The sequence below is a fragment of the Dendropsophus ebraccatus genome, chromosome 12 (assembly GCF_027789765.1).
Source record: "Dendropsophus ebraccatus isolate aDenEbr1 chromosome 12, aDenEbr1.pat, whole genome shotgun sequence".
Taxonomy (NCBI): domain Eukaryota; kingdom Metazoa; phylum Chordata; class Amphibia; order Anura; family Hylidae; genus Dendropsophus; species Dendropsophus ebraccatus.
In genome coordinates this window covers 20,781,460-21,069,817 of record NC_091465.1, presented here as the reverse complement: position 1 = coordinate 21,069,817, position 288,358 = coordinate 20,781,460, and the positions used below count along the sequence as shown (strand labels likewise).

The following is a 288,358-nucleotide window of genomic DNA, read 5'->3' as shown; positions in this document are numbered from 1 at the left end:
AGAGAAGGGTAAAGGGAGAGTGAAGATCATATCTCTGAAGCTACTTGTATACAGTGATAATCAGTTATATGGAGAGAGAAGATAACTCTGCTTGCGGGTAGTGATAATCAGTTATATGGACAGAAAAGATAAGTCTGCATGCTGGCAGTGGCATAGAGAAGGGCATAGGGAGAGGGATCTTCTCTGTTCACATAACTGATTATCACTGGCAGCAAGCAAAGCTCATCCTCCCCTCTCGCCATTCTCTACGTCACAAGCAGTCTACTAGACTTTGCTAAAATCTATAATATGCTGGGGGCCTGATACTGGGGTCTAAAATACAGTATGCTTCCCCTCTACACCCAGCGGTGGCAAGCCACACCCACAGTAAGCCACACCCCTCAAAACCAAAGAGCCCATGGAAGAAAAATATCCATCCTATCTGTGTGGTCTGACATGTAACTCTCTTACTACATAGAATATAATCTATGATTCTTTGCAGTCTAAGCCTGTTGGGAAAGGAAGATATTCTGAGAAGAAAAGTGAAAAGTGTAATGATATATGATCTGAACAATGAGAACCCCACAAAGGCCGTTGTGCCCCAAAAAGTTGATTGTCTTTGTAATGTCTATGTGCTAGATCATGTAAGCGAAGACCAGGAGAGCTTCCGGAGGAACCTCAAGGCAATCACATCCAATCTTAGAGTTGGAGGAGTATTTATATCTCTTGGCACCTTCAATACTCAGTTTTACCATATCGAGAAGCAGAAGTTCAGCTCTTTTGCCTATGATGAAAGTTTTCTGAGGAAAGTCCTGGAGGAGGCCGGCTTCACTATAAAAGTTCTGGAGAAGCAGAAAACTAAAGTCCTGAGCGAGATCATCAAATACGATGAAGTGTGGTTTGCGGCTGCAGTCAAAATGCGAGAGGTGTAAGTTCTACTGATCCCGGGCTTCACCTACCATCACTGTGGCATGTTACAGGGAGATGTATACCCCACCCAGGAGCATATCCAAAAAAGATTAGAAGAGTTACTTAAAGGAGATGCCCGGCGAAAAATTTTATTAAAGCATTGTATTGCCCCCCAAAATTTATACTTATCACCAATATACACATATTATAGGAAATGCTTATAAAGTGTTTTTTTTTTCTCTGCACTTACTACTGCATCAAGGCTTCACTTCCTGGATAAAATGGTGATGTCACTTCCAGGATAACATGGTGATGTCACGACCCGACTCCCAGAGCTGTGCGGGCTGTGGCTGCTGGAGAGGATGATGGCAGGGGGATGCTCAGTGTCCCTCCAGTGCCCTGCGTCGCTTAGTGTCCTCCTGCCATCATCCTCTTCAGCAGCCACAGCCGGCACAGCTCTGGGATTCGGGGCGTGACATTACCATGTTATCCAGGAAGTGACATCACCATTTTATCCAGGAAGTGACATCACTATGTTATCCAGAAAGTGACATCACCATGTTATCCAGGAAGTGACATCACCATTTTTATCCAGGAAGTGACATCACCATGTTATCCAGGAAGTGACATCACCATGTTATCCAGGAAGTGAAGCCTTGATGCAGTAGTAAGTGCAGGTAAAAAAAAGCACTTTATAAGCCTTTCCCGTAATAAGTGTATATTGGGGATTTGTATAACTTTTGGGGGGAAATACAATACTTTCCTAAAAAATTTTGCTGGACTTCTCCTCTAATGGAAATGTCTACATATGATTTGTTCCCTTTGCTATCAGTTTGCTTTCCTTATCTTTGCTGATCCAGAATTACATCCTGTATTAAACTTCACTATTCACCTGCTAGAGTCATTGTGTACATTCATTACTTGTCCTGTACTGATCCTGAGTAACATCCTGGATAATACTCCAGAGCTGCATTCACTATTCTGCTGGTGGAGTCACTATGTAAATCGATTATATTACTTATCCTGAGTTACATCCTGTATTATACTCCAGAGCTGCACTCACTATTCTTCTGGAATAACTATGTACATACACTACATTTTATTCTGTTTTAAAGGGAACCAATTGGGCTGATATGGTTCCCTGGAGCAATGTATAAAGCTCCTGCAGCAGCCGTGGCACGTACCAGCCGCGGCTGCAGCAGGAGCTTTAAACCGGGGGAAAATGACACTTATTCCCCCGGCTCGTGACAAATACGGGCAGGGAGGTAGTCATTTGGGTGGCTCCCTGCCCGTATCTAGTCACTGCTTTCTGGGCTGATTGGTTCCCTTTAATGCTGCGTTACATCCTGTATTATACTCAAGAACCCATGCTTATTTTTAATAGTAATCTATATTTATTTTGTTGGCATTAACCCTACATCTCCTGTTAGTCAATCCCCTGTGCACTGTAAAATCTGAAGAGTGGGTACGAAGGAGAATGTGGACTATATAGAATTCACCAATGGGACCTCCCGGTTCTCTGATCTCGCCCATTGCCACATACTCCATGGGATGATACATCATGCCACCGAAGAGATGTGTCAGGTGAAAGAGTACAGATGTTAGTACAGACCTAGCAAAGGCTGTACTATTAGATGTTAGATTCCTAATCCTATAATAAGTAAAGAAAGTTATTGGCGTAGACCATGAGGTTGAATCTGGTCCAAAGGTATTAGGGCTCTCTGTAACGGATGAGGATGTGGATCCGTTGCCTGACAATGGAGGAAGATCAGTAACAAAGTCAATGCTATATGCGCCCACGGGCGGTTCGGAATGGGCAAAGGCTGAAGCAGACCAGTTAGTTTGAGGTTAGAAGCCTTAATTTGGGCACACGTAGTGCAGATTACATACTCTTTAACATCAGTAATCACCAGTAATAGTGGGTTACGAATAGCCCAGTCTAGTGGATAATGGGATGCCTGTCCACCAGAGAATAGTGACCCCACTTAAGAACTGTCTTCCTGAGCGCATTTTGTAAAACCAAGGTGGCCACAAGAACTAAATATTCAGGTGGAAAGATGTGGCAAAGAGTGTTTTCCTGACCAAGAACATCAGAGGCCCGTTTTACGTGACATAGCTGAAGGGGGCGGGATCTGAAGAAGCGCCGAATTAGGGCGTGAAACGGCTGTCATCCCAGTGGAGGGTGTTGGCGTCCACACTACCCACATGGGTTAAACTATGGACATACTTTAATCTTCAATAAAGCAACACAACTGCAAAATGGTGAGTGCACCACGCTGATTCTTTTACCATATGTTACCATTGGAATGAACTCGCTTATTGCAATTGTATGGTGGCACCACATATGCAGGTTTCTCTAGAGCTACCTTCCTTTTGGTTAATATAGCTTCAACTAGGAGCGCCGACCCCCCTCCTTTTTTTCATTGAGTCTTTCCAAGAGATGATGCCAATCCTACAGTGCACATTTAATGGCCAACAGCTCGCAGCCACCAATAATATAATTTATATCTGCAGGGGAGAAGGTCTTGGCAGGGCCGATTCTGGGGTCTCTGCCGCCTGAGGCAAACCTCAGGCACCCGCCCCCTCACTAGTGCCCGAAACCCCCCCCTGTGCGCCCACCCGCAGCAAGCCCCGAACCCCCGCGCCCAACCGCAGCAAGCCCCGAACCCTGCGCGCCCACCCGCAGCAAGCCCCCCCTCCGAGAAGCGATCGCCGCAGCGTGAACCCCGCTGCCCCCGGCCACTCACCACAGCCAAGTCACCCAGGAGTGCTACTGGGTGACGTCGCAGGAGCCCAGCGGTACGTGGGGACAGCAGTGAGCGTGGGCGGCGGGCCGGCTGCGGCGGGACAGGTGAGCGGCTGCACGGCTGCTGTCATTTTTGTTAAGTGAAACTTAACACAAATGACAGCAGGGGGAACATTATGCCGCCCCCTGCAGGACCGCAAAATCTGCCGCCTGAGGCGGAGTGCTCATTCCGCCTCATGGTAGAAACGGGCCTGGGTCTTGGAGAAAAATCCACAAGTTTTTGTTTTTCTGGGTAAGTAACGCCCCAGCTCCCATAGAAGATACATCCACTTCCAGGGAGAAAGGCCTTGCCAGATCTGGGTGAGATTAAACACGAGCAGATGTGAAGTTAGTCTTCCAATTGGAGAAAGCGTCCCCAGCTTTCAAAGACCAATTAAGTGAGGCCACTGAAGAACTGCCGAAGCTTAGCTGGCTCCGTTTGCTAGCCGCGGTCTGACATGATATAACCTAGAAAAGGAAGACTAGTCCAATGGAAAATACACTTCTCCAACTTGGCATAGAGACGGTTAGTTCTTAGGCATCTTAGTACTTGACGGACAAGGGCCACATTTGATTTTGAGTTAGGAAAGAAGATCAGAATATAATTTAGGTTGACACTGGAATAAAGAAGGTCTCAAAAGATGTCATTGACAAATTCTGAAAAACAGCCAGGGCATTGCATAAGCCAAAAGGCATTACCAAATATTCAAAATTCCAGTCCCAAGTATGAAAGCCTGTGTTCCACTCACCACTTTCACATATTCTCAACCCCTGAGGAAGTTCTCCTGTAGAACAGAACCTGTGGGGAAGAAAGGTGGACTTTGAAACACTGGTGCCAACCAAAGTACGGTAAGGGCGAGCCAATTCATGCTCCAGTTGAACTTTCTCCTCTTTTTAGACGTTTAACTGAACGTCAATCCAGGTGGCCAGATGGGTCAAGTCGTTCAAGGAGGAAGGAAGGTCTTGGCTTGATAACACATCCTTCACTCGACTGGCGAATCCCTTCTTTAAAAAGCAGCATTATTCCAGTGGAGTCAAAGTACGGAATTGCACTGCATACTCTCTGACGGAGGAATTCCCTTGGCAAAGGTTCAGGAGAAAGGTCTCTCAAGACACATTTACAGTGTGTTTTCGGTAAACATGCCAGTCAGATAAGAAAGTTTGAAGATTGGCGGTGACTGGATCACGCCAATCCCAAAGAGGATTAGCCCATGCCAGCAACTTTCCGGTGAAAAAGCTGATCACAAACGCTGCCTTAGAGCATTCTATGGTAAACTGATTCACCATGAGCTCTACGTGCTATGTGCAAGGTGCATTGTGTCAGAAAGCCTCTGCACATCTTGGATTCCCCCTATATTTGGACAGAAGTGCCAGACGAAGATTAGGACCAAAGGCAGATGCTGTAGCCACAGGTGAAGAGGCAGGAACTGTTGAGCCAAAAGAAGTTGCTGCATCATAGAATATAGTTGCTGCATTTTTAAAGGTGTTGGGCAATCTGTGTTCACACTACGTAAAACTACGGCCGTAGTTCTCGCCGCAGAACTACGGCCATAGTTTTGCGGTGTGGACAATGCCTTGTGTGCAATGGGATCCCGGCCGGAGCATACACACATCGTATGCGCTCCAGCAGGGATCTGACAGGGCAGTTTTCTGCGGCCGGAATTCAGTGGATTACGGCCGCAGAAAGACCTGTCAGTTCACACAGTGAAGCGAGCGTCTCCGGCCGCTTGCTTCACCATGGGCTATGGGAAGCTCTGATAAGGGCGCGCACTGATGCGCCCGCATCAGAGCTCTGCGGCCGGGGTCACTGAACGGCCGGTCTAATACGTAGTGTGAACATAGCCTTAACTTGTATTGCTTCTTCTGTACCCCTCTGTACTAAAGAAGCAATTAATGGCAATTGGGTAGAATATGGGCGGCAGGGGGAATCCTGTGCCCCTTTACTACTAATTTACTACTAATTTAATACCTGTATACAAGGAGAAAATCCATTTGTAATGGATTTTTTGCTACATATGAACGTATTAGGTTAGGTGCACAGCTGCGTCGGAGGCTCCATCTTTTCATTCTTCTGCTCCAATGACTGGGAAAACAAACAGACAACATATCACAAATGTATATGTTAACCTAGCCTAACATTTACACGGACATACAAGACGTCTAGACATCTTCACCCTTAGGGAGTTCCCTTTGTGACATATGACAAAGCTGGTGATGTTTGCTCATACATATGAAGCATTATCATATTGGAATGGTGAGGAACTCCTATAAATAGCTGATTATCAGACGGAACAATAATATTACCTCTATAAGATCAAGACACCCAGAGGCTACACACTGAAGATGGAGGGGAGCTCATTTAAACACTACGCACAACGTGATATTGACCATAACCAATTCCTTCAGACGTTTTGTTCTCCGGCCATAGATCCCTCTTTGTTTGAGGAGGTGATTTTATTTCCATTGAGAGTCTGCATGCAGAACATTGACGTGGGTATGGTAAAGATTATATTTTATTATAGTGAAAAATATAATATAACCAATCCTCAAGGTTTTATTATGGAGTAGAAAAAATAGAGTAGGTCATACACGAAGTTCAGAAAAAGGTATAAATGATACTTTATATAGTAAAAAAAACATGTTGTCGCCACAGGGCCCCAATAAATGATACTACAATGTAATATGGATAAAAATACAACAATATAAAAATAGATTATATTCACAGAGTGTGTTGGTTTGCACTTCAAGTCTCTTTTCCCTCTGGAGAGCTTGTATTGCTCTAGTAGTTAGTCTCAATACATAGTATTTTGTGCTGCAAATAGTCTACGTACAGAATCTGCAGCAGATTTGATGGCCCAGAATTGTTTGCTTTGTTAGAATCAATACAGAGCTTAGCGAATCCTGCCGGGGGGGGGCTAATATAAGGCCAGCATACTTGTACGCCGCTCTTTATAAATCCCCCCTAAGACTATTTGCAGCAGAAAATACTATGAATAGAGACTAGCTGCTAGAGCAATACAAGCTCTCCAGAGGGAACAGAGACTCGTGCAAGTGCAAACCAACACAATCTGTGTATATAATCTATCTTTTATTGCTGTATTTTTATCCATATAATATTGTAGTATCATTTATTGTTTGCATTTTGTCTATCCACAAGGGCCCTGTGGCGACATTATGTTTTTTTTACTATAATATGTATCAATTATAAATTTTTCTGAACTTCATCTAATACCTACTCCATAATAGAACCTTGAGGATTGGTTTTATTATATTTTTCACTTTTTATGCTTATCCCTAGGGGTAAAGGGTGATAAACCATTGACCTCGGTCCTATAGAGGGGTGAGCCTCACACATTATAGATTATAGATTGTAGAACTGTGAAATTTTAGGTGGCTATGTTAGCATAATGAGGTATTTTCAGCTATTATTAGATCGTCCGAAACTGTTTGACTTTGACAATGTTCTCTGAACCCGAACGCTCCCCATTTCACTCCTGGTGGCTGGAGGAGTTGGATGCCACCCTAGGGAGTCCTGAAAAACATGGATGCAACCATAGCCTATATCCATGTTTTCTTGGTAGAATCCAACTTCTCCAGCCGCCAGGAGTGAAATGGGGAGCGTTCGGGTTTGGAGAACATCGTTGAATTTGAACAGTTCAACAAGTTCCACCAAGAACATATAAGGGCCCAGAACTTATTTGATTGGGAGCAAATGTATTTTTTTGGACTTGAAAAACTGAGATGTACTGTTACATTTGGTCAATAGCTGGGATAATTTGTCCAATGGCATATATAACCAATTTCTCAATAGGCACCCCTCCTCCCAGGTATGTGTATGAGCAGGTTTCTCATCTACTGGCTAAAGATGTGAGCCACCAAGATCGATAAATTGTCACCTAGGATGATACTCATGAGAAGTAAAATTCCTTGTTTCATTACCAATATCGCCTACTCTGGAGTGTTGTTAAATATCGTACATTATGTTTTTTACAGTGAAATCTTTAGGAGGCACTTTGTGTGATGTTTCGCTGGGTCCGAACATTTTGCACTTGTTACCGTTCTGTGAATATTTCACAGATATTATTCTTCTGGAGGTCAATGAGAAATGCTGCAATGAACTGAAGAGATGGCTTAAAAAGGAGGCAAATGCTGTGGACTGTGCCTTTGGAGCTAAGTTCATTGGAGACTTAGGAATCAGCAGGTAATACAGTACATGAGCCAGATTTCATTTCGTGCATTATATTGCTGATCTGTTTGAAATAATTTATTTGTTGTTTGAAAGAAATCCTACTAGATACTTGGCTCCCAGTTTGTTATAGGGTTAATATTTCTAGTCTTGGTCATGGTATTATGTAGCAAAGAGGCTCGATCCCTATATCCTGTATATATTTCAGTTACTAATTATTCAATTCTTATAGTTGCATCTTTAAACCTTCCATTAAAGGAGAAGTCCAGCCATTTTGAAAATCCGGCAGTCGGCAGGGGTGAATTTGATAACAAGTAGGAACGCACCTCTCCCCATGCCTGCGGTGAGCGGTGGGACCAGCCTCGGGGCTCCCGCCCCAGTCCTTGACTGGCTGAGCGGCCAGTCCATCAGCCAGGTTATGACATGTACAGCCCAAAGATGGCTGAGCCTTGCTGGGGTCTTAAGGCCGGTCCCGCCACTCACCCCGGGAAGGGGTAGAGGTAAGTTCATACTTGTTGTCAGTCCTGTCGGCTGCCGGATTTAAAAAATGGCTGGACTACTCATTAATGGGCTATGTTGACATGAACATTTTTTCAGTCTGTATTTTTGTTCCTAAAAATGACGTCAGTCATTTTGAGTACCAAATGGCATCCTTCATTTTGCGTTTTGGGCGCCTGTCATTACAATGATTGCTGTTGGTACATTATTCTAATTCAGGCCCTTTTGGGTGTGGTTCTTTTTTGAAGGTCCATTGAATTTAGTAGTAAAGATTGTGAAAGGGATATCTGGCTAGTCCTGTGTTTCGTGACTCTTAAAGCGCTCAATGCAGTGAAATACTAGGTGCATTGCTCCCTGGGAAACATGAATATGCAAAAGAAGAGCCCGTGGAGTCTCATTTAAGAGTCTCAAAACACAGGACTAGCCAGATATCCCTCCGGGAAGGACCCAGCTACAGTCTGCCCCCTATACCGTGCCAACCACAGATTTTCCCCGAAACAGTGCAAGACACAGTCTACCCCATAAAGTGCTTAATGCGGTTTGCCCCCTAATACAGGGCCAACCAGTCTTCCCCCAATACAGTGCCATCCACTGTGCTCTCCATAAAATGCCAACCACATTGTTCCTTCCATTCAGCATCAGCCACCATATACTGCCAGTCATCGTTTGACTGTTTAAAGCTAAGCAAAATGACCACAACCACAATGGCAGAATGCACCCCTAGGGTCAGCCACAATAATGAGCATGCTCACATTCTCTGATTTTGGAAAGACAGCCTCTGCAAAATAATGTCCCGGTATGTCCTGGGAAGACTCAACTCCATGGGCCATCCTCCTATTGTCTTTAATTATAAGCACTCCCAATGAGTGAGAAAACATTGGCTCCTTGCTCTGCCAGTCTTCCTTTTGGTCACAGGGAGTGTTCTATTGTGAATGGTGCTGGACCCAAAAGCCCAAAATGTTTGTCTGGCAGATTCTGCAAAGATGAGTCTTGGCAAGTGAAGTTTTTATCATTGCTGAGACAGATAAAGAAGAAAAGGAAACGTGAGTGACTCTGATTAGAGTAGATGCCCCCTGTAAGTCACTGGATGTAACTGCACTGTAATCACTTAAAGGAGCCCTGTCACCCTGGCTGCCGGGGTGACGACTGCCTGACCCCCACCGGTGGAGCCCCTTATACTTACCCCTTCCTCAAAGTCCCGGACCCTGTCCCAATGCCGAGACATCCCCGTCGGAAGGCTGCGCACGCTCACCAGAGGTAACTCCGACGCCCATAGCGAATGATTACTCCAGTCGTTCTCTATGGGCGTCGGACTCATCTCTGATGACCGTTTTCACGGCTTCTGACGGGGATTTCTTGACGGAGGGACGGGGTCCAGGATCAGGACTTCGAGGAAGGGGTTGGTATAGGGGCCCCACTGGGGGGGGGGAATCGGGCGGGCTTCACCCCGGCAGCCGGGGTGGCAGGTTCCCTTTAACCTAAACATCTTCTCTGTCCATATAAATGGTTAACACTGCCAGCAAGCAGCTTTAAAGATCATCCTCTTAACTGACTCTTGACTTAAATGATGGCAGTGGCATAGGATAACATCTGCATAACTCTGCTTGTGGGTGGTGAAAATCAGTTATATGAACAGAAAAGATAAGTCTGCGTGCCTGATACTAGGATATTATGCTCCCTCTGTAAACCCACCGGTGGCAAACCACACCCACAGTAGACTACAAAACCACAATAAGCCACACCCCTCAAAGCCAAAGATCCCATGGAAAAACATTATCCATCCATCCTATTTGTGTGGTCTGACATGTAACTCTCTTACTATATAGAATATAATCTATCATTCTTTGCAGTCTAAACCTGTTGGGAAAGGAAAATATTCTGAGAAGAAAAGTGAAAAGTGTAATGATATATGATCTGAACAATGAGAACCCCACAAAGGCCATTGTGCCCCAAAAAGTTGATTGTCTTTGTAATGTCTATGTGCTAGACCATGTAAGCGAAGACCAGGAGAGCTTCCGGAGGAACCTCAAGGCAATCACATCCAATCTTAGAGTTGGAGGAGTATTTATATCTCTTGGCACCTTCAATACTCAGTTTTACAATTTTGAGGAGCAAAAGTTCAGCTCTTTTGCCTATGATGAAAGTTTTCTTAGGAAAGTCCTGGAGGAGGCCGGCTTCACTATAAAAGTTCTGGAGAAACAGAAATCTAAAGTGGTCAGTGAGATCGTCAAATACGATGAAGTGTGGTGCGTGGTTGCAGTCAAAGTGCGAGAGGTGTAAGTCCTACTGATCCCGGGCTTCACCTACCAGCAATGGGGCACATTAGAGGAAATTGTATACCCCACCCAGGAGCATTTCCAAAAGAGATTAGACGATTCACTTAATAGAAATGTCTACGTATGTTTTGTCCCCTTTGCAATCCCTTTGCTTTCCATATCTTTGCTGATCCAGAATTACATCCTGTATTAAACTTTACTATTCTTCTGCTAGAGTCACTGTGTACATATATTACTTATTCTGTACTGATCCTGAGTAACATCCTGGATAATGCTCCAGAGCTGCAGTCACTATTCTGCTGGTGGAGTCACTGTGTACACAGTAGCGGTCTTTGGCACCAAGCACCCCAAGCGATCGCTTGGGGCCCCCAACATCCAGGGGGCCCCCACGTCCTGCTCTTGTACTCAAGACCGCTGGACAGGGCCGTTACCCCGCTCGCTGCTGCAATCTGAACTGTAACTATGAGCACTCGTAATGAGCACTCATAGTTACATGCAGCAGCAGCACTTACAGGGCGGGAGCCATTGGCTCCCTTCCTTTCAGTCACTCTTGTGGCCACAGGAAGTGTTTTCCCTGCGGTCACAAGTGGACACTTTGTCCTTGTGGTTCCAGCGCTCCAGTGACATCACTGGAGCATCAGCGCCAGAACAAGGGGAGTGCAGCCTCTTGTGATCGCAGGGAAAACCCTTCCTGCGGCCACAAGAGTGAAGAGAAGAGTAGACGCCCGGACCCAGGTGAGTATAAGTGTTTGCTTTATTGTGTTATATACTATATGGAAGGGGGAGCACACAGGGTCTGTTTAACTGGGCGAGAGCACAGCGGGGGAATATATAAATGGGGGGAGCACACAGGGGGGGGGGCTTTATAACAGGGGGAGCACACAGGGGGGCTATATATAACTGGGGGAGCACACAGGGGGGCTATATATAACTGGGGGAGCACACAGGGGGGCTATAGACTACTGGGGCTTCACAGAGGGGTCTATATACTGCTGGGGGCAGCACACAAGGGGTCTATATACTACTTGGGGCAGCAGAATGGGGTCTATATACAACTGGGGAAGCACACAGGGGGTCTATATACTACTGGGGGAGCACACAGGGGTCTATATACTACTGGTGAGACACAAAGGGGGTCTATATACTGCTGGAGGCAGCACACAGGGGGTCTATATACTGCTGGAGGAGCACACAGGAGTCTATATACTACTGGGAGAGCACACAGGAGTCTATATAATACTGGTGGGGCACACAGGGGGTCTATATACTACTGGGGGAACCACACAGGGGGTTTATCTACTACTAGAGGAGCACACAGGGGTCTATATTCAAGTGGAAGAGCACACAGGAGGTCTATATACAAGTGGGGGAGCACACAGGGGGGCTATATACTAGTGGGGGAGCACACAGGGGGGCTATATACTAGTGGGGGAGCACACAGGGGGTATATACAACTGGGGGCAGCACACAGTGGGTATATTCGACTGGGGCAGCACACAGGGGGTCTATATACTTCTGGGGGAGCACATGGGGGGCTATATATAACTAAGGAACACACAGTGGTCTATATACTACTGGGGGAAGCACACAAGGGGTATATAATACTGGGGGCAGGACACAAGGGGTATATACTATTGGGGGCAGCACACAAGGGGTATATACTACTGGCGGTAGCGCACAAGGGGTATATACTACTGGGGGTAGCACACAGCGGTCTATTGTTGTGGAGCGCATGTCAAGGGGGGGGGGCCAGACATAACTTCGCTTGGGGCCCCAGAAATGCCAAGACCGCCCCTGTGTGTACATACATTACATTACATATCCTGTACTGATCCTGAGTTACATCCTCTATTATACCCCAGAGCTGCACTCAATATTCTGCTAGTGGGGTCACTGTGTACATACATTGCATTACATGTCCTGTATAGTGATGAGCAAGCATGCTTGTCCAAGCTTGGTACTCATTCGAGTATTAGGGTACTCAATGGTACTCGTTAGTCGGACGAGCATCTTGCGATACGCGAGAAAATCTCATCATCGGTTTTCTTTAAGTTTGGGCCCTATTTCTCAGCCAATCAACATGCAGAAGACTCTTTGGCACATCCTGCGATCACGTGGGACCCATACATGTCGATAGCAGTGATTGGTTGGCCAGATCAGATGTCCTTGGCATATAAAGATCTGGGTCGGCGGCGCTCGGCTCATATGCATGCTGGAAGAGAATAGGGACAGAGCTGCTGCTTGTCAGGGAGAGCATTAGGGAGGGAATTAGCGTTTCAGTAGGCAGGGAATATTAGCGAAAGAACCAAACAGCTCTTGTAACGGCTTAAAATCTTTATTTATTGTTTTGGATTACTCCAGACTGCTGGCTGGGACTTGCAGTGCGGCTACCACAATTTTAGCAGCACACTGTGGTGACGGGCTGCTGACAGAAAGGGGACAACAGGTGTTTCATACAGTCCTCAGTACTATTATATTTTTTGTGGCTAGTGCCGCTGCTGCTGTACATTGTATTGCTGTGATTTGTAGTAAAGCTGCATAGAACCTAACTGCTCATTGTCCTGTCTAACAGGTGGCATACACCATATACCACCACTTACACACAGACTATACGACAACCTCTAAAAACTAGTGTGACCGGTATATTTTTTATTTCTTCATTTCTTAGTGCAGCCATATTCAAGCTCACTGCTAATTGCCCTGTGTAAGATGGTGGCATACACTATATAGCTGCACTTACCCACAAATTGTATACGACAACTTCCAAAAACTAGTGTGACCAGTAAATTTTCATAAAATGGTGAACCCCAGGGGTAAGGGTCGAGGACGAGGGCGTGGGCATGGAGTTCCAAGCGATGCAGTGGGCAGAGGTCGTGATTCTGGGAAGGACACAGCAGTAACCGTTGAGGAGGGAGCAGTGGCACACCGCAAACATTCACTCCCTAGCTTCTTCTCGCAACTTACGAGGCCTCAGGGTACACCGCCTTTGAAACCGCAGCAGTGTAAACAAGTGATCACGTGGATAGTGGATAATGTGTCCAGTAACTTATCCACCACCCAGTCTTCCACGCAGTCCACCCACGCTAGCCAAGGGAGTGGAACCCTTGCTCCAGAAGCTCAGCCTCCTTTCCCACAGCCTGGCCCCTCCAAGGAAAGGAGGGATTTAGATGCACCACCATGCTCCCAGGAACTCTTTTCTGGACCCTTCCCTGAGTGTATGCAACTGGAGCAGTCGCTCTGTCCCGATGCCCAAACTAGGCAGCTCACGCAGTCAGTGGGTGATGAGAGTGGGGACTTGAAGCGGGGTTTGAAGAGGTGTCTGGTGATGACGATGAGACCCGGTTGTCAGACAGTGATGTTGTTGCCATGGATGTAACTCAAAGTGGGAGCAGAGTGAGGAATTGGAGGAAGAGCTGGTGGATGAGGACAAGGTGACTGACCCGACTTGGGTGGATAAGCCTAGTGAAGACAGTGTGTGAGGGGGAGGCAAGTTCAGCCACAGGACCGGTTGGAAGAGGAAGAGGGGTGGGCAGAGGGAGAAGCAGGGCCAGAGCAAGAAGATCAGCAACTGTTTCACGGAGTCAAACCACGGCAGGCCTAAATGTTCGCAAGTCTGGAGGTTCTTTAAAGAAACTGCGGATGACCGATGAACTGTGGTGTGCAACCTGTGTCACGCCAGGATCAGCAGGGGAGCCACTATTACCAGCCTAACCACTACCAGCATGTGCAGGCATATGACTGCTAAACACAGGGCCGGATTAAAGGGGGGGGGACCCGGGGCACGTGCCTCCGGGCCCCACCACTTTGGGGTTTCCACCAGCCCGAACCCGGGAGCAGAGTTCCGGGTTCAGGTTGGGGAACTCTGTTCCGCGAACCGCATCAGGCCCCTGACATCTCCTGATGCGGCCCGCGTGCACAGTGCTCTCCTGTGTCCAGCAGCTGCTAGTCACAGGAGAGTGCTGTGTCTGACAGCTCCTCTCTGGCGGGCAGCCTGCCGGAGAAGACCCAGCCAGCCCAGCTCTGGAGCGAGGAAAGGTGAGTGGGGGAGGGGATACCAGGACACCAGGGGGGTGAACTACAGCTACCAGGACACCAGGGGGGAGAACTACTGCTACCAGGACACCAGGGGGGAGAACTACAGCTACCACCAGGACACCAGGGGGGAGAACTACAGCTACCAGGACACCAGGAGGGAGAACTACAGCTGCCAGGACACCATTGGGGGAAAAACTACAGCTACAAGGACATCATTGGGGGGAGAACTACAGCTACCAGGACACCACTGGGGGGGAGAACTACAGCTACCAGGACATCACTGGGGGTAGCGGGAGAACTATAGCTACCAGGACACCACTGGAGGTTGACTACAATGCTAGGGGCATTGGGGGACACAGTACTTTTCCTTGCCTTAGGTGCTGCTAATCCACACACAGCACTTCTGCGCACAGTATAACATTAAGTGTGGACACAGCAGAAGACATTATTAGTATATGGAGGGTACAGCAGGGGGCAGTATTACTATATGGAGGGCACAGCAGCAGGGGACATTATTACTATATGGGGGCACAGCCCGGGGCATTATTACTATATGGGGACAGAGGGACTTTATAAATATTTGGGGGCACAGCAGGGGATCCTACATACAGGGAGCAACCCACATACTTACTCACTTTACTGGAAATCACACCAAAAAGTGGCATTACTACTGTTTGGGACCTTATGGGTTGGAATAAGGGAAGGAAGTTGAAGCAAATGTGCAGAGTCTAAGATGTTTGTCTCGCAGGTTCAGAAGAGATGAATTGTAGCTGCAAGAAGTCATCAGAACATTATTCAGTAGAACATTATTCAGTAGGGGTGCCATAGGGTAAAATAAAAGGTTAGCCATAATACTCACACTGCTTCTCCCTAGCAAAATCCCCCCCATTAACTGATCCATGTCTTTCTACATGTTCAAAATCATTGGCCACCGGCCGTGCGTTGCTGCGTTTAATAGTGATGTGTGACCGATGGCTGATCGAGCCTTATAATAGGCTCTGTAAGCGAGCGCCTATCTAGCCGAATGGCACTGCTTACCCAGGATATCAGACTATGTAATATAACACAGTAGGTAAGAACGCAGAGAAAGCGCTGGGTTCTCACATTGCTTTATTAACACAAACACAACGTGAGAACACTAAGCCCTCCCCTCTCCTGTCTCTAGGGCCTGGCATCTTCCTCTGCACTGCAGCCTCTTATGACCATCACATGCACAACAAAGGAGGATGCTGAGCCACACAGCCAGGAGTGAGGAGGGGTCTGTGCTAAGTCACCTACAGTAAGCGGGCATCTGTATAGATCACGGTATAGTATTTTTTTTTCGGGGGGGGGGGGGGGATTGGGGGGCCCCCAACAAGATTGGCGCCCGGGCCTCCACCAACCTTAATCCGGCCCTGGCTAAACACCCCACTCAGTGGAACCAAGGCCGTTCAGTGACTGCAAGTTGCAACCCTTGCTCCTTCCCCTTCCTACTTCCCCCCTGTGTCACGTGCTTGCTCTGTCAGTCCCCCCGCCCAGGCCCCAGGCACGAGCGCCTCCCGCCCTACACCCACCCCTTCACCTCCACTATGCTCTACACCAGGGGTCTCAAACTCGCGGCCCGCGGGCCAACTGCGGCCCTCGGGACACTAGTTTGCGGCCCCCACCTCAATGGTAGCTTTCCTGTAAGTGCGGCCCTCATCAGCTGCTCAGCCGCGATTGGCTGAGCTTAACTTTATGCTCAGCCAATCGCGGCTGAGCAGCTGATGACGCGACAGAGGAGGGCCGGCATCAGGGACGGCTGCAGCTGTTCGGCTGGCCTCCCTAAGAGTCCCCCTAGCGTCCCTGCCGCACATGCAACTCCCCGGTCTCTGGAGGAGAAGGCCGCGGGGACTGCAAGGTGATAGCATCGCTGCAAGTCCTGGGGCTGTTCAGCAGGATCAGGGGAAGCAATGCAGACCCCCAATCCTGCTTTACAGCCCCAGGACTTGCAGCGATGCGATCACCTCACCCTGCAGTCCCCGCGGCCTCCTCCTCCAGAGATCGAGGAGCTGCATGTGCGGCTGAGAGGAGAGCGCCGGTGCCGGGGGTGAGAGGAGGAGGAGAGGTGTGTGCCCAGCTCCCCCCAGTCCCCTCTCAGTGACCCCCAGCTCCCCCCAGTCCCCTGTGTCACCCCCCAGTCCCCTCTCAGAGACTCCCAGTCCCCTGTGTCACCCCCAGTCCCCTGTGTCACCCCCAGTCCCCTGTGTCACCCCCTGCTCCCCCCAGTCCCCTCTCAGAGACCCCCAGTCCCCTCTCAGAGACCCCCAGTCCCCTATCAGAGACCCCCAGTCCCCTCTGTCACCCCCAGTCCCCTGTGTCACCCCCTGCTCCCCCCAGTCCCCTGTGTCACCCCCTGCTCCCCCCAGTCCCCTGTGTCACCCCCTGCTCCCCCCCAATCCCCTCTCAGAGACCCCCAGTCCCCTCTCAGAGGCCCCCAGTCCCCTCTGTCACCCCTAGTCCCGTGTCACCCCCTGCTCCCCCCAGTCCCCTGTGTCACCCCCTGCTCCCCCCAGTCCCCTGTGTCACCCCCTGCTCCCCCCAATCCCCTCTCAGAGACCCCCAGTCCCCTCTCAGAGGCCCCCAGTCCCCTCTGTCACCCCCAGTCCCCTGTGTCACCCCCTGCTCCCCCCAGTCCCCTGTGTCACCCCCTGCTCCCCCCAGTCCCCTCTCAGAGACCCCCGGTCCCCTCTCAGAGACCCCCAGTCCCCTCTGTCACCCCCATTCCCCTGTGTCACCCCCTGCTCCCCCCAGTCCCCTGTGTCACCCCCTGCTCCCCCCAGTCCCCTGTGTCACCCCCTGCTCCCCCCAATCCCCTGTGTCACCCCCTGCTCCCCCCAATCCCCTCCCAGAGACCCCCGGTCCCCTCTCAGAGACCCCCAGTCCCCTCTGTCACCCCCAGTCCCCTGTGTCACCCCCTGCTCCCCCCAGTCCCCTGTGTCACCCCCTGCTCCCCCCAGTCCCCTGTGTCACCCCCTGCTCCCCCCAGTCCCCTCTGAAACCCCTAGTCCCCTCTCAGAGACCCTCAGTCCCCTGTGTCACCCCCCTGCTCCCCCCAGTCCCCTGTGTCACCCTCTCCTCCCCCCAGTCCCCTGTGTCACCCCCCAGCTCCCCCCAGTCCCCTGTGTCACCCCCCAGTCCCCTTCTTGTGGAAAACCTGATGCGGTCCAGCCTCACCCAGACTCTACCTCCAGCGGCCCCCGGGTAAATTGAGTTTGAGACCCATGCTCTACACCCTCCAGCAAGGTGTCCAAGCGCAGCGTTTAACTGTCCTAAACAATAGACCTTTGAACAGAAGCGCAAATACACTGCCACCCGCATGCACAAGCCCTAAATGTGCACATAGGCGATATGCTGAGCCTGGACATGCTGCCCTATCGGCTAGTAGAGACAGAGGCTTTTAGGAACCTCAGGGCAGTGGCTGTCCCTCGGTACTCTGTCCCTAGCCGCCACTACTTTTCACGGTGTGTCGTCCCAGCCCTACACCAGCACGTGTCGGATAACATCACCCGTGCCCTGACCAACGCGGTCAGTGACAAGGTCCACCTAACTACGGACATGTGGACAAGTGCTGGCGGGCAGGGACACTACATCTTCCTGACGGCACATTGGGTTAACTTGGTGGAGGCTGGGACAGAGTTTGAGCCTGGTTCCGCTACACCGAGGATTGCGGGGCCTACCTTGGTCGTGATCTCTCATGATTTGTATACCTCTTTCTCCTCCTCCTCTTCCTCCTCCACTCTATTACCCTACATGAGCATGCCGCCTCCATTTGGTAGCAATAGGTGCATCAGCACTGCGGTGGATAAGAAACTGCTGCGCTTAAGCGACAAGAGGCACACTGCCCAGGAGCTGTTGCAGGGCATCACGGTGCAGACCGAACTTTGGCTCGCGCCGCGGAACCTCAGGCATGGTTGTGTGTGACAACGGGCGGAAACTGGTGGCAGTTCTGCAACTCGGCAGCCTCACACATGTGCCATGCCTGGCCCACGTGTTCAACCTAGTGGTGCGCAGCGGTTCCCTAAAACCTACCCACAGATGCTGCCACCCTTAGGGCAGTGCAAAGGCGCTTGCAACTCAGAAAAAAAAAAAAACTGCCAGCTCACTGACTGCTGTGCGGCGTGCCCATGCAGTGGAATTCCACCTTCCACATGGTAGCCAGGGTTTACCAGCATTGCAGAGCCATTGTGGAATGCCAGAGGTCAACCTTGGTAAGAAGCGGTAGTCAGGTCAGTCAGCTTCCTCAAATCTACAATGAGGAGTGGGCGTGGATGTCTGCTATCTGTCAGGTACTGGGCCCCTTTGAGGAGTCAACACAGATGGTTAGCGGTGATGCTGCCATCATCAGCCTCACAATCCTGCTGCTGTGTCTGCTTCAAACCTCCCTGCTCAGCCTGAAGTCTGTGACTTTGCCTTCATCTCAGGAGACAGGGGAAGAACATCCGCCGCTAGATAGCCAGCCCACCCTCACGTCTGTTTCTCAGCACAAAGTAGAGGAGGAGGAGGAAGAAGAGCAGACTGCTTCCGCGACTGAAGAGGGTACCCATGCTCAATGCTTAGCTGTTGAGCGTGTATGGCCTGAAGAGGAGGAATTGGTGGAGGAGGAAATTCGCCTATTGGAGGAGTCCGCCTATTGAGGAGCGGGAACTCACTTTATGTTAGGCTGTCTTTCCCATGATCCTCGGGTTAAAAAATTTTTTTACAACACTGATTACTGGGTGTTCACCCTCCTGGACCCTCGGTACAAACAGAACTTTTCCACTCTCATTCCTGTTGAGGAACGCAGTATGAGAGTGAATCAATATCAACAGGCCCTGGTGCAGACGCTGAAAATTTACTTCCCATCTGACACTTCTGGTTTCATGGCACCCCAGCAAGACTATGTCACCCGTCCCCAGTCTAGACAGGGGGAGGCCTTCAGAAAGATGGTGAGGGAGTACCATACTATATGGGGCACTATTGGGGGATTGTATACTATATGGGGCACTATTGGGGGATTGGATACTATATAGGGCACTATTGGGGGTAGTGACTACTATATGGGGCTCTATGGGAGAGGGCTTCAGTCCAGCATTGGAGCCCCCTCAACAGAAGTTATCAGCAGCAACAGCCCTGCCTGGCAAAGTGTCAGCCCAGAGGCCTTCGATTGACAGCCTGAATGTCAGGTCAAGTATGTGAGGGAGGAATAAGGAGGTGTTAGAGCTTGCTGCACTTCAGGAGCCTCCTGGACTCTTTGTACTATAGAATAAATGTATTCATCTATCTTCTGGAAGCTCAGGTAGATATATGAAAGATACCTCGTGTCTCCTTGTCCTAACAGTGGCACTCTGGCGAAAATCTTTTTGTTTTAAACCAACTGGTTTCAAAGAGTTATAAAGATTTGTAACTTACTTCTATTTTCAAATCTCAAGTCCAGTAGTTATCAGTGCAGAGCAGGAAAGGTTTTTCATGGGCATTTGCTACTGCTCTGGACAGTTCCTGTCTCGGACAGAGGTGGCAGTAGAGAGCACTGTGTCAGGCTGAAAAGAATACACCACTTCCTGCAGCTGCTGTATGTCCTGCAGGAAGTGGTGTATTCTTTTCAGCCTGACACAGTGCTCTCTACTGCCACCTCTGTCCAAGACAGGAACTGTCCAGAGTGTAGCAAATCCCCATTAAAAACTCTGGACTGATTTTCTGGACAGATTTTCGCTGGAGTACCCCTTTAAACAGCAGCTTGGAACCTGAATTGAAGCTGACAGATTCCCTTTAACTACAACCCTAACCTTTTCTGAAAAGGGCACTAACTAGTTACCGCACACTGAGTTCTCCAATAAATCATCTTTCCTCAGTACAATGTGGGGGCCACAATGACCATAATGACATTTTCTTTATAAAGAAATATGGCTTAAATCATCTCTGCACCATTACAAGTGCAAATTAAGAATAAAAGGTGCCCATAACCTTCAGGCCAGTAGAGAGACCTGGTGGGGCATCTGTAGTAAGGACCCTAAGGGTCCTATTCCACCGGACGATTATCGTTCAGATTATTGTTAAATCGTTCGAATCTAAACGATAATCGTTCGGTTGAAATGCAGTTAACGATTAACGACCGAACGAGAAATCGTTGATCGCTTTATAAGACCTGGACCTATTTTTATCGGTGCTCGTTCGCAAAACGTTCGCAAATCGTTCGCATTGAATAAGACATCATTCGGTCGTTCGCAATAGATACGAACGCAATAGCGAAGAAAAAACAATCGCAATTACGATCATAAGTAGCGATTATCGTTCCATGGAAATGAGTGAACGTTTTCAGGTCTTTCGCAATAGCGGTGGTTTGAGATCATTAATCGTTAACGATTATGCAAACGATAATCGTCCGGTGGAATAGGGCGCTAAGGCTATGTTCACACATTGTATAAGACCGGCTGTTCCGTGACCCGGCCGCGTCACGGAAGAGCCAATCTCATTAAAGATGAGCTTTAGCGCTGCTGAGTTCTGATGCGGGCACATTCGTGCGCGCCCGCATCAGAACTCCCCACTGCACACCATGGAGCATGTGGCCAGAGCCGCTCTCTCCACTGTGTGCACTGACAGGGTTTTCTACATGTCAGTTTTCTACGGCACCGCTAGAGATCCCGGCCGGAGAGTATACTATGTGTATACGCTCCGGCCGGGATTCCATAGACGGCAAGGTAACGTATATTTTCGTATTAATCACGGCCCTTGTTGCAATCGTCAACAACGGCCATACTTTTACGAAAATATATACGTTGTGTGAACATGGCCTAAATGTGGCTGCAGTATGGCCATGTGAAGCCATCTTTAGGAAACATAATTTTATATAAGGAGTAAAGATCTTTCAACATTTTCCTTTCTTAGGGTATGTTTACACTGAGTAAAATAGGTGTAATTCCGCGGCCGAACTCTCCGCCGCAGATTTAGACCTGCCTCAGTGTGTCATATCATCTCATTGGGAGAGCGCGCAAAGAAGTGAGCAGCAGCAGAGGAGCGTGCGCCCTATCATTGACTCACGGGACATTGAGCACAGCAGGATTCTGCCGTAATTGCTCAGTGTGAACATACCCTTAGTGGAGTCCAGAATTTGGTAATATAGATCAGGGGATACAGAGGTCATAGGAGATAATATATTAGAGACAACAAGAGAAGAATCATAACTCACCATTGTGATCTGTGCCCAAGAAATATATATATAGAGTAGATATTTTTTTATGAGCATCGATGACACGCCACCATAGTCATATGAGACGGCACCATATTTGTCACCATGGTCCTTGTGACAATGCAAAAAGTTCACAGTAAATATCCCACAGCAAGAAGTAAGTGTTAGTGTCACATAGTAAATATAGATTTCTGAGATGTCACCACATAGGACTAGGAGACATTTACTTCCAGAGTAATCAACACGACAGTCACGTCTTCTAGTAGCCCCTTCATTGCTCGGCCTTTCCTCACCTAAGGCAAAAAATGATCCTATGTATCTGCAGTCCCACTAAAACCTCTACAGTAGCCCCCCAAGAGAGAGAATTGGGATGCACTGAAGAGCAGGGCCGTATTCACAGCTGCTGCTGCCCTAGGCTCTATACCGACAGACGCCCCATCTTCACTCACATCTTCACTAGCATCATGATTTTCTAGTATCTGAACATCATATCGATATACGATCAGTCTTAGGCAACGTTCCCACATTTACTGTATGTCACCACATGCAGCCGAAACCAAACCCTCATGCGGAAACCAATAGGCGTGTGGCCAATAATCCTGGTAACAGCACATGACTACTGGGGAAGAAATGGGAGTGTGGCTTAGGCCACATGCATTTCTCTACATGTAGAAACCTTGTCTGAATAACGTTTTTCCTGTTTTTTAACTGCTTAAAACATAAACAAATTTACACATAGAATCAACGATTAGAGTCGTCTGCATATTGTCTGAAGGAATTCCCACCACAGGATTGGTAGATTGGTAGGTAATAGCTTCAGGCGTCACATTTATACCACCATACTGATTGGATAACACCGTCATACCAGACCTGAGCAACACCGCTATACTGTAAATGAATAACACTGCCACACCAGACCTGACCAATACCGCCATACTGTAAATGAATAACACTGCCACACCAGACCTGACCAATACCGCCATACTGTAAATGAATAACACTGCCACACCAGACCTGACCAATACCGCCATACTGTGACTGGATATCACTGCCACACCAGACCTGACCAATACCGCCATACTGTGACTGGATAATGCGATGCCCTGACCCGTGAGGGTCACTTCGCAGTGCAGGTGTTGTGAGTGGGCAGGAACCGGGGCAGCTGCAAGGTAGAGGATTGTCACAGTATAGGGCCTGAGGATGGCACAGCTGAGGGACCGGTCTGCGGATACTGCGGTATAATTGCTACTGGGCATGCGATTCTTCGCTGTACCTAGTCAGGGCACCAGTAAACGGACACCAATGCCAGGGTTCAGTAACAGCGGTGGTTACACTTTTATTGTAACTGAGGTAACTGGTAGCAACAGTCTCTTCCGGATGCAACCGGGTATATAGCAGACTTATATAGACAGAGCTAAGGTGGTGCTGCATAGGCTGAGGTGAAACGTGCCGGATGATGGGAGTAGTAGTGAGAGAGGAATAGAGATGCTGGGTGGATTTAGAGTACTTGCGGTATGAATCTTGACTTGATGAGGAGATGAATAACAGGAACGACACCCAGATGAGAAGATACTCCAGGCACTTGAGCAGACGAACAGCCAGGATCTGTTACAGCAGAGCACCAGGTCCACTCTTCTGAAGGTGAAGAGAGACACAAAACACACGACCTCCTTGCTTGGGAGCAGGGGCCGGAACTAACTAGCAAGGGGAAGTCACATGGTACTCCTGGCCAAAGCTCGACGGCCATTGGAGGAACCATGGTTACAGGGCATGGTCACGTGATCCTCAGCCTTTGCATACCACTGCACAGAGGTAAACACATGTACAATATACAGGAACCTGAGAGTAATAGGGACTATATAGTAACAGTTGCAGTGCAAATAGTTTCCAGAACAGGCATGGCTGTAGAAGCAAAAATAAACTGACAGTGAGAAACAGACAGTGTGTTCTGGGACCCTGCAATAACACTGCCACACCAGACCTGACCTATACTGCCATACTGTGACTACATAACACAGCCGCACCAGACCTCACCAACACCACCATATCCCCCTATCCCCCGCCCCCCTCGAAAAGACACCAGATTTACTGGCAAGTCTGAATAGAAGGTGGGAGTGACCGTGACAAGTCAGTGAAACTGGTTGCGGCGCACCATGAGGCCCAGCCAGCCCTCAGGTAACAATATCGCTCTCAGCCTGCAGCTCATTATCGCCTCATCCCAAGCTGAGCGCTACACAAAAGAGAGGCCTAGCCAGCTGTGACTACTTCAACCATCATCACCACCACTCTCGCTCTTTTCCAGTGCTTGCATTTTCATGCATATGTATAGCATATATCTGATAAGATATATTAATAAGTTTCTTATATTGGCTTATACAACTCATCTATGAAAAGTTTGCAAAAACGGCAGTGCCTATTAACGGATACAATAATGCTGTGGCCCGGGTTGCTGGAACTGATGTTGGGATTACTGGTGGGTTCTGGTGTTTTGGAGGCTACTTGTCACGGTGGCCAGGAGTGGCAACACCCACCCCCGGACACATGGCAACCTGACCTTGATAAAAGTAAGGTACAAGTGTCAGGGACCAGACAGGAAAGCTTTTGCCTAATGTACTAGGTACTCTCATACTTATGTTTGGATGAGTCTCAGTTATCTCACCTAACAGCCTTATGCCCCATAGTGTTGGGTTTCCGTCCTACTGGAGTCATACGAGTCCCAGGTCTCTGCTCTGGGTGGAGCGTCTTGTCAGTAGAGAACGGCTTGCTGGCACTGTGCTCTACTGCAGGTCAAGTCTTGAGTCTTCCGTCCCTTTTTTTTAAGGTGGTCGACTGTCCTGTTTTAGCAAGTAAAATGCTTAGCATTGGCAAGAGTGAAGACTCCCTTGTCTCTGGTTTTCACTAGGGGTCTAGTCTAGCAACCCATAGTGGTTGGGTAGCTAATCGGTAAAAACAGGTCTGCTCTCTTCTCTCTCTGAAACTAGAATGAATACTTCATGGAAGTGCAGACTAAAGAGACCAAAAAGTGTGTGTAGCTAAAACCTAGTGTTAGCTGCAGCTGTGCTTTGTAGGAGTGTGACATCTAGTGGTTGGAGTAAGGAACAGCGGCCTCCTGTCTTAACCTGTGACACTTTTACCAAGGTGAGAGAAGAAAAGAAAAACACATAGTGGGACACTACAATGGGTATACTCGGTTAAAAGGTCACTGTGCTTTTACAAAAACTTTTGCCATCTCCCAGGGGCATTAGCCTATTTGCTTTTCATAATAGCAAATATTGTTTTAAATAAACAATGGTAGTCTCCTACAGCAACTCCTATCTATGGCTACGTGCACAATACAGAATGGTGACGGAAAACCCGCTGCGCATTCCGCAGCTCGCTCCCAATCGCGGACTGAGGCAAGCGCAGATTAATAATAATAATAATTCCGTCCGTGCATAGAATGGAGTCTATGACCGCCATAGTCCACAAGCGGGTGCGAGCTGCGGAATGCACAATGGGTTTTCCGTCGCCATTCTGTAGTGTGCACATACCCTAAGACATAATCACCACCTTAAACACCACTTACATGTCCAGAAAGACCTCACTTACAAACACTTGCACATAAATGGGGTACTCCAACATCAGGTTAAAAAAAATAAACATGCGGGAGAAGCATATAGCTTTGCTTAACCATCTGCCTAAGTTCTCAACCTACCAAAAATCCAGTTTAGGGATTGTCTATTGACCCCTAAATGGACTTTTCCTTTTCAGTTCCAACACTGGATAATAGAGCTTTGTATTTGTTAGCACCTTTTGTTTTGTAGTCTTGTTGACTATATCTTCTCTATTTTATCCCTTGCTAATTGATCTATAGGTTTTTTTTTTTTTTTTTTTGGATTCTGTTCTGATTGTGAGTATTGTTAAAAACTTAAAAGCTATTGAAACAAACTGACACCAAGAGAGGAGTCCTGTTCAGGGGCGGATTAACTGTACCACAGGTCCAGGGCTGTTTATTAAGCCCCCCACCCCACTGTAGCAATAGTGTGGTGTTCATAGTACAGGTTGGTTATTGTCATGATGCCATGATTTGTGCAAAATCAAGGTAAAAAAGCAGCAATTGTTTACAAATCATGGCAGAACTGTAACCAAGAGACAATAGACCACTGAAAGTATAAGTCTGTGTGGGTGGCCATGGGCCCCCCAGGAGCTCAGGGCCCCGGGCATGCGCCCGAAACAGACCTATTGTAATCTCCAATATAAACACAGATTTGCTTATTGGGCCTGTGATGTCAAATCTCCAACCCCAGAAGTAACACACAGGGGGATGAGGAGCAAGGAAGGTAGGCAACTGTTCATTTCATTTTATTTACCCCATGTCTATGCGTACATCTAACCTATGTTCTGCCCCAACAACCCCTAAATATCAGTTCAAACAACCATACCAACTTTATTTATTACCTCATTCAGGCCATGTTCACATGTTGTAAGAGACCGGCCGGGTCACGGAACGGTCGGCCTCTGAAAAGATCTGTGCGCGCTCGCATAAGAACTCCTCATAGCACACTATCGAGCGAGCAGCCGGGATCCCATAAACAGCAATGCAGCGTATATTCTCGTAATAATCATGGCTGTTGTACAACGTCCTTGATTTTACGAAAATATACGTTGTGTGAACATAGCTTTATACATCGACATCACACAAAAAAAGTTTTAAAAAATAGAGTTATAGTAGAAAACAAAGAGGAAAAATCAAAAAGAATTTTTTGGAACTCAAGTCCAATGTTGTCTCAGTCCTCAAAAAGTTACATTATTGGACTAGATAAATGTTTGTTCCTAAGTCACATCCTTGTCACTTGATAATTCTATAACGTTCCGTTTACTTATCAGACTGCATATATATCTGCTACTCAGTCACATTAAATCTTACCGCTTATTAGACTCCAGATGGCAATGAGGGATAACCTTACTTTTCAGTGCTAGGAAGGTGTTGTGTAATTTAAATGGTAACTTTCTCTAGGTTACTATATCTAAAGCAGTCTCTACCATTTCAATTAAAGGGGTCATCCAGGATTAGAAAAAACACACAGCATCACCCCTGTCCAAAGGTTTAGCGTAGCATTACAGTTTAGCTCCATTCACTTTAATGGAACCAAGTTGCAAAACCACATCTAAACAGGGCAAGTGGTGCTTTTTCAGTGGAAAAGCAGCCGCTTTTTTTTTTTCTAAGTCTGGAAAATATCTTTACATCTTAATGTGTCTGGGCCTCACTCCCTTCCACACCAGATTTGCATGTACTTGTCATATCAGGTGACTGCTTTTCGAGATAGACTGCCATGTGTGTACATGAGGAGCAGCACTATATGTAGAATATATATATATATATATATATATATATATATATATATATATATATACACACACACACACACATATATATTCTGGAAAAAAATATATTTGTGTATATATATATATATATATATATATATATATATATATATATATAATTTTTCAGCAATTTTTTTCTGCCCTGCATGCTAAATCTGTAATGTTCAGTCCTTCCAAAACTGGTGGACAGAGCATCTTCAGCAAAGGAGATCTTAAACTGTTTAAAAAGTATACTTACAGAGCAGCCTCTCCCTCTCTGCTTGTGTACCCAGATACTCCCCCTTCCATCTGCCCCCCCCCCCCCCCCACACACACACACACACTCACACTCTATAGAGTTACCTTTTTTGTAACTTGATCTCTAAGCTAGTTACAGGGACTGAGCTGATTTGTTTAAGAGTGGAAGAAAGTTCAGCAGGGTAGAGGGTGTTGGTATGACAGAATTTTTGTCTGATAAGATATAATATTAAGTCTCTTATAATCACTTGTACAATTCATCTATGCAAAGAAGTGCGTATTTAAAGGAGAAGTTTGTCCAAAAGCATTTTTTAATATGTTATTAGTTATGGAAAGTAAGACAAATTCGTAATGTACATTAATTATGGGAAATGCACATTTACTGCTATTTCCCTTAATTTAGTAGATCATGGAGACTTCAAATTCTCAGAAATACCGTGACGTCACAGGGTGTAATTCCAATGGAGTTTCCAGCAGGGGGTGCACTATGTATAGAATTCAATGAGTACCATTGACTTCTATAAATAGTGCGCCCCTGCTGGACACTCCATTGGAATCAATGGCTGTCTATGGAACAGGTCAGTCTTCACATATATACGCTGTACTACACCCCCATCATCTGCTCATAGTATGAGCAGATAATGGGGGAGTAGTACCAGGGCCATCCTCAATCCACCCCCCACGCCCCGCTGCCGCCACATGTGCCGTGGTACTACTTCCCCATCATCTGCTCATACTATGAACAGATGATGGGGAAGTAGTACCAGGTCTTTCCCCATCACCGCCGCCGCCGCTGATGCCGCCCCTGCTGTCTCAGGGTTGTACTTTAAGGATACTATAAAAAAAAAAAAATTAATTTAAAAAAAAAAAATTCTATATAAAAGGTAAAAAGAATAGGATATCGAAGAGAAAATTAAAAAGAACCAGACCGGAAGGATTTGCCAAATATAAGTAATTATGAGGTATATGAGTAACTGGCTAAAAACATCTGACAAAAAGACACTGCTGAGCTCTGATACATCCGTGCGCACTTGCATCACAACTCCCCACTGCACACAATGGAGCATACGGCCGGAGCCGCACGCTCCATTGTGGGAACTGACAGGGTTTTCTGTGGCCATTATTCATTGAATATTCATTTAATTGAAAACTGACTACTATGTGTATACCCTCCGTCCGGGATTCCCTCAGCCTTCAAAACAACGTAAGTTCCGTACTAATCACGGCCGTTGCAACAATGGCCGTGATTAATGCTGAACTTACGCTGTGTGAACATGGCCAAACAATGGATGCAATTTCAAAAACTATTACTTATAAACTATTTATTAGGGTCTTTAGGTCCTTTAACCCACATAGGCTGTTAGTAACAAAAACAGTCATAACTAACACCATCACTATCACAGAATTCACATACGCCTGTTAAAAAACAAGTATATGCTGTACATGTGGATAACAAGTAAAAGTTAAATATATAAAATTAATATATAAATAGAAACAAAAGTAAATACAATAATCTGTGCCATATACATAACAGCATATCGCACTCGGGTAGTGGTCAGGCAGGGAAGCAAAAAAAATTGCATATATCAACAAAAATACAGTTCAAGAATAATATATATATATATATATATATATATATATATATATATACTGTATATTGCCACTCAGAACAGTTATTATTGTTTTTTTAAGTTGGATAGAAAGAAAGGATCATTGGGTTTAAAGGGATAAAAATAATCGAGTACATTTACCTCCCTGGCTCCTACTCATTCAAAGCAGGTGTAGGTTTGGATTATGATTTACGCCTGGCGAGCAGCAGTAATTCATGATAAATGAGGCGCGGGAGGAGGCCGCGTCTCCTCCCAACCTTGTCCTGCCCCCCCCCCAAGCTCCCCCAGCCCACCCATCGGGCGAGCGGGGCGTACAGCAGGCGTACGCCAGGGAGAAGTGGCGATTCTGCACCTTCGTTGGCGTACCTTTTATAAATGTCCCCCATTGTATATGCTCCAGCCGGGATTCCATTCGGCCACATAAAAAACTGACAAGTCAGTTCTGTTTTCAATGAATAGTGCACACTATGGAGCGTGCGGCTCCGACCGCACACTCCATTGTGTGCAGAGGGGAGTTGGGATGCGGGCGCACGCGGATATGCCGAATTCACCAGAAATAAAGATCATCGGGTCACAGAACGTCCGGTGTTATACGTAGTGTGACATTTCAGGTGTTTTTATAGAATAAGGCCGGGTCCCTTATGCTATAAAAATACCTGAAATGCTATCTACATAAAAACAAAGTTTCAAACAGCTACATCAAACAACAAGAAATAAACAAGAAACAAAGTGAAAAAAAAAAATAAAAAAGTTCTGGAATGTTGGATTAGGTTAAGAGGTTAAACAAGATAGATAAATATCATCCCTCACTTACATTAATGGGTAAATCTTTACTCCTTAGTCACATCCTTGTCACTTGATGATAATATTACGTTTGCTTATTAGAATATTTATATATATATATATACTGCTCAGTCACATTAATATCTTAGGACTCATCGGATTCAAGATGGCCTCTACTTCTTACAAGCATTATAATGCCCATGAGTTTGACTCCAAGCATCTTCTAGGAACGTACTGTTCTTCATCCTGTGATCAGCAATTTATTAAGGAGCTTATAATATTTCCTACAAAAAGGCTGCAGACGCTGGTGGCTTCCGGTAGGTGGAAAAAATTTAATTATTTTGTTAAAGGTGTACTCTAGCAAAAAAAAAAAAAAACTTTTAAATCAACTGGTGTCAGAAAGTGCCAGAGATTTGTTATTTACTTCTTTTTTAAAAAAAAACTGAATATATTGAAGATTGTACATAATATAACATACAGACTGTTTTCAGGAAGAATAACAATCAAAAGAGTATACAGGAGCTTTTGTGTACAGCGTGTCATTCACACAGTTGAGTATTTTTGTACATCGAGTCTAAGGCAAAGTATAGAAACTGCCCCAACAGAGGGCAAACCAATCCAAAATACCAATACAAGCATCCTCTCTATCTAATACATAAAATAGACCTGCCTACCACTACCCACTTTTCCCTCAGGGGGATTAAAGAGAGCGATCTGTAGGTAACTCGGACTATTAGGGCCCTATTCCACCGGACGATTATCGTTCAGATTATCGTTAAATCGTTTGAATCTAAACGATAATCGTTCGGTTGAAATGCAGTTAACGATTAACGACCGAACGAGAAATCGTTGATCGCTTTATAAGACCTGGACTTATTTTTATTGTTGCTCGTTCGCAAATTGTTCGCATAGAATAAGACGTCGTTCGGTCGTTCACAGTAGATACGAACGCGATAGCGAAGAAATAGCGAAGAAAAAAACTATCGCAAATACGATCATAAGTAACGATTAGCGTTCCATGGAAATGAATGAATGTTTTCAGGTCTTTCGCAATAGCGGTCGTTTGAGATCATTAATAGTTAATGATTATGCAAACGATAATCGGCCGGTGGAATAGGGCCCTTTAGGGCGTCACGTTGACTTGTATAGCGAGTGGGAGAATAGTAAGTGTCTGGGGAATCACACCATAGACACCAAACTTTACGGAATGTGGAGGGACACCCTCTGTGTGTAAATACTATATATACTAGGGACAGCCATTCAGAAAGTGTGGGTCCATCCAGCAGAGTGCAATAGCTTTGCGGGTGAAAAACAATGTTTCCCTGATAAATATCATCTGATGGGTCCATGTCTCTTCGTCTAAGATACCCAAGAGACAGCGTTTAGGAGAACAGTCTAGGGGACTCATCAGGAGCCCAAAAAGCGCTAATTAGGAGACAGGTCCACATCATATGAATAAAATCAGATCTGGGGTGCTTACATCTATGACATTCTGTAGTCGGGCATTTACCCATCTTCTGCAATCTAACTGGGGTTAGGTAACACTAATGAAAAATAACTAATTGGGTAAGTTTATTGTAAATCGCAGGGGAAACTAATGTGAGAGAGGCTAACACCTCTTCCCATTCTTCCTCCGTCATAGATGGGATTAGCTCTTTCCACGTCGTCTCGACAGGGAGTGGGGTCCCCTGATTTTTGGCTTCCCAAAGATGTGTTTATAATGCAGATATTATGCCACTAGAGCCTTGTGATTTAAAAATCCCTATAAGAGGGTATTTAGAATACGTTTTATCGGGGAAGTCAAATTGTGCCACAACAGTGTGACGCAATTGAAGATATTTACAAAAGGATTGGCTAGGTAGGTCATGGGCCTCCTGTAATTGTTGGAAAGACCTAAAATTTGGTACAGTGATGGATAGAATATGCCACTTCCTGTAGGACATGCAGTAGCTGAAAAGTACTGGAAGACTGGAGTTTTTTTTTAATAGAAGTACATTTCAAATCTCTGGCTCTTTTCACTACCGGTTGATCTGAAAGAAAAAAAAATTCAGTGGAGTACCCCTTTAAGCAAAGACTTTTTTGATATCAGGAATCTGCAATTTACGACAATGTTTTTTTCTTAATAGGAGCTTTTAAAGCAGAAACATTAATTGATTTCTCTGCTGGACCCATCGTCGTCCATCTTATGCCATTCTGTAACAATGTCAAGTCCATCATTGTCTTAGACACAAATGACTTCTGCAATCAGGAATTTGAGAAATGGAGGAATAGAGATGAGGAAGCTTTTGACTGGTCCCATCTATTAGGTGCTTTTGAAGAACTGGAAGGAGACAGGTATACGTTCCTTGTGTCTTATAAGGAACTTTTTCTAGACTTTTGTTGGCTTAGACACTGAAGTCCCTGGGCCAGATGTGTAACTAGTAGAGTTGAGCCAACTTTGAGCATGCTGGAGTTCGTCCTAACCTGAGAGTGCGGCATATGATTAGCGTTCCCTGCTGAAGTTTTATAAAGCCACAATGAAACATGGAAAACATGCATACAGCCTATGGCCTATGGCTGTATCCATGTTTTCTAGGCAGCCTTAGGGCGGCATCCAACTTTAGTAGCCTCCGCTAATCAAATGCCGCACACTCGGGTTTGTATGAACTCCAGCATGTTAAAAGTTGGCTCAACTCTACTAGTTACACATCTGGCCCAGGGACTTCAGTGTCTAAGCCAACAAAAGTCTAGAAAAAGTGAAACTAGGTGGGATATTTTAGAACAGTGTTCCTTTATCCCAGTCCTTAAAGAAGCAGTTCACTTTTTTTTTTTTTTGCCCCCCCGTGTAGCCGCTGTCATGTATACTTACATAAGATGATCGGTGTCCCGTTCCCGTCGGTCAGTTCCGTCCCGCGGTGCCGTTCACATCGGGCGCGCGCTCACTTCCGCCGGCGCTGTGACTCCTCTTCTCTCCCTTGTCATTTGAACGCCGGAAGTCACGCGCTTCCATAGAGAATGCATGGAAGCGAGTGACTTCCGGCGTATAATCACTGGGCAGAGAAGAGGACTCGCAGCAGCCGGCGGAAGTGAGCGCGCGCCCGATGTGAACGGCACCGCGGGACGGAACTGACCGCCGGGAACGGGACACCGATCATCTTATGTAAGTATACATGACAGCGGCTACCCGGGGGGGCAAAAAAAAAAAAAAGTGAACTGCTTCTTTAATGTTTTGGAAATTTCTTTAGTATCACATATAGTTAGTCAGTGATCTGGAATCACCAGAATTCTTTAGGAAATCCTCAAATCATCACCTGTTGGTGGTCATTGAGAACTGGAGTTTGGGGCTAAGGGCCCGTTCACACTACAAAAACGGTGCCGACATTCTGTGCGGAACCCCCCTGCGGAATTGGCACTGAAATTCTGGGTGGAAACACACACACACCTCGCACGCAGGCTTGGCGCCGAATCCTGCCCTCTGTTTGAATGGGAGGGGTCGAGCACCTCCGCTCTCCGCGCCTCTCTGCTCAATCAATTGAGCGGAGAAGCACAGAGAGTGAAGGTGCACAATCCCTCCAATTCAAACAGATAGAAGACAGGATTCAGCACCGATTCCGCACAGAATTTCCGCGCCAATTCCACAATGTGAATGGGCCCTCAGCCTGGACACCTCCTTCAGCTTCATGTCAGTGTTTCTCTCTATTTAGGAGCATTTATACAATTTTATCATATTTTGCAGTGAGAAATGGATGGAAAGAGAAGAGACCTTGAGAAGAAAAATCAAGCAAGTTGCCATATGTGACATGAATAAAGAAAATCCCACTGACCCGATTGTGTTGCCAAAAGCCGACTGTGTGCTCAGCTTGTACACTATGGGGATCATCAGTCCAGACAAAGACGCCTACAGCAGGAACCTAAGAAATCTCGCCTCTTTCCTAAGACCTGGAGGCCAATTGTTACTATTCGGAGGGTTAAATGCAACATTTTTCACAGTTGCAGGACACAAGTACCACAATCTAACACTGGATGAAGGTTTTGTAAGAAAGGCCATTGAAGAAGCGGGCTTAGCAATCCAAAGTTTTGAGACTTTAGAGAGCAAAATAACCAATGGCCTTGTAGATTACAGCCACGTTTGGTTTGTCAGTGCCCAAAAACCTTAGGCAAGTCTAGGAGGGGTGCTATGGCATGATAGGCAATTATTAAAGAGATTTTTCCAGGACAAAAAACTAATAAGGATAGGCTACTGATGATCTCTGGGTCGCTGATACCTGGCACCTCTGCTCATCAGCTGTTCGGCGCTTGCTCTACACTGACAACTGAGCCAGAAGCAGTTGTCTCCATACTCCATGTCTCCAGCTTCAGCTCCTATTGAAGTGGCCGATCAACTATTTATAGCCTATCCTGTGGCTAGCTCTTTTTTTTTCCTGAAAAATCTCTTTAAGAAATATGGCCATCATCCCAAACACATTTTTATGGTCTATGTATAGAATAAATCTACAAATGTTGTCACATACATTACATAGTAAAGATGTTACAATAGTTATCTTGTACTGATAGTTTCCTCTGTTAGGCTATGTTCACACAATGTAAGTTCTGTATTAATCACTGCTGTTGTTGTACAACGGCAACAATGGCCGTGGTTCATACAGAACTTACATTGTGCTGCAGGCTGAGGGAATCCCGGACGGCGTATATACACATAGGGGGAGATTTATGAAAGGGTGTAAATATACACCTGGTGTAAACTGCCCACAGCAACCAATCACAGCTCCTTTTATATTTTACCAGAACTGAAAGCTGAGCTGTGATTGGTTGCTGTGGGAAGTTTATATCAGGTGTATATTTACACCCTTTTATAAATCTCCCCCATAGTATACACTCCGGCCGGGATCCCCAGTGGCGCCGCAAAAAACTGACATGCCACTGCACACAATGGAGCGTGCAGCTCTGGCCTTACGCTCCATTGTGTGCAGTGGGGAATTGGGATGCAGGCGTGCACGGATGCACCCGCATCCTTATTCATCAGAAGTGAAGATTATGCAGTACAGCCGGGATGATCTTTTCTGACACCGGCCGTTTTGTGACCCAGCCGGGTCACAGAACGGTCGGTGTCTTACAAAGTGGGAACATGGCCTTATACTTTAAAGCTCTACTAACAATTCTGCAGGCTTCAGAGCTAAAATATCTCAATATGCCCTGCTCAGTCAGTGATCTAAATTCTAGGAAGTGTCTGTATTACAGTACATTAAACTTGTATGAAAAGCTAACTCTTGCATGATACCACCAAATCAGCTGACAAACGAGTAAATTCGTTGATTGGCTGATCATTTAATTCTAGAAGTTTAGCAGAGAAAAAATAGTTTATTTGTTTGCTTTTGTTGTTGTTCGTTTTAGATATATATATCGTATATCCCCATTGAAATATGAGCTCCATGTTTAACAATGCAATCCAAAATACATCTTGTGCAATGTATGCAATCCTTGATCCTTGATGCAGGGTAGGCCAGAGAGGTACTGGTAGTGGGAGACTCATTTATCAGGGGTCAGATAGGGCAATCTGTCACAAAGACTGGGATTGTCGAACAGTGTGTTGCCTACCTGGCGTTTGCGTTCATCCCATTGCGGATCGGGTTGACAGATTACTGGGAAACATAAGACTAGGACCTCCAAGATGATATTATCCAAAATATTTCCTGTACCAAGAGCCACACTAGAGAGACAGCAGGAGATTAGGGAGTTAAATAGCTTAAAAGCTGGTGTAGGGTAGAGGGGTTTGGTTTCATGGAGAACTGGATCGACTTCACTGTCGGTTAAAAGCTGTACGGTAGGGACGGGCTGCATCACAATGGGGAGGGTGCACCTGTGCCGGAGGAGAAGATGGCTAAGAAGTTGGAGGGCTGTTTAAATTAGGGACCGGGGGGGAGGGCAACTACAACCTAGAAGGTGAAGACAGAGTAGATGGAGAACTGGGCTACATTATGGAACCGGGGGTGGAGTTGCGGGAGGGGATAGAACAGTCACTAGTGATAAGAGAAAGGAAATATGGACAAACATATTAAATGTATGTATACTAATGCTAGAAGCCTCACTAATAATGCTGAGGAATTACAATTTATAATGGTGGAAGAAGAATATGATATAGTGGGGATAAGCGAGACATGGCTGGATGAGAGCTATGACTGGGCAGTTAATCTCCAGGGTTATAATCTGTTCAGAAATTACCGTAAAAATAAGAAAGGGGGAGGGGTCTGCCTATATGTTAAATCCTGCCTTCAGCCCATTCTGTTGGAGGATATATGTGATGATAATGTGGAGTCTCTTTGGGTGGAAATAAGGGAGGGACGAAGAATAATAAAATTCGTATAGGAGTGAGTTATACCTCCCTGTTGATGTGTGATGTTTTATGATTAATACAGATATATGATGTGTTGGTCTGCAGTATATATGACCTTTTCATGCCTAAAATAAAACCTCTCTTGGGAATGAATTGTATGCTTTGATACAAACTGTTTGTATATTTTGAGAGGTGCTAATAAATAGTGAGAGACAACTACCTTTTACAACTAGTACAGGAACCAACAAGAGGGGAGGCACTTCTGGACCTTATTTTATCCAATAGGCCAAACAGAAAATAAAAGATAGAGGTGGGGGTCACCTAGGTTATAGTGACCACAACATAATAAGTTTTCATTTATCCTTTAATAAAATGCTTAGTATCAAAACATCAAACTTCAGGAAGGCTAATTTCCAAAAACTAAGAGAGGGCCTTGGGGACATAGACTGCGACAATGCCCTCAGAAGTAAAAGTACACAAGAGAAATTGGATATTTTAAGAGAATCCTAGGTTGATCTTGTAAATGACATATATCCTATAGAAATAAACGTAGTAGAAATAGGAGAAAACCAATGTGGTTAACTACAGCTGTTAGTGATGCAATAAATGATAATAAAAACAAGCCACACAATGGCAGTTAGATAAAAGGGGAGTTGGTTCCTGGTGGGAGGTCTATAGTTGGTAGATGGTGGTAGGAGACACAGTCAAGAGAGTGAGATCCTGCAGCAGTGAAGCCGGGCCTGGCCCAGGCCAGAGCCCTTATCAGGGACCAGAGATTTAAAACAGAGATTCTTCCTATGCAAGAGACTATTATTATTATGCAGTGCTAAACCCTCAGGAGGGGTAACGGTCCTCTTGGGTACACCTTGTCCACACCAGGGATCCTTCTCCTATATTCTCAGGACAGTTACCAAAGCTAGGAACTGATCCCCAGTAAGACAAAGAGTGGGAAAGCTGAAGTATGTTTCTGACTCAAGGGATATTCCAATCCACATCCGGCAAGTTGAAGTCGCCCATAACTACAACGTCCCCCTTTAATGGCATTTTAGTAATTTTATCCATCAACATGTTATCATAGTCCTCACTTTGTCCCGGAGGCCTATAGATAACACCTATTCTAATAACAGATCCCTCTTTGGACTGCATGCAAACTCAGAGAGTCTCCAGCTGACCATGTAGAAAGTCTACAGAGCAGAATCTCCATATTTGCAAATGATATTAAACTGGGTAAAGTAATGAGCACAGAGGAGGATAATATCATATTACAGAGGGATTTGGAGAAGCTGGAGGCTTGGACAGATAACTGACAAATTAAGTTTAATGTGGATAAATGTAAGGTTATGCACTTGGGCTGTCGTAATATTAAGTACAATTATGTGGTAAATAATAAAACACTGGGTAAACCTGCTTCCTAAAAGGACCTGGGGGTATTGGTGGACAGTAAACTCAACTTTAGTGATCAGTGCCAGGCAGCAGCTGCCAAGGCTAATAAAATAATGGGGTGCATCAAAAGAGGTATAGATGCTAAAGATGAGAACATAGTTTTGCCTCTTTATAAATCACTAGTCAGACCGCACATGGAATACTGTGTACAGTTTTGGGAACCGGTATATAAGAAGGACATAGGTGAACTAGAGTGGGTGCAGAGGAGGGCAACAAAGGTCATTAAGGGAATGGGTGGGTTACAGTACCAGGACAGGTTATCAAGCTTAGGGTTATTTACGCTAGAAAAAAGACGTCTCAGGAGCAATCTGATTACAATGTACAAATACATGAAAGGACAGTACAGAGATCTTTGTAGTGGTCTCTTTACTCCTAGGTCTGTAACCATGACAAGGGGGCATCCTTTATATCTAGGAAAAAAAGGTTTCACCATCAGCACAGACGTGGATTCTTTACTGTATGAGCAGTGACTATGGAACTCTCTACCACATGATGTTGTCATGGCTGATTCATTAAATAAGTTCTTTTCTTGAAAAATATACTACATGTTATGGGCACTAGATTACATGTGATTGGATGTAATAGCACTTTATGGAAATATCTACATATGGTTTCTCAACTGCTGAACCAACAGTACAACTTTATTAACACACACACAAAATTATCTCAAAAGATAAAGCCGGTTACATCTGAAAAAACGATATAAGACCTAAAGTCTTATATAGACTTATATTTTAAAAAAAATGCATGTATATTGCAAACTTGCTCTATTTCACTTCTACCGTTGATTTAGATTTTGAAAGTTATAAGGATAGTGACACTTTAAAACTCCAAGAATTAATATTGCACAGTGTGTTGGTGCCACCTAGTGTCCATTTTGCAGATTGCAGGAAAATACTACATACTATTTTACTTTTTCTATTACAAACTGAATTTCCCCATTACTAAAAGCTTATGAGAACAGATTCTGATTACAACTAATAAGAAACCACCTTACTATGTCATGATCTACTGAAAAATGTATGTGAACCAATAAACACCAAACTGAGCCAACTATCGCATTACCATATATCCTGCCAGCTATTTTACTATCTACAATAGAGTTTATACTCAATATGCAAAACATGAGCAGAGAACAAACAGTCCAAAATGAGTCAAATAAAAAAAAATACTGTTTTTCTTCCTAACAGAATAACACAAACAAATAAACAAAAGGAAGCTACTACTACCACCTCAGGAACCACTTTCTAACAGCAAAAACAATCTACAATCTATCAGCAAAAACTCTCTACAAGGGAAAAGATAGGATCCAGACTAGGGATGGTCCGAACCGAGTTTGGTTCGGGTTCGTACGAACCCGAACCCTCGGTAATGATTCCCGCTGTCTGCCCGCTCCGTGGAGGGGGCGGATCCAGCGGGAGGCCCGCCTGGAAAACTGTTTTTCCCAGTTTTCCAGGCGGGCCTCCCGCTGTATCCACCCTCTCCACGGAGCGGGCAGACAGCGGGAATCTGCTGCCGAGCGTTCGGGTTCGTACGAACCCGAACCGAACTCGGTTCGGACCATCCCTAATCCAGACAAACATCTGCTAATTTCCCACACTCACAGGAGAAACCAAGTGCAAAAAGCCCTTTAAGGCCAAGAGAGGAAGAAAGTGACATGACTACACTAAGACTATACTCAACCAATATATCCAAGTCAATCCTATCATCGCTGGGTTTTCTTTGCCAAGAAACTGACTCGCCACTAAAACCAAAACCGAGGCTACCACCACCTCTAACAGATGAAGAAGACTCTGACTTTGCAACACTAACACTGTATACCCCAGACAGCTTTGGGAATATGTGAACATCAGACAAAGCAGTATCAGAAAACACACATACTGTATCTGCAGGGGATTTCACGCTGCGAGTTTGCAGCAAAATCTGCTGTGGATATCTTCCCTGACATTTCAATGAGATTCTATACTCGCAGCGAGGGAAAAAATGGCTAAACACATTGAGTCCCGGCCAGTACAGAGTTCTTCAGAGTGCTTCTAACTTGCTGTTAGTTTCCCTTTAACTCCTGCCTGACAGTGGCGATTGCTGCAGCTTGTCTGCAGTAGGCTGAAGCAATCGAGTCCAGATATAATGAATCAACGCAGTATATATGCACTGCGTTGGTTTCTATGAGCAATCATGGTATTGCTCATGGAAGTCTCCATGGGGAGCTACAAAAATGAGTAAAAAATAAAAAATAATGTTTTTTAGTATATAAATAAATTCATCCCATAAAAGTTTAAATAACCTAAATAACTTAAAAATGTAAACAAAAAAAATATTAAAATGTCACTTTCAAAATCTAAATCAACAGGGGATCTGAAATAAAGTAAGTTTTCAATTTACAGATTTTTTTTTTTCATGCTGTAAAACAAAGTTATATTTATCTGAAATCCAGTTCCGGTCTCCTGAAGGCAGCTTTAAAGTCTTGTGCCGTATGAAAAAAGAGACTAAACACATTAAGTCCCAGCCAGTACAGAGAGTCCCAGCTCAATGCGTCCATCAATCAAATGACTTCCCTCTATGTGAGCGCGCAGATGACCTGGGAAACATGGGACTTCCTTTGTTTAGCTCTTTCACGACCATGGGTCATTGATACCTCAAAGCCCAAGTCGTTTTTGAAATCTGCTTATGGGATCATAAATATTTGTAATTTTGGACTTTGTTTTTTTTTTTGTGTTTTGCGTTTACTGGGAACCATTGGGCTGTTTGAGGCTCTGTATCCGTGAGGGACGTGACAGTATTGGCCTTAGGAGACTGGGATTAGCTGAGTAACAGAATGGTGATATTTGTTGTATGCTGGGATTGTTGGGTCACTGTATGACTTTATAGTTTGTAGAGTTTATCATCAAACAAAGACTTCTCTCCGCTCTTTTACTTTATTTGCTTTTGTGGGCCACATATCATCATATACCCTGCCAAAGCTGGAGGGAGATGACAGATCCAACATTTACCCCAGACAATGTACACTGAATAATTTCATAGTCAGGAGGTTCCACTTGTGATGTATGACAAAGCAGCTGATGTTTACCTATTTCTGTGAAATAGTAACGTATAGCAGGGAAACCCTATATATATATATAGCTTACTATCAGGTGCAGCAATAGAAGATCCTGACACCAAGGAGCCACACACCAAAGATGGAAGGACGTTCTTCGAAACAAAATGGTCTTCTTCAGTTTGACCATAAGCAATTTCTTCAAACATTCTGCTCACCGGCCGTAGACCCCTCTTTGTTTGAGGAGTTGTTTCTATTCCCAATAAGACTCAGCATCCAGAACATTCATTTAGGTATGGTAAAGATTACATTTTAAGTCAAGAAGACAGAATTAAGATTTTTTGCGTATTTGTGGCAGTTATTATTAGACTTACATTTTATTTATCGCTAAAAATCTGGATGGATCTGTTTTCCTGGATGTCATACCTGAGCCCAGAGATAGAGCATTGGGTATGGCAGTATCCAGGAAAGCTATTCACAGCTATAGAAATATACATTTTTACATTTTTTAATTTATTGTTAATTGCTATTCCATGCTACTGTAGTGTCCCACTACATGTTTTCTTCTTTTCATAGGATGACTTTAAACAGAGAGATTTATCCAACAGATTTGTGAAGCCAAAGGCAGGAACAGACTATAGGCAGAGAACAGGTCATAAAGGAAAGACTGAGATTCTCCTCTTTTCAAATCCATTCCTAGCTTTGGCTTTAAAAATCTTTCAAATGAATCTGTGTGTGTAAAGGCATAAAAGTGTCTTTATCAGGTGTCACAGTTACTTTAGTTAACTGCTGTGCCCTACTCCAACCACTAGGTGTCACACTCCACTAGAGCACAGCTGCAGTTCACCAGGAAGGTTTAGCTGTACGTTTTTTCATTGACTTCCATTACAGATCCTTTTTTTTAACGGACACAAAAATGAGGTCGACTACGCTTTAGTGTCCATTAAAAAAAAAACGGATCCGTTTTGATCCTTTTTTTTTTTTGTAATATAGTCAATGGAAAAACAGATCAAAATTGATGCACACAAATGCGTTAGTTTTTTTCCATCCGTTTCTCTGCAAAAACGGATGAAAAAAACGCATTGCAAAAATATAGTGTGAACCCAGCCTTAATAAGTTGGTCCCTTTCTTCAGGCCAGGCAGGACATGTGAACACTTGTTCCAGAGCTAGTAACCCCCACCATCATATGTTGCTAGACTCAAACCCCAGGGTAACCGGAGATAAGGGGGCAACCCCATTGCCTACACCGTGAATCCTTAAAGAAGCAGTTCACAAAAATTTTTTATCTGCCCCCCCACTGGTGCTAGCCAGAGGCGGACCTATCACTTGTGCAGCCTGTTCAGCTGCACAGGGGCCCAGGCCAATAGAGGGGCCCACCAGGCTCAGACTCTAAAGTGTCAGCTCAGCATGGCACATGTCTGTAATGGTCCCGCCAGGCAGCATTAGCACCCGGGAAGTGCGGGCCCCATGCTTCTGTGGGGCCCCTTTAGTGACTGGATGCTGTGCCCGGCTAGGGCTGGTTTCTATCTCCTTCTCTCCTCCTGCACGGTGCTGCTCCTGACACCCCCGCCTGTACTCCACTGTCCAGCATACCTTGTGTGAGGAGGAGAGGAGAGAGCATGTGGTGGCAGAGGCTGCATTGATCCTCCAGGGTTATGGCTGCTGCCAGGTATGGGACTGTGAAGAGGAGCAACAGCAGCAGCTCTGACAGTGAGTGATTATTGTCAGTGTGTCTGTCAGGCTGCTGGGAGTTGTAAGATGGAGGGAGGGTGGGCTGTGTAAGAGAAAGCAGAGCCCCCACCCCCCTTTCTGATGCTGTAAGTTTTATTGCAAGTTTATGCCTTTTTAGCCAATATCTGCGCCCTCTTCCCCCTGCAGCATGGTTGTTTTTCTCTTTCATCTCCACCCTAAGCAGCAACATACAGTACATGTATCCTACCTGTGCAGCCACATACAATACATGTGCAGTGTCCCAGAACATGCAGACTACTACTCCTATTATGGCCATTTCTATTGCTGTGTCAATGCCTGTTCTGGTAAGTGTTTGCACTGCAACTGCTGCTGGTTTTCCCCTAGTATTCTCTGGTAATGTGCATTTTCATGTGTATTGTCATGTATTCCTGTGTATTATTACAGTGTACAGTGGTATGCAAGGCTGTTGATCACGTGACCTGTAACCATGGTTCCTCCAATGGCCGACTAGCTCTGGCCAGGAGCAACCATGTGACCTCCCACTTCCTGCTGACAAGTCAGTTCAGCCCCTGCTTCCAAGCAAGGAGGTTGTGTGGTTCTATCCTCTCCCACAGAAGAGTGACTAAGTCTGCTGCTATATACCAGTCTTCGGCTGTATCTGCCGGCTCAAGTGTCCGGAGTCTTCTCTCTCATCTGGGTGTCATTCCGATATCTCTCCTCATCGCTGCAAGGATTCACAGCAAGTATTATTCTCTAGTAAACTACCCAGCAACGCTATTTCTCTCATACTCCTACTCCCATCATCCGGCACGTATTCTCACAGCCTATGCAGCACCACTCCTGCCTTATTTGTCAAAGCCTGCTATATACCCGGTTGCATCCGGACAGAACTGTTGCTACTAGTTACTTCATCTATAATAAAACCGCTGTTACTGAACCCTGGCATTGGTGTCCACTAACTGGTGCCCTGACTAAGTGCAGCGAAGAATCGCATGCCCATCATCACCCGCAGATTCCTCAGACCGGCCCTACAGCTGTGCTGCCCTCAGGCCTATACCGTGACAAGTATACACCCTGCAGCTGCCCCGGTCATTGCCCGCTCATAACACCAGCACTGCGGAAGTGGCCCCCAGGGGCCAGGGCATCGCATTTTTGGCGTCACGAACAGGATACTGACTGTGTTGTGCCAACTGTCAGTGTCCCCAGAACTGTACTGCTAATCCCCCCAGAGGCTTTGCTATTGCCGCGCTGCGGCCTGCTAAGGGGTCAAGTCAGCCGGTGACGCACTGTCTTCGCACGCGCGCGCGCTCCGCCCCGGCCCTGCAGTATCCAAGCCTCTGTTGCAGGAGGGAAGGAGATTGTGCCCGGACCGCCGGAAGTGTTGATGCTGACTTCCGCCCTATTCCTCTCCGGTCCCGGACACCCTGCCTATCGGTGCCTGCTGTTCCCGCAAGCTCTCCTCGCTCCTACTTTCTTCCAGGCGCCTTCCACCAGAACCCCTCGTCATGTCCACCGGCCATCACAGTGACTCTGACGGGTCCGGCAGTTCGCCGACGGCCCGAAGAAGGCTTCCCGCGGCTCCCGTTGCTATGGCTACCGCAGCGGTCCCATTCTTCATTGGGCCCAACAATCTTCCCAGTTATAAAGGAGAACCCCACACGTTGGCTGATTTCAAGGAAAAAATTTCCCGCACCCTTGAACTTGTCTCACTCTCTCCCACTCAGCAGGTGCAGTTGCTGCTAGGACAACTTGAGGGTCCCGCTGCCGAGGAGGTGCGGTCATGGCCAGCTACGGAGAAAGCTAATGTACAACAGATCCTGACCCGGCTGAGTAAAGAATTTGAGGTACAGTCACCCACGGAGGTCCGCCTTAAGTTTTATGACCGACGACAAAGGCCAGGTGAGACCCTCAGAGACTATGCACTAGCACTCCAATCTGCCTACCGGGCCCTGAGACAGGTTGATACCATAGACCCCTCAGCTGTGGAGAGTATGATCACTGACCGCTTCATAGAGGGGGTGGACTCTAGACTCATCCAGAGCCAACTGCGTATGCTAGCTGCCCAAAACCCTACAATGCCTTTCCTGGACTTCAAGACTCTGGCTCTGAGGGTGGTTGGCATTGACAATCCCTGTGCCGGCTGTACTCCAGATTCGGATTGCCCGGATCGGGTGGGACCTATACCCCCACCTCCAGTGCCCACTATGGTTCCACCAGTTTCCGCTATACAAGCTGCCCAACAGTCTATCCCGGCTAATTCACCAGCGATCCCTGCTCTCCTTACGCAAGTGGTTGACTCTCTCTGCCAAGCCCTAAGGGGGCTACAAGGGGCCTATCCAACACCTCCACCACCACAGGACCCCTGCCCTGAGTATTCAGTTCCCGATCGGCCTCCTCCACCGAGACTTAGATCCCCTGAGCGCCCCTATTGCCGCCACTGTAGGCGACATGGACACTACCGCTCTCAGTGCTATCAGTTAAACGGGCTACCCCTGGGTCCGAGGGCCAACACCCAGGAGGTCGAGATCCAGGCCCGCAGGAAGCACAGTGGTTCTCAAGGTTCCTCTCACAATGCCCGCATGTGACTCTCTGGGTGGACGGAGTCCCCCTGGAGGCTCTGGTAGATACAGGTTCCCAGGTTACCACTATCCCGAGGCATGTGTTTGAAGAACATTGGGATCTGAGAACCCTAGGTCCAGTTGAGAAATACCGTCTGAAACTTATTGCTAGTAATGGTCGTCCTATTGTGCAACTAGGTTACTGGGAACCCACTGTCTGCATAGGGAAGCGGGAGCTAGCGCGTCAGGGTATCATTGTTACTGAGGCTCAGGGAGATAGTGGGACCGTGGTATTAGGCATGAATATTATCCGCCATGTATTCACTGAAGTGTTGGATGCCTTGAATGCCTCTATGTCTTGTGCTATGTCTCCTCAGTACAGGCAAGCCGTTCAGAAGACCATAAAGGTGCTCGCCGCTCAGCGGAAATTTGCCAATCCTCGAGGAGAAATCTGCCGTGTCCGCACTAGAGATGCTCGTCCGATCACCATCCCAGCTAACAGTGAGTTCCTCATCTGGTGCAGGGTCCGTCCAGGCCTCAACAATGCTGATTATGTGGCCCTTCTGGATGCTATTGAAATTGAGGGGCAACCTCTTGTCAGGGCCGCTAGGAGCCTGGTGACCGTCTCCAATGGTCAGGTCCCTGTCCGTCTGGTGAACCTTGGAGACTCCTCAGCTGACCTACCCAAGTTCACCACCGTGGCCATGTTATACCAACTCGATCCTGAGGACATCATCTGTGAGGAGACCATCGCCTATCAGAGTTCCATCCATGGTACTCAAAGGGACTCAAACAGGGCTCTCGCCCCTTGGTGGGATGAACTCCATATTGGCGATGCCAATACCCCACTTGAATACCTCCACGGCATCCTCAAGGTGGCCAAAAGGTATCACGAGGCCTTCAGCAAACACTCCCTCGATTTCGGGAAGACCAACCTGGTCCAGCATCGGATCAACACTGGGGACCATCTGCCTATCAAAGAGAAACATCGGCCAATCCCTCCTGCCAGCTATCAGCAGGTCAAGAAACTGCTCAAGGAGATGAAAGACTCTAACGTTATCCAAGAGAGTCAGAGTCCGTGGGCTGCCCCTATTGTCCTCGTGAGGAAGAAAGACGGTAACATCCGGTTCTGCGTGGATTATAGGAAGATAAACACAATCACCCACAAGGATGCCTATCCTTTGCCCCGGATCGAAGAGTCTATTGCTGCTTTGGGGTCAGCCGCCTACTTCTCCACCTTGGACCTCACCAGTGGGTACTGGCAGGTGCCCATGGCACCCGAAGACCGTGAGAAGACGGCCTTCACCACCCCCATGGGACTATTCGAATTCACCAGCATGCCCTTCGGTCTGTGCAACGCCCCCGCTACCTTCCAGCGGTTGATGGAAAGGTGTCTCGGCCATCTCAACTTTCAGAGTGTCCTGCTCTACCTAGATGATGTGATTGTCTATTCACGTACCTACGAAGATCACGTCCATCATCTGGCTGAAGTGTTCCAGGTCCTAATCGATCACGGCCTGAAAATCAAGCCTTCCAAGTGCCACCTTCTCAAACCCCAAGTGAACTATCTGGGGCACGTTGTGAGTGCTGAGGGGATACGACCCGATCCAGAGAAGATCTCGGCTGTGGAACACTGGGATACCCCTAAGACCGTCAAGGAGGTGAGAAGCTTTCTGGGATTTGCCGGCTATTACCGCCGCTTCATTCCCCACTTTGCCCAAGTGGCCGAGCCCCTCAATGAGTTACTCCGGGGTTGCCCTCGAGAAAGCTACAACCGACGACTCCCCGTCGAGTGGTCCGAACGGCAGGAGGTTGCTTTTCAAACCCTGAAACGCCTGTTGACCACGCCTCCTATCCTGACCTACCCGGACTATAACCTTCCTTTCCGGCTTTACACAGACGCCAGCTTCCAAGGCCTGGGAGCTGTGCTGTCCCAGGTTCAAGATGGCCAAGAGAGAGTCGTAGCTTATGCCAGCCGGAGTCTTCGGGGTGCTGAAAAGAACGATAACAATTATAGCTCCTTCAAGTTGGAGTTACTAGCCCTAGTGTGGGCCGTCACTGAAAAGTTCAAGGACTACCTGGCTGCCACCCCTGTTACCATCTATACGGATAACAACCCGTTGGCGCATCTCAACACTGCTCGGCTGGGCGCCCTGGAGCAGCGGTGGGCTTCTCGACTGGCCAATTTCCAGTTTGAAATTAAGTACCGCAGTGGCAAGGCTAACGTCAATGCAGACCTTCTGTCCCGACTATCCAAGGGCGAAGAGGCCCCAGAGGACAGCGATTGGGAAGACGTAGAAATGCCTCCCTTCTATCAAAGGTTCGCTACCCAGAGTGCTATTGATGTAGCCGGGCCTGAAACGCCTTCGCCTCCACCTAGGGCCCCGCAAGACTTGGCCAGGTGGCAGACCATCCAGGAAGAGTCCCGTGTCCTGGGGGAGATCTATGACTACCTCTCTACTGGTCGGGTCCCCATGCGGATAAAGAGGCCCTATCCTGATGTCGAGCTAAGGCGACTCTGGAGGCAAAGAAAGAGGCTCTTCTTACAGAAGGGACTGATCCTGCGGAACTCTCTTGATCCGGTCTCTGGGGAGAGGTGCCACCAGATCCTCATTCCCCGACGAGACGCTAAGATGGTGCTAGATGCCTACCATGACCGGTCCGGTCATTTCGGGGTACACAAGACGGAGGCCACTATCCGACAGCGGTTCTACTGGATCGGGATGAGGGCTGACATCGAGAACTGGTGTGCTGAGTGCCCTGCCTGTAATATCTCCAAAGCTGGGGGAAGAGAAGTCAGGGCCCCTTTGCATCCAATCACCTCCCACCGGCCGAATCAGCTAGTCGCCCTGGACCATGTGAAGCTGGCCCCTACAAGATGCGGGTATACCTACGCCCTCACCATGGTCGACCATTACTCCAAGTGGGTAGTCGTGGTACCTGTCAGGGACTTGACCGCCAAGACCACCGCCCTTACTTTTTACAAGGAGTATGTAAAGCACTATGGGTGCCCAGAGTCTCTGCTGACGGACCGGGGACCGGCCTTCGAGTCGCAACTTTTCCAGGAGCTGTGTGCCTACCATGAATGTAAGAAGCTCCGCACCACGGCCTATCACCCTCAAGGGAATGGTCTGTGTGAAAAAGTTAACCAGGTCTTTATCAACATGCTCCGAACGGCTTCAGTGACCAAGAGAGTAGAGTGGCCCCACTTGTTGGATGAACTAGTGGAGATCTATAACAATACCACTCATTGTTCCACTGGCTACTCCCCGTTCTACCTGATGTTCGGCCGCCAAGGCCAACTTCCTCAGGACCGTGCTCTTGGAGTCCAAGCTCCTGACACCTTCAACCCCCTACCTGAAACGGACTGGGTTCGGGAGCATCAGAGGAGAATCCAGGATGCCCGGGAAATTGTTGACCGGAGGATGGGGGAAGCTCAGCAGCGCCAAGAGGATGCCTACAACCTAAGGGCGAATGCCACACCACTACAAGTGGGAGATAAAGTTTGGCTAAAGAAATATCATCGCTCTCACAAACTTGAAAGCCTTTGGGAGCCTGAGCCCTATGTCATCTCCTCTATCCCTTACCCAGAGACTGATGTGTATGAAGTGAAAAAGCCAGGGCTAGCCCCGCAGACGGTGCACCGGAATAGGATAAAACGTTGCACTAAGGAGGACCTACAGGGCCTTACAGCACCGTGTCCGGTACCTGCATCCACGCCTCCGGCTCCCCCAGCAGCTCCAGCTAAACCTCTCTCTCTGGAAGAAATGTTCCAAGTTGAACCGTTCCTCATGGCCATAGGCTATCCAGCGGTCCCTGTGCACATTCCAGTGGCCCCTCCACTTCCAATTGTGCCTCCAACGACTCCATCTTTACAACCAGACACTGGGGGTGATCTTCCACCTGTACCTGCACCAATCACTGTTGAAGAGGATCCTCCGCTGAGACGGTCTGAGCGCTCTACCAGAGGAATTCCTCCACTTCGCTACAGAGACCAGAGTCCTTAACTGTTTCTGTTGTCTAACTGTTTCACCATTCTAGTGTATGCAACGTTCAAGGTTCGTGCCTGGTCCTCCTGACCAAGTTCCCTGTACTAACCAGCCATGAGCTGATGGACACTTACAATAACAAAAGGTTCTCTAGTGCCTGTCCCAGAGCCTTTTACATGGACGATGTCTAATTGCCTAAAAGAGACTCTACCTAACAGAGACACTTAACCCATTCCTTCCTAATGCACTTTCCTGTGATTGTGTGTTCCACACAGGGTATTATTGCACTTATTTCATTATTGCATTTTTTTTTCTACTATTGAATTCCAGTGTTATCGAAGTCTTTGTATTTCCTCCTCTGAGTAAGCAAAAGGTTACATAGATTGCCTCAGAGTAGAGCACCTCTTTTGTAAAACAGTATATTTTTCCAGTGTCTAAGACAGATAGCTCCTCCTCTGAGTAAGAGAAGTCAGTATACATATACCTCAGAGAAAGTCCAGTTTATGTAGGAGTGTATTTTCTCATCCAGTCTCAGTATTGTGTATTATTATCATATCTATAGCTGGAAAGATTTAGTTGAGCCAGTTCGTATGCAGATTTTCATTCAGATTTTTCTCAGATTTTCATTCAGATTTCTCTCAGGTTTCATTCAGATTCATGTGAGCCAGTTCTCCTCAAGACCTCGCAGTATTTGTTGTCTTTTGTGTTTCCCTTCCTTTTTGTTTCCAGTATTTGTTCGCCTCTGTCTTGTCCCAACACAGTAGTTATCACACATAGTCATACCTAACCTTCACACTTGTCCATACATATTGCACCTTGGATATCTTTTCGTGTGTTTGGCCTGTGGAGTGCTTGTGTGTGTGATTGAGTGGTATGAAAGGGAGCTCCCCATGTATGTTTGCTTTTATTATTTTGTTCTTTTCTCTTCCAGGTATCCAAGACACTACTCAGATACGCCAAGGTAGTACACAGGTCTTCACAGTTCTCTTTTCCAGTAGGGTAACGCATTTAACAGAAAACCTACTGTCTAACTGGCTGGAATATTGAGGGTCCCCCGCCAGCAGTTAAGTTGTCCTGGCTTACACGTCAGATGGTTCACGCACTAGCTACCTGGTCGCCAGAGTACGTTAGGCACCCCTAGGTGAAGTCCTGCCACTAGGGTTTCTCATTCTCTCTCTCTTCTCACCTGTGCCTTGGGCGTGGGAAACACACACCTCATCACACTCACTCTCATCATTCATTCCTGTTGTTTGATTGTCCAGTCTATTCATGTTTGCTGCCTTCTAGATTCGCCGAGGTCGGCTCAAATTTGCTAGGGAGGTATGCAGTGTCCCAGAACATGCAGACTACTACTCCTATTATGGCCATTTCTATTGCTGTGTCAATGCCTGTTCTGGTAAGTGTTTGCACTGCAACTGCTGCTGGTTTTCCCCTAGTATTCTCTGGTAATGTGCATTTTCATGTGTATTGTCATGTATTCCTGTGTATTATTACAGTGTACAGTGGTATGCAAGGCTGTTGATCACGTGACCTGTAACCATGGTTCCTCCAATGGCCGACTAGCTCTGGCCAGGAGCAACCATGTGACCTCCCACTTCCTGCTGACAAGTCAGTTCAGCCCCTGCTTCCAAGCAAGGAGGTTGTGTGGTTCTATCCTCTCCCACAGAAGAGTGACTAAGTCTGCTGCTATATACCAGTCTTCGGCTGTATCTGCCTGCTCAAGTGTCCGGAGTCTTCTCTCTCATCTGGGTGTCATTCCGATATCTCTCCTCATCGCTGCAAGGATTCACAGCAAGTATTATTCTCAAGCTAATCCACCCAGCAACGCTATTTCTCTCATACTCCTACTCCCATCATCCGGCACGTATTCTCACAGCCTATGCAGCACCACTCCTGCCTTATTTGTCAAAGCCTGCTATATACCCGGTTGCATCCGGACAGAACTGTTGCTACTAGTTACTTCATCTATAATAAAACCGCTGTTACTGAACCCTGGCATTGGTGTCCACTAACTGGTGCCCTGACTAAGTGCAGCGAAGAATCGCATGCCCATCATCACCCGCAGATTCCTCAGACCGGCCCTACAGCTGTGCTGCCCTCAGGCCTATACCGTGACAAGTATACACCCTGCAGCTGCCCCGGTCATTGCCCGCTCATAACACCAGCACTGCGGAAGTGGCCCCCAGGGGCCAGGGCATCGCACGTGTATCCTACCTGTGCAGCCACATACAGTACATGTATCCCACCTGTGCAGCCACATACAGTACATGTATCCCACCTGTGCAGCCACATACAGTACATGTATCCCACCTGTGCAGCCGCATACAATACATGTTTCCCACCTGTGCAGCCACATACAATACATGTATCCCACCTGTGCAGCCACATACAGTACATGTATCCCACCTGTGCAGCCACATGCAGTACATGTATCCCACCTGTGCAGCCACATACAGTACATGTATCCCACCTGTGCAGCCACATACAATACATGTTTCCCGCCTGTGCAGCCACATACAGTACATGTATCCCACCTGTGCAGCCACATGCAGTACATGTATCCCACCTGTGCAGCCACATACAGTACATGTATCCCACCTGTGCAGCCAAATGCAGTACATGCCCCCCATCTGTGCAGCCACATACAATACATGTTTCCCACCTGTGCAGCCACATACAGTACATGTATCCCACTTGTGCAGCCACATACAGTACATGTAGCCCACCTGTGCAGTCACATACAGTACATGTATCCCACCTGTGCCCCAACAGTGATTAAGGGCCCATGTGTTCTATTCCCTATTAGTGCTGTTTTTGGGGTCACTTCCACACTCTGAGCTATATACTCTCTTCCCCCACACAACATCCAGTGTATAATGCATCCAGGACCCTCCAAGTGCAACAGCTGCAAACACTACAACTCCCAGCATTTACTGCAGTCTGAAGTCCCCAGGATATGCTGAGATTTGAAGTACAAATGAGCAGACAACTCAATTGGTTGAAACTACAACTACCAGCATTGTCTGAGACACCCAGAACCAGACCAGGTCAGCATGTCGCTTCTGATGGGTTCTTTATTTCGGTTCCCCCCATGATCAGTTCTATTGATGGCCACAGGTACCACAGTCCCACACTGGGGCCTGAACAGACTACAGTACAGTCCTTTAGTGGGCCCTGGCATCTGTGCTGTAGGGCCCTCCCGAGAAACCAAGACGCATGTACCGGATACCCGGGCATACATATGTGTGCGCCTTCAAGGCAGAAAGGTGGAGAAACAAATGGGTTATAGGGGCCCAAACACATTTTTTGCACAGGGGCCCTTTGCAGTCTGTGTCCGCCCATGGCACTGGCGCATATACTCACCAGAGGTGATCGGTGTCCCGCGGTGTTTCGTTCTGGTACAGCAGCGCCGTTCAAATCCAGCGCACGCTCACATCACTCACTCCTTTGACCCCTCTTCTGTCTACTGCTCATGGCAACTATACTAAATAACCTATATACAAAAAAGCCAGACTACTGAAACTAAACTAAATGGAATAATTACTTTACTAATGCATAGAAAGCGGCCAAGAGAGTATAGAGAGCATAGAGAGCAGCCAATTTATGCCTACATGTAGTATTTAGACCCAATTTTAGCCCTCATATAGTTTGCAGGGTCCCTCTGTGCTCTCATATAGTAAAAAGGCCACCATCTATACCCTAACATAGTAGATTACCCCCCCTCATCCCTCCATATAGAAGATAGACCCTCCCTGTGCACCCCTGCAGTGTCCCAGAACAGGCCCTTTGGTCTGCTGTTCTATCCCCACACTTTTATTATAACTAGTCCTGTTCTGGAAAGCTATGGTCCACTGCAAACTGTGTGTGTTATGTCACCCCCTGCAGTAGTCAGGTCTGCTATTTCATTCATTTCTTGTATGCATATTCAGTTATCAGTGCCTAAGGGTATTATGTCGCCCCCCCAGTGTGGTACTTCTCATGTATATTTCACTGTATATGCCTAATGGTGTGATGATGCAATGGCTGGATGTCACGTGACTGCCCCTGCTTCCATGGTAACTCCAATGGCCATCGAGCTTTGGCTGGGGAATACCATGTGACTTCCTGCTGTACCTCAGTCTTGTCCTCCACCATCAGGGGGACAGGTTCTGTCTCTGATCTCTCTCCCCTGTCAGGAGAGAGACGTGTGCTCTGCTGCTCCAGCTCCAGAAGAAGTGTTCCTGGCTGTGTTCTATTCTCAAATCCTCAAGATTCTCACCTATTCTCCAGATCTGGGTGCCGTTCTTCAGTCATTCCTCTCATCATCTTCTCTAATCATCAACAGCAAGTATTCATCTCAGTTTCATTCCGCCCAGCATCTCAACTTCAGTCCCACTACTACTCCCATCATCCAGAACGCTATCACCTACAGCCTATTGCAGCATCACCCTTTACTCTGCTTTATTCAAGTTTGCCTTATACCCGGTTGCATCCGGAGAGACTGTTGCTATTAGTTACCACCGTTACAATAAATATACAACTACCGTTGTTTCTGAACCTTGGCATTGGTGTGATCATTGGTGCCCTGACAACAAAGAATCGCATGCCCAGCCTCCGCTCGGTCAGGAGCCCGGTTCTCAGCTGTGTTGCCCTCGTGCCAAAACCGTGATAATCCTCTGCTCAGCAGCTGCCCCGGTTCCTGCCAGTAACAACCCCTATCAGCGGAGTGGCCCCTAGGGGCCAGGTCATCGCACCCCCATATAGTAGTCAAGCCCCTCTATACCTTCATATTGAAATTCAGTTTCTCTGTGCATCTGTATAGTAGTTAGGCCTGTAGTTGTTTCCCTCTGTTTCCATGTAGTAATAATAAGGGCCCTCTGTGCCCTCATATAGAAGTTAAGACTCCCCTCTGTGCATCTACAGTATCTAGCATTTAGACCTCTCTGTGCAGGCAATCCCCCCTCCAAAAAAGGTAGTATCTTCCTTGTAGGCATCCCCTCCAGCTCCACCTCATGTAGGTAATCCCCCTGGTGTGTATTCCCCATGCAGCCACCCTCTTCCCCAGCAGAAATCTCCCTGGTAATCCTCCTGGTGGTTAGACACCCTCACCACCGCCACTGTGAGTAGACTGCACCTCCAAATTAGGTACCCACTTTTCAGTTAGCCAGCACATACCAGGGCTGCTTTAACCAGAGGGCACATGGTGCACGTGCACCGGGCCCACTGGTTAAAGGGCCCCCCCCCCCCCCCCCCCCCCCGAGCAGGCTGGCCGCTGCTATGTGCGACCAGTGCGGTCGCACAGGGCTCCGGCCACCAGCCTGTCAGGGGGGAGCGCCATGGATGGGTAATCTACTTACCCCTCCATGGCGCCCTCTGCAGGGCCCCCCGTCCACCGCTGCCCCCGCCCGCTGCTGCTGCGGCGCTTCAGCGGCAGCGATACTGACAGAGAGAGAGCCATTGGCTCCCTCCCTGTCAGTCACTCTTGTGGCCGCACTTCCTGCGGTCACAAGAGGCCGCACTCTCCCTCTAGCGCCCGACGTCACTGGAGCGTCGGCGCGAGGGTAAGGGGAGTGCAGCCTCTTGTGACCGCTGCAGTGCGGCCACAGGAGGGAAGAGAAGAGGAACGCGTGGACCTAGGTGAGTAACAGTGTTTGTTTTTTTCAATGTTATATGGGAGGGGGAGCGCATATACTATTGGGGAGCACAGGGGGCTATATACTATGGGGGAGCACAGGGGGCTATATACTATGGGGAAGCATAGGGGAGCTATATACTATGGGGGAGCACAGGGGGCTATATACTATGGGGGAGCACAGGGGAGTTATATACTATGGGGGAGCACAGGGGGCTATATACTATGGGGGAGCACAGGGGAGCTATATACTATGGGGGAGCACAGGGGAGCTATATACTATGGGGGAGCACAGGGGAGCTATATACTATGGGGGAGCACAGGGGAGCTATATACTATGGGGGAGCACAGGGGAGCTATATACTATGGGGGAGCACAGGGGGCTATATACTATGGGGGAGCACAGGGGAGCTATATACTATGGGGGAGTACAGGGGAGCTATATACTATGGGGGAGCACAGGGGAGCTATGTAATACTGGGGAGCACAAGGGGCTATATACTATTGGGGAGCACAGGGGGCTATATACTATGGGAGAGCACAGGGGGCTATATACTATGGGGGAGCACAGGGGGCTATATACTATGGGGGAGCACAGGGGAGCTATATACTATGGGGGAGCACAGGGGGCTATATACTATGGGGGAGCACAGGGGGGTATATACTACTGGGGAGCACAGGGGAGATATATACTACTGGGGAGCACAGGGGAGCTATACACTATTGGGGAACACAGGGGAGCTATATACTATGGGGGAGCTATATACTATGGGGGAGCTATATACTATGGGGGAGCACAGGGGGCTATATACTATGGGGGAGCACAGGGGAGCTATATACTATGGGGGACCACAGGGGGCTATATACTATGAGGGAGCACAGGGGGCTATATACTACTGGGGAGCACAGGGGAGCTATATACTATGGGGGAGCACAGGGGAGCTATATACTACTGGGGAGCACAGGGGGCTATATACTATTGGGGAGCACAGGGGGCTATATACTATGGGGGAGAACAGGGGGCTATAAACTATGGGGGAGCACAGGGGGCTATATACTATGGGGGAGCACAGGGGAGCTATATACTACTGGGGAGCACAGGGGGCTATATACTATTGGGGAGCACAGGGGGCCATATACTATTGGGGAGCACAGGGGGCTATATACTATTGGGGAGCACAGGGGAGCTATATACTATTGGGGAGCACAGGGGAGCTATATACTATTGGGGAGCTATATACTATGGGGGAGCACAGGGGAGCTATATACTATTGGGGAGCACAGGGAGCTATTAACTATTGGGGAGCACAGGGGTCTATGTACTATTGGGGAGCACAGGGGGCTATATACTATTGGGGAGCACAGGGGTCTATATACTATGGGGGAGCACAGGGGTCTATATACTATGGGGGAGCACAGGGGGGTATATACTACTGGGGAGCACAGGGGGGTATATACTACTGGGGAGCACAGGGGGCTATATACTATTGGGGAGCACAGGGGGCTATATACTATTGGGGAGAGCACAGGGGGCTATATACTATTGGAGAGCACAGGGGGGCTATAAACTATTGGGGGGAGAGCACAGGGGGGCTATATACTATTGTGGGAGAGCACAGGGGGGCTATATACTATTGTGGGAGAGCATAGGGGGGCTATATACTATTGGAGAGCACAGGGGGTTATATACTATTGTGGGAGAGCACAGGGGGGCTATTTACTATTGTGGGAGAGCACAGGGGGGCTATATACTATTGTGGGAGAGCACAGAGGGGCTATATACTATTGTGGGAGAGCACAGGGGGGCTATATACTACTGGGGAGAGTGCACAGGGGGGCTATATACTAATGGGGGAGCGCACAGGGGTACAAGGGACCTAACTACTGTATGTGTTGGAGCCTAAAATATTTGTCTGGCAGATTCTGGAGAGAAGATTCACAGCCAGGAGAAGACTTCAAGGTGGTCCAGGCTGGATGGAGAGAAAAAGAAAAGGTGACAGACTCTGATTGGAGAAGACGCCCCCGGTGAGTCACTGGATGTAACTGCACTCTGTTATAGGGTTGTAGTGTTAGGGGTCATGATGTGTCGGTATTATGTAATGGTATCATTGGTGATATCTTTCTGTTTTGTTTAGTGCAGTTTTTATGTAATATGTAATCACTGTATGGTGGAAATAGTGTTATAAGGTAACTACTGTATGTATTGGGGCTCTTGATACAGTGTGGGGGCAAATTCAGTACATTATACAATGTGCCGAAAGGGAAGTGGGGGGGGCCACTCTTGAGGGCTGTGCACTGGGCCCACCAATGTATTAAAACGGCCCTGGCACATACCATACCCCAACCCCCATAGATAACATCCTTCCCAGGAGTTAGCCCCACCCACTCCCATAGATAACATCCTTCCCAGGAGTTAGCCCCACCCACCCCCATAGATATCATCCTTCCCAGGAGTTAGCCCCACCCACCCCCATAGATTACATCCTTCCAAGGAGTTAGCCCCACCCACCCACATAGGTTTCCACCTCTACAACTAAGAGGAAATAAGCCATACTTACCTGCTGTGCGGTTGCAGTACTCACTACATTAGACAACACCTGCTTTTGTTTCATTCTTCTATCTACTCCTTCTCTACAAGTTATTACTTCTGTTATTGATTTTTGCACTAAGTACATAAGCACTGTTACGTTTACTACACTGAAGATATTTTTCTAAGTAAAATTGTATACTGCTTAAAGTGGTACTCACCTGCACCTACAATCCGCACCTCCCATAAGTTCTAACTAAGTTCCGGTTGCCGGCGGGGGGGGGGGGGGGGTATTACCACTTTAGGCCACTGTGACAAGTAGCCCCCGAAACACCAGAGCCCACCAGCAGGTTTAATACCAGTCAGTGTCACGGGCCACGGCACTACTGCCTGTACTCAGAGGTATGGGAAGCAGCACAGAAAAGCAGAGTGTCTCCCCATTATGCACTCTGCTGCCCTGCTCTTCTATAGCTGTAAACAGCTTTCCTAGATGCCATACCCAATGCTCTATCTCTGGCCTCAGGTATGGCATCCAGAAAAGCTATATACAGCTAGAGAACAGCAGGGAGGCAAATTGCAGGCAGCTAATGTGTATGACTTCTACATAGCAATGGGTGTTCAGGATTTAGAGACATCTGGTCAGCAATAAAATAATGCTGTATTTTTGGACACATTTTACAGCAGTTTTTTTTCAGGACCAAAAATGTCCCAAAGAACATTGGGAGAACAAACCATATACCTAGACAAGAGACTGATATCTTCTATTATTTGCACCTGCTTCTCAGCCGTCATATATTTTGTCAGGATATAATGCTGCATTTACACACACAGATATCTGACAGATTATTGAAGCCAAAGCCAGGAATGGATTTAAAAAGCGGAGAGATCTCAGTCTTTCCTTTATGACCTTTTCTCTGTTTCTGGCTTTGGCTTCAAAAATCTGTCCGATGAATCTCTGTGTAAACACCATAAGGTAACAATACTGCCTCCTACTGGTCTAGGTATGTGTATGAAGAGTTTTCTAGTCTAGCTAATGATGAAAGCCATCTAGCCCTGTAAATTGTGGCCAGAGATAAAATTTATTTTGTTCCTAAAGGCTTTGCAAGTGATGTTTCTTTACCAACAACGCCATCAATTGTCTTTGACCTCTTAGCCCTCCCATGCCTATAATCTGTCTGTATTTGCACTGACTGTGACCTTCAATGTGTCCTTACCTGTTGTCCATTATGTGTTTGCAGTGAAATCTTTGGGAGGAACTTTGTGTAGCCTATCAAAGGGTCCGTACATTTTGTACTTGTTGCCATTCTGTGACTATTTCTCAGACATCATTGTTCTGAAGACGAATGAAAGCTGCGTCAAAGAAGTGGAGAGGTGGCTGAAAAAGGAGGAAAATGCTTTGGACGATGTCCCCGAAGCCAAGTTCATAAGTGACATGGGCTTTAGCAGGTAAATATTTTTCGTTAGATTAACCCTTCAATGTGGTGACAAGGGGATTTTAGGCTTTTTACTGCAGAAGGAAAGGATGATCAGCAGCAGCAGCAGGATAACAGCAAGGAAAGGGTTACACCAAGCACTGAGCTGGTACTGTGGCTGCTGAGAAGCTAAAGTGAGGGGGAGATTAACCCTTTCACGACCATGGGTCATTTATTCCTCAATGCCCAGGTCGTTTTTAGACATCAGCTTATGGGATCATAATGTTCCTATAAGCTGATGTCCCTATGTCTGCCCCCTCTCCTCTGTCCCCTGCCGCTGCCACAATCTTGTGACAGCGGCAGGGGAAAAGGGGAGGGGGCAGAGCGCAGGGCCGCACACCCTGCCTTCCCTCCCCCGCTGGCCTCCGTAGCCAGGAAACCGGTTTCTATGGCTACCATTGGGGTTCTGCGATCACTTCCTCTGTAGAAGGAGAATTCTCTGTCAGGAGCCCTATAGATGCTGCGGTCTGACAGCCGGGACCCACTGCAGATGACACAGTGGCAGCTTCTACGCCTGTTTCATCCTGGAGAGTAAATTAACATCGCTGCAGCATCAGACATAGGCTGCAGCGACGTTAATTTACTGTGCAGCGGCGGGAGGGGGTTAAACTGTGCCCAGGGGCAGAGCTAAAGGCTGGTTGACCCAGGTGCAAAATTTTATCTTGGGCTACCCCCCCCCCCCACACACACCCACACACCCACACAGGCTGAAAAACTACAACTGCCATCATGAACTGTCAGCGGGGCATTATGGGGGTTGTACGTCTGCAACCTGTAAAGTCACAGGCTGCAAAACTACAACTCCTATCATGAACTGTTAGCAGGGCATGATGGGGGGTGTAGTTCAAGGGATAATCTTACATGTCCAGATTTCTGCTCTTCTCTGGGTGTTCTGGGCTCCTCTGCTCAGGTCTGGCCGCTGTGTGTGGGAGCGGAGCTAAATGCTGCTCTTCATTACACAGAGCAGAAGTCCCGAGGTAGGAGAGGGATCCCAGGGCTCCCGCCAGCAGTATATATATCTTCTAGATCGGCGCTCGCTTACAGAGCCTACTACAGGGCTTGATAATTGGGCACTAAGGGCTGTATATAAATTGTTAGCAATGTCTGTGCAGCCCTTGTCTTTAGGTGTAACTGTATACAGACCTGTCCACACTCCTCTGTGTCCTTCTCGCTTCTGCCTGCTCCCCGCAGCCACCACTGGAAATTCAGAGCCAGTCTTTGAAGTGACAAGCCGCTCAGCCAATCATTGGCCACGGCGCTGTCCTGCGTTGGCCAGTGATTGGCTGAGTCGTCTGTCACTTCAGGGACCGGCTCTGAAGCTCCATCATTGGCGGCTGCGGACAGCGGGCAGAAGCGAGAAGGACAACGGGGGAGCGTAGACAGGTATTTAAAAAAAAAATCAGCAGGTTGAAAGACAACAATCAGTGGATTCTGTTTCTTTGGCTGATTGTTGTCTTTATTACACAAAGCAATAATCTGCCAAATCAGCCTGATCGCTCTGTGTAATAGGGGCTTAACTCCTCCACCATTCAGCAGATGCACTAGTGCAAGCGAGTACATGCAGAGTGCCCTCATGTAGTAACAGCCCCACACATAGTACCAGCTACATGTGCCCCTATACAGAGCCTTTACGCCAGGTGCCCTTTATACAGCAATAGCCCCTATATAATGGCAGACACTGCCCCTTCTAGGCAAAATTACCGATACCTCAAACCAATTAGCTTTATCGCCAGCTATGTTCCCCTAGGGTAAGCCGCGGTCCCCACCAGCTGCCATGTTTCCCCTACGGTGGGTGCTCCTGGCCCTATCTGTGTGGTCTGACATGTAACTCTCTTACTATATAGAATATAATCTATCTGTCTTTGCAGCTTAAATCTGTTGGAAAAGGAGGATAACCTGAGAAGAAAAGTGAAACGTGTAATGATCTACGACCCGAGCGATGAGAACCCCGCTGTGCCCCAGAAAGTCGATTGCCTGATCGTGAGCTACACGCTACAATATATAAGCGGCGACCAGGAGAGCTTCCGCAGGAACCTTATGGCCCTCACTGCCAATATGAAAACTGGAGGTGTATTAATGGCATGTGGCACCTTCAATACTCATTTTTTCATTGTCGGAGAGCAGAAGGTCAGCTCCTTCTCCTATGATGAAAGTTTTCTTAGGAAAGTCCTGGAGGAGGCCGGCTTCACTATAAAATGTCTGGAAAAGCAGAGATCTAAAATGCTGAGCGAGGTCGCCAAGTACGAAGAAGTGTGGTTTGTGGCTGCAGTCAAAATGTGAGAAGTGTAAGTCCTACTGATCCCGAGCTTTACCTACCATCACCAGGGCATATTACAGGATCATACATAAAAGATTAGCAGGGTCACTTTATGAAAGTCTTTTCATATGGTTTCTCCCCTTACAATTTAGTTTATGTGCTAATTGAATCTGCGCGAGTCCTCCCATAGACACACTGTTTGACACTGAGGCAGGCGGGATTCCGCGACAGAGAGCACCGCCACAGAATTTCGCCGATTTTGCTCGGTGTGAACTGGCGCTAAGGGTTGTGCATGCCCTATATCCTCTAGATTGCAGGACTGGAATAAAATTCATAATTACTAATAAACTTCCTATGGCACCCTGGTTAGTGGTCAATTTACTGTTATTAGATGTTCCCTACTATTCTGGCACTGCAGAAACCAGTCTTTCTGGTTTTCATCTATATCAGGTGCTGTTTATCCATCTCATGATCTGCACTCATTATGCTGCCCCCAATGGGTGTGGTGTCATGGTCTTCTTCCCTGCTAGCCCACCCACAGCCCTCTTCAGCCCTTCTGGTCTGCAGGCTAATTCTTTCATGCTCCACGTGCACGGCCCTTTTCATATAAGCACCTACTGTTGCAGTAGCATTATACTAGTATCAAGTTTTAACCCCTTCAAGACCGAGCCCATTGATGCACGGATGTCCGGGTCAAATCAATGCAATGTCCCTCCTCGCCTCCTAAGAGCCCTAGCGCTTTTATTTTTCCACCTACAGGGCTGGTCAGGGTGTCATTTTTTGCGCCATGATCTCTAGTTTTTATTAATATCATATTGGTGTAAAAAAAAATTTTGATCGCATTTTATAAAATTTTTTCTGATATATAATTTTAAAAAATCATCAATCCTGGTCTTGTTTTGTTTTTCATTTACGTCGTTCAACGTGCAGGAACAATAATGTTATATTTTAATAGATCAGACAATTCTGCACACTAAGATATATAATATGTTTATTTATTTTTACATATTTTTGTTCTTATAATGGGCAATGTTTTTTTTAATACTTTTAAAAACTTTTTCTATTACACTTTTTTAAAACTTATTTCAATTTAAAACATGCAATCAATAGATTGCATATACTGATCTCTGCTATGCCATAGCATAGCATAGATCAGTGTTATCGGCAATCTATGCACAGAGCCTTCCTGAGAGCAGACTCTATAAATAGAATGCCAATCCGACAGGACGGAGGTAAGTGATCGGTACAAGTGATCGGGACCATGCTGCAGTCAGTGACAGGAGCTTGTTCTGTCACTGAGTATCTTAAAGGGAACCTGTCACCACCCGTGCCGGGGTGACAGGCTCCTGACCCCCCGCTACAGCCCCGTATACTCACCTGATCCCGCCGGGTCCCGCTTCTGGATCTGGTCGGGTCACGGAGATCTCAACCACTGCAGCCCGGCGCGCGCGCTGAGAGATGAGTCCAACGCTCACAGAGAATGACGGAGCGCTGGACTCACCTGTCATTCTCTATGAGCGTTGGACTCATCTCTCAGCGCGCGTGCCGGGCTGCAGCGGCTGAGATCTCCGTGACCCGACCAGATCCAGAAGTGGGACCCGGCAGGATCAGGTGAGTATAGGGGTCTGTAGCAGGGGGTCGGGAGCCTGTCACCTCGGCACGGGGGGTGACAGGTTCCCTTTAAACTCGTGATCGCTATAGATCACTGTGTTTAAGGGATTAATGACAGGCAGCTGCGGGATCGCAGCTGCCTGTCATTATGCTGGGCTTCCAGGACACTGATGTGTGCAGAACCGCTCTCACAACAGCGGTACCGCACACATCAAACCCCTCTCACAGTCAGGAATGTATATATATGCTCCTGCGGCACGGGGTATGTGCAACAGGAACGTATATACGTGAAGGGGTTAAATAAAGATGAGAGAATTCATAGTAATAACGAGGTGAAGCGCTTCATTACATCTGAAATTCGCTCATCAACCGGCTGTCATTTAACTAACTGACGCTCCTCCCAGGCCTGTATTTAGGGTTCATGCTGCCCTAGGCACTTTGCATGCTGAGGCCCCCCCCCCCCCCCCCCCCCCCGGCACTAGCAGGTTACATGCATGGTATATACCCAGGCACTTGGGTGCCGCCCGCTCTTCTCATCAAACAGACGTGATGGAGATAGGAAGGAGGCTGGAGATGTCTTAGTTCGGGACCACTTCGGTCCAGTGTCAGACTGGGGTACCTGGGGCCCACCAGAGGAAATGATCCTTGGGGCCCTCCAACATAGAACCAGTGAGACACGACATGCTGACCCGCTCCTCTCCTGGATTCATCTGTATCTGTGACAAATCCCTTGGGAATAACATTTTCAGTCGAACTAAAACTCTCAGGACCCCCTCCATTTATTCAGGGTATGCTGGGAGTTGTAGTCTCTGAGTGGACACTGTAAATCACTGTGTGCAGAGGCTCCTGGTGGCTGCAATCTGTGGGTGACAACCATCAGCCCTGAAGGTCCAGCAATACATCTGTCTACACTGTACTACAACTCCCAGCATATCCTGAGGGCTGCAGACTGTCAGTACATGCTGGGAGTTGTAGTGCCTGCTGCTGTTGTAGTTGGGTCCTATACACTGGATGCTTTGTGGCATATAAGAATACATAGATCTGTGGGGGCTCAGTGCAGGGAAGTGACCCCAGAACATCACTAATAAGATATAGGGTGAGATGTTTTTGTTCTATCCCCTATTAGTGCTGTTCTGGGGTCACTTCCCCACCCCCCAGATCTATGTACTCTGATCTCCCACAAATCATCCAGTGTATAGGATCCAACTACAACTCCAAGCATGTACTGACAGTCTGCAGCCCTCAGCATATGCTGGGAGTTGTAGTACCTGCAGCTGTTGTAGTTGGGTTCCAGTTTAAAAGTTTGCGCTAGTGTAGTGTAGTGTCCGCGGGGCTGTGTCAGTACACTACCGCAAACCATACACTGACCCATTTAGACCCCAATGGTACACAGGCTCTGCACACTATAGAAGTGATTACAGTGCTGTTACTAATGACTCACAGGTGACATCTTCTCCGATTGTCGTCGCTCACTTTTTGCTTTCTTCTCCATCTGGTGCAGCATCATGAAGACTTCTCCGACCACAACTCGTCTGCAGGTGGGCAGCTGGGGGTGACTGGGGAAGGGAGGCAGCTGGGGGTAACTGGGGGAAGGGGAGCAGCTGGGGTGACAATGGAAGGGAGGCGGCTGGGGGTGACTGGGGAAGGGAGGCAGCTGGGGGTAACTGGGGAAAGGAGGCAGCTGGGGGTGACTAGGGAAGGGAGGCAGCTGGGGGTGACAGGGGAAACAGCTGGGGTGACAGGAGGAGCAGCAGGGAGGGGCAGTTAGGGTGGCAGGGGAGAAGATGGGGGGCAGCTGGGGTGACAGGGGGAGAAGATGGGGGGCAGATAGGGTGACAGGCAGGGGGAGCAGATAAGGGGCAGCTAGGGTGGCAGGGTGAGAAGATGGGGGGCAGGAGGAGAAGCTGGGGTGACAGGGGAGAAGCTGGGGGCAGGGGGAGCACCTGGGGGGCAGGGGAAAAGCAGGGGGAGAGGCTGGGGGTCAGGGGGACAGGGGAGAAGCTGGGGGGTGCAGGGCAAGTACCCCCTACAGGGGGAGAGGCTGGTGGGCAGGGGAGAGGCTGGTGTGCAGCAGGGGGGCAGGGGAGCAGCTGGGGATCAGGAGAGAAGCTGGGGGGCAGGGAAGAGACAGAGGCTTGGGGGTAAGACGGAGCAGCCAGAGGGCAGGGGGAGCAGAGGCAGGCTGGGGGGCAGGAGAGAGACAATGGGGGTCAGGGGGAGCAGGGGAGAAGCTGGGGTTCATGGGGAGAGGCTGGGGGAGAGGCTGGGGGTCAGGGGGAGAGGCTAAGGGGTCAGGGGGAGAGGCTGGGGGTCAGGCTGGGGGTCAGGGGGAGAGGCTGGGGGTCAGGGGGAGAGGCTGGGGGTCAGGGGGAGAGGCTGGGGGGTCAGGGGGAGAGGCTGGGGGTCAGGCTGGGGGTCAGGGGGAGAGGCTGGGGGTCAGGGGGAGAGGCTGGGGGTCAGGTGAAGAGGCTGGGGGTCAGGGGCAGAGGCTGGGGGTCAGGGGAAGAGGCTGGGGGTCAGGGGGAGAGGCTGGGGGTCAGGTTGGGGGTTAGGGGGAGAGGATGGGGGTCAGGGGGAGAGGCTGGGGGTCAGGTTGGGAGTCAGAGGGAGAGGCTGGGGGTCAGGGGAAGAGGCTGGGAAGTAAGGCTGGGGGGCAGGGGAAGAGGCTGGGAAGTCAGGCTGGGGGTCAGGGGAAGAGGCTGGGAGTCAGGGGGAGAGGCTGGGGGTCAGGGGGAGAGGCTGGGGGGGTCAGGCTGGCGGTCAGGGGGAGACGGAGCGGCTGGGGGCAGCCGGAGGGCAGGGGAGCAGAGGCAGGCTGGTTCCCCCCCCAAATGCAGGTCCGGGGCGGGGGTATTGATTGCCGGGGTCCGGGGTGAGTTTCCCCCCTCTCAATGCAGCGTCGGGGTCCGCAGGTCGCCGGGGACGGGGTGAGCTTCCGGCACACACAGCCTGACAGAGGCCGGAAGCTCACAGCTGCTGCCCCGCGATCCCGGACTTCTTCCCTGCTCTGCGCCGGTCAGGTGATGTGACGTCATCGCCGAGCAGGGAAGAAGTCCGGGACCGCGGGGCTGCAGCTGTGAGCTTCCGGCCTCTGTCAGGCTGTGTGTGCCGAAAGCTCACCCCGTCCCCGGCGACCTGCGGACCCCGGCGCTGCATTGAGAGGGGGGAAACTCACCCCGGCAATCAATACCCCCCGATACACCACCCACCCACCCACCCCCACCACCCCCGGCGCGGAGGGGGCACCCGTAGGCCGGTGCCTATGGCGGTGGAGGGGGTTTAAAAAAAAAGTAAAAAAAAAAATATGTTCCCTGCGGGTGCCGCCCCCCGCAGGGTGCCGCCCTCGGCTCCGGACCACGGGTGCCTAGTGGCAAATACGGCCCTGGCTCCTCCCCCGGTGCTGGGAAAAGCTGGATCAAGTCCTGGGAAGCTTTTCCCTGCATCCAGGTAGGAACGGCAGTCAGTTAAATGGATGCAGGCTGATGAGTGGATTTCACATGTAATGAAGCACTTTGCTACTTTATTACTGTAAATTCTCTCATCTCTAGTTATCACCATGATTTAGTGAAACTTATGATAAAATGGTTCAATTTCATTGTAGATATGTAAAGCACTGTAAATTTGCATAATGGCGGTAGAATTGGGCCATATTTTACCATACCAAAACACATGAAGGTAGCAAAATATATTCAGGCTTTTATCCACATTTTGTAGTACATTTAATGACCCAGATGACCCCTTTAAAAGTGACACTGTCACCTCCTTTGTTCATTCTGACATCTCAACACAGGTGTAAAGGGTAAATTTAGCGGTTTTCATACCTTATTTCATATCATACGTCATGGTGTTTGTTCAAGTAAAAAATGTCCTTTTATCAACTGCAGATTGTATTAAGTGGGCGTGGCCTCACGGCAATAGCGCTACCTAGCCCCGCCTACAAAGGGCACCGTTGCCCCGCCCCTTGACGCCCATTGGTTGGTCGCCGTAAAGGGGGTGGGGTCTAGACCTTTTGGCCAGCCTGTTCCAATGGCCGTCGAGGGGGCGGGGCCAACTGTGCCGTTGTGGGCGGGGCTAAGTGTCGCTAATGCTGCAAGGCCACTCCCACTTACTACAATCTGCAGTTGATAAAAGATGACTTTTTACTTGAACAAAGACCATGACGTATGATATGAAATAAGGTATGAAAAACGCTAAATTTACCCTTTACACCTGTTTAGAGATGTTAGAATGCACAAAAGGGGTGGCAGTGTCACTTTAAAGTGGGTTATTTAAAAATTAAAAATTAAAAAATTGATTCCGACAATCCCAAGAACAGAGAGCAATTGCCCTCCTATATAAATGGCATGGTGGACGTGAGCAGAGAGTGCTCCTTTCATTCTCTATAAGGCAAAACCAAGATTCAGCCAAGCTTCCTGAGACAACAAAGGATGAGGGAGGAGTCGGGGAGCTGGAGACAATACACATTGTGTAGTTTTACTATTTTCCATTTCCTGTCAGTGGTAAAGCACGAAAAACTATGCTGAAGCACAAACCATTAGTGATAACATTTATTAATAATTTATATATCATATCATGATTGTTTTATTTAAATACAATTTTCTGATACCAGATAACCCCTTTAAAAAAGTAGTGCCACATTGAGGCTATGATCACATGTCATACAAACAATGGCCGTTCCACCATGAACGGTGGTTTTAACGCTACCTATGGCCGCAATTAATGATCCTGATCGTTAATACCGGCCTTAGGCAGCATTAAACAACGTCCGCTCATGGCCGAACGGATGTTATTTGTACAGTGTGTGAAAATAGCCTGAAAGTGTTCCTATTACACCTAAAGGGGTTATCCAGCGCTACAAAAACATTGCTACTTTCTTCCAGAGACAGCACCACTCTTGTCTCCAGCTTGGGGGCAGGTTTTGCTGCTTTGTTCTATTGAGGTGAATGGAGCTTAATTGCAAATTGCACCTGAACTGGAGACAAGAGTCGTGTTGTCTCTGAAAGAAAGTAGCCATGTTTTTGTAGCACTGGATATCCCCTTTAAAAATCCTGTAAGGCATTGTCTCCAATGAATACAGTCCTAGGAGACTGGCCAACTTTTCCACTATAAAGTCAGTTATGAAATAGTTCATTTTAGGAGGTTCACTCATCTCTAGTTCATATGATATCCAGTGCATTCGTACATGTAATCAGAGGTGTAGCTAGAATTTACTGCACCCTGGGCAAAGATTTAGTTTGGCGACCAACCCCCTCATCCCCATGAACTGTGCCCCTTAATTAGATATAATGCACTGCGCCCATCCTATGAGGTACAATGCACTGTGCCCCTTGAGGTATAATGAGGTATAAAGCACTCTGCCTCCTAGGGGCGTAGCTAGGATTCATGGGGCCCCATAGCAAAAATTTTTAAGGGGCCCCCCTACGCACAACACAAAGCACTGCGCATATATATATATATCTATATATATATCTGCTTTACTGCTGATGCACTGATAACCCCTGACCTCTTCACATTTTCCTTTCCTACTTGATTGCAGCTGGAGAACAGAGGTCAGAGGTTATCAAAGCAGTGAAGCAGAGATCTCTGTCTTATGCTTGTTAACCCTTTTTTGTGTTGCAGCATGTAAGTAAACATTGGGACACTTACACACTGCAGTACATAAGGGGTTAAGCAGTAGGACACACGCTCTTACCTTCTCCCCCGGGCCCCCCTTCTGCAAGGGCCCCATAGCAACTGCCTACCCTGCCTCTATGGTAGCTACGCCACTGCTGCCTCCCCAATGAGGTATAATGCACTGTGACCCCCCCTTAATGAGGGAATTCACTGTTCCCCCAAGCAATTATAGTACAGTAGTGCATCAATTCCTCACTTAACCCCCCCACCCAGCATTGTAATAGAGGTGAGATGGTGGTGCACTGACTGTACTACTACTGGACTCTATATGGACTCCAGCAGTCTTATAAAGTAATGTACTGTATGTGAAGCCTCACCAGTGCTAAACTCACCAGGTACAACCCACCATCCATGCTCGCACCGAACGCTGAGCCCAGCAGTTTTCTTCTGGATAAGTGTCACGCGGTTGGAGTGGGGGACTCGTGCGTACCAGGTGCAGAGAGGTGGGAGCTGACTTCACTTTTTACACTGACTGAGGTATTACTGTATATCTATTGATGTGACTAAAAATCTGCAATTTTGCACTTTGGCGGGTGTTTTGCGTTTACGCCGTTTACCGTGCAAGATCAGGAATGTGATCATTTAATCGTTCGGGTGATTACGCACACATCGATACCAAATATGTTTATTAATTTATTTTTATTTATAAAATAGGAAAGGGGGGATTTAAACTTTTATTAGAGGAGGGGATTTTTTTTTATTAATAAACTTTATTTTTTTACACGCTAAGTCCCCCATTGATCTTTCATTGAGAGATCTAGTATAACTACATTAATCTCTCATTGAGATCTATGCAATATACATGACCTACGTAGATGAATGAGATTAGTGATCTATCGCTCTGGCCTGCTGCAGCCCAGAACAATAGATCGCCGAGCTGGGATCAGCCCCAATATAGTGCAGAGCCTCGCACGATTAACGATTTTGAATGAGCGATGTTTTTTTTCTAACGATCAGCGTTTAGACGGAACGATACATCGTACGGAAAATTCGCTATGCGATCGTTTTGCGATCGTTTAAGCCTATCTCACACATAGGGGAAATCGTTGAAAGAATGTTTACACTGAACAATCTGCGATTTTTTTGCGAACGATCAACGATGATTTGTGAACATGTTGAAAGATCAAAATGAACGATTTTTTGCTCGTCGTTTGATCGTTCGCTGCGTTTACACGTACGATTATCGTTCGAATTTGGCCGTTATCGTGCAAAAACGAACGATCAATCGTCCCGTGTAAAAGTACCATTAGTCTCCCATTGATCTTTAATTGAGAGATCTATTATAACTACACTGATCTCTCATTGAGATCTATGCAATATACATGACCTACATAGATGAATGAGATTAGTGATCTATCGCTCTGGCCTGCTGCAGCCCAGAACAATAGATCGCCGAGCTGGGATCAGCACCAATATAGTGCAGAGCCTCGCCCCAGCAAGAAGCAGGGACCGCTCTTACATGATCACATGTACGCCCTAGGTCATCAAGGGGTTAAAGCCCCTTCAGTTCAGGAACCTATAAATAAGTTCCTAGTGCACAGGGCATGTGCAATATGAACGTATATATAGTATGGCTGACGTGAAGGGGTTTACAAGGTATTGGAAATCATCTAATATTTCCAACATAACAAGTTAAAGAGGTTGTCCAGCGAAAATCTCTTTCTTTCAAATCAACTGGTGTCACAAAAGTATATAGATTTGTAATTTTACTTCTGTTAAAAAATCCCAAGTCTTTCCATACTTATCAGCTGCTGTATGTCCTGGTGTTTTCTTTTCAGTCTGACACAGTGCTCTCTGCTCTCCAGAGCAGGAGAGGTTTCTATGGGGATTTGCTGCTGCTCTGGACAGTTGCTGACATGGACAGAGGTGGCAGCAGAGAGCGCTGTCAGACTGGAAAGAATACACCACTACCTGCAGGACATACAGCAGATGATAAGAACAGGAAAATGTGCGATTTAAATTAGATGTAAATTAGAAATCTCTTGCACTTTCTGGTTAAGTTGAAATACATTTTTTGGGTGAACTACTCCTTTAAGACAATTAGGAAGTTAAATCTGCATAAATATTTTGCTAAGAATGAGAGTAATAATCCTTCTAAAAAACCAAGGAGACATTCCCAGCATTATAGGACCAGTAGGTTTTAGTGTGAATACAATCTATGACTATACTGTAAGGGAATGTATAGATCTGCTTACTGATTCCTGTAATCTTATTATTTCTACTAATTATTTACTGGTGGTTTAAAATCCTCTTTTTCTCTTTCTTTATTACCAGGAGGATCACTAGATATATAAAACTATAGCGGAAATAAAGATGTAAAATATACATATCTATCTCTGTCACCAATAGATTCCACAGAACGGAATTACAAGGTCTAAAGAAAGTTTGTAGTGGAGAGTGGTGCTGTCTCTGCAAGAAAGTGGTCATTTTTTGTAGCACTGGATAATGCCTAAGGGTACGTTCACACTTAGGGCCCTATTCCACCGGACGATTATCGTTTGCATAATCGTTAACGATTAACGATCTCAAACGACCGCTATTGCGAAAGACCTGAAAACGTTCACTCATTTCCATGCAACGATAATCGTTACTTATGATCGTATTTGCGATTGTTTTTTCTTCGCTATTGCGTTCGTATCTATTGCGAACGACTGAACGACGTCTTATTCGATGCAAACGATTTGCGAACGTTTTGCGAACGAGCGACGATAAAAATAGGTCCAGGTCTTATAAAGCGATCAACGATTTCTCGTTCGGTCGTTAATCGTTAACTGCATTTTATCCGAACGATTATAGTTTAGATTCGAACGATTTGACGATAATCTAAACGATAATCGTCCGGTGGAATAGGGCCCTTACCGGATCCGCAGCTGATTTTCTGCTGCGGATCCGCAGCGGATCTGCTACGGATCCGCAGCGGATCTGCAGCAGATCCGCAGCAGATTTCATTTAAATAACTGAACACAGCATCAAATCTGCACCAACAAATCTGCTGCGGATCCTGTAGGTGTGAACGCACCCTTATGGGTAGCTTCACGCGTACCGTATCGCAGCTGATTTTCTGATGCGGACCCGCAGCAGAAAATCAGCTGCAAAACGGTACGTGTGAAGCTACCCTTAGGGTACGTTCACACATACCGGATCCGCAGCGTATTTTCTGCTGTGGATCCGCAGCAGATTTCATTTAAATAACTGAACAAAGCATCAAATCTGCTGTGGATCTGCTGCAGATCTGCTGCAGATCCTGTAGGTGTGAACGCACCCCCAAAGTAGATCTGTCAGCAGTAAACAGGTTAAAGGCACAGCACAGCAGGAGGCTTGGTAAGATCCACTAAACATACTTTGATAACTGAATTCTGTATTATGGCTGACCCTCACTGATTACTATACACGACTTATGAATAGTGTCACTTCCTGTTAGTTCTCCTTCCCCTGATGAACCGCTTGGTATCACTGATGGCGAAACATGTCGGGAAGAGATTTCAGAGCCCAGATATTCGTCACTGGTCGATTAGGTTTACTTTAATTCCCCATCTAAGGGGCAAATGTCCATCTGGTTGATATATCGTAATTCCGCCTCACGGTCTTCCCTTTATTATCTGTCTGATATCAGAGCCATGAACTTTATTACCTAATTGGACCTGCACAGAGATTTGTGTTATGTAGAATTACATCTTCAAGCCCTGAGTGATATTAAAAAAAATGATGTTATAAGGTATGCTCCTTCTCAGTGATAGTATATAGAGCCGGCTGTATCCTATCACTGGGGAGGACCATGGGTGACAGTTCTCAGCCACAACCCTGTCTTACAAGGCATTGCCACAGAAACCTCCTTGACCTCCACGCGTGTATCCACTAGAGATAAAACATCGGCTTCCCACACGTCTCCGAAACCCTAGCTACAGCGGCCATTTTATCGGAGTCCCCGTTACACCCACTGCAATACTGATTAGGACTGGGTGACTGAGAGACACGGCGGTTAAATTGTGGTTTTCCCCTAGTGTTTAGCATAACCAATCAGATGCAGAGCAGGGCGGGGCTTCCTGGACTGTACCCTTCACAGGCCGGTGATGGGCGCGCTGCTCCCGGAGAGGACCGGCGGAGAGTGCAGCTGCTGGAGAACCCGCACCGCCCGGGCTCTGTGTGAGGTCTGAGGACCGGCTGACCCCTGCGACCGACAAGTAAGCTGGAGAAAGGGGCGGGGCCGCGGCCATATGTTATAACGGGGGTGTGGTGAGAAATGGATAGTGTTCTATAGGATTGATAAAGGGGGCTCCAGCTTGTGACGTCACATCCCAGGCTCCATATACATATTATAGGGACATCCCTGTCACCTGGTGTGTGTGTGACTGGATAGATGCCGGATTGTCAGATGTTCTGGATTATTGGACTGTGAAAGAGAATAATGTAAGTGTCTGTTCACATTACATGCAGGGTATATATCACACTATGGGGATGTTACATACAGTATATATATATTACACTATGGTGATGTTACAGTATATATATATCACACTATGGGGATGTTACATACAGTATATATATATATATCACACTATGGGGATGTTACATACAGTATATATATATTACACTATGGTGATGTTACAGTATATATATATATATATATATATTGCACTATGGGGATGTTACATACAGTATATATATATCACACTATGGGGATGTTACATACAGTATATATATCACACTATGGGGATGTTACATACAGTATATATATATTACACTATAGGGATGTTACATACAGTATATATATATCACACTATGGGGATGTTACATACAGTATATATATATTACACTATGGTGATGTTACAGTATATATATATATATATATATATATATATATATGTATTGCACTATGGGGATGTTACATACAGTATATATATATATCACACTATGGGGATGTTACATACAGTATATATATATCACACTATGGGGATGTTACATACAGTATATATATATATTACACTATGGTGATGTTACAGTATATATATATATATATATATATATATATATATATATATATACTGTAACATCACCATAGTGTAATATATATATATACTGTATGTAACATCCCCATAGTGTGATATATATATACTGTATGTAACATCCCCATAGTGTGATATATATATATACTGTATGTAACATCCCCATAGTGCAATACATATATATATATATATATATATATATATATATATATATATACTGTAACATCACCATAGTGTAATATATATATACTGTATGTAACATCCCCATAGTGTGATATATATATACTGTATGTAACATCCCTATAGTGTAATATATATATACTGTATGTAACATCCCCATAGTGTGATATATATACTGTATGTAACATCCCCATAGTGTGATATATATATACTGTATGTAACATCCCCATAGTGCAATATATATATATATATATATATACTGTAACATCACCATAGTGTAATATATATATACTGTATGTAACATCCCCATAGTGTGATATATATATATATACTGTATGTAACATCCCCATAGTGTGATATATATATACTGTATGTAACATCCCCATAGTGCAATATATATATATATATATATATATATATATATACACTGTATGTAACATCCCCATAGTGTGATATATATATACTGTATGTAACATCCCCATAGTGTAATATATATATATATACTGTATGTAACATCCCCATAGTGCAATATATATATATATATATATACTGTATGAAACATCCCCATAGTGTGATATATATATATATATATATATATATCACACTATGGGGATGTTACATACAGTATATATATATATATATATATTGCACTATGGGGATGTTACATACAGTATATATATATATTACACTATGGGGATGTTACATACAGTATATATATATCACACTATGGGGATGTTACATACAGTGTATATATATATATATATATATATATATATATTGCACTATGGGGATGTTACATACAGTATATATATATCGCACTATGGGGATGTTACATACAGTATATATATATCACACTATGGGGATGTTACATACAATATATATATATATATATATATATATATATATATATATATATATATATCTCACACTATGGGGATGTATACTGCTGTACACTGATGACAGACCAGTAGACTGGATGTGTGGCTCATTGTGTCCGGTGCGCTGGGGGGGCACATTGTATCTGTAGTGCTGGGGGGGCACATTGTATCTGTAGTGCTGGGGGGGCACATTGTATCTGTAGTGCTGGGGGGGCACATTGTATCTGTAGTGCTGGGGGACACACATTGTATCTGTTGTGCTGGGGGACACACATTGTATCTGTTGTGCTGGGGGGCACATTGTATCCAGTGTGGTGTGGGGGGACACATTGTATGTGGTGCAGTATTGCGGGGGGCACGTTGTATCCGGTGTGGTGTGGGGGGACACATTGTATGCGGAGCAGTATGGCGGGGGGCACGTTGTATCCGGTGCGGTAGGGGGGCACATTGTATCCGTTGTAGGGTCACATTCTGTATCTGTCACCAGACATCTGTAGTCATGCTGTAATCGGCGTCCTATGTTGCATTATACAGTGCTGTGTGTGACCGGACGGTGACTTCTGCACGTACACAGCCCTGCCCCCGTATAGTTACAGTGGTCCTCTTGCTGGGATCCGCAGCCCTCCGCTTGTATAGTTAGTGTCCTCCTCTAATGATCCTAATCACATGTTCAGATAGTCAAGGTTATTGTAAAGCAGCGACCTCCTCCTCTTTTTCTCCTCCTGCTGCTGTGAGACTACAACTCCCAGCATGCTTGGGCTCTAGCGTACATACTAGCATATGTAGCCCTGACTGCTGGTTACAGAAGGGTTAAATAGCTGCTGCCTATTGATCGGTATTGTGCTCCCGGAATGATCTAGAACCTGTTCCTGAATGATCTGCCCTGCCTGGCCGGGTTGGCCGGGAGCCGAGCTGATATGGCAGGTGGAATGTCAGGACTGCGGGCTCGTTCCTGCTGACTGACAGCTCAGGAAACCGTCACCTGGTAACACCTCAGCTAAAGGGCGAATCCCAGACGCCAACTGTACCTGGACTCCTCCAGACGGGTCACACCGCCCCCGCCGGGGCTATTTATAGCTGCCCTTTCACACAGATACCCTACCCCATTCATGATCGGCCGGGCTCCGCACTATTATGTTACATGCCCTTAGATACATGTACTGTATACATGCAGTGATCTGGGGTATGCAGCTTTTTAGTCTCCAGTAAAACTACAAATCCCAGCATGTATGTTTGTTGCAGAATATTGTGTTATATTGTATTTGTAACCGTTACTATAGATTTTGGCTGCAAACTTTCATATATATTAGAAAACACTTTTCACACATATCACTCTTATATCTAAAGGACGTGGGGAGAAGCACTCAGCTAAGCACTTCACTCCCCAGCCAGCTCTCATCTGTTGTACTGCACAGAGTGAGCTCTTCTCATGCAGTAGGATAGCAAGGAGAGCGTGTCACCGTGCGCTTCTTCTTCCTCATTCTAGAGATCGGTGAGGATCTGAACACCCACACAATAAAGTTTCCTGTTACATAAGAGCAAGGGAGGATCTTGGAAACCCATGAAAGGGAGATTCTAGCGGTAAGTTTACTCAACTAAACTCACTGCTGCCGCCCTGGTGCCTTCTGCTGGAAGTGCAGTGATAACTCATACGTTGCACACATGATGATGCAGCCAATTCCAGATCTTGGCAATATGTTCCTGTATGAGTCACATGACCTTTGAGGTATGCGATTGGCTGCAATGTCATGTGCGCAGTATAAAGAGGAGGGGGTTAAAGTCACTGTCATCATAAAACACTATTGAGTGTTCAGACAGTGTTCAGATTGTGTATGTGCACTCAGCGCTGTCCTCTCCCGACTGATGGTCTGTGTATGGCTATGGAGCCCGACTGATACCATAACACAGAGCGGACTACACTGCAGAGCAATCTTCTCCCTGCTTGTTCTCATAATCGGTACAGGTCTGAACACTTAGACCCGGACCAATAAAAACTTTTTGATGTGTCTCTCTTACGTGTTAAGTTTTTTTGTTTGTTTTTTTTACTTTTTGATTACAGTGCCACTTTAAGGTTTTTTTTTTATGGGGGTTCCAGCCTATAGGAAGACTTTCCCAGCTGCTGGGGTGAAGCCCACCCGACCCCCCTGGTGGAGCCCCTTATACTTACCCCTTCCTTGAAGTCCCGGATCCTGTCCCCCCGCCAAGAAATCCCCGTCAGAAGCCGTGTGCGCGCTCACCAGAGATGAGTCCGACGCCCATAGAGAAGTCATTCTCTATGGGTGTCGGACTCATCTCTGGGGAGCTCTTGCACGGCTTCTGCAGGGATTTCTTGGCGGTGGGACAGGATCCAGGATCAGGACTTCAAAAGGGGGGTAAGTATAAGGGGCCCCTTTTAAAGGGGTTATCCAGGTCTAGAAAAAACTGATACTCCCTTGCGAAAAGAGTGCCACCCTTGTCCTAAGGTTGTGTGTGGTATTACAGTTCATCTCCATTCACTTTGGTGGAACTGCAAAACCACACCCAAACTAAGGAAGGAGTGGTGCTGTTGTTGGTAAGTAAGTATCTTTTTTTCTAGTCCTGGATAACCCCTTTAATTCTAAGCCTCTTATAGTACTTTGTGTTAGTCACTTTTACTTTCCTTTTATCTGTAGGGATTTTCCACAGTCCTATAAAGCATAGAAAGAGCTGAGCCCATAGGCCCCGCCTGTCTGTCACATTGTGTGCTTCTCCCTTTAGATCTATATGTTTGGCTCCTATAGCTCCTCATATTCATGTTTCCTTCCATTGTTTCACTCCATCTACTTCTACTGATAGGGACTAAAGGTTTCGGCAGTGTCGGCTCGGCGTGACGTCGGGGCAGTGTTACGGCTGGTCAGTATATGATATAGTGTGAAGAAATTGCGGTGTCTGTGTGTTCGTGGATCCTGATGGTTGTTGTTGTCGTCCACAGCGCAATGTCCCTTCTGTTCGCACGACCAACAGCTAAGATCTCCAACAAGAAGGATAAGAGATACATGGCTGACGTCAACGCCTCCCCCCTCAAGCACTTTGTGACCGCCAAGAAGAAGATCAATGGCATCTTCGATCAGCTCGGGGCGTACATCCAGGAGAGCTACAACTTCCTGGAGGGTGAGGAAAAGCATGAAATATAAATGTAATTCGATGGGGAGGGAAAAGTGCACTTCCCAGAATGCAGTGCAGTAGGGTGCACTGTAGGTTCTTGTGCCTAGATGTGACTAAAGTTATAAGATGTGATGTCTCTGCAGAGTTTCCAAACCTATGGCTGTCCAGTTGTTGCAGAACTACAACTACCATCATGCCCTGACAGCCGAAGGCTGTCAGGGCATGATGGTAGTTGTAGTTGTGCAACAACTGGAGAGCCATACACTGGGAAAAGCTCCTACATCACAACTGGGAATGGCTGATAACATAGTATAATAGCTGTGATTACAACTAGAGATGAGCGAACCTGGAGCATGCTCGAGTCGATCCGAACCCGAACTTTCGGCATTTGATTATCGGTGGCTGCTGAAGTTGGATAAAGCCCTAAGGCTATGTGGAAATCATGGATATACTCATTGGCTGTATCCATGTTTTCCAGACAACCTTAAAGCTTTATCCAAGTTCAGCAGCCCCAGCTAATCAAATACCGAACGTTCGGGTTCGGATCGACTCGAACCCGAACCCGGTTTGCTCATCTCTAATTATAACCTATAGCTTCCCCCTGATGTGTAACCTGTTTGGTTGCTGGTTTATCTAGAAACCTACCAGAATGCGGAGCTGGATCCGGTCGCCTCAGAAGAACAAGTCCTGGAAGTCAAAGGCTATCTTACTAACGTGAAGGGCATCAGTGAGGTGCTGGCCCGGCGTCACATGAAGGTGGCCTTCTTTGGCAGGTAAGGTGAACTGCTGACCTCCCTCGCCCTTAAGCTTTACTGTCACTTAAAGAGGAAAAAAAAAAAACTTTTGACACGCGACAAAGCTATGTCAAAAATGTTGAACCATCTGGTTCTGTATATCCATTATAGCTGGGGGAAGAGAGCGGCTGTATGAGCCATTCACTGCTCAATCGATCTCATTGCAGGGACGGGCTCTGTAGACTTCTATGGACTTCTACAATGATTGAGTGGTGCGTTGGAGGGGGAGGGGGGGGGGGGAGTGCATAGCTGTATGCGTCTTCCGGCTCTTTCTAATCACTGATGGATCACTGATCAGCACTTCTGCATAAATAGTTCCTCTGTTATTCCTCCTGGCTGTGTATGAATGTATTGACATCAGAGTATTAGAGGTATGTCCCTACACAGTGCTGGCATAGAGGGGGTGGAAGGTAGCTCCCAGTTGTCTGTTTATTCATACTTTTCTAGGAGGATTAACAGAGGAACAACACAACAATAATGCTCTAGACCAGGGGTAGGGAACCTTTGCTCTCCAGCTGTTGCAAAACTACAACACCCGTCATAAAACTTTGGCTGTCCAGGACTCCAGGCATGACGGGAGTTGTAGTTTTGCAACAGCTGGGGAGCCAAGGTTTCCTACCCCTGCTCTATACATTTTATCTCATGAGGAATACAGATATGTACTAAAACAAGCATGTCTAAAGAATGGACAGATCCTCTTCAGTTGTAAAAGATCTGTCCCCGGAAAAGCTGGGTGACAGCAAGTATGGCTACAGCTCCCAGTAGAGTCACCGTGGCCAGTACTGGGTCCCCACCGGTCTGGTGTTCTCATTGCTTTTGTTTAGAGATGAGCAAATATGAGCTTTGTTATCTCTGCAATCCATGGATAAGCCTTCTGCTTTTTAACTTAGTGCCACTCCACTGTGGGTGCCTGGAAAAGCTGGATTTAGTACTGGGAAACTTCTCCCAGTTCCCCAAGACTGGATCTAACTTTCCCAGCACTCAGGGAGGATCGGTACTGAGTTAAAAGGCAGCCGGCTGATAAGCGGATTGAAGATTACGAAGTGTTTCGCTTCCTTATTACTGTAAATTCGCTCATCTCTACTTTTGTTGTTTTTTTGTGCACCAGGACCAGCAATGGAAAGAGCTCTGTAATAAACGCCATGCTGTGGGATAAAGTCCTGCCCTCTGGCATCGGCCATACCACCAACTGCTTCCTGCGCGTGGAGGGGACTGACGGAAACGAGTCCTATCTGCTGACCAACGGGTCTGAGGAGAAGAAGAGCGTCAAGGTGACCTGTAAACCTATTCTAGAGTGATTGAGCATGGGAAGAACATACTGTGTGTCTCAGTGTCTCAATATTTCCACACAGCCACCTGCTGTTTTTAAAGGAGAAGTCCGGCAAAAAATTTTATTATTGTATTGTCACCCAAAAGTTATACAAATCACCAATATACACTTATTACGGGAAATGCTTATAAAGTGCTCTCTCCCTGCACTTACTACTGCATCAAGGCTTCACTTCCTGGATAACATGGTGATGTCACTTCCTGGATAACATGGTGATGTCACGACCAGACTCCCAGAGGTGTGCGGGCTGTGGCTGCTGGAGAGGATGATGGCAGGGGGACACTGAGGGACACAGGGCACTGGAGGGACACTGAGCATCCTTCTGCCACCATCCTCTCCATCAGCCACAGCCCGCACAGCTCTGGGAGGCCGGTCGTGACCTCACCATGTTATCCAGGAAGTAACATCACCGTGTTATCCAGGAAGTGAAGCCTTGATGCAGTAGTAAGTGCAGGGAGAAAAGCACTTTATAAAGTATTTCCTGTAATAAGTGTATGTCGGGGATTTGTATAACTTTCTGGGGGCAATACAATACTTTAATAAAAATTTTCGCCAAATTCTCCTTTAAGAGGAAATCCTTATTTATGCTGCTGTGTTCTGGTCATATTTGGGGCTGCTGAATGCTACCACAATGCTCAGCGTTGTTCAGTGGAGCACTGTTCATTCCAGGGACAGTTTTGTCCCCGTTTTAGGATCAGTGGGGGTCCAAGCAATCAGACCACCCCTGATCAGCTCACAGGATAGGGGATGGGAATATTCCATTAGGTAGTTACTATACATTATTACCAGTAGTGCATAACTCATTACCATTATCCAGAATTCTTTGTCCTAACCCGTTCCTTTCTTTCCAGACCGTGATGCAGCTGGCTCATGCCCTTCATCAGGATGAACTTCTGGACTCCGGATCATTGGTCAGTGTTATGTGGCCTAATTCCAAGTGCCCCCTGCTGAAGGATGACCTTGTGCTGATGGACAGGTAACCATTGTTGATTGCATCAGTATAAATTTTTTAAAAGGATATTCCTATCTCATCTTGTTACGCCTTATCCATAGGATAGGGACTAACAAGCTGATCACAGAAGTTCTGACCGCTGAGGCCACCACTTGATCTTGAAAATGGAGCTTCTGTATTTCCAACAGTGAAAATAGCACTCGCCACTCCTGTACTCTATTGATTATCCATGGGAGCTGTTAAATATTTCAGTTCAGTGCTCAGAAGTGTTCTGTGGCCCCATAGAGGATAAATGGAGTGTAGGCTGAGGTGGCCTTGAAGTGTTCATTCATTAGGGGGATTATTGCTTCCCTACTCTTAGGGTCAGTGGGGGCCCTGGTGGTCAGACCCAGAGGGATCAACTTGTCATTCCCTATCCTATGGATAGGGGGTAACAAGCTGAGATGGGAATACCCCTTTAAATTCTCTATAAACAATGACTTTTTACCCAGTCGCCCTATGACAGCACCCCTGGAGAGGACCTCCCACCGCAGGACAGGAAACCTGTGAAGATAAAAGTCTGACACACCTCTCCACACCTCAGTTCAGGTTTCCTGTCCGGCGGATAGGAGGCCTCTGAAGAGTCCCTTCCTGGGATGAAAATCTACCTTCTCCACGCCGGCTGCAGGCCCCCCGCTTGGCGGTTGCAACAGAGGGGGTTTTCCTGGAGGCAGAAGTCTGTCCCTAGACAGCAGCCTCAAGCCTGGTAAGAGCTCCGGACGGAGCAGGTGCCTCCCCAATAGCCTCTGGAGCCGTGCGGTCTAGTGCGGGTCCGGGGGCTAGGGCAGAGCGGGCCGTGCCTGTCTCTCCAGCCGAGCGGCGTGCGTCCCGGGCGTGCGTGGGGCGTGCGCTCTGGCGTGCGTTCCACGTGCGTGCGGACGCACGTACGCTGATGCGTACGCATTGACGTCAGACGCCGCTAGCGGAAGCGGTGTCGCGAGAGAGTGACGTCAGACGCCGGGGCCGCCGCATCCGACGCTGTGGAGCTCGGTGGCCCGGCAGGTTCATAAGGCCTGGGGACTCACTCACCTCTAGTCCAGAACTCCGACGCGTCCAGGAGTGGAGGACTCTACCAGCCAGCCACACCTGTCTGGTGAAATATACTTCCAGCCTCAGCATGTCTGAATCCTCGGGCAGGAAGGATAAGGGACGCCACGATCGCTCCTCGAGGTCTGATAGATCGGAGAAATCTGAAAAACATCAGAGACCTGAGAAGCCTGACAAACCACCTAAGAGTCCGGTACCGTGCAGACCAGAGGGACATATTGGTGAGAGTTTTTAATCTTTCTCTGAATTGAAAAAGTTTATGCTAATGTTTTTCAGGTGTCTGACAAACCACCTAGAAAATCTGCTGCCAAACAACATCATAAAGAGTGTGCAGAATGTAGAACCCCGGTACCCGATGACTATACCAGGTCGATATGCCAGATATGCATTGATAAATTAGTGTCTCAGGAGTCATCTTCCCTAGCTGACACCCTTAAACAAATTGTGAGGGATGAGGTCCAGGCTTCCCTAAGGGGGTTAGGAGTACTGGCGAATACTTCCTCTGCAGCCCCTAGTGAACCAGTAACCCCAGTAATTATGGAGGAAGAAGTCATATCCGAATCTCCTATGGGGGACAGGAGTCTAGAGGAAGGTGAAATAGAATGCATACATTCATCTGATGAGGAACAAGACAGTGGACCATCCGGTAGATATCTCTTTCCCACAGATGACACCGACCAGCTAATTAAGGCTATTAGGTCTTCAATTAACATTGAAGATAAGAAAATCCAATTATCTGTGGAAGATGCTATGTATGAGGGCTTAACCCCCAAGAAACCCCGTACATTCTCTCTGCACAAATATGTAAAGGCCCTGATTGATAAAGAGTGGGATAACCCGGACAGAAAATTCTTTATTCCAAGACACTTCAAAAGGAAATATCCATTTGAAGAGGAGGAAACTAGTACCTGGGACAAAGTTCCGGCGATAGACGCCCCAGTGGCCAAAATTGCAAAGAAAAACTCTCTCCCATTTGAGGACATAGCTACTTTGTCTGATCCAATGGACAGAAAGTCCGACTATTATAACAAACGAACATGGGAGGCGGCCACAGGGGTTATCAGGACAAGCGTAGCCTCCACTTGTGTAGCTAGGTCGCTAAGGGTTTGGATTGCTAAACTTAAATCCCAGTTATCCAGTGAACCATCCGGTGAAAAACTCCTGGCAGATATACCAGTATTAGCCAAGGCGGCAGATTTTCTTTCCGACGCCTCAGCAGATTCCATCAGGATGGCAGTTAAAGCAGCCGCACTCTCCAACTCTGCTAGAAGGGCACTATGGGTCAAGTCATGGAAAGGAGATATGACCGCCAAGGCTAAATTGTGTGGGATTCCATGTAATGGTAAACTCCTGTTTGGGCCCTTTTTAGACTCACTATTAGAAAAAGCTGCGGATAAGAAGAAAGGGTTCCCGTCCCAACAGCAGGAGACCTTTAAAAAGAGGAAACAATTTAAGAGGCCCTTTCGTGACTCTCAGGGGAACAAAAAATTTAGAGTCCCAGGGAAGGGTAGAGGCTTTATCTTTAATTCCAGAGACGACAAGCCTAAGCCTTCCCAGCAATGACGGTTTCCCGGTGGGGGGTCGTCTGTCTCTTTTTTCCCAGGCTTGGGGGGACATCTCCCCCAGTCCTTGGGTTCTCAACTCAATTTCATCGGGACTTCTTCTGGAATTCAGAAGTCCTCCCAGAGACAGATTTCTCCCCACCAGGAAATTATCAGACGGAAGGAAACAGCTGGTCATAGAAACAGAAGTTATGTCCCTAATTCAGAAAAATGTCCTAGTGCCAGTCCCTCTGCAAGAACAACAGAAAGGATACTATTCACCTCTATTTCTGGTGAAAAAGCCAAATGGCGCCTTCAGGGTGATAATAAATCTCAAAGGCCTAAACAAATTCCTGCAATACAAAAAATTCCGGATGGAGACCCTAAAGTCAACCTTAAATCTTCTCTTCCCAGACTGTGTGATGGCATCAATAGATCTAGAAGATGCATACTACCATGTACCCATACATTTGTCACACCAGAGGTATCTTCGGGTAGCAGTCTGGCTGAAAGACAAGTGGACTCACCTACAGTACAGGGCTCTTCCTTTTGGGGTCTCACAGGCACCCAGGGCATTCACGAAAATTATAGCGGACATGGCTTCCTATATAAGGAAACGGAACATAATTTTCATCCCTTACCTAGACGACTTTCTCATAGTAGCAAATACAGTTCCTTTGCTTCAGCAACATCTAGAGATAGTTTCTCAGATAATACAAACGTTAGGGTGGAACATAAACTTGAAAAAATCAAATTTCTCGCCCTCAAGACAATGTGTGTTTTTTGGAACACTACTAGACTCTTCCCTCCAGATTTCTCTGCTTCCCTCCCCAAAACAGGAGACAATCAGACAAAGGACACTGGACCTATTTCTCAATCACAAGCCTACGCTAAGAGAGGCAATGTCACTTCTAGGCCTGTTCACTTCATGCATGCAGTCGGTTCGCTGGGCCCAGATAAGGTCAAGACCTCTACAGATGGACATTTTAGGGAACTGGAATGGAACCCAAGCAACTCTAGATCAGAGGTTTGTACTGAGCTCGGCAGCAAGACTAAGCCTGCAGTGGTGGTTAGATCCGGAGAATCTAAAAAAGGGGATAAGTTGGAATCCCTCTCAGATAATCAGAATAACAACAGATGCCAGTCCCTGGGGGTGGGGGGCCCATACCAACCAGACCTTTCTACAAGGGAGGTGGCCTCCTCATCTAAACAACCAGACTTCAAACTACAAAGAACTCTATGCGGTTTTTCAAGCCTTACAAGGACTTGCACATCAAGTATCCTTAAAAAATGTGCAGATATACTCGGACAACACCACGGCAGTCGCATATATCAACAAGCAGGGGGGCACTCGCTCTCAGTCTCTACTTCAGCTGTCATACAAAATTTTTCAATTTGCGGAACACAACCTACTATCCCTATCAGCAGTGCATCTGAAAGGGGAGCTCAACACACAAGCAGATTTTCTCAGCAGGACCAGGATCAGTCAAGCAGAATGGTCGTTGAACCAAGACATCTTTTTCAAAATAATAAGACGGTTCGGTTCTCCAACGATGGACTGGTTTGCCTCCAGAGACAACAGGAAGCTGAGGAGATTCTGCTCCCTAAATCCAAAAGATGCCCCAACAGCGTTAGACGCATTGGCACAGGACTGGAGCAAGGAGTTGGGCTATGCATTTCCCCCTCTCGGTCTAATCCCCAGAGTCCTAAAAAAGATAGCCCAGGACAAAGCCAAAATGATCCTGATAGCTCCCTTTTGGCCCAGACGCCCATGGTTCACGTTACTGAGAACACTCTCAATAGACCAGCCATGGATACTACCAGAAGTCCACAACTTACTGACTCAGGGTCCGATAGTACACCCAATCTCGCCTCACCTACACTTGACGGCATGGATGCTGAGAGGCTGATCCTGAGAGGTAGGGGACTGTCAGATACCGTGATTAACACTATGCTTGCTTCTAGGAAAGAAATTACCTCTTCCATCTACTTAAAGACTTGGAGAGTCTTTCTGAGGTTTTCGCAAGGGAAACAAGATCCTTTGGGCGAACCTAATATCCCCTTAATACTGAGCTTTCTGCAGGCGGGTCTAGATAAAGGGTTAAAACCTAGTACTCTTAAAGTACAGATCTCAGCACTCAGTACCTTCTTAAATGCTAAGATCGCAGAAAACCTCTTAGTTAAAAGATTTATTGCAGGAGCTGTGAGACTACACCCTCCATCCAGAATTACGATTCCTCCCTGGGATCTCAATTTAGTCTTAGACGCACTTACTAAGCAACCATTTGAACCTCTTGACACCTTACCTATAAATATTCTTTCTCTAAAACTCACCTTTCTCTTAGCTATCACGACAGCCAGAAGGGTAGGTGAGATTCAGGCCATGTCAGCATTTCCTCCTCATACACAAATCTTAGAGGACAGAGTGGTTATGAGGACCTTGCCATATTTTCTCCCTAAAGTTATATCTGAGTTCCACAGAAATCAGGAAATCATTCTCCCTACCTTCTGTAATAATCCATCTAATGAAAAGGAAACAGTTTTCCATAATCTAGATGTTAAGAGATGCCTTTCCAGATACCTTGAGGTTACTAAAGATTTCAGACGCTCAGAGAATTTGTTGGTTCAGTTTTCTGGAGTTAACAAAGGAAAGTTAGCCTCAAAACCTACTATTAGCCGCTGGATTAGACAAGCCATAACACTTGCTTACACATCACAAAACAGGGATCCCCCACCCTATTTCTCAGCTCACTCCACTAGAGCCATGGCAGCATCATGGGCAGAAAAAGCAGATGCTTCTCTAGACCAGATTTGTAGAGCAGCAACCTGGTCTTCACCACATACCTTCCTACGCCACTATAGACTTCAGCTAAATCCTCTGTCTGATCTTTCCTTTGGCAGGAAAGTTTTATCCACGGTGGTCCCTCCCTAATTTAATTTCTAGTTTAATCCTCCAGGGGTGCTGTCATAGGGCGACTGGGTAAAACCAGAATTACTTACGGTAATGATGTTTCCGTAAGCCCATGACAGCACCCCTCTGGTATACCCCCCCTTATTACTAATTAATGTTTTTTGCTTCTTCTCCGCTGGAGTACTTTTATAGAACTGAGGTGTGGAGAGGTGTGTCAGACTTTTATCTTCACAGGTTTCCTGTCCTGCGGTGGGAGGTCCTCTCCAGGGGTGCTGTCATGGGCTTACGGAAACATCATTACCGTAAGTAATTCTGGTTATCATGCTCGATGTCGGACATGTCCCTGTAATATGCCACTTATGCCAAACATAGTAGAAGACTGTGGGAGGCAGTAGCCAGGGTATACATTTCTCCTGGGTGACTGACTGCATAGCATTACATGGCTGCTGGATGTTGGCCACTTGCCTGATGCGGCTACATGATGTATATATAACTTTTGTGATCTCCTCTGTGTGTGCAGAAAGGCGGGTGCAGTAATATAAGTTGTTGGTTACTTTATACATTTATTCTGTGTTTTTTTTTTAGAAGTTTCAAAAGAATGTTCTTAGTAAAGATTATATAACAATCCGGAACAAAGGCGGAGGGAAACGGGATGGGCCGGGGTGGAGACAGTTATAGACAAAGACTGCTGCCAGCCTCTCCTATAGGAGACAAGCCTTTACAGTGCTAAGAATAGTTGTTGCAACAAGTCCTGGACTCTTTGTTCTGAAGATGGTAGATATGATGGCTGGAGAACTATAGACAGTCCATGATCCTGTCACCAATAATGCTCAGTGCTATATATAGTCCCTAATAGAACATTGTGATGAGGGATGCGTACCTGGAATTCTTCGCTGCCATTTTAATGCTAGGGCTACATGGCAACTATATGACACAGGTCACATGGCCAGACATCTCTGTATTGTGTACCTGCATAAGTTGCCATGACCAAACAAATCAATCCTGGATGGATTTCTGGCAGCTGATGTGTTGTGGCGACACATGGGTGTATGGTAACTAGAGTCGCTCTACAAAGCACCGAACACAATGGTTGCCTGTGATTCTGTATCAAAGTCATGGAGTTTTGCTGTTTTCTAATAGCGTCTGTCCTCATCACTGTTTTTAAGATCTCTGCTTTGTCATTGAATGGAAATATTCATACTGGGAATAGTCAGTGCTCCCATTTAGCGATCACAAGTAGAAATCTTGAAAACAACCATTATTTTCTGAAACCAGATAAGCCTGATTTTTGATATGGGAAGCATGATATATACATTACAGAATTTAGCACATCCCTGTATACACTTACTTACTCTTTACTGTTTGCCATCTATCATTACTTGTTAATAAAGCCTGGACTCTTCTGCAGTTTCAGAATTTACCCACAATTCCTCTCTCATTTACTGTATTGCCTGTTTTCAGTCCCGGTATTGATGTGACCACTGAGCTGGACAGCTGGATAGACAAGTTCTGTCTTGATGCCGACGTGTTTGTACTGGTGGCGAATTCTGAATCAACCCTCATGCAGACAGTAAGTATACTTCATGTCCTCGTCTCTGATCCCCTCCGTATAGCAGCTATCCCGCCATACTGCATATTCACATGCCGTCGTCTTGTCCTAGGAAAAGCAGTTTTTCCACAAGGTGAATGAACGTCTGTCCCGACCGAACATTTTCATCCTCAACAACCGGTGGGATGCGTCTGCCTCAGAACCAGAGTATATGGATGAGGTGAGCGGGAACATTACAGCTCCAGAGCTGCACTCACTATTCTGCTGGTGGAGTTACTGTGTGCATACATTACTTATCCTATACTGATCCTGAGTAAGGGTGGGTTCACACTATGGAATCTGCGCGGATAAGTTCCAGCGGATTCCGTTGCTCGTACCTGCACATCTCCGCCCATGACATAGACACCATTCTATGGCCGGGCGGATTCCGCTTTCCGCCGAAAGAACTGATGTGTCAATTCTTTCGGCGGACGGCGGAATCTGCTGGAATTTATCCACGCAGATTCCGTAGTGTGAACCCACCCTTACATCCTGTATCATACTCCAGAGCTGCACTCGCTATTCTGCTGGTGGGGTCACTGTGTACATACATTACTTATCCTGTACTGATCCTGAGTTACATCCTATTATTATACTCCAGAGCTGCACTCACTATTCTGCTGGTGGGGTCACTGTGTACATACATTACATTACTTCTCCTGTACTGATCCTGAGTTATATCCTGTGTTATACTCCAGAGCTGCACTCTCTATTCTGCTGGTGGGGTCACTGTGTACATACATTACTTATCCTGTACTGATCCTGAGTTACATCCTATTATTATACTCCAGAGCTGCACTCACTATTCTGCTGGTGGGGTCACTGTGTACATACATTACATCACTTATCCTGTACTGATCCTGAGTTACATGCATTATACTGCAGAGCTGCACTCTCCATTCTGCTGACCCAGAAGTCCCAGCTCCTGTATTGCTTAGTATAATATTTTCCTTCCCCTTGCATAGTCATGCCTTCCCTGATCCTGATCCCACATGATTATACAGTCAGCCGCCTCTCCACGTGTTCTGTGTACTCTGCTGTGTTCGCTTGCCTTGGGCTGACAGTGAAGTTATGTAATAGATGTGTAAGGATTATCAGTGATCTCCATGTGCAGCTATTTCTCCAGTTCTGCCATAGTTTGTATCCTGACCGCACCTCGCTGTGGCGTGTCTGGAATAGTAACAATAGCCGTGTGCTGTGTCATCTCTGTGCTAGGTAAAAACAGGAAAAATCTGACATCAACCAGACAGCACAACTTCCTGATTAGTGGGGGTCCGACCACTGGAAAGAAGGGCGCACAGTACTAGTGACACACAACCCTTCATTCTAACTATAGGTGGGACCCCCACTAATCAGTAAGTCGTGCCCTACGCTAAGGATACACTCTGTCATAACTCTGGTGGGATATCTGGCATTCTACTCATTCCATTACTTGTCTGGCTTACATCCCTTTCATTGCCCTATTGGAGCATAAGAAAACTAAAAAGACTGTGTTATGCAGCGGATACACAGCATCTAGGAAGAGAGAAGAGAAGCCAGCTGACATCTGTTTTCCTGTAGCTCCTTGCAGACGTCTTACGCATCTCTTCTCCTCAGGTGCGGCGTCAGCACATGGAGCGATGCACCAGTTTCTTGGTGGATGAGCTCGGAGTCCTGGATCGGACCCAGGCAGGAGATCGCATATTCTTTGTGTCTGCCAAGGAAGTTCTCAATGCCAGGATACAGAAAGCTCAGGGAATGCCAGAAGGAGGTATTGTAACAGAATATCAATGAACCCAATTGTCATGGTCATATAATCAGTGAAATATTAATGCAGCCTATACACTATAAGCTTTGTGGTCTGCTGTCCGTGACTCGCCAGCTATTGCAAAACTAGAATTCCCAGCATGCACTGGTAGCCATAGGCTGTCATTCCCTGCTGGGAGGGCATCTCTGGAGGACCCATCCTATCCTGCAGTACACAGAGTGCACACTATATAATGCTTCATTTCTCCTGTGGTGGCGCTGCAGGGAAATTGAGCACTTATTACTAGTTGTCCCTACAGGTCACAGGTCACTGGGTGTCCCATCAGAGGACTCTTTGGAACCCACTTGTTTTTTTTTGTCTCTTTGGTGATATGTTTTCTTTCCGACTGTAGGTGGCGCTTTAGCTGAAGGTTTTCAAGTAAGAATGTTCGAGTTCCAAAACTTTGAGAGAAGATTTGAGGTACGTCATTACTACAGTTACCAATAAATTCTCTTGGTGCTACCCCCCCACCTCTAAAGTATTGCCTGGGATGGGGGTTCATGCTTGCAATTTTTTTCCACTGGGGCATTCCTGCTTTATTCTTTTAGTAGCCTAAAGGGGTATTCTGTGGATTTCTAATAAAGTTATATAACTTTATTAAAGCAAGTTTGTGTGTGTGTGTAGTGTTAGCAGTAAGGGGTGACACAGTCTCTCTGCTGCCTCTAATGGTTGTGTTGGGAAGTGCAGAGCTGCTCAATCTCTGGCTCTGGCACAGTTGCCTGAGCATTTCCTGGTGTCTATTCCAATACATGTTAGCATCCGATTAGACAGAGCCTCGGCACTACTAGCAATAGCTCTCCTTCACAATCTGTAGTAAGTGTGTAGATTCTAGAAGGAAACTGTACCATGCAACTCCTTTGGTGGTGCTCAACATTTAAACACTGTCCCTCGTAATCACAACATGTAGAAAAAATTGTGAAAAACTTTATTTCATATTTGGTAACTGGGATGCGGATCAACAGGCGACGATTGTTTTGAGTGCGTACGCCAAATGATTGTCACCTGTTGATCCGCATCCCAGTTACCAGATATGAAATAAAGTTTTTTCTATTTGCAACTATCCCCGGTGAGTGCCACAATTTTTTCTACATGTTGTGACTAAAACATGTTGATATTACATTTGGGGAAGCCGTCTGTGACAAAAGTGCTGCAGTGGGTGACCAACAGTTACCCTGCTATAGACTACCATGGCTGCAGCGCTACTGACACAAGCTCCTTTCTAAAGTGTATTCTAATGCAAACATGTATTATATAGACATCAGGGAAGGCTAGTACTAATGCTAGTGATAAGCAACTGTGCAGGGAACAGGGCTTAAGTACCCCTACAGTTGCAACACAGCTACACAGCTGTCCCCTAGAGCTTATACTCAATATATATTATTTATTTTACTTGTAAAGTTACAAAGTGTGTGTGTGTATATATATATATATATATATATATATATATATATATATATATATATATATATATATAGAGAGAGAGAGAGAGAACTTTAATAAGGGGCAAATAAATTTTTTTTATATATATTTATATATTTTTAAAAATTTGGGTATACAATAAATGTACCACTTTAGTAAGGGGCAAAAAAAAAATAAAAAAAAAATATATATATATATATATATATATATATATATATATATTTTTTATTTTTTTTTTGCCCCTTACTAAAGTGGTACATTTATTGTATACCCAAATTTTTAAAAATGTTCTCCTTGCTGTGAGTAAAGGGGATTACATTCTCTTCTGGGGATGTGCTACCTGCGGCTTTAGGGCAGAGTTTCCCCCTCTGGATGTAAACCATGCAGATTCCCATTCAGCATCTGCTAAAATCAAACACCTTTTCCTATACTTCTTGCAGGAATGCATCTCTCAGTCAGCTGTAAAAACCAAATTTGAGCAGCATACAATGCGAGCCAAGCACATAGCGGAGGTTCTGCGTCAGATCATGGAGTCTGTGCATGTGGCTGCCCAGGAACAGAGGTAAGTGTGCTGTGCAAGAGCAACAGGGTAACCTGCTCCTGTCAGATATATCATATCCTTGCATCGTATCTGTCATGTAAATGCCATAAAAACTCTGCAGGGTTTATTGTCTGGAAAAGCGAGAGGAGTTCAGGGACCGATTGGAATTTATTGAGAAACAGCTGGAGCTGCTGACGGAGGATTATAGGATGAAGATCAAGCAGATCACAGACGAGGTGGAACGGCAGGTGAGAAAAGTCATACAAGGAACTCTGCCAAAACTGAATTTACACTAAATATATATATAATATACTACGGGCAGGACCAATATCATCTTATTCACAACTGATATTGTGCACCATTGGTTAATATTTTGGCTGTTTCAGGTGTCTAACGCTATGGCTGAGGAGATCCGCCGCCTCTCGGTCCTGGTAGACGACTTCCAGATGGATTTTCATCCGTCACCTGTTGTCCTTAAAGTTTATAAAAACGTAGGTAACTTTCTGACTTGGTCAGTCATTGCCTGTGGCGTGTAGTGTTGAGCAACTTGTGTCTTTCCAGCTGTTGCAAAACCACAACTTCCATCATACCTTTCGGCTGTCAGGGCATGGGGGGGAGCTGTAGTTTACAACAGCTAGGAAGCTACAAGATGCAGAACACTGTTGTATGGTAACACTTCACTTATTCCCCCCCAGGAGCTCCACCGACACATAGAGGAAGGGTTGGGCAAGAACCTGTCTGATCGCTGCTCCAGCACCATTTCTGTGTCCCTGCAGACCACACAGCAGGAGATGATCGGTAAGATGAATGGGCATCAGGTCAAATGTCTTTTGACATGATGAAAAGCCTGCTGTTTTATGTATACAGCTCTGATCCTGCAGTCTTGTGTACTCCACCTACTCCACTCTGTGTGTTGGATGCAGATGACAGATTATCACATGACTGCAGGATCAGACTACCCAGACTGTTTGTAGTCTGTAACCATTGAAACATATAGGTGTGTATAGGGGCTACATACATAAAGCATATTACAGTATTTTGTAAAGTTACTGTTTGGTTATTATGTACAATTGACCATCTGGTTTTTGTTTCTTCCTCTTAATTGTAGAAGGGCTATTGCCTCTTCTTCCATCATCCGCCCGCTCCCAGATCGACATGCTGGTTCCCCGCCAGAGCTTCAGTTTAAGCTACGACCTGAGCTGTGACAAGCTTTGTGCCGAATTTCAAGAAGACATTGAATTTCACTTCTCTCTTGGATGGACGATGCTTGTGAACAGGTTCCTAGGACCCAAAAATGGCCGCAGAGCTTTGATGGCCTATAATGACCAGGTGGGTGGGAGCAGGGTCATTGCTTATTATCTGTAGATGTAAACCTTTTTTTTTTTCCAAATATTTTTATTGGATTTTTCAAATTTTATCAATAACAATACAGTTACATATCAAAGGAAGATATAAATAGTAAGTTTTGAAAAAATTTTGCTATAAAGAACAATAGAATCTTAAGAACAAAAATGAATGCTCTACAGGATAGAAAGAAATATAGATAAAGAATCTCTATCTTTAATATAATTCAGAAACTGTAGGTACTCCTAGGTTGCCCTTTGCCTCCGCCATCTGATACCAAACAGTATTACAAAAGTGTTTCATAACAGCTTCCCTCTCCTCCTGCGACATAACCTTTATGAGAAAAAATTTCCATTTTTTTTTTTTATTTTTTTTTTAATGAAATTTTTTGTGGAATCATCTTTGTTGTGGATTGCATCCAGCATTTCCCAATGAAGAGTTTCTTTAAGCGAGGTTAATAGCTCAAATAGTGGGAAGTGTGTCAGAGATCCAGTGGTTTAATAAGCCTTTTAAGGCCAATAACAGAGTAAGATGAATACATTTTGAGGCTATAGGTTTTTCAGAGGGATCTCCATCCCCGACCACCACAACATGAAAAACATAACTGAGTAGAGTTAGAGGTATGGATTCATTCCATGTATTCTGAATAAAGGTTTGTACTAATTGCCAGTATGTCTGAATTTGAGCACAAGACCAAACACAGTGTAATAAATCTGCGCTAGGTTCTTTTATAGATGTAAATCTTTACATGTATATGTTGGGTTTACATATATCTTATGTATTAATCTTGTCTTCAGATACCACGTGCAATGACCCCAGTGAATCCCAGCATGCCACCAATGCAGCAGGGGGCCATGACCCAGGAGGAACTTATGGTGTCCATGGTGACTGGATTGGCTTCACTGACGTCCCGAACTTCCATGGGTATTTTGGTGGTGGGAGGAGTGGTAAGTGCAACACTTAGAACCAGGGTCTCTTTTTATTGCAGCTAGCAGAGTAGCATTGCTGGGAAGGGGTTAAAATGATTGCCTTGTTTCTGATCTAGTCTTAGGGCCCTATTCCACCGGACGATTATCGTTAAATCGTTTGAATCTAAATGATAATCGTTCGGTTGAAATGTAGTTAACGATTAACGACCGAACGAGAAATCGTTGATCGCTTTATAAGACCTGGACTTATTTTTATCGTCGCTCGTTCGCAAAACATTCGCAAATCGTTCGCATCGAATAAGACATCGTTCGGTCGTTTGCAATAGATACGAACGCAAAAGCGAATAAATAGCGAAGAAAAACGATCGCAATTACGATCATAAGTAACGATTATCGTTCCATGGAAATGAGTGAACGTTTTCAGGTCTTTCGCAATAGCGGTCGTTTGAGATCGTTAATCCTTAACGATTATGCAAACGATAATCGTCCGTTGGAATAGGGCCCTTATATGCATGGTAGACATTAGGATGACCGATTTACTGCTCTGCTGTTACAGGTCTGGAAGGCGGTGGGCTGGCGGCTCATTGCTTTGTCCTTTGGCCTTTATGGGCTTCTGTATGTATATGAGCGGCTTACATGGACTACAAAAGCAAAGGAAAGGACCTTCAAGCGCCAGTTTGTGGACTATGCTGCTGAGAAACTGCAACTCATCGTCAGCTACACCGGCTCCAACTGCAGTCACCAAGTGCAACAGTAAGTTTCATAGTGTTCATAGTTACTGTACTGGAAACAGTCAGCAAGACTGTCAGCAGCCACATGGATAACTGCTTAGCTGACCTCCTGGCAAGTCAGGATCAGTGCAGGATAAGTAATGACACAGTCACAGCACTAGCAGAATAGTGAGTGCAGCTCTGGATTATTATACAGGATGTAATTCTAAATCAGTTCAGTATATAATGTACCGTATATCCTGTAGAGGTATCCCGAATGCAGTTATTTGCTGGTTCTTACTAATCTCTTCTGTACGCACTTACAGGGAACTCTCTGGGACATTCGCTCACTTGTGTCAGCAGGTGGACATCACTCGAGCAAACCTAGACCAGGACATAGCAGCGCTGAATAAGAAGATTGAAATCCTGGACGGTCTGCAGAGCAAAGCAAAGTTATTGAGGTACATTGATCATTTGCCCTTCTCTTGCCTGTATACAGCTGGTTACGCCTCCCCCTAGTCTGCGTACACACCTGACATCTAGTAGCTGCCTTAGTATTGATGGACTAATAATATTGCATAAGCCTATATATGTATAATGTTAGTAACTTGTGTGATATTATCTCTTCTTCCAGAAATAAAGCGGGCTGGTTGGACAGCGAACTCAATATGTTCACTCACCAGTACTTACAGCAGAGCTGATGTGTCCGCCAATGGCAATTTCTATAACCACAACCACTTTCTACATAATGTCATGCTTCCCGAAACCTCCTCTACTACTGTACTCAGAACTAATCCGCTGTGGTATCTACCTTCTATGTATGGTTTACATGAACTATCCTGGACTTCTATGATCACTGCCATCTCTGGGCTCGCAAATTGTACGCAGCTTCACGTCATGTTGCACTGCTGCAGAGGATGCTGGGAAGGTTAGGAGGGCCCAGAAAATCCGAAAAACACAGCATTGACCAAATTGCTTGGTTAGTGACCCCAGAAAGATGGCAGGCGATGGTGTTCGTGTATGGTTCATATGAAGGACATCAGCTTTGTGTTGTCCCTGTTTTGTTTTGTCCCGTGTTCCTGTTGTATGGAGCCTGCTGGCTCTGGAGAGAGGTGGCGTGTGAGTGATAAGGATTCTGGGTAATATCGTAATTTCTATCCTAATGTGGATTATTATATATAGAATCAGCCCCCCCCCCCCCCCCCCCCCCCATGATGTAGAAGTGTTAAGCTATGAGCAGCGTGCGGGGAGAGCGAGACAGTGCCCATGATTGTAGTGATCATGGGGGTCTCAGCAATTGGGCCATAACTTATTAGAATTATAATATTTAAAAAATGTAACATTATACTTTAACAGTTTGTATACCTTGTGTTCAGTGGCCTCTGCCCTAACAGCTTGATGACTGTAGAGGGCGCTACTGCTGGGATCGCAGGTCACAAACTTTAGTAAACAGCCACTAGTGAGTTCCCCTGTAATGCTGCAGCCTTTCAGAGTGGGGGCGCTCTTTGTGTAGTCCTCTACTTTGGCTAGTAAAGGGGGACACCAGCGGTGTAATAGCCCCTTCATTTATTAACTCTAAATACATTACATTAGTTATCCAATGCTGATCCTTACTTGCAGCCTGCATTACACCCCAGAGCTGCACTCACTATTCTGCCTACTTTAGAATAAGTCATGTAATGTATGTAAACAGTGATGCAACAGCTTATAAGTGAGGTTGCATGGTGAAGCTATACCAGTAGCGCTGCCCCAGTGTTCCACACCCTGTCACTTAAACTGTAACTCCCAGCCTACTATTGCCAGGGAATGCTGGGAATTGTAGTTTTGCAACCCTGGAGTGTCATTGCTCTATGTGGTTTTACTACAAGTGCAGGGGGTTAAGTTGCCTTAATATATACTGTATATCATTGTGTTCTTTCATTCAATATCTCCAGGTGACAATACCTCACTGTGTCACCACGTTCCTTGTAGTACAGCCATTCATAGAAGCAGGTGCCCTTACATCCAGTGATACTTCACCCCCATCGAGAAGCTGATGAATTACCGTATGTTAATGCATCATTGTATGTGATACGGTTTACACCAGATATATATCCTGTCATTGTCCATTCGTGTATTTTGTGTCCACTAACGCGTTTCCAGAGTCTGATTTGCATTGGGACATAACATTGGGTAATTTCTCTCCATATAGGACATTGATGTTCTTCAGTTTATGTACAGATACAGAATAGGAAGAAGAGATGACTCTGAGCTCGGCTCATGTATGTAAGTGGAGGAAAGTTCATCTGAGATCTCGTATGTTATACTAAGAAGTATCAGTAGTCAGGATAATAGCTTACATTGGCGTTATCCATGACTCTAGTGCACTGACCCCTCACCCTCACTGTCCTGTATATTTCCACTATTGACGTCTGATTCTTTATGTCCAGTCGTGAGATTGTAGCAGATGTGATTTGTAAGTGTATGAGACGAGAAGGCTTTATTCACGCACATCGAGGTTGATAGGTTTTTCATTGTCTTTATGGACCTGTATGGACCGTTGCAGGACTACAACTCCCAGCGTGCACTAATGACTTTATGATATGTAGCTTTGCAACATTTCAAGAGCCACCAGTTGAAGATCACTGATTGGTATATTAGCAAGACAAAGTAGTCGTCACTACGGATATGCATCCAGTTGGTGTAGTTAACAGGGGTGCTCTCTCTCGCATGTAGATAAGCAGCAAAGGAAGAAAGAAATGAGATGGCACTCGCCAACATTCGGTACCCTTTATTCTTCTGATTTCATTAAAACCCAGTTCAAACACCATCGGGCGGCCGAGATGTCAACAGTTCAAATCACAGTGACAGGTGTTTCGTGCGTATTTGCACTTCTTCTTGAGAAGTGTAGTTTCACACAAAACGGCTGTCATGGTGATTGGAAGGGTGTTGGCGTCTCAGCTGCCCGATGGTGTTTGAACTGGGTTTTAATGAAATGTGAAGAATAAAGGGTACTGACTGGTATATGTTGTCCTATCCTAAGAAGAAGAATTGGCTATTGCTGCTCTGATATAAAGTGGCAGCCCTATGTAATTTCCTAATAATAATAATAATTAAAAAAAAAAAATTAATTATCCAAATTACACAGCTACCCACAGCATCAGAGTTCCTTTAATTCGCAATGAACCTAAAGGGGTACTCCGGGCTGGGGTCATTTTTATTGTTTGGCCGGGGAGGGGGTGGACGTAGAAGCTGTCGGTCACTTACCTCCCCGGTTCCAGCGCAGAGTTACGGATCATGCCGCCCCGTTCTCCCATCCGGCTGCGGCTTGAGACTTTTAGCGGATCCCGTCTCGACCGCTAAATGGCTGAGCTGCCTTGAGATGTCACTTCTCAAGCCGCAGCTCAGACCAGGAAGCGGCAGCCAGACAGAAGAACAGGGCGTTGCGATCCGGGACTTAGCGCTGGAACTGGGGAGGTAAGTGACCGGCGGCTTCTATATCCACCCCCTCCCCAGCCATACACTGAAAATAACCCCCGCCCGGAGTACCTCTTTAATTGTAATGACTTCTTTCTCCATCGGAGGAGCTGCTGTGATATAAGTTTCCCCAGCTCCACTCAGGAGTCTCACTTATAAAACATGCGTCACCTGCCAGTCATCTTGAGGTGGAAGACCCCTTTAAGGACCTTTTATAGTTGTCAGCTTGAATCAGGTACAAAGAATCCTCTAAAACACTATGATAAGTAGATGTGTGTAGAATGCAGGGCACGGGCTTCGTCACTGATCCCCTCCCCCCTTTATTTGCCAAATGTGATTTGACTTGAATGGAGAAGCTATGGGTAGAGGACGCTTCAGCGACGTTAGGTGATATGCACTTTATTTTACAGAAGTCGTGTAATATACGCAGCTTTATTTTCTAGTTTGTATTTAATTTAATGTCACTTGCATGTCAGCTGTAACTTAACTATCAAAAGGAAAAAGACAATAAAAATTAATAAACTGAAATCTGTGTTTGTGGTTTATATGATAGTGTGGGTATTTATAGTGTAATGATGGGCGCGGGGTGGTGAGTGTGGCTGTGAAGCCTGCAGAATGGTGAGTGCAGCTCTGGAGTATAATACAGGATGTAACTCAGGATCAGTAATGTAATGTACACAGTGACCCCAGCAGCAGAATAGTGAGTGCAGCTCTGGGATATAATACAGGATGTAACTCAGGATCAGTACAGGATAAGTAATGTAATGTATGTACACAGTGACCCCACCAGCAGAATAGTGAGTGCAGCTCTGGGGTATAATACAGGATGTAACTCAGGATATGTTGGATGCAGCCCTAGGGAGTCCTGGGAAACATGGATACAGCCGTAGGCTGAAAGAGTGTGGACTTATCTGCGTCTTAGAAGGTACAATTGTGGCATGAACCCCTGACAAAGTGATAAGTCTCAGATCCTATGACCTATGCAGCGACTTGGGTAATTTGTTACACAAGGGACTAATATTATCTATGTCAGGACTGCAGGATTTTGCTATTCCATATGCAGAAACACACATTGCTGAAGATTTTTTTTTTTTTTATAGTTTGATTTTTAATAGTGTGTGTACACCGACAGATTATCTGACAGATAATTGAAGCCAAAGCCAACAAAGGATTTAAGAGGAGGAGAAATTTCAGTCTTCCCTTTATGATCTGTTCCCTGTTTATAGCCTGTTCCTGGCTTTGGCTTCAAAAATCTGTCAGATAAATCTGTCTGTGTAAATGCACCATACAGTAGGGTTCACTTGCAGTGGGTGCACCAAGGCTGCAACCAGACTAGCCTAAAAGTTAATTTCAGCCACAAGGGGTTTCAGTTTTTCTTGTGGCAAATACTGTGCGACCTTTACCTGACAAATTGCTTGTAGCCAAAGTTAAAGAAGTTCAGCGAAAATTTTGATGCTGGAGAGGATGATGGCAGGGGGACACAGGGCACTGGAGGGACACTGAGCACCTCTCTGCCATCATCGTCTCCAGCAGCCACAGCCCGCACAGCTCTGGGAGTCGGGTCGCCATGCTATCCAGGAAGTGACATCACCATGTTATCCAGGAAGTGACATCACCATGCTATCCAGGAAGTGACCACCATTTTATCCAGGAAGTGACATCACCATGCTATCCAGGAAGTGACATCACCATGTTATCCAGGAAGTGACATCACCATGCTATCCAGGAAGTGACATCACCATGTTATCCAGGAAGTGACATCACCATGTTATCCAGGAAGTGAAGCCTTGATGCAGTAGTAAGTGCAGGGAAAAAAAGCACTTTATGTGCATTTCCCGTAATAAGTGTATATTGGGGATTTGTATAACTTTTGGGGGGCAATACAATACTTTTAGCTGGACTTCTTTAATTCATTGTAAAAAGGTGGCCTTGGAGTGCTGGCCTAGACCAGTGTCCGTCCTCTAGTGCCCCAAGAGGCCATACTGTGAGGATTTCCTTCCATAGCTGTGCCATGTTGCAGGGATTAGAGGTGACATTGTGCCGCTACTGGTGCCCACATGGGGACGTGGATTCGGCTGCATACAGTAACCGCAGATGAGGGAACATGGCCTTAGCATGTGTCAGGTGATATAGTCAGTCCATCAGGGGTCACCATAGATGTTCTGTGTATGGGAAATCCCCAAATCATGGCCTGTTGGGGAGCACTGATCTGGACAAATATCCCTCCATGGAACCTGTACAGCAGCACACAATCTGTACCAGAGAGCTGGATGGCCTTCACAGAAACCTCCTATGATGAAAGAATTGCTGGGATTTGTAGTGCCACTTGTCTGTCACTGAACACTCCATCAGCTGTGCTTAGTCTAGTGCACTGTGAACCCTCCACCTTTCAGCTGTTCTAAAACTACAATTCCCATCATGCCTGGCTTTGGCTGTCCAGGCATGATGGGAAATGTAGTTTTGCAATAGCTGGAGGGCCTATGGCTCAGGGCATGCTGGGGGTTGCAGTTCTGCCGAAGATTTTACAGCACTCTTAGTGATTGAGCGCTGGGTCGGTTACCATGGCAATCGATAAAGCGTCCCCTTCACCTAACGCGGGAACGGACGCGGTTTCAATCTGCCCAATCAGCGAAGTCAGCAGGAGACACGTGAACAAACGCCGAACTTCCCTTAAAGCGGCAACACGATTTTGGCCTACCTTCTAACTGAAATCTCCCTAGAATTGGGTCGCCGCTTTTAGAAAAGTCCTATACCAATGTACAACCTGCAGATGGCGCTGAATAGGCGAGACTGGTAGCTAACACACCGGTGTACGGATACGATTGTTCCCCAGGGACAAAGAGACAGGAACCGGGATGAGGTCTGTGTGAGGTCCCGGGAGAGCACCGCGGGGTGTGTGGGAGAGTTCAGTGTGTAATCCCGGGCTGTGTGTTATGTAATGGGGGCTGAGGAGGACACGTGGGCGCCGGGCCCAGAATTAAAGGGCGTTTCCATATATAATTATATATATATATATATATATATATATATATATATATATATATATATATATATATATATATATATATATATATATATAATTATATATATATATATGTATGTATGTATGTTATAATCTTAGCTAAAGTTCTCTGCAGCCTCTCCTGTCTGCTCCTTGGAAAGCTGAGTGTCCCAGTATGGCTTCAGTCCCTTGGGCATGTTATACACCTGTGTGCTGCTGTAGTATATCATATATTATTGTATATCATATTGGTTCTGTATATTTACATTCACTGATCTACAACTCCCATCATCCCTGTCAGTGCACACCTGGAGGTGTATCACCTGTACCTGGATCACATGATGTCTTCTCCTGTGTTGTAGAGAAGGTGCTGTCCGGCTGGTGATTAATAACCGGAGGAGGATAAGAGGATGTCATCCACCGATCGCCTGGAGGAGCTGCGCCGTCTGAATAAGGCTCTACTGGAGAAGCTCAACATCAGCCGGGATGACCTAAAGAAGCAGCTATTCACTGACAGCAATCACATTACAACCACCGGTGACCCGACCAGGGTAACACTATGTGATCATATAATCTGTATCCGTCATGAGACCCCTGAACACTACACTACAGCAACCAGAGCATCACTGTACATAGATTACTGTGCCTGTATTATATACTCCAGAGCTGCACTCACTATTCTGCTGGTGGACTCACAATACTTACATCACATTACTTATCCTCTATTATACTCCAGAGCTGTGCTCACTATTCTGCTGTGTACATACATTACATTACTTATCCTGTACTGATCCTGAGTTACATCCTGTATTATACCCCAGAGCTGCACTCACTATTCTGCTGGTGGGGTCACTGTGTACATACATTACATTACTTATCCTGTACTGATCATGAGTTACATCCTGTATTATACTCCAGAGCTGCACTCACTATTCTGCTGGTGGGGTCACTGTGTACATACATTACTTATCCTGTACTGATCCTGAGTTACATCCTGTATTATACCCCAGAGCTGCACTCACTATTCTGCTGGTGGGGTTACTGTGTACTTACATTACTTATCCTGTACTGATCCTGAGTTACATCCTGTATTATACTCCAGAGCTGCACTCACTATTCTGCTGGTGGGGTCACTGTGTACATATGTTACATTACTGATCCTGTGCTGATCCTGAGTTATATCCTCAAGCATGATGGGGATTGTAGTTTTGTAACAGCTGGAGAGCCAAAGGTTCCCCATCCCTGCAATAGATGATGGTCACAGCTCCCCTCCTTCCTGCACCATGGCCTCTGCAGAGCATGCACTCTCCCATAGAAGTCAATGAGTCTGCTCCATACTACTGTTTCCTGTAGTCTGTTCTGGCTGCTGTAAAACTTGTCTGTAAATTCTTTTTACACATCAGAAGAGTCATCCAGACAAGATGGCTGTCTCCATAATAATCTACAAAAAATCAGAAATTAAAAATAGAGATTATTAAAAAAAAAAAAAAAAAAAAAACACAGCTCATGATCCAGTATCTGCCTCTAAACGGTCAGTCTAGGTGCCACATTCCCTTTATATTATGTTATGGCAGGCTTAGGGCTCACCCTTATCTGGGATGAGCAGGGACTTCATTGATCTATAGGATATCAGGACGCCGCTGTCTATCTGAGGAGACCCTGGCCGCTGGCCGCTGTCCGCTCCCTTTATACTTGCATCACAGTGTAGGAGAGAACCTGCGGCCCAGCAAGATGAGACATTTCCCAAAAGTCAGAATTAATCATTTCCTCAGAAATATATCTACAATCTTGATAACCTCTGTGACACCACAGAAAGTTGACAGCCCGCCAGGGAGTCTCGGTGCCAGTCTTGTGGCATTATAATTTCCTGCTCTCATCTCTGTAAAGACTATGGATAATGGCCACCTCTGTGTGATCATATCCGCAACACACTGATATAGCCTCCGGTCAATATCCCAGTCACATTTACACGGGAAATCCTATATTACACTCCAGACTCACTATTCTGCTGCTGGGGTCACTGTGTACATACATTACATTACTGATCCTGAGTTATATCCTGTATTATTCTCCAGAGCAGCACTCACTATTCTGCTGGTGGGGTCACTGTGTACATACATTACATTACTGATCCTGTACTGATCCTGAGTTATATCCTGTGTTATACTCCAGAGCTGCACTCACTATTCTGCTGGTGGGGCCCCTGTGCACCCCTAAGTTGTAGGGGGGGGCTGAGTCCTTATGTAAGCCTATAATTGGTATTGAGTAACAACCAGAAGAATTGTGAACTAAGCTCTGGAGTATAAAGCAGGCTGTAGTATATTACAAGTGTTGAGAGAACACTGAAATGCTTGAGTGCTCAACTAGAGTAACAAAACCCCATTAAAGTCAAGGGAAGACTCAAGCGTTTCACCAGGTGCCCCGGCGCATTTGGTTCACCTAAAAACTGCATTGTGATGGCTGCAGCTGCTGGGGGTGCTGGGCTGTGTAGTGCGCTGTGGCTGCTGGAGTGATCATTGTTATAGTGGGCAGTATACTGGTAGTGTTCGCTGGTTACTATGGACTGGCATAGTATGGCTGGTCATTGATTATTGTAAGCAGTATACTATGCATTGTTTTCTGGTTACTACAGACTGGTACAGTATAGCTACGGCTAGTCATTGGTTATGGTGGGCAGTATACTAGATAGTGCTCATAGTAGAGGGAGCTGAGCGTTGTTGTAGAGGACACAGAGAAGATGATTTTAGATGGTCTGTAGCCCATGGTGGTAGCTCCCTTAATAGTAACTCCTAATGCTGTCTCATAAAATAGTTGCCCCCACAGAGTAGTTACCCCATTATTTCCCTCACACAGTAATAAATTCCATATTAGTGCCTCATACAGTAGTCAGCCCTCCTTAATAGTGCCCTATATAGTAGTCGGCCCCTTTTAATAGTGCCCCATATAAAAAATTAATTGGTTTTGTCTGCGGACCAAAAATAATGGCACCATGGACCAGAGTTTGATATGCCTGGTTTAGAATATTGTTTTTGTTACCAGTATAACCCCTTTAAGATATTTTACAGTCTGAATGGGGGGAGGGGGATGTTGAATAAAATAGTCTCTGTAAGTACTTGCATCATTGTAAAGACTATAAATACTTATTATACAGATATATATGTTGCTGCTTAACATTTTTACAGCATGAAAAGCCGCTATGGGAAAGAAATAGAAGATTAGAACATGGAAAATTACATTTTTAGAATCAATGGGGGGAGATTTATCAAACATGGTGTAAGGTGAAACTGGCCCAGTTGCCCCTAGCAACCAATCAGATTCCACCTTTCATTTTCCAAAGAGTCTGTGAGGAATGAAAGGTGGAATCTGATTGGTTGCTAGGGGCAACTGAGCCAGTTTCACTTTACACCATGTTTGATAAATCTCCCCCGTAGTGTATAGTGATTGTATTCAGTGCTATATACAAGTAACGTTCCCTATGTATACAGTTTTGCGGTTTCTCAGTGGAGATGGCGGTGTAGTACTGTGCAGGCTGTGTGTATATCCGCCTCATTGATCCCTTGTGATCCGTTTACAGCTCAAAGGAATCGCAGAGTAAAGCAGCTTATAATAGTTCAGTAGTGTTATAAGAGGACAGGCGACCTCTATGGATACAGATGTCTCTGGACATGTGATACAGAGTAGTTGTCATGGGGGCAGGAGGTTTCTGGAGTTTGCAGTGTTCTTTAGTGGATGAGTGTCAGCACTGGCTGATAACAGAGAACAAAGGCCTAAGACCAGGTGGGGATAGCTGCGTGTTCTTCCCATTATGTGTATAGAGATTCTTACATTAGCGTGTGTTTGTCTTGTAGACCTGGAAACCTAGATCGGCACGAGACGTATTGGAGGAGGCTGCAAGACGTCCGGATCCGGCCCTGCAGACCACACAAGGGTCGTCCTCCGCGGCTAGGAAAGCCCTGAGCACCCCCAGGACCGCTCATGTGACTCCAGGGGGCTCTGGGCACGGGGGCCGCTCCTCTCAGGATGTTATAAGGATAAACTCTCCAGTAAAACGAGTCTCCATCCTCAGTTCTACGATTAACCCTGAATCCGCCTGTGATTTTCCTCCTCAGTATATGGACAGGTTAGAGGATGAGGGGAACCTGAGAACCAAGGAACCAAGGACCCCAAAGTCTATTCTGCTGACCCCAAACCGGAGCTCCAAGGTACCCAGCTTTCCTAGGATCCCTCATAAGCATCATCACTAGGCAGTTTCTGTCGATTAATCGTATGGGAAGTGAGTGGCGACCCCCAAGGGCACTCGAATAGTGGTGCATATACTTACTATACAGATCCTAATCTTACATGGGTTGTATCATTAGACGGTCTTTATAATGGAAAATATGGGTAACAAGGTCTGTGGGCACTGTAATGGCGCCTATCACCCAGCTTTCCTAGGATCTTGACTCTGAAGGGGTTACATTCCTAAGCTTCAGCATGATAGGAAAGATGGGTGATACCCGATGTGGGCACCTTAAAGGGGTTATCCAGCGCTACAAAAACATGGCCACTTTTCCCCCTACTGTTGTCTCCAGTTCAGGTGCGGTTTGCAATTAAGCTCTATTTACTTCAATGTAACTGAGTTTCAAAACCCCACCCAAACTGGAGACAACAGTAGGGGGAAAGTGGCCATGTTTTTGTAGCGCTGGATAACCCTTGCAATGGTGTGTATGGTGGGTATCTCCCATCTTTCCTATGATCCTATAGGGTTTGTATCACTAGACCATTTCACAATCAGCTTTATGAGAAATACCCCGAATGCCGCATATAGTTGTCACCCAGCTTTCCCTGAATCAGATAGGTCCTTTATTAAACCCAGTTACACAACTACCACTCCCAGCATGCCTGGAGAGCCTTTGGCTGGGGTCGCAGGTCAGGGCACTCTGTTGCTGGAATAGCTGTGTACGTGTCATGGCTGCAGCTTTGTCGCACTTCTTATCTTTTGCACTTTGAGTGATTGGTAGCAGACGGGGGGCCGTGATGTGACTCATTCCAGGGTCTCATTCATTCTGCAAACTTACTGACTAAGAATTTCCTTATCAGAAGCATCACAATAGTGAGAAATGACAGGACCCGGGCGGCTGCTCTTTATCCTCTGCACATCTTCCCCCTAATACAACAACAAGGTCACGGCCATCTTTTCTTGCAGAGAGATACGGGGCGCGTTACGTTCCTGTGTGATGACGAATCCCCTCGCCTGGAGACCCAGTGGTCCGCTCGTCCGCTGCTGGGCTATGACTGGATAGCAGGTCAGCGTGTGTGTGTGTGTGTGTATATATATATATATATATATATATATATATATATATATATATATATATATATATATATGGCATAGGGAACCTTAGGCCCTCCAGATATTGCTAAAAGCTTTGGCTCTACAGGCATGATAGGAGTTGTAGTTTTGCAACAGCTGGAGGGCTGCAGGCTCTCCGTCCCTGTAATGGATCCTTATAGGGTACAGATGCCATGTCCTTTCATAGTCTACTATGTTCTATTCTTACTACTGTTAACCCTCTCTTCCACAGGACTGCTAGAAGTAAAGTCCCCCATCACCAATAAATCCGACCAGTTCTTCTCAGAAATTAATGAATTCAGACGTGTCAACCGCGAGGAGTGCGCACATGAGTATTTCACTGAGTGAGTCAATGTTGGGTGACACGTGTTTTAAAGACTAACATGTTAGATTAGGGGGGTGCTGTTGCATTGTTGTCTATGGAAAGCATGTCATGCCAAAGTGGTGAGAAGTGGTACTGCAGGTCACACAAATAACTGACCTGTAATATACATATTGCAAATAGCAGATTAAGCTTTTCTATTAAATATACACATATCCCTCTTACAAGCAAAAGGGGGTGTCTGTCTTCTGCTGCCTCCTCGCTTTAAATGCATTTCCCTAATATATAGAGTCCAGTGAATTGTTGCTGTACCTGCTGCCCTTTATTAGCCTTTGCTTGCTGATAGATATACTTGTTGGTTTCATCCTCAGATCGGAGGCACAGGACTCGTCGGTAGAAGACCTGGACATCTCATTGGACTCTCATCAGTGTAAGGACACGTATATCTCTTTATGGATGAAGAACTTCAAGGGTGTACGCGTCATAGCCGCTCTTGTGTTTCTATGTTACAGGCGTATACTGCTACCGAGTGAACCAGAGATTATTCACATCACCGGTGGGTTCAGAACCTGCCTGTCCTGTATGTAAGAAGCGCAGGGGCAGACGACATGTATCCTTAGAAGAGCCGGCGTATATCCGGTAGGTAAAAGGGGTTATCAAGGATGGAAACTTGTCAACTATCTAGAATATAGGTGACAAGAATCTGAGGGGTCTGACTGCTGACACTCTCTCTAATAATAAGAACGACATCCCCTTATCCACCCATGTGAATAGAGCAGCATCTACCTCTGAGAGGGAATAGAGCGATATGTTTGCTAGACTGCCTCTCCATTCATATGGGGGACTCCCATATTTGCGATCAGTGGATGTCCCCCCACTGATCAGATACCCGTTACATATTCTCTGTGTAGACCAAGCATGGGGAACCTTCAGCTGCTGCAAAACTACAATTCCCATCATGCCAGGCATGGGGAACCTTCAGCTGTTTCAAAACTACAATTCCCATCATGCCAGGCATGGGGAACCTTCAGCTGTTTCAAAACTACAATTCCCATCATGCCAGGCATGGGGAACCTTCAGCTGTTTCAAAACTACAATTCCCATCATGCCAGGCATGGGGAACCTTCAGCTGTTTCAAAACTACAATTCCCATCATGCCAGGCATGATGGGAATGTAATTTTGCAACAGCTGGAGGGCCGAGGGTCCCCCATCCCTGGTGTAGACCATAATATATTATCTTAGATTGACTCCTTAGGCAATAAGATATGCAATGAGGAGAGTTTAATGGGTGTGAATAATTTTTCAAGCCATGTTATATTGCTCTAGTGGAAAATAAAGCCGTTCTGAGTTTGCAGGTCCTGTGCAGAGTGATGTGTCACCATGGTTACAGGCTAAACACTACATTGGGGGACAGATAAAGGATGCGGCTTGTTTGTAGTCTGTGACCAAAGAGACCAATAGCTCTGTATAGGAGCTGCATACACAGAATGGGAAGGGGTATTTGAGACTGTTTGCACATATACATGGAATATACTGTCCATGCGGATTCCAATTGGTGTGCAGGCACTTGATCAAGTTTTACAGCCAGTCATTTGGTGGGGGTCTCGGCTGATTCAGATTTGCACAGACCCTCTCATATTGACAATAACCAACTATCTCTATGTTTTAGTGTGAGCATCCCCCGGAGCACCCTGCTTCCTCCCTACAAGTACAGAGCCCACAGGAGGAAAAGCTTTGACCCCACAGACAGCCTGGCCTTGCCCTCGGTGAGTAGTCACAGTCCTGAACCCTATGGACAACGAACGGTTCCCTTCACTCACTGCAAGCAGACATATTAGAAACTGTAAAGAATTGATGCATAAAGTACATTGGAAATTTTCGTCCTGATGTATTTCTGGTCAGAACCTGTTCACATTGTGCATCGATCTCTAATCTGCATCCCTCCAGCTGTTGCAAAACTCCCATTGCGGTCAATGTAGACGTTCTGCTTCGTGCATCAGTGGAAGATATATAGAAAATACTTTATAATACCTAATTTTCTCTCTTTTAGCATTGTTTAGCAGGATGGGAAAATACCGTGCCGTCCAATGACCTTAAAGTCACCAGCCTGGACCTGAAGACCTCCATGGAGCCGACTCTGGCAGCTCCATCCACACGTGGTAATATGAGCACGGTAAGAGAACGTGTACACAGTCACCCTACCTGGCCTGCAGTGCTCCATACCCCTCACACAGCTTCACCACTAGGGGTCCAATACTTATGTAATGGTATATGGCTTGTACGCAGATCAACAAGGAACCTAGAGAAATGTCATCACATCATCCAATGTCAGGTTAATTAAAGGGATTGTCCAATTGACGAAACCCATTTTATTGACCCTCTTTGTGATTTACTATTTAGGCCCCTCTGTTTAAGCTTTAGTCTGTTGATCACAGTGTAGAGTAGTTACAAAGAACGCCTCTCATTCAGGAGGTTCTATCCTGTCCAGCATTACACTGAAGCCTGTTCACACTATGTAAAAAAGGTGGAGATTCCGAGCAGAACCCCCGCCTTCAGACTCTGAATCTTGTCTGCTATCTTTTCAATGGGATGTCTATCGCACTTGATATGTCAATTCTTTGAGCGGAGAGGTGCGGAGAGCGGAAGCGTGCAAGGCATCCCATTGAAAAGATAGCAGGCGGGATTCAGAGCAGAGTCCAAGGGTGGGGGTTCTGCTTGGAAATCTAGTGTGAACACACCTTACAACCCATTGATATGAATGTACACTGTGTAATGCAGGGATGGGGAACCTTTGGTCCTCCAGCTGTTGCAAAACTACAATTCCCATCATGCCTTGACAGCCAAAGCTTTAGCTTTGGCTGTCAAGGCATGATGGGAATTGTAGTTTTGCAACAGCTGGAGGGCGGAAGGTTCCCCATCCCTGGTGTAATGCTTCTTTTCACCTGTGGTGTTGCTGCAAGGAAATTAGACAGCTTGCAGATCGGTAGAAATGTTGTGATCTGCTTGACGTCAGTGGGCATTAAACCCCTCTAAATCACATTACTTCCATATATCTCTATATACAGGACAGTGCATCTTACTACGCTTCAAGGGCAACATCTGACAATCTGCTGAACCTGTCCCGCTCCATCACCTTCCATCACAGGAACATTAAGTAACGTCCAAGGGGAAAGAAAAATAGGAAAACCCAAAATACGTTTCTTCTTTTCTCTTCCATAATTGTCAGGTTGGAAAATTCTCATCTACAATAAAGACGACCTTAGACCCGCTCCCATCAGAACCAGACAGGACCCTGTGGGATTCAGTGTGTTGTCTGCTGTATGATTGTTATATATATGGACCAATGATACAGGAGATTTATTTTCATGGGACTGATAGCGGTCCCAGTCCTCTCCCAAATGTGTGTGTTACATGGCAGATGGCTGTATGCTGGACTGGGACCGCTATCAATTTTATTAAGCTGCGCAGCAGGGTAAACTAGGCTAGTGTTTCCAACCTATATCCAAACAAGATAATAAAATAGGCACTCACCCACGTATGTGAACTCTTCTTTTATTCCAAAATCTTTTTATAAAAACCGCAGGGAGAGCGAGCATGGCAAACAAGTCTCAGCATGACCTGTTTGCCATGCTCCCTCTCCCTGCAGTTTTTATGAAAAGATTTTGGAATAAAAGAAGAGTTCACATACGTGGGTGAGTGCCTATTTCTTTATTTTGATACAGTGGACTTTTATACTGACTTCTATAGAGCACCATCCGAATGTATGTTATGAATGTGTCTATAGCTGGTGAAGATATATAGAACATGCAGGATCAGTAGTGCTGGGCCCACTTTTCTTGTTAGATCAATTAGTGTTTCCAACCTGTTGCAAAGCTACAACTCCCAGCATGTCCTGACAGTCGAAGGTTGTCCGGGCATGCTGGGAGTTGTAGTTTTGCCAAAAGTTCGGTACACAGCATCAGCACCTCTTTAGGTCATTCACTAGATTCAGTATATTATAATATGTGACTTTACACAAGTATAAATATATATTTGTTACATTTTGTAGTTTTCTAAATTTTTCTTTATTCTGTAACTTTATATTATAAATTAAAAAAAAATTTATACAAAATCTTCGTGTTTCCTGGCCATATTTCCAGGTTCGGAGCTCACAGTGTCACTTGACTGGCGGCGCCCTCTACAGGCCCTGTGGCTGATGATGGTATAGCTCCTCCTGTGGTTATCAGGAACTGAAAAGTCCTTATGTTGTCCCTTTTCTTAAAGGGATACTCTGGCGAAAAATGTTTCCTTCAAATCAGTTGGTGTCAGAAATGTATATAGATTTGTAATTTACTTTTATTTAAGTCTCAATTCTTCCAGTACTTATCAGCTGCTGGATGTCCTGCAGGAAGTGGTGTATTCTTTTCAGTCAGACACAGTGCTCTCTGCTGCCACCTCTGTCCATGTCAGAAACTGTTCAGAGCAGGAGAGGTTTTCTTTTGGGATTTGTTACTGCTCTGGACAGTTCTTGATATGGACAAAGATGGCAGCAGAGAGCAATGTGCCAGACTGGAATGAATACACCACATCCTGCAGAACATACAGCAGCTAGAACACTCGAGATTTTTAAATAGAACTAAATGTCCATTTACACAGAAAGATTATCGGCCAGATTAAATATTTGAAGCCAAAGGCAGAAACAGACTATAAACAGAGATCAGGTCATAAAGGAAAGTCTGAGATTTCTCCTTTTTTCAAATCCATTCCTGGCTTTGGCTTCAAATCTTTGGCAGATAATCTGTCAGATAATCATTCTGTGTAAATGGGCCCTAAATCTGTATAACTGACAACCAGTTGATTTACAAGAAAAATATTTTTGCCGGCATACCCCTTTAAGTCTTAAAAGTAAATAGTTTCATCCACTTCTGGAGTGCCAAGTCTATGAATTGTCTTATGCTGTACATAGTAGTTGTCACCCAGCTTTCCTATGGTCCTGAATGGTAAGTTTGCCAAGTTGTACTATTCAGGACTATAGAAAAGCTGAGTAACAACTACAGTGTACTTTAACCTTTTATAGAGTTGGTTCTTGGCTTTTCCATACTCCTGAATATGCCTGGTGATGCAGTGATAGGAGGATGTGGGCTAATTTATTGCATTACTAAGCTTTTCTAGAGTCCTGAATGGTATATGTGGGTAATATGCGGCACATTCAGAAGTATGGGAGTGCCAACTCTATTAAAGGTCTAATGCAGCACATAGTCACTCAGCTTTCCTACAGTCCTGAATGGGAAAAGATGGTAGGAGGCTGATTCAGTAAATCAATAGGCCCATTTACCATTCTGGACTAATTGTTAAGGGGGTGGGAGAAGATTCCTTGCATCACCAGTTCCCTTCAGGGGTCTTAGAAAGCCAGTTGTTTCCTGTATGGGAAATGGTGTCTGGGAACAACTGTGCTGTGTTAGAATTTAGAATAGAAATGGCACTCAGCTTTCCCAGATACCTAAATGTGAGTAGTGATGCATTGATATAAGGGTGGGGGAAGAATTATCTGATCACTAGACTCGTTTACTTATCAGGACTCCAGGAAAGCTGAGTGATAACCCCTATGTACTGCATTAAAGCTTCTGTAGCATTTCCTAAACCCCTGTTTTTGCCTTATGATGTGGTGCTATATGGGTATAGAGCAAGGATCGGGAACTTTTGGCCCTCCAGCTGTTGCAAAACTACAATTCCATCATGGTGGGAATTGTAGTTTTGCAACAGCTGGAGGGCCAAAGGTTCCCGACCCCTGGTATAAAGACTGATCCATTTCATCCCTAGGCACATTTACCATTCAGGAAAACTGAATAGTTGTCACCTCTATTTTACTAGGAAACTATAATAACTTGTACCTATAATGAGCAGACAGTTGTCCGTGCATTTATAGGTTACGTGAACCGTGCCGTCTATTCTAGCCTTATAGAGGTTGGTGGGGGGAGGGGTGAGAGAATAGGAACCACCACTCGGCCCTTTACAGGAAACCAGCATCGAAACCTCATCATTCCTAGAATTCGCCGGCAGCTTTCTGTTCTTCATCATTTGGTCCGTTAAGCAAAATTATAAAATCATCCGGTAACTATAGGGTGAGTTCAGCTGCCGTAAACGGTACGCAGCCTGTGGTGAACACTGATAGTGGAGCTCAATGAGAAACGCTCCATTTCTCAATTGCACTGTGAATAATTCTTCATCACCTGGATGCAAAGGGGCATAACAGAAGTAAGCCAATCCTGGGAAACAGTCAGCAGGTTGTAATGACTGTAGAGAAGATGGAGACTGCTATAACCCCCATCAGATCCCTGTGACAGCCCCTCTGCTCTCATCATCCACAGAACACGGCTTCTCATAGACTGAACTCCCACCATGCCCTCCAAGGGTTTATATCATCTAATATACATAGATGTGATGCAGAATCCAAGTCCCTCCGGCTTGTGCAAAGCTACATCTCCAGTCAGGGCTGCTCCTAGGTTTTATGGTGTCTTTCACCCCAGCTTTCCCATACTACTGAATTCTAGGTTTGCCTGGTTATATATATATATTGATAAATCTCACCATATACAGCAAAACAGTCGGTTTTCAGGCTGCTGGGAAAGCTGAGTGATGACATTGTGATGCCACAGTGGTCACCACTGACATACCTTGATAATTCCCCCTCTATGTAGAGAATGTATAGCTCCACAAGACATCATTTGCCTAGACCATCATTGAAAATCCCTATTGCTTAAATAGACAATATTAAAGGGGTTATCCAGTGCTACAAAAACATGGCCACTTTCCCCCCGCTCTTGTCTCCAGTTCAGGTGCGGTTTGCAATTAAGCTCCATTTACTTCAATAGAACTGAGTTTGAAACCCCACCCATTCTGGAGACAACCGTAGGGGGAAAAGTGGCCGTGTTTTTGTAGCGCTGGATAACCCCTTTAACATCCTGGGAAAGCAGGGTTACGCTTTCTGTAGACCTGCATTAGATGCCACAATAAGGGTAAACTAGCAGTTTCAGCAATACTATATATACAGATAAAGGTGTGCTTTTATGACTGTAATATGAGATGGACTCCCAAGCCAAATGAATTTAAAGGGGTATTCCGCGCAAACATAACTTTGATATTTTGCAGCCCATGGTGAGACTAACAATTCATTTAATACTTGTTTTTATCTATTCAGTCTCCTTCCTCCAGTTCTGAGCTGCTGTTTTCTGCTGAAGACAATCTTCTGAGAGAGCTGATGTAAACAAGTCCCTATTTGCAACCTTGTAATGCCCAGAGGATTAATCACAGCAACTTGACCTCAGAATAACCCTCCAGGCATTAGAAGCTTACAATGTTGCAGATACAGCCTGCCAGGGAATTGCTTGTTTACATCAACCCTCTCAGAAGGGAGGAGGGGAGAAAAGCTCACACACAGATTTTTGTACCTTTGGCAGAAAGCAGCAGCTCAGAACTGGGGGAAATAGAATGAATAGATAATACGTATGGAAGGAATTGTTAGTCTCACCATGGGCAGCAACATATGAAAAGTTATTTTTGAGTGGAAAAGAGATGGCACATTGTAATCGGGTGTCAAATTATCACAATTTTATTTAAAATCACATGACACTGAAAAAAAATGTCAGACTCTGGACCTCCAAAGAGTGTAAGTGAAGGCTGTCAGGGCATGATGGAGGATTGCGACAACATGGCGGCTTTCTTCCAGAAATCACACCACACCTGGTGACGGGTTGGGTAAGTATTACTGTTCGGCTCCATTAGCAGAGGTGCCATACCTGGTACAACCCATGGACAGGTGTGGCGCTGTTCCTGGAAGAAAGAAGCAATAACAGTGTACAGAAGGGATACTGAGAGTGTTTATCCAGACATAACATTACCCTATACCTACATGAATAAGAGTCATCACTTTATTGTACGCCCCCACCTGCCCTATAGAAACCTCCACCTACAACCACCGTGCCCTTTACGTGGCAGACAGTGAGCGGCACCGCGTCTCTTGGTTTGTTCCGTCATAGAACAGGTGAAGTCCCTGACATGACAACAACCTTTAAAAGGAATAGACGTCTCATAGACAAAAACAGTGAGTGTCAGCTGGAGGGATGAGTGATCCGGAAGTGTTAAAGAGGTTTTCGATGATTCCCCAGAATAGACCTTTAATGTCTGATGTGGGGGGGGGGGGGCATCTAACGCCCAGCACACCCGCCAATCACTTGTTTGCTAAGACTGTGGCACCAACATAAATAGAGATGGAAGCAGACATTGTGATACATTGTATATGGGCTGGAAGCTGAACAGCAGTAAACCAGCACTGTCACTTCCATTGAAGTAAATGGAGCTTAATTGCAAACCGCACCTGAACTGGAGACAACAGTAGGGGAAATTTGGCCATGTTTTTGTAGCGCTGGATAACCCTTATAACCCTTTGAGGACCAGGCCCAAAATGACCCAGAGGACCGCACAAATTTTGATCTTAGTGTTTCCGTTTTCCCCTCCTCCCCTTCTAAGAGCTCTAGCACTCTCAGTTTTTTATCTACAAGCCATGTAAGGGCTTATTTGTTACAGGAATAGTTGTACTTTGTAATGGCATCTTTCATTTTACCATAACATGTATGATGGAAATCCCAAATACATTATTTATGAAGATATAAATAGGTGAAATTGTAAAAAAGAATGCAATATGGTAACGTTTGGGGGGTTCCTGTGTCTACGTAATGCATTATATGGTAACAGCGACATGATACAATTATTCTATAGGTCAGTCCGAACACAACCACATGCAGGTTACACAGATTCTCTAATGTTATATATTTTTTTTTTATGAAATCTTTTTTTTTGGGCAATTAATTATTACTAAAATGGGCCTATTGTGACGCTATTAACGGTTTTATTTTTTCACCTATGGGGCTGTATGAGATGTCATTTTCTCCGCCATGAGCTCTAGTTTTTATTAATACCATATTTGTGAAGATCGGACGTTTTGATCACTTTTAAAAAATTTTTTTATATATATAATGTAACATTAAATCGGTAATCCGCACACTTTTTTCCCTCTTTTCGTGTACGCCGTTCACCGTTCGCAATGACGCTTGTTATATTTTAATAGATCAGACAATTACGCACGCTACGGTATATTATATGTTTATTTGTTTATTTATCTTTATATATTTTATTTATATAATGGGAAAGGGGGGTGATTTCAACTTTTATTGGGGGAGGGGCTTTGGGGTAGTGTAATAGTGTTTTTAACTCTTTTTTTTTTTTTTTTTTTTTTTTTTTTTTTTACACATTTGAAGTCCCTTTGGGGGACTTTTACATACATTTGTTTGATTTGTACACTGATCATTGCTATGCCATAGGCATAGCATTGATCAGTGTTATCGGTGCTCTGCTCATTGAGCCTGCCTGTGCAGGCTTAGTGCAGCAGATCGCCGATCGGACCGCACGGAGGCAAGTGAGAGACCTCCGGCGTTCCGTTTTAACGATTGGGACCCCCGCAGTCACACTGCGGGGGTCCCGATTGGTAAGTGACAGGGGACTCCCCCTGTCACTTACACTTAAACGCCGCCGCCGCGTGATCGCAGCGTTTAAGGGGTTAATGACACACGGCAGCGCGATCGCTGCAGCGTGTCATTAACGGTGAGGTGCCAGCTGCTCCGCTCCGGAGCGCGCTTCATAGCAGGAGAACCACCCAGGACGTACAGTTACGTCCAGGGTCGTCTGGTGACAGACTTCCATGACGTAACTATACGTCCTGGGTCGTCTAGGGGTTAAATATATATATATATTTATTTTATTTATTTTTTTGCAGAAATCAATAGTACAGGCGTTTTTAAGAAACTTTATAATTGGATTTATTAGCTGAAAAATGCATTTTTATAATGAAAAAGCAGTTTGAACCTCTCCCCCGTCTTTATGGTTCTCTATGGAGAGGGGAGGGGTGGAGGGAGATGAGGCACCAAAACAGGACATCAAAGAGTTAATTTACAGCTACATCACCAGGCTATCTCCTCTGAAGTCAGCACTGACCTCTCTGACTTCTGAATACCGCTTTCACATAGGTCCCGCTGTGTAATCCTTTGTTGTCTGCTCTCTGCTAGCGACTAATCTCCCCCTTCTCCATAGATTAGACAAGACATGACTGATGTAAAAGAGTTGAGATTTCTTGATAATGAGCAGTGAATGAGAGAGAGGAGGGGGGGGACCTGGGGAAAGTCTTTTTGAATGCAGATAATGACATATTTGCCTAATAAACCCAATTACAAAGTTTCTTAAAATTGCCTGGACTATTGATTTCTGCAAAAAATAAAATAAAATGACAGTGACTCTAAGCCTTGTGGTCAGAATGGAAACTGCTAGATTTTAGGATTATTTTCTAAAACATTATAAAATGGAAAATTGAAGAAAAAAAATCATCAAAAATTCTTTAAAAATATGTTATACATAAAATCTTGTATAATCGATAGGTCATTTTGGGATCACGCTTTCCCTTTAACAAAAGATGGTCAGGGATCCCGCACTTACTGTAAATACTGTACGAGAATCTGCTCCCACTCAGTTTCCTCTTCTTAGACAGTGGTTGATGTCACAGCCGCAGATGATATCTCAACTCTCACTCTACAAAACAGTGTGTGCAGCCAGCTGATGAACTACAACTCCCAACATGCAACCAACTGATGTGAAACTACAACTTCCAGCATGCAACCAGCTGATGAAATACAACTCCCAACATGCAACAGCTGATGAACTACAACTCCCAACATGCAACCAACTGATGTGAAACTACAACTTCCAGCATGCAACCAGCTGATGTGAAACTACAACTCCCAACATGCACTGACGGCTGTACCGCCAGTTGGGGATGCAATACAGTAGACAAGGGTCCCCCAACCTGTGGTCCTCCAGCTGTTGCAAAATCCCATCATGTCCTGACAGCCAAACGTTGGGGGGGGGGGGGGAAGGGTCTGGCAGACATACATGGCTGATGTTTTTATGCACTTTGTAGAACCACAGCTTTGAATATGAGGAAAAGAAACAGAAGATTTTATCCAGAGGTTTTTCTGAACATCTACTTTTCTCTGAATATTGCTTTTATCATCTTTATATCTTTTCTGCCACAATAGTGCAGATGTATCTCCCCCCGGCTAGGTTGCAGCAGCACTACATGATGATAAGGTTCTTTGCATACCAAGTCTTTGTGGTGTCTGGTGGGGGGGTATACGTGAGGGGGATTCCCCAACAGATACCTTAGAAGAGTCAAAAAGACTGAGTAGTTTTAAGTTCCCCTATCTAAGGGTAAAATAAACTGGTGACAGAGAAGCTGGACAGAAGGATGTATCACTGACATTGTTCTGTGCAGCTGATTCAGAGATATTCTCCTAGCACACTCGCCCTCTCCATTATGTGCGTGTGCTCAGTAGTTCTCAATATTTATGAGCATCAGCTTCCTCTTCCCACCAAAGCAAGCTTCTAGGGCTACAGGGCGGTGCTGGAGAAAAAACAGCTCCAACAAAGACTTCCAGATATGAACAAGACTTTACTTCTCTCATATCTTCTCTGTCTCACAACCCCAGTGTCAGGACTGTGCAGGACTGTGTTTTTGTACAGTGTCCTGAACCCCTGTCTAAACACAGGCGTATCTCAGGCTTGTTCAGCCCCAACCGCCTTGCTTGCCATGTTGTTGGCAGCTTTGGGGTTTACCCTGTTGCTGTTCAGGTGATCTGTGTTCAGGATCAGGGGTCGGTGCAATCAGCCTCTGGACTGAGTCCCTGATCCTCTATAAATAGTATTTAGTTCCAGCACTCCTTGCTGGCTATTAGTATTCCATGCTAGGCTAAGCGTGTCTCTGCTGTGACCTGTAGTTCTCTGACTCTTTGCTTGTTCCCTGACTTCCCTGCCTTGATTTTATTGCCTGACCCTTGACTACCTGACTGCCTCGATTTTGTACTTTTGCTGCCCGCTGTTGCTGACCCACATTGTCCACTAGGTATTATTGTGTTTGTTTGTTTGTCTGTTTCGTGTACCGTCCTCGTGGTTGTCCACAGCTGCCTAGGGCTGTCAGTGGCAAATAGGCCGGAACAGAGCAGGGCTCACTGTCCATGTCCTTGTCTTTACCACTAGTTGTCACTGACCGAGCTCACACCCAGTCAACCATTCAACACCTTTACCTCCCTCCTCCGTCCCCCACATCTCTTCTCTCTGCTCAGGACTTTGCCACATACTTCAAACACAAGATTTACAATATCAGAGAAAGCGTCATCATACAGTCCACCCATTCTCCTTGTCCAGCTACTGGCCCATCTCACTTTTCGCCTCTGTAGATGGTACATCCTCGCAGGCTGGGTCCTCTCTCCTTATGTACCAATTATTTACTTTATACTTCATATTACATTTTGTAAGTTAACCCCTTTTCCTATGTACATGGCTTCTGTCCCCACCACTTCACATCAACCCCCCTTACCAAAGAGACCAATGATCTGCTGACTGTAAGAGCCTTACAAGAGTATTCTTTGCTCCTTCTCCATGACCTATACTCTTCCTTTGACACAGTCGACCATTACCTCCTCCTACAGACTCTCTCATTCATTGGTGTCACAGGCTTGGCCCATCTCCTTATACCTCACCAACCGCACATTCAGCATCTCCTACACCACCTCCTCACCTTACCCTCTCCCTTTTGGCATCCCCCAACTATCCTGGGGTCACTACTCTTCTACATCTATATGTCTGGCCTGAGCCAGAGCATAGAAAACCATGGGTATTCTAAGCTGCTGAATTTACCCCTCTTCATGCTCCTGGCCTGCTTTTACTTCCTGCTCTGGGTGGAGGGCGGGCACCTCCACAGTCATTGGCTGTTCTGGCCAGCAGTACTGTGCTCTTCTGCTCTGCACTCTGCTGTGCTCTGTTGGGCTCTACTATGCAAGTCCTGTTCTGACAGCTCCACAGGGCTGAAAGCTGTCCTTGAGAAGATAGATTACTGCAGAGCCAGTACACACCTTGTCATTGACGCATGGTCCGAGATCCCCCTAATCGCTGATCCCTTCAAAGCAGTGAGAAAGTGAGTCACCAACCCAGACACCACTCCTATCACAAAGAGTTAGTTGGGAACATAGACAACCAGCTGTAAACATGACAGACAGCTCAGAAAGCCTAATAGAGTAGTGAGGAGACACAGTTACAAAGGTTAAATGGAAAAAATTGCACAGTTTATTAAATTTTAATTACCTACTGTTTTAGATATAGTTATTGTGGTAAGAATACCCCTTTAAGCTACCACTTCTATGCTGATGATATTACATCTACTGTATCTATCTGGAACAGATGTCACATCTCTGCTATCTAGGATCCCAGTGGGTCTATCAACTATATTTACCTTTTCCTTCTTCTCCTTCTGTTTTCCAAATCTGAACATGGACAGAACAGAATTCATCATCTTTCCACCATCTTGCTCCAACAACCCCCCACCCCCACTTATTCTGTCGATTTCAGTCAATGGATGCACTCTCTACCATGTCCCACCAGTCCATATCAAAACATATCAGAAAAGCGTTAAGGACCTAAATCTGTATAGTCTGGAGAAAAGAAGGTAAGGGGGACATGATTGAAACTTATTACACTCAGGTAAAATACATGTTGAATGATCCCCCCTCCTGAAGACTAACAATTCGTTCCATACTTGTTGTTATCTTTTCAGTCTCCTTCCCCCTGTTCTGAGGCTGCTGCTCAAAACTGCGTCTGAGAAACTCTGTCTGAGCTCTTATCTCCATCTCCTTTCTGATCGTCTTCCTCCCTTCAGAGAAGCTCATGTAAACAGTGTCCCTGGCCGGGTGTTTCTGCACTCTATTATGCCAGGAGGGTTAATGACAGTGAGGTCAACAGCAACCGACTTTGGTTCCTTCCCTTTAGGAGCGAATTTGGTACCGCCCCTTTAAGAGGAACTTTGGTACTGTCCCTTTATTACAGAATGTGGAGCCGGCCCTTGAAGAGTGAGTTTGGTGCCGCACCTTTAAAAGCCACTTTGGTACCATCTTTTTAAGAGCTAATTTGACCTACCTCTGCTACTTCACTGACTTACCTCTGCTACTTCACTGACTTACCTCTGCTACTTCACTGACTCACCTCAGCTACTTCACTGACTCAGCTCTGCTGTATCATGCGGATATCAGCTCTGCTACATCACTGACTCAGCTCTGCTGTATTATGCAGGTATCAGCTCTGCTACATCACTGACTCAGCTCTGCTGTATCTAGTATTATTCTAGCTTCATGTCTTAGTAGAGTTGTATTTGTATCTTTTCCACTTTCACTATATACTCTTTTAATACCCATGAATTTTAAATCCTTTATGTTGCTGTTGTGTACGTCTCTTATATGTTCTATTAAACGTGGTGCTCCTGCTCCTGTCCTTATAGACCTTATGTGTTCACTGAAACGTGTTTTTAATGGGCAAATCGTTTTCCCTATATAGTATTTTCTGCATGTGCACAATAGTGCATATACCACGTTTTTTGTTCCACAACATATCAGGTCGTTTATTCTGTATCTGTGCCCTCCTAGTTCTATTTCTTTTCCTTGTTGGAATTGGGGACACCAATTACAGTTTCTGCATTTATGGTTACCATTTAGAGAGTTATTTAGCCAATGCTGTTTCTTTGGTTTGCTAACATAGGTACTTCTAACTATAATATCTTTAATATTAGAAGTGCGTCGGAATGTGATCAGAGGTCGTTGCGTGTAGTGAGTTTTTCTTCTGGAAGTTATGATAGTCTCCTTCTTGCATTCTCGTACGCAACTCTTATTTTTAACATGCATAATTCTGTAGTTACATTAGCATACTCAGTTTTGTTCCTTTTTAATACCAGTTTCATTAAATTCATGGCATGTTGTTGATGCAGATCCCTCCATTCATTAAGAAACTCTACGTCATCAGTGAACTGTGAGGCTTCTTTATATGACCTTAAGCCTCTAGGCACATGTTCACACTGAATGTATGATCGAAGTGAACTTAGAGTCCAGAACAAGCGCAACTCTTTTTCAGCCATATTATGGATTTTGTATTCTAGCGCTTTTACGCTCAGGATCTGCGTCATGTCCTTAGATTCACATTGTATAAAGTAGGTGTAGGCGTCTTTCCTGCCTGCATTTAAAGTGTGATCTTCCGTATTGGTGTATGAAGCACTGGCACCGGCTATCTCTATTGTATCCATATCCATAGTATTTGGATTATGTTTCTGCATATGCGGGCAGTACAGGTATTAAAAAGGAACGAAACTGAGTATGCTAATGTAACTACAGAATTATGCATGTTAAAAATAGAGTTGCGTACGAGAATGCAAGAAGGAAGAACTTCCAGAAGAAATTGTAAGAAAAACTCACTACACGCAACGACCTCTGATCACATTCCGACGCACTTCTAATATTAAAGATATTATAGTTAGAAGTACCTATGTTAGCAAACCAAAGAAACAGCATTGGCTAAATAACTCTCTAAATGGTAACCATAAATGCAGAAACTGTAATTGGTGTCCCCAATTCCAACAAGGAAAAGAAATAGAACTAGGAGGGCACAGATACAGAATAAACGACCTGATATGTTGTGGAACAAAAAACGTGGTATATGCACTATTGTGCACATGCAGAAAATACTATATAGGGAAAACGATTCGCCCATTAAAAACACGTTTCAGTGAACACATAAGGTCTATAAGGACAGGAGCAGGAGCACCACGTTTAATAGAACATATAAGAGACGTACACAACAGCAACATAAAGGATTTAAAATTCATGGGTATTAAAAGAGTATATAGTGAAAGTGGAAAAGATACAAATACAACTCTACTAAGACATGAAGCTAGAATAATACTAGAGACAGATGCTCAAGGAGAAATGGGATTGAACGAATGTATAGATCTCAGCATGTTCCTATGAAGACACACTGTAATACTGTTTATGGTTTTAACTATGTTTTTAAATCACTGCAGACGCCTCCCTCTCGATACGTCACGCTAGGAGGGCTCATAATGCTGATGAGAGAGAGGGGGCCTCATCTGATGAAGCGCGGTAGAGTCGCGTGAAACAGCTGTCATAGCAGGGGGGTCGGCGTCTCTCCGTATCTTACCTGCCACAATGAAATTTGTACACAGTCTACGCAAATAAAGTTGGTCTACTGAACGGTGAGTGCCCACAGCTTCCTTTCTTTTTGACGGATGATTCAGCTCTGCTGTATCATGTGGGTATCAGCTCTGCTACATCACTGACTCAGCTGTACTGTATCATGCGGGTATCAGCTCTTCTACATCACTGACTCAGCTCTGCTGTATCATGTGGGTATCAGCTCTGCTGTATCATGTGGGTATCAGCTCTGCTACATCACTGACTCAGCTCTGCTGTATCATGTGGGTATCAGCTCTTCTACATTACTGACTCAGCTCTGCTGTGTCATGCGGGTATCAGCTCTGCTACATCACTGACTCACCTCTGCTACTTCACTGACTCACCTCAGCTACTTCACTGACTCAGCTCTCCTGTATCATGCGGATTTTAGCTCTGCTACATCACTGACTCAGATCTGCTGTATTATGCAGGTATCAGCTCTGCTACATCACTGACTCAGCTCTGCTGTATCATGCGGGTATCAGCTCTGCTGCATCACTGACTGACTTCTGCTGTATCATGTGAGTATCACCTCTGCTATGTCACTGACTGACCTCTGCTACATCACTGACTGACCTCTACTACTTCACTGACTGACCTATGCTACATCACTGACTGACCTCTGCTAAATCATTGACTGACCTCTGCTCCTTCTCTGACTCACCTCTGCTACTTCACTGACTCACCTCTGCTACTACACTGACCCACTGCCTTCTAATGGTAAAGAACATTGCTCGATTACTATGACAATCTTACTATGACAATCTTACTTATGTCAGTGAGACAAAATCGTTAAGGATCTTCCATCTTCTATATCTATTCTATTGTGTTGCCCCCTAAAAGTTCAAATACAAATCACCATTATACACTTATTACGGGAAATTCTTATAAAGTGCTTCTTTTCCTGCAGTTACTACTGCATCAAGGCTTCACTTCCTGGATAACATGGTGATGTCACTTTCTGGATAACATGGTGATGTCATGACCCAACTCCCAGAGCTGTGGGGGCTGTGGCTGCTGGAGAGGATGATGGCAGAGGGATGCTCAGTGTCCCTCCAGTGCCCTGTGTCCCTCAGTGTTTCCCTGCCTTCATCCTCTCCAGCAGCCACAGCCCACACAGCTCTGGGAGGTGACATCACCATGTTATCCAGGAAGTGACATCACCATGTTATCCAGGAAGTGACATCACCATGCTATCCAGGAAGTGACATCACCATGCTATCCAGGAAGTGACATCACCATGTTATCCAGGAAGTGAAGCCTTGATGCAGTAGGAAGTGCAGGGAAAAAAGCACTTTATAATAATTTCCCGCAATAAGTGTATATTGGGGATTTGTATAACTTTTGGTGGGCAATACAATACCTTAATACAAGTTTTCACCGGACTTCTCCTTTAATGCTTTACTGTGCGGCCATCATTTCCTATCGAAAATGAGGGGTCTTTAGGTAAATTTCTTAAAAAATGACAAATCTGATCAAAACCAAAAATACTTAGCACATCTGTCACTGCAAAGGGCTTGGAAACGCAGTCTGTAGTTTGTTTTGGCTGTATTAATCGAAAAAGCTAGAAGAAGAGGAAGAATACGGATTACAATATAGTGCTTTTTCAAGCATAATAATAATAATAATAATAATAATATGAAGCCATTCAGCTCACATTGGCTGGGCTGTATATGAGAGCCATGGACCAGCAGCAATTCTATGGTGCATGAGCAGCAATGGATTTAGTCAGTGGCGTAGCTACCATAGAAGCAGGGGAGCCAGTTGCTATGGGGCCCATGCAGGAGGGGGGCCTGGGGGAGAAGGTAAGAACGTGTATCCTTCTGCTTAAACCCTTATGTACTGCAGTGTGTAAGTGACCCAATGTTTATTTACATGCTGCAACACAAAAAAAGGGTTAAGAAGCAGAAGACAGAGATCTCTGCTTCACTGCTCTGATAACCCCTGACCTCTGTGCTTGGTTGCTGCAATCAAGAAGGAATCAGCGCATAAGCAGTAAAGCAGATATCTTGTCTTCTGAACTTTGGGTCACTTACACACAGCAGTACATAAGGGGTTAAGCAGAAGGTAGTCTGCTCCTGCACCTATGTATTTAACCAAAAGGGCTCCTAATGGGCCCTTATAGGTTAAGACAGTGGACTGACAGAGCAAGCAGCCACTGGCTCTCCCCTCTGTGATTCTGCCTCTGGCCACAAAATATTTTATTTCTTTGGCCACATCACAGAGCATATACTATATATATATATATATATATATATATATATATATATATATATATATATATATATATACATATATATATATATATATACATATGCACAGTGCTTTGTGTGTGGATATAGTACTGTATGCATTTATCTGTATTTTTTGCTGTACATCCCAGTCAATACAATAAGATTTTTTTCCCCTTTAAGTTGAAGAATTCATCTGCATCCCTCTAGATCTATGGATGCCCTCCAGCACCAGCCTGGCCTCCTGTGATAAGGTCTCCTCCGCAGAACGTGCTGCTCTATGGCGCGTTCACACCCTCTGTGAATCAGAATAAGAGTATTGAGTTGAGTAACTGCAAACATATAACAACCAATCGGTGCAGGGGGAGGACTTGTGGTCGAAATGTAGTTTAGTTTCTGAATGATCAGGGTTTTAATAGAGAACGTGATGTGTTAGAGAGGATGAGTGTGACAGGGGACGCTGCTCGCTGACATGACTCCTGCACCAGACTGTGCGGTATAGACCTGACCTAGGACCCAGGGGAGCCACGAGACCAAGGTGAGTGCACACTTACTCCTGCAGATGGAGGGGAAAGGAGTGCACGTGGCTTCTTCTGCACATGTTGTTTTGGTGCAAAGGGAGGGGGATTGGAGAGGAAATCTTTTACTTCTCTATTTTTAATTTGGTCTTAGTTTTGGCAACTAAATGGGGCTACTTGTGCAGTTTATGAGTCACAGCCGAAGGTAAATCCACGGAAAAGGAAATCTTAAGTTTCCCCTTCCTTTCAAATGTACTTTTGGCATCGGCTGCAAAAACTGCATCAAAAGCTGCCTGTGTGATTAGGGTCTAAGGAGCGGTATGACATGGGAACTTATATAATATAATAAGAGAATAGTCAATTATCAATACAAAGTTATTCTGCATAAGAAACCTGGAATATTCTGGATTAGAAGAATATTATTGTCTGGATAGATTTCCGTTCCCTGATGAAGTGTTTGCCCACTCGGATCATTATTATTAACCTTGAACACATCGACAAGACATTACAGAGGTTGAACCTATAGACTTGGCCGCCATTTTTTGCTACTTCCCCTTCTTCATGGTCAATGCTGTCAGTTGGGGGCGGGGCTTAATTCAATGCAAAGGGGGAACGTTTATGAAGCACCTGCAATGTTTTCTGCATAAAGGCGGCCAGCCAACAACAGGTTAAATTGGACGGACATGGAGGATTTTTTTTTGTTAAAATATATATAGCAAATGCAATTTATGTTCATTTAAAATGGGGAATTTTTCCCAATTCTGTTATTATAGGCTATAAACTTGCAGGAGGCTGGAGGCAGGAGGCGCCTCGTACCTCTGTAATGTCCTTATAATTATAGCTATTACTGTGTTCTGGCCCAATTTTGACTTGATTTTGTGCAGAATTTGATGCCCACCAGCCTCGCCTATGGATGAGCTGCATACGGCAGCCTACATAATGCGTATACATCTCTCCAGTCTAATATTTATTTTCCACTTTCTTCCACAGAGACACCATGTTCTTTGCTCATATAGTATTCGTCCTCCTTATGGTCGCAGGGACCTTCCAGGTAAAGCTGGTTTTGTATTTTTTGGGGGATGGGGGGGGGGTATTTTTCTCTTTTTATTAGAGGGGCTTGAAGATTAGTCAAGATCAGAGTTTCCATTTAATGTAAGAGCGTGGGGGTGTCAGAATGAAAGTCGTACTGCATGAGACACGGAGGGGAAGGTTACAGGGTATGCATACATATATACATACATATTAGATGTACAGAACACCTCCACCTCACCAGCCTTTATATATGGAAACTGTCAGCATGCAGGTACAGATGTAACCACTGTGGGGGATTATGTCTAATGACTTCTAAACACATTTTCCCTTCAAATGAATCCCATGATGCTTTGTAGCATGGAACTAAAAAGCAGCGCTGAAGATCTATTCATTTCCAAATCTGGCTATTTTTATGCACATGATATAGTAAGTAATATAATAATAGCATATACAACATTGAGCGTCAACTTTTTGCACTCCAGCTGTTGTAAAACTAAAATTCCCAGCATCCCCTGTATATCTGAACATCAGGAAGGATCCGATACATTGATGACATTTTTTTATAACACTGACTACTGGCTGGAAGGGCATGCTGGGTGTTGTAGTTTTGCAGTAGCTGGAGAGCCAATGGTTGAAGACTAGAGTTGAGTGAACTTTGAGTATGCTGGAGTTCGTCCAAACCTGAGCGCGCCACATTTGGTTAGCGGTGGCTGCTGAAGTTGAATGCCGTCATAAGCCTGCCTGAAAAACATGGATGCAGCCATAGGGTAATATCACTTTAAATATTGATCGCAATATTGCTTCTGACATAGATATGGCACTTCAAGATGGCTGGAACTAAGTTTTCGCAGCACTTGGAAAATGATGTGCCCCTTGCTAGTCTTGGCCCCTTTTTAGTGGTTGGCCTTGTATAGTCAATGACTTAGAGACAAGGGAGGGCCATGTATTCCTATGCAGCCTGGGTGACTGTGAGTAAATGATAGCTCCATAGCTTTCTTCTGGAAACAGCAAAAACCACAGCAGCTTTGCAGAAACAGCTTCCTACTTTTACATGCTTGGAATTTTGCGTCGCAGGTTAGAGACCTCTAAACTATATTACATAGTTCACTCTTATTTTATTCTGTCCTTTTATCATACAAAATGTCACTCAGCTGCCAGGGCATGCTGGGCGTTATGGTTGTACAAAAACCAGGGACATTTGTTATGGGATTGTGGTCAAAGACACCATTTCCTCTTTCCTAGCATTTTCAGGCCACGAATCCCAGGTGACCGTGTGACTACACGATAACTTCACAGCTTCCCTGGACACAACAACACAAAGAGCCTGTCCAGAACTGGAAAGGATAGCGGTTGTATTGCAGAGACTTATTTCAGTGTCACACATGTATATGATAGGAGTTGTAGTCTTACAACAGGAGAGCACGTTGTAGAACACCGGCCTACACTATATAGTTCACTAGCATGAATTCAGCTCTACAGAAATGAATGAAGCTGCACTGCAATACCACATACAACCTGTGAACAGATGTGGCGCTACTATCATGTAGAGAACAATAATCCTGGTCAGATTCTCAGTGTAAAGGACCACCATCCCCGCGGTGCAGTATCCTGTGCCTATGAGCTGCCATCCTCTAGCGGTGTGTGGGTCTTTAGATATAGCGACCTCCCAACCTTATACTGACTACTGAATGGAAATTCTGATGTGTCAGCTATGTTAATCTTCACTGCATTAGAGCAAAGGCTTCTCAATAAAAACCACAACACCCTTACGGGGCTTAGAGGGGCTTGTGATGCAGGAAGACTCTGATCATTGACACAAACAGCTCAGTCATTTCATGATAAAGGTGGGGGGAGACTTCTGCAGAAAAGATTGTCGTTGACATGAAACCTATATATTGGACTGTGGTATGAGGCTTGCACCACTCTGGGCACGCAATAGCCATAAGTCCCTAGAAGCCATAGGCCACATTGAGTGCATGATATTTGAGTCATGTGACTGGGAGTCCTTCTAAAGTTCATTAAGTAACCTCAGCCTTACAAGTGAACGACCTCTAATTTGCTCATGCCCAAAACAGCGACCGGCTTCCCTATCACAACGATCTGTGATTCACTGTGAATGGCTATGCTGCTTCAGAGTAATCATAGTTGTATCTTTGGCTGGGAAAGGGGCTCTGAGTCAGATCTCTCCCTGTTTGCGTATAGAGAGAGTTGTGTCAATCATGGCTGGGGACCGTCCTGATGACTCGGAGCCCTGTTCTCCACCCAAATTCTATCACTCAGCTGTTCAAAATAAACCACTTTAAAAGAAAATTTGAGATGTCATAGAGATATGTCCAAAATGTTGACCATTCAGGGTCTGGTTGTTCAGACCCCTAATAATAGCTAGATAAGTGTGCGCTAAGCTCTTTCTCTCCCCAGCTCTGCACACGTGACCAAGAGGGGCTCCTAATGTAGGTCTATAGGATCACCTTGTGTCGTGTGCACAGAAACATTGACAGAAGCGCTCAGCCGTGGGCCTGTTCTAGGCATTGATGATGGTCTGAACACCCCGAACCCGACCACCACCTCTGACCCAAACATCTGACGTGTTTCCAGGTCATTTCAAAAGTTTTTTTTAATGTGGCAGGTACACTTTAAGAGTAAGTCCATTTGTGCATTCACTGCAGGTTTAGGTTGTCTGTGTTTTTTGAGCCAAAGCAAGAAGGGGATGCAGTAGGAGGCTGATCTCCATTCTTAAAGGAGGAGTCCAGCGACAATTTTTATTAAATTATTGTATTACCCCTCAAAAGTTATACAAATTACCAATATACACTTATTACGGGAAATGCACATAAAGTGCTTTTTTCCTGGCACTACTGCATCAAGGCTTCACTTCCTGGATAACATGGTGATGTCACGACCCGACTCCCAGAGCTGTGCGGGCTGTGGCTGCTGGAGAGGATGATGGCAGAGGGATGCTCAGTGTCCCTCCAGTGCCCTGTGTCCCTCAGTGTCCCCCTGCCATCATCCTCTCCAGCAGCCAGAGCCCGCACAGCTCTGGGAGTCGGGTCGTGACATCACCATGTTATCCAGGAAGTGACATCACCAGGTTATCCAGGAAGTGAGATGCAGACCTCCTCTCCAAATTCCAGCAGGATGAATAGGCGCAGCTAAATGTGATGGATCTAGTAATTTACTAGATCCATCACATTTAGCTGCGCCTATTCATACTGCTGGAATTTGGAGAGGAGGTCTGCATCTTGTTACGGCCCTGGCGTGGGTTTGCAGGAAGGCTGCACACTGGTTCCCTTCTTGAGTATACGCATGGAGAGTTGTGCCTCGATCTTGCACAACTCAGCCAGGTGAGAAGGGACCCGGTTTTACTCCGGTACTGGAATTCTGTCCATCCCATTGCAACTGGTCCTGCACATGGAGCGCTGTCTTTGTTCTCTTTTTCTCTATCCAGGAAGTGAAGCCTTGATGCAGTAGTAAGTGCAGGGAAAAAAGCACTTTATGTCCATTTCCCGTGATAAGTGTATATTGGGGATTTGTATGACTTTTGAGGGGCAAAACAATACTTTAATAAAAGTGTTCACCGGACTTCTCCTTCAAGGAAGAAGTCCAGGCATTTTAAAAATTCTAGAACCGGCAGAGGCAGGGGGAATCTGATAAAGAGTAGGCACTTACCTCTCCCCTTGCCCGCGGTGAGCGGCAGGACCAGCCTCAGGACCCCCACTGGGCTCCGGAATCTCTGGGTTGTACACATCCTGACCCGGCTGATGGACTGGCCACTCAACCAGTCAGTGGCTAGGGCGGGACGCCACTCCAGTCAATGATTGGCTGAGTGGCCAGTCCATCAGCTGGGACAGGCATTCTCCCCAGGATGTCATCACTAATGACTTCCAGAAGGGGGTCTGGAGTCTGGTCCTGCAACTCACCGCAGGGACAGGGAGAAGTTTGTATGCCTTATCAAATGCCCCCTGTCGGCGCCAGGATTTTAAAAGTGGCCGGACTTCTACTTTAAGGTCCCCCTACACCTTATGTATGAAGGAGAACAGATCAAGCACTCACCATAAACCAAGGGGACATAAGGTTTATTGGAGACACATAAGCATCAGCGAGGAAGGTAGAAGGTGGTCAGCAGGTGCGTTCTGCAGTGGCGACGAGCAAGTTCAACCAAGTACAAACATATATTTGCTAGAATCAAAAAAATAATTTTTAAGTATTTTGAATGTGACTTTTTGCTGTTTTTCACTGTACGGCAGAACTTCTGACTCTGAGCAAAACATGACATTAACCGGAGCGGCAGTCGTAATCTTTTCTCTGAATGTCAGTCTGGGAATTTTGCTGCCTGTTTTTGTCATGTTAAATGTCGCCCTGATGAAGCTGAATAACACTCGGCTCTGTCGCTGGCTGCTGTGACTATTACGAAACCTTCCACCAGGGCTGAGAGGCTTCTACATCAATCGACTCTCTCAGCTGCCTCCTGGTTACTGTGGTTTTTGGTTGACACAGACTCTTCAGCTTATCATACCGGGGGGAAATTATGAGTGAACTCAGGCCCTGTGCACAGGTTACCGAGCGAGATAACATTTCAGTGAGTGCACGCTCATATCCCCCCAGCTGCCATCAGAACAGTCCTCAGATTATGAGTCGACTTATTAGAAATGTCATATTTGTTGTTTTCTTGTAAAGGGACAGAAACAGCTGAAAATCCTCACGTCCCCAGCAGGTCCCCGTATGAGAACATTACAACCTGTGGGGGCTGGTTATTACCCAGCTATTCTCCCAAATATCTATCTCTCTATCATCTATCTATCTATCTATCTATCTATCTATCTATCTATCTATCTATCTCTCTATCATCTATCTCTCTATCATCTATCTATCTCCTATCTATCTATCTATCTATCTATCTATCTATCTATCTATCTATCTATCATCTATCTCTCTATCATCTATCTCTCTATCATCTATCTCTCTATCTATCTCCTATCTATCCATCTATCTATCTATCTCCTATCTATCTATCTATCTATCTATCTATCTATCTATCTATCTATCTCCTATTATCTATCTATCTATCTATCTATCTAGTCATATCTATCTATCTATCTATCTTTAAATGGATTGATCGATCCATCCATTCATTCATTCATCCATCTATATATCTCATATCTTCTATGGGACAGATTAATTAAACCTTGTGCAGTGGAGCAGTTGCCCAAAGCAACCAGATTCCAGCCTTCTTTTCTCAGAGGCCTTTTTCAAAAATAAATGCTGAAATCTGATTGGTTGATTGATAAGGCAACTGCTCCTCTGCTCAAGCCTTGATAAATCTCCATAATAATAATATTTATTTGTATAGTGCCAACAGATTCCGCAGCGCTATACAAATTCTTCATAGCCATCAGTCTCCTCACTTGCGGCCCTCCAGCTATTGATAAACTAAAATTCCCATCATGCCTGGACGACCCTGCTGCAGCTTCCCTGATGTAAACTGTCTGTCTATGTATCTCTACCTAATCTGTCTGTCTAGCTCTATTTAATCTGTCTATTTATTCTATCTATCTAAATTTGAATATGCAAAGAAGGGGTCCGTGGAGCCTCAGTTGCGAGTCTCAAAACACGGGAATAGCCAGATATCCCTCTCTCCAGAGAAAGACGCCCATTGCCAAGGGGTGCCTCCTAGTGGGGAGAGCACCAAACCACCCTGATACGTAGTCCCTCAGGTCCTCACTCTGTTGCGAGCTTTAGGACCTAAATAGGGAAACACCAGGGTGGCCGCTGTAAGTCAAAGTCTAACTCTGTGGCGAGTATAACGACATAAGACAAGGGTTATCCATCTATCTATTTACTATCTATATATTTCCTATCTATCTATCTATCTATCTATCTCCTATCTATCTATCATATATTTATCTATCACCCACACACATCAGATCTTGGTCTGGTTTCCAGGCAGAGACAGCTCATCTCTGTAGACGTCTCGGCCTAGAGAGACCACTTTCAGGATGAGATCATTGTTACCCCTCAAAAACAGATGAGCTCAGTAACACTATAGGAGCCTGAGTGGTTGGTGGAGGTCCTCATGTCTCCTCATGCTGTAGACGTAGAAGAAGAAGAAGAATCATAATGTGAATTTCCAGAGAGCCCTCCATTGTCTTTATCTGGGGGGGGATAAATTGGTTGCTTTTCCTTACTACACATCCGTATCTTCCTTTTCTATGCATGCAGTTATGTCCCAGACTGCAGATTTCTATAGTGGTCACACTTGAGGAGAAGCTACTTACACATCTTTACATAATTCTAATACACAGATAATAGGTGTGAAAGGGAGGGGACACAGAATCGGCAGGGCTAGGGTCACCATGTCATCTCTTTATAAATACCCTTCCTGACAGTGATCAGTAATACCGCTGCCACTTCTATTACATGCACAGGAACTGTGACCATTCTCAGCCTTTACTGTAAACATCTCAGGTCTCGACACCTAATTCATTTCTGTAGCCATCACCCATATATGTAACGCTTCTGATATGATCGATGTGAGCTCAGACTGGGAGCTGAATGAATGTGCACATGTATCGGCACAGGCTGACACAAAGTCACGATTCAGTGCAGTGCAACCTATAGTAGACATCTTTGCTGTCATAAAGGCATGAGTCTATATGGTGCAGCCTATAATGGACTAGTGTGATGTCATCATTCAAACGGGAAACAGGACACTGATGTCAGGAAGACCAGTCAAAGATAACACTGTCGGCTGCCGGTTTGCTAAATACAGTGAAATCCTAGGTGCATGGCTCCCAAAAACACCCATTTTAGAGTCTCAAAACCCAGGACTAGCCAGATATCCCTCTGGAAATGGCCCAGCCAAGGGGAAACCACCAAAACCACCATATTAAGTGGCACAATAAGTCAATGTAATGACAAGGGAAAAACCAAGGCAAGGTATCAATCCATATACAGCTGTTTTGGGGTGTTGCCCCTCATCAGTGTGGAGCAGGATTTTGGCTAGGTGGGAGCAATGCCTTTGGCCACTTAATATGGTGGTTTTGATGGTTTACCTACAGGAGCCACCCCTTGGCTGGGCCCTTCCCAGAGGGATATCTGGCTAGTCCCGTGTTTTGAGAAACTTAAATGAGGCTCCACAGGTTCTTTTTTGGACGTCATCATTCAAAGGCATGAGTCCATGTAATGCAGCCCATAATGGACTAGTGTGATGTCATCACCCAATAATATGAGTCTATATGGTGAAGCATACAATGGACTAATGTGATGTCATCGCTCTAATTCTAGGTTTTTATAGGTTGTAGATCTTCTAGGGTTTGGTGGATGTTACCTGTTATAATGCCATAATACCATATAGTTTATACCATATATATTTTATATGTAAATTATAGCATGAGAAAGAAGGAGAAAACGCATGGGCAAGAAGAAGTGTAACTCCACCCATAACTAGTCCTGGAAATATATAACAGGGTTTAGAAATGTGACATCTATATCTATAAATGCACTTGGTGGTGACGTGGTGTAAGACATAAGTGTTTTTAAGATATAAGCTACCTGTAAGATAAAAGTTACAGTTATAGCATGTCATTTTTTTCATTATCAGGGGCAAATATTCAGCTTGCTACCCAATCCCTACAATTACCTGGCCAATGTAGAGAGGTTTGTTGTTGCCCCCTCCATCCATTGGCATCCATCTTTAATGCCCCATGCCCCTCCAGGACAGCACAGCTAGGCCCCAGCTCACAGACCATTGCTGAAAGGTTTAACATTTTCCATATGATACATTCAGGGTGAAGTAATTACTGGTATTTCAATAAAAGAAAATTACATTCAAAGAGATAGGAGATCGGTTTAGTGACGCAAAATGACACAATATTACACAATTCTCCAGACCGATGTGACACACTAACCTATTAAACATATGGAACGATTGACGAGAAAATGAACTACATAATAACATGCAAGCACAGCAGAAAAGCTGCACATTTACTGAGAAGAGGGGAACAGAGGAGCGATATCATCACTGACTGCAACATCATCCAAATCCCCATCCAGGGTTAGGAGGAGGATGCCTTGAAGGGGTTGGCCACTTTATAATAAAATAGTTCAGTGGGCAGTATTAGTGTAAGTGTACTCACTGCACGTACTGATAGCAGCTCCCTGTGTACCTCATAGAGCTCAAATCGGATACCCCTCCTCCAGGCTGTGCTGTCCTGCTCTGAGGTGAGTATGTCCATAAAATGTCTGACATGGAGGAGCATGTGACCATGCCCCCCCCCCCCCCCCCCCCCCAGTGTCTTCCAAAGACATAAATAGGCTCAGTGGCGGACACTGGGGGCGGGGCATGGTCACATGCTCCTCCATATTGGCCATCTTATGGACAGACTCACCACAGAGCAGGACAGCACAGCCTGGAGGAGGGGAGTCTGAGTTCAGTGTGTACACTTACTAACACTGCACACTCAACTATTTTACTATAAAGTGGCCAACCCCTTTAAGTGTGTAATATCAGCCTGCAACCTAAAGAAAAGACTAGGAGGGTGGATGATGACTGCAGAAAAAGATGCTGACACTTGGGGTACAGGATAATGACACGCTGACACGAAGTCTTAGGGTAAAGTGTGTCACATGACAGTGACACACTGACACTTGGGGGACAGGCTAATGATACGGTGACACCACAGGCGGATTAAATTTACCAAAGTCCCGGGCTGTTCACAAAACCTGGCCCCCCACCCCACTGTAACTATGGCAGCACTAGCGTGGTGCTCTTGGTAGGGGATAGATAGTGTTATATTTTGTGAAAAATGTTTATCAGGCAGCACTGTGCTGAATTTCCATTTTCTAAATTATTTCCATTTTGAATTTATTGAACCTTAACAGAGGCGCCATTGTCTTCGCTCCCTGCTGTTTTTACCTGTGAATTTAGAGACAGAGCTTCCTGATCCATCTCCAGATTGAGCCCCAGTGTAATGTTATTCTATGGTGCAAGGCTGGAGACAGGTGTCATCAAGGGGTTAAAGAGGATGTACCACCTGGTACATCCTCTTTAACCTGAACCCCCGGATCGATCGGCGTCGGCACGGGGAAGCCGGTGCCGCGGTCCGTTTTTCGGACCGCCGTCCGATTCCCGTGTTCGATCCAGCGGTACCGGAAGGTGCTGAAGCACTGGAGGCGGGCCGTGCTGCCACCCAGTGGGAGGGAATTCCCTCCCCTGTATGACGCGGCTCGCTTAGAATGAATGAAGCCACGTCATACATGCTTAAGCACCAGCCAGTACCGCTGGATCGAACGGCGCCGTGCACGGGAACCGGGTGGCGGTCCGAAAAACGAACCGCGGCACCGGCTTCCCCGTGCCGGCGCCGATTAATCCGTGGGTTCAGGTTAAAGAGGATGTACCGGGTGGTACATCCTCTTTAAAGTATAAAATAATGAACTATCCCCTCACTCCCAATTCAATTCAAAATATTATTCAAGACCTCAACCAGACCCCAAAGTACAGACACTGAACCTCAAAATTAATTCAGACCCCAAATTACACTAAAATACCCCTTTTCTCATACATACACTGCTCATATGACCCTGCTCTCTTGTGTCCCTACCCTCACTTCAGACTAATCGCCCTGAATCCACCCGCCCCAACTCCAGACTGCTCACCCTGAATCCCCCTGACCCCACTCTAGACTAGTCACCCTGTATCCCCCTGACCCCACCTTAGACTGGTCACCCTATAACCTCCTGCCCTCACCCTAGACTGGTCATCCTGTATCTCCTGCCCCAGACTGGTGATCCTGTATTACCCCTGACCCCACCCCAGACTCAGGGCCGGGACAAGGAGTTTTGGTGCCCTAGGCAGAGAAGACAAATGGCGCCTCCCCCACCCCCCAGTATAGACTGTACACTATGCGGGGACAGCCAGGAGGCTATACTGTATGTGGGGGTCATGTATACTGTACCCGCTGACTGTAACAGGACCATGTATACCGTACCCCCTGACTGTAACAGGACCATGTATACTGTACCCCCTGACTGTAACAGGACCGTGTATACTGTACCCCCTGACTGTAACAGTACCGTGTATACTGTACCCGCTGACTGTAACAGGACCATGTATACTGTACCCCCTGACTGTAACAGGACCATGTATACTGTACCCCCTGAGTGTAACAGTACCATGTATACTGTAGCCCCTGACTGTAACAGGACCATGTATACTGTACCCCCTGACTGTAACAGGACCATGTATACTGTACCCCCTGACTGTAACAGGACCATGTATACTGTACCCCCTGACTGTAACAGTACCGTGTATACTGTACCCCCTGACTGTAACAGGACCATGTATACTGTACCCCCTGACTGTAACAGTACCGTGTATACTGTACCCCCTGACTGTAACAGGACCATGTATACTGTACCCCCTGACTGTAACAGGACCGTGTATACTGTACCCCCTGACTGTAACAGGACCGTGTATACTGTACCCCCTGAATGTAACAGGACCGTGTATACTGTACCCCCTGAATGTAACAGGACCATGTATACTGTACCCCCTGAGTGTAACAGGACCGTGTATACTGTACCCACTGACTGTAACAGGACCGTGTAAACTGTACCCCCTGACTGTAACAAGACCATGTATACTGTACCCCCTGAGTGTAACAGGACCATGTATACTGTACCCCCTGACTGTAACAGGACCATGTATACTGTACCCCCTGACTGTAACAGTACCGTGTATACTGTACCCCCTGACTGTAACAGTACCGTGTATACTGTACCCCCTGACTGTAACAGGACCGTGTATACTGTACCCCCTGACTGTAACAGGACCATGTATACTGTACCCCCTGAATGTAACAGGACCATGTATACTGTACCCCCTGACTGTAACAGGACCGTGTAAACTGTACCCCCTGACTGTAACAGGACCATGTATACTGTACCCCCTGACTGTAACAGGACCGTGTATACCGTACCCCCTGACTGTAACAGGACCGTGTATACCGTACCCCCTGACTGTAACAGGACCATGTATACCGTACCCCCTGACTGTAACAGGACCGTGTATACTGTACCCCCTGACTGTAACAGGACCGTGTATACTGTACCCCCTGACTGTAACAGGACCGTGTATACCGTACCCCCTGACTGTAACAGGACCGTGTATACTGTACCCCCTGACTGTAACAGGACCATGTATACTGTACCCACTGACTGTAACAGGACCATGTATACTGTACCCACTGACTATAACAGGACTGTGTAAACTGTACCCCTGACTGTAACAGGACCATGTATACTGTACCCCCTGACTGTAACAGGACCGTGTATACTGTACCCCCTGACTGTAACAGGACCATGTATACTGTACCCCCTGACTGTAACAGGACCATGTATACTGTACCCCCTGACTGTAACAGGACCATGTATACTGTACCCCCTGACTGTAACAGGACCATGTATACTGTACCCCCTGACTGTAACAGAACATGTATGCTGTACCCCCTGAATGTAACAGGACCATGTATACTGTACCCCCTGACTGTAACAGGACCATGTATACTGTACCCACTGACTGTAACACACCATGCCACCTGAATGTAGTAGTGTCACACATGGCATCCTGAGAATATAGGTGTCACACACCGGGCCCCTTGGGTATAATGATGGTGCACATTGTGCTATAGGTATAACAGGAATATACTGCGTTACAGACTTCAGGAACAGAGAAAATGATGCAGCACAGGAGCCTCCCCTATACCATGACCGCACAGTCACAGCGCCATATACACATCATATACTGATCCTGCCACATACACCTCCCCTATACCATGACAGCACAGTCACAGCGCCATATACACATCATATACTGATCCTGCCACATACACCTCCCCTATACCATGACCGCACAGTCACAGCGCCATATACACATCATATACTGATCCTGCCACATACACCTCCCCTATACCATGACCGCACAGTCACAGCGCCATATACACATCATATACTGATCCTGCCACATACACCTCCCCTATACCATGACAGCACAGTCACAGCGCCATATACACATCATATACTGATCCTGCCACATACACCTCCCCTATACCATGACAGCAGTCACATATACACATCATATACTGATCCTGCCACATACACCTCCCCTATACCATGACAGCACAGTCACAGCGACATATACACATCATATACTGATCCTCCCTGACCCAGTACAAGGACCCAATACAATAAGGATATAAAGCACCAGTGTCAGGAGAATTAGCCTGTACATAATAAACACATAAGTGTTCACCAACCTGTGGGTCCCGAGCTGTGGCAGGACTACAACTCCCATCATGCTGTGACTGTTGTAGTTTTGGAGCAGCTGGTGACCCACAGGTTGGGGAACAATATGGGAAGTTCTGTGTATAGAGGAGCAGTGCAGGGATATGGGGCAGTGTTATATGGGGCAGCCCTGTGACCTAGGTGACCTCCCTCTCCCAGCACTCCCAGCCTCCCTACACCTACAGGATGATGAGAGTCAGTCAGTGAACTCACCAGACAGCAGCCCCAGCAGTCGGCACGGCCTCCAGCAATCAGATAGTGAGGAGATCACATGGTATGGGGGGGGGGGGCGGAGCCTCTGTAGTCCGAGTGAAAGGTCCTAGCAGGTCATTTTAGTAGGTCCTAGCAGGCCATCCTCAGGGCAGAGCAATGATCCTGCTCGGGGTGAGGGGATATTCACACTGTCTGCCCAGGAGGGGGAGAGAGTGGGAGCACATGAGGATGCTGAAGGTGAGCAGGGAGGGACAGCACTCTGAGGCCACCAGGAGTACAGGAGCCTGTAGTAAAAAATTTTTTTTTGAAGATTCAAATTGCGCCCCCTGTAACTCACCACTAGATGGCGCCCTAGGCCATCGCCTACCCTGGCCTACCCTTTGTCCCGACCCTGCCCAGACTGGCCCTGATTTGTGCAAAATTGCAGTAATAAAAAAAGCAAATCATGGCAGAACTGTAGCCAGAAGACAATACACCACTGAAAGTATAATTCTGTTTGGGTGGCAATGAAGCCCCCAGGAGCTCAGGGCCCCAGGCTACCGCCCGAAATGGACCTATAATAATCCACTACTGGTCTTGGGGCTGGGGTGCTACCCAGCTCTAAGCAGATATCATGTGGCTAAGGCCCGGAGAGGGAGGATAACAAACCTAAAGTAGAAGCATATGTTTCGGTCTATTCGGTCTTATTTATCGGGTGCAAAGTGTAAAACACATAATAGCGGGGCAATTACAAGGTGCGTAGCATTAGTTTATCTTTTATTCGCCCGTGCGTACATACGCAATGACGTGCATACATGTATCACGCGATATGCACGAGCAAAGCCAGACAGAAAGATTAATGAAAAATATATATATAAATTAGCCAAAAAAAGGACTGTTGGGTGCTTAAGTTTTTTTTACAGAGGACGCCTGGTCACTACAGGGTTAGGAAATGAATCCTTATAGTGCTAAAAAGCTGGATTCTGTCACCCTCCCTACACAGACAATTTCACAACGTTCTAAGCCCTACTCGGTCAGCTCTCCCTTCCTACACTGACTAACTACCACTGTAAATATTGCTACCTAACTAAATTTAGATGCTGTCCCTGCTCGTTTCACTCTCCCTACTAAACCGCACAAGACTCAGGAAAGACTGAGAAAATTCACCTCAACATTGCGTTTTTATGACATGTGTAACGGACGTAATGATGCTAATCATACAGCCAATCACAGTAATGCAGTGAACATGGCTACTACATTTCCTGATGTACCCTTCCTTCCCCACACATTTATTGGCTCCATGAAACTGGTGGGAGGAAACTTACGTAGTTGTGTAAACCGTGAGATAAACGTTTGCATGTTTGAAAATTATTGTTATAACCATTACGATGATCATACAAATTGTCCATGATCGTTGAACACGAACAATTAGCAGCATTTTCGTACGAATATGTGAACATTTACGAACATGTTCACTCACCACTATTTTGAAAGTTTCTTCGCAGCATTCTAAGTTCCAAATGTTTCTTCAATGCATTCTGAGTTTGGAATGTTTCTTCTTGGTGTTCTAAGTCCAGAATGTTTCTTTGCAGCGTTCTGATTTCGGAATATTTTTTTCTCAGTGTTCTGAGTTCAGAATGTTTCTTTGCAGCGTTCTGAGTTCCGAATGTTTCTTTGCAGCGTTCTGAGTTCGGAATATTTTTTCTCAATGTTCTGAGTTCCAAATGTTTCTTTGCAGCTTTCTGAGTTTGGAATATTTTTTTCTCAGTGTTCTGAGTTCCGAATGTTTCTTTGCAGCTTTCTGAGCTCGGAATATTTTTTCTCAGTGTTCTGAGTTCGGAATGTTTCTTTGCAGCAGCATTCTGAGTTCCGAATGTTTCTTTGCAGCGTTCTGAGTTCCGAATGTTTCTTTGCAGCGTTCTGAGTTTGGAAAGCAAACACCAGGAGTGATACACAGTATAGTGGAGGGTGCACATTACAGGGAAGATATGAGGATCTGTAAGGGATTAATGCTAGTGGTGGGTGAACAGCAGGGCAAGGGGAGGGTTCAGAGGTGTTGTAGGGGGAAGTAGCAACTGTGAAAGTCAGTCTGTGTGGAGCTGATGAGTGAGAAGTTCCCTGTTGTTTATACCTGGTTATGAAGTTTGAATGTCACAGTAGCTGGAGGAGGAGGAGGGGGATTTGGAGGCATTGGTGGTTAAAAATGCCATTGTTGATCATGTGGTAATGGCCTTAGGCAGGGGCGGATTAACTTTACCATAGGCCCCAGGCTGTTCACCAAGCAAGGGCCCCCCCACCCCACTGTACTTATGGCAGCACTAGTGTGGTACTCATCGTACAGGATAATGTTATTTTTACCATGTACTTCATATGTTTCGTGAAAAATGTTTATCAGGCAGTACTGTGCTCACTTTTCACTTTCTAAATTACTCCCATTTTGCATTTGGTGCCTAATTACCTTAACAGAGGCGCCATTTTCTACACTCCCTGCTGTCTGTACCTGTGGAGGCGCCATTTTCTCCAATGCCTGCTGTTTGTACCTGTGAATTAGGAGGGAGAGCTTTCTGATCCATCTCCAGCTTGAGCCCCAGTGTAATGTTATTCTATGGCACAAGGCTGGAGACGGGTGTCATCACGTGGTTAAAGTATAAAATAATGTACTACCCCCCCCCCCCACCTCCCAATTAAATTCACAACATTATTCCAGACCCCTAAATAGAGTTAACTCCAAAATTAATTCAGACCCCAAATTACACTAAAATACCCCCTTTCCTCACACATACACTGCTCATAGGACCCTGCTCTTTTGTGTCAGTACCATCACCCAGGGCCGGCGTCAGCACAAGGCTTACCTGGGCAAGTGCCGGGGCCCACAGCATCACTAGGGGCCCAGAGAGGGAGAGTGGTATGGTTTTCTGATGTTCAGCCTGCTCACTGTAATGCAGGGTGAGAACTGAACATCAGAAGACACAGGAGACGGAGCAGGACCTGCACAGAGAGAGAAAAGGGATAGTGACCTGATCACATGACTTAAAGGTCCTCAACGTTACAGTGTGGAGAGCACCCGACAGAGAGGAAGAGGGAAAGACTGAGTAGTAACTGCTGTGTGTCAGTGTCTGAGTGTGTCAGTGTCAGTCTGTGTCTATGTCAATAATGTATGTTGGTACATGTTAGTGGTGTCTCACGTTATTGTGCATAGTGTGTAAATGAGGGGCCTGCTGAGGCTCTGTCGCCCAAAGGCCCACAAAAACCTGGAGCCGGCCCTGCCATCACCCCAGGCTAATCACCCTGTATCTTTCTGACCCCACCCTAGACTGGTCACCCTGCATTCTCCTGCCTCACCCTAGACTGGTCACCCTGTATCCCCCTACCCCCACCCTAGACTGATCACCCTGTATCCCCCAACCCCCACCCTAGACTGATCACCCTGTATCCTCCTGTCCCCACCCTAGACTGATCACCCTGCATTCTCCTGCCTCACCCTAGACTGGTCACCCTGCATTCTCCTGCCCCCACCCTAGATTGGTCACCCTGTATCCCCCTACCCCCACCCTAGACTGATCACCCTGTATCCTCCTGTCCCCACCCTAGACTGATCGCCCTGCATTCTCCAGCCCCCACCCTAGACTGATCACCCTGTATTCTCCTGCCCCCACCCTAGACTGGTCACCCTGCCTTCTCCTGCCCCCACCCTAGATTGGTCACCCTGTATCCCCCTACCCTCACCCTAGACTGGTCACCCTGTATCCTCCTGCCCCCACCTTAGACTGGTCACCCTGTATCCTCCTGCCCCACCCTAGACTGGTCACCCTGCATTCTCCTGCCCCCACCCTAAATTGGTCACCCTGTATCCTCCTGCCCCCACCCCAAACTGGTCCCAGTGTATCCTCCTGATTATTTGCCCCTTGATATAGATATGATTTAACAGGAAAAGTGGTGGGGCTACATGCTACTCAGTGTGCCAAAAGAGACTCTGTTCAGTTATCTGTTGCAGAGCATCATGGCTCCGGATTTGGGTCAGTTCATAACTCTTGTATACTGTGCAAAATATATATAGCGGCAGAAAGTATATAGTAGATTTCTACTGTAAGCTTCACTGGGCTGGATTCTCATAACCCTAGCATCCTGTGATGGTCATTCTCACCTCCAATCAGATGCCAGCCATTACTGCTCATCCAGATTAGTATGAATCTCAGTGTATTCTCACAGATGTTTCCCTTGCTCCATATGGTAAATCCTGATTCCACACTTTTCAAAAAAAAAGAATATGAGAACTTAACAGGATTTTCCTATTGATTTTCTACTAATCTCTAGATCAGATCTCCATTATGACTTCTGTTACCTTCTCATTTTAGAAAGCTGGTGGTCAAAAGAGATGCCAAGCATGTCCTCAAGGTGAGTCCTATATATACCAGGTAACTCCTATCACAGACCGAAGTACCTTGGGCCCAGCAAAGGAAATTATTCTGAATGTACACCCAAGTCAGCCTTAAAGGGAATCTGTCAGCTCCCTGGCACTACCTAAGGTGCTGACAGTGTGCTGTAGCTGGCAGCCCCCAGTGAGCATGGTGCCTCTTTGGTAATTTTCCGTGCAGCGGATAATGTACAATCTTATGTCTCCTATTGTAATAAAGAGTCACAGAGCTTTTGTTCGCACCACACTTTGGCACGCATCCTCCTCCCTCTTCATGAATAATTAATGCTGCCCGGCCTCCTGCTCGCTCAGCTGTCAGATTGCAGATCAGTTTTCTGTAGGAAGTTTATGTCTGAAAGAATCTCATATCCCTAATGTGTTAGAGCTGTGGTCCAGGGGTAACTCACCTGTCTAGTGACCTACCAGCAGTTCATTCTTTGGTTCGAATCCCCTGATAGAAATTAAATCAATGTCTTTTTTTTCCTCATTATTGTATCATTTTTAAGGCTATGTTTACACACAGTATTTTGCAACCAAAACCAGAAGTAGATTAAAAACACAGAAAGGCTATGTTCACACACTGTTGAAATTGAGTGGATGGCCGTCATTTAATGGCAAATAATTACTGTTATTTTAAAACACCATCCGATATTTGCCATTAAATGACGGCTATCCACTCAATTTCAACAGTGTGTGAACATAGCCTTTCTGTGTTCTCATTCCACTCCTGGTTTTGGTTGCAAAATATTGACCAAAATACTGACCAAAATACTGTGTGTGAACATAGCCTTAAAAATGATACAATAATGAGAAAAAAAAGACGTCTATTTAATTTCAACCAGGGGATTTAAACCAGAGAATGAACTGTTGGCAGGTTTCTAGACAGGTGAGTTACCCCTAGACCAAAGCTCTAACACATTAGGGAGAAGAGATTCTTTCAGACATAACCTGCCTATAGAGGACTGATCTGCAATCTGACAGCTGAGCGAGCAGGAGGCCGGGCAGCATTGATTATTCATGAAGAGGGAGAAGGATGCATGCCAAAGTGTGGCACGAACAACTGCTCTGTGACTCTTTATTACAATAGGAGACATAAGATTGTACATTATCCGCTGCACGGAAAATTACCAAAAAGGCACCATGCTCACTGGGGGCTGCCAGCTACAGCACACTGTCAGCACCTTAGGTAGTGCCCGGGAGCTGACAGATTCCCTTTAAGGCTGTGCTCCCACATGCCGAGTAATGCTAGGCACTCTGTGTAACAGCTCTGGGACTGGCTGGGGAGGAAGAGATGCTACTTGAAGATCCTGGGCTCCAAAACCAAACTTGCAATTGTGGCTGCTTATACTTATATTCAGGATTCTTTAGGCCCATATGTGATAACTACCTCAAGTCCCCCCCCCCCCGTATAGCTTCACTACCTGAAGCTTGGTCTTTTGGCCAATAAGCTGTTGGGGGTCACTTGATATCTTTCACATCTTATCTTGTCCTCCATTGTCTGTTTCTTCCATTTGCTGTAGCTATATGTGTCGGTAGATCTGATTGCTTTGGTGCTATGCTATATATTGGTTTCTTTCAGTCCTCCCTGGTAACGCAGACCCTAACATCTTATGAAGTTCTCTTTTTTTTCTTACTTTTACCAGGTTATGTGACCCGTTCTTCCTGTGTTAAAGACATCGGTAAAGAATGTGCAACGTGTTCCGACCCCAACGAGTACATTGACTGGTCCTATGATCGTCCTAGATGTTGGCCTTGCAATATTTGCAGACCGGGTAAATTATTGCATCTTGAGAAAGTAATATTTTGTCATGAGGAAAATCTGGTTACTACAACATTTAAGGATAGGTACTGGTATGGTGTGATGCTGCCAGGCTGCTGTGAGGCCACCTAAACAACAGAGACCTAACAGTCCAGTTTCTGGAGCAGTGTTTTCCAGACTGTAGCTCTACATGATTTGCAAAACTACAACTCCCAGTATGTAAATCAGTAAACTGCAGCTGAATACAATGCTGGTGTCTGATTAACATATCTGAACCCACAACTTACCACACCTTATCATGGATGGGCTATAACAGCAGATGTGTCAAAGGGGAATAGAAAGGAGAGATTCCAGTAGGCCAAATGGCAAAATTTGTATCAATGAGCATAGGAGAAACAGGATCCTGATCTCTGTGGAGATACATGACCTGGTCAGACAGATCCAGATCTCTGTGGGGAAACATTGCCCAGTCATGGATCCAGACCTCTGTGGAGAAACATGGCCTGGTCAGATAGATCCAGATCTCTGTCGGGAAACGTGGCCGATCAGATGGATCCAGACCTCTGTGGAGAAACATGGCCTGGTCAGATAGATCCAGATCTCTGTCGGGAAACGTGGCCGATCAGATGGATCCAGATCTCTGTGGAGAAACATGGATGGTCAGATGGATCCAGATCTCTGTGGAGAAACATGGCCGGTCAGATAGATCCAGATCTCTGTTGAGAAACGTGGCCGATCAGATGGATCCAGATCCCTGTCGGGAAACGTGGCCGATCAGATGGATCCATATCTCTGTGGAGAAACACGGGCGGTCAGATTCAGATCTCTGTGCGGAAACATGGCCTGGTCAGATATATCCAGATCTCTATAGAGAAACATCACTGGTCAGATGTACCCAGATGTCTGTGGCGCCAAGCTAATTGAACATTAGGAATTAGTCATTATATTGACGGTCAGATTATTGGTGATTACCGTAACATCCATGACCACCAGTGATTCAGCAGAGTGAACGCACCGCTAGATATTTCCGGAGTCACTAACACCTAATACACAGTTCACAGAATCATTAATAAGCAAATTAATGGCCAGAAAGAGACAAAATTTACCCGTAATGAAACCCAAATGCAGCAAGGAAATTCTGAGCTATTTATATCTGAACTGCCGCAGATACAGATGAGTCACAGGACTGCAGACAGTCACTATAAGCTTTCAGGTATTACTGGGGCACTCAAAGCAAGAAAAGATGAACAAACCCTGACACATTAAAAACAGAAGATTATGCATTGGAGCAAACCCTCAGCTGTGAGAAGTAGTGGAGTAGGGCAGGCAGACTGTTTGTGGATGTAAACCAGGAATGTCTTCATTACCTGGCGGCAAGCCGAGATCTTGTAGATTCTGAAGAAGTGAAAGTACATTAACACGAAGAACTATGAATAGAAAAGGGGAAAGGAAGGAACCATTGTAGATTGCCAGTAGGGTAGAGGACATGTGTGGTGTTTTACCATGGGTGTTGCTATTGGTTACACCCCTAGCAAAAGCCTGTACTTATTGTAAAGTAAGTAGTGATAAAGTTTCGCCACTAGATGTCGCTGTTGTAGGTATATGCACTAAGTTGCTGCACAGCTGAAGTATGGAAAGGGTTATTGTTTGTGTGTCACATGGATCTGTGAATCTACGGGAGTATCTTCTTCATCTGTCCTATCATCTCTTACTTTGCTTCTCCTTTATGCACTCTTCACCTACTCACAGCGCACTTTAGATATGCTGGAGATAGGAAGTCACATGGGAAGAGGAAGTGTAAAGGTCTTTTGTGTTGGACATTGTAGGGGAAGGACACAAGCCAGAATGCTCCCTACAGTAGTCCTTTTGGGCCCTGGCCCTCTGCCAGGTCCCCAGCCTTAAGAAGCAGTCTTAGTCAGGTTCCTGTATGGTGAGGAAGCAAGACAAGACACAGCTAACCTTTTCTCTTTAAGTAACCCTATACAGCACTATGCACAGGAGAGGAGAAGTCAGAGACCCACGCCATGGACTAGGAGAGTCACAGTGCAGGACAGTATCCACAGACAGCAAACAAGCTAGGAACTGATCCGGATAGAGCAAAGTTGCTAAGAGCCTAGGAACTCTATCTCGCAGCACGGTTGTCAGCAGGGAACCCTCAGCATTCCGCTCATCCCAGGTAACAAGGTCTGGAGCTTGTGTCACCCTCTAGGACAGGTCCCCCGACCCTGGTAGAGCAAGAGGTGGTGTGAAGACCCAAAGGTCAAAACATGGGCACAAGTATTTTCTCTTTCTTCTTCAGTATTCTCAAGTGTGTTATCAAGTGTATTCTCAAGTGTTCTATCAAGTGAAACATATCCTGTCAATGCACAGCTGTATGTTCTGCTGCACACAAGTACTTCCAGAGTAAACAAGAGATTTTTTATGGTAAAGAGACTTTGTGATTCTTTGCACCACACCAACACACTATACACACACTCCTTGGGACATTTCCCCTTTCTGTGGGTGCCGGTACCGATAGTCCGGATGGATCAATAATCCACTCCAGACCACCTTGACTACACTTATTCAAGGGACCCCTCAGCAGCCCGGCAGTTCACTGACCACAGGGGAACAAGGTGTATGCGGCCCTTTAAACCAAAAGCAGGTGTGCAATCATACCTGGGTGCCCAACCGACACTGGCGTCACGACACAACACCCTAGGGTCTGGTTATATCTCGGCCAACCACCACAGGAGTGGTGTCACACTTCACTATCTAGCAAGTGACCGGCCGTACTTCCGCCATTACACCTCGGGGGCACACCACACATGCATATAGGATTACCAACTATGCTGATTGTGTGTAATGAAGGTACCTCCTGTGTCTGAATGGTAAAAAAGGAGAATGTGGAAGCTGCTTGGGCTTTTTTGGCACTTGAAACAATCCTCTCTACTGATAGTCTGTCTGGATGAACAGTCTGTTCATCATTTGTATCCTTATGCCCCAAACACCTTCTAACAGCAGCTTAGTGAGAACAGCCTAGATGACAAACAGTAGGTCAAAATGACCATGAGTGAAGAGGCACTTTTACGCCCTCTTGTGGCAAGACCCAGTATGTAACCTGACCAGGCCTGTAATCATTATATTTGAGCCTGAGGAATTACAGCACGCTGCAGCAATCTGACATTTCTATCAGGGTGCTTTTTTGGGGCTTATATGAGTTGCATCAAATGTATTATGTGTATCGGGCACTTTTTAGATACCTTTGGATACTTTTAGATACCTCATCCAACAACGGGCTTGATTTAATGGGAAAAGCGGTGGGGCTACATGAGAAATGACAGGATTTACATGCGGCTCAGTGTGACAAAAGTTGCATTAAAATTTCCTAATAAAGTAACAAAGATGCTTTGTCATTGTCAGGCCATGTGATTAATCTGCCCATTGTGTCAGACACTAGGTAATAGTCTTTTTTCTCTTTCCAGAATCTAATCTCGTGGAGGTGCAGAGCTGCTCCTTACTGACGGAGGCCATCTGTCAGTGTAAACCCGGATTCTACTGTCGCACAACTCTGCCCAACTCATGTGCCCGCTGCAACCCCCTCAGACAGTGCCCACCTGGCCAAGGAGTGAAGCAGAAAGGTATGGGCTGTGCAGTCTTGTATTATTACTAGAGATGAGCGCAACTCTGGCATGCCCAAGTCCATCCGATCCCAGAAGTCTCGGCTGTATCCATGTTTTTTAGGACTCCATATAGTTGCACCCAACTATTTAGCCACCGGTAATCAAATGCCAAGACTTTAGGATTCAGATCTGAGCATGCTTGAGTTGTGTTCATCTCTGTGTATATGACATCATGGACTTATATGTATATGTATATTTCTCAGGCTCCCCTAATAAGGACACAGTATGTGAAGCTTGTCCCAGCTGGACCTTCTCCAATGTGACATCAGCCACAGAAGCCTGCAAACCGCACACAGAGTGAGTCCCATCACACAGGAGTGGTCTATGAGATGTATGTGACGTCTACGAGATGTATGTGGATGTCTACGAGATGTATGTGGACGTCTACGAGATGTATGTTGACATCTTCGAGATGTGGAAGTCTATGCGATGTATATAGATGTCTATGAGATGTATGTGACGTCTATGAGATTTATGTGACGTCTACGAGATGTATGTGCACATCTACGAGATGTATGTGGACGTCTACGAGATGTATATGGATGTCTATGAGATGTATGTCGACGTCTACGAGATGTATGTCGACGTCTACGAGATGTATGTGGACGTCTACGAGATGTTTGTGGACGTCTACGAGATGTATGTGGACGTCTACGAGATGTATGTGGACGTCTACGAGATGTATGTGGACATCTACCAGATGTATGTGGACGTCTACGAGATGTATGTGGACGTCTACGAGATGTTTGTGGACGTCTACGAGATGTGGATGTCTATGAGATGTATATGGATGTCTGAGATGTAAGTCTATGTATAAAAGATGTAAGTGGATTGTATTTATTAAATTTTCTTTATCTTTCTTCATTTAGTTGTAATAAATTACATCGACTAACCACTAGGTGGGGCAATGCTACAAATGATGCTCAATGTGGGAAATCCATAGATTCGAATCACCTACAAAGCGAGAAGACAACACTGCCCTATATAAAATACAGAGCAACACCCGTCACGACTACCAGCCCTCGTACCACTGCGCCTCCCGCCACCTCTGGGACTGTCATTAGTACAACCATAGTTGGCGCTGCTGAGCCAGGTATTTTTTCTCATTTCTTACCACAATTTCAGGGAAAGCTGGGTGACCATTATGACTGCCACTAAAGTGTGAAGGGTTTTGGGCACTGCAGTATAGTGAGGATATGACTTGTTTTGTAGGGGAGTGGAGCTCGGTCTATGTGTTGGCCGCCATCATGTGCATCATCTCGCTGCTCATCGCTTTCTTTCTGGTCTGGAAACAGAAGATCTGTGACCTAAAGATCTGGAAGAGTAAGTACCTGCTGGGGGAGGATGGGAAAACAGGGAGAACAGGAGAAATAGAGAGCAGCAGAGGAGTCACACTAGCTCCAATCCAACCGGTCTGTTAAACTTTTTGTGTATTTTTTTTATTTCTAGATTTCTTCCACCCTGAGAATCCTGCGGTAAGTACAATTCATAGGGTTGAATCCACAGCATATCTGCCATGTATACCGTACAACTAATACAGTACTTTCTTCCTGCGTCCTGCAGAGGACGGCGACAGACATGGAGGAAAATACAGAAGAGGAGCTACTGTGGAACACGAACCCCAAGAGCGACCAGAGGAGCCAGACTACAGCGAGAGAGAAGACAACAGAAGAGACAGCAGAAGTACCACACGGAAGAGACCACATGAGCAACAGGATTGGTAAGAGCTACAAGTACACTGGGTCTATCTATATCTCTTTCCTATCTCTCTCCCGTGTATCTCTCTCTCGCCTATCTCTCTATCCTCTCTCCCATCTATCGCTCTCTCTCTCCTGTGTATAACTCTGTCTTGCCTATCTCTCTCACTCACTCTCATGTCTCTCTCTCTCCCCCTCTCCTGTCTGTCTCTCTTTTCTGTCTCTCTCTCTCTCCTATCTCTCTCTCCCTCTCTCCTGTCTCTCTTTTCTGTCTCTCTCTCTCCTATCTCTCTCTCCCTCTCCTGTCTCTCTCTCTCTCTCCTATCTCTCTCTCCCCCTCTCCTGTCTCTCTTTTCTGTCTGTTTCTCTCCTATCTCTCTCTCTGTACCTCCTTCATCACAGATAGATCTATGTTCCCATTTTTCTGTTTCCTAGACAAGATCTACATAGTGAATGCTGACACTGTGGTGGTCGGCTCTATCTCTGACGTTTCTTCTCGCTGGAGACCAGTGACGCCAGAATGTGACAGTCAGGAGAGTCCACGAATGGTGTCACGCTACCCTGAGCAGGAATCCAGCAAGGTGTCAGGGAATGACCTTATGTATTCTATAGAAGAAGAGGAGAGAGAGTCCTGTAAAGCTAAAGCCATACTGGACGTGTAAGGCCGGAACCAGACCGCTTGGCATCAGCCCCGCTGTATGTTTCTTGGACTTACATTATGATATCTGATCATCTACAGAAGCCAAGACTAAACTGCTGGGAGGCGAATGAGATCAAAGGGGTCACAGACTTTTCAACCAACATATGAGCCGTGACCATTAGTTGTGAGATATCGTGTGTTACATGTGGCCCCCGGGTCCAGTAAAGAATGAACTGTGACGTATGGGAGAGGCGGACCAGTCAGGCCTGTCATATACTATAATAGATGGTGACACTGTTACAGTATGGTTTCTACATTGCACCCTCCTTTTTTCTACACTGGATATAGGATCAACAACAAAGTGGAGAAAGATGTATACTGTCCTTAAAAGGAACAGTCCATTTTCTTCAGACTCTCAGGGTATCATCTCTTCTTGTCAGAAGAAACTGCAGGTGGCCACACATTTCCCTACAGTGACCACTACAGGACAAATGTGGTATTACACAGCACCCACTCAATGGGGCAGATTTACTATTGCAAAATGCCCCAGAATACTGGCACGGTGTCAGTATAAACCCCCAGCACATACCCTGCACCACACTTATGATGTATTTTGCACCATGTGCAATAAGGGGGTGTGACTATACTGGAAAAGGGTGTTTTTTTTTATAAAATGCAACACTGTACCCCAAAACTGCTCCAAACTTCTGGAGCAAATAAGAACAAGCAAGAAGCGGCATATAGTTAGATGAGTTACTAAAGCTGCAGCAAATGTATCAAGGAGCAGAAGCCATTGTGTTAGAGATGTGGTGCTTTGTTATGTGCCCCAGAGGGGGGGTGTCTGTCATGGTGTGACCCCACTCTGGCTCATAGGATGGAAGCTTCTCTCTGATGTTCTATCATGCTCATTGCCCTCTTATATTCCTCCCACACTCTTCCTGTCGCCTCCGAGGCACTTTCTTATTTGGCCATTTCCTCTATATTTGGGGTGTAGTTTTGCCTCCGTCCCCCACCTCTTATCCATCTGCAGGCAGTGACTTGCAGAGTCCCCTGATAATGATTGTTGTACAATCTTCTCTCTTCCAGCTTGCACTATTTCTTGCTATCTACCCTGATACGTTCTTTTCTAATAAAATCCTAAATAAAGTGATTGACTCCATGATGGAGCGTTCTGTAATATGGAAGGCCATCTTATTATCCTGTAGGGATGCTCAGGTCTATGCTGCACTGAATCCAGGCACAGGTGTCTGCAGGACCAAGAAATTCTCAGGTGACTGAAGTTACCACCCGAGTTCTCCAGGGATCACTAAATTAGATATTGACTTGCAGGACCCAGCAAACAGCATCATAAAGCTGAGCTTCCTGGACCAGAGTAGGACAATGCTTCATAGATTTGGATAAGCCTGTTACTACCGGCAATACATTGCATTTGGGAAGCCAGAAATGATGCCTCTCCAGCACTGAGGAGGAGTTTGTCATTGGATCCTTTGTGGTTGTGCTAAAAGGGGAAGGACAGGATGTGTGTCACACTGGTTAAATATTAGGGGGAATGGAGAATAAGAATATTTAGCAGAGTAGGGGGATGTGACAGGTTCTGTTCTTCATATAATGGAGACATCTGGTGATAACAGCCAATGATCACGGAGTATTCAGGTGTCGTAATCCAGTTAAATAATATGCCATCTAATGGCGATTTATAGGTACTACAGCCATATATGAACTTATGTACAGAACTGTTATCTGACATTCAAAACAAAGCCAGCGACCACCCTTCATATCAGTGTTCCCTGAACTATGGTTCTACAACTACAACTCCCATCATGTCCTGATAGTCGCTCCTTGTCTTCCCTTAATAGTGTTGATCATAGCAGCATGAGAATTGTAGAGCCACGTTTCACACCCCATATACACTCAACTGAACAGTGTACCCTATGCTGTAATCACAAAATTACTTTACAATTACAGAATAATCTGCCATCTAGTGGTGATTATTGGCCACAACACTCTCCTCCATGTACCCCCTGGCATCTACTGCTATAGGTCACTAACAATATGTACTGGGAGTCTGCCATCTAGTGGTTATTAGTGGCCACTACAGCCTATGGCTGGGTTCATTTGTAGCATTTTGTAGCATTTTGTTCAGCATTTTAAGGCCAAGCCCAAAGCAGAACTGGCACTTTCCACCAACTCCTGAGTATACCAACTAAATACTTAGTGTGAACCCAGGGCTCTACAGGGCTGCTGCATTTTTCACAACAGCAGCTTGCAAAACCTCAAGAGTATTCCAGCATACAGAACTTTTGATATAAAGCAAAAACCCTCAGTATGACCTATTGTGAAAAGCTCATAGAAGGAACACAAAATATGCAGAGGAGTACATGCGTGGGCTGTGTTGCACGGCCGCTGTGTTTCCACTCCAACAGAATAAGGGCCCTATTACACCAACAGATTATCTGACAGATTTTTGTAAGTCAAAACCAGGAATGGATTTGTAAAGAGGAGGAATCTCAGTCTTTCCTTTGTTACCTGTTCCCTGTCTATAGTCTGTTCCTGGCTTTGGCTCAAAAAATCTGTCAGATAATCTGTTGGTGTAATAGGGCCCTAAGTCTTGTCCAACAAGATAACTGCAAACTTGGGAGGAGCGAATTTAGTGTGCTAGAAAGGCAGGTCGCTAATCTCAGCTGTCGGCTTGTCAGCCCGCATAGTAACAGGTAAATCTAACAGGAGTAGCTCCTTCTTACAAAAATAAAGCTAGGAGCAAAACCTTATCCATACATACATATATAAATATATATATCACAGTCCTAAGCACCAAGGTAAAGACAACACGCTGGTGCCCACACAGAGTAATTATATATTTTATATATATATATATATATATATATATATCCTGAAGGTATAGGGAAGAGGAGAGGGAGATGGAAAACGGAGTGTCAGAACTATACAAAACTGACCCCAGCACTCTCCCCCAAGTGTAGCAGACTTTAGTTGGCACTTACCAGCGGCAGAGGAGGCTAGTCTGCAGCAGGATTCCTCATAGGTGATGCAGTGGATCAGACAGACTCAGAAGACTGATGACACGCAACCCTGCAGATTTTCCAAATTTGCCGCCCGGCGTCCTCGGAAGACCAGAAGTTCTGTCTCTTCCAGCACATGGCGTCAGCGTGCTCCCTCCTCTGAAGTCACCGCTGAAAGACTAGGTCTCAGGCCTGACCTCCGCCGAACACCCGTACATTGCGGCCGGAAGTAGGCCGCAAACGCCGACCACTAGGCCACAGCTCCGAAGATCAGCCAGCCGCCTCCCTGGGAAGGAAGGAGGTTAAACCCCGATCGATCCCTGCTGGTAAGGGGAAATAAATCTTCAAACAGGGGGATCTTCTCATCTTCACCATGGATCCCCCACCTCTCGTGCCTGCCCTACAGGGACAGGAAAAGCACTGGTGCTAGTAGGAAGGGGCTTTTAACCTCTCGTGTTTGTGCTTTTCCTGTCCCTAGGGCATGAGTTAACTTCTCCTGTGGTGCAGTTGTGAAGGTGAGGAGAGAAGAGCTGGATACAATCGTAGGAAGTTTCCCAGGACTGAATCCAGCATTTCCAGTGAAAACAAGCAGTACAAAAAGCAACTGGCTGACAGAATAGCACCCCACTAGCACTAAATTTGCTTATCCGTAAGTCTAGTCAACTGCATCCACCTGCTTCTGTGCCAAGAGCCTCCAGAATAACGATGGCTAAAGCCTAATCAGATATGACCATCTGTGGAGGGGACAAGCCTACAACTGCTAGCCCAATTGTAAATATATTCCAACATCCAATTTGTTTAACTGATCACATGCTACGCTAGCCACCATAGCCAATGACAGTCATCCCTACAACTACCAGGCTGTACCAGGACTCACTTGGAACAGTGTTGCCGCAGACTAAGAAGGTTGAGCTGCCAGGCAGCCAATGTATATTTAGAGATTAAAACCAGGAATATAGACAGGAAGCAGGTCAGACTAGGATTTTGCCCCTTTTTCAAAACTATTCCAGGCTTTGGCTTCAAACATGTCAGATAAATCTGAGCAAAGGCTCCCTTCACTACTGCACTTACATATGCATCACAGCAAGGACAGTCACTCGTCACATGTCTAGTTATCTGTAGTCCTGTATTTTCACAAATCAACTCGCTGTGGTCTTTGAACAGTCTCTATAGATTTGATCTGTTCCAGTCCTGGCTCCTAGTGCCAAACATGTCACTTCTTTCGGCAGATGGCGGAATACGGCGGCCAATAGAATGGAGTCTATGGAGCGGGCAGAAACTCGCATGGACAGCCGACGGAATTCCGTGGATATTATCCGTAAGAATTCCGTAGTTCACTGAAGTGAAGGGAGCTGAATTACAAACTGCACCTGAACTGGAGACAAGAGTTATGTTCTCTGAAAGTGGCCATGTGTTATGTAGCACTGGATAACCCCCTTTAAAGGGGAGTTAACACAGATCTGACTGATTTTTGAAGCCAAAGACAGGAATGGATTTCAAAAGAAGTCTCAAATCTTTCCTTTATGACCTGTTCTGTTTATAGTCTGTTCCTGGCTTTAAAGATGTCAGATAAATCTGTAAATGCACCATATGGGTGGGAGATCAGGAAATGTACACACCTGGTTATTAAAGGGGTTGGCCACTTTATAGTAAAATTGCTCAGTGTACTGTATTAGTAAGTGTGCTCATGGCACTTACTAACAGCACCCCCCCCCCCCCCATATGTAACTTAGAGGTAATATCAGACTCCCCTCCTCCAGGCTGGACTGTCCTGCTTAGTGGTGTTTTGGTCCATAAGATGGCTTACATGGAGGAGCATGTGACCATGCCCCGCCCCCCAGTGTCCACCACTGAGCCTGTATAGGTCTATGGAGGACACAGGGCATGGTTAGATGCTCCTCCATGCCGGCCATTTTATGTACTGAAACAAAACAGCACAGCCTGGAGGAGGGAGTCTGATGTTATCTCTATGAAGTACACAGAGCTGCTGTCAGTATATACAAAGTTTAATACTGACCTATTTTACTATAAAGTGGTTAACCCCTTTAAGGACTCACTCAAATGGAAGGTGGTGATTGTGCATCAAAGATTACAGCTCTAAGTGTAGTTGTCAGCAGGTTTAGATGTACTGCCTGCCATCTTATGTTATGAACCCACCCACCAACTATGACACCCTTGATGTGGTCATCATTTACACTGAATGTAGCACATTTGATGCAAGACAAGGACACTTACAACAGAAGCCAGTTAAATAGATTTTATTTCTCTGGACCGGTTTGTTACAGTACAGGTAAAGTGCAATGGCGTCCCATTGTCTGATGGAGTGGATTCAAGTATTAATGCCCCAAAGTAAACTTGACAGCAGCTTAAATGGGAATTAATCAGGAACAGCCATTTAAGACAAGTGTCCTGGGAGTCGTCAGGGGAATGCACGGCCAGCGTTTAGTCGACCTCCTCAATGGTTGGTCCAGATGAAGCACCACCGGATGGAGCACCGCCTGCACCTGGGAAGCCACCGGGCATACCTCCTGGCATGCCACCAGCGCTCTGGTACAGTTTAGTGATGATGGGGTTGCAGACCTTCTCCAGTTCCTTCTGTTGATGCTCAAACTCGTCCTTCTCTGCAGTCTGGGGAGGGGGACACACTAGGTCAGATCACAGCTACATACAATACTTAGACACATACTTATAAGTAGTTTGTCGCTCAGACATCCAAGGAAGGTACTGGAGCCATCATGAGCCTTGCAGCTCTGGTCTGGTGGAAACTACGAATGGCTTTGGAAACATTCATCACAGCGACTATGCCTGCACCTCTTTCCTGTACATACCTGGTTCTTATCCAGCCAAGTGATGATCTCATTGCATTTATCAAGGATCTTCTGTTTGTCCTCATCACTGATCTTTCCTTGGAGTTTCTCATCCTCTACAGTTGCTTTCATGTTGAAGGCATAAGACTCCAGAGAGTTCTTTGAAGAAACCTTGTCTCTCTGCTTGTCATCTTCAGCCTTATACTTCTCAGCCTCCTGCACCATGCGCTCAATGTCTTCCTTGCTGAGACGACCTGTACAGGAAACATGACATTAGGCTGTGCACAACCCTCATCCTTCATCCACATACTAAAATTGATTAAGTGAAACCGCTCAGACATCCAAGGAAGGTACTGGAGCCATCATGAGCCTCGCAGCTCTGGTCTGGTGGAAACTACGAATGGCTTTGGAAACATTCATCACAGCGGGAAAAATTAGGGGAGGAGTGATAGTTACCTTTATCATTTGTGATGGTGATCTTGTTTTCCTTGCCAGTGCTCTTGTCCACAGCAGACACGTTCAGGATACCATTGGCATCAATGTCAAATGTTACCTCAATTTGAGGAACACCACGGGGAGCAGGAGGGATGCCAGTCAGCTCAAACTTGCCCAACAGGTTGTTGTCCTTAGTCATAGCCCTCTCACCTTCATATACCTGGACAGAGAAACTACCATTAGCACAGGCATGTAGACTAATAGCGTTACATTTATACAACTCATGTCCTTTATTCCCAGAGTTGTGTTCCAAGTTTTGACACCCCCACCCCAAGCTGTTAGAAAACTACAAATCCCATGGACCCTGGAGCAGAGTCACTGCCCAGGATCGGAAGACACCACCCAGATCAAAGATAAGCACGATCATTTCTGCTCCGACCTGGAACCGATCAAGAGCGCAAGCAGAAAGCCTTAATACACGAAGGGATAGACATGGGACTAATGCTAAGGAACGATCGCTCAGACATCCAAGGAAGGTACTGGAGCCATCATGAGCCTCACAGCTCTGGTCTGGTGGAAACTACGAATGGCTTTGGAAACATTCATCACAGCGATCTGTATAGTAAACTTAAGGGAGTAGGCAATGGCTGCAGCAGTTAATTAGCTTTTGCTGAACTAAAACTCCTATTAGATTTACAATAGCAGTGTTATAGCCTGTGCAAAACTGCTTACCACCCCTGCAGATTACATTACAACTCATGCACCAACAGTTAAAGCAGTCATTGCATGCTGGGAACAGTAGCTAGACAGCTTGAGACCCACTAGTTTGTATGACGCTCTAGCTGGATACAGTGAACCATTCCTCACCTGAATCAAGACACCAGGCTGGTTGTCAGAGTAGGTTGTGAAGGTCTGTGTCTGCTTGGTGGGAATGGTTGTGTTACGCTTGATCAGGACAGTCATGACTCCACCAGCAGTCTCAATACCCAGAGACAGAGGGGTGACATCAAGAAGAAGGAGGTCCTGCACGTTCTCAGATTTGTCTCCAGACAAGATGGCGGCCTGTACAGCTGTGAAAGAAAGCCAACTATTAGAAATGCATTGCATTAGCAGTACAACAGCTTTGTACAGTTGGGGTGGGAGACGCTCAGACATCCAAGGAAGGTACTGGAGCCATCATGAGCCTCACAGCTCTGGTCTGGTGGAAACTACGAATGGCTTTGGAAACATTCATCATCGCGTATTACACCCAACAAAGTCCCAGGTATAGCAGTAAATACATACCAGCACCATAGGCCACAGCCTCATCTGGGTTGATGCTCTTGTTCAGCTCCTTTCCATTGAAAAAGTCTTGAAGCAGCTTCTGAATCTTGGGGATACGTGTGGACCCACCGACCAGCACAATGTCGTGGATCTGAGACTTGTCGAGCTTGGCGTCACGGAGAGCCTTCTCTACTGGATCCAGGGTTCCTCTGAAGAGATCAGCGTTCAGTTCTTCAAAGCGAGCCCTGGTGATTGAGGTGTAGAAGTCGATTCCTTCGTACAGAGAGTCGATCTCAATGCTAGCTTGGGTGCTGGATGACAGCGTGCGCTTTGCACGCTCGCAGGCAGTGCGGAGACGGCGAACAGCTCTCTTGTTGTCAATGATGTCTTTCTTGTGCTTCCTCTTGAACTCAGCTACAAAGTGATTCACCATTCTGTTGTCAAAGTCTTCACCACCCAGATGAGTGTCTCCAGCGGTAGACTTCACCTCAAAGATACCATCTTCAATGGTCAGGATGGACACATCGAAAGTGCCACCACCCAGATCAAAGATCAGCACGTTCCTTTCTGCTCCAACCTGGAACCGATCAAGAGCACAAGTCAGAGAAAGACTTAACACATGAAAGGGGATAAACATGGGACTAATGCTAAGGAACGATCGCTCAGACATCCAAGGAAGGTACTGGAGCCATCATGAGCCTCACAGCTCTGGTCTGGTGGAAACTACGAATGGCTTTGGAAACATTCATCACAGCGATCTACATGGTAAACTTAAGGGTGTATGAAAAGTTACCTTCTTGTCCAATCCATAGGCAATGGCTGCAGCAGTTGGCTCATTGATGATACGCAGGACGTTGAGGCCAGAGATTGTGCCGGCATCCTTGGTAGCCTGACGCTGGGAGTCATTGAAGTAGGCGGGGACAGTGATCACAGCATTGTTCACAGTCTGAAAGAGGACACATCAAGTTATAGTAATGGCACCGGCAAAGTGCAAGTCAGCAACACTACTTTTCTGCCCAATAGGCCAGGTTTGTTGGTTCACTAAACTTCACTGCATGTATTACTGTCTTTATGTAAAGCCAGACGTCACTGGCCTACCTCTACATGACTGTAAAGCTCATGTCCCCTAAGGCTCCCACAACATGAAGGTTTTTCAGAATGTTAGCTATAGTCTAGGGCTTTATAACATGAAGCTTTGGTACAGCTAAAGTGACTAGACTTGCAACAGCTGAACATGTAGTTTATTCCCTACAAGCCATGCTAGAATACACTAGGTTATCATATTCACTCTACAGCATGGTGCCAGGGACCGAGAGGACACTTCTCAGCCACGGAGAGCCACGGCTTATACATTATACACACACTGGGACCTTTAGCCATAGAATGCAGTACGTCCAACCTCCACTCCCTGATCAATAGCAGCTCTGGTGACCCGGAAGCAAACCCCATTAAAAAGGAACCCGTCATGAGGTTAGGACTGCTTAACAGAACAAAGGAACAGCGATAGTGCACCAGTAAAGCACAACTCATTGTACCAGTTTTCAATAGCTCCTCAGGGTTGCATACAGCACCCTCAGTCACCAGTGATCAAATGCCAAATGAGACTTTAGCTGTTCTCAGCTCCAGCACAAGGCTGCCTGGTTCAGTTCTTTACCATTTTGTGCTACTCTTACCACACCCTAAATACTGAGGCCTCTGCATTGACTCATTGTTCATCAGGGTATGGTAAGAGGAGCAGACATGACAGCTGTTTTGATGAATTGAGGTATAACATACCAACCCCTGGTGCACCATCCAGCCTTATTTGCCAACCACTAGAACTTCATGAAAAACACACACTAGAGCACTGTATGGAAATTGGTCGATTCCCCTAGCCTGTGGATTCCCTTTAACCTGTAGTCTAGGTGGAACATTTACTAAAGTGACATTTGTTTTCTGCAACTAACCTATCCACCTCACTATACCAAAGCCAACTTTTTATTCTTTATGAATAGTTGGATTAGACAGAGCAGTGAATTACAAATTACAGATGACACAGCTACCTGTTAAGAACTTATTACACCATCCATGACCACTGCACTAATCTTACGTGTAGCTATACACTCACTGTCTGTACTTTTATGGTCAATAGCAGCTTAGGCTATACACGCCGTGTCCCACCGTTCATTATTATATCAGGATAACAGACCAGTTTTGTTTATCTCCCCAAAAAGGTAGTGCCACCACCCCATGAACACTAGCTTACCTTGCCCAGGTAAGCTTCTGCGATCTCCTTCATCTTAGTCAGGACCATAGAGGAGATTTCTTCTGGGTAGAATGACTTGCACTCTCCTTTGTACTCCACTTGGACCTTGGGTCTGCCACTGTCACTTATAACATTGAAGGGCCAGTGCTTCATGTCAGACTGGACAACGGAGTCCTCAAATCTGCGACCGATCAGACGCTTGGCATCTACAACAAACACACAAGCCATCAGCATCCTCTCCCCTGGCTACCACAAGGTGACAAGTCACATGTGCCATCCCTACTTACCAAAAACTGTATTTGTTGGGTTCATGGCAACCTGGTTTTTGGCAGCATCGCCGATCAACCTCTCGGTGTCTGTGAAGGCAACATAACTGGGTGTGGTCCTATTGCCCTGGTCATTGGCAATGATTTCCACCTTGCCATGCTGGAAAACACCCACACAGGAGTAGGTGGTGCCAAGATCAATACCGACTGCTGGTCCCTTAGACATGATTTCTGAAAAAGAAACCTAGAGTTATTAAAGAGGTACACCAGATAAGACTTAACCCTGTTCAATCCCTACCCATAATCTAAGCTTGTGTGTAATACATTTCTATTATATGAATTGGGCCATGTCACAGCACATCCTGAAGCTGCAAAAAATCATTACCTGGTCCACTTACTGTCCGCCCCCTCCCTTCTGAGACAGGTCACATGACCTGTCTTCATCTCATCTGTAACTACCCACCTCTGACATCCCTGTCCAAGGGAGGTAAAGACACCATTGTATTTCTCTAAGGAGAGGATATTGATACTGACAGCTTGAGGCAGTGGTGGGCAGATACAACACAGGGACAGTATCCTGCATTTGGTTTTGCTGGGCAATGCATGCTGGGAGATTTAGTTATCCAGGTAGGTGACATGATTTAAAACTGGGATCACTTGCTTTAGTGGCAGGAGCAGCACGGAAAAGTGGGAGTCTTGCCAAACAACCGTTGGTGTGTGCACCTATTTGCTTGCTTGCTTCGTTAAGGAACCACTGGAGTCCCCCTTTCCAGAGCTTATTTATATATATATATATATATATATATATATATATATATATATATATATATATATATATATATATATATATATATATATATATATATATATATATATATATATATCTATCATACCCTTGATAGCTTGCAGATCTATTACCACACTAAAGCAATGCCTGTCATCTATGGGGACCCCTGATGGATGAACTAAAACTCCCAGCATGCCCTGCTGTCTGACGTAGTTTCACAGGTGGTATTACAGGGTGACACTCACAGATCTCCTGACCAGATATGGGTGTGGGAAATCATGCACAGATCCCATCAGGACATGGTGCCTACAGGGGAGTTCCCTCGGCAACCACATCCCAGCAGCCATTGCTCAACCCTATCACTCATCATGGGACTTCCTAAGACCATTGCTCCCTATGACTGCAGATAAGGCATGCAGGGAGATCTAGCCCTACAATGGCTACAAGATTTGCTGTATATGGATATAAGGAGCTGTCCTATAGCATTACACAGAGCCTACACCCAATTATTACTTTTGGATAGTAACAGAGCTTCCTACTGCACCACTCCTGCCCATAGGTTGTTTGCAGCATCACAGCCCTACCCCAACCCCACTCATTTAGGTGTAGTGTACTTATTAGGGAGATTTATTAAACATGGTGTAAAGTAGAATTGGCCCAGTTGCCCCTAGCAACCAATCAGATTCCACTTTTCATTCCTCACAGACTCTTTGGAAAATGAAAGGGGGAATCTGATTGGTTGCTAGGGGCGACTGAGCCAGTTTCACTTTACACCATGTTTGATAAATCTCCCCCATTGTACATAACTGCATCTAGTATCATTTACACACCACCGACTACCCATGTCAGCCCACAAGGATACACGTGGAGGCCATTTTGAGCTCAGCTGCCGCCATTTTGGTGTAAGACCACGTGCCCTCATACTACATCATTGTTAACCGTTTACATAACTAAGACGATGCAGGTGACTAATAAATAGTAGCGACTACACACTAAACTAGTATATGGAGGAGCGATTTCATTCAGGAATTACACAAATTATATGACGCAAAAGTTACCACAAGATTAATCAATACGTGACAACATTGATAAGATAGTCAGTGACTAGCAGCGACCCCCGCACCCACCAGGCCTCCTGCGTTACCTGCACTGCGGATCTTTGCTGCGTTGAGCTGCTCGCCGTCTCCGAGCTGCTTGCTGGTGAAATGAGGTGGAGCGCTTGTGCCGGCTGCCTTTTATACAGCCCGAGAAGCTTCCAGAATTTCAGCCGACGTCACCACCCTCTCCGCCAATCCGCGGCGCGTCTTTCTACACACGTGACCGCCAAACCGCCGTCCGCTTCTGGAACCTTCCAACGTCCGCATTGAGCCGGCTTCTGTCGCTGTTGGGGGGGAGGTCACCGCCGCCATCTTTAAGTGATTCCGAGGCGCGCAGCTTATGGTTTTATCAGTATCTTATCTTTCATAATCAGTGACAATAAAGTAAATATCGAGCTCTTCACCCTAATCGTATCATATGTGTGAGGAAAACGCGATAACTCCATGTAGAGAATTGACATGTACGCGTGAAATACGGCCCGTTATCAACCGTCAGTATGCGACATTCATAATACGGACTGAGAATGTTTTATCATTTGGTAAAGAAGATGTTTTTGTTTCTTCACAATTTGTGGTAAAATTAGTTTTGCCCTTAACAAAAATGGCGAGTGTCGCTTTACCGGTGGATCTGTGTGGGGGTGGTCGCTGTGATAAGCTGAGGAAGTCACGTGGTGACTCATCGCGGGAAACGGCAGCCAATCAGAGAGCGATCCTTCCCGTAGGCTTTGTAGTTGCTGGGTAGAGGTGTCCCCGCGTGGTGGCTGTGAGGAGACGTTGTGTAATGAGGGGAGGTCACGTGGTAGCTGGGATTATAGTTTTGTCTTGTAAAGACATGGATGCCGAGCTGTGAGGCGTGTGGGTGTATAGGGTGAGGCAGGTGTCCTTATTATATGCTATGTAGGCGTTATAATATTGGTGTGTAAAGGTAAAGACACACACACAGTTCACCTCACTCAAATTGTGGGTTATTGCAGTTTATTTGTGGAAAAAAACACGTGCCAGCATGTTTATAGCCATCCTATGGCTCTCCAGCTGAGGTAAAACTACAACTCCCAGCGTTCCCTGAAAACCTGGCGCAGGTCTATAGATGTGACCTGCCAGTGTGATGTCACTAGGATGATGTCATCTGCATTCAGGTCGCCGTTGTGATACAGATCCGCACCTTTTCAATATAAGTCTTGATTTTTTGATCATACGATTGTGAGGAGACAAAAAAAACTCCCCTTTTTTTCATTCTGTAGGGGTCTACTACACATATCGTTCACATTCCCACGTGTGTTATGTGTTATCTTTCACAAAAAAAAAATTAGTGATCATTAACGAGCGCTCGTTGGAGCCAGTTTATGAACGATAATTGTCCCATGAAATAGGGCGGGTCCTATTACATGATTTTTAACGATAAACGATCGCAAACAAGATTGTTTATCGTTAACCTGAAATCGTTCACCATATTGCACAGAACAATGGTCGTTAGTTACGAACGTTACTATGATCGTTTATTCCATCTGATCCCAGCAATACAATGAACAATGTGCAATTACAATGGATGATTAGTGAACGAATGTGGAACTTGAGCGAACGAATGTGGAATTACAGCAAACGATTAACGATAATTTTAGGTTCAGATCTCGAAAGACGAACGATTTTTTGACCGTTGCCTGCAATTACACAGACTGATTATCATTTAAATTCGAACGATTTAACGATTTTTCCCACAATAATCGTCCCGTGTAATAGGGCCCTTAGAAGAAAAAAAAAAAAAACAGAACAGGCTTCTTCATGAGAGAAAAGGGGCCAAAAAAAAAAAACCCCTTGAAAACGTGTTGAACATATAGTATTTTACACGGGACCTTTACAAAAAAAAAAAAAGGGAGGGGGGGTGGTTACAGAAAACCGCAATGTCTGAAACCACAATAAAGGATAACCCAGAGCGTTCCCTATGACAGCTATAGATGGATTTCTGCTCTGAAGACAATGCATCTGCCCGCAGGTGTTCATGCATCCTATGGTTCCTGTATTTTTGTCACTAGCAATCTGTCATGAAAGCTACAGAAATGCATTGGATTAAGATATTCTACTTCCCTTATAGGTCGATACAGGATACAGGGTTTCCCTATAGATTTTCTAGTAGCTTCTTTGCACACAACAGCAGTGAGATGTTCCTGAGTGTTCACCCCCCTCCCACCTATCTATCCTGTTTCCTTTGTCATCTCCCTGCCCCCTCTTCTCCTTTATCTTCCTGCCGCAGACACAGTCGGCACCATCATCATCATCTAATATGCTTCCCATCTAATGATGATACTCATTTACAGTCTGTAAAAATACCCTATAAAGTATATAATTATACCGGCACATATGGTAAATGGGGGACGGGGCTCATTTGCATAGTTATCATCCACAATCCTCACCCTTTGTAGTATCAACCTTTCATGTGTGGGGTATTTTTAGAATGCTTAGAGAGTCTCTGTGGATAGGGATGATGAATGGATCTTCTTTACATTCAGAAAAATGACAAGCTGTTTGGTCCGGTTATAAAGTATAGAGAAGGATAGACCTGTTATAATTCAAAGAATAAACTGATCGGTTATGGATTTAGTAGAATCAGAATCCATGAGGTTTTCTATTGTGAACTATAATTTATGAGGAAAGCGATCTGCCACAAATGAAATTTGTTAAGAATTTCCCCAAAATTGAGAGATTTGGCAAATCAGAAACCTTTCAGATTTCACTTTTGACAATTATGGAAATGGTGAAAGCTATTACTACACAGCCGCACATCACAGGCACTGTTCATTGTGTCCATACTGTACTACTATTACTACTAACCTTACACAGCTGCACATCACAGGCACTGTTCATTGTGTCCATACTGTACTACTATTACTACTCCCCCTACACAGCCACACATCACAGGCACTGACCATTATGTCCATACTGTACTACTATTACTACTAACCCCTCACAGCCGCACATCACAGGCACTGACCATTGTGTCCATACTGTACTACTATTACTACTCCCCCTACACAGCCGCACATCACAGGCACTCACCATTGTGTCCATACTGTACTACTCTTACTACTCCCCCTACACAGCCGCACATCACAGGCACTGACCATTGTGTCCATACTGTACTACTATTACTACTCCTCCTACACAGCCGCACATCACAGGCACTGACCATTGTGTCCATACTGTACTACTATTACTACTCCTCCTACACAGCCACACATCACAGACACTGACCATTGTGTCCATACTGTACTACTATTACTACTAACCCCACACAGCCACACATCACAGGCACTGTTCATTGTGTCCATACTGTACTACTATTACTACTAACCTTACACAGCTGCACATCACAGGCACTGACCATTGTGTCCATACTGTACTACTGCTATTACTACTAACCCTACAAAGCCCCCGAACTTAGGGCCCTATTCCAAGGGACAATTATCGTTTGAATTATCGTTACATCGTTCGGATCTAAACGATTATCGTTCCGTTGAATAGCAGTTAACAATTAAACGACGAACGAGAAATCGTTGATCGCTTAATAAGACCTGGACCTATTTTTATCGTTGCTCGTTCGCATTGAATAAGACGTTGTTCCGTTGTTTGCAGTAGCAACAAACACAATAGCGACGACAAGACGACCACAAGAACAATTAAGTAACAAGTAACAATTATCGTTCCATGTAAATGGGTGAATGATTTCAGGCCGTTCGCAATATCGGTCGTTTGAAATCGTTTATCCTTAACGATTATGCGAATGATAATCGTCCCGTACAGTATGCAAATGTATGAAACCATGTAAATAATGAAAAGGCAGTGGAGATCACCTGAACTAACAGCTCAAACAGCGCGGACACCAGGATGCATCGGGAGCCGGTATGTATGGGGGGGAGAGCGGAGAGCGGCGGCCAGGCAGGGACTCAGCATTGGTATAGGCGGAAGTTATCACGGAAGGAGGAGGAGGAGGGGGAGCGCTCCTGTGTACTGAGCGGCTCCCCCCTGCGCCCGGCGGCATGTCATATCCATTACCCAACTACAGCTCCCATCACCTGTTCATACTATAAGCAGATGATGGGAGCTGTAGTTCAATGTATATGGTCCGGATCGGCGGGAATGCGGCGGATCAGCGTGTGGCGGATCGGCGGGAATGCGGCGGATCGGCGGGCTTACTGTGTATTGAATGTATTGAATGAATACATTTATGCAATACTTTGGGGAGCAAGGACACTTGCTCCCCAAAGTATTCCATAGATGTATTCATTCAATAAAGCACTGTACACTACATTACATTACATTACATTACATAGAAACCCATAGAAACAATAAAGTCCCATAGACTTCTATATAGAGAGCGCCCCCTGCTGGACACTCCATAGGAATTACACCCTGGGTCGTGACGTCACTTCAGAGATATTTCTAACACTTCCTGATCTACTAAATTAAGGGAAATAGCTCTATATGTGCATTTCCCATAATTAATGTACATTAGAAATTTGTATAACTTTTCATAAGTAACAACATATCAAAAATTAATTTTGGCCCGGACTTCTCCTTTAATTGGGAGTCACATTTGGAATACACCTATGGTGGAGTCACACATTACATTATTGTCCTGTGTCCTCTCCTGGTCCCTGATGACAGCTACTTGTCTCTGCAGTGACAGCCCACTCAAGCAATCACTGGCCACAACATCGATGTCCTGTCGGGAACAGGGAGACACAACAGGAGGACACCCGGGGAGCGTGGAGAGTTAAGAATACAATGTTTATTATGTTTTATATAAGAGCAGCACTATATAATTCGTTTTTAAGTGTACCCCTTTAAAGTCCATACCACAGGTCACCTTCCATGTGGATTTCCTGTAGATTTTTTTTACATAGTGTGAGAAATTTCTATAAATCCCAACCACTATGATGTTACTGTAACATGGCAGATTTTCCGCAGTGGCACTGCATGTGAACATACCCTGCGCCGGGGTGACAGGCTCTCGACCCCTAGCTAGATCCCTTTATAGTTACCTCATGTCGCCAAGTCCCGCTGCCAGAGCCGGTCCCGGGACAGAGATATCCCAGTTAGAAGCCGGCGCGCGTGCTGTGGAGATGGGTCCGGCGTTCATAGAGAATGAATGGAGCCGGACTCATCTCTGCTGCGCGCACGGCTCCATTCATTCTCTATGGACGCCGGACCCATCTCCACAGCGCGCGCGCCGGCTTCTCACTGGGATATCTCCGGACCGGCTCCGGCAGCGGGACTCAGCGACATGAGGTAAGTATAAGAGGATCTATCTGGGGGTCGGGAGCCTGTCACCCCGGCGCGGGGGGTGACAGGTCTCCTTTAAACTTGTCCTTATTTTATTACCTATTTATAAACGTGCAAGGCAGTGTTGCATACTATGATTTTGATGAATGCTCCTATTATGTAATGTAAAGGAACTGTTTGTTCATTTTATGCAGATTGCTGCAACATCCTCCTGGTTTTTAAAGATTTGAATAAAAGAACCGAGGATGAGGCGTAAATAAAAGGTACAGCCCCATACAATATAAACTAAAATCATATAGGTAAGCCAAGCTGGAAGGGTCATTGGTAACTATTTTGGGGGGAAGCTACAACCATTAGATTGGTTACAGAATGGTGTTTATGAGTATGGATGTCTGCTCCTTCTGTGGTCTCTGCTAGAAACACATAGCAAAACACCATGTTGCAAAAAATAAATAAATAATAATAATAATAATAAAAAAAAAAATATATACATATATATATATATATATATATATATATATATATATATATATATATAAGTCCAATGAAGGTAGCACACCCAATAGTGGTAAACAGTGATTTATTAAAGCTCGTGCAACAAAAGCGACGTTTTGGTTCAATCCATATGAACCATTCTCAAGCCAGTGTATATATATATGAGATTAAATAAAACCATTTAATTCCCAGACTGGCTAGTCACAAGGTCGCCAGCATCAGCAGAACCCACCACAGGCTGCAGGTTTTCTCCATCAGCATAGTGTATAAGCCCTTCCTGGAGTCTTCACCAACAGATGATGTTGATGGAGATATGAGTCAGGCATTATGGATTATCACCGCCCAACCTGTTTGTTCTCTGAGCAATAAGCTGCTGCCAGGGCAGTTTGGTGGCAGCTTACACCTCCTCTTCCTTTGTTAAAATGAGTGATTGCCTTTTTTCAAGTGAATGGAAACTGAGCTGCAGTAACCAGGCACAGTTATAAAGTAGCCTGTGTTTTTGGTTTATGTTTACATCCTGGCATAACAGAATGTCAGTGTATAGCTTGGCGATACCTGCACTGGATCCATGGATATCAATGCACTAAACATAGTCTAGTAATGTCTGTGTTCAGTCCATTTTTGATAATATACAAGTCTCTTTGTGAGACTCACAAGTGTGTCACAAATTAAATGTATACACTTGAACCGTACAATATGTAGGCACCAGTAAACTACTTTGATCCATTGAAATCAGTGGGTTCTTTGCAATATACATCAGCATACTCTTCTTTCGGTTTACTCACGTATGCCTCAAACAGGCGGTTTCGGAGTACATGCCTAATGTGTTACAACAGATTTATCACTCCACATTTTTGTTGACTTGTAAAATAATTCTTCATATGATATGACGCTACTGGTAAAAATTCCCTATTCACAACAGTTGAAGATATAAAAACTAGGAGTTGCTTGTCATGCTGTAGACGTTTCATACTAGAGGCATTGCTTGAAGCAAATAAACTTTTGATCCTGTATAAACAGTTTTAGAAAAAATATTTCTTAGGTTATAGTAAAACCACATGTATGAGCAAAGTTTAAAGTGACTCTGTCGCCCCCTTTTTGCATTCTGACTTCTCTTCATAGATGTAAAGGGTAAATCTAGCAGTTTTCATACCTTATTTTATATCATACGTCATGGTGCTTGTTCAAGTAAAAAGTTATCTTTTATCATCTGCAGATTGTGATAAGTGGGCGGGGCTTCACTGCAACCGCCCACAGTGCCACAGTATGCCCCACCCCTTCGTGACATCATTGGCACATAGGCCCCGCCCCCTCGCCGACCATTGGAACAGGCTGGCCTAAATGTCTAGGCCTATGTGACGATGACGTCATGGAGGGGCAGGGCCTATGGTGGCTTTGTGGGCGGGGCTAAGTGGTGTAGTTCCTGTGAAGCCCCGCCTACTTAGCACAATCTGCAGATGATAAAAGATCACTTTTTATTTGAAGAAGCACCATGACGTATGATGTAAAAAAAGGTATGAAAACGGTTAAATTTAGACGTGTGTAGAGGAGTCAGAATGCAAGAAGTGGGTGACAGTGTCACTTTAAGCTATAGCTTAGAAAAGGATATGTTTTTGTGAGACCCTATTCATACCATGTTTTCAACATTCTCTGACAGATATATCAGAAATAGCTCACTGCGTATACCTCAGATGGTATGAATCCCACTATATGAATGTACAGGGGACATTTATCATTGCTCTACACCTTAAAGGGGTTGTCCGGCGATAAAAAATTATTCACAGAATAACACACATTACAAAGTTATACAACTTTGTAATGTATGTTATGTCTGTGAATGGCCCCCTTCCCCGTGTCCCACCACCCCCACCCGTGTACCCGGAAGTGTGGTGCGCTATACATTACCTGTCACGTGCCGACCACGGTCTCCGATCGTCAGCAGTGACGTCTTCTTCGGGAGGCCAGCGGATCTTCCCGAGTGCTGGCCGCCCTCTGCAGCGTCATCCGAAGCTCAGCCGCGATTGGCTGAGCATAACTGTGCTCAGCCAATCGCGGCTGAGCAGCTGATGACGTGGCCAATCGCGGCTGAGCTTCGGATGACGCTGCAGAGGGCGGCCGGCACTCGGGAAGATCCGCTGGCCTCCCGAAGAAGACGTCACTGCTGACGATCGGAGACCGTGGACGACACGATATGCGGTGAGTATAATGCACCACACTTCCGGGTCTAGCGTGGGTGGGGGGAAACACGGGGAAGGGGGCCATTCACAGACATAACATACATTACAAAGTTGTATAACTTTGTAATGTGTGTTATTCTGTGAATAATTTTTTATCGCCGGACAACCCCTTTAAGGCTCTGTTCACACAACGTGAACACCCGGCCGTTCCGTGACCCCAGCCGGGTCACGGGAGGGCCGGTCTCAGCCCAGTTCATCCCGGCCGGTAGTTAAGTTTTGATACGGGCACATCAGCGTGCGCCCGCATCACAGCTTCCCATAGCCCACAGCCGGAGCCGCTTGCTTCACTGTGTGAACTGACAGGTCTTTCTGCGGCCGGAATTCAGTGAACATGTCAGTTTTTTCCGGAACGATGTGTGTACGCTCCGGCCGGGATCCCATTGAAAATAAGGCTATGTTCAACCCCTCAAAACTACGGCCGTAGTTTTACGTAGTGTGAACATAGCCAAAGGGTGCATTCACACATAACGGAACCACAGCGGATATCTCGCTGCGGATCCCTGCCCTATACACTCTATGGGCATACAAACTCGCAGCGGGATGGACATCCCTCTGTGATTATGTCAGCAGCCCGCCCCATTAACACCCCGCTTTCGGAGCATATACTTCACCTGCTCCCCGCTCCGGCCTGTTTCGGTGGTCCCAGCATCTTCACGTTCCACTCAGCCAATCAGTCTGCTGCGGCGGGGCAGTGCACTGATTGGCCAAGCAGGATGTGCCAGGGACCCCCGAAGAAAGCTGGAGCGTGGAGAAGGTACATACAGCGGGAGAAGGGACATACAGCGGGATGCAGGGGCGTAACTAGAAATGGCTGGGCCCCATAGCAAACATTTGATTGGGGCCCCCTCCCCTCCTCGATCGATCACTACGCCATCAACACACTCAGCTCTACACAGATTCTGTACACCATATAAATTACAGTACAGTTATATAAGGTGACTTACAGGTGACGTCTATTCTGATAAGAGTTGTTTCCTTTTCATCATCTTCTTCATCCTTCCTGGGCCATTAGAACGTCTCCGAGCCACGAATCCGCAGAATCTGCCAGAAAAACATATTAGACACCTCACTCTGTCACCATCCTCATCTCTCTACACCAGGGGTGGGGAACCTTTTCCATGTCGAGGGCCGGTCGGGCATTAATAAAATCATTCGAGGGCCGCATACCGTGTGCGGCAGTTAGTAGCGTGGGTTTGCAGCACCCAGGGCAAGGCAAAGTATTGTTCCCCTAGTTCCCCTGCTATTGTAGTTAAAGGACAACTCCCGCGGGACCCCCTCAAAAAAAAAAACACAGACACACACAGACACCATACTCACCATCCCTCCGGTGACGATCGCCACTCCATTCGCCCGCCGTCCGCCTCACTGTCACCGCCGTCCGCCGTCCAGCGATGTCTCTGATTTCCGGGTCCTAGGGATGGAAAAGGCTGCCAATGCGCTTGCGCACCGGCAGCCTTTTCATTGGCTGGAGCGCATCACATGGCTTCCAGCAACCTCAGCCAATCAGGGCTGACGAAGCTGGAAGCCATGTGATGCGCTCCAGCCAATGAAAAGGCTGCTGGTGCGCATGCGCACCAGCAGCCTTTTCCGTCCCATTCAGTCTCTATGAAGACGCCGAGGAGGAAGAAGACCCGGACCGCCCCCCGGCTCTGACGTCGTCGTCACCAGATGCCGCCCGGGAGAAGAGGACAGTGACGATCGTAATAGGTAATGTATATATTCTTTAACTTCCGGGCGGGGCGGTCGGGGGTCCGAAAGTGGGGGAAGGGGGCCAGAGCGGGTATTTAACCACATTACAAAGTTATATAACTTTGTAATGTGTGTTAAATAAGCTAAAAAAATTTTTCGTGGGAGTTGTCCTTTAACCCCCCCCCCCAGTGATGCCCCTTGTAGTCTAGTTAACCCCCAAGTCATGTCCCTGGTAGCCTAGTTAACCCCCCCAGTGATGCCTCTGGTAGGCCTAGTTAACCCCCATCAGTCATGTCCCTGGTAGCCTAGTTAACCCCCATCAGTCATGTCCCAGGTGGCCTAGTTAACCCCCATCAGGCATGTCCCTGGTGGCCTAGTTAACCCCCATCAGTCATGTCCCTGGTAGCCTAGTTAACCCCCATCAGTCATGTCCCTGGTAGCCTAGTTAACCCCCATCAGTCATGTCCCAGGTGGCCTAGTTAACCCCCATCAGTCATGTCCCAGGTGGCCTAGTTAACCCCCATCAGGCATGTCCCTGGTGGCCTAATTAACCCCCATCAGTCATGTCCCTGGTGGCCTAGTTAACCCCCATCAGTCAGGTCCCAGGTGGCCTAGTTAACCCCCATCAGTCATGTCCCAGGTGGCCTAGTTAACCCCCATCAGGCATGTCCCAGGTGGCCAAGTTAACCCCCATCAGGCATGTCCCTGGTGGCCTAGTTAACCCCCATCAGGCATGTCCCTGGTGGCCTAGTTAACCCCCATCAGGCATGTCCCTGGTGGCCTAATTAACCCCCATCAGTCATGTCCCTGGTGGCCTAGTTAACCCCCATCAGTCATGTCCCAGGTGGCCTAGTTAACCCCCATCAGTCATGTCCCAGGTGGCCTAGTTAACCCCCATCAGGCATGTCCCAGGTGGCCAAGTTAACCCCCATCAGGCATGTCCCTGGTGGCCTAGTTAACCCCCATCAGGCATGTCCCTGGTGGCCTAGTTAACCCCCATCAGGCATGTCCCTGGTGGCCTAGTTAACCCCCATCAGGCATGTCCCTGGTGGCCTAGTTAACCCCCATCAGGCATGTCCCTGGTGGCCTAGTTAACCCCCATCAGGCATGTCCCTGGTGGCCTAGTTAACCCCCATCAGGCATGTCCCTGGTGGCCTAGTTAACCCCCATCAGGCATGTCCCTGGTGGCCTAGTTAACCCCCATCAGGCATGTCCCTGGTGGCCTAGTTAACCCCCATCAGGCATGTCCCTGGTGGCCTATTTAACCCTCCATCAGGCATATCCCTGGTGGCCTAGTTAACCCCCATCAGGCATATCCCTGGTGGCCTAGTTAACCCCCATCAGGCATGTCCCTGGTGGCCTAGTTAACCCCCAAATAAAAAAAATAAACATCCCACTCACCTTACCTCTGTTCCCACGCTGCCCATGTCCTCTTCTGTCCCAGGTCCTCTGTGCCAGTCTTTCTCCTGCAGGCTCTGCTGGGGAAGAAGCCGGCATAGACAGCATCCTCCTGTGTCCGGCAGCTGTCACAGACACCGGAGGATGCTGTGTGCGCCGGCTCCTTCCTCCTCCAGAGCGGCGCGCATCACAGGGGAGCTGCGGGCCGCGGGCCGCATCGGGAGGTCTCAGGGGCCGGATGCGGCCCGCGGGCCGGAGGTTCCCCACCCCTGCTTTACACACTGCACATCTGTATTGGCCCCTTTACTCCCTCATTTAGTGGGTAGCCCTGACACTATGTGACCCCCTTATAGTATATGCCCCTCTGTGTATTCCCCCTTACAGATGCCACTCGTGTTGGCCCCTTATAAATGACCCCCCTGTGTTGTCCATCCCCCTTATAGATGGTCCCCCATGTTTTACCACTTATAGATGCCCCTCATGGTGTCCCCCTATAGATGCCATCTCATTTGGTCCCCCTATAAATGCCCCCTTATGGTGTCCCCAATAGATGGCCCCTGTATTATCCCCGTATAGATGGCCCCCTGTATTATACCCCATAGATGCCCCCTGTATTATCCCCCTATAGATGCCCACTGTATTATCCCCCTATAGATGCCCCCTGTATTATGCCCCCTTTATTATGCCCCTATAGATGCCCCCTGTATTATCCCCCTATAGATACCCCTGTATTATCCCCCATTGATGCCCCCTGTATTATCCCCCATAGATGCCCCCTGTATTATCCCCTATAGATGCCCCCTGTATATCCCCCTATAGATACTCCCTGTATGATCCTCCATAGATGCCCCCTGTATTATCCCCCATAGATGCCCCCCCCCGTATTATCCCCCATAGATGCCCCCCCCCGTATTATCCCCCATAGATGCCCCCCCTGTATTATCCCCCATAGATGCCCCCCCTGTATTATCCCCCATAGATGCCCCCCCTGTATTATCCCCCATAGATGCCCCCTGTATTATCCCCCATAGATGCCCCCCCTGTATTATCCCCCATAGATGCCCCCCCTGTATTATCCCCCATAGATGCCCCCCCTGTATTATCCCCCATAGATGCCCCCTTGTATTATCCCCCATAGATGCCCCCTTGTATTATCCCCCATAGATGCCCCCTTGTATTATCCCCCATAGATGCCCCCTTGTATTATCCCCCATAGATGCCCCCTTGTATTATCCCCCATAGATGCCCCCCCCCGTATTATCCCCCATAGATGCCCCCCCTGTATTATCCCCCATAGATGCCCCCCCTGTATTATCCCCCATAGATGCCCCCCCTGTATTATCCCCCATAGATGCCCCCCCTGTATTATCCCACATAGATGCCCCCCCTGTATTATCCCCCATAGATGCCCCCCCTGTATTATCCCCCATAGATGCCCCCCGTGTATTATCCCCCATAGATGCCCCCTTGTATTATCCCCCATAGATGCCCCCCCTGTATTATCCCCCATAGATGCCCCCCCTGTATTATCCCCCATAGATGCCCCCCTGTATTATCCCCCATAGATGCCCCCCCTGTATTATCCCCCATAGATGCCCCCCCTGTATTATCCCCCATAGATGCCCCCCCTGTATTATCCCCCATAGATGCCCCCCCCTGTATTATCCCCCATAGATGCCCCCCCTGTATTATCCCCCATAGATGCCCCCCCTGTATTATCCCCCATAGATGCCCCCTTGTATTATCCCCCATAGATGCCCCCTTGTATTATCCCCCATAGATGCCCCCTTGTATTATCCCCCATAGATGCCCCCTTGTATTATCCCCCATAGATGCCCCCTTGTATTATCCCCCATAGATGCCCCCCCCGTATTATCCCCCATAGATGCCCCCCCTGTATTATCCCCCATAGATGCCCCCCCTGTATTATCCCCCATAGATGCCCCCCCTGTATTATCCCCCATAGATGCCCCCCCTGTATTATCCCCCATAGATGCCCCCCCTGTATTATCCCACATAGATGCCCCCCCTGTATTATCCCCCATAGATGCCCCCCCTGTATTATCCCCCATAGATGCCCCCCGTGTATTATCCCCCATAGATGCCCCCTTGTATTATCCCCCATAGATGCCCCCCCTGTATTATCCCCCATAGATGCCCCCCCTGTATTATCCCCCATAGATGCCCCCCTGTATTATCCCCCATAGATGCCCCCCCTGTATTATCCCCCATAGATGCCCCCCCTGTATTATCCCCCATAGATGCCCCCCCTGTATTATCCCCCATAGATGCCCCCCCCTGTATTATCCCCCATAGATGCCCCCCCCTGTATTATCCCCCGTAGATGCCCCCCCCTGTATTATCCCCCATAGATGCCCCCCCCCTGTATTATCCCCCATAGATGCCCCCCCTGTATTATCCCACATAGATGCCCCCCCTGTATTATCCCCCATAGATGCCCCCCCTGTATTATCCCCCATAGATGCCCCCCCTGTATTATCCCCCATAGATGCCCCCCTGAATTATCCCCCATAGATGCCCCCCCTGTATTATCCCACATAGATGCCCCCCGTGTATTATCCCCCATAGATGCCCCCCCTGTATTATCCCCCATAGATGCCCCCCCTGTATTATCCCCCATAGATGCCCCCCCTGTATTATCCCCCATAGATGCCCCCTTGTATTATCCCCCATAGATGCCCCCTTGTATTATCCCCCATAGATGCCCCCTTGTATTATCCCCCATAGATGCCCCCTTGTATTATCCCCCATAGATGCCCCCTTGTATTATCCCCCATAGATGCCCCCCCCCGTATTATCCCCCATAGATGCCCCCCCTGTATTATCCCCCATAGATGCCCCCCCTGTATTATCCCCCATAGATGCCCCCCCTGTATTATCCCCCATAGATGCCCCCCCTGTATTATCCCCCATAGATGCCCCCCCCCTGTATTATCCCCCATAGATGCCCCCCCCTGTATTATCCCCCATAGATGCCCCCCCCTGTATTATCCCCCATAGATGCCCCCCCTGTATTATCCCCCATAGATGCCCCCCCCTGTATTATCCCCCATAGATGCCCCCCCTGTATTATCCCACATAGATGCCCCCCCTGTATTATCCCCCATAGATGCCCCCCGTGTATTATCCCCCATAGATGCCCCCTTGTATTATCCCCCATAGATGCCCCCCCTGTATTATCCCCCATAGATGCCCCCCCTGTATTATCCCCCATAGATGCCCCCCCTGTATTATCCCCCATAGATGCCCCCCCTGTATTATCCCCCATAGATGCCCCCTTGTATTATCCCCCATAGATGCCCCCCCTGTATTATCCCCCATAGATGCCCCCCCTGTATTATCCCCCATAGATGCCCCCCTGTATTATCCCCCATAGATGCCCCCCCTGTATTATCCCCCATAGATGCCCCCCCTGTATTATCCCCCATAGATGCCCCCCCTGTATTATCCCCCATAGATGCCCCCCCTGTATTATCCCCCATAGATGCCCCCCCTGTATTATCCCCCATAGATGCCCCCCCTGTATTATCCCCCATAGATGCCCCCCCCTGTATTATCCCCCATAGATGCCCCCCCCTGTATTATCCCCCATAGATGCCCCCCCTGTATTATCCCCCATAGATGCCCCCCCCTGTATTATCCCCCATAGATGCCCCCCCCTGTATTATCCCCCATAGATGCCCCCCCCTGTATTATCCCCCATAGATGCCCCCCGTGTATTATCCCCCATAGATGCCCCCCCCCCTGTATTATCCCCCATTGATGCCCCCTGTATTATCCCCCTATAGATGTCCCCCTGTATTATCCCCCTTTGCAAAGCAGATAATAAAACAAAAAAACAAACAAACACAACTCACCTAACTCCCCCGTCGGCTGTCTTCTCCTCTTCTCCCGGGGGGGTGTCCTGCGGATTCCGGGCAGCACAGGTGACGGGCTCAGCGTCTGCCGGGGAAAGTACTTCCGGCGCACGGAGCGCGGCCGCATCAGTCTAACAAGCGCTCCTGTGCCGGAAGTACAGGCCAGGGGGCGGACGCTGAGCTCACCAGTACCTGTGCTGCCGGACTGGCAATACGGTGGTGGCAAGGGGGTAGCACAGGTACCAGGGAGCTCAGCGTCCGCCTCTGGCCTGTACTTCCGGCACAGGAGCGCTTGCTAGACTGATGCGGGCGCGCTCCGTGCACCGGAAGTACTTTCCCCGGCAGACGCTGAGCCACACTGCGCCTGGAATCCCCGGGACACCCCCGGACCCCAAACAGCTGCAGCACCCGGGAGGCCTGCTCAGCCGCCGGGTGCTGCAGGCTATGTAAGCTCCGGGGGCCCGCGTCACGGCCCCCTGATGCAGCGGGGCCCCGTAGCAGCTGCTACGGCAGTAGTTCCGCCAGTGGCGGGATGTCCATCCCGCTGCGAGTTTGTCTGCATATAGAGTGTATAGGGCAGGGATCCGCAGCGGATCTCGCTGCAAATTCGTAGCGAAAAATCTGCTGCGGATCCGTTACGTTTGAACGCAGCCTTAAAAGGGTTATCCAGCGGTACAAAAACATGGCCACTTTCCCCCTATTGTCTCCAGTTTGGGTGGGGTTTTGAAACTCAGTTTCATTGAAGTAAATGGAGCTTAATTGCAAACCACACCTGAACTGGAGACAACAGTAGGGGGAAAAGTGGCCATGTTTTTGTAGTGTTGTATAACCCCTTTAAGGAGTATTCCAAGAAAATCAACTTTAGGGGAAAAGTAGATCACAGGGAGTCCGATCTCTGTACCCACCGCCGATCTGCATATTGGGCCCCTGTATTATAAATAGAGCTGTGGGTATGGCACGTGACCCACGGCTCTATTTATTCCTATAGAGCGATGGAAAGAGCCAAGTACACAGAAACAGTGCTGTACTTGACTCTTTCCGTCGGCTCCATAGGAATGAATAGAGCTGCGGGCCATGTGCCGTACCCAGGGCCGTATTTACCACTAGGCACCCGTGGTCCGGTGCCTAGGGCAGCACCTTGCAGGGGGGCAGCACCAGGGAGCAGGGGGACAGAAAAAACTAGTTTTTTTTGTTTTTATTTTTTTAGTTTCCCTGCTCCAGTTCAGACTTGCCAGTAAATCTGGTGTCTTTTCCAGGGGGGTGGGGGGTATGGTGGTATCCACCCACTGCACGGAGTCGGCTGACAGCGGGAATCAGATGGCGAGATTTCTGATTCATACGAACCAGAAATCCGGCTGGTTCGCTCATCTCTATTCATAACTAGTAACTTCTTGACTGGAAAATATGGTGCAAAGGAAAAGAGAACCCATGTGAGAAGTGTGTTATATAATATATAGACTCCTTTTGTAAGAAAAGCATAGAATAGTTGTTTATTACACCATGATACTACATGGGCAATGTACTGTAAGGTTGCTAATACAGGAATGTTATTTTCTGTGTGTTTTGATCTGTTTCTAGTTACTAAGTTACTGCTCTGCTACACATTACATTACAGCATTGCGCAAACAGCGTAATCAGGATGCAAACACGAAATAATCAGGAAATAGGCTGAGTGTGGGTTTTACTTTCTGACTGTATCATGAGTCATGAGCTCAGTATGCATACTACTTAGTGGCTTAAAGGGGAAACCCTTTTCCATCTGCTGTATTAAGACATCATGAGGAATGTTTCTCAGCCCAGGACCCCTTCCATTATCCAAGAAAAAAAAACACTGGAAAGTTCTAAATCTAGGGGACTTTGCAGGAACGTGTATTACATGGCCTGTCAATTATGTCAAATAACTTTACAGGAACCACTTTTATAAGGGCCAATTGTTGTGCAAAAATTAGTTTGAATTTAAATTATAATCTTCTGGTGTAAATGTGGTAGCGGTCAAACTACAAATGAAAATTCGTTCGTATGTCATTGATCGCAACTTTTGAGCTGTTCTCAAAATCATTAATAATCGTTCTCAAGTCTTTGTTTTAACACGCATGGTTCACAGTATATACCGTATTTTCCAGCATATAAGATTTCTTTTTAATCCTGAAAAATCTTTTTCAGAAGTCAGGGGTTGTCCTATACGCCATGTATGGTGGCCCTATACGGGTGTGGAGCTAAAAAATGGCCGCATTCCCACTGTGTGGGGCGACCACTATAAAAAGAAAAAAACAGTTAACTCACCTGTGACCCGTTCCCGGCAGCTGCCCGTCTCCCATGCCGTTTGCCTATGTCATTCTTTCGAAGTTCTCCTGGCGGCCAAGCGTCTCTGAGCTTCTTTCATTCTAAAAAACTGCTCATGTTCTCCTGAGAGAGGAAATGGACAGTTCACTGAGGGATCAAGTTGCATGCTGCACATAGATACCTGTGGATAGGGTAGGGGGAAGTGGCCAAAGAGAGCTATAGGAAACAGGGACCAGGAGCCCTAGCAGCAGGCTTCACCAGGTTACCACCCCCAGTATAACATTATATTTACTTACTCAAAGGAGTTATCAGAGCTTTTAAAATCGATGGCCAATGGGGCATGAGTGAGCAGCACAGCCTCTTCAATATTTACATTAAGGGTACTGTATGTGCGCACTACGGAATCCGGATGGAAAACCTGTTGTGGATTCCGCAGCTTACACCCGCTCGCGGCCGAACGCATTTCCATAGACTCATGCCATAGACTCCATGAACCAACCATAGAATGGAGTCTATAACACAGACGGAAACGCACGCTGCCGCCAGAGTCCGCAAGCAGGTGCAGGCTGCGGAATCCACAACGGGTTTTCTGTCGGGATTCCGTAGTGTGCACATACCCTTACCTGTCCCTGTATTGTTGTGCTTCAGTGAGAAAGTGCTGCACTACTTTGCACCCCTGTTCTAAGCGGACCGTGTTACATGTACAAATGCTGATCATGGGGTTGGGAGTCAGGTCCCTGCCAACCTAATATTGATCACCTATTTAGAGGACAAACTATTTTAAAAGCTCAGACAACCCTGTGAAAAAAGTATACAATGATATACAAACTATTTAATAATTACAGAAGTGTGATTATTTGTAAAAAATGACCAAGTTACTTTGTTTCTTCAGCCATGATGTGTTAGCAAGAGAGATATTCTGTAGCAGTATAGTATATTGTTCTGATTTTCTCATACATTTATATTTCAATTGTTGAAACCAGATGATTGTCCATTATGAGTTATACAACCTGCAGGCCTCAGGTTGTGTCAGTTCTCTGGAATCACAACACATGGTGTTATTTATTGTGAACCGTCTTGGTGACAGATCCTCCTTGGAGGGGTGTTATATATTAAAAAAAAAAAGTCTACATAATCATAGGCTAGCTAAATGTTTAATAATAACAATAATAATTCCTTTGTTTGACGCTAACATATTACACAGTGCTGTGCTTAGATTGTCATCACCCACAATGGTTACTGTCCCCAGGGGGCTGAAATTGTCACTTTCAGATCAGCTGGGTTTACACCACAGCTGTGGTATATGTGGCTATCCTGTCAAATAGGATACTGATGTATGCAAACATACAGGCACGGGCACCATAGACCCCCATAGATGTTTTTCGTGCTTAAATCTTTGTCTACAATTCATGAATATATGGTATAAGCCATTTGGGCTGAAGTATAGACTTTCCATATGTTTCACCTTTCGTCATCATTGTGAAGCCTTGGGGCATGAGGTCCGGCTGCTCGGTAATGCTGTCTCTACCTTCCCTTGTCTGGTTTAGCTAATCTTTAGGGGAAACCCTTGAAATAGGTACAGTGCTCAGGAACCATAAGGCGCGCTATAATGCCCCTTATTTAACATCAGATATTTGTGTTATTTTATCTGCATCCAGTGAGTTTTAATGGTTCATCCTTTCCATGTGTCACAGCGTGTCAGTACAGTAGCGCGAAGATGTAAACAGTTATGGAGCTCCCAGCATCATAAGGAATGATGATGCCGGGAGTTCCAAATTACAGTTTGCAGCACATTGTCCGTACATGGGCCATAATTGCAGAACGTGTGAATGTCCCATAACAACCACAGCAAATTTATTTCCAGTGATGCATGTCCTGTTCTTGTCACCCTCCATTCCCAAGATCGGACACCAATATGCAAATAAATACAGGTTTCCTCTGTAGTGTCCCTGCTCAAGGTTTCCCCTATAACACCTCTGCCTCAGGTTCTCCCCACAACACTTATGCTCCAGGTTTCCCCTATAGCAACTTCTCTGTAGGTGTCTTTTTTCAACCTTATTAACTCTATTCAACCTTATTAACTATGTAACTATGTTACATTTCTAACTATGTAACTATGTTACATTTTCCATTCTCAATTTGTTTATGTTTTAGGCTACGTTCACACAGAGCAAAAGGAGCGGATTAAGCAAGGAAATATTTCCGCCTGAAATCAACTGACGCTGAATTCCGAGCAGAATATAAGCAGAATGCAAGCAGAATCCCTGCGTATTCTGCTAGGAAAGTGTTCAGCTCGTAATCAGCTCTTGACAAATTCAGCGCGGAATACTCGAGGAATCCGCGCTGAATCCGCATGCATTCAGCACTGAAATTCAGCGAGTATTTGGTGAGTAAACTAGACTATACCAGAACATATACTAGAATCCTCCCCCCCCCCCTTTTCCCCATTTCCGCGCTGATTCAGCGAGTAATTTCCGCTTGTATTACGCTTGTATTCCGCGCTGAATCCGCGCTGAATCCGCGCTGAAACAGAAAATCAGAGCCCCATTGATTTGTATAGGCTTCCGCTAGCGGAAGAATGAACATGTTCATTCTTCTGGCGGAAAGCGGATTAGTTCAGTGCGGAAATTCCACTGTGTGAACTGCAGAGCAGAATTTCCATTCAACACAATGGAAATGAGCTCTGCACCTATTTTAACGGCTGAAATTTCAGCGCTGATTCAGCGCAGAAATTCAGCTGCTTTTGCTCAGTGGGAACGAGCCCTTAAGCAGTTAAAACGCACTTCAGACAATGTTTTTACATGTAGAGAAAGGCATGTGGCCTAAACCAGGCTCCCAATTTTTCCCCAGTAGTCATGTGCTGTTACAAGGTTTTTGGCCATACGCCTATTGGTTACCGCATGAGGGCCTGGTATCGGCTACATGCGGTTAGGTACAGTAAATGTAAGAATGCGGCCTAAGACTGATCAGATATTGTAAAGACTGGAGTCGTGGATCTGCTGTACCACCACTAGCGTAGATGTAAGCTGCACCAGGGAGCCGAGTCTAAGGGGCCGCTGGTTTTCAACAGGGCCCGCCGCAAGGCGGGACGGGCTTGCTGCGGCAGGCGACTTCCAGGTCGCTACCCCTAGTTTTGCTTGCTAGTAGCGGTGGGCAAGGTGTAGCAGGAGGCACATAGGCTGGAGAGCTGGAACACATCAGACTCTAATGGCGAAAGAACCACAAGCAGCAAGGAATCATGGGAAGCTGGGACCATACACTATGGGAAGCATGCAGAGGCTCCAACAGGGACTGTAGGGCAGGTGATCATTTATAGGAAGGTGATTGGTGCAGACACTAATTAGTTTGCTTTAGAGCGGGTGCAGCGGCGGCCACAGCCCTAACAGCCCTAAGAAATGTCAAGATGATGTTCAGAAACTAGATAATCATAATGCTAATTGATGAGTGAAGATGGGGCGTCTTCAGTTTTAGTGCCTAGGGCAGCAGCAGCTGGTAATACGGTCCTGGGCCTTGTCCGGGCGCACAGAGCACCCATGCTCAGCCCACCCTTCTGCCCTGCCTACTATGCGTATTTATATATGCATAGTAATGCCGCTCGTAACAGCGCATGTGCAAGGAAGAGCTCATGTGCGAGTAGGGCTGTTTCCGGCAAATGCGCGATTCGCAGAGCGTCCTGGCTTAGAAGAATCTCTCCTCAGCACACTTTTCTGGCCCCCAGACACCACGGATGATGTAAGTATAATTGTGTATATCTCTGATGATGAAAGGTTGCTGAGGAGAGATTCTTCTCAGCCAGGACACACTGTAAATCGTGCATGCGCTGGAAGCAGCATATCTCGTACACGAGTGGCATTACTATGCATACATAAATACGCATAGTGGGAGGGGCGGGCAGGGGTGCTCTGTGCGCCCGGGTAACTCCCCCAGTGCTAAGAAACTTTGATCAAAATGCTGCAGAACGCTGGGAGGAACGAAAAAAGAATAACCACACAGGCAACATGAGGGAAAGAACTTCAGGGAGTATCAGCAGGTTTTATTTGCACAAACCTGCTGATAGTTTCCCATAAGGGCCCGTTCTGTTCACACATACAGGATCTTCAGCAGATCTGCAGTAGATTTAATGGCACAGATTTGAAGTTACAGTAAATTGCTGTATTCATGGCAGCACACATGATATGGGTGGTAATATGGTATTTGGACCCTGCTGGTTATATTTCATGATGGTGATGCTTGCTGTTTTCTATACCCAGACAAATGAAAGCAACATTTGAACTCATAAGAGCATTTTTTTTTATTAAATTATATTCAGAAATGACTTTATACTCCATAAGCAATTATTTAATCAAAGTTATACCATTCAGTTCTATGAGAGTAGTATGTAGCAACCAACATGTACCAAAATTAAACCTGCTTTAGGCTACTTTCACATTGCATTTAGCAGTGTTTGTTTACGCACTGGGAAAGCTGCCAGCATCTACATTATACAGATCTGTAGGCCCCTATTCACCCAGCAGCATCCAGTATAAAAGTATACTGTTGTATATGGAGGCCTATGGGTGATGGATGCCACCCTGGGACCTGTGTACTGTAAACATTGTGAGCTTTTCGTAATAAATGCGTGAATGAAAGCCATTATCACAGTGTGAAAAGAGCCTGAAGGAAAACTAAAGTGCAATAACATAAAACAAGAACTACACTTCTGTAAAGAACAAACAATAGAAGACTTCACGTTTTAACCAGTTGTAGAAAAATACCTTATGGGACCCCCATGGGAACCATGCCAGGTCCTTTCTAGAAAATAAAGCTAGTATCATGTTGGTCCTCGGGGAGGGGCGGTTGTGTCCTTCATCATCATCGCACTGACTGATGTTGAGTCTGGATGTGACGGTGATGTAAGGAGCAGTAATGACAGCTTTGTATCACCCTTATCTATGGAATGAGAATTGTCTCACATCGCTTCGGAGACGTTTATACAATAATTGGATTTTCTGTCACAGTCAGATCAGTTTTGTACAAATCTCTCTTTGAAGTATATTACTTCTCGCTTCCCTACTGGTATTCCAGCCCGAGGCATTTATTCCCTGTTCAGTGGATAGGGTATAAGTGCTAGATTGATGGGGGAGAAGACCACCAGAACCTCAGTGGTTGACAGAATGGGGGAAATTTGTAACCCATTCCCCGTAGCCACAAGACCATGGCCATTGCGCTGTGAGTGAGTAGCCTGTCTCTCCCTTCACAGTGTAAAAGCAAGACGCATGTTGGGCTCAGTTGTGTTTGACTGTTTCTGTCAGTGCTGCAGACTGGATGGAGAGGCGGCCAGATGCACAATTGCAACCCCATTGCCCACTTCTGGCCTTGATCTCTACTCTTAGTGGCCTTAATCCTCTATCCTGCTGGTCGGGATCTTGAAGCTCATGGGAACAGGGTAATGTAGTGACTGGTGAAGGTCCCAGTGGTCAAACCCTCAGTGGTCTAGTAGTTATTACCTATGCAGAGGATTGGGGATAAATGGTCCAGTCTGGAACGCCCATTTAGTATAAAATTAAGATGACCCATGCCATGTGATCAGGTGGAGACAGAATTGGGCAGCCCCCCTTCCAAAGTTCATACAGCCTTCTGTTCCATAGCACCCTGATATCCTTTTGAGAGCTCAGATAGCAAAGGGGGTGGGCAATAGGGAGAGCAGAGTCGACAACACATATAGTTATGTAACAGGAAAAGAATACTGACTTACAGGCTAACTTTTATACTAGCTGGTTAAGAAAAAATAGTGGTACCCCAGCAGCTTCTGACAAACTCTATAATGTCCATCTAACGTACAGGGATCAGCATAAATCACATGCGGCTAACTTTGTGTAGTGTCTATAGAAGGTAATGAAACTGCCCTTAAAATCTGAAAGTGCCTTTAAAGATGATCCCAGGGACAAAGGTCTGAGAGCTCGGAGATGTAGGATGGGGTCAGCAGTACAATCCCCCAGCTATTCACATCTCCTTCCCACTAAGGGAACCAGCAGATCACCCACCTGCAAAGGGGACAAAATGTCCTAAAATGCACCCAGCCTGTCCTATTCAGATTTCCTCCAGTATGGATTCATACCGCAAAGGTACAGACGGAACAAGAAATAGAAAAAAAGGGCAAAACAGAAGCCCACAAGTGGTGATTGTGTGGTGAGGGTGCAGAGATATATAATGAGATGGGGGGGGGGGGGGCTAGAAGAAATATACAAAGCGCAAGAATCTGTGGGGCAAGGACTGCATGTGGATTATGATGGCAAGAGGCCATAGGTCCTTTTTAATAGTATTCTTACCCTGTGGCACCTAAATAACTAAATCACTTTAGCATTCTGTTAGTAAGGCTTTGAAAATATGCTTGTGTCTGAGACAACTAGGAAATGATAGTGAGTAGGAGCATACCTATAGGGCAATGGGGCCAAACATGCGGCCCTCCAGCAAAACTACAGTTCCCATAATGCCTGGACAGCCAAAGCTTTAGCTGGAGGGTTGCATGTTTCACACCTGTGCTCTAGGGCATTGTAGCCATACCCGGCCCCTCATTCTTGAGGGAGGAGACCCAAAGATGCCCATACCCCACAAGGGGAACTTAGTACTACGGATGTCAAGGAAAGACTGAAGAAGCTTCTGATGGGGAGCTTTACTTTTACTGAGGACGGCCTCAATTGTGATTGATGGAAGCGTCATGGTTGGCTCTACATTATGGATTACCCATGAGCAGATAGTCATATCCCATAGGGCTTTTGTAGTTGATCTTTTATGCAGTTCTAAAAGGTAATGTAAGACTGGATGTTAGTATATCTATTTATAAATGTATAATAAAGCGAAGAAAGTCATCACATTGGAGGTGGCATAAAGTGGATCTGCTGTGGATTTTCTAATACAGATCTGCAGCTGATGGGCACTGTGTGATACTTCTTGCATTACATCCAATATAAAGAAGCTACATATTAATAGAGAGGGCGCCATCTGCCGTGCAATAATTGAAAATACAACTAGAAGTCAGGAATGTGTCATAGCTAACGGAGCAGCTGACAGCTGAAAATGCAGAACCCTGAGGGTACAAACCCACACACCGTATACACAGCAGATACGCAACAAATACGCAGCAAATACGCAGCAGATTTGTTGGTAAAGATTTGATGCTGTGTTCAGTTATTTAGATATAATCTGCTGCGTATTTGCTGCGTGTTTGCTGCGTATTTGCTGCGTATCGCAGCAGTAAATACGCTGCTTATACGGTGTGTGGGTTTATACCCTTATAGGTTGGGCGGCCGATACAACTGTATGTGAAGGTTTCGGTGAGTGGGTCAGAAAGGATATTACCAGGATTAATGGATGTTACCAGGAAACGCACACACTTCCTTGAAAAGAAAGCTTGTCTGTGTATCACTTCTTCCCAGAATTCCCAGTGGAGCATTAATGGCCTTTAAGGGCCGGTGCACACTGAGCAAAAGAGGTGAGATTTACAAGAGGAGTCTGCGCGGCAGATTCCGCTTGAAAATCTGCCTGTCCTATTGCTTCAATGGGATTTCTTGTGTGCCTCTGCTCAAAGAATGACAAGTGTCTATACTTCCTTATGACGCTCTCATTGAGGACAAATATGTCTGTAATCATAGGCTTAGGGCCATCTGCAATAATCCAGAACATATTGATGCAGTGCATTATGCTGAGAGGTCAGCACTAAAAAAAAAAGAAAGTAAGGGTACTGTTACACCAAGCAATTTTCCGACGACTAACGATTAACGATAAACGATCTTAAACGACCGCTAAAGCAAACGACCCGAAATCGTTCGCCCAAGTACACGAAACGATGATCGTTATTTATGATCGTTCTTGCGGTCGTTTAGTCGTCGATATTGTGTACGTTTCAGCTGTGAATTCTTATTCCACCGAACGATGCGCGAACGATGAGCGAACGATCAAACGATAAAAATAGGTCCGGATCCTATTAAACGATCAACGATTTCTTGTTGGTCGTTTAATCGTTGCTGCTATTACACGAAATGATTATCGTTCAAATCCGAACGATTTAACGATTTTTCAAACGATAATCGTTCCGTGTAATACCACCCTAAAAGTCGATTCTACCAGTGCTAAAAAGAAAATGAAAGTTGGTACTGCCAGCAATAAAAGAAAGTGAAAGTCATACTGCGGGGTGAATTCAGTAGAGGTATCAGACAATAGGCCTTTCTATATTGTGTGAACAAGATGGCACCTACAACCTATTCTTAGCACCATACCACTGTAACTTGTATGACAGAAGCGGTTTTATGGTATCATCATTTAAACCAGAAATTTTGATCAGTACTTGTAGCCAAAACAGACACAGAAAAACTATAATGGAAAGATTTGCATCTTTTTTCGTTTAGACGTCTGGTCCTGACCAAGATCGTACATGTGATCCCAGTCGTACATGGCGTACCGTCTATGTCTTACAGAGCTTGCAGTATGGCTTTATCTTTTATCATTAGAGACATATGTTTGTCAGAAGATCCTGGGAAAATCTGGAGATGAGATGAGATTATATGAAGCCTGGAGCGCTGTATCTAACCCAACTTCTTTATCCCTATTGTGGCTTCTGTTTTTTAATTAAGAAGTATAATTGGGGTTTGTGAATAGAAATATTCCATTAAAAAGAGTCCTGTGAATCTATTGATGTTCCCTGAGGTCAGTGTCTTTCTGCTGAGACGCATTATGGGATTATGATACAGTGATTTCGTAATGACAAGTGATTATTTTTTGCTGACTCTTTTCCCGTCTTCCTGTATTCCCAGTAATACTGCTAATGGCGATTCAGCCAGTTTTGTTACCATTGGGTTTATTGGATTACTTGGCACATCTGTATTATTTTACATATCATAAACAATTCCTAATGATAGTGATTGTTATCGGGCAGTGATATAAATAAGACAATGCCAGGCAAACCCCTATTGGGCTTTACCATTGATATAAATAACTATATCAACACATCGGCTAGAATGAGCTTGGTGACAAAATATAGAAGCAGGGACTGTGGCCCGCAGATGATTATCATTTGCCTTTTTGCATAGTTACGTGCCCCAAATGGGCAAGTCTAGATACTAAAACTGCTGAAAATCATTGGTTACTGCTGGGGGCTGCTGAGAGTAGCTGTACATCTCCCCAGAGCGTCTGCTGCAGGGAAAATGTAGGAGTACATGGTGCCCATTGACTTAAGAGAGCAACTACGTCACACATGGTGTCCCTGAGCCAGACCCTGCAGCTCAATGCTAGCAGAAAGAGCGCCCAACATGTTATTCATATGTCTTGACAGGGCTTTTTGCAGACTAACTTCAAGACCTCTGTCTGTATACATAAGTTTATCATTCACGCTTCACAACTATTCCTGCTTATTACTAATAAATGATTATAGCTTTTACTTAGCCTTTATTATTATCATCCAAAAAAAGCTGAGATGTGATGTTTGCCACCCACAGGACATAACACTTTCTGCTGTATTTGGGGAGATTAGTTCACTTTTACCTTGACCCCCACACTGCCCTCTAGTGGTAGCGACATACAGCATGGTTTGGGGAATGTAAGCTGCAAACGAGAAAAAAAAAAATGTAGGCGATGTAAGCAACGACAATGTGGTACTACAATTTAGCTCCATACACTTCAATAGAACTAAGCTGCCAAACCCACACCCAAACGGAGGACAGGAGAGGTGCTGTTTCTGGAAGAAAGCGGCCATGTGGAAGAAACCCATAAAAAAAATGGCCGCTTTCTTCCAGAAACAGCACCTCTCCTGTCCTCAGTTTGGGTGTGGGTTTGGCAGCTCAGTTCTATTGAAGTGTATGGAGCTAAATTGTAGTACCACTCACAGCCTGAGGACAGGGGTAGTGCTGTTTTTGCAAGAAAGTAGCTGTGTTTTATCTATTCCTGGATTACCCCTTTACCCCTTTTTAAAAAGCAGTCTGATTTGCTTGCAGCTTATTATAGAGCAGGAGTCGTTGGGATTTTTATACAGTATTGTGGGGAAAGATTTTGTATATTTTGCGACTTATTGATTGAATCCCTGCTTATCCTTCTTTAGGAGTCCAGTGGGTGGTCCTAGTTGGTGACTGCCATCTCTCATACAGGGAAGACTGTCAGTCACTGAGTGAACCCGCCCACTGCACCGCTAAGCAGGTATTCAATCAATAAGATGTATTGAATTACACAACACTGTATATTAGTTTGCTATTAGTCTTCTCCTCCTGCTCTATAACATGATGAGGCCTTTAGATTGGACTGGATTTTCACTGACAGATTCCTTTTAACATATTTGGGCACCTTAGTCTTTCAGCTTATACTAAATTTGCAGGGTGCACCTAGCAGTTCACCTATGCTACATTAAATCACACTGTTCTTAGGGTCTTGGCAATGATGACATACTAAAGCCATACTGTGAGTCTTATAGTAATAATTCTAAATTTGTTCCAATAAAATACAGTCATAGTGAGAGATGCACCTTAAATTTATTCATAAGGCCATATACGCCTTTCATTTTGCACGTGATGAAGCTCCTAGCCATTATTTAAGAGCCTGTCCAAAATGTGCACATGCTGATCTCTTCCACTGCATGTGGACCTGTCCGGAAGTACAAAAAGGCTGCTCGGAATGTTTATCATTCATACAACGCGTTTAGGAACAAGGTATTCAACTTTCCCCAACGCGTTGTTTTTTTCACTAAATACTGACATCAAATATGGCAGATTCTCGTCCAATGATAGGTGCTAAAGGAATTCATATCACACTGCTAGCATTTACGGCACTGGCTTACAGATTCTATCCCAACACAATCTGAATTATCAGATCAATTAAAGGATTTACTTTATATTAATAGATTGGATACCCTACGTACTCCGGACAGATACACAACTAATTTTTTCAAAGTATGGCGAAAATTTATTGAGAAACAACTGTCGCAACCAGAGCGAAATAATTTAATGACACAATTTCGTTACTCTGATTGAATCTTAGGGTCCATTTACACAGAAAGATTATCTGACAGATTATCTGCCAAAGATTTGAAGCCAAAGCAAGAAATAGACTAAAAACAGAGATCAGGTCATAAAGGAAAGCCTGAGATTTCTCCTCTTTTCAAATCCATTCCTGGCTTTGGCTTCAAATCTTTGGCAGATAATCTTTCTGTGTAAATAAGCCCTTAGAAGAACACTTGGGATTCTAGAAACTTCTTAGTAGGAGGAGGCGATTGGCTGGTACAGTTGGGCTATTAGGCCCGTTTTCATATGATACTTCTTTAAAGGCTGAAGTTACTAGTTGTTTTTTAGGTTATTAGATTTGTTCAATATATATTAAAAGACATGCCCAATCTTTGGCATCAATACTTGTAAGGTACTTGATTTTTTAGCCAAGTACATCTTGGAGCTTATCACATACTGTGAAATATATCTGCTTCAGAAGTCTTCCTTAGTTGATACATATTACTTTAATAAATTTGCATGCGAATAGACGAATAGGTAGTCTTTAGTGATGCCTGATAAATTATTTATATAATTATCTATGGGATATGCGTGTAGTCACTTATTCCTGTCTAGGGCTACGTTCACACAACGTTTTTTTTAGCTCCAATTAAATTACGTCCGTCATGTTGAGTCTAAAATAACAGACATCATTTAGCAGGCTGGCTTCCCCTTAGGGCCCTTTTACACAGAAAGATTATCTGACAGATTATTTGCCAAAGATTTGAAGCCAAAACCAGGAACAGACTATAATCAGAGACCAGGTCATAAAGGAGAGCCTGAGATGTCTCCTCTTTTCAAATCCAGTCCTGGCTTTGGCTTCAAATCTTTGACAGATAATCTGTCAGATAATCTTTCTGTGTAAAAGGGCCCTTAGTGCAATGACGGTTGTTGGTAAATTATTATATATATATATATATATATATATATATATATAATAGTTTGGTTACTAATTGACCTTTGGCTGTGGCTTAATTGAAAAGTCCATTGAATTTAATAGTAAAAACAAAGAAAGAAACGGACAAAAGAAAAACCGTGTGAACAACTAATAAAAAACGTCCGCTGTTTGCAAAAGACGTCCAAAAATAATGATCATGTTCATTATTTTGACGTCCACAGTAAAATAGTCAGTTATTCAATACATTGTGTGCATTAGACGTCCGTCTTCCCATTGACTTCAATGCATTGCCTTTACAGTCAGTTAAATCGCGGCAAAAACTGACTTTTTTTTAATTAGTAAAATCGTCCGCCTTTCCTCTATTTTTAACGTTGCATGTACAAAGCCTATAAAATAGATCGATATGTCTAGTAGGTCTTTGGTTTTTGTTTTCAGAGAATTTAGAGGTCACATCATCTTTGCGGACAAGCTAGATTTTGACAAGGACTCACTACTACTGTTTTATTATTATATAGATAAAAATTTATAGGCAAGAATCAGAGAAAAATGTATGTACAGGATGTATAGAATGTATTGTCATTGTAATTCCTCTTTGATCATGAACATATGATGTTGACTGAAACTGTGCCTAATAACCTAAAAAAATATACAGCCATGGTATTATATAGGCCAGAAACAGTAAAGGGTAACACACCAGGAAAAAGTGTCACCCAAGAAAGCTGACGTCCATGTAAGATGTGAGAACTGGTACAGAAGGACAGCGCTCTTGACTTAATGAAATGAGAAGGTTAATTATATAGAAAACTTTTGAATTACTTCTCATAGACTTGACATGCAAAAGGTTAGGGGCTGTGACACATTTTTTATCCTTTTTATTTACTAGAAAAATGTTAAAAACCATCCACAATATCTATTCATCGCAATGAATAAATATTCCAGCCAACCAAATGGTCCATCTCGGACTGATACTTATGGCTTCTTTTCTAGCGCTTTCACAGAAACAGCCGGGCGTCCTGTTCTTTAGATCGAGCTGTTGGGTAGGCTGGATAGACTAATCTAAAAGAATGGCTACTTATCAGCTGTTACTATATAAAAGAGCATCAAAACGCCATAAATAAGCCCTGTATGTAAACATTTCCACAAAGTACCTGTTTAAAGTCTCCATCTCCCCAATTTACGGTATCCGAGGCCCATTGAAATGTAGCTATAATTGATACAACTGGATGAAAATTGACACGCCAGAATTTATTTTTAAAAGGGTACTCTGGAGAAAAAAAAAATGGGTCAGAAAGGTATATAAATTTCTAAAGACTTCTGCCTACCAGTACTTGTCAGCTGCTGCATATCCTGCAGAAAGTGGTGGATTTTTGCTAGTCTCACACATTGCTCTCTGCTGCCACCTTTGTACATGTCAGGAAGTGTCCAGAGCAGTAGCAAATCCCCATAAAAAACCTTTCCTGCTCTGGCCATCTCTGTTTGTGTCAGGAAATGTCTAGAGCAGAAGAGGATTTCTATGGGGATTTGCTCCTGCTCTGGACAGTTCCTGACATGGACAGAGGTGGCAGCAGAGAGCACTGTGTCAGACTGGAAAAAATAAACCACTTCCGGCAGGACATTCAACAGATTGTAAGTACTGGGAGACTTGAGGTTTTTTTTAATTAAAAGTAAATCTACATAACTTTCTCACTTCTTCAGAGTGGCTCTTTAATAAGGTGCCCATATACCCCACTTTTAATAGCCATTTATTTGGCCAATGGCTGTCTCTCCCGATCACCCCACACACATGAACATTTACCTTGGCCAAGTTGTTGTCCCTGTGAATTTTATTCTACATGTAAAAGTTTCACAGTTGTAACAATTCCATATAAATAGAGCTACATGTAAATGGGCCGTTTATAGATTTGTTCAATCGTTGAGGCCGTATGGCAGGGATATACCTTTAGTCAGTACCTATATCAGACCTGATGAGAGAAGGAAGCCCTTTAGCTTATGCAGGAGTATATTGGTTTTTTTATTGCAGTGGTACTTCTACCTACTCTACTAAATCCAGGCTTTTTGTACCGAGGGTCTGTGTTCAGAAGACTTAGGGTGTTATTACACGGGCCGATGAAGGCCTGATAATAACTGTAAATGAGCGCTGTTTAGTGGGCCTATTACACGGCTCGATTATCGTTTAACAAGGGCTGCAGGGACATCGTTACTGATGTCCTTGCAGCCCTTGCTTAACTTTATACATTACCTGTCCGGGCTGCAGGGCTCCTCTTGCGGTCTTCTCCCCGAGTCCCGTGCTCTCCAGCTTCAGAGCTCCTGGCCAGTGATTGGCTGAGCGGCATGTCAGCTGAGACAGGACGTTTTGAAGCTGGAGCATGCTGGATTCGGGGAGAAGACCGCAAAAGAAGTCCTTCAGGCTGGATAGATAATGTATATGGTCAGCCGCGCACCTCTATTACAAGTTGCGCGGTCGGCGCCCGACAATTATAGGTTCAAACCTATATCAACGATCAGCCAATGATCGTTGTCATTGGCTGATTGTTGTATTTATTACACGGAGCGATAATCGTAGTAACCTTAGTAAATCTGCTGGAGCTTCCATCCTGCATCCGTACACTGCACAGAGGTAGTCGCTTTGCACAAAGCATTACTACATTAGGACTTGGCAATGTTTCTCATGGCTTGGTCTTGAATAGAATTCTTATTTACTCACTGGGATCCAGTGACATCGCTGAGGCACAAGGGGAAGTTATAATGTCACCAGCTCTTGTTGTTTATAGTGTCCTGCAATCTGTGGCTCTCCAACTGTTGCAAAACTACAATTCCCTGCATGCTGTGAATTGTAGTTTTGCAATGGCTGGAGAGCCACAGCTTGGGGTGAACCACTCTAATAGAATATTTATTTGGCCCTCCAGTTCCAAAACTACATTTCCTTCATGTCTGGATGGCAAAAGCTTTGGCTGTCCAGGCATGATGGGGAATTGTAGTTTTCCAGCAGCTGGAGGGCCCCAGTTTGGCACCCCTGCTCTAATGTGTGAGGGTGACAGAAGCACTATGCGCTAAAACCAATACTAGACCTCTACTGAGAATAGAAGAAAAGACCGACCGTTAAGCCGACTTACACTATGTCTATAGGCAGATCAGCCCATCGAGTTTTCGGCTTTACGGAACATTAAAAATCACACAAAACAATAAAAATATAAAAAAATATCTCCCTCATAGAACAGCTATATCGTCCAACGTTACGTCGTACCTTCAACAACAAAGTATTTGGAAGTTTTCCTTTACAAAAACAATTCACATTGCTACATAGTTTATCATAATAACTGTAACTTCTCCTTTTCCCCCCGAATTGTCCACGACGCGAAGCCTTTACAATCTGTAGAACTCGTATTCACATTCCCTTTTTAAGAGTTCAGGTTCTAAATATAATCTCTTTTACCTGTTTGACTAGAAATCTTAATAGCGTCTTGAGTTCACTTTTGCAGGTTTTTGACGTCTATTGTTGAAAAAAGGTGCAAATTCTCTACTGGTGAATAAACCAAATACGTGGTCTGTAAAAGATTCTTACGTGAGCAAGACCTCTTAGCGAAGCTTTGTCCAGGCAGGAGGCCCAATGTCTTTTACCTGGTGGCACAAATGACACATACATTCTTTTTTTAATTTTTTTTTTAAAGATCTTATGTCTTAAATAACCCGGTTCTTCTTCAGCTCCTCTATATCTGCTCCAGACAGTGGTGCCTTGAGTCCCCATGAGGAGCTTCCTGTGTTGAGAGCGTTCGTTGGCTACGAGAGGCACTGTTGGTTGTGGACCGAGTAGATGAAGAACCTGAGCGAGAGCTTCTGGAGCCGGACGATGATGATCCAGGCTTCATCAGGCGAGCTTTAGGCGCTTCTGCATCCTCTCTGTAACACAACAAGAATCATGTCCGAAACATTCAGATAATCGATAGCATGGCCTAGAACAGTGGAACAATTATCATGAGATACAAGTTAGAGACCTCTAGCATACAAAGTTAAGGGAGAACTCAGGTGAAATTATTTTTTTAAATGGTGTCAGAAAGTTATACAGCCTTAGGCCATATTCACACAATGTAAGTTGTGTATTAATCACGGCTGTTGTTGCCCAATTGCAACAACGACCATGATAATTACAAAACTTAAGTTGTACTACAGTCTATTGGATCTCGGCCGGAGTGTATACACATAGTATACGCTCCGGCCAGGATCTCTAGCGGCCGCATGAAAAATTGACATGTCAGTTTTATGCGGCTGCTATTCATTGAATAGCAGCCGCACAAGCCTGACCGGTCACACAGTAGAGAGTGCGGTTCCGGCCACACTCTCCATTGTGTTCAATGGTGAACTGGGATGAGGGCGCACACGGATGCGCCCGCATCCCAATTCAATAGAACTGAAGTTTATCCGGCTATGCTATTAGAATACAAGATATTCTATTTCTCTTCTATTCTACTCTATTACCTAATTTCATTCAGGAACTCGTCTTCTTCCCGTTTCTTCAGCTCTTTCTTTCGAAACAGGTACCAGCAGATAAGAAATAGAAATAACACCCCACCTACAGAGCCACAGGTGACCCCTGCTAGGAACGCCACATTGGCTGGAACTGTAAAATAGAATTTTTTGAGAGAGAACACGTTTTATTTGGCAAGCAGAAAGTTTTAGGTGTATGTGCTTAGTTATAGTATCTGATGGCAAGATTACTTCTCTACTAAAGGAGTTCAGACTTACAGGATCAGTACAGGAAAAGTAATGTACACAGGGACCCTACCAGCAGAATAATGAGTGCAGCTCTTGAGTATAATACAGGATGTAACTCAGGATCAGTACAGGATACGTAATGTATGTACACAGTGAACCCGCCAGCAGAATAGTAAGTGCAGCTCTGCGGTATAATACAGGATGTAACTCAGGATCAGTACAGGATAAGTAATGTAATGTATTGTAGACAGTGACCCCACCAGCAGAACAGTGAGTGCTGCTCTGGAGTATAATACAGGATGTAACTCAGGATCAGTACAGGATACGTAATGTATGTACACAGTGACCCCACCAGCAGAATAGTGAGTGCAGCTCTGGGGTATAATACAGGATGTAACTCAGGATCAGTACAGGATAAGTAATGTAATGTATGTACACAGTGACTCCACCAGCAGAATAGTGAGTGCAGCTCTGGAGTATATTACAGGATGTAACTCAGGATCAGTACAGGATAAATAATGTAATGTATGTACACAGTGACCCCACCAGCAGAATAGGGAGTGCAGCTCTGGAGTATAATACAGGATGTAACTCAGGATCAGTACAGAATAAGTAATGTAATGTATGTACACAGTGACCCCACCAGCAGAATAGGGAGTGCAGCTCTGGAGTATAATACAGGATGTAACTCAGGATCAGTACAGGATACGTAATGTATGTACACAGTGACCCCACCAGTAGAATAGTAAGTGCAGCTCTGCGGTATAATACAGGATGTAACTCAGGATCAGTACAGGATAAGTAATGTAATGTATTGTAGACGTGTCACGGGAGAAGTGGTCGAGGGGGTGTACATCTCACCAAGGTTGATACGCACGGTGAGATGGTGAGTCCAGGAGGAACCTGTTACTCAGCAGTGTTATGCTGCTGAGTTGTTATTTATTTTTACCGGGCCTGGATTTACATGGAATGGCAGGTAGGTTTGGTAGTGGGACTTGCCATTCCCTCCCCCGATCCAGTTTGGGTGTTCCCATCAGGTGTCCTCTGATGAGCCTGCAAGAGGGTAAAAGCCCTGCAGAGTGTATAGGCTAGCTCTCAGCCAGGAGTGAACAGCCTGGGTGGTGTGTTTGCTGAGAGCTGGAAATACAGACGCTGCTGGGGCCTATTCACACCCTGCAATACTGCTTATCGAAGTGCCAGATAGGTGACCGGTATATTAGTAAGTGCCCAGACGGGCAGGACCTTTTGTTTTGTTTTGTTCTGTTCTTAAAAGCACGGTGTTGCTATATTTCTGTTGTGAAGGACTGTTTATGGTACAAATAAACATCAAGCTGTTTTTATAAGTCCAAGTCTGCTGCTGAACTGTGTCCAAACACACCATCCCCGGGAAGATCCCTACAGTATGTACACTGTGACCCCACCAGTAGAATAGTGAGTGCAGCTCTGGAGTATAATACAGGATGTAACTCAGAATAAGTAACATCATGCATGCCTAATATTGTAGAACTCTTTATATAGATTGTATTAATTTAATATAACGTGTGAGGAAACCCTTTTTAATAGCAACATACAGCAGCCAGCTTATAACTATGTGAATACACTGGCTTCTTACTTTGTGGGAAGTAAGAAATCACTACTTACTCTGTACAGTCAGGTGGACATCACACATCTGTGTTCCCGCTCTGTTTGATACTGTACAGCGGTACGAGCCATTGTCTGCTGTACTGACGTTCTGTAAAAACAGTTTCTGAGGAAATTCTAGGAACAAGGAAAGAGAACTGTGTATGAATCATGATGATCAAATTAGACTTGGAAATTTGGATACAGTAATTGTAACACCACATCACTTAACTAGATTAAGATGTCTGACGCACACCTTGGAATTTCTGCCATGGGTTCTCACTTTGTATGCTATGGGTTTGCTACATGTTAACCCTATTCAGCAGGGCAAACCTGCATCTAGGCTTTGTGTACATACCCTCTTTGTATGTGGACAGATTCCAACATAGATTCAGTAATTGAGCATCAAAATCCATGTGAAAAGTAAGGCCAGACAATTTACAGAAATGCTTTGTATTACAGCTAAATTTTAGACTCCTCGGCCATCCTGACACCCTGGCTTTCTAGCCAAATCTTATTACTGCAGTTCGGGTTTTGTTTTCTTTTTAGACAGTGTAAACTTAGCTTAACATATGCCCTGAATTGTGTCTCCTTTAATTGCAATCTGTGTTGCCAGATGTGCCGTCATTGTTTGGTAATGCAGAATGTATAAAACAATCCAGCCACATGGAGGCGCTGTGATAAGACCATAGAGCTGTAATATACGGAGCTCATAAAATAACGAGAGAAAGTGAAGTCGTCATTAATGTTACCAGCAGAGGGATTAAAGGATAGATTTCCATCTTTGAAGAGAAGACTAGAGTGTCTGTCTAAACTCTCCATGAGATCACACTGTCCTATGCTGTCAATAGGTTCACTATCATATGGTAGTACAAGGATATTATTTTAATCCTTGTTTCTAGAAGAATAGCATTTAATACGGACATAAAACCTGTAATGATAAAGCTAATGGGTAACAACCTCTAGCAACAATCGAATAGACAGACACAGCAGTGTCACAAACACATGCTGCTTTTACCTGGCCGCGTAGGTAAGTATCCTGAGTATTCCTGGTTCTTTTTACGCCGCCATAAGTATTTCATGGGCAGTGAACCTGCTGCAGACTTGCAATGAAGTGTGACATTTTTCCCCACCATCTGTTCTCCTTCTATCCAACAATCAGGCTCTGAAGGCTTCACTGCAAGGAAATAAATGTAATACTTATATACTGACTAATCCTTTTGCCTTTTCCATTTCAGGTGTCCTTAACCCTTAATGGTGCGTTCACACCTACAGGATCTGCAGCTGATTTTCTGCAGCAGATTTCATTTAAATAACTGAACACAGCATCAAATCTGCTGCAGATCTGCTGCAGATCCTGTAGGTGTGAACGCACCCTAAAGGGGTATTTCCACCTAAGCTTGTTACCCTTTATCCATAGGATAGAGGATAACAAGCTGATCACTGGAGGTCTGACAACCGGGCCCCCTCACCTAATGTGAGACCAGGGACATAATCGCCCCTATCAATGGATCACTTAGCTGGACCACCACGACCTGCCATGCATCCATTTTCTCCATCTGGGGCTGCCAAACACTTCTAAATGCGGAATTTGGAAGCATTTGGCAGCCCCATACAGAATGAATGGAGTGCCAGTGCCGGTGGGAAAGCAGGCACATTAAAATGTAACTATCATTTAAAAAACTTCTGACATGTCATAGTGACATCTTAATTTTGCATCGGTTGGGATCGGGTTCTGAGACCCCCGCCGATCGCTAGAACACACTCTGTCCCTTCTTCTCTGCTATAAACCTGTAATACAAATGATCTGCGTTATAATGGGAGCCTATGGAACTTTCAGTATACAGAATTACCGTAAGTTCCATAGGCGCACATAAAATTCTGTAGACTGCTCATATTAGCAGTTAAAGCAGCTGAGCACGTCTGCCCCTGCGTTCTAGCGATTGGCAGGGGTCTCAGCACCTGGACCCCTTCACTATGACATATCAGAAGTTTTTATAAATGATAGTTACACTTTAAGCACTCTAAATATTGTGGGGGATTGCATTGGATCCCCTTATTTTATGCTAAGCTCAGATGAGAATACCCCTTTAAGGACACAAAACCTCCTGGGTATAAGAATGCCTAATATGTGCATGTATCCAGTTGTCTGAGCACACAGCAGGACTCTGAAGGATTGCATTTTGCAGCACAGATATTGCTAGAATGATTGTCAGGCGTCATGTTGCATTTGCACAGTCTCTGGTGTACTAGTACAGTGGAAACCTTTGACATATGACCCCATTTTGGAAACTAATACACCAAGGCATTAATCTAGCAGAGTAGTAAGTGTTTAACCCCAGCAATAAGAACAACATTAAGCAATAAGAATAACGCAGAGTGAGCGTTGCTAATTTTCCACAGATGGCATTCCAGTGCTGGCTGGTGCAACTGGAGGGTACACACTATATAAATGTAATCCGCTATTAAAAATATATATGCTGGTGTAGGCTGGAGGGCAATCATTATCCTCAGCAGTGTATCCTGGGGGGAGAATCATTATCCTCAGGGGTGAAAGCAGGGGGAGAATCATTCTCAGGGTGTATGCTGGGGAGAATCATTATCCTCAGGTGTGTATGCTGGGGGCAATCATTATCCTCAGGTGTGTATGCTGGGGGCAATCATTATCCTCAGGTGTGTATGCTGGGAGGCAATCATTATTCTCAGGGGTGTATGCTGGGAGGCAATCATTATCCTCAGGTGTGTATGATGGGGGCAATCACTGTCCTCAGGGGTGTATGCTGGAAGGCAATCACTGTCCTCAGGGGTGTATGCTGGGGGCAATCATTATCTTTAGGGGTGAATGCAGGGGGAGAATTATTCTCAGGGGTGTATGCTGGGGGCAATCATTATCTTCAGGGGTGTAATATGGGAGAGCAAGCATTGACCTTAGGAGTGTATGCTGGTAGGCAGACCTGTTCCTCAGGGGTGTATGCTGGGAGGCAATCATTATGCCCAGGGGTGTATGCTGGGAGGTAATCACTGTCCTCAGGGGTGTATGCTTGAAGGCAATCACTGTCCTCAGGGGTGTACGCTGGGAGGTAATCACTGTCCTCAGGGGTGTATGCTTGAAGGCAATCACTGTCCTCAGGGGTGTACGCTGGGAGGTAATCATTATGATCAGGGGTGTATGCTGGGAGACAATCATTATCCTCAGGGGTGTATGCTAGGAGGCAACCATTATGCTGAGGGGTGTATGCTGGGAGGCAATCATTATGCTCAGGGGTATGCTGGGAGGCAATCATTATGCTCAGGGGTTTATGCTGGGAGGCAATCATTATGCTCAGGGGTTTATGCTGGGAGACAGTCATTATGCTCAGGGGTGTATGCTGGGAGACAATCATTATCCTCAGGGGTGTATGCTAGGAGGCAACCATTATGCTGAGGGGTGTATGCTGGGAGGCAACCATTATGCTCAGGGGTATGCTGGGAGGCAACCATTATGCTCAGGGGTATGCTGGGAGGCAATCATTATGCTCAGGGGTGTATGCTGGGAGGCAATCATTATGCTCAGGGGTGTATGCTGGGAGGCAATCATTATGCTCAGGGGTGTATGCTGGGAGACAGTCATTATGCCCAGGGGTGTATGCTGGGACAGACATTATCCTCGGGTGTATGCTGGGAGGCAATTATTATGCTCAGGGGTGTATGCTGGGACAGACAGTATCCTCGGGTGTATGCTGGGAGGCAATCATTATGCCCAGGGGTGTATACTGGGAGCAGATATTCTGCTAACCTGATGGATGAACTCTTGCACGTCATGGTCTGAAAAGTATGGCAGAATTATGTATGTATACAAGCATGCTAAGGAGGAGAGCGCTATTATCTGCTCTGCATGCTACCAAATGATGTCTGTGATGTCATGCATCTTCCTATTCTGTTTTTATTTAACCCATTCTCTCCAAGACACTAACCGAATATCTTTAAGATGATGTAGCTCCATGTATACTGGCCGGCATTTTTCACTTTGCAGGTGTAGAGTCCAGCGTCACTGGGCACCAGAGATCTGATGAATATGGCAGCGTCGCCAGCCATATAGTCTGAATGGAAGCTGTAGCGGCCTTCATCCTTATAGACTTCTCCTCCACTGTAGCTGAGTATCTGCAAGGTACAATGTAAAATTAAGATACATTGTCTATAAATCATGAACATCTCCCCATATCCCTGTGTCTAGAATTCACTTAACAATGGCTACAATAGTTTCTATAAAGCTCAGTAGAAGGTGTGCCAGAGAGGGCAGCGTGACATGGAGAAGAGCAGGAGCTGATAGGTGCCTTGTAAAATTGGGCAGGGCTTAAATCAATGTGGAATACCAGCCCCACCCACCTAATGACTCAATCTGGCATCATGTCCAGTGGAAGGAACAGGAAACATATTGAACATGACATCCCAGGAAATAAACAGAAAATGTATATCAGACGTGTCAAACTCCGGCCCTCCAGCTGTTTTAAAACTACAATTCCCATCATGCCTGGATAGCCAAAGCTAAAGCTTTGGCTGTCCAGGCATGATGGGACTTGTAGTTTTGCTACAGCTGAAGGGCCTGAGTTTGACATCCCTGATGTATATAGATCATACACAGAGGTCAATGCCTTTAACAGTTTTGGAGCTGACGGCATTATAATGAGTGATGACGCCAGGACGTCTTAAAAGAGAAGTCTGGCAAATTTTTTTATTAAAGTATTGTATTGCCTCCCAAAAGTTATACAAATCACTAATATACACTTATTACAGGAAATGCTTATAAAGTGCTTTTTTTTTTTCCCTTCAATTACTACTGCATCAAGGCTTCACTTCCCGGATAACATGGGGATGTCACTTCCTGGATAAAATGGTGATGTCACTTCCTGGATAAAATGGTGATGTCACAACCCGACTCCCAGAGCTGTGCAGGCTGTGGCTGCTGGAGAGGATGATGGCAGAGGGATGCTCAGTGTCCCTCCAGTGCCCTGTGTCCCTCAGTGTCCCTCTGCCATCATCCTCTCCAGCAGCCACAGCCCGCACAGCTCTGGAAGTCGGGTCGAGACATCCCCATGTTATCCAGGAAGTGACATCCCCATGTTATCCAGGAAGTGACATCCCCATGTTATCCAGGAAGTGACATCACCATGTTATCCAGGAAGTGACATCACCATGTTATCCAGGAAGTGAAGCCTTGATGCAGTAGTAAGTGCAGGGAAAAAAGCACTTTATGTGCATTTCCCGTAATAAGTGTATATTGAGGATTTGTATAACTTTTGGGGGCAATACAATACTTTAATAAAAATTTTCTCTAGGCTTCTCCTTTAAGTCTGGTCCCTAGCACATCATCAGAGGGTATCTTGTTGCTATTTAATTGCAATTCTGCCATGTTATACTTTAATCACACACACTGTAAGCAATCGGTCAAACTTACCACTTTCTGCCCGTGGTCTGAAACGTTTGACAGCCACTCAATGTCCAGATGGTTTCCCAATGTGCCGAGCTTGTGCTGACAGGGCAGCGTCGCATTTTCCTCTGATATCTTTTCTATCACCGTCTGAGTAAACGTCCCAACAACACAGCAGAGACCTGAGCAGAACGAAAAGAAATGTTGTAGTCATATCTGGAAGTGGTGACCTGTATATACATACAACAATAGGCCACACATTTACAGTAGAGGTACACGATTCATACATATAGCCGTGCGGCGTGCCAGAGAATACCCAATCACTGTACGACTTAGCTGAAGTGTAATGTTATACACAGGGAAGGTAAAGTATTATCTTCAGTAGAGATGAAAGCAACTGGAGAATGCTCAAGTCCTATCATTCAGAATTTGAGTACCGGTGGCTGAAGTAGTTGGATGCAGCCCTAGGGAGTCCAGGAAAACATGGATACAGCCTAGTATCCTATAGTTGTATTCATGTTTTCCAGGCAGCCTGAGGGCTGCATCCAACTTCTTCATCCACTGGAGAGGGTTCACTCATCTCTAGTCAGAGTTTCTTTTTTACTGTATCTCAACCTGTATTGGTGACGGATGATGTGAACAGAACATAAGACTGCAGCATGTGTCATTTGCTCTTCTCTTTATTTTTTTTTCCTTGAAAATAATGCATTTTGTTACCAGTCTTCGTCAGTTTGCTTTACTGCACTGTAACATCTGACCACTGTGCGCAAACATGACCGATCGAGGGTGCATACCATTGTGGGAGATGTGTGCATGTTGCTGGTTTGGAAGCCCAGATCCTGGATCTAAATGAGCAGCTGCAACGATTGAGATGCATTGGCAAACTGGAAAGGGGTCTGCTTCTGACTGAGCAAGCACTCCAAGGGGTAGATGGGGGAGAGAGTGATAGCATGGAGGTACAGGAGGAAGAGGCAGCTAGTTGGGTCACAGTTAGAAAAAGGGGTAGAGGGAAGAGTGTGAGGGAGGCCAGTCCTGATCTGGCACACCCCAACAAGTTTGCCAAATTGGCGGATGAGGGGGATGTTGATTCAGGGGTGGCATTGCTGCAGCAGGACACTGCCTCTGAAAGCCAGGGGGGTGTCTGCTCCAGTAAGGTGGGAAACAGGAGTTCAGGGCAGGCCAGGCAGGTACTGGTAGTGGGGGACTCAATTATTAGGGGGACAGACAGGGCAATCTGTCACAAAGACCGGGATCGTCGAACAGTGTGTTGCCTTCCTGGCGCTCGAGTTCGTCACATCGCGGATCGGGCTGACAGATTACTGGGAGGGGCTGGCGATGACCCAGCAGTCATGGTGCACATTGGCACCAATGATAAAGTTAGAGGTAGGTGGCGGGTCCTTAAAAATGATTTCAGGGACTTAGGCAGGAAGCTTAAAACTAGGACCTCCAAGGTGATATTTTCCGAAATATTACCTGTACCACGAGCCACACCTGAGAGACAGCGGGAGATTAGGGAGGTAAATAAGTGGCTCAAGAGCTGGTGTAGGGTAGAGGGGTTTGGGTTCATGGAGAACTGGGCCGACTTCTCGGTCGGTTACAGGCTCTACGGTAGGGACGGGCTGCATCTCAATGGGGAGGGTGCAGCCGTGCTGGGGGAGAAGATGGCTAAGAGGTTGGAGGAGTGTTTAAACTAGGGACCGGGGGGGAGGGCAACTACAATATAGTAAGTAAAGACAGAGTAGATGGAGAGCTGGGCCTAGATTATGGAACTGGGGGTGGAGCGGCGGGAGGGGTTAGAATAGTCACTAGTGATAAAAGGAAAGGGAATATGGACAAATATATTAAATGTATGTATACTAATGCTCGAAGCCTCACTAATAAAGCTGAGGAATTAGAACTCATAATGGTTGAAGAGAAATATGATATAGTGGGGATAAGCGAGACATGGCTGGATGAGACCTATGACTGGGCCGTTAATATCCAGGGTTATAGTCTATTCAGAAATAACCGTAAAAATAAGAAAGGGGGAGGGGTCTGTCTATATGTTAAATCATGCCTTAAGCCTATTCTGCGGGAGGATATATGTGATGATAATGTGGAGTCTCTTTGGGTAGAAATAAGGGGAGGGACGAAGAATAATAAAATTCTTATAGGAGTGATTTATAAACCGCCAAGTATAGTGGAAGAATCAGAAAATCTTCTTATAAGACAAATAGATGCGGCAGCGAAGCAGGGGGAAGTCATTATTATGGGGGACTTTAACTACCCAAATATCAACTGGAAAGCAGAAACCTGCAGCTCCAGGAAGGGAAGCGTGTTTTTGGAAATAGTAAAAGATAATTACCTTTCCCAACTAGTAGAGGAACCAACAAGAGGGGGGGCCCTTCTGGACCTGATCTTAACCAATAGGCCAGACAGAATATCAAAAATAGAGGTGGGGGGTCACCTAGGTAATAGTGACCATAACATAGTAAGTTTTCAATTATCCTTCAATAAAATGATTAGCAAAGGGGCTACAAAAACATTAAATTTCAGGAAGGCTAATTTCCAAAAACTAAGAGAGGACCTTGGGAACATAGACTGGGACAATGCCTTCAGAAATAAAAGTACACAAGAGAAATGGGACATATTTAAGAGCATCCTGGGTAAATCGTGTGAACGACACATACCATATGGGAATAAACGTAGTAGAAATAAGAGAAATCCAATGTGGTTAACTACAGCTGTAAGGGGTGCAATAAATGATAAGAAACAAGCATTCAGACAACTAAAACAAGAAGGTAGTGGGGAAGCATTGAGCAACTATAGACAGAAGAATAGAATGTGTAAAACGCAAATAAAAGAAGCAAAAATAGCAACAGAAAGAAGGATAGCCAAAGAAAGTAAAACAAATCCCAAAATGTTCTTCACCTATATAAATAACAAAAGACTTAAAACCGAAAATGTTGGTCCCCTCAAAAATAATCTGGGTGTAATTGTGGAGGGGGAAGAGGAAAAGGCCAATCTACTAAATACATTCTTCTCTACTGTATTCACAGAGGAGAATCCCATAACAGACGATATGACTAGGGATAATGTTAATCCTCCCATAAATCTCACCTGCCTAACACAACAAGAAGTGGGGAAACGCCTTAAAAATATTAAAATCCATAAGTCACCGGGCCCAGAAGGTATCCATCCTAGAGTTTTGCAAGAATTAAATACTGTGTTAGACAGACCGTTATTCCTATTATTTAAAGATTCTATTACGACAGGGATTCTTCCACAGGACTGGCGCATAGCTAATGTGGTACCGATATTCAAGAAGGGGTCAAGGAGCGATCCTGGAAACTACAGGCCCGTAAGTCTAACATCTATAGTAGGTAAAGTATTTGAGGGGATTGTAAGAGATGCTATACTGGAGTATCTTAATGAAAATAATCTTATGACTCAGCACCAGCATGGATTTATGAGGGATCGGTCCTGTCAGACTAATCTGATCGGCTTCTATGAAGAGGTAAGTTATAGACTGGACCTGGGGGAGGCTGTGGATGTTGTGTATCTGGACTTTTCAAAGGCATTTGATACTGTGCCGCATGAAAGGTTGGTCTACAAAATGAGGATGCTGGGACTCGGGGAAAACGTATGCAAATGGGTAAGTAACTGGTTGTGTGATAGAAAACAGAGGGTGGTCATTGATGGAACATATTCAGATTGGGTTTTAGTTACTAGTGGGGTACCACAGGGGTCAGTGTTGGGTCCACTTCTTTTTAATATTTTTATTAATGATCTTGTAGAGGGGCTACAGAGCAGAATCTCCATTTTTGCAGATGATACTAAACTGGGTAAAGTAATCAGTACAGAGGAGGATAATATCATATTACAGAGGGATTTGGAGAAGCTAGAGGCTTGGGCGGAGAAATGGCAAATGAAGTTTAATGTGGATAAATGTAAGGTTATGCATTTGGGCCATAGAAATAATAAGTACAGTTATGTGCTAAATAATAAAACACTGGGTAAAACTACTTCCGAAAAGGACCTGGGGGTATTGGTGGACAGTAAACTCAACTTTAGTGATCAGTGCCAGGCAGCAGCTGCCAAGGCTAATAAAATAATGGGATGCATCAAAAGAGGTATAGATGCTAAAGATGAGAACATAGTTTTGCCTCTTTATAAATCACTGGTCAGACCACACTTGGAATACTGTGTACAGTTTTGGGCACCGGTATATAAGAAGGACACAGCTGACCTAGAGCGGGTGCAGAGGAGGGCAACAAAGGTCATTAAGGGAATGGGTGGGTTACAGTACCAGGACAGGTTATCACGCTTGGGGTTATTTACGCTAGAAAAAAGACGTCTTAGGGGCGATCTGATCACAATGTACAAATATATGAATGGACAGTACAGAGATTTTTGTAGTGGTCTTTTTACTCCTAGGTCTGTAACAATGACAAGGGGGCATCCTCTACGTCTAGAGGAAAGAAGATTTCATCATCAGCATCGACGCGGGTTCTTTACTGTACGAGCGGTAAGACTGTGGAACTCTCTGCCACATGATGTTGTCATGGCTGATTCAGTAAATAAGTTCAAGGGAGGCCTGGATGCTTTTCTTGAACAATATAATATTACAAGTTATGGGCATTAGATTTCTGGTGATACGTTGATCCGGGGATTGTTCTGGTTGCCATTGCAGTCGGGGGAGGGGGGAGGGGGGGGGGGGAGTTTCTCCCTGTGGTGGGGCGTTTGTCTTCTGCCTCATAGGGGTTTTTCGCCTTCCTGGATCAACACAGTAGGATTTTCCTAGGTTGAACCTGATGGACTCTTGTCTTCTTTCAACCTTATTTACTATGTTACTATGTTACTATAAGAAACTCTCTACTGATAAGATGTTCTACCACAAGAGGGCAGCACTGAGCTGCTCATCATGCTGGCTGTCAGTATATAGCCAGCTGCGTTCCTCGAATGTTCTCCTTTTGTGGCAGCAGTTGTATAATGTTATAGAGTAACAGATCCGGATTGTAGTTTTACACATTCTAAAACCTTTGTAACATATGTTAAATATATATATATATATATTTATTTTTTTTAAGATATATATATATATATTATACTGTTTTTATTTGTTTGTTTGTTTGTTTTACATCAGGTTACAAAATATGCTGAATTGTCCCATCTGCTTGTTTGTTTTTTTGTATTTTTTGTGCATTTCAAACACATCAGAATAAGTGACAGGTCCATTTTTTAATCACGCTCATTGTGCTAGAAAGTGCTGTTTGCTGATTATCTGCATTGACTAGGGGTAAACTGACTCCATAACAGAGAGCAACATACACAACACAAATTTAGGGCTATCCTTAGGGTCTCTAACACATTATACACATTTCACACTATATTTTTCCTCTGCCAGGTGAACACACCTGTAAGGCCATATTACACGGCCGATGTTCTAGAGCAGTGCTTCTCAAACTGTGAGGCGGGCCTCACCGGTGAGGCGCCCCCTAGTTGTTGGTGCCCATCTGGGGAGCCAGTTTGCACAAAAGTTACTATGATCTGCACAGTCTCCATTTTAGCAACATTATTACTATTAGAATCGAGAGCTTGGGAGATAAGTGAAAGGTAGCCCTAGCATTATTTTCGGGTTTTAAATGGACTTTAACCACAGATAGTGAGGCCCAGGCACCCTCTTGGTCAGTCTGGTGAGGCCCAGGCATTGCCTTAGGGCCCTATTCCACCGGACGATTATCGTTTGCATAATCAATAACGATTAACGATCTCAAACGATCGCTATTGCGAAAGACCTGAAAACGTTCACTCATTTCCATGGAACGATAATCGTTACTTATGATCGTAATTGCGATAGTCTTTTCTTAGCTATTTATTCGCTATTGCGTTCGTATCTATTGCGAACGACCGAATGACGTCTTATTCAATGCGAATGATTTGCGAACGTTTTGAGAACGAGCAACGATAAAAATAGGTCCAGGTCTTATAAAGCGATCAACGATTCGGTCGTTAATCGTTAACTGCATTTCAACCGAACGATTATCGTTTAGATTCGAACGATTTAACGATAATCTAAACGATAATCGTCCAGTGGAATAGGACCCTTAGTCAGTTGTGTGAGGCTCCAGTAGATAAAGTTTGAGAAGCACTGTTCTAGAGGACCTGTCAGTTCAACACTCGATTTCCCCTTGTTCCATGCTCACTGCTGGTGCTATTACACACACGTGGGAGAGGCCGCCCGAACTATCCTGAAATAGTTCAGGTGGTCCATTGAAGTCAGCAGCAGTCTGCGGCCGGCACACCTATTACACAGACCATTGAGGCACAAATTGTGATATTTGAGATCTCTGTGAAGTTGATGGACCACGATCAGCCAACATTGTGTGTGCCAGCCGATCTTAGGGTAAACGATTATTGGCCTGAATTTGCCTGTTATCGGTCCAGTAAGGCCAATAATTATTTAGTTTGATAGGCCTTTTCTGTATATATGGTGTATTTTTGAAGTGCAGACTCCACCCGCTGCTGATTGACAGCTCTGCTCATTACATTGCATAGGAAGAAAAGCCGTCAATTAGTGCAGGGATTCTGCAATTCACAGATACACCAAACAACACAGTGTATATAAAACCTGTTAGTTTAGACAAAATATGTACCGTATATTTCTGCAGAAACCCGCAACCTATGCCCAACTCTACTGCATAGTAAATAGCACAAATGTGCCAGCAGGTGCCCTGTGGGGGATTCTTGTTGCATCTTTGGGTTTGCACACATCTTGAGCGATACATTAGTAACTATAAACCATAAGCTAAACAGATGGCTAAAACCCAGGAATGGCTGAAGAATGGCTTTATTCTGCTCACACACCATAATGTGACTATGTGACTGCTGCTGCAGGATTGCTGTGGTCCTCACACAGTCCTCACAGGGACATCGCCTTTTATGTAGTTGTCCCCAGTGGAATTACATTTCTCTATTTGTTATTGTTTTGTCTTTGTAACATATTATGTGAAATCTGTATCTACACAATGTGGGGTGTATCACTGGATATATGTTCTGTACCAGCCGTATGGTAATGTGTGTTTACAGACCTTGTATGAAAATGTATGAGAACAGCAAGGGTGAAAACCATCGATGGGAGAAGGAGTTGCTTAGTTACTGAACCCTGCCGACATCACTGCTGAGGGCTGCGCCTTTGTTCAGTTATGGCTGAGATATACTAGGCATGCTACTGTATCTTTAAGAAGTCATGTGTCCTCTGCTTCCCTTCGCAATACAGAGTGACTGGCGGATATTTATGGACTGTCCTGTGCTTTGTGCGTGGATATAGTATAACACCAAGGCCAAAAACACACGCTGTAAAACAAAACACCGACCGTTCTGTGACCCGGCCGTGTCTCACACTGGCCAGTGTCAGTGAAGATCATCCCGGCCGGAACTTCATTTGTGCTGAATTGGGATGCGGGCACATCCGTGTGCACTCGCATCCCAATTCACTATAGCACCCAATGGAAAGTGTGGCCGGAACAGCACTTTCCATTGTGTGAGCTGTCAGTGTTTTGCAGCCGCAAAAAACAGACATGTCAGTTTTTCGTTTAGCCGCTAGGGATTCTGGCCAGAGTGTATACTATGGGGGAGATTTATCAAAGGGTGTTAAATTTAGACTGGTGCAAACTTGCCACAGCAACCAATCACAGCTCCTCTTTCCTTTCACCAGTGCTGGAAGCTGAGCTGTGAGTGGTTGCTGTGGGCAGTTTGCATCAGTCTAAATTTTACACCCTTTGATAAATCTCCCCCTATGTGTATACACTTCGGCTGGGATCCCATTGACTGCACCGCAACATACATCTTCTGTTAATCACGGCCGATTTGCAACAACGGCCATGATTAAAGGGGTTATCCAGTGATACAAAAACATGGCCACTTTCTTCCAGAGACAGCACCGCTCTTGTCTCCAGTTCAGGTGCGGTTTGCAATTAAGCTCCATTCACTTCAATGGAAATGAGTTACAAAACTGAGACAAGAGAGGGGCTGTCTCTGGAAGAAAGTGTCCATTTTTGTGTAGCACTGGACAACCCCTTTAATAGAAAATTTACGTTGTGTGAACATAGCCTAAAACTTTAGACATATATAAACTTATGTACTAAAATCTCTCCAAAAGACCATGTCGGAGAAGACAACCCTTTTATCCAGCTTTTTAGTTCCTTAGTTCCACCCTGTATTACACATACTGACGTCTTCAGGACGTCCATCCCCATTTATTGATGTATTTTCTGGGTGGTCAGCTCAAAGAGCTGTCACTGTACGTCAGATGTGTTGGCCAATGATGGAATAAACAAGGCCTCACTGCAATGTTCTCAATTATAGAAAAAAAATCTTTGCCTTCATATCGTCAATATTTCCCACTACCCAAGCCCATGCTGTGGAAGACTTGCTGTGGTAGAGTGAGGTCAGGGGGAGACGCATATGACAGCCTCCCTGTAAGAGCGCTCCGGATATGATTTAATAGCAGAAAATCTGCTCGCTGTTTATATTGTGACGTACGTGTCACCAGAGCAGCCTGCTGCACGGCTCAACAAGCCAAAACACCCAGCAAAAACATTCCCCCTCATAACAGCAGACATTACTGTACAAAATACAGCATCTGTTAAATTATATATTCTGCTAAAAACAGCATTTTACAACCAGCAATATAGTCTAATAAATTTTAGATTAACAATTAGATTACAGATGCTTTAACATGTTATAACAGGCGGGCACCGGGGTTTTTTCTGTTCTTTTTAATTGAAATACATTATGGTAACACTAATAAGGATGTCCATAAAATCAGTCCTAAAAGCAAAATTAAATGTTTACAGAAAGGCTTTAATGATACATAAACTACAGCTCTCTATGCCCCCCCCCCACCCCTTATGTTTCCCCCTCTGGGGGTCAGGAGGCATTTAAGAGGAAAAATGTCCCATTGTTTAAAGGGAAACTATCAGCAGGTTTGTGACACCAGTATATAGATAACACAGAAAGGAGTACAGTGACAGGTAACAACAGTATATAGAAAACACAGACAGGAGCATAGTGACAGATGACACCAGTATATAGATAACAGACAGGAGCACAGTGACAGGTGACACCAGTGTATAGATAACACAGACAGGAGCATAGTGACAGGTGACACCAGTATATAGATAACAGATAGGAGCACAGTGACAGGTGACACCAGTGTATAGATAACACAGACAGGAGCACAGTGACAGGTGACACCAGTATATAGATAACAGAGAGGAGTATAGTGACAGGTGACACCAGTGTATAGATAACACAGAAAGGAGTACAGTGACAGACACCAGTATAAAGATAACACAGACAGGAGTATAGTGACAGGTGACATCAGTATATAGATAACAGACAGGAGCACAGTGACAGGTGACACCAGTATATAGATAACCCAGACAGGAGCATAGTGACAGGTGACACCAGTATATAGATAACAGACAGTAGCACAGTGACAGGTGACACCAGTGTATAGATAACACAGACAGGAGCACAGTGACAGGTGACACCAGTATATAGATAACACAGACAGGAGTACAGTGACAGGTGACACCAGTTTATAGATAACACAGGCAGGAGTACAGTGACAGGTGACACCAGTATATAGATAACACAGACAGGAGCATAATGACAGGTGACACCAGTATATAGATAACACAGACAGGAGCACAATGACAGGTGACACCAGTACATAGATAACACAGGCAGGAGTACAGTGACAGGTGACACCAGTATATAGATAACACAGACAGGAGCACAGTGACAGGTGACACCAGTATATAGATAACACAGGTGCACACATTAGCAACTGATCACATTTCAGCCTCCCTCTCCCTGTAGATCGACCTCTGTAGAGATCACTGAGTATGAACAAAAGCCTTTCTGATTTATCTGAATGGGATCGGTCCAGTCTGCTGTGCCCTATGGGGCGGTTTGTGTGAAATATTGCAGTTCAGTTTCAAGTAAATGGAACCCAGGTGTAATACAACATACAAGTAAAGACAGGCGTGATGCCATTTTTGGATTGTAAAATCCTGAATAACCCCTTTAAAATAAAACCTGACAGGCCAGGTAGTTTGCTTTTAATCCAGAACCCACCACCCATCTGTTTTCTAGGGTAGGGCTACATGGGGACTTCTGGCTGCAACATGGGTCATGCTGCCTGAATCTTGCTGTATTGTGGCTAATAAAAGTGATTGGGGTTGTGGGAGAAGGTGTTTGCTGATCTGTGGTGAAGATCAGGGGAAATGCAGCCTTTACCAGATATACATATTGGGGGGGAATTGGCTTTTTTGGAAGCACACGTCATTACAAACTCCTAAAACTCTGGTCATCCTGCATGAAATTCTCACATTTTATATCTATAGATTATAGAAATATAGATTAATTCCATCTTTAATTTGAAATTTTCACCTTTAATAACATACTCCCCAAAGAGGAATAAGGTAAAAAATGTCACCCTAAGATTTTCCTTTCCGACGCTATGAGGTACACCTCTCCTGACGCTATACGATCATCATAGATTGTATACATAATACTCCTGTGATGCAGGTATATCTTGAGGCATAATATGTTTTATATGTAATATATAATATATAATATGTTTTACACCTCAGAATACACCTTGAAAAAGCAATGTGTGAACATAGCCTAAAAATATACAATATTCTTAGTATTCCTAGAACTAATCAAGATTTGAAACAAATCTTACTCTCACCTAGGATTCATGTGCGCTCATCTGGTAAATCTTAATTTGCCTTCGGTAGTTGCTATTGGTTTACAAGAGGAAAATAATGATCACAAGCTATAAATGTCTCCAAACATAATAAACATTTCACACACTAAATATGGAAGCAATAGAAGGTGAGGAATAAGGCTGTGATTTGTATTATAGAGACAGCGAGGGGCTGATAGCTTCAGGCTAGGACTATTGATAGCAACAAGCAGATACAACCGGAGGAGCTAAGAAGGAGGGCAGAGCATCACTGCAAGGGCCTTGACAGTCATACATATAGTTGTGTGACATTCTCACTGTGCTTTGCAGGGAACAAAAATTAAGAGGGTTGTGAAAAAATTTATATTATTTTTTGCACCACTTTTCTGCCATCAAGCATTGATAAATTTCCCCCATGATGTCTAGCTATTATATTTGTATAGTGGTCTGGTGTGTGTATATAGATAGATAGATAGATAGATAGATATGCAGTGGTACTTTGGTTTAAGAGTAACTTGGTTTAAGAGCGTTTTGGTTTAAGAGCTCACAGTTTTTCAAAATTGTGACTTGGTTTAAGAGCATTGCTTTGGTTTAAGAGCTCCCTGTACTGGGTGGGAGGGGGAGTGGGGGAGGGACATGGTCTTCATAGCGGGGTTTACAGCACTGTACTCTGACCCAGGAAGTCTCCCTCACCTTCCAAATCATAGCAGATCCACTTCAGGCTGGGGCTTACATCAGGGGACAGGACTGTGGAGGTAATCTCTCCATAGCTGTAACCCCTCTCTCCCCGGGCAGAGAGTGCTGCATGTATGTGCCCACATCTGCCCTGCTCATTCCTTCATACTCTCTGCAGTCTTTGTCCTTGTGTTTCCCATCCTCTTCATTACTGTACAGTAACTTATAATATCACAGATTCTGCTGTTTCTGAATGTTTGTTTCATTTGTTTTACATGTTACTCAGAATAATAAATCATTATTTTTGGGGTGTGGAACCAATTGTCTGCATTTCTATGATTTCTTATGGGAAAATTTGCCTTGGTTTAAGAGTAGATTTGGATTACAGGTACGGTCACAGAACGAATTATGCTCGTAATCCAAGGCAGCACTGTATATATATATATATAGACGGCTGTATACTTTATAATATATATCAATAAGTATATTATAGCTATATATACACAGCAGTCAGACCACTGCTTTTAGAGCAGAGTGGTGGTTGGAAGCCGAGACAACAATGGGAGGGAAAAGGCAGCATATCAGGAGAAAGAGGTAAGTTGATTGGCAATTCAAAATTAACTTGACAAGTCCTACAAGTATAACTATGTTACTTTAGGTCCTCCTTTAAATTCACCGCTGCTGTGTCTGATCTGTTGTGGATTGATTATATAATTTTAATGGTAAAGTCAAAATCCATATTTAGGGTAGCGAGATTTCCTGATAATCAGCAGTGAATGAGAGAGAGGAGGGAGGGGGGACCTGGGGAAAGGCTGAATGTAGATAATGGCATATTTGCCTAATAAACCCAATTACAAAGTTGATTGACTATTGATTTTTGCAAAACAAACACACAAAAAAGGACAGTGACACTTTAAATATGTTAAAAGCCTAAATAATGTTGAGGAAGGAAGTGTTTTTAATAAGTAACTGAATACAAGAATAAGGGACCATGCGGGTACAGCAGCAGTTCAGACAAATGAGGAATAACCCTACCATCTCATCATGCCCATTGATTGGGGTATCTAAGTCGCAGGGCCCCAAGGTTTAGTGTCCACTATCTATACTCATCTCCTTTCAGAGACTATGGCTGCCAGACCTCTGCCCATGTGAGGCAAATGGGCACAATTTTCCTGGTCACTAACAATAAATTAATACAGTGGCATATTATCCACCACTCCTGTATGACTCTGCTTAGGTTGTTCTGTATGAACCATCCCCCATCCGCAGAATGTCTGCCATGTCAGGCAGTGGATGCTGATTTTCTTCATCCATTTTGGAAGGATGTCACAGACTTTCTCACATCCCTACTGGGAATCATTAAAAAAAACAATACGCGGGAAATATTCTTCACTTATCTCTACAATACATGTAACACATATTTCTGAAAAACTTCTGCAGTGAAATGTATTTTTCCGGTTCCATTTTACACCATGTGGCCTCAGCCCTATTCGGTCAGCTAGGTGACTTACAGCTGAATCCGCTAGCCAGTATTAGGCCGCTTTCACATTAGTGCAACATGGATGCATTTTCTGCTTCTGTACTACTGCTGCAAGTCCTTGTCTGGCCAGTGTGAAGCATTTCCATAGAATCAGCTGGATCTGTAAGTCCTAGGCTGAATTGATAGCAGCTAGTAGCCCTTCCACAGCGTATATACTGTAAATCCGCACATTGTTGGCAGCTTTATACCTTAGCTGCAGAGACTGTCAGTGAATGCAGAAGCTGCTCACAAGTATAGAAGGAGCTCTGGAGAATTTGAAAATAAGACTAGTCACTTGTTCTGCGGTGATCCCAATATAATCCACAGTGTTCATTATGGTGATAACATGCTCTGACGCTTCAGGTCAGAATGACAAATCTTTCTTACAGCGAATCTGCCAGCACAGAGACTGCAGGAAAGCTTCAGATAAAGGCTGCTTGTGTGACAGGTGCTACTGCAGTTGGGTGCCTCATGGCAAAGGATGGGAAATCAAATGACTTTATATTACTTTATATTATGATATGTTTTTTTTTGTTTTTTTTTTAGTTGTCCTATGTTGACCAATATACCCAAAAAAATTTATGTTGATTTTAGTTGCTGCACATACTCTCTGAATGGAAACAATGCAAATATAGCAGAATTGGGGAAGGGGGGGAATATCTTTGTCCACCGCAGCTGTAATGTACAGTGTGCAGTCCCAGAAAGGCAGTGCACTTAAAGAGATTATCCAAGTTTAGAAAAACATGTCTGCTTTCTCTCCCATCCTCAGGTTGGGTGTGGGTTTTGCTGCTCTGTGAATTGAGCTGAACTGCAATACCACACATAACCTAGGGATAGATGTGGCGCTGTTTTGCTGTGTTCTTTCTAATCCTTTTAAAGGACTGTCAGACTGGCAGCCTATAAATCTTAATTGACACAGATTGGTGCTCTATACTAATAACATTGAAGAACATTTTATTTGTTCTCAACCAATAGAAGGTTGACAGTAAAAACATACAGTTTCTATCAATAGGTATGCTTTATAGGGGTATTCCATCTGATAACAGTTATCACTGTTATAATGTTAGATCTGTTGGAGTCCAGCCATTGTGACCCCTACTCATTTATAGAATGGGGACCCCTGTCCCCATCCCCCACTAGCTGAATCATTAGGGAATGTGTCACCAGCAAAGGGAGTGTTCTGGAAATTACCCATTCTATGAGTCACGTTTGTACGCTTTTTAATCTTTTAATGTTTTTCTAAAGAGTTTTTTCGGTCATGATTTTCAAACTTTCCATTTTACTAACTATATTTCAAAATAATCCTGAAATCTTGCCGTTCCATTCTCACTACTAGACCTAAAACTATGCTGAGACGTCCTGTTCTGTGTATGATGATAAGGAGGAGTATGCTGGAAAGTGGTCTGTACAGCATTACAATAAGAAGTGACACCAGTAAGCAGAAAAACAAATAGGAGTTCAGCCTCCCCCTCCCTGCGGAATAACCAAAGGTCACAGAGTATGCCTAGTAATGTTTCCCATTTATGCTATTGTTGTCTATGTCCATGGAGCTTGCTGTAAAGCATCTCTCTATATGCTGTTAAAAAAATAGCTGGCTTCCCTCATAATAATGGACAAAAAAAATAACTATTTACAGAAACTTGTAATCAGAAAATGGAAGTTCATTAGAAAAAAAAGAACGTGTCAGTACATTACTACTGCCAGGGAAAATATACGAAAGAGACTGCCTTTAAAGGGGTTGTCCACCCCAAATTTTTTTCTTTCAAATCAACTGCTGCCATAAAGTGCCAGAGATTTGTAATTTACTTCTATTAAAAAATCTCAAACCTTCCAGTACTTATCAGCTGCTGTATGCCCAACAGGAAGTTGTATTATTTCCAGTCTGGAGAGCAGGAGAGGTTTTCTATGGGGATTTGCTGCTGCTCTGGACAGTTCCTGACATGGACAGAGGAGGCAACAGAGAGCACTGTGTCAGACAGGAAAGAAAACACCACTTCCTGCAGGACATACAGCAGCTGATAAGTACTGGAAGACTTAAGATTTTGTAATAGAAGTGAATTACAAATCTCTGGCGCTTTATGGCACCAGTTGATTTGAAAGAAAAAAAAAATTGGTGAACAACCCCTTTAAGGTTTGCATTTTTCATACATTGCACTTTGCAGTTTTATCTCCAGACATAGAGAAAAGGCGTTGTGCTGTGCTGAGATATTCATTGGTCAGTATAATTGAGGAATGAAAATTATCACATGATATACATTATGTTCTCTGCATCCAGTACAGCTCCCCTCCTGTATGTCTAATGTGGCCTAAGATGTACGTTTTCTTGATGGGTCACTAAAGACATGTATTTTTCCCTTTCTGCATGGATTGCCGTTCCCAATGTGACAGACTTTGCAATATTAATAAGTGGCTATACAGGCTTATATATCTGCTCCCCATGGTAGAGAAGCAGTTAGGATATTTACTATTCCTGCAATATGTCAGCATTGTTTTTACTATTCCTCCGCCAGCTCCATCACTTGTGTAAAATTTCTCTGCCAAGTTTATAAATGGAAAACCACATCCTTCCAGGTGGGTGGCAGTGAGCTGTTTTCTTGTTTACCTATGTGAGCGAATACATCTGCCCCAGCTGCAAAATAAAGGGATTAGATGGAAGCAGTCTGTTTATTTGCGTAGTTGAGGATTTTTTTTTTTTCTATTCCTGAAATGAATTCCTGAAATGAATGTCTTTTCTGGAAATGCAGAAGGTCATTGTACTGGACACATATTTATTTGTACCCATCAGCTATAACCTTTGTACCACCTGCCTCGTATTGTGTCTGTCCTCTGTAGGTAGAAAAGGAAAAATTGGCAGCACCTCTATGCCTCTGTTCACACTGCAAGTTGCATGCTGCATGTGGCTTAAATACAGACAAAAAAAACAAACAAACAGAAAGTGCAACAGCAACGCACAGGTGCAAGTGCTTATACTGTACATACTCCCCCCAGGGTACACACAATAAAAACCTTCTCTGTAGATATAAAAAAAAAATGAGGATCTTAGCAAACTATTTATCAAATAGAGTGTACCATGTAACCACGTTAAGGTGTCCTCAGAGGCCTGGTCCCTACTCTAGCATTTTCACACTAGCAATGGCCTCTCCTGGGCTGAACAAGCCTACAACTGGGCAGATAGGATTGAAACTATCCCTTTTTTTAGCACCCTTGGACATGGGTGGAGTGCAAGCCAACAGGAGGTACCCACACCTTAACGTGGTGACATGGTACATTCTGATCAAATAGTTTGCTATGATCCGAATTTTTTAATATCTACAGAGCAGGTTTTTATTGTGTGTACATGGGGGGGGGGGAAATATGGTAAGTGCTTGCACCTGTGGGTTGCTGTTGCACTTTCTGTTCATTGCCCATCACATTGCTCCAGCTAGTTTGTCTTCTTTCCATAATGCATCCTGTTTACTATCTCTTTACCATTTTAAGTGACACACGCACCCATACATCCACATTAGATTAAAAGAAGACAGACAATCCATCAGACTAGACCACCATCCTTCATGGTGATCCGCAGCGAATTTCGCAGCGAATTCGCAGTGTGTGAAGCTACCCTAAGGGTACAAACACGCACGGCATATACGCTGCGTATTTACTGCTGCGATACGCAGCAGATACGCAGCACATTAGATCTAAATAACTGAACACAGCATCAAATCTGCACCATCAAATCTCCTGCGTATCTGCTGCGTATACACTGTGTGTGTTTGTACCCTTAGGGTGCGTTCACACCTACAGGATCTGCAGCAGATTTGCAGCAGATTTGATGGTGCAGATTTGATGCTGTGTTCAGTTATTTAAATGAATTCTGCTGCGGATCCGATAAGTATGAACGTACCCTTAGGCTGGGTTCACACTACGTATATTTCAGTCAGTATTGTGGTCCTCATATTGCAATCAAAACCAGGAGTGGATTGAAAACACAGAAAGGCTCTGTTCCCATAATGTTGTAATTGAGTGGATGGCCGCCATTTAATGGCAAATATTTGCTGTTATTTTAGAACAACGGCTGTTATATTGAAATAATGGCCGTTATTTACTGTTATATGGCGGCCATCCACTCAATTTCACCATTGTGTGAACAGAGCCTTTCTGTGTTTTCAATCCACTCCTGGTTTTGGTTGCAATATGAGGACCACAATACTGACTGAAATATATGTAGTGTGAACCCAGCCTAAGGCTGCGTTCACACTACGTATATTTCAGTCAGTATATTTCAGTCAGTATTGCAACCAAAACCAGGAGTGGATTAAAAACACAGAAAGGCTCTGTTCACACAATGTAGAAATTGAGTCGATGGCCGCCATTTAATGGCAAATATTTGCTGTTATTTTAGAACAACGGCTGTTATATTGAAATAATGGCCGTTATTTACTGTTATATGACGGCCATCCACTCAATTTCAACATTGTGTGAACAGAGCCTTTCTGTGTTTTTAATCCACTCCTGGTTTTGGTTGCAATACTGACTGAAATATACGTAGTGTAAACCCAGCCTTATAGTGATTTTTTTTTTTTTTTTTTTAAGTTCACCAGACCCGACTTACACTCCTTTGTGTCTGGAACAAGAAGTGCATAGCAGGACTGGGCTCAAACAGAACATCGGTTGCGGGAGATCGAGCCAGGCAAATACACATTTGTTTTTACCCAAACCTGAGCGAGTTTCACTGTAAAAAGTATTCCCCAGACGACCCCATTAACCTGCTTAGCCTATAATAAAAGACCAAACACCACTTCTTACACAGATAATATTCTAGACTGAAGATAATATTTAAGACGCCATGTCCTGTATTTCAATATTACTTCTAAAAAACAATGTGACACATCCCCTTATATCCGTATTTGTTCCTTACTGAAAAATAGTTATTTTTTGTATATGAATATTTCACCTGTTTTCCCATTACCAAATTCTGTATGTAGCCTCCACCGGATATGAATGAAAGAAATAATATGAATAAATAACAGGAAAGAGACATATTGGGTTCACGGCCACTGAACTTTATAAATCTCTGCTCCGCTCTTCACATCCCACTGTCTTAAAGCCTCGGCTCCCAGGTGGCACTCAGCCTTTATTGCACCTCTATAAATTGCAGGTTAGTGTAATGCTCTATTTCCAGCCCGCACAAATGGAAGGTTTGTGAGCGAGCACCGGCGGTGACTGGCAGAGCTCCAGCTCAGCACACACCGAGGAGAATCCTTCCTTATCTATGTCCTCTGCAAATGGGAAATTATTTTCCCTTAATATAGCAGCACACAGTGGGTGTCTAGCTAATATATTGCTGAGCTGCAGCTCTGCTAGTTTATTCGGCTTTATTTAAATTAAAGTTTTAATATAATTTATACATTTCACATGTTGCAACGTAGCAATCATATAAAGCATATGTAGCAACATAGCAATCATATATAGCAACATAGCAATCATACATAGCAACATAACAATCATAAATAACAGATACCAACAGTATATCACACAATCACACTTTATATAATCTCAATAAGCCGTGGAGTAGTAATAAACCTATATTTTTAATGAACTAGACCTACATGGTCACAATATATACCTTCACCCTTTGTTTGCCATGTACATAACCATAAATAATAGTTTGTTACAGTAAACATTAACGAATACAGTACCTGTTGTTACAGGTAATTGTTTAAGCCACTTAAAGAATTACAAAGCCAAGTGTGCACTTGAAGAGTAGTGCTATTTCTTTCCATTGTATATGGTGTTTTTTACCAGTTTTTACTGCTGCATATGCAATTTGTAATTTTCAGTTGTCCCTAAGTTAGCGAGCATAGACTAGCTGCTATGATGTCTCTAGTACACCGCAAACAGACACAGAAGAGGGGATCCTGCACCCCTCTATCCATACAGCAGATCCTCAGAAGCAGCAACATGGAATCTCTCACTTCTCCCCCATTCCCTCTCCATAAACATTTATGTGCAGCATGTAATCTGATCTATCTTGTAAAAAAAATGTTAGCAGCTTTTCAGAGTGAATGATAAGTTTATGCATATACCATAAACTTCTAAATAACAGGCTCCTTCCCCTGGAAGCTGCGTTCATTTCAATAAGTAGTGGCCTCTCGTTACAGTGGCTTTGATTTGCAGGTCATGCAACTTCCATTAACATCTATGGGAGTTACATAAACTGCGTAACAGTGTTCTCCTCCTTGAGATAAGTAGGACCTTCCCCTGTCTGACAGTATCTGCTTTGCTACAAATGTCTGATATGGGAATACCTCTTTAAATTCTCTTGGCTGGTTTTATTGATTTTGTGCAAAGAGCCTTTGCTTGTGTTCTGTATGTAAATGAAAAATCCTTTCTCTGTTATCCTAAATTGTAGTTTAGAAAATCACATTCCTATATTGAGACTTTCTATATAGCCTGTTATAGATATGACTATGTTCATTCTCATTGCTACTTACCCAAATGGGTCTTGTAATCTATTTTTGTTATGTAGACACGCTCTCTGTAGGGGCAGCTAATGATGTGTGCAAAGAAAACACATATAAGCTCAGGGAAGACCTACAAACAGATGGCGGCATAATTGAAATTGAAACTATTGGTCTGGCACCACAAGGAATCAATGATGCCCTCAATGCCTTCATGTCTACCTAGGCAGTTTTCAGCCATTGTTGGATTGCTGCCCATTTATTTGGCATTGTCTATGGAAAGATAGTTGTGTTGTGTGGTGTTAAACAGCGTCATTATTGAATTTAGTCTTTCTGATGAGCTCTCTACCTTTGTAAAGAAGCACAGAACATATAAAAAGTAGTGAAACGACGCAAGTTATATGAATCAATCCCTGAACAACAACATATTACAATAATTATAAGTGGCCCCTTTATTAGAGCCCCCTGCACTCTCCTCATTAGATCTTCCCTGTATGGACATTAGACCCGTGACATGAAGCGCAGCATAAAATACAGTAGTCAGTTTCCGTGTGAATCCACATTAGATGGGAAAATCCAGGGATCTGGGCTACTTGGAGCAAGGCCTGGTCATCAGGGCAAGGCCAGCTAGGGCCAGGATTTCACTGCCAACCATATGCAGTTTCCCAAAAAATGGATCCAAGGGATGGAAACCTTGTTGCTGAGAGGGTTCAGAAATACTTCATTGGCTATAACAGTAGCTAGCCAACTCCAAGGCCATTGTGTTTAAGAGAAGCAGAAAGATGAGACTCTCAGGGATGGGAAACCTTCGGCCCTCCAGCTGTTGCAAAAGTTCTATTCCTATCATGACTGGACAGCCAAAGATTTAGCTTTAGCTGTCCAGGCATGATGGGAATTGTAGTTTTGCAGCAGCTGGGGGCCGAAGGTTCCCCATCCCTGATCTAGAAAAAGTGTGAAAATTGCAACAATGAACAGTGGAGAAACAGATGGATCAAGACCTCCATGGAGAAACATGGCTGGTCAGTTGGATCTATATCTCTATTTAGAAACATGGCCGGTCAGAATTATCCAGATCTCTGTGGAGAAACATGACTGGTCAGATGGATCCAGATCTCTGTGGAGAAACATGACTGGTCAGATGGATCCAGATCTCTGTGGAGAAACATGGCCGGTCAGATGGATCCAGATCTCTATTTAGAAACATGGCCAGTCAGATAAATCCAGAGCTCTGTGGAGAAACATGGCCATTCAGATGGATCCAGGTCTCTGTGGAAAAACACGACCGGTCAGATGGATCCAGATCTCTGTGGAGAAACACGGCCGGTCAGATGGATCCAGATCTCTGTGGAGAAAAAAGTCCGGTCAGATATATCTAGATCTCTGTGGAGAAACATGGCCATTCAGATGGATCCAGGTCTCTGTGGAAAAACATGGCCGGTCAGATGGATCCAGATCTCTGTGGAGAAACACGGCCGGTCAGATGGATCCAGATCTCTGTCGAGAAACACGGCTGGTCAGATTAATCCAGATTTCTGTGGAGAAACATGACTGGTCAGATTGATCCAGATCTCTGTGGAGAAACATGGCCAGTCAGATAAATCCAGAGCTCTGTGAAGAAACATGGCCGGTCAGATGGATCCAGATCTCTGTGGAGAAACATGGCTGGTCAGATGGATCCAGATCTCTATTTAGAAACATGGCCAGTCAGATAAATCCAGAGCTCTGTGGAGAAACATGGCCATTCAGATGGATCCAGTTCTCTGTGGAAAAACACGGCCGGTCAGATGGATCCAGATCTCTGTGGAGAAACATGGCCGGTCAGATGGGTCCAGACCTCTGTGGAGAAACACGGCCAGTCAGATGGATCCAGATCTCTATTTAGAAACATGGCCAGTCAGATAAATCCAGAGCTCTGTGGAGAAACATGGCCGGTCAGATGGATCCAGATCTCTATTTAGAAACATGGCCATTCAGATGGATCCAGGTCTCTGTGGAGAAACATGGCCGGTCAGATGGATCCAGATCTCTATGGAGAAACATGGCCGGTCAGATGGATCCAGACCTCTGTGGAGAAACACGGCCGGTCAGATGGATCCAGATCTCTATTTAGAAACATGGCCATTCAGATGGATCCAGGTCTCTGTGGAAAAACATGGCCGGTCAGATGGATCCAGATCTCTATGGAGAAACATGGCCGGTCAGATGGATCCAGACCTCTGTGGAGAAACACGGCCGGTCAGATATATCTAGATCTCTGTGGAGAAACATGGCCATTCAGATGGATCCAGGTCTCTCTGGAAAAACATGGCCGGTCAGATGGATCCAGATCTCTGTGGAGAAACACGGCCGGTCAGATGGATCCAGATCTCTGTGGAGAAACACGGCCGGTCAGATGGATCCAGAGGTCTGTGGAGAAACAGGCCGGTAAGATGGATCCAGATCTCTGTGGAGAAACACGGCCGGTCAGATGGATCCAGATCTCTGTGGAGAAACATGGCCGGTCAGATGTATCTAGATCTTTGTGGAGAAACATGGCCCGTCAGATGGAACGATATCTCTTTACTAATAGTATAGATTTGACATAAGCAGCATGATTCGATAAACCCTTCCTTCCAGGTGTGAACTGGTCAGGCTGGTGGAGGAGGTGTGATGCTGAGGGATGTCTTCTTGCACCCTGGCTCCTCCTATACATGTAGATGATCATTTGGACAGTAGGAAATATCTAAGCAGTATGGCGACGAACTTTATTTTCCTATGGACGCTGATTTCCCTAGGGGAACTGTCAGCAGAACAATCGAACAACCAGAGTCATATGGTCAGAGATTGGCTGCAGGAACATGATAGTGAGTCTTCACTTCTTTCTTGTCCTTCGCAGTCCCTAATATTTATCCAATAAACGTCTATTAGATCAGGTAGAACAGGCTGTACAGAACATATGAGGACCTCCACCTAATGTGTGGCAACTGTACACAGGCCAATATTTCCGCAGAATTATTTGATCACCCAGTGGGATGTATACCACAATACACTGAGGTTGATGACATAAGGAGGGGGTTCTAATAAAGTGCCAAAATAGTGTATGCATCCTGTGTGCCATTATCACATACAGACAGTGAAGAGGGTGCTATGGTAAACTAGCTCTGCGGCCCTTTCGCTCTCACGAAAACGATGGTGTTTCCTAGTGATGTTAGGAACAGCCCTTTAAACAGACTACATTAAGGAATTTCTATTCATGCAGGTGTCTGGTTAATCAGAGGTGACATAGCTATAATCTAGGTCCTTGGTCGTAAGTGACCACTTCCATAATGTATTTAGACTTAACAAATGAATGTTAATTGTAATTTCTGTTAATGGAGGAGGCGGCGAGGAGTTTCTGTGGATAATTACTTGCGCTCCCTAAGGAATCTTTTGCTTGCTGCTTGTTAAACAAAGCTCCATGTCCAGGACAGCTGCTTCTCATCAGTCTTCTTTGAAATTCAGGGTCAGAAGATGAAAGGTCACCGTCTCCCATGAGCCTCAGCAGTCCCCAGTGCGTGCAGCCTGGCTCGTGGTGAGTCGCCTCTTTCAGGAGATTACTATCTTCATATTAAAAACAATGATCACCCAGATTAAACAGATCCAAAGAGATGCCGAGTCCTCTTATGTGCCTCTCAGGAAGAGAGAAGAGGGTTCAAGCGTGGTTCATCCCAAGCACCACTAGACAGGAATGTTTATCCCCCTCCAGTAGTTCCTACACCTCCTCGGAGGATTAGCTCAAACCAAAGGACAGATCTGGAATTGCTGCCAAATGTAAAGAATTTCCAACCTCCAGGGAATACAAATTGCAACACAGACAGTTTTAGCTGCAGGGAGGTTGTTATTATTTTTAGGAAGAGTCTGTAATTATATCTCAGGCATAACATTGAAATGCGCATACACTAGAGCCAATATTCCAAGGATGGATAAGAGAACATTGCCTCACCATTGTATACGCACTACACATATACGGTATGTAGTCTGAACATACAGTAGAAGCAGGATGCATTGGGGTTGTCTGGTATTAGTTATTGATGCTTAATGAAGGCTAAGTTCACACACCATAAAATACAGCTGTAATTTTCTTGGGTAATATGTGGCCATAGTTTCAATATAATAGTGCTCCCCATTTAAAGGAGGAATCTGTCCGGGAGGGGGGGATAAAAAAGAGGTCATATTTACCCGCCCCTGGACCACAGCCTGCTGTAAAAAAGAGGTCATATTTACCCCCCCCTGGACCCCAGCCTGCTGTAAAAAAGAGGTCATATTTACCCGCCCCTGGACCCCAGCCTGCTGTCTACTTAGCTCCCCTCCGGCTACATCACGACCCGGCTTCCAGATACCCCGCTCATCAGGACACCACTGCAGCCACTGATTGGCTGAGCGGGCTAAATCCCACCAGCTTGTGACATTTTAGCCAGGTCGTGATGTACCCAGAACCCAGGAAAAGATAACACCAAGTGAGGTATAGGAGCCTGGTCTTACGGTACAATGCAGGCACGGGGACAGGTACATTTAGTGTCTTTCTTATTTCCCCTCCACCCTCTGCAAGTAATGATTTTTGTCCCCCCCGACCGGACTTCTCCTTTAAGTAGAAAATAGGATGGCAGTGTACACATCATATAGAATAATGGCTGTAATTGATTTTAATTGATTATTGATTCTCCAAATAATGAACATTCTCCTTATTTACCACCTGCTTTTGCAATTTTTTTTCCTGTATGTGAACATAGCCTTAGTATTCCAGCACAGTACCAGTATCACCCTGTCATGGTGTCAGGAGGTGTAAATCATGAATGTTGTATCTTTTATTCAAAATACTGCTTATTCTCTCCAGTTTCACTGCCCAGATATGTATCTCCGTGGTTACAGACTACAAACCAATCCTAGGTTTAGTCTGATTCTCCAGTCATGTTGTTCTACTCCCTGTCCCTTCATACAGAGAGGCACAATGGGGGAGATAAATAAAAATTCCAATTCTTCGACACTGTAAATTTGGAATAGACAGTGCAAAAATGCCCCAGATATATCATGTGACACTGGTGTATCTGTAGACTAGGTTTGTACCACCTATGAATTTTTTATGCCAAACATTTTCAATAGAACTTGATGCATTTAAACCACACCCACTTTTCAGCAAAGAGGCACTTGCTTTCCAGTAAACCATGTTCTTCTGCTGAGTGTGGCATAGAGTTTTTAAAGAGTACCTGCTACTATGTGCTGCCACATGCTCTCTACTGCCGAGGCAATATCCAACGCCCAGCAAATTCTGTCTACAAGCCTTGTTATTAGAATAGAGTTTGTGCATGAAACTCACCGAATGTGGGACCTGATCTCCCGAAGTGACCTGCGTCTCTCTACGCTCGAAGGGCATGTGGTTGCGCATAGTGACAAGTAACCATTAAAACTAGAGATGAGCGAACCACGTTCGGGTTCGAGTCGATCCAAACCCGAACGTTCGGTATTTGATTAGCGGGGGCTGCTGAACTTGGATAAAGCTCCAAGGTTGTCTGGAAAACATGGATACAGCCAATGACTATATCCATGATTTCCACATAGCCTTAGGGCTTTATCCAACTTCAGCAGCCACCGCTAATCAAATGCCGAAAGTTCGGGTTCGGATCGACTCGAGCATGCTCCAGGTTCGCTCATCTCTAATTAAAACACATTGAAAATGTAGTGCAAAGCATGTAAGCCAGGGTTTTTTTATGCAAATTGTACAAGATATTTGCTGCAGGGAGTATTATGTATTTCTTTCATTGTTTTTAAAGGGCACCATGTGATGTTTTTCTCCTGAAGGTTTTAAATAGTAGGGATCATGTGCTAGCAGTGACCGCCAGTGATCAGCTCATCAACCGTGGATCTTCTGGTGACAACGGATTGTTCTATCCTAGTAAGGCTACCGTCACATCTATGTCACTCCCATTATAAACCTCGCTTGCAGATTCTGTCAAAAATTCTGGACAAAATAGTGCAGCATACCAGGCACACCATGGACGAAAACCCAACAAACCCCAATAAAGTCAGAAGGCTCTGCCAGTCAACTCGTGTTTCCATAATTTGACGCATCAGTCACTGTCGTTGTTGTTCTGCTCCTTTGCAAAATGTTGGGAATGCCGAATGCAGATGTGAACAATCCAGAAGACACCTAATCATATGATAGTTATTCAGTCAACACCTGTATACTGTCGTTCTAAGATTCCCCACATCGTATTGTTTGCTTTATGACTTGACACGACAGCTTCTCATGTATATATCAGTCCGGTTTTATGTTTAGACTACATCTTGCTAGAGAAGCTTTCCTTCCATCACATTGGTATATGGTATACTTAAATCCTTGTAAAGTAAAACACTCAGAACCTCCTTTTGCTTTCACTGTGAATTTGCCTATTTTCTTCAATATACAGTATGGAAACCGGGTCAAATCAGGACAGGACATCAACGTTCCTCAACTTGAGAGTTTTATATTCAACAGCAATTACTTCCCTGTCGACTGAAGTGTTCTCATAGTATGAATCGGCTACTTGCGCTCTCCTGATGATTGACAGCCTGTTGCTTGGCAACTTGTAAATTCGATAAAGTATAGTGAATAAATTTCTAGTTCTGCCAAAGTTGAAGAACAAGTTAAATCTGAAAAGTACATTTACGAAGGCATTTAACCCCGTTGAAGTGTAACTCGGCTTGTCATTTTAGGAATGTCAGGGACTTTCAGCGGCACAGTGTAAATGGCGGTGACTGTTGACAAAGGACTCTCTGAAATTGTCTTAGGGCATTCTTGTAGGTCATGGTCAAGTTATGATTAAGTTGAAACAAACCAACTTGTGAGACAGTAAGTCCTGAGTCGCTGTTTTGTCCAAAATCTATACCAGCAGAGAATATGAAGTGGAAAGAAAAGAGCTTAAAGAGGATGTACAACCTGGTACATCCTCTTTAACCTAAACCCACTGATGGAACGGCGCCGGCACGGGGAAGCCGGTGCCGCGGTCCGTTTTTTGGACCGAGGCCCAGTTCCCGTGCATGGCGCCGTTCTATGAACTGGAACCCGCCGGTGCTCAAGCACTGGAGGTGGGCCGGGCCGCCCCCAGTGGGAGGGAATTTCCTACCCTGTATGACGCGGCTCCCTTAGAATGAATGGAGCCGCGTCATACAGGGAAGGAAATTCCCTCCCACTGGGGGCGGCCCGGCCGACCTCCAGTGCTTGAGCACCGGCCGGTTTCGGTGCATAGAACGGCGCCGTGCACGGGAACCGGGCCTCGGTCTGAAAAACGGACCGCGGCACCAGCTTCCCCGTGTCGGCGCCGTTCGATCAGTGGGTTTAGGTTAAAGAGGATGTACCAGGTGGTACATCCTCTTTAAAGGGTAACTTTAATGATTAGTGGGCAACAGGATACGCTATCAAAAAACCTGCCGCCGCTCTCCCAGGATGCAGGTACACGCCAGATACGGATTCCTTACAGCAGCACAGCTAATCATTCCCAAATCGTTTAGTGTAATAACGCGTTGTTCGCTCGTTCCCTGGAAAGGAAAGGACAAGCGCAAGAATGACCGGAAGTAACGATCATCGTCCTGTGTAATAGGGTGAATGATTGCTTGAGATCGTTTATCGTTAATCACCAAAAAATCGCCCCATGTAATACCACCCTAACTCATCCAGAGAACGGAGATGGAGCAGCAGTGCACTTTCCTGGTTGTATTGTGAGACCTGGTGCGATCTGATGACATGTTGGAAGTTACTGCAAATGACCGTAATGGTTTAAACACTAGAGAAAAGCGGAAATCGAGTCTGATTGTTCTGCAGTTGAATACTGGTGGCTGAAGAAGTTGGTTCCCGGCCCGAGGGGGTTAATGGTGCTGAGTTTGACAAACTCTCAGCGGGATACTGCAAGTATGTCAGCCCATTGAAGTGAACGGGCAAGTATACCCAGCAGATTTTGCTTTAAATTCGCAGCTTGAAATCCGCTGCAGATACGTTACGTGTGAAGCTACACTGAGTTAGGTTCCTTGAAACTTTTAACACTCTGTATTTTACTCCCTGTGGATAGAGAAGATGGGATGCAGCCCTACAACCATCTCCTAAGCCACCAGGAGTCAAATGCAGAGAGTTTGGTATTTCCCAGAACAGAACTTACTGTGGTTTCATTTATCTCTATATATAATGTTGTGCTGTATCTTATAAAACAGGTTTTCTTCTATCCGAGCCGATGTCTCATCCACTCTCCGCACTACATAAATCCAGAAATACAGCTGTTTTCCATAAAAATGAGTTTTAATTGGCAAATTCCCAACTGGAAAGAAACTTACAGCAACAAACAAATAACTATGGACAGGCCCTGCATAATTCAGTGGATTCAGGCTGAAAGCAGCATTTATGCGTTTAATAGGTAGAAAAGAATATAATAGCAGGGAATGGACAGCATAAATTAATGGGCTGGAGAGCGGCGATTTGTCAGTGTGAACGTGCGCTGCAGCCGTGAGTATCTCCTGCCATAGACGGGATGCGGCTCACCACATGCTAGCTGCTGCGTGGAGCACCCTGTCTGCAAGAATAATGTATAGGACATGAGTTTGATGCCCCAGTTTTTACTGCTCAAAATAATCTTTCTCTAACAGACGGAGATTAAGTTAGTTAAATTAGCACGGGCCTAAATATAGCGTCTGCGGTGACATGATTAGATATGTTACTGGATGACATAATAGCATTCTGCCCTGTTTGTGATTACTACGGTAATGGGATTTTAGGCGGAATCTGAACTTCCCTGTACCATCCCTTTTAGTGACTGATGTAACAATGACATTAGACCGTACCCAGACTGAAGTGTGCGCTGGAAACACATTACACAGTCAGATGTAAATATGGATTCATCTTAGTTAGGGTGCCTTTACACAGAGAGATTTATCTGACAGATTTTTGAAGCCAAAGCCAGGAACAGACTATAAACAGAGAACAGGTCATAAAGGAAAGACTGAGATTTCTCCTCTTTTCAAATCAATTCCTGGCTTTGGTTACAAAAATCTGTCAGATTAATCTCCCTGTGTAAAGGCACCCTAAGGGTCTATTCACACATCAGTATATTTTTCACTCCGCTATTTTTTATTAGCAATTCTGCAAATTTCCATCTGAATTGCACCCGTATACTTTGCTGATCCTCAAAAAAAAATCCAGTCACTATTTGCAGATTGCGGATCCGTATTTTTTGCAGATCACATTTGCAAAAATATGGATCCCATAGGGTTCTATTGGTGTGTCCGTGAAGGAATTTCAGTCCGTACTAGGGCCTGTCCTTTTTTTGCGATACGGATCACAGCCCTTTATGCAACTACGGATGTGTGAATGAGGCCACTGAATTACATTCAATTACAATCCTGACTCCAGATTAGTTACATTGTCTGTAGCAGGGATTTCAAACTTGCGGCCTTTCAGTTGCTGCAAAATTACAATTCCCATCATTCCTGTCCAGGCAAGATGAGAATTGTACTTATGCATCAGCTGGAGGGCTGTGAGTTTGAAACCTGTTGTCTATAGAAGGTAGGAAATCTACCTTCTGTCCTAGGGTAGAGGCTCACGCTGTTGCTCCGCACTGCCCACTTGTTCTATACTGCATCTCTGCTTGTACAGGTTGGTGGCTGTCAGTGCATGGAGTCTAGCAGGAAGATGGTGCATGGAAGCCTTGTTTTTGCACAGTATTATAGGAACATTCACAAAACAGCCATTACAGTGAAATAAAGGGATTTTTTTCAAATCATTGATTTCTATTGTTTTCAAAGTGGTAAAATGTCTTTTTGGTGCACATGTATAGATTTAATGGCTGTAATTTGTATAGCCATGAAGTTTGATTTTGGGCCATAAATAGCCGAAAATACCTTCCAAATGTAAATAGTGTAGAGCAAAACGCAGCTGAACATGTGTGTGTAAGGTAAATGGGCACTGTCAATAAAAATTTTATTCAGTCAGGGTCTGGATGTTCAGATTCCCATCATGAGTGGAGAAAAGTACGCACTAAGGTACACTTCAAGCCTTCATTTAAAAAAAAAAAGTGCCTTTTTAGCCTTAAATTTACTGCTCAAAGTGTGGATATAGCCTTTGTATGTGTATCTGGGCAGCTGTATACTGTGTGTCACATTAAAAAACAATCAGGATTAATAGACCCAGAAACATACTAAAGCTGATGATTATTAGCCTTATGGGCATTCCTGTTATGCTGTGAATGACGCCCGTGATGCTCACTACTATTAGTTTTTTGTCTCAGCAGCTCAATAGTTAGATGTCCTCTAGATGTGATTAATAGCTCTGAGGACATGTTATTCCACAGTAAGCAGGCAGGCCTTACAGAGCATCCATACCCTACATACACTATAGAGAGGCACAGAAACTATCACTATCCAGCTATAAACATTAAGGCCATTGAATGCCTCTGTTCAGGGCCATGAAAGATTCATGTGATTGTTCCATATGTCGCGTATATGGCGTAGCGGCTCACCAGTGTCACTGCCTGCTGTTGGTTTATTTCTGCCCTTATGGCTATGGAGAATAACTATACAGAGAAGCTGACAATAGCCATCATAGCCAGATTATTATGTGGGTATTCTAGCAGTATTCAGTCACATATAATGTATTTACTTACCGGTCATGTTTATTGATTATAACAAGGAGACCACCCCACTTATTCTGCACTAATATCACATATAATATTGGGTGGATAATAAGATGGGTGTCATAATTCTATACAGTGATCCCTCAACTTACAATGGCTTCAAGATACAAAATATTCAACATACAATGTTACTTTCTGGACCATCGTAACTTGAGACCAGACTCCACATACAATGTTACAGACAGTAAGGATCTGCAGCACATGTAAATAACTAGGTGATCAATTAATAAAAGTGGCCATTTTACTGATATAACCCCAGTATTACTGAAATACATGCACTGGTTGGCTGCCTAGTAGTGATTCTCTGAGTATAGTGTGATACTACATGTCCTGTGCTGCTCTTTACCTGGGCCAGTTTTCCATAGAATTTTGGTTTCAACATACAATGGTCGTCCTGAAACCAATTAATATTGTATGTTGACGGATTACTGTATATTTCTAGCAACCATATAGCATATTGGCATGGGAGTAGAGTAGAGAAGAGCAAATCGGGTTCGGATTGAGTCCATCCGAACCCGAACATTCGCCATTTGATTAGCGGTGGCTGCTGAAGTTGGATAAAGCCCTAAGGCTATGTGGAAAACATGAATATAGTCATTGGCTGTATCCATGTTTTCCAGACAACCTTAGAGCTTTATCCAAGTTCAGCAGCGACTGCTAATCAAATGCCGAACGATCGGGTTCGGATAGACTCGAACCCGGTTCGCTGATCTCTAGTAAAGAGCACCATTGACCCTCTCAATAGATATTCCCTGCCAAGACCTGGCTCAGGGCCAGTATTAGCACAGGGCTTACTCAGGCAAGGGGCCCAGTGTTCTAAAGTTCAGCCCACTCACTGCAGTGCAGGGTGAGCGCTGAACATCAGAAAACACAGGAGAAAGGAGCAGCACCTGCACATAGAGAGCAAAGGGTGAAGGACCTGATCACATGACCTGAAGGTCCTCAACCTTACAGTGTGAAGAGCAGGCCCACAGAGAGAAAGAGGGAGAAGTGCTGTGTGTCTGTATGTGTGTCAGTCAGTCAGTGTCAGTCCCAGGCAGTGTCCATCAGTCAGTCAGTGTCTGTGTCAATAATGTGTGTTTGTGTATGTCTCAAGTGATGTGGGGCACTATATGGGGATTGGGTACTATGTGGGGCACTATATGGGGGCATTGGCTACTATGTGGGCACTATATGGGGGATTGGATACTATGTGGGGCACTATATGGGGGCATTGGCTACTATGTGGGCACTATATGGGGGCATTGGCTACTATGTGGGGTACTATATGGGGGATTGGCTACTATGTGGGGCACTATATGGGGGGATTGGCTACTATGTGGGGCACTATATGGGGGATTGGATACTATGTAGGGCATATATGGGGGCATTGGCTACTATGTGGGTACTATATGGGGCATTGGCTACTATGTGTGGCACTATATGGGGGATTGGCTACTATGTGGGGCACTATATGGGGGGATTGGCTACTATGTGGGGCACTATATGGGGATTGGATACTATATGGGGCAATATAGGGGGGATTGGCTACTATGTGGGGCACTATATGGGGGATTGGCTACTTTATGGGGCACTATATGGGGGATTGGCTACTATGTGGGCACTATATGGGGCATTGGCTACTATGTGGGGCACTCTATGGGGGATTGGCTACTATGTGGGGCACTATATGGGGATTGGCTACTATGTGGGGCACTATATGGGGGATTGGCTACTATGTGGGGCACTATATGGGGGGATTGGCTACTTTGTGGGGCACTATATGGGGGATTGGCTACTATGTGGGGCATATATGGGGGCATTGGCTACTATGTGGGCACTATATGGGGCATTGGCTACTATGTGGGGCACTCTATGGGAGATTGGCTACTATGTGGGGCACTATATGGGGATTGGCTACTATGTGGGGCACTATATGGGGGGATTGGCTACTATGTGGGGCATTATATGGGGGCATTGGCTACTATGTGGGGCACTATATGAGGCATTGGATACTATGTGGGGCACTATATGGGGGCATTGGATACTATGTGGGGCACTATATGGGGGATTGGATACTATGTGTGGCACTATATGGGGGGATTGGATACTATGTGGGCACTATTGGGGGGATTGGATACTATGTGGGGCACTATATGGGGGATTGGATACTATGTGTGGCACTATATAGGGGGATTGGATACTATGTGGGCACTATTGGGGGGATTGGATACTATGTGGGGCATTATAATGGGGGATTGGATACTATATAGGGCATTTTTGGGGGGATTGGATACTATATCGGGCACTATTCAGTCAGCAGCATGTGGTGACTGTAGGGGAGTTGCTATGGGGGCGTGGCTATGGAGGGTCGCTATGGAGGCGTGGCTATGGAGGGTCGCTATGGGGGCGTGGCTGTGGGGACCACGGCGCACATGTCCCTCTTTGCTCTTTGCAAAAGTTGGGAGGTATGATAGTAGATGGATGAGGGGCCCGCTGAGGATCTGTTTCCCAAGGGTCCGCAAAAACCTGGAGTCGGCCCTGACCTGGCTAGTCTATCCAAGCTATCCACTTGGCATCATGTTTACGTATGGAACACACATTAGGTTTGTAACACCCCATCTCTCCAGTAGTATCTATTATGGACTTTTTGTTGAAGAATATGACTGGATTTAGCCAGGAAGGCTTGGTACAACTATGGTGGGTGAATGATGTGCAGGAGAAAGGGACCTTGCCATGGGCCCTATCATTCAGTGATGGGAATATACCTTTATTTGTCCCTATTACAAAAGGGGCTGGCATTGTTTACAGTGTAAATATACACAATGTCGTCTAGCGGCACCTCTTGAAGGTAGATATGAGCTTGCAATTGATAGAATAGAGGAGCTTTCCCATCTGTACTGGTGAGAATAACTGGTAACTAAACTCTTATTAAGATGAAGTAGTCCATCACGGATTACTTCTGAAATGACTTTATCCTCTGTCTTCTCCTCAGTGGCGTTTTGATAAGGTTAAGCGATCACATTACCATATAATCTGGCAGTAGTCGGGCATGTTTGAAGTAGTGCAAGCTATAAGTGACGTAATGTCACATCTCCAGACATCTCTCATAAGACTATCAAGCAAAAATGACAGGAGACGAGAAATTATTTTTCCCCTTTACCATTGATTACAGGCCCCTGCAGGGTCTCATGTGTCTATGATGATTTCAGTGTAAGTTTCTACACTGTACGGGAGCCTTGACCTCTGGATAAGAGTGCACTGGACAGAGTATGGTACGAGCCATAACATATTTCCTTCTGTCAATTACAAGCGTAATTGGAACTGTCATGAAATTGTGTGACCATATAGAAATACAAGGAGGACATTCAGGTCCATACCTATCATCATTTACACTTGTTATCCCTCGAAGAGAACATTTTGTCTATAGACTCAAAGGGTGGGGAGTTAGGGGTATCACACAATACGGTATGAAGCTGTGATGGGAAATGTAGAAGTGTGGATTGAAAGTGACGTCGTTTATGTGTCTGCAGTACACGGCTTATAAAGATCAGCAAATTTACAGTAAGTTCGGGTTTGTGAAACTCCAAATGATCGGCATTTGACTCCCAGTGGAAGGAGAAGATGGATGCCTGGAAAACATGGCTATGGCCATAGGCTGTATTTATGCCATAGGCTGTATCCATGTTTTCAGGTCAGCCCTAGGGCTGCACCCAAGGGGGGTCAAATGCTGAGTGTTCAGGGTTACACAAACCAGAGTGTAAGTTCAATCATCATATATATATATATATATATATATATATATATATATATATATATATATATATTTATTTATTTGTAAAGGTGTTGTGCATATGGCAAAGTCATGTATTCTAAATAGCAGCACCTTCTAAGGCTTAGTTTTAGACTGAGCTTACAGTTTTAGCTGCAATACATAATTCACAGCCTAAATTTCAAGAGCTGTACTGCCTACATTGCAGCTACATGCTAATTTCTGCAACTTCAATCAGAAATCCACCGTGAGTAGATGCAAAAAAAAAAAAAAAGAGAACCCGTGGAGACTCATTTAAAAGTCTTGAAACAAGACTAGCAGGATATCCTTCCCGGAAGGACTCAGCCAAGGGGCAGCTCCTGTGGGGAAACCACCAAAACCACCATATTAAGTGGCCCTATAAGTCAATGTAATGACAAGGGAAAAACCAAGGCCAGGTATCCATCCACAGACAGCTGTTTTGGGGTGTTGCCCCTCATCAGTGTGGAGCAGGATTCTGGCTAGGTGGGTGCAATGCCTAGTAGAGCCATAAGAAGACGGATCGCTGATCTCAGGGAGATCAGCCAAACAATAACATGTTTCCCATGGAGCAATGCACCTAGGATTTCACTGCATTGAGCACTTGAACCAGCAGCAAACCATGAGTAGATGGCAATGGTGGGGATGTGCCAGCTTATGGGCTGCAACACAACCACATGCAGTTTCATAAGTTGCCATTAAAGCAGAGCGATACAGCAATCTTCATGGTTAAAGTCACCAAACAGAGATTCATTGGTCCATTAGATTCTGGTTATGATCAGCTTCCTGCATGACGGCCAGTCCATGTGAATGTGGTCCTGTTGCTCCATGAAATTACCACTCCCAGAAATCAGCGCAGGATGATGGCTACACACAGGCTGCGGGAATGTATGTGCTGCATTGTGACCACAAAGCTGCAATCTTTGGCCATGCATTCTATGTTATGTAGTCACTATGTAGCCCATGCTTTGTATAGCTGCAGGCATTACAGTAGGATACCTCTCTAATATGGTGTGATGGTGTACAGTATGGGCACCATATCGCCGATCCAAAATACAATGTGCATGAACCCTGTGCTGCCAGTTGTTTCTCATTCCTATAGTATATACTTAGTGAAGTTTATAGATAATGTGAAAGACTAAAATAATAGAAATCTCGGAATCAGTGATTTTTTTGTAGTCACCTAAGACTTATCTATAATAATAACAAGAAAACTATTTTATATGGTTACTATATACCATTATATTCCCATCACTGCATTGTAAAATATTATTATATTATATGGGACTGAGGCTCCTCTCCATTGATTTTGTCGATTATTCCGCCAATTGGTTTTTGACCTCGGTCACTCCTATCCTGTGACACATAATTGTCACAATCCGGTCATTCTTTTCCATCACTGTAGCATGGCGGCAAATTGCTTTTTCCAAAGGGCCTGAATGGGATTTTAAGTGCTTTCCCCAGAGGATATGAGATGAAACCGGTACAACTTTCTGTAAAGCCTAGCTGCCATTACACACAGCCGTGTTACACTTACACACAGACGCACACAAGTACCTGCTTGGCCTTTGACTCGTTTTAGGGCAATCGAGGTTGACGTTGCTGCAGCTGGGACCAGTAAAAGACTTCTCCATCAGCAGGAAATGTCAGGATTGAATAAGAGGGAGGATAACAGCAGCGACAGCGTAATCTATCATTTCCAGTTATCAATCTGTGTATTATTTTATTTTTTTGCAGTGTTAATCTGTCACCTGCCTCAGGATCCATTCCCTTCCGTTTTATCCCTTTCTCCTTCTTCATATGTATCTGGATTTCTATTACAGACAAAACACAATGGCCGCTGCTTATTCACCTCAATGTAAGTTATTGTCGAAGGTGGACGTCATTGCTCATTAAACCTTATGAGTTTTTATTTTAAGGGTAGCTTCACACCTACCGTATCGCAGCGGATTTGATGGTGTGGATTTGCAGTGGATCTGCAGCAGATCCGCAGCAGATTTGATCTAAATAACTGAAGACAGCATCAAATGTGCACCGTTAAATCTGCTGCGGATCCTTTATGTGTGAACGCACCCTTAATAGGAAAGCATTAACATTCTGAAAATTCTCTGTCTCATTAGTCACCTTGTGTGACCCTAGCATAATGGTCTCAAACTAAACTACAACTCTCAGCATGCTCGGACAGCCTACATAAACTGCCCATAGGGCGCCTCTAAATCCACCTATTTTATGGCCGTAAAGCATTTGAGTTCATTGTGGGAAATGCCATGCATTTTACTTTTCATTTTTTTTTAATATGTGTTATTCTTAGGCTACATTCACCCATTTCATAAGTTTTCCGTAACTGCGGATCCCCAATTACGGACAAATTTAGGACCCATTGATTTCATTTGGGCTGTTTACACTGTTCATAGTTTTACAGATCCGCATTCTGCAAATATTACTGTAATCCACAAAAAATATGGATTATGGACAAAGTTTTTGTGCTTTGCAGACAGTTGCAGATATCATATACAGTCTTGAAAAATTACTGAATGCGTGAATGTATCTTGAATTTATCCGTAATTGCGGATCCACAGTTGAAGACACATTTAGGGCACATTCATTTCTATTGGGCTGTACACACTGTAGTTTTAAGGATCTGCAATCCAAAAAATAGTACAGTGGCGTTTTGGTTTAAGAGCTCACAGTTTTTCAAAATTGGGACTTGTTTTAAGAGCATTGTTTTGGTTTAAGAGCTCCCTGTGCTGGGTGGTAGCGCGAGTGGAGGAGGGGCATGGTCTGCATAGCGGGGTCTACAGCACTGTATTCTGACCCCGGAAGTCTCCCTCACCTTCCAAATTATAGCAGATCCACTTAAGGCTGGGGCTTACATCAGGGGACAGGACTGTGGAGGTAATCTCTCCATAGCTGTAACCCCTCTCTCCCTGGGCAGAGAGTGCTGCATGTATGTGCCAACATCTGACCTGCTCATTCCTCCATGCTCCCTGCAGTCTCTGTCAGCCCTTGTGTTTCCTATACTCTCCATTACTGTACAGTAACTAATAATATCACATATTCTGCTGTTTCTGAATGTTTGTTTCATTTGTTTTACATGTTATTCAGAATAATAATCATTATTTGTGGTGTGGAACCAATTGTCTGCATTTCTATGATTTCTTATGGGAAAATTTGATTTGGTTTAAGAGTGGATTTGGATTACAAGCACGACCCTGGAACGAATTATGCTCGTAATCCAAGGCACCACTGTATTTGTATTTGCGGCATGGATTCACCTATAGAGGTCTATTGGAGCATCCGTAATTTTTGGTGATACATATTTTTTACAAAAGTTAAATCCGCAAAAGTACAGATCATTTAAAGGGGTTGGCCTCTTTATAGTAAAATAGTTCAGTGTACAGTATTAGTAACTGTACTCATTGTGTATACTGACAGCTGCTCCCTATGTGTCCTATAAAACTAAAATCAGTCTCCCCTCCCCCAGGCTGTGCTGTTCTGCTCTGTGGTAAGTCTGTCCATAAGATTGCTGACATGGAGGAGTATGTGACCAGGCCCTGCTCCCCCAGTGTCCACTACTGAGCCTGTATATGCTTATGGAGGGCACGGGGTGGGGGGAGGGGGCATCTTATGGACAGACTCACCACAGAGCAGGACAGCACAGCCTGGAGGAGGGGAATATAATTTAAGCTTTATGAGGTACACAGGGAGCATGGCCCGCCCGATTGATCGCCCATCCACTCGATAACCTGCCCCGAGCGCCCCATTACCAGCACCCGTTCGCCCGCAGCTCCCCGGAACGCACTCAGCACCTGTTAGGCCGCCGCCCCCTCACACATTTTCTCCCTCCAGCAGACACAGTGACGTCATATCACTGCGCCTGCTGAAGGGAGAAGTATGCGGGGGCGGCAGCGGTGGCCTGCTCCTCAAAGGCTAGAGGAGAAGGGGAGACAGGGACCTACTGTATGTATTAAGGTGAGTATATTGTTGTTGTTTTTTTGTGTGGGTGTGTTTGGCAGTGCAGGAGGGAGCAGAGCACAGGGGGGAATTGTTACTATGGGAACAGCCGGGGGGGGGATTATCACTATGGGACAGAGCATGAGGGGATTATTAATAGGGAGTCAGCATAGGGAGGTTTTTACTATGGGGACAGCACAGGGGAGATTGTTACTATGGGGGCATAGCACAGGGTGGGATTATTAATATGGGGACAGCATAGGGGGGTATTTTTAGTATGGGGAGAGCACAGGGGCGATTATTACTATGCCGGATGCAGCACAGGGGGATTATTAGTATGCTGGATGCAGCACAGGGTGAATTATTACTATGGGGAGGAGCACAGGGGGGATTATTACTATGAGGACAGCACAGGGGAAGATTATTACTATGGGGAGGAGCACAGGGGGGATTATTACTATGAGGACAGCACAGGGGAAGATTATTACTATGGGGAGGAGCACAGGGAGGATTATTACTATGCCTGACGCAGCACAGGGAGGATTATTACTATGGGGGCAGCACAGGGGGGATTATTACTTTGCCAGATGCAGCACAGGGGGGATTATTACTATGGGGACAGCACAGGGGGGCTTATTACTATGGGGGCAGCACAGGGTAGTTCAACGGTCCTGACAGGGAGCTGCTGTCAGTATATACAGTGAGTACACTTACTAATACTGTACACTGAGCAATTTTACTATAAAGTGGCCAACCCTTTTAACTATCACTTTCCCATTTTATTTTGTGTATCTGCAAAAAAAAAACACAGATTGTGGTTATTGCATTGGTGATTGCGGACGACGATTCCGAAAATAGTAAACGATTCTGTAAAATTATTGAATGTATAAATGATGCCAATAAGAAGTGAGTATTCTGTGCATATTACATTGTGCTAAATCAGGCCAAAAATACATGTCAAATAGGTTTCAAAATGGAAATAAAAGAACACCTCTAAAAGTCACATGTAAAGCACATGGATCCCAGATCAGTTTTTGCCACGTGTATACTTCTGCTTCTACTTCACACTGTGTGGTCATTCCCCTTACGCTACAGCCATATGCTCGTAAATGCTGTGAATTTTCTTTTGTAAAAAATCTGATACATTGCAGGTTTTAGGCAATTTAATGATTTTTGATCATTACGGCCACAATGACAGATGCAAAATGATGTTGTGTGAATATAGTCTTATTGGGAATTATAACTTTCCCATTAAAGTCACAAGAGAATATCCACAACAAATCTGCAGCATTTCCACACTAATGTTTAGATGCTGCAGAGCTGAAATCTGCACAACAGGTCAATATTCACACAGCTTATGTGCAGATTTTTTTTCACATTGTGGAATCTCGGTCAGTTTGTTGCTTCTTCTTTCTAGATCCACTTCTCACTTTGCACCATAATCCACATGGTTTTTGTGCGGATTTGCTGTAGCAGATTTAGGGGCCTTTAACACAGGACAATTCTTGAGTACAAAATCGTTAAATCGTGTGAATTTAAGCAATAATCTTCAGGTGTAAACGCAGCAACGATCCAACTACGGCCAAAAATTAGTTTGTAGGTCGTTGACCGCATTTTCTAAGCTAACATCAAAACCATTGTTAATCTTTCTCAAGTCTTTTAGTGCAATGCTCATCCTTCACAGAATTCAGATACAAACACAATTACAAACATTCATGGGATATATATGAACACAATTACGATCAGTCTTCACAGTATACATACGAACGCAATTACGATCATTTTTACAATTGTAGTAACGACAGTTAGGTTCCCAGAGTATGTTGTAGAGATTCTAATTGGTAATTATGTATATATATATATATATATATATATCAGAAGCAGGCCTGCTCAGAGAAAACGTACAGACGCACTGTTGGTGTCTTGCAAGAATTCTGGTTTATTCGGTCAAAATGCTGAATATTTAAGGCAAATTTCTGTCTACATGCCCAAATATCACAAGATTAATAGTTATATTGTGGCTAGCACTCGTGCTTTGTAAGACCCATGTGACCCAAATTAGCAGGAAGCACCTGAGTACATAAGGGGAGGATCTCCTAGTGTTCTCCCATTCTACCTGCAGAGGAATGGAGAGAGAGGTAAGAGCTTGTTCACACTTGTGTTGCTTGGCATTCACTTTTTCTGCCGGTGGCGCCTGCGGGGTTTGGGGTGCCCTTTAGGGTCTGGTCCTGTGACAATGGGGTTGCAGGGCCATTCCGTGGCCCCCTTTCTCTGCTTGCGCACGCTTTGCGGGGATTGTGGTCGCTGACCGGCACAGTGATGTTTTTTGGTTAGGGACTCATGTGTATCAGAGGACCTGCACGTGGTACATGAGGCAATATGGTTTGGCCAAATTATATACTCACTTCTGATGTTGGTTTTAAATGTAGCTGAATAAGCTTTCGTGTCAGCCATGGGTGCGATGTGCAGCCATTTCTGTCTTTTTGGCTTGTGCATATCAATAGTTATTGGTTACATCAATATATATCACAGAAGTATGTATAGATACCAGGTGGACATTCTCAAGACGAGCTTTTTTAGGCAAGAGATAAGACTAGCTTATGTTTAAACATTCCATATGCAGATATTTATTTAGTAGATTTAGTGCCCTTGTAGTCATCTGAACACAGCCAAATGAATCATTGCCCATCTGTGTTACTGACCAGTCGCCTGACGACCCAGATACATAAATATAAAATCCCATCATATTCCAATCAGACAAACCCTGCGCCGCGGTTCATATATTCACCATAAAGTGTCATTTTCCTCTAAACGGTTATATACATATTACTACAATCCTGGTGATTTACAGGAGCCCTCCGCCTATGGTCACATAAATCTTCTTCCTTCCTGTAATGCTCATAAGCCTCTGGTTATGTCTGTTGTGTGTTTCCTGACCCCCAGCCCATCACTACTCCTCCACCTTGTTAAATTTCCAGAGGCTTGGAATTCAGCAGCAATCCCCAGTGACCCCTAACAAGGCCACCTATCAAAGAAATCCATAAAGCTGCATTACCGGGGCTCCTGGGGGAGCAAGACGGAAAACAAGTCAACTACATATACGCCTGATGATTTTTTTCATAGCTTGTTTATCCATACATTTCACCTCTCTATAGTCTTTTGTCTCTTTTTCCCCCCTCCTTGAAAAAAGGAAATGTTATATAAGAATGAGAACTAGCAGAAATAAATGTCGAGGATGGCTGAGATTTGCAGCCCGGAGTCGGCCTTCTGGTTCCTAACTGCATAATCCATCACATACAAAGTCATTTTAATGTCACAACATTTTAATGTCACTGCTTTGCTAATGTCAGTGCCTCTGATTCACTTTTTAGTGCACAGATTCTCAACGTTTATCTCCCAAAGGACATTTTAGGGACTTTAAAAAAGATATTTGATGCAAAAAGTATGAGATTTCTCTCTAGAATATCAAAGATTCCTTGGGGGATAGAAGACTGTTTCTAAGGTTCGGCAGAACAAGCATTTTATAAATCATCTAAGTTTTTCTTCCCTTTTTTAAGAGGATTGCTAACATACAGAAATTGATTTTTGGCTCTGTAAGACAAAAACCCAGGTGGACGCTATAAAGGTATCGCAGATATTGTGTGTCCTACGTTCGGCACAGTGTTAGCGGTGGTAAGATGTTACTTAACCTGATTTACTATTATACTTGCATCACCACAATGCGATTGTCTAGTAAACTCTGTGACAAGAAAGAAGAAAAGGATTCCTCCAGCTCATAGAAAATTCCACTTTATTATATCAAACGTCTAAAATGATAGCCGACGCGTTTCGAGCCTTTTCGGCTCTTAGTCATGGCATCTATACAATCAGACAAGCAGATTTAGTGTTAATATACAAGATTACAAACATAGTTAAAAGACATATATACATAAGTGCACAAACATAAATTTCGCATACACAGGAACAAAATCGTATTTATTCTGAACAGGAACACGCAGAAGTTCCTTCACCCTCATATAATGTATTAGTATAGGTATTAAATATGGTAACTCATGTTAAATTATTCTTCCTTTGTTTCTCTTTTTATGGCATAAACATCACAATTTCTATATCTGAGTGTATATAAATCATACTCCAGTATAATTTAACATGAGTTACCATATTTAATACCTATACTAATACATTATATGAGGGTGAAGGAACTTCTGCGTGTTCCTGTTCAGAATAAATACGATTTTGTTCCTGTGTATGCGAAATTTATGTTTGTGCACTTATGTATATATGTCTTTTAACTATGTTTGTAATCTTGTATATTAACACTAAATCTGTTTGTCTGATTGTATAGATGCCATGACTAAGAGCCGAAAAGGCTCGAAACGCGTCGGCTATCATTTTAGACGTTTGATATAATAAAGTGGAATTTTCTATGAGCTGGAGGAATCCTTTTCTTCTTTCTTGTCCTTGACACCCCGAAATCCAGGGGTTTCATCCCCCGTGCTCAACATCTTCCACGTGATATATGAGAAGCTTGATGATTATTGGGAGCTGACCACACCTACTGTCTTTTCCTTTTCCGTTTTGGATCAGGTCGTGCACCCAGATACAAGTAAATGTACTGCGCTTGTCCGTAATTAGTTGGACTTTAATGTATTCAATGACTCTGAGTGGGGAATACATGTAGCCCACAGAGGTATGCAGTATTGTATCACTAAATGTGTGTATACATATAACTTTGGTATGCTTTTCTGATCACTATTTTTGTTAACAGGAGAAGTGTTTTTATTATTAGGTTATCACTTTTATCGCTAACACAGGAACATCTTCATTTTATACTGGTTTCTTCCTCTTCCTCTTGTCTTCCATAAGCTAGCATGAGCAGGGCTGTATTAACAGCTGCTGCTGCCCTAGGCACTAAACCTGAAGACGCCCCATCTTCAGGCACCGATTAGCCATACCAGACCTGACCAATACCACCATACCCCCCACCCCCCTGGAAAAGACACCAGATTTACTGGCAAGTCTGAACGGGAGGAGGGAAAATAAAAAATAAAAACAAAAAAATTAGTTTTTTCTGTCCCCCTGCTCCCTGGTGCTGCCCCCCTGCAAGGTGCTGCCCTAGGCACCGGACCACGGGTGCCTAGTGGTAAATACGGCCCTGAGCATGAGTACAAACCAGGACACTCTCCCACTTAGTGGGTTGAGTGATCCTCTCCCATATGAACAACGCCATATTCGTATGAGACAAGTTTATAATGTAGAGGACGAGGAGGAAACCGATGATATGAAAACATTGTTCAAAAAACTAGAGAAATTATCCACAGCTGAGTTACGCACATGGTGGGATGCCAATTCCTTAAAACAATATATTGAAAAAAACATGATCCCTCGGGGACTTAGAATTTATAAGAAACCTACCTTTATATTTGATGATACTTTTCTTACCAGATGGCAAGAAGCCATGACAGAATGTTCCAATAAAATCATTAACCTAATAGTAGAATATGAGGGGAGAAGACTTGATAACTTAAAATCGGAATTAGATGAAGTCCGAAAGGACCTTATGCCATTTCACACCATTCAGGGCTACCAGGACCTTAATAAGAGAATGCAGGAATCCCTTAAAAAGCTAGAGGATATTATTGTGGACACAAAAAAATCTAAATTCTCCAGGGACCAAAATGACTACAAACATGGGAAGGTATACAGCTGGAGGGAAGATGGCATCCCCAATGCACCAAGATCCATTATGAAAAACAAACGTGGGCCATCTAGGTACAGGAAAAAGAAAAGGGACATACAGAAGGTGACATTTTCCACCACAGAAGCAGAATCGTCTGACTCAGACGTTAGTCCTCCAGTCAGACCAGCTAGTGGAGATAGAGGGGTTCCGTCTACATCACGGGGTACTCCAAACCAACCAATGCAGACAAAAAACGTGCAAGGCGGGCGGGACGAAAACATAAGCGCAAAAAAGAGGGGTCGTCCCCCCAAAGCCAAGTGATTCCCTCATCCCCTTGTAACTTTTTGGTAGAATCAGGAATTTTGGGGACCTCAACCATCACTGCTCCTCTAGCAGATGACACTAACATTCGGGATTGTGGTTTTGATAACATTGTTAATTTATCATCACATGTTTTGTCATTTGAACAACTTGATGTATTATCTAGAGGACTGAATTTTGTCCCAACCAAACATTTTGATGTTTTTAATACTCTGCTGGATGTAAATAAGATGATCAGAGCACTTGTGGTAAAAAAACATTTTAGATCTCTTGAAACTGGGGAATCCCCTGAATGTAAGGTTGCTTTCAGTAGCAACGTTATTAATGAGTATGTTGATCTTAATTTTACTGAGCAGTGTGCTCTGGTGTCCCTCACCAATTTGCATCTGGAAACGAACAGGGCGAACAAAGATGTAGATGTGGTGGGTGTCACTATGAGCAACCCCAATTTCTATCCCATAAGGGCAAGATCCAAATCCATTGACATTTTCCAACATGTGATAGAAAGAGAGTTAATCAAACTCCATGATAAAACTAAGATGGATTTTGGGGACTTCAATCTCACACGAAAGCAAAGAAAAGCTCTTACGGAACTAACACAACTGGAGAATGTGGTCATTAAAAATGCGGATAAGGGCGGAAAGGTGGTCGTCATGGACAGCGCTATGTACAGGGCTTCGGTCCTGTCTGTCCTTGACGACCACCAAACCTATGTGTCCCTTACTACCGACCCCACCAGTAAATGTAGGAAATTGCTGACATCTCTTGTCAATCATGGAGTTAATGAGGGTTTACTTACAGATAGGGAAGCTAAATTTTTAATACCAGACAACCCTGTGATGCCTATTTTCCATGGGTTGCCAAAAATTCATAAGGGGGTCTCTCCACCCCCTTTAAGACCTATTATAGCAGGCATAGGCTCCCTCAATGAGAACCTCTGCTCGTGGATAGATTCACTCCTACAACCGTTGGTCCTTAGAACTCCTGGCTATATACGAGATAGCAAGGAGGTCCTTAGAGTTTTTGATAAATTTAGGTGGGAGGAGAATTTTTCATGGTTGACCTGTGATGTTACTGCATTGTACTCCTCGATCCCCCATGATGTAGCTATAACAGCTGTGGCACATCACTTGTACAGATATAGTCCCTATACTGAGGAATTGTGTGAATTCATACTGGATTCAATCAGGTATTTACTGACTAACAACTTTTTCTCCTTTGATGGAGTTTTTTACATGCAGTTGATGGGCGCGCCAATGGGCGCGAAATTCTCACCGTCACTGGCGAATTTGGTGATGGCATGGTGGGAAGAAGTGGCCATATACTCCGAAGTGAATGCTTTTGGCGGCAGTATTGGATGGTATGGGCGATACATCGACGACATACTGATTGTGTGGTCGGGCGATGTGTCGTCCATACCGTCTTTTGTTGCCGCCATGAACAACAATAAACTTAATTTACGTTTCACATATGAGACGTCCACTAACAAAATTTCCTTTCTTGACCTAGAACTGACAGGCAATATATACACAGGCAGAGTGGAGACTGCCATTTTTAGAAAACCTACAGCAGGCAATACGGTGCTACATGCTACAAGTCAGCACCCTAGTCACACCATACAGTCAATACCTGTAGGTGAATTCATCCGCACAGTAAGAGCCTGTTCCAACACGGAAACAGCTCACCGCCAAATTCGGGAAACCGAGTTGAGGCTGATAGAGAGGGGATATTCCCCACAAAACCTTGACAGAGCAAAAGGGCTAGCCACTAAGAAGTCCAGAAGTCATTATCTGGGTACTAGCAACAATAATAAAAATAAAAACAAGGTTAGATTTGGTGGTGGAATATTTTTTTTGTACCCCCTATAGCAGAGAGTTTGGGGCGATCAGAGATATTGTCAAAAAACACTTGGGCATCCTCCGCCATGATGAAGTCCTGGCGGACATCCTAGACGAGGGATGCCATTTTGTCTCCCGCAGGGGCCCTTCTTTGGGCACACTGCTCTCCCCAAGTTTATTTACCAGTAAAAAATTGACCAGAAATTTGAGATCAACGGGTAAGGGGGGTTTCTCCCCATGTGGGAAACCACGGTGTGGGATGTGCCAATATACTAACAGATGCAAAACTTTCTGTGCCAGTAATGGAGGTAAAACTTATAACATCTGCCACCCCCTTAGTTGTGAGTCTGACCACATCATATATGTCATTGTTTGTTGTGAATTCAACCTACAGTATGTGGGATGCTCCATCAGGAAACTCAAAACGAGAATTGCCGAACATGTCAGTAGCATCAAACACGGAGGGGTACAGCTATCTGGGGCAGCTAGACATTTCTGCAATATACACGGTGGTAGTCTCAATACGTTTAGCTGCTTTGCAATTGAGAAAGTACAGGAACCTATGAGGGGCGGTAATTGGAGAAAGAAACTTCTCAAAAAAGAAGCTGAGTGGATTTTTAAACTAGGTACACGGTCTCCACATGGTCTTAACATCAGAAGTGATCTCATGTTCCTGTATTGACATTCTATTTGATTGCATATCACATTTTTGTTTAAAAATTGTTGTCTTTTTTGTTATGACGGTATATATATATACTTTTTTTATAAAGTTCAAGATCTTTTATTTAAATCATTTTTTGCTATAATTCACATTCCGACATATAACCCATTCAAATCCCCTAGATCCTACCTGTAGGTGTTACCACTGTTATTTACTTAATTTTTTTTTTTTTTTTTGTGAAAATTCTATAGCCTTCTTATTTTATGATTTTTGTCATTCTGGGTTTGCATAAGCAAACATGTATGTTTTGATTCATACCCTGTTTTTCACCAATTCCCCCTTTCTTGTGGTAATTACCCCCTTTGGCTCCATCTGACAGCATGATATGTGTCAGTGACAGCGGTGGAGCGCATCTGCGGTAGTGGAACGCATATGCGTTCCAACGAGCGGTCATCACCCACGGCTGGTGTTTTCTATGTTGGGACGCACAGTCAGGATCTTTTAGATAGTGGGAAGTACCTTGTAGTTGTTTTGGGGCGTATTGTGCGTCCCACTGGGCGGTCTGAATTGATGCATGGTTATTTTCGACGGGCGGATGTGACGCATGGGGTCACTTCCGGTTTCCTCTCTTATGATGCTGGATATATGTATGTCGGTGGTGAAACGCACTGTGCGTTCCACCGGGCGGATGTGACGTATGGGGTCACTTCCGGTTTCCTCTCATATGATGCTGGATGTATGTATGTCGGCGGTGGAACGCACTGTGCGTTCCACCGGGCGGACGTGACGTATGGGGTCACTTCCGGTTTTTCCCCATATAAGGCTGGATACATGAATATGTGTCTCAGACGCCGGCAAGACGAACAGCGGTGGTTGGAATCTCTCCAGCAGCTATGGCTTTGGAGGTTAGTCAATATAAGGACAGTGTTTTCCTATTTGTAGATATGTGATTCTCTGGATTTTTTCCCTGTTATGTTCTTTGAATTTGGGTTTCAGCATAGCCTGCTTAGGTTTTTATACTTACATCTTTTCAGAGTCCAGTTGTCTCCTGGTGACCTTTCCTTGGGATGAATTTCCCCCTTATTTTGTACAGATGCAGGTACCATGTTTTTCCTCCTTATCTCTTTTATTCATTTATACTTATGCATTATACTGGAGTATGATTTATATACACTCAGATATAGTAATTGTGATGTTTATGCCATAAAAAGAGAAACAAAGGAAGAATAATTTAACATGAGTTACCATATTTAATACCTATACTAATACATTATATGAGGGTGAAGGAACTTCTGCGTGTTCCTGTTCAGAATAAATACGATTTTGTTCCTGTGTATGCGAAATTTATGTTTGTGCACTTATGTATATATGTCTTTTAACTATGTTTGTAATCTTGTATATTAACACTAAATCTGTTTGTCTGATTGTATAGATGCCATGACTAAGAGCCGAAAAGGCTCGAAACGCGTCGGCTATCATTTTGGACGTTTGATATAATAAAGTGGAATTTTCTATGAGCTGGAGGAATCCTTTTCTTCTTTCTTGTCCTTGACACCCCGAAATCCAGGGGTTTCATCCCCCGTGCTCAACATCTTCCACGTGATATATGAGAAGCTTGATGATTATTGGGAGCTGACCACACCTACTGTAGTAAACTCTGTGCTTGTCCTATCCCTGGTATTTGTTAAGAGTCACATTGTGGTTTTCTGAATTTTTGGCACCTGTGTTTTTGCTGGGGCTGTGTCCTCATGTTACTTTAAAGGGCTTGTCCAGACATACTCTCCGGTTCAATCTGACAGATGACATAAAAAGCTGTAACTGCACATTTGGCATTTGGGTGGCTCTATAACACACACTGTATCATGTACAATTCCCATTCTGCTTAATGGTAGTGGCACCTATGCACAATACCTGCAGGGTGCTGGGTGGCTGCTTTGGCAACCTGACCATTTACTCTAGTGGTGCAAATGATACTCTTCACCAATTCACAAAACACGTATATGATCTGTGACGTTCCCAGCGCTGCTGCTTGGTGGTGGTGGTGGGGGTCGGTCCTGTATATAGGTGCGTGCTTGGTGGGGGCTATTCTTTATATAGGTGATGAATGGCTGCCTGGTGGGGGGGGGGGGTCTATCCTGTGGATAGGTGATGAATGGCTTCTTGGTGGGGGTCTATCCTGTGCATAGGTGATGAATGGCTGCTTGGTGGGGGTCTATCCTGTGCATAGGTGATGAATGGCTGCTTGGTGGGGGTCTATCCTTTATATGGGTATTAAATATCTGATTGGTGGGGTCTGAGCACTGGGAATCCTATGATCAGAGGTCTTTTGTCCATTATTTTCATTGAATGGTTTCCCGTTATTAGTAATGATGACAAATAGTATTTATCACTAGTGTAGACATACATTTAATTAAATCATCTCATTGTCATAGGGGACTGTTATGTATACTTGTTTGAATAGTGCAGCGTTAGGACATATGCAGTGCCTCCCCATTCAACAATGTGGTCCCGACGGGGACAGCAGGGAGCTTTACTATACTAAACAGTTTACTAAAGAGGCAGTGCACATGTCCAAAAGCTGCTCCAATCAAACAGGCGATACGGGACCTCTGATCTATGGGGGTCCCGACACTTACATCTTTCCTGTGAATAAGTAATGAATTTGTGGGAAAACCCTTTTCCATGTGGACCCAATAGACTGCATTGTTCACAGTCCAATACTTTAAAGTGGCACTGTTAAGACATTTTTTTTTGAAGAAATGAATAGTACAGGCAATTTTAAGAAACTTTGTAATTGGGTGTATTAGCCGAAAAATGCTTTTTCATCATGAAAAAGCAGTTTGACGCTCTCCCCCCTGTCTTCATGGTTTTCTATGGAGAGAGGAGGGGTGGAGGGAGATGAGGGACCAAAACAGGACAACAAAGAGTTAATTTACAGCTACATTACCGGGCTTTCTCCTCTGAAGTCAGCGCTGACCTCTCTGACCTCTGAATAACGGCTTATACACAGGTCCAGCTGTGTAATCCTTTGTTCTCTGCTCTCTGCTGGTGACTAATCTCCCCCCTCCCCCCTCCCCTCTCCATAGGTTAGACATTGCTCGAATGATGTAAAAGAGTCGAGATTTCCTAATAATGAGCAGTGAATGAGATAGATGAGGGAAGGGGAGACCTGGGGAAAGTCTTTGTGAATGCAGATAATGGCATATTTGCCTAATAAACCCAAATTAAAATGTTTCTTAAAATCGCCTGATTTCTGGAAAAAAAAAACAAAAAAAAAACAACAGTTACACTTTTAGGCTATGTTCACACTACGTACAGTCCGCGAACTTACGCCCGTAGTCTACTTACGCTTCCCGAGCGCCGTACGTAGCGATCTGACAGCGGTCTTTTACTTGGATATCTTCGGCTAGCCCCGGACACCCCACAGAACCTTTTGGATCGGCAAATCAAAGTGCAAAAATGAAGAAATCCCCACTCCGTACGGGACCGCATGTTACGCTACGGGCGCAAGTTACAGCATTTCCGTCCTGAAACAATGGTCTGGTTCATTTTTTACGGCGCCGCATACGATCCGGGCGTAAGTTCTTACGTAGTGTGAACTGTGCAGCCGTAGATCGTATACTTTCCATTGTACGCAAACTACGTAAATCTCCGGCCGCTTATTCACGGAAACGCTACGGCCGGAAACTTACATAGTGTGAACATAGCCTTAAGTGGTTTGCAATCTGAAATTTTTGGTGGACCAGAACTGTAATGACTCTGAGCCCTAAATATATGCTGGGAAGACCTCTCAGTTAGATGATGGAGGCTGAAGGAGGGTTGTTTTGGCCTCTTTTAGGCTGTTATTCACTGGCATTCTTTTTATATACTATATAGGGTATACTGCACTTTCCTATAAATTAAATCACTGCAAAAATAAATTCCATGGTGTATATTGGGGCACAGAGTCTTGCACCAACAGGGCAGTACATAAGAAGAGGGGCTTGTCTGGGGGTAAATATAGCTGGGATCTATGCATCTCTGCCTGTAAGTCCTGTCAGAATCTGTATTCTCTAATTATGAGAACCCCTGGTTAGGTGTGTAAGATCTGCAGGCGGCTTATTGTGGGATCTTCATTTGAATATTCATTTACCATCTTACACCCTTTCATCTTCTACTTCAGACAAGAGCCGCACAGAGCTAATGCCGCCACACAATGTAGTCACGTACTGCAATATACTTAATAACAACTCATTTAGGAAAAAGGTACAATGCTACAAGCCGAGGTGCCCAGGGAAAGCCAGTGTTCTGGTATCTTACCTCAATAACTAAAAAGAATATATATGTAGCAAGTGATAAAGGAAGGTGATATGTGCTGCTGTATACTGATAATGAGGAGATACAGTAATACGCTTTTACGCTAAATAGAGTAAAGGGCAGACTGTCTGCAACAATCTTCACATTTATGCAGCTTTTAGCTATAATGGGTCATATCTGCTTCCAACTATGCCTTTTCCTTCCTAAGGCGAATGTGTCACCTAGATTATTTCTTACTGATCACAGACAGGTACTGAGAAGTGTTGTTTTTTCCCCCGATCTATTATGGGGACAGCCATATTGCCTGAGCTTTTACTCTGGTTTGTTCACATCATTTACAGATATGCTTTCCAGCATCTATATGGATCATAGGAAACAATAGACTCCTCTGGGCATGCTCTGTGACCCGTGCAGAGGTCAATATGCCAGGAGAGGGCGTAGGTTAGCTGTGACTAGAGATGAGCGGACTTAGGGTTTGTGCACATTATGGAAATCACGCAGAGAACTCCCCTCCCTAACAACCACCCATCCCCCCCACCCCCTTCCTACCACTTAAAATTCCGCCGATCCCATAGACACCATTGTATGGTCAGGTGGATTCCGCCGTCTGCCCAAAGAATGAACCAGTGGCAGAATCTGCTTGACCATAGAATGGAGTCTATGGCCCGGGTACGAGCGGCAGAATCCGCGGGGGGTTCTCCGTGTGGTTTCCGTAGTGTGCACATACCCTTACAGTAAGTTCAGGTTCACTCACACCTGGTTGCTCTGCATTTGAATCCATTAGTGTGGAGAAGATGGATACAGCCCTAGGGCCCCATCTGTTTTCTCCAGGCTACGGGAGTCAAATGCAGAGCGAACCCGAACTTACTGTAACTCCCCTCCCCTCTAGCAGTTACCATAACTTATTGTGAATGGTGGATCTTGTTCTCTCTGCGGAAAGGGACATTAGTGGCTGACATTATGTTAAAATATAGACAGTAAAATAAAAATCAAAAAATCTCTAAACAAATAGGTTTTATGATGACACATTCCCTTTAAATGGAAGACTATTGCGCAGTCACTGCTAAACATGAGATGGATTACATATACATATGTAGCTCACTGGCTGCAGGTGACGGCAAAGCTGAGATAAACTAGTATGTGTTATTGTGGTCACTATATAAACAGTGCGTCTCCATACTGTCCTGTCTTATGTCTGCGCTCCCCATGGTTTCTATGATTCTCCCATCTCCGCCATCTTGTCGCCGCCCCTTTTGTTGCTTATCTATCTGGTCATTTGTTCCTCAGATGGAAAATTCTTTTAGTTTAGGTGGAAATTGGAATCATAACCAAAATGAATCCTCGCGCTATTATACCGGTTGTAAATTTAGCCCAAAATATCATATGTTTGTATATGGAAGAAGCAGTATTTATTTTCCAGAAGACTACGGGTTGTCTGTTTGCCGATACTTCCATAGCGTCCCCAATACAAAGCTAACTCCTCCTATTCTGCACCTACACCGACATGTGAGTGTTTATGGGTCACAAAGTATAATGAAGACATCACGAGTCATGTGAGATTGCGTTTCCATCATTGCCCGGGTTACACGTGTCGCGGTAATGAAGCCGTGTTTCTAGATGGTGAAGATACACAGGCTCCTGTCATTTTCTGAATTAATTTCTATTATTATGTTGTTCTGCTAAATGGAGCTGACTGTTACCCGGAGAGGAGCTGGGGCTGCTGGGATATGCTTTACCACAGAGGCGTTAAATGGACTGTAAACCTTTTTTATGGAAGCTATGGTAAGATATACTATGGGAAGCCCATTGCCTATACTATGTCCCCATACCCCAGTGTATACCTCCAGTACAGTGCGGGCCCAGCCTTATTCTATTACAATACATGGTTTTCCAGTTCTCTATCAGCAGTGAACGCTGTACTCTGTGATAAATGTGTCCTGTATGTATTTATGCAAATAAATTCACTCCGTTTTCTCGTCTGTGCTAAATATACTAACATAGAAGAACACTATACAGCCTCTGTGAAGATTAGGAAGCACTGAAGGTCAGATTCTTGTAATAATAATAATAATAATAATTAAATATATATATATATATATATATATATACAGTATATATACACCCAGTAATAACTGAGCCATTGAGACAGCCATGGTAACCAACATGATGACCTCCATTCTTTACACTGCCGTCCGCTTTCTGAGAACGGTGAAGGACGCACAATAGAAATAAAGTTCATATCATGAAGTCAGTTCTGTTCATTTCATGAGAAAAAAGAAGCCATAGAGCTCATTTAAAGGGGTTGTCCAGGCTTAGAAAAACATGGCTGCTTTTTTCCAGAAACAACACCTCTCCTGTCCTTAGTTTGGGTGTGGGTTTTGCATCTCAGTTCCATTGAAGGGAATGGAGTTGAATTGCAATACCGCCTACAAGCTGAGCATAGGGGTGGTGCTGTTTTTGCAAGAAAGTAGCCATGTTTTTTTTTTTAAGCCTGGGACATTAGTAGAGCCTTGTAGACATGTGTGTTTAAGGTGTGTTCACATTGTTTCCTCTGTGTTATATCTATGGATTGGGGGCTTTCCCAGTCATATACCCCAAATATATATATATATATATATATATATATATATATATATATATATATATATATATATATGACACTATTAGGCAATACGGTGTCATATCAGCCATTGGTCACAATGCAAAAAAAACAACAACAATCTTCTGCAGTTTTCTGTATAGTAGTGACAATAATAATAATAATAATAATTATTATTATTTATATAGCGCCAACAGATTCTGCCGCACTTTACAATCCTATAGTAAAAATAAAAGGGAGCTTCAACATGTGATATTAGTTAGACTGGCCATACACATAGGATAGCCTCAGTGGGTTTTTGTAGTGGGGGGGGGGGGCTGAATACATGGAGAAAACCCCACAGACACATGGGAAGAACATACAAACTCTACAGAGATGTCCTTGGTCGGACCCACGACCCCAAGACCGCATGACATGAGTGCTAACCACCGAGCGTCTGTGCTGCCCTATATTGTAGTCATATACTCAATGCAAATGGTTCTGTCTGTATGTGCAGCAAGAAGCTGCACTGAACATCATCAAGATCCCACATAAACCTCCTCATAGAATTATACAGAACTGGAATATAACGGGCGACTCCATGTTTCCTCTTGTATAAAAGATGTTGAAAATGCCCTTACTCATAGACATGTCATTTCTATCTGCCTCCTCATACACAGACCTATAGCATAGTTACCCCCTGTAACTCTCCTCATGCTCAGATGTCGTCTCATGCTGCCAGTATTACACTTGGCTACACATGCAGCTGGAATATATCTGGTGTCTTACCACATCTACATTGTGCAATTTCATTGTGCTCTTTGTATAATTTCATCACATTTTCTATTGTATTGCAGTGAAAGATGTAGAATTTCTGTGCTCTGAATCATTAACCTTTCCCTACATCAGCTCTTAGGTCTCTACATGTGGTTTCGTATGACAGCAGGGGTATAGTTGCATTAAAGAACATGGCATTGAGGTCAGATTGGTTCACTGGATCTACAGTGTATCACTGGATCCAATTCCTATAAGCCCACAGCCATTAGTGTAGATCAGGACAGGATTTCTCCCACTGAAATGTTGTTTTGTTAGGATGTTCAGACATGGTGGATTTATCATGGATTTTTGGTTTGGATTCCACATCTGCAAGGAATTACAGTAAAATGCATCTTAATGGACATATCAAACCCTATTCACATACAAATAATCTCCGCAGATTTCAGGTTGTTATGCGACCCTTCATATGTGCAGAATTGGCACAGATTGCATTATGTGCATACTGTGCTGCAGATGTCTAATGCCTTGTCTATACAAGGTCCTTGAGTTAAAGTGTCCCTGTTGTTATGACTTTTAAAATCTAAATCAACAATAGATGTGATGTAAAGCAAGTTTGCAATTAACATTCATTATTTTTTTTTTTGTTATAATGCTTTAAAACAAAGATGTACTTATCTGTATCCAGGTCCAGTCTCTTGGTCTTGTATTGGTTAAAAAGGGTCTAAACACAGGAAGTCCTGGTCATCTGCACTCACAGAGAGAAGGCAGTTATTTGATTGATGGATACATTGAGCCATGACACTCTGTACTGGGCGGACTTCATGTGTTTAGTCTCTTTTTTTAAACAGTACAAGACTAAAAAGCTTCAGGAGATTGGACCTGGATACAAGCAAGTATAGCTGTTATATATCTGCCTTCAGGAGACTGGACCTTGATACAAATAAGTCTAGCTGTTTTATAGCTGTATTTAGAAGACTGGACCTAGATACAAGTAAGTATAGCTGTTATATAGCTGCCTTCAAGAGCCTTTACCTGGATACAAGTAAGTACAGCTGTCATATAGCTGTCTTTAGGAGACTGGACCTGGATACAAGTAAGTATAGCTGTTATATAGCTGCCTTCAGGAGACTGGACCTGGATACAGTAAGCATGGCTATTATATAGAGGCCTTCAGGAGACTGGACCTGGATACAGTAAGCATAGCTAGTAAAGCTTTGTTTTAAAGCATGATAACTAAAAAGAAAAATTATTCTAAATTGCCAACATGCTTTATATCACATAAATATATGTGCCATAAATGACCAATAGATGCATGTCCCACCTTTGGGACTGGAAACAATTTTAAAAACAGCAATCTTATGGAAAGAGCCTTGCTTGCAGTACTATATTATGTTCACACAATGTATGGACAACGGCCGTTGTTGCTTTGAAAATTGCATTGAAATCAATGGACAATGGCTGGAAAGAAAACAGTCGTTGTTCAATACATTGTGTGAACAATAACTGTTGTTTGCAACACATTTCACTATGAAAAGAACGGTTGTTGTTTTAATAGAAAACAATGGCCATTCTTTTCATAAAAAGTATGTTGTGTGAACAGAGCCCTAAACTGTTTACACAACTCCTATTACTGTCTATGGGAGTTACATAAAGTACGTAAATCAGCTTGCTCGGCCACTTCCGGCTGCTGCAGGGACACATGTCGGTGTGGATCTTAGACATTGGAGAAGAAAAGATGGTAATAAAATTCACACCCAACTTCCACTTAGCAACTTAGAATTTTTAAGAACAATGGAAGAACTTGCCAAGACCAGTGTTTTCACTTGTGTTGTATGCATCTTGATAAATCCAGGCACATCTCAGGCTGCTTGTGCTGCAACCTCTATGTGACTTTTGGGTCATCTGCACCGGACGCAGGCCTTAAAGGGGTTATCCATAATCAGGAAAAAAACACTGCTGCTTTCTTGCAACAACAGCACCACCCCTTTCCTCAGGCTGTCTGTGGTATTTAATAAAACTGAGCTGCAAAACCATGTCCAAACTGAGGACAAGAGTGGTGCTGTTTCTGGAATAAAGCAACTCAAGAAAAAAACTCATCAAGAATCCGCATTTCACTTCTTGCAGATTTTAAATTTACCATGGAAATGAATTTAAACGTGCGTCAAAGCCCATGAAGAATCCTGAACAAAACAGACTGTGCACCAGGTCTTACACATCAGGTAAGTGTCTTTTGGCTAGAATTTCATACAACTTTAGGCCATGTTCACACTACGTATATTTTCGTAAAACTACGGCTGTTGTTGCCTATTGCAACAACGCCTGTGATTATTACGAAAATATATGTTACATAGCCTTCTATGTAATCCCGGCCGGATTGCGAGCGGCGGATTGCACACTGAGTTTTCTGCGAGAATTACTCCTTGTGCATATACCCTTCCTCTGAAATGGCTGTGACATGGTGAGGGTTACCATAACCTTCATACATTGCCCAATTGGGTAAAAAGTTGCAGGGACAGGATTTGGTAACCTGTGATTTTAATGAAGTCCCTATCCCTGTGGATTGTCGGTGAAAAATAAAGCTGCATTTCCTGGTTGTAAATGTTGTATAAATTAGTAAAATAGTTACATGTATAGAGAATAATTCACTCCCATTAAAATCTCTTCTCGGGGGAAACAAGGGCTCAGCTAATTGAGTTTCTATCAAGAATTCATAGTTGGCCACATTTAGCATCTGCACGAGGGGTGTGTGATGTAGATATCAGGACTGAGGGCGATTCTTGTAGAGTAGACACTTCTATAGTTTCTACAGTCTTCTTCCCTGATAATATGAAATATGTGACTTGCACAATTCCTTCAGTCCAACATGCAGAGCAAACAGTTTAGATTTCGGAGGCAGCGCTGAAGAAGAGAGCGCCCAGATCCCTTCCTATAAATGGTAGTTAAGAGAGATATAAACACGAGGAGAGAAACACCGTCCAGCTCTTCTGTAAATAATGACGTAGACTGCCGAGCACATTATTCCCTGCACACGCTGCTGTGTATATACAAACCCAATGTGAAAACTTCAGGAGTACCATGCATTAAATAATGGAAAATCACCATGTACGGCTGACGGGATAGTCGCCATCATACTGTATCTGCAAGGGATATTCTGATAATGTACATAAGGGCATATGCTCCTTAGTGATGTCAGCATCAGTCTGTACTAAGAATACTGCTGCTCTAAATTAGAGCAGTGATTTAGGGTCCTATTAGGCGGCCCGATCATAAATTGTAAAAAAAAAACGCTGATCTGCTAGATCGACGCTCGTTTAGTGAGCAGTAACAAGGGCCAACTATCGGCAGCAAGGTCTGCACGGACATTGTTAGCGATGTCTGGGCAGCCCTTGCCTTTAGTGTAAAATAATAAAGTATATTAACTTACCTTACCACGTTCCCTGGTGTCCTCGGGTCTTCCCTGGTGTCTGCTGCCTTCTCGGCCAGTAATTGGCTGAGCGGCCAAGGCCTGTCAGTGCAGAGACTAGAACAGACAGGAGCAGAATGCAGAGCTGCACCAGCGAAGGCCCCCGAGGACACCAGGGAAGGTCTGAGGACAGCAGGGAACGTGGTAAGGTAAGTTAGTGCTTTATTATTTTATACTACAGTCATCAGCAATCGGCCGTACATCGCTATTACAGGTAGCGTTGCACGTCTGATGCCTGATGATTTTTAGGGTGCGTTTACACAGAAAGATTTATCTGACAGATTTTGGAAGCCAAAGCCAGGAATGGATTTGAAAAGAGGATAGATCCCAGTCTTTCCTTTATGACCTGATCCCTGTTTATAGTCTGTTCCTGGTTTTGGCTTCAAAGATCTGTCAGATAAATCTGTCTGTGTAAACGCACCATTATGCTACGTTTACACGGAGCGATAATTTGCCCGATCGTACAATTAACGATTTCGAAGTAACAATTTTTTTTTAATAAAGATCAGCGTTTAGATGGAACGATATATCGTACAGAAAATTCGTTTTGCGATCGCTTAAGCCTATCTCGCACATAGGTAAAGTCAGTGAACGACTGTTTACACGGAACGATCTGCGAATTTTTTGCGAACGATCAACGACGATTTATTAACATGTTCAATGATCAAAATGTACAATTTTTAGCTAATCGCTTGATCGTTCGCTGCGTTTACACGGAACAATTATCGCTCAATGCGATTGTCATCGCGAAAATTCGCCCGATAATCGTTCCGTGTTAACGTAGCATTAGTCTGTACCTGAAGAAATGATCTGCTGAGGATCTTTTCATCATCCGATCATTTTCTCTATTACGCGCAGCGAAAATCAGCCCAAACGGCCTGATTCAGACGATTATCGCTCCGTGTAATAGGGCCCTTAGGCTGAAGCCTCTGAAGTCACTTGTCATATAATCCCAGCAGGCTGGACTTTTATTTCTATCACCTGCACAGAAAGCCACATACAGAAAGTGACCCGTACAGATGTACTTAGTCAGCTGCTGTCAGTGCCCCTAGTGGAGGTGATTACGGTTCTTATGCATTTACTGATTCTTTTCATTTATCAAAATAAGGCTTAGAAAAAGAAAAAGTTATGGCATGCTTTTTAACCCTTTTTTCCAAATAACCCTAGATTTTTATTTTTTTATTGAGAGAATTTGGAGTAGAGATGAGCAAATCTCCAGCACACTGCAGCATTTGATAACAGGTGGCTGCAGAGGTTGGATGCAGCCCTAGGGAATCCTGGAAAACATGGACACAGCCAATAGAGGCAAGGAGGCATCCTTAGAGGTGCATCCAACTTCTTCTGCCACTGGTAATCAAAAGCCGCATGCTCGAGTTCACTCATCTCTAGTACACTTTTCATCTTTTCATTGCTGACATTTTGGTGTGGATACCACAGGACACCTTCACAGGTCTTGGGGAGTCCAGGCCTTAATCAGAGCACTTCGGAGAATGACACAATAATAAAGGAGACTAGTCAGTACTTGCATTCTTTAAGGCCCTATTCCACGGAACGATTATCGGCCATAATCGTCCCATGGAATAAAAGGCAACGATCAGCCAACATCGTTCATGTTGGCTGATCGTTGCGTCGTTTGTCTTTCAAACATGTTGAAAGAGAAACGACTCATACAGCAATGATCTGCTGCCGTCGCTCAGTGGAATAGGAGCGGCGGCAGCAGACCTCTGTTGTATGCTATGGGCTGCCCGGACAATCTAGCGATCACCCGGGCAGCCTATACGCCACCCCCCCCCCCCCCGGACTCACCCGCTCGCTGCTGCCGCGTGGAGTAGTGCGGCAGCAGTGAGCGGGAGACGGGGAGCAAACAAGCGCTCGTTTGCTCCTGTCAGGCGGCCCGTGGAATAGGGCCCTAAGGTCTGTGAAGAGAATCAGGTTTCGAGATCACATATACTGTTTGAAACATAAAAGTTAAAACTATTCCTATTGCCGATCCCATACTCTGAGCCTTCTGGATCATTTTACTTATGTTAGGTCAGCTTCTATATAGTTTTTTGCTGCTCATCAATTTTATAGAACATAATTTATTCATCATTATGTGTAAATAGCGGAGCGCATGTGTTTATATAGTTGTACGCCGTAATCGTGTCATCTGTTACATCTACAATCGTAGTAATCATAATGTTCTACACATAATTATACTGGTAATGATATTCATCTGCACAATTGGTAAACACAATTCTTACCTTTAATTTCTGCTCCATTCAATTAATGAAGCATAGAAGCTCTTGTATACCTTATGTACATTAGGTAGCCTCTTTTTACTAATGGTTTATTTAACATGTGGGATGTGCGGGGCTTGTCCTTATACTTTTTATATTTGTAATGTGTGTGTATGTATAATACATGTGGAGTTTTCAGTTGCGTCTCACTCAAAAGGACATCTGGGAGGAGTATTGTGAGCGGCCATCAGTCAGTCTGCAAGGGAAAGCGTTGATTGGCTCACAGGCAGATTACTAATACAGGGCTCCTCCCAAATGTCCTTTTCGGCCTGATCCCAAGCACAGCATACACCCTATCAAACTTTAATATAGTATAGTGAGATGTCTGAAGAGAATGAAGTTTATAGGGATTTTTTCTAATAACTACTGTGGTCCAAGAAAAAGACATCAATTAACAATGTAGAAAAGATATCTAGTGAGAATTGCTTCCAGCCAATAGAAGGTCTAAGGCTAATATCGTGGGTCATGGTCCCCTAATTATTTATCAGTTTCTTATAAACATCAAGGCGCAGTGGGTGACAAGATACTTATAAGATAATATGGAAGCAAAGGAAAACGTGACGTGGAATGTCCTACTACACTATGGGGCACATTTATCATTATGCACCCCTGGCGTACACACCGGAAAAGACAGTCTTTTCTGTGGCGTGCGCCAGGCAGAAGCCTGGCTCGTCTGATGAGTGGACAGGGGGTTTGGCAAGGTGGAAAGCGATGTGGTATCCTCCTGCACCTAATTTATTATGGTTTATGCCTGTGCCTCTTAGTAAATCCGACCAGATAAATGGGGGTGGAGCTGTATTTAAGACTGGCATAAGAGTACACTAGTCTACATAGGGCACGGACTCAGCGCCAAATCCTGCCTCCTATCTGTTTGAATGTCAAATCTTTCAGTAGAGAGGCGTGCGAGCCCTCCCATTCAAATAGATAGGCAGGATTCGGCGCAAGTCCATGCGTGGGGGTTCTGTGCGGAATTTTGGCGCCAATTCCATAGTGTGAACGAGCCCTTAGAAAGTTATTCCTTAGTTAGAAAACTTAGATATAGCTGAGAGCAGTGAACCTGGAGACTCTAAAGGCCGTATTACATGACACAATGTCACGGGGGGCATGGGCGCTGACCTGTCAGCTCAGCACTTGCTTTCTCCTCGTTCCCCTTTGCTGCCTGTGCTATTGATCACACAGACAGCCAGAGGGGTGGCCTGGACAATTCCTAGATCGTTGAGGTGGCCCATTAAAGTCCTCCTCCGGAGCGATGGGTCGCAGACCATCACTTTTGTGATCGGGATGTTTAAACATGTTGAAAGACCATGATCAGCTGACATCCTGCATGTACATCATGGTCTTTTAATGTGCGCTATTACACAAAACGATTATCAAATGAAACGCCTGGTAATCGCCCAAGTATAGCTGATAATCGTTTGGTATAATAGGGCCATTAAAAGGGTTGTCCGGGCAGTGGAGTTTCTAGTCATATGACTGGGGGGGGGGGGAAGTCAAAGTCCTCAGCTACTTACCTTGAAATGGGAACCCGTCTCCCCTCTAGTTATATAGCATATAGGCTTTAGGAGCCATGTTTAAAAGCTGCTGCTGGCCAAAACTGTGCTACAGGCAAAACAAAGAAATGGTACTGACCATTGAGTAATGGTCCCCATTCACCTTATATTCTTGTCAGCTGTACCCGCTGCTCGCATCTGTATAGGGTGTATGGGACTCTCTTATCCGGCGACCTTCACCCTCCCCAGACAGAATACTGGAACACCCGTCCATGCAGGGCCGGCGTTAGGGGGGGGCAAGCAGGGCAAATGCCCAGGGCCCCCATCCCCCAGGGGCCCCCTACCGCAGTTCCAGTGGAGAGGAGAGCACAGACAGCGTCCTCCAGCGTCTGGCAGTGATCCCTGGCTGCTGCTATCAGGGGTCACGCAGAGGCTGCAGGACGCTGGGCTCCGTGTCTGCTCCCCCTCCCCCTTCCTCTCCCCCTCCCTCCAGCTCCTCTCACTGCACGTGACTTCCTGCTCTGGTGTGGAGCTGTCGGGACGATGGAGGAGAGGGCTGCCGGGTGAGGATGACAGCCTACTGCTTCTAAGGAACATGAGGGGGATGCACCACTACACCCAGCATGCTAGAGGGAGTAAGTATACTGTATATGTAGTGTGTAATGTGTATGAATGTAGGTGTATAATAGATGAATGCAGTGTGTGTTACATGTCCTGTGTATAGTGTGTGAACTGGATGGTTTGTATCTGTATAATGTGTTTTCATGGGTGTGTGTGTATATATATATATATATATATATAATGGTGTGTGTGTATTAGCACTGCTGACTCCAAGTGTTGAGGTGAATAGACTGTATATAGGAGCTGCAGCCATTCTCCGGCCTCATCAGTCCTATGTTATTGCTGCAGCTCCTATGTATAGTGTATGATGACATCACTAAGGCAATACTGTGTATTTTATTAAGAAAAAAATAAGGTGGTATTCAGTCTTTAGGTGGCGGTCACTGTATGGTGGTAATATTGGTCTGTATATAGTGTCATTATGCAGTGGTCACTCTTTGGCATTAATATTGGTCTGTATATAGCGTATATATATACACTCATTACTGCCATAGATTGACTACCACATAATGACACTATATACAGACCAATATTACCGCCATACAGTGACCACCACATAATGACTCTATATACACACTATATACAGACCAATAGTACAACCATAGAGTGATCGCCCACATAATATTGGTCTGTATATAGTGTGTATATAGAGTCATTATACAGGGGTCAGTCTATGGCAGTAATTTTGGTCTGTATATAGAGTCATTATGCAGTGGTCACTCTATGCCGGTAATATTGGTCTGTATATAGTGTCATTATGCAGTGGTCACTCTATGGCGGTAATATTGGTCTGTATATAGTGTCATTATGCGGTGGTCACTCTATGGCGGTAATATTGGTCTGTATATAGTGTATATAGAGTCATTATGGGGCGGTCACTTTTATGGTGGTAATATTGGCCTATATATAGTGTGTTTTCTTCAATAACGGTATGGAGGTAATATTTGGTCCTGATTATAGTGATTTTTTAAAATGTATTTTTTTAAAGCAATTCATATAAATAGTTCTTGTATTTACACCACTAGCGGGCAGTCCTGATATTTAGCGGCAGTCCTGGCATGTAGGGGCAGTCCTGGCATTTAGCGGCATTCCTGGCATTTAGCGGCAGTCCTGGCATGTAGTGGCAGTCCCAGAATGTAGCGGCGGTCCTGGCATGTAGTGGCAGTCCCAGAATGTAGCGGCGGTCCTGACATGTAGGGGCAGTCCCGACATGTAGGGGCGGTCCCGACATGTAGGGGCGGTCCCGACATGTAGGGGCGGTCCCGACATGTAGCGGCGGTCCCGACATGTAGCTGCGGTCCTGGCATGTAGCGGTAGTCCTGACATGTAGCGGCATGTAAACTTCTGAACTGAGTAAGGGCCCTAATACATGGAGCGAAAATTGTCCGAATCAGGACGCTATCGCTCTGTGAGGACACTGGGGAACATGATCAGGTAGTATATATCACAGACATGGCCTGAGGACACCGGGGAACATGATCAGGTAGTATATATCACAGACATGGCCTGAGGACACCGGGGAACGTGATCAGGTAGTATATATCTTTATTGTTTACTATATACAGCAAGGATTGCACACACATCACTAATGATATACTGTATATATACACATAGGGGGAGATTTATCAAACATGGTGTAAAGTGAAACTGGCTCCGTTGCCCCTAGCAACCAATCAGATTCCACCTTTCATTACTCAGATTCTAAGTAGGTGGAATCTGATTGGTTGCTAGGGGCAACTGAGCCAATTCTTCTTTACACCAGTTTGATAAATCTCCTCCATAGCTTTTGCTGTAGTAGGCTCTCTAAGCGAGCTCCATTCTACCAGATTGGCGCTCACTTCTGCAGAATATCAGGCCGTGTAATACGGTCTTAAAAGTGGCCGTATGCTTCCAATAACTGCTGGCTGAACAATCCTTCAGCTGACAATTATCTCTCCCATCTGGTCCCGTCCTCCCCATACATAGAAATTTGGCACATCTGAGTTTTCCTGTGTTTTCTATGAAAGGGTAAAGCCATACCCATACAGATCTGATGGCGGCTTATCTCTCTTAGAACAAAGAGGTTGGGCATTGATTTTCCATCAAGCTTGATCCCCTATGTCCACTGATATCATCTGTCAGAGGACTGTCCAGAGAGCCCCATACACCTTACACTGATGGCCGAACCCACCAGGAGCAACAGGTACCACCAACAAAAGAGTAAAATGTATGGGGACCTTAAATTGTTGCTAAAATATTTCAGCATTTGGGGCCCCACCTTTAACTTTGCCCAGGGCCACATCTAGTCTAAAACCGGCCCTGCGTCCATGCCAAATGTTCCTGTGTATGGGGGAGAGGGGGCGGATGGGAAAGAGAACTGATGGCTGAGCGATTGTTGGGCCGTCAGTTATTGAAGGTGTATGGCCACCTTTAGGCACTTGCCTCCTGTTTGGAGGGAGACTTATTGCCTGAAAAGGAGGAGTTGTGGTTTAACAGTGAGTAGAGGCTGGACCATCCACCTATTGGTAGAAACAGCCCTTCCTGTACTATGAGGAGTAATGCACTACATACAGCTGCATAGGTCACACACCTCTAAGGCCAGTCCTAATCTGACTGCACAGGCATAGCCAATAAAAGATGAGGCCACTCTTGCACTGGACCCACTGATGTGTTAAAGTGACCCTGGTACAGACAATGACAAGGACCCAAAGCTCCATAATAAGCAGAGGGGACCTAGATGCTCCAAGGTGAACATCATAAGGCTCCTTTCACCCATTCACACACTTCCTCAGCATCTAGTCACATCACATTCTATCAATAGTTTATATTTAGCATATCGTACATAGAACGTCTTCCTATGATGCTTGTCTAAAAGGCCATAACATTTCAGTTTGAAAAGGGAGCGCGGTATTGATTTGCCTCTGAGCTCTCCGTTATTCTCGGGATGTTTTATACTTGTCACATTATATAAAGCCTTTCCATTTGTTTAACCTGGAAACTGACAACAGAGGAAATCTTTTGTCAACATAATACTCGCCGTTATTGATGTATGCAAATCCCTTTAAGCCGAACATTTGTATTATTGTTTTTAGAACTTTTTTCTTTGTAAAATGCAATATAAATGATATCTTATTTTCAATTTAGTCCTTGGAAATGAGAACCAGTGAAGGTCAAGTCAAATGAAGATTTGGTGGATATTTTGTTGTGCAAATATGGCCTTAAAGAAGATTTTTTATTATTATTATTATTTATTTTTAAAGCACCTGTGATTCCCGAGTGCTGTACATACGATAAGGGGTTAAAGAGTATCAGTCATTAAAAATATCTTTCGACATGTCATCTGTCATGACAAAAGTTGTTGATCGCAGCCGGTCTCACTGCTAAGACCCGCTGTGATCAGGAAATATAGCCGGGGAGAGACTCCGTGGCCGCTCAATGATGCCGACCGTAGCCTCATAGATTTATATGGTTGGAATTAGACATTAGGCAAGGGGACAAGCTGGTCACAGTGCAGTGAAATGGCAGCAGTTATTATAGGTTGTAGCCAAATCTGTGGATGAGATGGATTAAGATAGAGAGAGAGAGAGAGAGAGAGAGAGAGAGATAGATAGATAGATAGATAGATAGATAGATAGATAGATAGATAGATAGGAGATAGATAGGAGATAGATAGACAGATAGATAGATAGACAGACAGACAGATAGATAGATAGATAGAATATAGATAGATAGAGAGAGAGATAGATAGGAGACAGACAGATAGATAGATAGATAGATAGGATATAGATAGATAGGAGATAGATAGATAGGAGATAGATAGATTGATAGATAGAGAGAGAGATAGGAGATAGATAGATAGATAGGAAGGAGATAGATAGATAGATAGATAGATAGATAGATAGATAGATAGATAGATAGATAGATAGATAGGATATAGATAGATAGGAGATAGATAGATGATAGATAGATAGATAGATAGATAGATAGATAGATAGATAGATAGGAGATAGATAGATAGATAGATAGATAGGAGATAGATAGATAGATAGATAGATAGGAGATAGATAGATAGGAGATAGATAGATTGATTAGTGGTAGGATAAATGCTGTGGTGAGGTTGGGAATCAGGTGAGATGGAATTTGGTCAGGTGTTGAGGTGTGAGGTGGAGAGTAGTCTGGAGCTTTTCTTGAGTGATGTGGAGAGCTGGGTTTTTGGGAAGAGCACTGGGCAGGTATGGAGATGGGCTGAGGAGACTGTATGATGAAACTTTCTTGTGTTAGAAGTATGTGAAAAAGTCCTCAGCAGAGAAAAGAGATGTGGGGGGTGAAGAAGGGAGGTAAAGGTGATAAGTAGCTACCTGAGGTTGTCTGACAGAGAAGATATGAGAGAAGTGAAGTAGTCCTGTTTGGCAGAGGTGAGTGAGGACTTTCCATTATACATAATGACCCAGCAGATGAGTAAAGCTCTATGGATAGATTATTCCTACTTTATATGTTCAACGTATGGCTGAGATGCAGTGTGCACTGAGCCGTGGTCAATCATTAAAGGAGAAGTCCAGCGAAAATTATTTTTTTATATGTTATTACTGATGGAAAGTTATACAATTTTCTAATGTACATTAATTATGGGAAATGCTCCTATACTGCTATTTCCCTTAATTTAGTGTACCAGGAAGTGTTAGAATTCTCCCAGAAGCAGTGACGACACGACGAAAGGTGTAATTCCTATGGAGTGTCCAGCAGGGGGCGCACTATATATAGAAGTCAATGAGTACCATTGACTTCTGTATATAGTGCGCCCCTGCTGGACACTCCATTGGAATTACAATGGATGTGTATGTAATGTAATATACAGTGTTTTTGATTGAATACATTTATGAAATACTTTGGGGAGCAAGTGTCCTTGCTCCCCAAAGTATTCCATAAATGTAAGCAATCAGTACATCACAGTACATCTTTTACTTGGAAATCTTTGCCTAGCTCCGGACACCCCACAGAACCTTTTGGATCAGCACAAAAGGCTTTCAAAATGAAGAAATCACCACTACGTACGGGACCGCATGTAACTCTACGGGCGTAAGTTACGGCATTTCCGTCCCGAAATAATGGTCTGGTTCATTTTTTACGGCGCCGCATACGATCCGGGCGTAAGTTCGTACGTAGTGTGAACTGTGCGGCCGTAGATCGTATACTTTACATTGTACGCAAACTACGTAAGTTTCCGGCCGCTTATTCACGGAACGAGCTACGGCCGGAAACTTACGTAGTGTGAACCCAGCCTGAAACTGTATAAAAAACATAGCACACCATATGTTGTATATATATTTTTTTTTTTTTACAATGGGGACAAGACACCCTAGATTGTGTGGTCTACGTTTTATTTCTTTATTTCATGTGAAGTGGTGGCACTTGGTGAGCCTTCAGTCATAGGTGTATGTTTATGACTCTAACAGAAGGCTTCTTAGATGTTATGTAATCTGTATAACATAAAGTCTGTCAGATGGCCTACATAAGGTTACATACAATTGGTACAATCAATTTACAATCTTCCGATCAGAAGTGGTACACATATACAACATTTATGAGAGTAAAAACTGCCCATTGTATAGTTAAGGCCCTATTCCACGGGCCGACAGTGAGGAGCAAAGAGCACTATTAGCGCTCCTATTCCACAGTGTGACGGCAGCAGATCGCTGCTATCCTGGTCGTTTGTCTTTCCACATGTTTGAAAGACAAACGAAGCAACGATCAGCCGACATGAACGATGTCGGCTGATCGCTGCCTTTTATTCCAATTATCGGCCGCAACGGCCAAATACGGACGATAATCGTTCTGTGGAATAGGGCCTTTACTCAACACTGACTGCAAATATTGGGGACTTCAGATACACAACCTATATTTTGCTTACAACACTTCCCCGTAGAAGTCAATAAAACAGCTTCATACTACAGGTTCTGATATCCCTTTAAGGTGGCCATAAAGATTAAAGGGAACCTGTCACCCCCCGTGCCGGGGTGACAGGCTCCCGACCCCCCCGTTAGAGCCCCCTATACTCACCTAATCCCGCCGGGTCCCGCTTCTGGAGGTGGTCGGGTGATGAAGATCTCAGCCGCTGCAGCCCGGTGCGCGCGCTGAGAGATGAGTCCAACGCTCATAGAGAATGACAGGAGAGTCCAGCGCTCCGTCATTCTCTATGAGCGTTGGACTCATCTCTCAGTGTGTGCGCCGGGCTGCAGCAGCTGAGATCTTCATCACCCGACCACCTCCAGAAGTGGGACCCGGCGGGATTAGGTGAGTATAGGGGGCTCTAACGGGGGGTCGGGAGCCTGTCACCCCGGCACGGGGGGTGACAGGTTCCCTTTAACACTTGTCCAGCCAACAATTATTTCTCCCAATTTCCCCATAAACAATGACTAATTATTTATTTCACTGGGGAGAAGGGAGGATTGTTATGAAAGGAGGTATTAAAAGTAACCACTAAATACAGTATATGTTCTCACTGACTGCTTCTATATTCTTCTCACTTAATCTACCATAAAATCACACATTGACCTCATTTAGCCTTATTTCAACACATTGGGAAATGTCACATCACCATAATCCCGCTCTTCCTTGTATCACAAATTCCTGCGTTCTTCATAAATAGCTGTGCTCCCTCTTCACTCCACTGAACAGGAACCTCATACATCTGCACTATTTCCAGCTCCCCATCCTTGCTCGTGTCTTTCCCATCTCCAGTCACCTTGCTCTTCAATCCCCGGAGGGGAACCAGAGTCTGACTGTGATCACAACATTTTAACCCGCGCTTCAACCGGTTAGAAATAATCCATTTATAAGGTGCTATTAACCTTGGACCTTTCATCACTCAAGCTGTTATCTGCATATGTTGTTGCTGTCTGTTAGTGACAAATATTTTTTTTAAAAATGTTTAGTATAGAAATTGCTAATTTCTAGTGTTGCTGTTTTGTTGATTTTTCAGGGGATACTCAGAATACAGAGGTACCTTGATTTAAGAGTAACTTGGTTTAAGAGCATTTTGATTTAACAACTCACAGTTTTTCAAAATTGTAACTTTTGAATGAGGGCTGCTTTACATATCTTAGTAAACTGAGTTTCTATTCTGTATTGGTGACTTTTCAGTAGTCATTTTACCATCATCACAGGTAGGATTATAATATCATAATCTCACCATGAACAATACATGATTGTCACAGCCCACCAGTGTCAGCTCCCCTCACGGCGCAATAACTTCTGCACTGGTCACAGAGCATGCCCAAAAAACTTACACATAACAGGCAGTGAGTCATCATAGGGCAGTTTCTTGTGGTCCATGTAGCTGCTGCAAAGCAAATCTCTGAATGCTGTTAACAGTAGCTCATGTGTGTTTGCTGCCCCCATAGCCATGTACACAAAATAACAAAAATAGAGGCAGGTTACAAAAAATGGAATGTGTGTCAGTATCTGGTTAAAAAAAAAATAAGCAATACGTTTCCTGCTAAAAAAATAAAAAGTCCACATAACCAACCACTTTTTGAGGACAGGCATCAGCCAGTCTTTGTCTCATATAAACTTTTCACAGTCAGTTTTTCTATAATATGTCTGGGCAGCTTAAAAAACTATGGCAGCCCTATATCAACCCCTATGGCCTCATTTGGGACTCAGAAAGTAGGAGAAAAGCGTCTTTGTGTGGAGATGAATTCTCTGCTGAGCAGCCACAGTGTCAGGTTCAGCACCCCATTTACAGCTAGAAGGAAATGTGAAAAGAGAAGCAACAGCCTTGGTGTCCAGACGGCATCAAAGTTTAGTCGCTCATTGTTACAATACTTGTAATGTCTCAGTTAGAGCCAAGATGCTGCAACAAAGAATGAATAAGAGAGATACTGCTCAAACATTGTTTTTATTTTGGCCAAAGGAGACTTTGTGTGCAGTCACCTCAAAATGAGAAATATGGAGCCATTTATTAGGGAATCATAGTGATGAATGAGAATTTAAAGGAATTAAAGGGGTATTCCCATCACCTAAAGTTTATTTAGGTGATAGGGAATGCAAAAGAAAGCAATTTTGCAAATGCTTTAGCATTACCAAAATACCTTTCTTTTGAACTTTGGTCTCTTTCGTTCCCTTAAAGGGGAACTATCAGAATATTAGATTAATTTAACCTTCTGATTGCCCCCTATTGCACAGAGGGCACTGAGGATGAAGGTATGTCTCTTACCTTCCTCCCCCGCACTGATCCCATGCTGTTAGCAGTGTAATCCTCGGTCCGGAGCACCGTTAGGAGCACTACCCCACCCCCAGAGGGCTGGTGGGCTCGCGAGATGGGGGTGGGGCAGTGCTCCTAACGGTGCTCCAGACCAAGGATTACACTGCTAACAGCACAGGAACGGTGTTGAGGAGGAAGGTAAGAGACATACTGTCCTCCTTGGCTCATGGCTTAGATTTATCTAACCTGCTGATAGTTCCCCTTTAAGTATTAATACTTTGTTGCCTAGGTTCCAGACCACGGATCTCTACTTGGGCTTGGGCTGAAACATCACTCAGGTGTTTGGGACCTTGAGGAGCAGTAAGGATACTTTATTCTTCCTCAGAGACCACACACCTTCAGGGCTTGTATTGTCCCAGGAGACATGTGTAACCTCAGTGGGAGACACTGCAATGCCGAGCTGATTTAGCTTTGCACTGCTGGTTTCCATCCTTGCTGTAAGAGGGGGTAGTGCCTCAGCAGTGCCGAACTGAATGTTCTATGGGTGGGAAAACCCCTATTTGTCTCCTATAACTAGATGGGACCACCATTGATCATCAAGATGAAGGCATGCTGACAATCCATCTGCCTAGGAAACAGAGGACATCTATTCTCCTGATCAGTGGGGGTCCCAGCACTCAGACCCTCAATGATCAGGTGTTTATCACCTATTTTCTGGATAGGTGATAACTTGTAATCTTTGGAAACACCTGTAAGCCATTTGTGGACAATTACATATTAATTGCCAAAACCAGGAGTGGATTGAAAACACAGAAAGGATCTGTTCACACAATGTTGAAATTGAGTGGATGGCCGCCATTTAATGGCAAAAATTTTCTGTTATTTTTAAACAACAGCTGTTATATTGAAATAATGGCCGTTATTTACTGTTATATGGCGGCCATCCACTCAATTTCACCATTGTGTGAACAGATCCTTTCTGTGTTTTTAATCCACTCCTGGTTTTGGTTGCAATATGAGGACCACAATACTGACTGAAATATACGTAGTGTGAACCCTGCCTCGCCTGGTATATTTTATGTAGCTCCAAGTATTGTGGGGGCACATATGTAGTTTGTGTGGCGTCTTTTAGCCACCATTTTAATTGGTTTTAATGTTTCTGTTGTGAGTGTATCAATAAAGATTTTCTACATGCACGTTATTTCTGGGTGTGCAACTTTTTATAGCTGTGTCGCTTTTTCTCTTTGGTTAGGTATTGTCATTTAGGGCCAGCTCTTGGCACCCCTTGAAGCTTATTTGATTTATTTAGCTGTGCCCACCTTTGCTATATTTGTTTGGAATTACATATTCATTGAGGATGCTGTTGATATTGATAGAATATGCTGTGATTCTAAGATATATATGGATAGCCCGACTATACTGCCGTGCCGAGATTCAGACCGATTGAATTTGACCATTTTAGATAAATGGCACCAGCTAAATTTGGCAGCCGTTTATAGATCTGTTAAACCTAGATAATAGGACATGTTTATATAGCGGAGCATTGGATGATAGCCGGTTACTAAACCATCATTCCAGCAGCTGTTGTCCTATGTGTATCTTTCTTTGTACATATACATAGCTTAGTAAATGTTTTTTCATGTGTAGATCAGTAGCACGATAGGGATGTGGAATAAAACCTGAAAGAACGCCTAATCTGACTTGAGGGACACTTGCTGAACCTTTCAACCTCTAATGAAGATTTAACTCAATGAAACGGTGGAGAAGTCTAGTTCCCAGCTCTGGTTACCATGACATTCTTCATTCAGTCATTACCCGCTAGCTCAACACTATAGATAAGGAAAGGAATATACCGTGACTCGTAAACAACAAGTGCTTCCCATACATTTACTACCTTCTTTGTCTCCCAAAATAAGGACAATGTGTAGAGCAGCTCCTGGCTGTTGACCCCTAGGTGTACAGCAGGTCATTTTATGGCCTGTGCTTGATAAAGAACCGGGTGACATTATCATTCTTTGTCTATGATAGGAGGACCTCATTCAGTAGATACATGGCCGCTAGTTAAGACCTAATCTGGATAAATTTCTTTATCCACAGAGAGAGGACTATGAGTCTGAAGCTGGCCATACACATATGATTATGAAGGGCCAAAATCGCATTTGTGATCGATTATATGAATAATCCCACTAGTAACATACCAAAGCTATACCAGACGATCAAACATGAACGCTAATGCGATTGTGCAAAGTGGCAAATCATTGTCTGTAATCAGCCTATCATTCCATACATGGTTAGCGTTAGGGTATGTTCACGCTAGTAAATCAGGCGGAGTTCTGTGGTGGAACTCTCAGCCGCGGAATCCCGCCTGCCTCAATGTGCCAAAGCCTGTCTATGGGAGGGCTTGTGCGCCTCCGCTGCCGGCACTCTCTGCTGAAAGAACTGACATGTCAATTCTCCAAGCAGAGAGCGTAGGCGCGCAAGCCCCCCCATAGACAGGCTGTGGCACACTGAGGCAGGCGGCATTCTGCGACGGAGAGTTCCGTTGTGAAATTCCGCCTGATTTACAAAGTGTGATAGAAATGAGCGAACTTCCAGGAAGTTCAGGTTCAGGCAAACCCAACCGCCCAGTATTGGAATCCTGGCGACTGAAAATGATGAATGCATCCCTAGAGAGTCCTGAAAAAAACATGGATAAAGTCATAGGCTGTATCCATGTTTTCCTGGCAGCCCTAGTGTGGCATTTAACGTCTTCACCATGAGTCAAATGCCAAGCGTTCTGTTTCGGAGAATGTTGCCGAACCTGAACAGTTCGGCAAATCCACTCATCACTAGTCAGCTGGTTCCCCAGCATATATCAGTGACATGGAGCCTAAGCATGGTATGGACCCAGCCTTTTATGACTCTATACACTTTTAACTTTTCTCCATATTGATATGAAGTATGGTGCCATGCCTGAAAGTCATACAATGCTTTTTTTAGTCCGTCAGGTGATTGATGTCACCATTTAAAGTACTAATAGGCTCCTCATTATGATGTATTGATTACAATCTGGAGGTCAATGTGTTTATGAGTATCATGAATAACTGCACAGTATATCCTAATTCCTTCTAGTTAACCACCAGTTCTGTACAGTATTAGGAATCATCCTTGGTGACCTTCCTTAGGAAGTCGGTCATATAAAGACAAGGCACATACACATGATGTGTATCTAGCAAAATGAGAGAGGACATATACAAGGCAGTAATAAATGTGACTGTGGATGGAGAATCCTGTGAATTTATGACAATTGAACACATGAAGGTCATAGACCAACATACAGTCTGTTTGCAATTACAATCTATTGCATTACAACCTGAAATAAAAATTGGTTTGAATTTAGATTTGATATGATGGGCCTGACACAATCGCCCAAATTGTGAAAAAGGGCTTGTTTAAAAAAAAAAAGGAAAGGTTGTCAGTACACTTGAAATATCCACAGCAGAGATGGTGTATCTGACCATGGGACCCTGTAAGCCACACACTCCAGATATCCACAGCGGAGATGGAAGTATTTGACTATAGGACACTATAAGCCACATAATCCAGATATCCACAGCGGAGATGGAAGTATTTGATCATAGGACACTATAAGCCACACACTTCACATATCCACGGCGGAGATTTTTGTATCTGACCATAGGACGCTATAAGTCGTACACTCCAAATATCCACAGCGGAGAAGGAAGTATCTGATCATAGGACACTATAAGCCACATACTCCAGATATCCACAGCAGAGATGGTGTATCTGACCATAGGACGCTATAAGTGGTACACTCCAGATATCCACAGCGGAGATGGTGTATCTGACCATAGGGCACTATAAGTTGTACACTCCAGATATCCACAGCGGAGAAGGAAGTATCTGACCATAGGACGTTATAAGCCACATACTCCAGATATCCACAGCAGAGATGGTGTATCTGGCCATAGGACGCTATAAGTGGTACACTCCAGATATCCACAGTGGAAATTGAAGTATCCGACCATAGGACGTTATAAGCCACATACTCCAGATATCCACAGCAGAGATGGTATATCTGACCATAGGACGCTATAAGTTGTACACTCCAGATATCCACAGCAGAGATGGTATATCTGACCATAGGACGCTATAAGTTGTACACTCCAGATATCCACAGCAGAGATGGTATATCTGACCATAGGACGCTATAAGTTGTACACTCCAGATATTCACAGTGGAAATTGAAGTATCCAACCATAGGACGCTATAACCTGTGCTCTCCTTGGAGTGGGGCTTTTAGAACATTGCTTCACGAAAAAGGATATGCTAACACAAGTGGATCCATGGTCAGATTAGATGGTGTGGACTCCATGTAGCATGAAATCCACAACAGATGAATTACATCTAAACATGCTGAAATAGAGGGAAAACAAGTTTGGAGTTCACCAAAGAAGTTTTGGTCCAATGGTCAGATGAGGCTAGAATTTTACATTTTTCATTATCATGGAGAACCCTATGTGTGGAAGAAGCACAACATTTCCCATTACTACAGTAGATCACGGTGGTGCCAGCATCAGACCAGGGTGTACTTTTAATCATCAGGAACTGGAAAACTGGTCAGGATGAGTGGATAGCACTACAGTAAATAGAGGTTTGATTTTTGAGAATAACTTGAGACTAGGATGGAGGTTCACCTTCCAGCAGGACAGTGGCCCTAAAAAATGTCTTGTCTAGTCAAAGTCCATACTTCAATTCAATTGAGAATCTGTGGTGTAACCTGAAAACCACTGTACACCAATGGAATATCTTACTTGATGAAGCTGGAGAAATCTTACTTAAAAAACAGCTAAAGTCACTAGGCTATTTTAGACATACCCCACAAGGCATGCATCTGTAATTGCAGGATAGGGCAGCTACACAAAGGGGGAGGGTTATTAAATGTTTTGGCCACTTTCTAGTAAAATAGGTCAGTGTACAGTATTAGTAGGTGTACTCAATGTATATACTGACAGCTTCTCCCTGTAGAGCCTAAATCAGACTCTCCTCCTCCAGTAATGCTGCCCTGCTCTGTGGTGAGTCTGTCCATAAAATGGCCGACATTGAAGAGCATGTGATCATGCCTCGCCCCCTGTGTCCACCATAGGCATATACAGGCTCAGTGGTGGAGACTTGGGGGAGGAGCACAGTCACATGCTCCTCCATGTCGGCCATTTTATGAACAGAAACAAAACAGAGTAGGGCAGCACAGCCTGGAGGAGGGGAGTCTGATTTTAGCTCTACGAGGTATACAGGGAGCTGCTATCAGTATATACAGTGAGTACACTTACTAATACCGTATACTGAACTATTTTACTATAAAGTGGCCAATCCCTTTAATCTCTTAAATCAAACCCCATCCCCCATGCACCCTGCCAGATTTACAGGAGCACACATTTTAGTAAACCCAGCTGGACCTGCTCCTGTCACAAGTTGGGTGCATAGATCTACGCCTATATTTCTGCCATGGTTTACTCCTATTTCCAGATGTAAACCATGATGACCAACATGTGGGAGGAGGCCATGCCTCTTTCCTGCCTTGCTTTGCCTGCCCATCAGACGATCGGGGCTTACTCCTGGGGTACGCCATGGAAAAGGCAAAAATCTGCGCCTTTTTCATGGCGTACACAGGGGTACACATTAATAAATGTCCCCCAAAGAGTTGACTTTCACAGTGAAATTATTTTCCACTGTCAAAGCAGTCAAAATCAAATGGTAGAAAAGTATAAAATGTAATGCATCAGAGCAGGATAAACACCTATACTCGAATACATACAGTGTAACAAGCAGTGAAGACCTCTAGCGAGTTATTTGCAAACACAGTAGCCACAAAGAGAAGTCCATTTTTATTGTTTATGTTGACACTTAGACCATTCTATGAGCTTCTTAAATAAGCAGAAGACAAGGTTATATGCTGTTCTTTCAGCCCCGCAGGCTCTCGTGTACAATGTTACTTTTTATATCACGATGGAGTCTCAAAATATAAAATTTGTTACTTTACGGTCAAGAACTAAGATTTCTGTATGAAGTCACTTCCACAGACACTGACATACTCCCTGAGTTTGCGTCCACAGGACCAAAGTCTGCAGTTATTTTGGCTGCACAAAGAAACCTTAGGAACAAAAGTACTTGGGCCAAAACCACAGCCCTAAAAGAACATAGACATCACAGCTGAGAATAACATCTGAGCGTTTCAGTGAGGTCAAGAGGAAAAACGTAACTTTCTGCAAACTATAACAAGGCATACCTTTCTCTTGAATCAAACCAGAACAAACCAAAAGCATCTTGAGGATTTAGTGTGTTTCCAGAATGAAACAGCAAAATCCTGTGTTAACCCTTCATACTCAACATTAGACTGTGAAACCTTCGCTGACCAGCCCAAGAAGAAATGAGCAGTATTGAGCTAGAGAAACTGATACAAGATGGTAAAGGTAATCTCTGTGGTCTTCATTTCTGGTTTTGCTGAGGGCTATAAATGGAGTGAGAATGGAAATACATTGATTATCATATTTAAAAAATGTAGTAAAGGAGGAATTTATTGTCGTCTACTTGTTTCAATAAAGCTTTAGCAATAAAACAGGCCAATACAATATACCTAAAAAAAAACCTCCACTTGTGCTTGTGATATTAATGGCCAGCCTTTGTTTTCACGATAGACCAGGACTGGCGGATGGTGCACATCTGGAGCCATTGTCTGGGTGTCTATTGAACTCTATAGGGCAGTGTTCCCCCAAGTTAAAATGACTTATCCCCTATCATGTGAATGTGTACATTTTTGCAGTGGTCCGACCATTGAGACTCTACTCAATCCCCAGAATGGGGCCCAGAGTATTTGTTATGAATAAAGCAACGACTTGGGTATGTGGCCACCCCATGCATTGTCACTGTAGTTTCTGCAGATAGCCAAGTTCAATACTTGGCTACTTTTCACAGTTCCCATAGAGAATGAATGGAGTAGTAGTGCACCTACACAAATCACCACTCTGTTCATAACAAAGATTCACATCCTCATTCTGGACCAGAAGTTGGACCGCTCACAGTCTGACACTTATATCCTACCCTGTGGATAGGGGATATGTTATTTTACCTGTAGATACAGTGTCTTTGGTAATCATTACACCCTCGCTATCACTATTATGTAGCCTTTATCTGTCGGGCATGATAGAAATTTTAGTTTTCCAACAGCTGGAGAGCAACAAGATGCGGAGCGTTGCGCTAGGTGGTTGATGGTGATCATTTGGAAAACACCAGCAACCATAAAGCCCAACTCTTTACATACTGTAGCAAAATGACCATGGAAATCACATTACACCCGCCATTGGAAAATTACACCTGCCATGCCATCACTATTAAGTAGGATAAACCGGTAGAATAATCATATCCGTATGAGCTTGGTAGATTGGTGGTTCATATATAGGAAAAATTATAACATTGAGGATTATTTTCCTGTTGACCAAATCCATCCTCATACAAAGCCATTATTAAGTAGTTACACTACAGGCTGTAGAAGGCAGAACACAATATTGGCACTGCTTAGGAAATGTAAGCTGGTGTTTATCACAGGGTGCGTTGTTGGCAGCAAAGAAACTGATCCTACCAGCTAATAAATATGTATAGTTACATTGTATAATCAGGCATTTCTCGTGGCCAACCCCAGCGCTCATGGGGAGCTCTATGACCGCTATAGCTGCCTAGAAATGAGTGTAAAATGATAGAGGAGAAGCCTGGTAAGGAGCTGGAAGGGTTACAGCCCTGAGATGCTTCACTCCCTATAACAGTGATTACAAGTAATTGGCACTGTTATTACACCTAACACAGACTGACAGACTCACTAAGCCATTGCTTTGACATCTTCCTTGATAGGCAATGAAAACAAAGTTTTCCGTGAACGCCCAGGATTATTTTTTTTCTGCCGAAAAAAACTCATTCTTGGATTTGTGAGTGAAGCGACAGACTTTCCGCTGTTTCATCCCTTTCTGACCTCAAACTTCATTACCGTTCTTTAAATTTTTATTAGAACCCCATCCATTAAACTGAGCTTGGGTTTTTCTCGAGCCTGTCTCATAAATATTGTGAATAATGTCTGAACCATCCCCCCCCATATCCACACCACTGACTGGCACATGCATAGAGATGTGTGTAACACAAAGAATTCCTTCAAGACATATAAGCTGACTCCAGGGTGACAGCAGACAATGTGACATGTGCGTTTCCATTCATGCCATATAGAAACGCTGCTGTGATATGCATGCAGATTATTCGGTAAAACGCTATGCATGGCAGGGATGACATCATTTGTGACAAAGTTATTTGTGAATGGAAGCGACACCCTCGTACGCCCTGTACGACACATTCTTGAATTAAGAGGCTTTGTTCCAGTAAGGGTCTAAGGCACGGGAAGACCACAGCGACTCTATTCCGGGGCTGCTGTCTGGTCGTGTAGTGTGAGCCATGTCTTGTTTGGAGAAAGCCATGTATGGGGGTAATGGCCAACCAGTGACCCCACGGCTATAATAAAATAAGAATCCTCTGTCACAAGATATACACTGATCCCGATCCATCGGATTTAATATGTAAATGTCAATGAAGGGAAGAGCCCCGTCCTCTGTGTCCATTGTGCTGGCTGATTCCTTGGTTAGCTCACTTTCATTGTCCTTCCTTGTGTACACTTTTATTCTCTCCATCCATCCCTCCCTCCTTCCTTCTCCAGCCTCCCCTCCAGCACATCTGTTTCCAATATGTGCAGTTGCAGGCGCCTGTTCCAGGCAAACAATAGCCTTTTCTATTAACCTGAAGAATACTTATGCCGAGACACCTTCCTGCAGAACCGCTTCAACCTCAATCTTTTCTCCTAGACCCCTGCGCAAAAATGCAATTTATCTCAAATTCTGTTCAGCGCTAAAAAAAAAATAAAAAATTTCCAGTGTGTTATCCCATCTACAACCATTGACCTTTCCAAAACAACCAGGAAAATTCTGCTATAGAATAAAGGCAGCAATAAAACCCGGCACTGGTTACAGAAGACCTGATATAAGGTGTGCCCTGTACTAAATCCAACAGGTAATTGTATCCCCCCCCTCCTTGTTTTGCAGAATAAAACTATTCGGACATCCACAGCTTTTAATACAATATTGATAGCCAGGAAAAAATGAAGAAGAAAAGTAACTCACCCAGGAAGGAGCGAAGCAGCGTTTGCATCTTTGTTCATAAGTCCAAAGGAATTTGTGGGCTGCTGAGTTGGGGCAGAGTTGGAGGCACAGTGCAGTGCATTGGCTCTTTACAGGAATGGCAGACAGCCCTGCATGGGGGAAGCATCACAGCGAGTGGAATGCAAGCAACATAATTACCTCCATGTGTCAGCTCAAGAACCAAGTTTCCTCTGCCTTTTGTGTCAGTACTTGTCACTTTACTGGTCCTTGTCTGGAGATAATGGCAGAGCAGGGGTCCTGCTTTAGTGTTTCCTTCAAGAAAAGAAAGTCCTGAATTGGAAAATGAGCATGAATGTAATAGCAGCCACTTATCCGTGTGCAGAAAGAAAGGAGTGCAAGAAAATATACTGTGCAGAACATTCACCACATGGCAGCATCCCAGACCTGCTCCTCCCAGCTATCTGCTGGGATTAGCCAAGGAGAGCAATTACTGGCTAGCCTGAACTCCTGCAGAGTAGGAGGGATGGAGGTGCACAGTGCCTCCAAACCGCACACACTGGCTCAACCGAGTCCCCGTATAATGAGACATCTGAGCTCAGAATACGTTTCCTACGATGACACTGTCCTGCGGGAGGCTGACGTCCCCCTGCGCTTGCACCATATTCACCTTTATGCATTCAGCGTAAAGCACTGTGCAATATCCGTACCGTATAAATATACGCCGCTATTATCAGTAACATTGAATATTCTGTAGATTAGTAGGTGGCAGTCGTTCTTGAAGCTTCTCTATTGTTAGTATTGTCAACACTTGTAAAGGTTGCCATAGACACAAAGAAATATTCCCAATCAAAAGAGCTTTACGATATCTTTGTAATATTCCCATGTTCTTCAAATCAGGGCCAGTTCTTCAGATCAGGTACAGGTTTTTCCTTGAAAATTCTTGAAGTCACTATAATCAAACATTGGATTTCCGAACATGAAATTCTTAATAAATTATATGAGACCTTTATATTTTCCAATATCCAGATTTTATTTTGTCATCATAGTGGCATGCATTTATACTGTGACCACCTACGTTACATTATTGATGCCTCTACAACCACCTTGAAGGTTTTTTTACATAAAAGTCTGATTTGGGGGGGGGGGGGGGTCCTCCTAATAGATACTTCCCCAAGTGGGGTGGGGTGCCTGGATTCTTTTTGCAGTATAGGGCTATGTTCACACTTGGTTTAACAGCATCCATTGCATGGCCGGCTGTTGGGCTGCATTAAGGACATCCCTGCAGCCAATACCTCTGTCTTCTGTGCCCTCAAATTAATTAGCCATTCACTTCAATGTAAAGTGCGGCCGCTGACGCACATTACATTGTGTGAACAGCTATTATTTCCGGATGCTGTTCACTAAACAGTGTCCACAGATAATTGGCAAGTACATTATTTTAACGCCCGTTCTAAAGAACGGGTGTTAACGTAAAGCTGTGTGGACACAGTGGGCGGCATTGCATTTACGTCAATGCAATGCCGCCCCTGCAGTAAAGAACGGACTTTGATTCCAGTACAATCAGCGTTCGTTCTTTACATAAAAATTACGTTGTGTGAACATAGCCTAGGATTGGAGTACTTGCTTCTTACCAGAAGAATTGGCATATTGAAAACAGGGCACCCCATTCTTGTAGCCTTGTCGATCCGACCCCCATCATTAAGACTTTTCTAGCAGCATAAGCAGTGAACACTTGATAAATGTCTCTCATCATAAAACCCTTTGTTGTAATTCTAGGGGTCAGAAATAAAATAAGATAGTAAAATCTGATTGATATATTGTCTGTATCTGTCTATCTATGGATCTAGAACTTTTGTCTTCTGTAGCTAAATAAGATATTGATCAGCAAGGCTGTAGTAGTAACTCTGGCTGACCAGTAGGCATCACCTGTAGCAGTCATCTTTCCTGGGTTTGAAGTGACTCAGATATTCCCAGGACTTGCAGTAGAACTAAATAGTTTAACAGGCAGTCACAATGGTGGATCAATACTGGCAAGTAACAAGAATAGTAACTCACCAACAAATGACAAGGAGAGCAGGTGATAGAATGGATGATGGCAGACGTGAATTATAATTATGTCAGTCAGATAAGAAGCAGAAGATGACAAACAATGACAGGCTCTGGATACCTATCCTTATTCTTTTCCTAGGTCTATTCTATGAACTCTATCCAATTGCTAGACAATTAAATCTCACTATTTATTGCCTATATCGAAACTCTAGGCCAAACTTGCACAGAAAGAACAAGAGGATGCACAGAGAACAAGGCTGAGCAAAGCATGGAACCCTGAAACTTGCAACAAGATAAAACTGATTAAGGCTATGTTCACACTACGTAAGTTTCCGACCGTAGCTCGTTACGTGAATAAGCGGCCGGAGACTTACGTAGTTTGCGTATAATGGAAAGTATACGAAGTACGGCTACACAGTTCACACTACGTACGAACTTACGCCCGGATCGTATGTGGCGGCGTAAAAGATGAACCAGAACATTGTTTCCGGACGAAAATGCCGTAACTTACGCCCGTAGCGTAACATGCGGTCCCGTACGTAGTGGTGATTTCTTCATTTTTGCAGCTTTTTGTGCTGATCCAAAAGGTTCCAAGTAAAAGACCACTGTCAGATTGCTACGTAGGGCGCCCGGGAAGCGTAAGTAGACTTCGGGCGTAAGTTCGCGGTCCGTCCGTAGCGTAAATCTCTGGCCGGAGTTTACCGCGTATATGTCCGGACATATACGCAGTGTGAACATAGCCTAACACTGTATACCCCAGACAGCTTTGGGAATATGTGAACATCAGACAAAGCAGTATCAGAAAACACACATACTGTATCTGCAGGGAATTTCACACTGCGAGTTTGCAGCAAAATCTGCTGTGTATATCTTCTGACATTTCAATGAGATTCTATACTCGCAGCGAGAGAAAAAAGGCTAAACACATTGAGTCCCGGCCAGTACAGAGTGCTTCTAACTTGCTGTTAGTTTCCCTTTAACTCCGGCCTGACAGTGGCGATTGCTTCAGCTTGTCTGCAGTAGGCTGAAGCAATCGAGTCCAGATATAATGAATCAATGCAGTATATATGCACAGCATTTGTTTCCATGACAGCAGCAACTTCTGAATACACATGCCTGGATTACACAAAAGATTCAAGAAACACATAAGGAACAAAGGACAAGAACCAAAGATCTAGAGACCACAGAGCATACACCATAATCCACACAGAACTGCACAAACCAGGCATTTTAAAAAAAGGAGACTTTTTTGCCCACCATCTGACTAATAGACTCCTATGGAGACATTAGGGGAAATTTATCAATGAGTACACCGGTCTTAAATAAAGCTCCACCCCATGCACCTTGCTGGATTATTTAAGAGGCACACCTCTTAGTGCCTGGACCTGCTGCATCCTCACCTTGCCGCGTTCTCCACGCCCACCCATCAGGCCAGCAGGGCATATGTTGGGGAAAAGGCACAGATGTTTACTCAAACTGGATGGTTTGCATAAAAATTTTCACCTTATTCGCATAGTATGCACATGTGCACCATAATAAATTCTGCCACCTGGCATGTATGCCTAGAGCGCCGTTAATGTACATGCTAAATGTAGGGAAAATACTTATAATAATACCAATAATACCATGGAAATCCAACACAGAGTGGGACAGAAGATGTTGGTTGTTCCCTTTCACCTGTGTGTAAAACATGGTACCGTTATAAAGAATATAGATAGGTTGTAGATTGTAGAGTGTAAGCCCTCACGGGCAGGGTCCTCTATCCCCATTTGATCTTGTAATGTTTCTGTTTGTTACCCCTATCGCTTGTATAACACTCTGGAATTAAGGGCGCTTTATAAATAAATAATAATAAAAAATACAAGGTAACCTGTGCCTTACCCATTAAAAGGTATCATTACTGCAAAGCTATTATTTTATTTCTCTTATTTAGAGAAATATGTTGTAAAGAGAATAGAAAACACAGCATTACATATACGAGTATAAAGTGAAAATAAATTATACAAGGAAACTAAAATTGTTTACTCAGAATGATTAGAAGCATTAGCCGAAGCATCTAAAAGCATAGATAATAGAGTTACATGTTAAGTGTGGAAATGTTTTCTTAGCAAGGAACTCCGGGACAGAGCTGAGCAGCGCTAATTGATTGAAAGTGAATGTGGGCTGAATCTCGGGTAGAAAAAAGAACATGTATAGGATATTATATCCATAGATTGATAGAAAATTTTGAAAACCAAATAAAATTTACAGTAGGCTACATACAGTATATACTGTAATGTATATATAATAATGTAATGTATATAATAGTATTCTTAAAGAAGCACTCTAAGGGGGGAGATTTACCTAGACCGGCTGTCCTCATACAGTGATTTGATACTTCTACACCATGGAGCGCTCTCTTTGCTTGTTCCTATAGAGGCACTTACTAAGAGTGTGTCTTAGTAAAGCCGGTGGGACCTGCGCCTGTCACAGGACAGAAACCTACACCTGCATTGTTTACGCCTGTTTGCAGGTATAAACCATGATAACTTAGGCACCACGCCTACTCACCACCTCGCCGCACACCCTCTGCCCGCCCATCAGGTGAGTGGTGGTTACAGTATACACCGCAGAAATGGTAAGAATCTGCGTCTTTGTTAATGTTAACTCACGAGCAATATCCCTGCAGTGTCATTGGTTTCTTCCCAGCTCAGCTGCATTCATACATATTGAGCCCTTTATTATTGTAGCTGGATCATGTGATTCCCACTCAGACCACTAGTAAATTACATGCTGTACTGTGAAGACAGGGTGTCAGTCTATCCTGTGTTGTTATATTAGCACCTCCTGGCAGCTGAGACTCCTCTCCTTCCCAGCATGTTCCCCATGCTAATGAGGCATTTTGGCACACTGGGGGCAGGGCTACCACCCTCCATGCACCGCTCTGCTCCTCATGCTGATTGTTATTAGGAGGGGCAGCCCAGCCGGGGCACACCTGTAAACTGAGGTAAGTAGTCCTGCCCACTGTGCACCGAAATGCATTATTAGCAAAGAGAATAAACTGCTAATATCACTAAAATAGTGCTGAGGATGAGGGTAACAAACTTACCTCCATCCTCAGCGTCCTGTGCCCTATAGGAACATATATCAGCAAGTTAGAAGTATCTAACCTGCTTATAGTTTCTATTGAAGCTTAAAGTGAAGACCTCTATGGCACCACTTCTCTTGGTAAGTTGATAAAGCATTTTGTGTATCTCTTGATGAAAGTGAAAGGATAAGACTCGCCAATATGATTACTCTCACAAATGCATCTAGATGTATGTAGCAGTATTCTGCTATATTTTGTAGATATTGAAGTACAGATCCTTGTTGCATGGACAGTGTGCATGATCAGTCTCCAGGGTTGGCATACTGCTGTTATTGTTATATAGATCATGCATGACCAAGATTATCAGTTTATGCATAGCTTGCTGCACAGACCACAGGAGGTGTGTGCTGAG

General features: G+C 44.8%; 9 protein-coding genes, 1 long non-coding RNA gene and 5 other non-coding genes across 19 annotated transcripts in view; 8 read left to right on the top strand and 7 right to left on the bottom strand.

Annotated features, from left to right (window-relative positions):
* Window positions 1-1,075, top strand: part of LOC138769509 (nicotinamide N-methyltransferase-like) — a 4,465-nt gene extending 3,390 nt beyond the window's left edge. The window contains exon 3 of the mRNA XM_069948036.1: window positions 482-1,075. Coding sequence (XP_069804137.1) covers window positions 482-911 — 430 coding nt within the window. The 3' untranslated portion in view covers window positions 912-1,075. The remainder of the gene's footprint in view (window positions 1-481) is intronic.
* A 4,916-nt stretch (window positions 1,076-5,991) lies between these two features.
* Window positions 5,992-10,842, top strand: LOC138769794 (nicotinamide N-methyltransferase-like). The gene is made up of 3 exons (XM_069948478.1): window positions 5,992-6,167; window positions 7,667-7,874; window positions 10,208-10,842. Exons 1-3 carry the CDS (start codon window positions 6,017-6,019, stop codon window positions 10,635-10,637), a joined length of 789 nt encoding a protein of 262 aa, XP_069804579.1. The 5' UTR covers window positions 5,992-6,016; the 3' UTR covers window positions 10,638-10,842.
* Window positions 10,843-29,982: 19,140 nt separating this feature from the next.
* Window positions 29,983-36,199, top strand: LOC138769789 (nicotinamide N-methyltransferase-like). Its single transcript, XM_069948473.1, has 3 exons — window positions 29,983-30,162; window positions 31,972-32,179; window positions 33,561-36,199. Exons 1-3 carry the CDS (start codon window positions 30,012-30,014, stop codon window positions 33,979-33,981), a joined length of 780 nt encoding a protein of 259 aa, XP_069804574.1. The 5' UTR covers window positions 29,983-30,011; the 3' UTR covers window positions 33,982-36,199.
* Window positions 36,200-40,746: 4,547 nt separating this feature from the next.
* LOC138769448 (nicotinamide N-methyltransferase-like) lies at window positions 40,747-61,104 on the top strand. The gene is made up of 3 exons (XM_069947941.1): window positions 40,747-40,925; window positions 58,249-58,456; window positions 60,351-61,104. Exons 1-3 carry the CDS (start codon window positions 40,775-40,777, stop codon window positions 60,760-60,762), a joined length of 771 nt encoding a protein of 256 aa, XP_069804042.1. The 5' UTR covers window positions 40,747-40,774; the 3' UTR covers window positions 60,763-61,104.
* A 10,960-nt stretch (window positions 61,105-72,064) lies between these two features.
* MFN2 (mitofusin 2) lies at window positions 72,065-94,988 on the top strand. Of its 2 annotated transcripts, XM_069947395.1 has the most exons (19): window positions 72,065-72,204; window positions 76,899-76,955; window positions 77,035-77,213; window positions 77,845-77,980; window positions 79,110-79,272; window positions 80,183-80,307; window positions 87,283-87,391; window positions 87,483-87,590; window positions 89,006-89,159; window positions 89,548-89,615; window positions 91,055-91,176; window positions 91,277-91,403; window positions 91,542-91,646; window positions 91,851-91,953; window positions 92,264-92,484; window positions 93,297-93,446; window positions 93,985-94,181; window positions 94,465-94,599; window positions 94,773-94,988. In XM_069947395.1, exons 3-19 carry the CDS (start codon window positions 77,039-77,041, stop codon window positions 94,837-94,839), a joined length of 2,265 nt encoding a protein of 754 aa, XP_069803496.1. In that variant the 5' UTR covers window positions 72,065-72,204; window positions 76,899-76,955; window positions 77,035-77,038; the 3' UTR covers window positions 94,840-94,988. The 2 variants fall into 2 exon arrangements, with proteins under 2 accessions (XP_069803496.1, XP_069803497.1); XM_069947396.1 differs by lacking the exon at window positions 76,899-76,955.
* Window positions 94,989-100,233: 5,245 nt separating this feature from the next.
* MIIP (migration and invasion inhibitory protein) lies at window positions 100,234-109,621 on the top strand. 2 transcript variants are annotated; one of them, XM_069947780.1, is made up of 10 exons: window positions 100,234-100,454; window positions 100,963-101,146; window positions 104,444-104,797; window positions 105,781-105,880; window positions 106,160-106,271; window positions 106,621-106,679; window positions 106,762-106,888; window positions 107,920-108,016; window positions 108,301-108,423; window positions 109,316-109,621. In XM_069947780.1, the coding sequence occupies exons 2-10, from the start codon at window positions 101,006-101,008 to the stop codon at window positions 109,406-109,408; spliced, it is 1,206 nt and encodes a 401-aa protein (XP_069803881.1). In that variant the 5' UTR covers window positions 100,234-100,454; window positions 100,963-101,005; the 3' UTR covers window positions 109,409-109,621. The 2 variants fall into 2 exon arrangements, with proteins under 2 accessions (XP_069803881.1, XP_069803880.1); XM_069947779.1 differs by having other exon boundaries at window positions 100,958-101,146.
* Window positions 109,622-125,022: 15,401 nt separating this feature from the next.
* Window positions 125,023-151,986, top strand: LOC138769444 (tumor necrosis factor receptor superfamily member 1B-like). Of its 2 annotated transcripts, none has more exons than XM_069947938.1 (11): window positions 125,023-125,167; window positions 126,138-126,198; window positions 143,063-143,102; window positions 144,765-144,893; window positions 148,345-148,500; window positions 148,746-148,839; window positions 149,412-149,635; window positions 149,755-149,865; window positions 149,992-150,017; window positions 150,106-150,262; window positions 150,675-151,986. In XM_069947938.1, exons 2-11 carry the CDS (start codon window positions 126,145-126,147, stop codon window positions 150,899-150,901), a joined length of 1,218 nt encoding a protein of 405 aa, XP_069804039.1. In that variant the 5' UTR covers window positions 125,023-125,167; window positions 126,138-126,144; the 3' UTR covers window positions 150,902-151,986. The 2 variants fall into 2 exon arrangements, with proteins under 2 accessions (XP_069804039.1, XP_069804038.1); XM_069947937.1 differs by having other exon boundaries at window positions 144,738-144,893.
* A 4,152-nt stretch (window positions 151,987-156,138) lies between these two features.
* On the bottom strand, window positions 156,139-162,952 carry HSPA8 (heat shock protein family A (Hsp70) member 8). The gene is made up of 9 exons (XM_069948639.1): window positions 162,844-162,952; window positions 160,934-161,143; window positions 160,647-160,852; window positions 159,195-159,347; window positions 158,423-158,978; window positions 158,006-158,208; window positions 157,160-157,358; window positions 156,725-156,957; window positions 156,139-156,524 (listed from the first exon to the last, which is right to left on the bottom strand). The coding sequence occupies exons 2-9, from the start codon at window positions 161,136-161,138 to the stop codon at window positions 156,339-156,341; spliced, it is 1,941 nt and encodes a 646-aa protein (XP_069804740.1). The 5' UTR covers window positions 161,139-161,143; window positions 162,844-162,952; the 3' UTR covers window positions 156,139-156,338.
* On the bottom strand, window positions 156,597-156,695 carry LOC138770192 (small nucleolar RNA SNORD14). The gene has a single exon (XR_011359429.1). It is a non-coding gene; the product is annotated as a small nucleolar RNA SNORD14 (small nucleolar RNA).
* LOC138770195 (small nucleolar RNA SNORD14) lies at window positions 157,033-157,131 on the bottom strand. The gene has a single exon (XR_011359432.1). It is a non-coding gene; the product is annotated as a small nucleolar RNA SNORD14 (small nucleolar RNA).
* Window positions 157,654-157,752, bottom strand: LOC138770194 (small nucleolar RNA SNORD14). The gene has a single exon (XR_011359431.1). It is a non-coding gene; the product is annotated as a small nucleolar RNA SNORD14 (small nucleolar RNA).
* LOC138770196 (small nucleolar RNA SNORD14) lies at window positions 158,282-158,380 on the bottom strand. The gene has a single exon (XR_011359433.1). It is a non-coding gene; the product is annotated as a small nucleolar RNA SNORD14 (small nucleolar RNA).
* LOC138770193 (small nucleolar RNA SNORD14) lies at window positions 159,060-159,158 on the bottom strand. The gene has a single exon (XR_011359430.1). It is a non-coding gene; the product is annotated as a small nucleolar RNA SNORD14 (small nucleolar RNA).
* Window positions 162,953-163,490: 538 nt separating the features above from the next.
* Window positions 163,491-229,435, top strand: LOC138769908 (uncharacterized). Of its 2 annotated transcripts, none has more exons than XR_011359345.1 (3): window positions 163,491-163,664; window positions 168,268-168,336; window positions 228,853-229,435. It is a non-coding gene; the product is annotated as an uncharacterized lncRNA (long non-coding RNA). The 2 variants fall into 2 exon arrangements; XR_011359346.1 differs by lacking the exon at window positions 163,491-163,664 and adding an exon at window positions 167,476-167,563.
* Window positions 194,362-283,122, bottom strand: CLMP (CXADR like membrane protein). Its single transcript, XM_069948640.1, has 7 exons — window positions 282,852-283,122; window positions 203,716-203,870; window positions 202,235-202,421; window positions 199,300-199,458; window positions 198,303-198,419; window positions 196,425-196,566; window positions 194,362-195,848 (listed from the first exon to the last, which is right to left on the bottom strand). Exons 1-7 carry the CDS (start codon window positions 282,877-282,879, stop codon window positions 195,659-195,661), a joined length of 978 nt encoding a protein of 325 aa, XP_069804741.1. The 5' UTR covers window positions 282,880-283,122; the 3' UTR covers window positions 194,362-195,658.
* Window positions 283,123-288,358: the final 5,236 nt, after the last annotated feature.

Coding starts and splice junctions, on each gene's coding strand:
- LOC138769794 (XM_069948478.1), top strand. CDS start 6,017: ATGGAGGGGAGCTCATTTAAACACTACGCACAACGTGATATTGACCAT. Junction 6,168..7,666: donor CATGCAGAACATTGACGTGG/GTATGGTAAAGA, acceptor TGTTTTTTACAG/TGAAATCTTTAGGAGGCACT. Junction 7,875..10,207: donor GGAGACTTAGGAATCAGCAG/GTAATACAGTAC, acceptor CATTCTTTGCAG/TCTAAACCTGTTGGGAAAGG.
- LOC138769789 (XM_069948473.1), top strand. CDS start 30,012: ATGGCCTCTACTTCTTACAAGCATTATAATGCCCATGAGTTTGACTCC. Junction 30,163..31,971: donor GCAGACGCTGGTGGCTTCCG/GTAGGTGGAAAA, acceptor TTTTCTTAATAG/GAGCTTTTAAAGCAGAAACA. Junction 32,180..33,560: donor GAAGAACTGGAAGGAGACAG/GTATACGTTCCT, acceptor CATATTTTGCAG/TGAGAAATGGATGGAAAGAG.
- LOC138769448 (XM_069947941.1), top strand. CDS start 40,775: ATGGAAGGACGTTCTTCGAAACAAAATGGTCTTCTTCAGTTTGACCAT. Junction 40,926..58,248: donor CATCCAGAACATTCATTTAG/GTATGGTAAAGA, acceptor ATGTGTTTGCAG/TGAAATCTTTGGGAGGAACT. Junction 58,457..60,350: donor AGTGACATGGGCTTTAGCAG/GTAAATATTTTT, acceptor CTGTCTTTGCAG/CTTAAATCTGTTGGAAAAGG.
- MFN2 (XM_069947396.1), top strand. CDS start 77,039: ATGTCCCTTCTGTTCGCACGACCAACAGCTAAGATCTCCAACAAGAAG. Junction 91,404..91,541: donor CAGACGAGGTGGAACGGCAG/GTGAGAAAAGTC, acceptor TGGCTGTTTCAG/GTGTCTAACGCTATGGCTGA. Junction 93,447..93,984: donor TTTTGGTGGTGGGAGGAGTG/GTAAGTGCAACA, acceptor CTGCTGTTACAG/GTCTGGAAGGCGGTGGGCTG.
- MIIP (XM_069947780.1), top strand. CDS start 101,006: ATGTCATCCACCGATCGCCTGGAGGAGCTGCGCCGTCTGAATAAGGCT. Junction 105,881..106,159: donor GGGCTATGACTGGATAGCAG/GTCAGCGTGTGT, acceptor TCTCTTCCACAG/GACTGCTAGAAGTAAAGTCC. Junction 106,272..106,620: donor GCACATGAGTATTTCACTGA/GTGAGTCAATGT, acceptor TTTCATCCTCAG/ATCGGAGGCACAGGACTCGT.
- LOC138769444 (XM_069947937.1), top strand. CDS start 126,145: ATGTTCTTTGCTCATATAGTATTCGTCCTCCTTATGGTCGCAGGGACC. Junction 126,199..143,062: donor TGGTCGCAGGGACCTTCCAG/GTAAAGCTGGTT, acceptor TTCTCATTTTAG/AAAGCTGGTGGTCAAAAGAG. Junction 148,501..148,745: donor CCAAGGAGTGAAGCAGAAAG/GTATGGGCTGTG, acceptor TATATTTCTCAG/GCTCCCCTAATAAGGACACA.
- HSPA8 (XM_069948639.1), bottom strand. CDS start 161,138: ATGTCTAAGGGACCAGCAGTCGGTATTGATCTTGGCACCACCTACTCC. Junction 160,853..160,933: donor CCCAACAAATACAGTTTTTG/GTAAGTAGGGAT, acceptor TGTTTGTTGTAG/ATGCCAAGCGTCTGATCGGT. Junction 159,348..160,646: donor CAGAAGCTTACCTGGGCAAG/GTAAGCTAGTGT, acceptor GTCCTCTTTCAG/ACTGTGAACAATGCTGTGAT.
- CLMP (XM_069948640.1), bottom strand. CDS start 282,879: ATGCAAACGCTGCTTCGCTCCTTCCTGG. Junction 203,871..282,851: donor GCTGCTTCGCTCCTTCCTGG/GTGAGTTACTTT, acceptor CGTTCTGCTCAG/GTCTCTGCTGTGTTGTTGGG. Junction 196,567..198,302: donor TGTCCACCTGACTGTACAGA/GTAAGTAGTGAT, acceptor TCTATTTTACAG/TTCCAGCCAATGTGGCGTTC.